This window comes from Cottoperca gobio, chromosome 12 (assembly GCF_900634415.1).
Source record: "Cottoperca gobio chromosome 12, fCotGob3.1, whole genome shotgun sequence".
Taxonomy (NCBI): domain Eukaryota; kingdom Metazoa; phylum Chordata; class Actinopteri; order Perciformes; family Bovichtidae; genus Cottoperca; species Cottoperca gobio.
Window position 1 is genome coordinate 16,853,066 of NC_041366.1, and position 230,000 is coordinate 17,083,065.

Consider the following 230,000-nt stretch of genomic DNA (forward strand, 5'->3'; position numbering starts at 1 on the left):
GTAAGTAACTGGCAGAAACACAAATGCATTTTCAGTGGTGGAATGTAACTAAGTACTAAAGTGCTGTTATTAAGTATCAATTTAAGGTACTTGCAACTTTATACTTCTACTCCACTACATCTCAGAGGCACATATTGTATTTTATTCCACTTTTATCCGTCAGTTTTAGTTACTTTTCAGATTATAATTTGTCATTTGCATCTCCAGAAGTGTTGATTTCTAATGTTTGTGATAAACTGAAAGATTAAGCATTTCTTTATGTGTTAAAATGATTTTTCCTGGAGAAACCCTCTTGGATCAGATAGAAAACGCAGTGTCACAAAGCTGGAAACTGTTTTTCTGATGAAAAGTTCCATTGAATACTTCCATCGCTGTTCATTTGTCAATCCACTAAGCGGATAAACTACTACATTGTCTTTAAAAAGGAAATGTTTTACTGCTTCTTCATTAAAAAGAAAACATGCTTTTAACAGACTTGTAACAGCTGCTCTACTGCTCACAGAAATGAAGCCAAAGACTTTCTTTCTGGAACAATAAATAGATCCTGATTGTGTTTGCGTTCCCTCTCAGTGTGTCCTCCTCTGGGCTTGGAGTCTCACCGGGTGGAAGACGACCAGCTGCTGGCTTCCTCTCAGTCTCACCACGGCTTCACTGCTCAGAGGGGACGACTCAACATGCAGGTAGACGTCAAACTCAACTACTACAACTAATACATTGGGGAAATGGGGGTGTCTGCTCTCGATGCAACTATCCGTTTAAAAGTTTGGATGAAAATAAGCCTCAGAAAAACTGTGGTCACGTGCAGGGCACTGACAATGAGGATGACCTGTACGGCGGTGCATGGTGCGCAGAGCCAGAAGAGAACAACCACTGGTTTGAGGTCGACGCCCGGCGAGAGGTGGAGTTCACCGGGGTCATCACTCAGGGGAGAAACTCAGACCAACTGTGAGTCTACACTGTTGTCGTGATTCATTGTTTTGTTTGTCATATTTATGGAGCTATGGAAGCACGTTACTGCAGGAAGACTCCATTTTATTATATAGCACTTAGTCATTACAGACGTTATCTCAGAGCAGGATATGGATTGATTCATCTCATGTTCTTCCCAGGGAGGATTTCGTGTCCTCCTACTTTGTGGCCTTCAGTAACGACAGCCGTGACTGGACTACCCTCCACGATGGCTACGCTGAATGGGTCAGTGCAAACTAAACAACACTAATGATATTATACAATAGATGCATTACAACTTTACTTTTTCTGTTCTGTGTGATCCTCCTCCTGCAGTTGTTCTATGGGAATGTGGACAAGGACACACCGGTGCTGGGTCAGTTCGCTACGCCCGTGGTGGCGCGGTACGTCCGCATCCTGCCGCAGAGCTGGAACGGCAGCTTGTGTCTCAGAGCCGAGGTCCTGGCCTGTCAACTACCCAGTGAGTATCACACAACGTCACAGCAACACTGAGCATATCTGGTGTCTGGAGCAAATGTCTCATCTCTTTCAGCAACTGTGAAGCCTTGTTTGAAGCAGCTTTACAGGTTTTTGAAGAGTTTAATGACTTTGTGAGTCACAGGGCTTTCTCATTCCTTTCAGGGATATGTCATCCTCCACTGGAAGAGAAAACACAACTGTTTGCCAAACTTGAACTTAGAATAAGTTTTAGCCAACAGTGGAGATACACAAGAGTCTATTTCACAACACGAACTTCACAACCTCACAGTTAAACAGTGTATTACAGGCTGAAGCACAGGATACATGTTTCCACCTTTTGCAAGTGGTGGAAAGTTACAAAGTACTGTAATAAGTACAGTTTTGAGGTACTTGTACATTACTTGAGTATTTCAATTTTGCCATTTTTAGGAAATAATTGCACTTTTTACTTTTCTTACTCTGTAGATTCATAATAATAATTAAATAAATAAATAATAATAATACAAATAAAATGATAATAATAATAATAATAATAATAAAATTAATAATACAAATAAAATAATAATAACAATAATAAAATAATAATGATAATAATAATAATAATAATAATAATAATAATAATAATAATAATAATAATACAATTAATAATACAATAAAATAATAATAATAATAATAATAATAATAATAATAAAATAATAATAATGATACTAATAATAATAATAATAATAATAATAATAATAATAAAATAATAATAATAATACAAATAATACAAATGATAATAATAATAATAATAATAATAATAATACAATACAAATGATAATAATAATAATAATACAGAATATAATCATCAAATAAATGATTAATTATTATCAGTTGAGATAAAACTTGCATAGGGAAACTCACAATCTACCTCGCAGTATATAAAGTAAAGAGCTACATTTGATGTACAAGTGATGAACACATTCATCCATCAAAAGTTATAATTATATTATATTTATTATTCTGCATGATGAGTACTTTGCAGAATGTGCTTCATTTAATTGTACAGCTGAGTACTTGGTACATTAAGTATATTTTGTACTTTTACTTAAATAAAACTTTGAATTCAGGACTTTATTAGTATTTCTACACTGTGGTATTGCTACTTTTACTTTTACTTTATTTAGTGAAATATCTGAGTACTTCTCATAACTAGCTGCTTTACACCAGAAAGATACACCACATTAACATGAGTAACATCTTCAGTCTACTATCAACGTGTTTCCTCTTTCAGGCAGCTACCGCAGTGAGAATGAAGTCACCCCATCAGACGACCTGGACTTCAGACACCACAACTACAAGGAGATGAGACAGGTCGGTTTCTAAGTCTGATTAATAAAATACACTGTCTTAACTCTGACTCTGCAAAGAACAATATCACACATGAGTTTCCTCTTGTATCTCTCTTCCAGATGATGAAGGTGATAAACGAAGAGTGTCCCAACATCACCAGGATCTACAACATTGGTAAAAGCTCTCAGGGCCTGAAGATGTACGCCATGGAGATCTCCGACAACCCCGGGGAGCATGAGACAGGTGTGAGACACAGACAGCCAAAGAACCAGCGTTGCCAGAAGTACGATAATTATCGTATTCGTACGATAATTATCGTATTCGTACGATAATTGTCGTATTCGTACGATAATTATCGTATTCGTACAATAATTGTCGTATTTGTACGATAACTTTGCCCTCTGTACAATCAATAATGCCATAATATACAATCATTTTACCTTTTTAGTCTGCGTCGTCTCATTTTTAATTATTTTCAGGATAGCACAATATGAATCCTCCAGTCTGTGCTTTACGCATCTCTTCTCACGTGACCTCTTTCCAGCCAACCACGCTTGGTGTAGGCCAGGGGTGTCAAACTCATTTTATTTCAGAGGTTTTATAAAATGTTACATTTACGCCTGTTTGTTCTTGTGATTATGACTTACGTACGATAATTCTCCTCAAAACACGATCATTTTAACCCCCTGGTACGATCGTTTAACATTTCCCATCTGGCAATGCTGCAAAGAACATACTGAGTGTGTTAACGTGACTCCACTCAGTCAACTACACAGGATTACACGTAATATAAGCCACCTCTCTTGATGTTCATACATCCGTGTGCTGTTGCTTTCGTTCCCGCTGTCACTAGGTGAGCCTGAATTTCGGTACACAGCTGGTCTCCATGGTAACGAGGCGCTGGGTCGAGAGCTTCTTCTCCTGCTGATGCAGTTCCTGTGCAAGGAGTACAAGGATGAAAACCCCAGAGTGCGCCGCTTGGTGGAAGGAGTGAGAATACACCTGGTGCCTTCACTCAACCCCGACGCTTACGAGCTGGCCTACGAGATGGTACGGTGAAACTGAATGCTGGTATCCTCAGTCAGTGCCGGACTCGGGCTGTCCGAGGGGCAGGGGCGATAAAACAAATATGAGCACCAGCTGCATGCAGGATGTTTTCTGTAGCATGTAGTGCAGCCTCTACGTCACTGCATCGTGTTTTCTCCCCTGGAAGGGAATCCAAGAGCGCACTTTTCCAACATCAGACCACTTTCACAGTTATTGATGCTAAGATATTACATGCGTATGCAATACCTTTAAAGTATTCTTCGAGACCTAACGTGGTTCTTCTTTTCCTCCAGGGCTCAGAGATGGGGAACTGGGCGCTGGGCCACTGGACTGAAGAAGGTTACGACATCTTCCAGAATTTCCCAGACCTCAACAGCATCCTCTGGGGAGCGGAGGATAGAGGCTGGGTCCCTCGTATCGTGCCCAATCATCACATTCCCTTCACAGAAGACGTCCTTAATGGCTCTGTGAGTTTGTTTTTAATGCCACCAAGGGCCTTTAATCCTACACAAAGTGTTATCGTTTCAAACATTTCTTTGCTTCTTGCTTTCACAGTTTGCTACCGAAACAAAATCCATCATTACCTGGATGGAGCGCAACTCATTTGTGCTGGGAGCCAATTTGCAGGGAGGAGAAAAACTGGTCGCGTACCCTTTTGACATGCAGCGTCCATCAGCTTCCGTAAAGAAGAACTTATTAAACACATAGATCTCCTCGACAGTTGTGTACCCATATAATTACCCTATGATCCCTTGTTGTTGTTGTTGTTAAAGTTTACGGATAGCCGGCGCTGGAGAGGCAACGGTGAGATGAACGAGGAGACGTGGGCTCGCATTCAGCGCCAGAACGAGGGATCTCTGAGAGAGACGCCTGACGACGCCATGTTCCGATGGTTGGCGATGTCGTACGCCCACAGCCACCTGACCATGACGGAGACCTACCGAGGCTCCTGCCATGGAGATGATGTTACTGGGGGACAGGGCATCACCAACAGAGCCAGCTGGGATCCAGTGGTGGGCAGTAAGTGTTGACACAGAGGGCATCAAAGAAATGGTAAAAGGATATGAAAAGACAAATCAATGGCCTTGCAGTTAATCCAACCTTGCTGGTCTCCAAGACTTCAGTAGCCAATTGAATGGAAGTGAATGGGATCTGTGTCTTTCCAGAAACAATGTTCTGGTTACACTGAAAAACCCACAAATCTCATGTCAGTATTCTTCTACCCTCAAAAGAAAATAGTTCCCAATGAAACCTGATGACAGTTAGATTATGCTGAGTCATGTTACTGTTTATTCATTCATGTGTCGTGTTTTGATGCATTTAAATGCCATTTACCTCCATTATATCAAGGTGCAGAAGCCTCGGCGTTGGAAAGCTGGACTGATAAAATAAATAAACATCTTTAGTAGACAGCCCCAGGTATAAGTGGTGGTGGGAACTGATCCTTTATCGATCCTTCCTCTGACGCTTTTCCTCTCCCACAGGTATGAATGACTTCAGCTACCTGCACACCAACTGCTTTGAGCTGTCCGTCTTCTTGGGCTGCGACAAGTTTCCCCACGAGAGTGAGCTGCCTCTGGAGTGGGAGAACAACCGCGAGGCTCTGTTGTCCTTCATCGAACAAGTGAGAACTGGACTCAAAAGTATAAATTAAAAAGGATCTACCAAAGATCTTTTGAGCATCAACCAACCCCACCCTGCAGACAGCTGTAAACAGGTTTTCTGTTCTATTCTGCATATGGAAAGTAGTGTGGTGGAGCAGCCTCCAATGACACTTTTGAAGGTTTTTAGCCCCACTTTCCTGGTTGGTGGTCCAGCCGTGGCAATAGCAGTGTATTTAGCCACATTTAAGCAAAACTGGGAATGTTTGGAGCACACAGGTGAACATTGGAGAGGTGGACTATGTTGCACGAGGGAGCAAAGAAGTTGTGGTTGTGTTTATTTCCCATCTGTGAGAAGTTATCACAACACATTGTAACTGCTCTGAATACAAGCTGGAACTGAGCTCTGTCGAGGATGAAAGCATAAACTTTTACAACCACCTTCAGGCAGAGTGATACTCTAAAGGCCTGCGTTCAAATTAGTAGCATCTGGCTCAATCTTCACCGCAAAATGAATCTGGGAAGGTGCACAGAAGGTGCAAGTGCACAGTCCTGGTAGATTACTTTTATTACATGAGAGCTTTATTTTTACTTTTACTGTTGTGACAACAGATGAAATGATTTCCAGAGTTGTAAAATCCTTCCTCAGAGTATATAAGAGTCCTCCTTACAGTGCTTTGGCCTTCAAACTAGCAGATCTGTTTCTCAAACAGGCTTCTCCTGGATTCTATTTTAGGGTCTCACTTTTACATGAACGCTGTTTGTCATTCTGAACACTTCTGGGTGGAGAATCACTGAAAGACACCATATGTAGGAATTTGAACATCTGGTCCGCCGCAGAACTGAGCCAGGGACACAGAGTTTAATGGACTGAAGGAATTTACACTGGATTGATTCATTTTTCTCACATGAAAGATGTTACAATCACATATAATTTCACTTATAGTGGCTTTAAAGTCTCGTCTATAGCGCTTGTGTCCCACTGAAACTAATAGAGACTGTGGTTGGTTCTGTGCAGGTACATCGAGGGATAAAGGGTGTAGTGAGAGACGTGGAGGGAAGTCCGCTGCCTAATGCCACTATATCTGTGGATGGAATACGTCATGATGTCAAAACTGGTATGTTGGGGACAACACAGATACTTTGCATGAGATGCATGTTTCAGATAACAATCATGACAAACCATTAACCAACACTTCATTACAGCTTTAGGTGGTGATTACTGGAGGCTCTTGAATCCTGGAGAGTACAGGGTGACGGCCAAAGTTGACGGCTACACCCCTCAGACTAGATTATGCATGGTGGGCTACGACTCTGGAGCCACTTCATGCAGCTTCACTTTAGCCAAATCCAACTGGGACCGCATCAAACAGATCATGGCGCTCAGCGGCAAGAAGCCCATTCGACTCGTCACCAAAGCAAACGTGGTGAGAACGACTGCAGCCACCAGCCCTGCGACCACCACTGTCGACAGTCATGCCAGCGGTCAGAAGGCAGAGCGGCTCAGGCGGCTCCGGATCATCCGTTTACGCCGGCTGCGTCAGCAGAGATTACAAACAGGTCTTAGTATCACACCTGCTACAACAACCACAACCACCACAACGACCACAACGACAGCCCCCACAGCAATACCTGAAACAGAGAGAACCACTTCCTGGTACGACTCCTGGTTTCCGGTGGACAGTTGGATGACGGAGAATCCGTTCGATAGCGTCAACTTTGACTCGGTGCCCACGCAGGACTATCCTTTTGAATACACCATTGATTGATTACTACATTCAGTGACCTCACATCTATGTAAACCCTGTTTACCACTTCGGTTTGCTGCATCATCACAGCTTTAAAAACACACAAGTTGTTCATTATTTAGCTCTCAGTAAGTTTTAACTGAGCTTGTGAGACTATACAGCTCAAGTTGAATTGGCTTCATTAAACAGCATGTCACAACACAGACAGGATATGATTATTACCTCTCCATCACAAATGTATGTATATCTTTATGTTTCTTTAATTGGTTCACGGTGTGATTGCTGGCTTCAGTTATACTGATTTATTGTACTGCTGAATGCATTTGATTAAATGAAGTTATTTTCTAAATAACTGTAGTCTGTGGTTCAAATTATTACTTAAAAGATTTAATAGAAAATGTTCACAAAGAAATCAATCTGCAGGATTGAAGGAAAATAAATTCAGTAAAATATAAAGTATTAATGAAATAAAGAGTGATGCAGAAAGTTCTACAACCCGACCAAAAGCAATGTTTATCAAACTAATACCATATATAAGGTATGTTTTTAGTTGTGATTATGGTTTTGTAACTACACAAACAGTTTCAAAGTTCATTCGTGACCTTGGAAATTCAAGTTGATCATCCGTGTGGGATGCGCTTCAGCAGCATGTGAGGTGGTACGACGACGAATAAATAAAACAAATGAGCGTTTAATCCTTTAGTCTCGATCGTCTGAGCTGTTGAGGACCGCTGTATTCAAACTCTCGCAGGTTGTATTCAGATACCAGAAACTGCAGGTGCCCCCATAATGAACTGCATAAACTGTAAACTGAACCAAAAAGGAAATTATGAAGTTCCTTGAGCCTGAAGAGAAGAAATAATTAAAGATTCATCCAAACCCAGATCAGCACATTTCAAGGATCGCTGTCCAGGAAATCCAAAACCAAATCTCTTCACTTCTCGTGCACGCCACATCTTTTCCAGAAACTGGATTCAAATCCTTTGTTCTCCTCCATGCTGCTTTACTTAGTTGTTCCCTTCCCCCGACTCGCAGGTATGCGATTCATCTCCTGACCTTCCCCACCTTCCTTTCCTGCCAGACTTGAGAAGTTCTCTTTCCCCCCCCCCTTGTGTGTGTTGGTCTGTCCACCACGCTGGTCCAGACTGAAGTATCTCAACAACTACTGGCTGGATTGTGATGAAAGGTGATTCAGACTTTCCCCTCTAGCGCCATGATCAGATCATTTTGACCTGCAGAACTAACAACATCCCATCAGCTGTTTATTAGCATGTTAACGTTAACATGACAAAGATTGTACCTGCTAAACATCAGCAGGTTAGCATTATAAAGACCCACTGCAATGCAAATACTTAATGTTTGAGAAGAAATCCTTTTATTTTAATAAACGTTTCCAGAACAGCTGCATTAGAATTAAGATAATACAGATACTGTATTCCTCTACGTTAGATCATGTTTTACAAAATCAAAGTTCAAACTGATGTTTCTTGCATTTTCCTCTTGTTGTAAAATTGACATAAGTCAGCGTTTATAGTTCCTCCGTGGCCCATGAAGCTTCAACAGCCCATTTCATCCAAAGTCAATACAGTTCATACGAGTCTGGCCCGGGCCAACACTGGAGACAGAACCGTCCTCCTGCTGAAAGTCTCCGCACAGTTATAACATCCAGGACTGATGCACACTCATGTGCACTGCAGCTGCAGCTATGACTGGCCGGCTTTGCCTTTGCTGTTCCTCCCTCCGCTGTATCGGAAACTCTTCAGCGGGTTCTTCCCCTGGACATTCTTCTGCAAGAGATTAAAATCAATCATTGTGGCAACTTCCTAACAAATCATTTATTTCAAACCTTCGCATGTTTTGTTTTAATATGCAGTTCAAATGGTATTCTTTGTCAAAGCACACAGTTGAAATATTTAGTTAGATAAAAAGGGCTGCAACTAAAGATCACATCACATATCACACCAGCCACATGTCCTGCATAAACCAGTTCAGTGATACTAAAAGCTCACAGTTCTGTTGCCAGGATGTGGAGCTTTGCACTGTAGTACCTCGTTTGAACTCCTTTTAGCAACACGACTTGGAAACTCATTACGCTGCATATCAGAGAGCCCTAAAATGTTTTCCATTTCACACTCGCTGATAACCGCGGTTACCTTTACGTCGTTGTTCTTTGACACTCACCTTGAAACTGCTCTTGACGACTCCTTCTGGTTTTGATTTGACCTTCCTCTTCTTCCTCCGGTTTGACAGTGGATTCACGACGCCCTTGAGTGTCTCAGGAACTGGAGGAAATGGGTGAAAATGAGGATTTACTTCACCGCATCTTGTAAGCAAATAAATTGTGACGCGGTGTAAACATAGCGAAGTGTGTGTGTGTGTGTGTGTCTTACTGAGGTACTCGGGGACGTTCCTCAGGTGGGGTTTGACGACAGCAGGGTGGAGGTCTTTGTCGTGTCTGAGCAGCTGCAGGTCTCTGGGGTTGTCCTCAAAATATGTCTGAGTGACAGCAGAAACATCAGATCACAACATGTTCACACACTTTCACCTCCATTTCTCTCGGTGACGATCACTCACCTTGAGTTTCTCTGAATTGAGGAGCTCCTGTTTGATCTCCTTCAGTCTGGCCTCCCTCACGGCCTGCTTCGTCACTGAACGCATGGCATCCTGCATACAGACAAAGGGATCATTCAAGTTCTTCTTCTTCCTCACTTATGAACACTAGGAAAAGGTAAGGCTTTGTTTTAGATATGAGGAGGATACTCACCCTGCACCTGTACCTGAAGCCTTCAATCTCTTCCATCTTAAACTCGTAAGGTTTCAGGACAGAATCAGAATGATCTACAAAACAAACATGTTTCATATTAATACATGTAACGTCAGGAGTAACATCTCTATAAATAGACAATAAAGTTGATTGTCTAGTGGCCTTAATACATACATATAACATAACAGATAATAACAAAATCACCGCCTCGTGGTTGTGTGCCTGTCAAGTTGCAGGTGACCTCCATTTATGTCCAAAATCTCATCACTTCCTCATTTCATCCTGTTAGACATGTGAGGTCGCAGTGACCTTGACCTTTGTCCACCAAATTATTTTCAGTTCCTCTTTGAGTCCAAGTGGACGTTTGTGCTTCAGTTGAAGAAATTATTTATTTCACTTTTCTGCATTCGAGGCCTCACTTTCTTTTTTTGAGTCGTCAGCCATTTTCCCGTTGTTTTTGACCGAACCATAAACAGACTTAAAACGGGTCACGTGACTTAAGACTTTGACTAAAACTACATTAAAAGAAGTCCTTGTTACCTCCTATGAGCGCCTCCTCCACTTCTGACAGCACATCCAGCTCAGTGTGAGAGATGAAAGACAAAGCAGTGCCTGGGTTATCTGCTCGTGCAGTTCTACACAAAACAAAAGAATATAAAATCAGGATTTGATTCTCATCAGACACAGATATCATGTTTCTGTGCCCCAAGATAAGCAAACAGAGCATTGGTGGATCACTGAACACTACTCACCTCCCAACTCGATGAATGTAGGACTCTACAGTTACGGGGAAATCAAAGTTGATGACATTTGCAACATTTTGGAAGTCCACACCTCTGGAGACTCCGTACTCCTTGTCCTTCGTCCTTTAAAAGGTCATGAAATACAATCAATGTCACCAAAGATCAATTAAAGGACCGGACTTGTCATAATATGTGCCATATTTGACATGCAATACTCGTACGACCATATTGTATCCCCCTCGATCCCTTCCTCAGAGTGCTCAGGGTTCATGAAAAATCTCCAGACTCACCTTCCTCTTTTCTCTGCGCTCTTCTTCTTCTTCCCTTTGCCTGCCGTCGCCTGTAGAGCGGCAGGCGGCAGCGGCGGTGGGGTCAGCCAAACTCTGTTCATCTGTGGCGATGATGTAGTCGTAAAACCCCTGATTAAACTGAGTGATGATGTGACACCTGCAGCAGCATGGAAGGAAACATCAATATGAGCAAAATGAAAGTTAACATCTGTACGTATTATACTTTAACTGCGCTGAATGTGACATGAACTCGGGGACAAAGCAAGCGTTAACCATTTTAAATATAAAGCTTTCTGTATAAGTGAATGTTACTGAAATAATATACTGTTTACTAATATTACTGACATAAACCTGCAGCTCTTCAAATTCATTTCCAGGTTTTTAACGTGGATTTCACTGGACAGGAAGGGGATTAAGAATTGTAATCCGAACAGTAACTCCAGTCTGCACTCTTCTCTCACCTGGACTGGACGGGCAGCTCAGAGTTGAGCACACAGGAAGGAATACTGAACTGTTCCAGGAACAGTTTGAGTCTGTAGCTTCGGTCCACTGCTCCCACAAACACCAGCGTCTTCCCCTGAACCAGCCGCAGCTTCAGGAGCGTGTAGACAAGCAAGAACTTGTCCTCCTCCTCACATTTGATGCTGTACTGCTGCAGCTGGCTGCTGTCTGGGAGCTGAGAGCCCTGAAGCTTCAGGATCACCTGAGAGAACACAGACCCGGGTATGAAAACAAGAACACTCACTGCACAACATCCTTTATGAGTTACTGCAGCTACGTACTTAACTAAATACACCGTGCGCACTGTTTATTCTACACGCAGGGACAACCTTTCTAAGAGTTTGAATGTGAATATGACATTACAGGGTTGTGCAGCAGCAGCTCCTTTAAGGCCTGAACATCCTCGGTGAGAGTAGCCGACATCAGGAAAGACTGGTAGATCTTCGGCAAATGACTGTTAAAACACAAAAGAATACTTTATAGACACATCATGTAAATTATCATAAAAACTAAAAAACACAAAGATGCCGGCAAATGACACAAAGAGAGCGTACAGGGATTTCTGTTTGAGCAGCGAGGGAACCCACTGTGCTCTGTCACTTTGTTGGAGGAAAGACGTTACAATCCACCGGTCTTTTATCTCCATCCAAAGTAAGTTAATTAAAATCAGTCTGTGTGTTCTCACCACAACAAGTTCTTCAGGTCTGCCTCAAAACCAAAAGAGAAGAGCAGGTCGGCTTCATCTATGACCAGCATCTCAAGGGACGAATGCAGGACCAGGTTCTGGGCGTTGAGGTGGGAGAGCACACGGGCCGGCGTCCCCACAACCACATCGGGCTTCTCCATTAAGATAGGCCTGTTCAAAGACAACAGACAACATCAAACACACACTTCATTATGTCTAGATACACTTGATACAGGAGAATACGTTCTGATGTAAGAAAGTCCCCGATCAGACTGACCTCTGTGCTGACAGGTCAGCTTTTCCGGTGATGTCAGCCACTCGGACGTCCCTCGAGCAAAACGCTGTTAACTGTCTCATCATGGTCTGAACCTGCTGACCCAGCTCTTTGGTTGGAACCAGGATCAGCGCTCTCACATCCTGCTCTCGAACACTCTGAAAATAACAACAAAAAAGTCGAAGATGGGCGATGTGCGTCACACGAGAAAATCTTTGGATTAATATCCTGAAGTTTTCTTCTCACTTGTTTGGAGGCCAGGATGCGCTGGATGACAGGTACAGCATAAGCAGCTGTCTTTCCAGATCCAGTCCGGGCTCGAGCCAGAAGGTCTTTCCCCTCCAGGGCCAGAGGGATGGCCTTTTCCTGGATCAGAGTGGGCTGGGACCAACCCAGATCTGCAACCGCCTGAATCGTGATAATAAAGAGCAATGATCAATTTCACAGGGCAGAAGATGAAGATTTCAATATTTATATCTTATTCCATCAGCTTTGATATTTTAATATATGAATGTAAATAACACAAACAAAGTGATTTTTGATATGTAAAATTAGGAATTAGAAATAAAGACATTTTGTGTATCTGGGAATTCCCACTTTCCCACTACATTTCCAACCCTATATAGATATTATGGAGGAAACATTTGTTGGTGACACCAAATAAAGGATAGCATTAATTAAACATTATTATTGGCTATATGAAATTAAACCAATTTTTTTAGTTTAAAAAAAGGCAGGAATTAAGAATTACCGTTATTTTTGACTGTAGATCAGAGAAACATATCACAATGTTATATGTTTAGACAGGATATTGGTTTTAAACCATTTCAATTATTTTAATGGCAGCACATAATAACATGTGTGGTTTGATTGTTTCTAAAGTATAATTTATAACCCAATTCGGTGTTACAACTTCAACTCATTGCCTAAAGTTTTACACGTTTAATAAAGATAATTTACATGAAATTGTACTACTCTGTTATAAGCAAAATACACATTATTATGCACGTCCTCAGAAATAAAAATGAGTGGGGACGTTTCAAGCACAAAACAAAACGTTTAAGTAAGCTGAGAAGGATCATATAAACTCCACTATGGATATAAAAGTAAAGATGAATTATTATTATTTAATTGTAAGTAGGTTAAACATGTTTTTTTTTCACGTTACAACTGTTTTAGTTCCTCATGCACGAGACAAGTTAGCGCGACATTATGAACTGCTTGTTATTTACTTCACTTCTCTGCGGCTTCAACTCTTCAGCTGGAGGTTTAAAGTTTCACTAACAGTTTATTTAACATTTCCTGATCATGTCAAACGGGTTGTTACCTTTAAAAGACGGTCGTCTAAGCCCATTTCATGAAAATGAAGCATTTCAGCAGCCATCTCTGCACCTCACTACACAAACACGTGCGTCGCAAGGTTTCCACGTCACGTTGCCTTCAGGTGCCTCCTCTAAAACTCCAATTTCACAGTTTCTCCTGTATATTCTGCTTCTTGATTTTCTTTCTTTTTTTGCAAACAAACATACAATTAAGTCGTTACCTTTAATAACAAATAAAAATACATAAATAAATCTAAAAATAGTAATATATAAATGATTCACATACAATTAAATTAAATTAAATTAAATTAAAAATACCAAAGAAACAAAATAAATATCATATCCTTTCTTATAATATCCAAAATTAAAAATCAGAAAATATAAGAATGATAATAAAAAAATAATTTAAACAGAATCCAGTTTATTGCAAAGTAAGTTTTCACATTAAAAGGGATTTGCGTTGGTGTATAACAACAATATAGTAAATACTATATAATACAAATGTTTTAAAAAGAGTAAATGATAGCGCTGAACAGTAGTTTGTGCAAAGTACTTTTAATTCAGAAGAAGATCAACAACCACTGTTTATTGGACCATTGTAGTGAGATTGTTTACTCCATTTGTCTCCCTAATTTCCCTGATTTGACCGGAAGATGGCGACAAACGCCTCTCAAATTACAACGTCACAAAGAATCTTATTAACAATTAAATATAAAAATAACCTCGATAATTTCATCAGACTGAAACATACACACAAGGAGCAGAGAAGAGCTTCATGAACTGGGCATGGATGTGGCTTTAAACTGGGAGCCATGTTTTGTGGAGTCATGTGTCTTAATGAGGACTTGTTGAGAAGATGGTGCTGAGGAGAGGCGGCTGGAGCTGAAGATGTCTGGTGCTGGATGCTCAGCAGCCGCCTCATCATCCCATCCATCCTCCCACAGCAAAAAATAAATGAGTCAACATGGCCGCGGAGCAGTTCGCCCTGCAGCACCACTGAGACACGGAATAAAACAACACACAGGTAAATAAAATAAACATGGAGGTTTCACAGGGCCTGCATGAATGTTTTCCCACTTTAGAGGATTGTAGTTTTAATCACAGAGCGACAACCAGCCGAGTATTCACCAAAATAAAGCTACAGGTATTTGTTACATAATCTAAAAATGATAATGTTTTAATGATGAAGACTGTTTTTCCTTTGTTCGATCTTTTTATTGTATTGTAGTCTTCTGTATGTTTTTGTTATAGTTCATTGCTTTAATATTTTAACGGTTATTTCTCCTTTGTTTTTCAGATTAAATGGCGTTCATGTCCCGGTTCTCCCGGTCCCGGAGCAGCTCCAGGTCCCCGAACCGAAAAGACTCCGAGCGCGTCTCCCCGAACCTGACCGTGTCCGAGCTGGAGAGGCTGCTGTGCACGGGCAAAACAGCCTGTAACCATGCAGACGAAGTGTGGCCACGACTCTATATTGGAGATCAGTGAGTTTACACAACACAACTGTAACACTTCATGATCAACAGTGGTGGAAGAAGCGCTCAGACATGTTACTGAAGTCAAAGGAGCAAAGAAAGCTGTGCAGCAATACTCGGTTACAAGTACAAGTACTGCAATTAAATCAAAATATACTTCAAGTACCAAAAATACTCATTGTGCAGAATGTGCCATTTCAGAATACAATTATATTATTGGATTATTGATGCATCAAGCATCACTTTAATTTTGCAGCTGGTTAGGGTGGAGCTTATTTCAATTACTTTATATACTGCCAGGTAGCTTAATCTATAGCCTTAGTATACATATAATTATTAGTTGATTGCTGTTGAATATTAGTTATTCATCTGAATCTCTAAAGAAACAACGAGTTAAGCTCTCAAATAAAAGTCGTGGACATAAAAGTACAATATTTCCCTCTAAAATATAGTTCAGTAGAAGTATTAAGTGTCATAAAATGGAATTACTCAAGTACAAGTTCTTTTATAATAAGTGTGTGTACCCTTATTATAAAGTGTAACACGTGCTTAACCACTAATGCATGACTCATTAAAGTTTAATGCATGAATTAATGCAGGAGCACAGAGAAACCTTCTTCCTTCAGCACGTGAAAGTGAAAAACAAACACATGAATCATTCTGCACACTGAAACTCAAACATCTCAATTAATGTTGTGCAGAACAGACCCCGGAAGCACGACACAGTCAGTGAGGCTATTAAGAGCAAAAGTTCTTGTCAGTTTGTCAGCAGGGGGAGATGAGCTGAGAAACACGCGAGCAGGTTCGGGCAGGCAGAAGGAAAAAATGCTGGAACAAATAAATGGTATATACAGTATACTACTGGGCTGAAAGCCAGGGGGAGGAAATGGCGGGAAAAGAGGTTAGTGCAGGACAGCAGGGAGTGGCACGATCTCATGAGAGTTACTAACAAAGCAAAGAAACAGCATGAATGTCTCGATCCGGCTGCACTTCAGACACACAGTGAAGCAAAACACATTTGTAAGTTTAACAATAACAGCAGTGTTGCAAAGTTTGTTTACTGTAAATAAGTATAATTTCATTTTATTATACTTTATACTTCCACTCCACTACATCTCAGGGGAGTACTGTATGTTTCACTGCACTATATAGTATGCACTATATTTGTATTTATTTAAGTAAGTGGTTACTTTTCAGGCTCAGACTTTACATTAAAAAACATATACATATATGCATAATATGGATAGCTTTTAGACTATAATGTGTTGTTAAATTAAACAACCTTTTTGACATCTTTCGTACATGTTTCAGATGTCTATGGCTGTGTGGAAAATCACTTCCTGGTTCTCTCATTCAAATCACATATACTATATATATGTAGCAGTAAATGTAGATTACTCACACCTATAAATCATTAATGTTATGTCATCAGGGACCAGTGTAAGGTTGCACAACAGTATGTTCACGCCATGGACACTACTTTCTTAGGAGGGTAGTACATGGTGGCTAAATGAACTCAAATTCCAACAGTCAATAAAAATGTCAGACAGTAAATATAGTTTGAGGCCCAAAAACATATAATTATCCAAAAGTGTGTATCAGAACTTTTTCTTCTTCTTTCCTCTCCCAATAATCATCTCACGTGACCCTTTTGAGGGGCCCGACCCCATAGACAGGGAACCACTGGCACTGTTACTTAAAGGATCTAAGTACTTCTTTCACAACTGTCATATATTCATTATCATTATATTACCTGGAATAAGAAGTTGTTTTTATCACCTGCCTTTGTTTAACTTCAACATATAAAACCAACACTGGGCTGTAAAGAAAAGCGTTTTCTCTGCAGAGATATCGCATCCGACCGACGTGAGCTGGCCAAACTTGGCATTACACACATCCTCAATTGTGCCCAGAGCAAGTGGCGCGGTGGTGCCGAGTATTACGCCGGGATGAACATCACTTATCACGGCATCGAGGCGCACGACTCCCCCACATTCGACATGAGTGTCAACTTCTATCCTGCTGCTGAGTTCATCCACAAAGCCCTCACGAGTGGAGGTAGTGTGTGTGTGTGTGTGTGTGTGTGTGTGTGTGTGTGTGTGTGTGTGTGTGTGTGTGTGTCTCTGTCTGTTTAGCTGCTGTGTTCCCCAGCTAGTCTCAGCTTCACAGCTCTTTCTCTGAAAACGAGGGACGTTGCAGATTCAGCTATCATTCTCTGGAGGCTCATCACTTGATTAAAGCTGCTGTAAAGACATTTAAATCTAAATCATCTAAAGGAAAAAGGAAGAATTACATAACAAAATGTATGCAAACAAAACAAAAAACATCCGAAACAGATTTGTTTTTGTGTTTAGGTAAGGTGCTGGTCCACTGCACTGTGGGAGTGAGCCGCTCAGCCACTCTGGTGCTGGCCTACCTGATGATCAGACAGAACCTGACGCTGGTGGAGGCCATCAAAACAGTGAAGGACCACCGAGGCGTCATCCCCAACCGAGGTTTCCTCCGCCAGCTCAACGGCCTGGACGGCATCCTGAGAGACAGCCGTAAGACGTCGCCGCAGAGCTGAAAACACGACACACACACACACGTACACACACAACCTACGGTAGCAGGATTGGTTACACTGGGGGAGATCATGGGACGCTGTGGCTCTGAGTGGCAGCAGGTCACAGCAGGGTTTCACTAATATGACTCAAGTCATTCATTTGTATTTGTTTTTATTTATTATGTATTTTATATTTGAGCTTCTGAAACAACACTAGGATGGTAAAACCTCCAGTGAAGCCAACGTCCTTTAAGATATGACATATATTGAATGTCAAAGGAAAACTCAGTCTATTAACGAAGAATTCATTTGAGTCAAGTCGGTTTTTAAAGGGTCACAAGCAGAACAGTTTGGGAACCACTCGTTTCTTCTTGTACGAGAGTGAAGTCCACTCCTTCCACTTTCCAATCGAACTTCAGACCATTCCTCTTGAGCCGGATGTTTTGCTGCCACTGCACCTGCAGAAGAGTGCACAGCTCAACTCTTGGTTGCTAATACACTGCAGGAATCCGTCATAAAGTCTCATCGCTGGTGCAATGTTCCTTGTTTCAGGAAATTTCTCATAATGTGCCGAAGATTTTTACTGAAATCTCAACTCCCTGGTAGAATTGTATCACTTGTTGATTTCACTTTATTAACAACGTTTCAGTCGTCCTTCAACAGGTCAAATTCAACGATCCTCATCAGCAAAGGCGTCTTCATCACCGGGGATGAGGGGGACATGTGCGTCTCAGTTTTACTGTCCAAAATGCTCATCTGAAGTAATTTAGCTATTATTTTCAGATAATTCTCCCTAAAAAGACACAACTGATCATCAATCAAAGATAAATCAGCAAGATACAAAAGTCTTTGTAGTAAAGATATAAATAAAACATTATTTATCATTAGAAATAGCAGTTTAAATGTGTTGTCCAACATTTCTTATATAACATTTTAGCAATATTTATCGAAACATTTTCAGGTTTCTATAAAAGATTATTGGTTGATTTTATTATAATTCAGCGATTTATGTAGCTTTTTTGGTATCTGGAAAGCACGATAACCAATTTAATCATAATGTATTATTTGCGAGATGATATACATTAAAATAAACAAAGAAAATATCATTTATATTACTTTCCTATACTTGGTGTTAAAACGAAGCATCTTTAATAAAGTGATTACAAGTGAACTGGTTAACACGGAGGTAACAGTATTGCCTCTGGCCCCCAGTGCTACCAGTGGGAGATTATCTGCAGTGTTCCTATCAGCCGGCCTGGAGCTCAGGGTTTGGATTCGAGGGTCCCCATGCTCCCTTTTGCACGGGTCCCTGAACCGACCACACCTGGTTCTGTCCACACATGGGCTGTACTGTCTTTTGTAATCAAAGCGGAGAGTTACACCTCTGATATCAGCCCTCAGAAACAACACTCTTGCTCACTCTTCCCTATAGTTTAAGTATTTGCAGGTCTTCCCTCAACTTACTTTTTTTTTACATTCAGCAAGTGTCATTAAGTGCTCTGAACAACTCGCACACAAGCGCAGGTCTATACCAGCACAGTTATGTAGCCTGTTGATTACTGTATTACAGTGTTGTCACAATCTGTACACAATTGTAATCTGTGACCAGCACATGTGAGTATACTAGGATTTATGTTTAAATTCTATGTATTGTCTCAATCAAATGGTATTTCAAATAACTACCGTCCTTGACTTTAGAGATCTTGTGTGTGTGGTGATCTGAAAAACAAGAGATTTAAGCCCATTTGGACGGGATTGACATTAGAGGTGGAGGTGAAATGAAATATGCACCGTTCACCTCTGTAGTTGAACTCTTCGTTCCGGACGACATTTTAATTATCATGAAATAATCATAGACATTCAGCAGGACAAAACCAGTCTAAGATAGTGCAGGAGGTGAATTTGAGTCAAAATCGCAGTCATAACTCAGTTAGTGTGACTTGAACTTGGGGATATCCTTATTTACAATGTACATTGTTAATAAATATCCACAAATCCTGGAAACAGAAGTTTTCTTCAGTATCGAAGTAATCCAGTTACAGTTGTCTGTACATCTATGGTTACACTGCTAACATGAACTGCTACTGGATCATTTGACGTACTTTTAATGCTGCCAATTTGCCAAAATGTGAACAAATATAGGCTTTAAAAAACAGTGGTTTCAAAGAGAAAACCTACCTGTGGATGACATTACAACTGCATATTTGATGAGCTTTGATGGGGTCTTGCTCTCCTGATGGCTACTCCATTTTTTAAAGAAATGAATAAGAAAAAGGGAGAAGGATCCAACATTACAAATTGTCCAAATTACCGTAGGACAAACCGGGAAGACATCAGAATTTCAGTAGAAAATCATCCAACCTCCAATAAATCCAGTCCGAATGGGGCTTTAGTCTCGACATCGTACTCTGACGAGGCAACTTCCAGTCTGGTGTATCACTTCAACTTTGCAGTGACTGTCAGCTGTCCAGAGTAGCACTCTGAAGTGAGGATTTAATATACCAGCACAAGAAGCATTTAGAGTAGACGTGCGATGGGACACGATACCACATACGTGCCATTGCAAAAGCTACCAACTGCCTGGATGTCAGGAGAGTGCACACAGTGTTCAGTGCTGCACGCGAGTCTTGCAAAGTCTGCTCTTTTGTCACGGTGATAAGTGAGACTTGTGTTCTCATGCTAATGAAAAACAATAGAAGATCCAATGCTGAAATTCAAACCAGCTTTTCAAATACCCTGTGTGTTATTAATGAATACCTCAAGTGTCACGTCTGAAACTTCTTTGTGGCTCGTGGTCTTCGTCAGTGCTGTTTTTAACACCAGCTCATGTGCAGAAAAAGTGTAAATAAATAGCTAATCAGTGGGTTTGAACAGTCTGTGGAGATATAAAGGTATAGTTCAAGCTCAATTGCTTTCCTGCCTCTCTCTGGGCACTGAGCATGGAGCTGAGGCGGGAGGTGATTAGCTTAGCTTAGCATAAAGACTGGAAGCAGGGGGAAACAGCCTGGCTCTGTCTAACTTGTTTTTACATTTCTGTTTGTTTACAGATTAAACAAACAAGAGGTTTCAGGTATTTGTCCCGTATGTTGCTACGCCTTTCAACGTGTGTGTGTTTACAAACAGCAACGATCGACCAGTCATTTTTTTTATAGGAGTTCACATTTCTAACGGAGGTTTGGCGATTTTGTTTTGCGGAAATGACTCGAGCAGATTTGATCAGCTGTAGAGACTAAAGCTAACATGTACCAAGAAAGAAAGCAGCATCCACTTGATGCTGAAGTTAGAGATGTTGGTCACCTTTTTTTCCTTGTTTCAAGTCTTTATGCTAAACTAAGAGATTTCATATTTACTGAACTATATCCTTAAAGAGTGTTTTGTGTTGTGGCCTTGGAAAGGACCATCACGGGTTTGCTTGCATTGTGTGTTAAATTAATATCCATTTGCATCACAGTTGGGGATGAATACAGGACCCGAGGGGCCACGTCAGACCCCTATGTCCATATTGCATGAAAGATATTTTTTCATTTGTCACATTTTGTATAATATCTGGATCTGAATTGTGAAGGCATGAAGTTACTGCCATTAGTCCAGAATCAACCCGTAACAAATGCAATGTTACATTTTGTGTCAGGAAAGCAGAGACTTCCTGTCAAACACGATGATGTCCTGGTGCAGCAGAATCTTTCCACTCAGTTAACACACAGAAGAAACGCTTCGTCAAACTATCCAAGGATATTTTGTGGACAGGGCCTCTCTCTTTACCTTTGCTGTATTGGATCTATGTTTTGTATTTGTGGTTTTACTGTGCTGTGATTGGTCGTTGATCTCAATCCCCGTTTATATTCTCGTAATATTTTGGTTTTCTAACGGAGAACTTTCTATAGGGACACTTGAATTCTTTTAATTTATTTTTGTATCACTCTCTTTGGAGGTTCATTGAAGGGGAAACTGGCAAAAGGAGATGTTGATGCCTTAATCTGTGTACTTAAAGTTAGATGTTAGACTTTGTTCCTATGTTTTTACTGTGGAAACTGAAAATTGATAACTTTGTTTTGATAAATTCTACTTATCAGAAATAAAAATAAAAACTTCAGTGCAGTTGCATTTTGTATTAAATAGAGGTATATTTATACACCACTACATCAAAGAGGCAAATATTGTACTTTAGCTGCACTTTTATTCGCAGTATACTTCGTCCACCACTGTACAAAAGGTATTTTCCACGAGTTGAGTTAAAGGTCAGTATGTGGGATTTATGGGGATCCATGACCAGAACTGTGTTTTCCTCAGTGTATAATCACCTGTTGTGTTTTCGTTAGCTTTGAATGAGCCCTTCAGATCTACAAAGCGTCTGCCATGGAGGCCGCCATGTTTCTACAGTAGCCCAGAACAGACGCACCGAACACTCGCTCTAGAAGAGGGCCGGTCGCATTTTCCAACAAGCTTGTAAAAATGCAATCAGCTTGTCAATGATCAAAAAGCCATAACTTGTGTGCGTTTACATGATTACCCACACAGACGACAGTGTCATGGAGCGATCTGCAACCTCGCCGCTAAATCCCACTTAATCCAACACACTTGATTTTAAATGCTCATAATAACCTGTAGTGGTTATGAGTCAACAACAATAGTAAACCATTTAGCTTTATTGTTAGAGCACTTGATAAACATGCAATATATATTTGATCCCACTTAAATCCCATTTAATGTTGCGATAAATTGATAGAAACAGTCAAATACAGAAAATTAAGTAAGAACAAAGCAGTTTATTTGTGAATGAGACAACAAAAACAAAAAGTAAACTTTCAAGTGTTTTATTGACGCCATCAGCATTATTTTATTCAGACTAGGTTAACTGGGATGATAAAGGATATATCTGAACTAACAGACTTGACCACAGTCGGCAATGACAACCTTGGTTTTAGTTTTGCCTTGTCCTGTGCCTTGCTTCTCCATTGCCTTGACAATATCAGTGCCCTCCACAACATTGCCAAACACCACGTGCTTCCCGTCCAGCCTGCAGAAGAGAGAGACACACACACACACACACACACACACACACACACACACACACACACACACACACACACACATCTGAAATAGGCTGAACCTGTTGATTAAACCAGAACGCAGCAGCACATGGGACAAAGTGGAGCTCACCATGCAGTTTTCTTTGTGCAGATGAAGAACTGGGATCCGTTGGTGTTGGGCCCAGAATTAGCCATGGACAGTGTGCCCATGCCTGTGTGCTTCAACGTGAAGTTCTCATCAGCAAACTTCTCTCCATAGATGGATTTGCCTCCAGTTCCATTGTGTTTGGTAAAGTCCCCGCCCTGAAGAAACCAAACAAAACAAAAGTCTCAGTATTTGTGGCAAAAGCCATAAATAAAAAAAAAATCTCTTAACTCAGGGTAAAGTTGAACTTGTGAAAACAAGTAAACGAGACACATTCCTTGTCTTCACTGTACCTGGCACATGAACTCAGGGATGATTCTGTGAAACGAGGAGCCTTTGTAGCCGAAACCTTTCTCACCTGTGCACAAAGCACGGAAGTTTTCTGAAAAATAAAAAAGACACGGTCACAGACACAGTAATAACTTCTATTTATTGATTTAGAGCTCAAACTCAAAGCACCTCAAGTCACTAGCCTGTAACAATCTCGGGGGAGGGATTAGCAACTTGTGATGCGGAGTTTGAGACAACGTCTACAGCTCATCTCCATAAACATAAAACATCTGAATGCAGATAAAAAAAAATATTGTAAAAAAAACAAAACTCATAAAAAGCATAATTCTGTTGGACAATAGCTGATGGGTCCAAGATTACATCTCAGCCAATGTGTTTCACCTTTTTTGCACATGAACTCTTCACCTGCATACAACCAACGCCCCCTCAAACATGCTTGGTCAATACTCAGACTTCAAACCGAAACCAGAATGTTTTCAATACCAAATTATTGTGCAGACATCTGTCTAAAAACAGACAGGGGCTGTTGATATGAGACCATGGGCCCCTGTGCACGGACACGTCAAAGGCCTCCCACCCTCCTACATAGCAGCAACGTAGTTTGTCTCTTTGTGGTCAAGACCTCTGAGAATATGAAAACGGTGTACACATAGCATGATATATTTATCCAATATAAAGTAGGCCTACTGTGTGCACAAAAGAATAAAAGCATCCACTGGGTATAAATGAGGTCGTATAACTAACAGTCAGTAATGAATCATGCAGGTTTGTTCGGTGCTTAGATGCATGAAGTTTGTGGTACAAAGCAAACAATATATTGCTGTCATCCACCAGGTGGACATTTTTTTCTTACTGCTCTTGCTTCCTCCTAATCATATCAGTGGTAGCACTCCTTTTTGGCTCTGCAACTGGTTATTCAGGCTCTCACACCCAGCATCACCCACAGCCCCGCCCCATATTCAGAAGCACTTCTCAGGTGAGGATGAATAGCCAATCACAAATCCCTTTTAGGTGTGTGTGGAATAAGCCAGAGCAGCCGCTCAGTAGTTACAAGGCTTACCTGCAGTATTTGGGACCACATCATCCCGGAGCTGCAAAACACAGACATTGGCCTTTTTGAAAATCATACAGATGGATGTAAAATACATTGTAGCTCATTTTAAAGCTAATAAAATTACCCTAGTTGAAATAAACTGAAGTGACACAATTAAATAGTCTTAAATGTATCTTACCTTGATTACGATCCTACCAGCGGGATCTCCACCAATAGTGATGTCAAAGAAAACATTTTTCATGTTTATAGATGCGCTTGTGATATGTTTGAGACGGAGAAAACACACTACACTAATGTATCAGTCTATGCACCGGTGATGTAAAGGAATAGACAGCCAATCAAAGCCATGCTCTTTTTGAAGGCGCGAGAATGCACCAATAGGAATGAAGATGGGCGTGGTCCGGTTGGTAACATTACTCCACGGGCGGAGCAACGACCAGTCTGAAAATCAAGTTCAGACGTGTTATAATCCAACTCACCTGAAATAACAGGTGTGGTTTAATGGCCTATCAGTAGGGGGGGGGGGGGGTTAGTTTATCTGATGTGGAAATATCTGTCCAGATGTGAAAAGAAATAGGCCTATGCTTAAAAGTGCTTTTTCTGTAAAAAGCTTGATAATAAAATGTGTTTTTATATGTTGTCTACTCTCATGACAATTCCTAACAACCACAAATAACTCTTAAACTTTTAAAGTTACTTTGAGGAACTTTTAACTCGTTATGAAACCAACTCAAATGCCTCTATATGACTTACATAAGTACGTTTATTCATACTGTAAACAAACAGAAATGTAAAAATGTTAAGTTGTGGTTCTACGGGGATATACGTGCTATAACAGGCCAGCAGCGGTCGGGGAGCAGTGAATTCTTTGGTCACCAAGAGATAGTTAAAGCACTGTCATGCTAAAGAAAACTGAAGCTCAAGCTGCCATGTCCTAAATATAAAGGTACCAGTCAATAATCCATAAAATAACAGTTAATCTGCCCTAATATTATAGTATGGTATTATAAAATGTTTAATTAAAATGTTATTCTAACGTTACCTTAAGCTCTGATAATGCATTTTGGCTTCAGCATTATGAGAAAGACAGTGAGAGTGTAGTTATTCACAGGTTTTTATGGTAATGTTACCCCACATTATAATGTAGCACGATTGCTCCTTGGGTTTGGAGGTTACGCTAGGTTACTCCTGTATTGGTCCTAAACTAGTTAACTTGGCATAATAACGATTGCATCTTAGCAGATAAACACACTGTTGAATCCATTCCTACTATTACTCTTATGTTTTGGTTTTCAAGTCCTTTGTAAATTCACTCTTACAGCCGAATCAACTCTTTATGTGGAGTCCCCCAGGGTTCACTGTTTGGGTCACTAATATTTAACCTGACAATTACATTAAGATAACGTCAGCTACGCAGATGACAGTCTGATTTACTAAGTAACTAAGGTCCTTTAGACTCACTTTATCAATGCTTAGAACAAGTCAGTCAGGACTCCTCGACTCTGGAATAACCTGTCCGAGGAGATCAGGGCTGCAAACTCTGTCTTGTCTTTTAAATCACTTTAAAAATGTCTTTATTTTACTCCTTCCCTTTTATTATGTGCTAATTATTTTGGCTTTAAGTTAATTTCATCCTTTTTGCTTTGAAAGTGTCCTTTTTTAAAGCACTATATATATATATATATATATAAAGTTGTTTTATGAAGCAGCTACATGAAGGCAATAACTAAACCATCATTTTATCGTCTCAAATAAATAGCAGGAATTTGAGGTGTCATGTCCAGACAAGATTTAAAAGAAACTTTCATTTCTAGCATGGTAGACAACAGTTTCTTGCCTGGACTTCCGTAAAAGATGAGACGACGTCAGCTCATTTAGAAAGCCGCTGCCAGAGAACAAGACCCAAGAGAACTGAGCACAACACTCCCGTTCTTAAGTCGTTTCACTGGCTCTCAGGAATTTATAAGACATTTTGAAGCGCTGCTGCTATAAACCACTCCATAAACTCAGGCCAAAACACATTTTGGCTGCAGTAAAATATAAACAGATACTTCAACAAACTGTAACTGTACACAAAATATACAAACGTATGAGTTAATGTAATGAGCTCTAGTGGTAAAATGTGTCAACTGCAGAAATAGAAACTTTAACGTTAGAGCACTTGACACATTCAAGTCACCTGCAATTTGGATCGACATGTTCGAGAGTCACACGAGTGTCCACATAACCTGTGTACCTGAACTACACAAATGAAAAGTTAACATTAAGCACCGACTAGTTTGCTAACTGGATTCAGTTATTCCAGTCTATAAACCAGAAGGTCACAAACACGATCCTTAAAAGTATTTTAACTGGATTAAAGAGACATCCTTTATCTGAGAACCTGAGACACGTACATTAATGTTTAGGTTGTCAATATAAGAGAAAAAAAGCACCTTTTATACACTTAATGATTGAGATTTTGTTAATATCTATAAATACAAGTATTATTTTCAGTGTCTTAGCTCAGAGAGAAATCCTGGATCATGTCAATTACCAGTATTTCCTGCAAGCTAATGTAGGCATCAAATATTAAATCACCTGAACCACCACAGAAAAAAGACAAACATGACATCTCCGAGTTAAGGCCTGTACTGACCTCTAGTGGTAAAATGAGTCAACTGCAATAATAAAAAGCAAAACCTTTTAGTATACTTAGTCCCCCCCCCCCCCCTCTACTGGCATTAATAAAACACAATTTATTTAAGAACAAAGCATGTATGTATAGTCAATGAAAGGACACACAAAGTAAGCTTTCAAAATGTGATTTATTTACACCATCAGCATCATGTTATTCAGATTTTGTTAACAAATGTGAAACAGATTAGAAGGTACAAAATATTACACAACGAATATCAACACAGGGGACAAACATTTTTAGTGGAGAAAGCAAGTTAACTGGGTGTTTTTATACTGATGCTGCAGATATACACCATCTCAAAGATTAACTGTGACGTGGAGGATAAAGGATACATCTGAATTTAAGGAAATGTGACGCTCTAATTTAATTCACCGCAGTCTGCAATGACAACCTTGGCCTTAGGAGTGCCGCTCTTTGTGCCTTGCTTCTCCATTGCCTTGACAATATCAGTGCCCTCCACAACATTGCCAAACACCACGTGCTTCCCGTTCAGCCTGCAGAGGAGAGAAGCCCATTAGTATGAGAGACGAACATCTGAACCTGTTGATTAAACCAGAACGCAGCAGCACATGGCTCAAAGTGGAGCTCACCAGTCAGTTTTGTCTGTGCAGATGAAGAACTGGGATCCGTTGGTGTTGGTCCCAGCATTAGCCATGGACAGTGTGCCCATGCCTGTGTGCTTCAACGTGAAGTTCTCATCAGCAAACTTCTCTCCATAGATGGATTTGCCTCCAGTTCCATTGTGGTTGGTAAAGTCCCCGCCCTGAAAAAAAAAGAAAAAAGTCACTCAATATTTGTGGCAACAGCCATAAAAAAACATCCATTAGCTCAGGTTAAAAACTGAACTTGTGAAGAAGAGGGGGGGAAAAAGGGAAACCAGACTAATGTCTTGTCTTCACTGTACCTGTAACATGAATTTAGGGATGAGACGGTGAAACGTGGAGCCCTTATAGCCAAAACCTTTTTCTCCGGTGCACAAAGCACGGAAGTTTTCTGTAAAATAAAGACAGTCACTTCATTAAATAAACTTCAACCAACAAAAAAAAAAAAGGGTGGTTGTTTTCTGTAGTCGTCTGTGTCTCTTTGTCATCATTTGCATCTCTTTGAGGTCGTCTGATTTAGAAAATATGACATTAAAAGTGCACAAACAGCGTGATGTATTTGAGTACTGTATGCCCAAAGGAAGCATATGTCATTGTTCTGCACCTACAGAGTATAAATTAGGTCATACAACTAGCAATGGCTATGTGGGTCAAATACAGGTTCTCTTGTTGTGAGTTGCAAGAATATTTTTCTGTCAACCACCAGGTGGAAATAACCAATGCGAAGGAGAAGTTATCCCCCCCTCCCTCTCCCTCTCGGTCTTTCTCATCATTAATCATAGCACTTAGTAGCATATCTTCCCGTTTCACTGTTTACACTCACATTTAGCTCTGCAAATGGCCATCCAGGCGCTTTTGATCAATGCCGTCACACTCTGAATCACCCACAGCCGCGACCCATATTCAGAATAAACTGTCAGCTCTGGATTAGTCAGTGTGGACGCGTAGGCCCCCCCCCCAACCCCCAACCCCCAACCAAACATGAATCCATTTTGGGTGTGTGAAAAAGCCAGATCCGAAGCTCTTTATTTACTTCCGCTTGCAGTGAACTTACAGCTTTCTCCTTTTTGTTAAATCTTACATACCTGCAGTTTTTGGCACCACATCAGCCCGAAGCTGCAAAACAACAGACGTTTCATTGAGCGAAAAAAAACCCCCACAGAAGTAGGTACCAGTTTGACACAAGATGCATAGACAGGAAATGTGAGACATATACTAACTAACTAAGCCTTTGGAAGAAGGCTCAACATCAAACCTGACAACAGCAACTACAGGCAAAGTGGCTTTTTTATCTGAGCTCATAAAAGCAGGATTTTAGGCCGGAAGCCAAATATTAGTCGTCTAGGATGTGTTGTGTTTAGGGGTTAAACTTTACATTGATTAATCTAACAATTATTTACATTAACATTTTAATTTTCTATAAAAATATGACTTATTCAAATGTCTTGTTTTGTCCAACCAAACAAGTTAAACTATAATGTATAAGATAAAAGCAAGATATTCTTACATTTGAGGAAGTTAAAACTAGATTAAACATGAAAGATTAGTCAAAAGGGTTGACTTTCGGTTCATTTTCTTAGCATTTAAACTGTTATTGTGTTCATACGTGAAAACACACAAGATAAGATGCATCGCCAGTGTTTTACAGCCTGGCCTGCACATTATGACTGCAGTACCACTTGTTATTACCAGCTGTGCTGCTGCTGCTGCTGCTGGGCGTTTCCATCAGGATATGATCTCTCTGGAAGAGTCGTTTAAGATGTAATTGTTATCTGCATTTGGGCAATTAGTTATACCACATCAGGATATAAAACATATATAAAGCCTGTTTATGCGACCAAAATGGAAGCCTAAAAGCTGCACGAGAGAAGTTGACGCACTGCAACATGTCTGTCAGAGCTCCAGGCCTCGTGTTAATCATGCAGATGTATGTAAAAGATACTCCTGCCACCGATTTTAAACCTTAATAAAGTAAAGTGACTAAAAATGAAGTGATAAATGTTAAGAATTTTTTTTTTCCTTACCTCCATTATAATCCTGCCAGCGTTAGCTCCATCAATAGTGATGTCAAAGAAAACTTTGGGGTTTCCCATGTTTCTAAACACGCTTGTGATATAGTTATGGTGGAAATACGCACTTGAATGAATTCCAGTCGACGCGCCAGATGCACTGTCTCTATGTAGGTTGGGTCTATGTAACGGTGATGGAAAGGCTACCGACAGCCAATCACAGCCATTTCTTCTGAAAGACACCAGAATGGACCAATAGCAATGAAGAAGGGGTGGAGTTAATGTGATGCGATGAGAGCTGGTGAGAAAGATGAGCTTCTGTCGTGATAATCAGCAAATTGAATGCCCTAGTGTACAAAACTGTATCCTGTTAATTCTGTAATTGTAAGGTTCAATGTTAAATGTTGACCCTCAACGTTAACTCATCTGTTTTAGGACTGTACCTTTAGTCTTGACCATCTTTTTTTAAACATATTATATTCTGTGCACGAGTTTACATTGCTTTGTGTGTTGTTGTAAATGGTAAATTCATTTAATTTCCATTGTGTAAATATAGTTAAAAAAATAAAAGTGTACAAAGGTGTTAGAATCCAACCCAGCGAAAAATATTAGGAGAGGTTCAAATGTCTTTCAGTGGGGGAAAAGTGAGGTAGGTAGTTTATTTAATCTGGAAATATCTGTCAAAATTCACCAAAATAGTAAGAAATGTTCTTTAAAAAGAAGGCAAACTAAGAACATTTACTCAGTTGGATACATTACTTAGGCCTATGTCAAAGTACCAATATCACAATGTAAACATGCTCCATTACAAGCACAATACTGCATTCAAAATCCTACTTAAGTAAATGTACAGAAGTATTATCAGTGAAATGTAGCCGACTTAAAGTAAAAGTAGTAGTGAAGTAGAAGTAAAGTACAAGAACCTCAAAATTGTATAAAGTAGCATTTTATGAAACAGTACTGCATATAAATTAAAATGACCTCCTCTTCAATAGCTGCAACAATAAATACCCAACGATGAAACGTCTCAGTATTGAATACTTAATAAATACCAGAGCCTCCAAAACAAACTATTTTTGTCAAATAAAGTGATTTTTAATTCAGATTCTGAGATTCAGGAAAGGGACAAGGTAACTGTAGGTACAATGACGATTATGATTTAAAAATAAATAGAAAATAATGGCAATTACAATGTGTTACAAAATATGTGGAATAGTTTACATATTAAAAAACTTTTTTTTTCTAGCAAATTTGCAGTTAAATAGCCCATAATTTCCAAATATAACATTATTGGTTGCTCAATTGACAAAGAACATTATTTCTTGTTGCCTTGTTGGACCACAAAGGGTAAAATCATTCATAGAAAAAAGCGTCAGCTTTAAAAAGTGGTAATAAGAATAATGTCTTCCTCTGCATTACTTAATGTCAGCTGACTGTTTTCTGTCATACATGCATTAGTATGACCTTTTTACAATTGCTTTATAATTTTCTAACATACAGTATGTATACAGTGCCAACAATGATCCATTATCCAACTAAATAACATTAAAATTACCATGATTAACAATTCATTTGATACACACACGTTCTCTAATGAAAACAGCTGATTATACAGTACACAAACCCGTGTCATGATGGGTTATACATGTCAAACGATTTTAAAACATACTAGTAGCTTTCAAATGGCAGAAAATGCCACGACACACGGCTGTACTCATTTACAGTATGCTTGAAAAACCCTTCGAAAGAGGGTGAAACCAAACCGAGGGAAAGATGGGAGCTTTCATATATTTCACAGTGCTGAAGGATGTCAGAGATACAATGAACATCAGCGCGCTCCTAAACTTCATGTATTAAAAAATGTCTATTTTACATTTGGGCCCTGCCTTCATAGGCTGGGCTTTGTTTTGTCCCTAGGTGAGGAGGTCACTGGGATCTTTTCTTTTACTCCGGACTGATCAAAGAAAGAAAACAAAGAAAGTGACCACTGCCCTTATCTTACATCATTATGTATTAAAGATTAAGTCTGGTGATATTCAACATCTTTCTTGTCAATAAATCCTAAAGCCAATAGTACATGTATCGACTAACAAGTATTATATGTGTGTGTGTGTGTGTGAAAACCTGATGCATCTTCTTCCTCCGTGCCACAGAGCTCTATTGTCAAACTATTAAAAACCTGCAATGAGCCACACTGTTGCACCAAATGTGGATTTGTCCGCCACTGAAAATAGTCCCCAACAAATGTTATTTTTTTAATTTTAAAACACTATATATATATATATATATATTTGTATTTTGACCAAATTCTGTTGTGTTTAACGTGCAATGACAAATCTTAAGCTTTACGTCTTCAGTAGGAACCAATGGCGCCACAGACAGGAAGTCCTTAAATACTGAGAGACGGAATAACAAATTGTTGGTGTTGGTCTTTTCGTGGAAGTATTTGACAATAAGTAAAATATAGAATATCAAAAGCTTTAAGCTTTAATGCAGTGGTTCCCAAACTGGGAGGATGGGGGTTACGGTGGTTCAAAATATATCGAGAAAGGATCTTACAACTCTGGAAACTTAACAGAATGATAAAGATTTTATATTTTTTATATATTTTATATAAACAGTTCCGGCGGTTGCGCTACAAAGTAATCTACCAGTAAAATGCGTGTGTGCAAAAAAGGGCGCCCCCCCCGACAGAAAAAGTTTGGGAACCACTGTTACCTCCCTATAAACACATCCCAGCTTCAGTTATCCTCCACTTCCAAGTAATAAAATCTATAAATTAAATACTGTATATTTAAATCCTTCACCCTGTGATTTGTGCTATAGTTTAAAATGCTGGTCTGCAGAGTCAGTGCCTACAGTATGTACTGTTATATTCTTCATGATAGACAGTGTTCACATGTCAAGCGTGTTCCCTCCTGTTGCTTTATACCGCTCTGAATGAATTTACAGCAGGACACTTCAAAAAAAGACAAAAAGATACACAAAAACGCAACTCATGTACACTCGCACACACATACACACTCACGCATTTATGCACACGCACACGCACATGCACACACACACACACACACTAGAAGTCGGTGCCCGCAGAGACGGGGGAGCAACCAATGAGGGCCGGGCTACAGCAAACAGAGAAGCGGAGGCTGGAAGATGACTGAAGGTGGTCAGTTGTTCTCGAACAGAGACAGCAGGTCATCACTGCTGTTGTTGGGAAGGTCGGGGGGGCCCAGGTAGGACAGCAGCTCGTCCGGGTTGGTCAGCTCAGGAAGAAGCTGAACGACAAATAAAAAAAAGTAGTTACATTACATCTGTGACCTGTTGCAAAAATACTCTAGAGCAGGGGTTCCTAAACTTTCTGTGGCCAAGGCACACCAAAGACCAAGCCAAAACCTCAAGGCACACCTGAGTTCATATCCGGGCAAAATCCCCTCTATAACACATCGTATCACTGTTATCACTCTGTGAACATTTATTTATTTAGTCCTTGTAAGAAGCTATTCTCCTTCACACTAGCAGAGAGCCTTTGATGTGTCACACTCTAATGTTTCCCACCATGCGCAAATGGCTAAAACGGCTTCGCTTTGACAGATTTCCTTTTTTTGTTTAATGATTGTTTTATTTATATTTAGGCCAAAGCATATAAGACCTGTTGTTTCTATATTGTGAAATAAGTATGTAGGACAAAGTACCGATAAAGTACAGTGTTTCCCTGCGCTGCGCCCCCCCCCCCCCCCCTATATTCAAGTTGTTTTGTTTTTTATATTCACAACTCACTTTTCACATTGAACAGGTGCTCTTTTATTAAATAAACTAAACGCTTATGTTAAAAGTTATTTATCTAATTTATGTGCACGTTTCAGTTGCTTTGCGTATTTACATTCTCTCCTCTGCTCTGCTTCGCGAAGGGCGGAGCGCCGCTTCCGAACCCACACACACACGCGTGTGCACACACCTACAGTCAGAGACAGAGCAGAGGAAAGGTAAGGAGAGAACATAAAAAATCTGCGCCACGCACGGACCTCATCCAGCCCAGGCAGCACCCCCCCCCCCCCCCCCCCCTCCCCAGAGCAGTAAACCTAGGGGAAACACTGAAGTAAATTACAAACCTTGTGTACAGTTAAATGCAATAGGCCTAATTGTTTCAAAATCCCACGGCACACCGTTTGGGAACCGCTGGGAGCCAACTTGGGAGTTAAAAAAAAGGTATTTGCTGAGTGTGAAGAATAAAATGCAAACTCTTCCTTACATGGAAGTATATAAAGTGCAACTCTCAAGCGATCACATGTTTAGTCACATGTATGCTCAGTGCAGAATAGCCAATCAGAGGCAAGGATTTACTCTACATCCACCCCCCCACTGTAAAACAAAACCTTCACATGTTGTTAGTTTTTCTGCAAAAATAAATGCGATTTAAAAAAAACGTTTCAATCGTTTCTTGTTTTCCGCAACAATAAAACATGTGGAAAATACAAAATAGGGATGAAATTAAAAAGGAAACGAAACGTCTAATTGTCATTTTCTTCTACAGATTAAACATTTAACATTAATGAGTGATTTTTAGGAGGTGATTTTTAGGAGAGGCTGTTTTGTTTAACCTTTGGACAGAGCAAGGCTAGCAGCTTCCCCCTGTTTCCAGTCTTTATGCTAAGCTAACCAGCTGCTGGCTGTAGCTTTATATTTATCCTAAGGTGAGATCAATCTTCTCATCTAAATCTTAGCAAAAGCAAAACAACGTAAAAGTATTTTTCAGTTGTAAGAAGTCAGGAGCTTAAAAATCTAGCAAGAAGTCCTGGTTTAGGAGTGAGTTATGAAACTTGTACTTTAGTGAGGACGTGTGGTTGACCCCGTCTCTCTTAAGACATGGTCTAATTATGAATATTATTTTATTTATTAAACATCTCTGCCTACACAACACATGTAGCAAGCAGGTAGTCTATTCACAAGCTGATAGTTGTTATATTTATATTGTTAATGTTTATTAACCATAAAGGTAATTTTAGTATTTCATCTCCTTCATTCAGCATTGGTCAACATTTCTCCTCTTCGTTTCTTCGCCATTTTCCCTTCTGCTTAAGTAACTTAAGGCTTTTAAAAGTCCTTCTTCCTAGTCCTAACAGTGTTTCACCTTAGAAGCGCTCTTATGAAAAACCTGTATCTTTACTGTAAGGGGAAACTCTTAGCATGGCGTAGTAAAACTTAGATAATTAGCTCTTCTTCTTGAGCTTGCCAGCAGCAGTAAAAACTAAAGTCCCAAATTTCCCTTTTAGCAGTTTAATAAAGTTTATAAATATGGGCCCTGCACTTACAGAGAAATGAGGCTACAGTCAAGTCTGTAAAAGTTACAGTGTGTGCTCTTAACTGAGCAGAACAGGTTGGTCCACTCACGTCTAGTGCATGATCGGCCCCCTCTCCCCCAGGTCCTCCGGGGCCTCCCAGAACGTAGCCGCCGTCGCTCTGCAGCCGGGAATTCTGGGCATTGATGTTCCGCTGCGGCAGTGGACTGCCGCCGTCACCGAGACTCTGATTACCATGAACACTTGAACTGTGCTGCTGGAGAATGTTATGGGCGTGTTCGATTCGTCCAGAATGAGGCGTCTGACAATAAGAAACCAGGGAGAGACACAAAAACAAGGAAAATCTTTATTTTATGGTAATGAAAACAGGATGAAGGTGTCCGACAAACAGAATTCACAGTGGACAAACAAAATGTCTTCGGTGTAAATCTCTTTTCTTAAGAGCCAGAGCACCAGAAGTGTGTGACAGTAGAGGAGGACGGACACTTTGACAGCCGAGCAGCTGCCTGCGACAGGTGGTATGTGGCGTAGAAGCTCGGTATGTGAGCAAATATATTCTCCATCAAGCCTATGCTGTCTACTACAGGTTCAGTTAAAGGCTCTTAACTGAACTCACGAGCCAGAAGGACGAGACAGTCAGTGTTGGTGACAGCAGCACACTGTTAGCTCCTTTCACACAAACACTTCCAGGTACTGAAAGTTCCTGCATTCCTGCAACATGTCAAGAATCGTGAAGGAACATTAAGTGTTTAATTACCATCAGATTAACATAAAGGTGCACGTCTGAAGGGGCCATGTTGGCTTCTGCAGGATGGTGATAAATAGCTTTAATGTGACTTTAAATAGTTGTTGATTTAAAGGATACGGCTGCAAACAGAATGAAAAGACCAAAACCAACAATGTGTTCGTCCGTCTTTCAATACTTTCTGACTTCCTGTCTGTGGTTCTCCAAGCACATTGGTTCTTAATGAATATGTAAATCATTAAAAATCACAAATATATAGTTTCATGTTTTAAAAAAAAGGCAAAATAATTCCCATAAACAGCTGTTCATTGTAGTTTGTACCAAGCAAACAGGAGGAAAGAGCATTTGTTGGAGACTATTTTTAGCGGTGGATTAATCTACATTTGGTGCGAGAGAGTATTTGGGGCAGCAGGAGGGTGTGTGTGGGATCGAGTCAAAATAACTGATGCGTTTTTAATTTCTTTTGGACAACAATGGAGCCCTTAAGTAGTATTATTATTATAGCAGTATTTTGTATTTGTAAATTTGGTATTTATTGACAATAAGAAAAATATAGAAGACTTATTCTTTTATCTCTACTGGTTGAAAAGCAACGCACTACATCACATCCAGGCCTCGGTTACATAACAGATACCTCCAACGTCGGGTCTGCATGTGAGGCAAGCTAAGAGCCTTCTGGCTGTGCTCTATTCATACTCCGGTTGTTATTGTTGCCTACTCAACCATCAAGGATAACGCACCGAGTGAACTGTACAGAAAAGCCAATGATCCTCGTCACTGTGGACATGACTACGCTTCATGTGCGTTTGCTCATACATACGGGGGTGTTGGTGTAAAAGGTGTCTAACCTGCTCAGACTGATAGGGGAGTGGAGGGCCGGAGGAGGAGTACTCTCCGAGCGTCGGGGTGCCGGGAGTGTTGGGGAAGTCTGTGAATCCTCCCTGGCTGGAGAATCCCTGGCTCCCTACGAGACCAAAACAAACAAACAAACATCAGTTCAAGACATGGGCTGCGTTTGACTTCCTTGTTGTCTGTCATTTTGACGCAAATCTAATATTGACGACCATTTTTATTTGAATTTTTTATTGATAAAAAAGACATTTAATAGCATTTAATGTTCATTCATTCATTTCAATGTTTTAATAATGAATGTACAGAACAAACCCGTCGATTATGCATTAATAAGGGCATGAAGAGAGAAGCTGAAATGAGGCCGTGCTGTCACTTCTCAGAGACAACACACGAAGCAGCTGAAGGAAGCGGACGCCACTAGAAACAGGCCGATATGAACAACGCAATCTTACAACGTTAGACTCTGAACGTCGATCGTGCAATCACTCGCTTCACTGCGCTCCTTCTGTACCAGTGGTGCACGGTGTCAGTGGGAATTACTCAGAGTAGCTTGCGCTCAGTGTTCGGCCTTCAGATGTTTCCATCTTTGTTGAAAAAGTCATTCAATGACGGTAAATATTCCCTTAATGCGATCTCTGCAAATATAAACAGGTCAGTGTAGACTATAGTTTCCTCTTATAATATTGCATATTAGTGAGCAGCGCAGTGTGGACAGAAAGAGCTTCCAGCTGTGGAGTATAAGAGACGTATACAGGGGGAGGGGAACACTGAGGTTGTACTCGCTGCTCTTTGCTCTGCTGCTTGAAATGTGGTTCTGGGTCACCTCCCATCTAAGAGCAGATGATCTGACTGCACTGAACTAGAAAGTGTGATTGTGATAGATTACACACAGTATATAATGTACGAGTCAAAAGTACATCCATACATGCAGGTGTATGGTGTATGGTACATACATACATACCATAATGCATTTATTGAATGTTTATACGTACACTAATCAGTTCCGTTGGCGGGGCGCACTGCTAATGTTTATATAACTGCTAAATATGGGGACTTAAAGTAAAGTGTTGCCCAATAAAAAAAAAAATTATTATTAGTATATTATTGGTTATTATTACTAAGAAGCGGATTGAGAATTAAGTAAGTTACCAAAATAAAAGTCTGAACAATTGCCAACGACTAACAATTAATAAACTGTTTACAATATACTTGTATGTTTTGAAAAATGCTGTACAAATAAGTAATTATCTTCATTATTATTACCATCATCATCATCATCAGTACGACATATAACAGACACTGTAACAGCTGACGGTGTAACAGCTGACGGTGTAACATCGACAGCTGCAGTATTCTCTTGTTCATTATCTCCATGATTTTAAATGCCTCTCATTTTAGTCACTTTGCTTTAGACAAGATGTATTTGTAGCATCTAACGTCATATTAAACTATTCCCTCTTTATTTCTGTCACACAGTACAGCTCTACTGTAATTGGCGGCTTATTAATCATTTCTAGTTTCGGGTCCCCTAATACGACAACTGGCCCGGCTACATTTCATCGTCTGATGATCACCGTGTCAGTTTTAGGGGCGTTAATTATGCTGATGATCAAATGTCAGAAACATTTGAAACAGGTGCCATTCATCAGGTGTGTGCAGTTAAGAGAGTTTGGTTATTAACAAGTAATGTAAAGAACAAATGAAGATGTTTACATACACAGGGGACATTGTTCTGTCATTGTTCTGCCATCTTCTCTCTTGACTCTACCTGGCCTGTTGTAGTCGGGGGTGTTCCTGCCCCCTGCAGTCAGGCTGTGGTAGGGGGACGATGCCGGGCCGAGGGCGGCGATCATCTCCATCACATTGGGCAGGACCATGTGACTCGGGCTGACTGTTCTGCAACGCTTCAGGACCGGACCGTCCGGCTCCTCCTTTATCTGCAGATCTGGTTTGACAGGCACCGGCCTCCAACCACACACCGGGTCTATGGTGATCTCCTCATAGTCAGAACTGAGGGACGAGGACATGGATGGGGGTTTTTTTAAGTTACTGGACAAACCTACAAATTATTTATAGAGACTCCGTGATCTCTGTAACCGTCTGTGTGTGCGACGTTAAACCATCATGCAAGCACACGTGTGTCAATTTGGCCGATCAACTGACAAGCGGTTTTGAAATCAGCGGCTGATTGATCATCTCTAATTATTTACATGAAATCCACAAAGAAACACTTACTTCTGGATGTAGACAAGAATCCCGAGCATGTACTGGTCCACCTCCAGTCCTTCTAGCAAAGCGGTTTTACTGTGAACAAGAGGAACGATGGTTACATTTCACACTGAGATGATCGGATTCTACAAAAGGTGCAATGGGGGCGCTGATACAGAACATACTTGCACACAGGACATCTCCAGGTCCCTCTTTCACAATTAAGCTGCAAATAAGACTCCAGGTCGAAACACTACAAAATAAAAGACATCAGTGTGAGAGAAGGAATTTGCATGTAAAGTGTATGTATACGTTTGTTTGTGCGTGTGCGTCCCCCACCTGTATGTGTCTGCAGTCGTGACCTCTTGCTGGCAGCTGGATTCGTCTGAACGTGATCGGGCATTTGAGCGAAACTTTGATTGCCGTCTGCTCTACGCCGTCCTCTCCGTTCAGACCTGGGGTCCCGGGGATAGTACCGCTACTGAAATTTCTCTTTACTGAAAAGAAGAAAAGACATCATTTAAAAAAAAAAAAAGCGTGAAAAACATTAAGATTTTAGTTGTACAGGGAGAAAAACCACACACACACACACACACACACACACACACACACACACACACACACACACACACACACACTTTTAAATGAAAGAGCGCTGGATTTGAACTCACTCTTAGTGATGCAGTGCTCGGCCGGCAGGAGTCTCTTTTTCATCAAACCCTGCAGGACAGACCTGACAGACGGCCGGTGGACCAACTGCAACACAAACAGGTGGGACTGGAAAGACACAAGAGAGGTAAAGGTGTGTTCAAAATGGGATTTGTAGGACATATGAATGTGTTTGATTGTGAGGTGTCATTTCAAGGCTACTTACACAACAGCAGGCGGTGACTGTGATCTGCACTGTGTTACGTCCCGGTTGACACACTGGCTTTAGGTACAGGGGCTTGTGGGAGGTTTTGTTGTCCCCTCTTTCGATGCACAAAGGAGTTGCATTGACACTCACCTGAAAGAGTAAAAACAGGACTTAATTGAACGAGAAGTACACTTATTTGATGCTTTTTAGCCGCATTTTTAAGACAAAAACCCATGAACTTTTAACACACCGCAGTAACTGATATCCTTAAAAACATATTATATAATGAGAATTAATAACTAGAACAACATTGAAGTTTAACATTCAACAATAGCATCCATATGGGAGGAAATCTCTTATCACGTGGTGATGAAAACTAGGAAAAGAAAGCCCCAAATAACCATTATTACCCTTTAAGATTTGAACAATAAAGTGTAAAGAAAAGCCAAAGATGCTTACTTGTACAGACGCAGGCCAGTTAGTGTTCATTTGTCTATCCTCGTGATGGTAACACTTAAACTGCAACTCCAGGTCGGGTCTGCAGGGGGCGACACAACACAACGATCAGGGAGAGACTGGGTGGGGTTATCAAACATTCCTCATTTGTTTTTTCTTCATGTGGCGTCTTAGAAATCACTCAGGGAGAGAAGCTGAGCTCTGAATTCAAACTGAAGCCACATATGTTGCAACAACATGTTTATCCTTTATTCACAATTATTTTCCTGCGTCCATCATGATTCATCAGAGCAGAAGACTCGTCTGGAGTTATTTAAAATTAAACCCCTTCAGATTTTTCTTTCAAGAGGTTCCAAAACATGGACATTAACAGATATTTAAACAAGAAATAACCGTCATCCACACAAAAACTACCAGAAATGTACTAAATTTGAATTATTATGCATGGAGTATTACATTATATACATATACGTACATGTATATAATATTTTCTCTCCTTTTTTTGACCATGTTTTGTGTCTCAGACACAGACACACAGGATAAATACAACTAAACAAACAAACAAAGGAGATGCGTTATTGGAAAGTGTTCCTACCTCAACATGAGGGTTTTGTAGACGGAGTCTCTCAGCTGGAAGGCGTGGTTACTGACGGCCAGGTTGTGCTCCAGCCTGAACGGCTCCAACACGACGCCGTCTCGTACCGGGAACGTCAGACGCAGGTCGTCGCTCGGGTTACCTTGATTGGAAAAGCAGAGGCGGCTTTTAGGGTGTTTATAACCTCGGGTACTTTCCCGGGGAAGAAACTTTTGAAAAATGTGCATCATTTCAATAGAAAGCACCAGGGACTACTTTTAGCTCCTGTACAATAGTTACAGGAAGGTAGAGAGTGTCAGGTAGTCGGAGAGAAAGCTTTATCTGCTCAATCGTTTTATCATCGTGTCGTACAAAAAGCAGAAATAAATAACCATAAACACTCAGCACATAATCTACTTTGGAGACTCTCTGGTGTTTTTCTCTTTCATTACATTCACTCAACAGTAAATACAAAGATCAACATTGCAACCATTTCCTGGTGTGTGTGTGTGTGTGTGTGTGTGTGTGTGTGAAAATGGGTTGTCGTTTATTTTATCTGCCATTGTTTAAGTGTGCCTTCTTCACGGCTCTTCCAATGTGGCAGACAGGAATGTGTAGAGGTTAGAGTTTAGTTCCTTTTGAATGCGGAAACTATTTGGTCAAAACGAGGATACTCACAGAAACAACGTAATGCAGGTAATTGGGCAACACATTTTCATGCACTGTAGTAACCTGGTAAATCTGGAAATACATGCAGCAGGTCGATAATAAGACCCCGACCTTATTATTATTATTATTTTCCTCACAGCACGTTCAGAGATTTAATTAGGCCTCTGGAGGAACTTCGTGTTAGTTTCAGTTTAGCCTGTACTATGGATGGAATTATTAAAATCATAAGACGCATTGCTACGTGTCTCCTTTAATCCATACGCTCTATTTTTACTTCCCCTTCCTGCAGCCTACAACGCTAATAAGAAACCTGGTTTACATGATGATGATTTAAGAAATCAGCTTTCTGAAGAAGATGGCATGCAGACTTACTTATCGCAAGGGATGACCAAGTATCTTCTTTGCTTTCTGATTTGAGTTCACTGCAGAGTCGAGTCTCACCTGTAGAGACCTGCTGGGTGTTGATGTTGGGTTTGATGTCCGGTGGGAGGTAGGGGGGTTTCGTGTCCTGGCCCGGGGACAGATAGGGAGGTATGGACGTCCCGGGTGTCATCGGAGGCGTGGGATTCCCTCCCATTGGTGAGCTGGGATATCCGGGCATCACTCCACCCCGACCTGGCTGAGAGACGAAGATGAGGACGAGTGTTTAGAACAAAAGCATCTCATTAAAAGCCGCCATCATACAGTATCTCTGTTATACTCAGTCCTTCAATGGGACCGAGTTGAGAGCATACACGACTTACCCCGTTGACCGCAGCCTGTGTGAAGGCATTGTATCCTCCTGCTCCTCCAGATGGCAAGCTGCCCTGACCATTGAATGGCTCCGACTGCAGAACACAAGACATGAAACATGACTCTTAGCTAATGATCCATCTATCTGGACCCCCGATCAGTTCAAGAGTGTAGAAAGAATAAGATCCATGTGATCAAACATCAGCAAATCAAGTGGAAAATAATTCATTCTGGATTAATCTGCTCAGAAAACAAAAAGGCCTGTCACAGTCTCCTAGAGGACATCTTCAAATGTCTTGTTTTGTCTGAGGAAGTCAAAAAATAACAAATAATAATAATAATAATAATAGTTTGTGACTTTTTGTTACTGTCCTGCCTGGGAAATCTGAATCCTTAGCGAACGTTTACAGTGACGCATTTTTAAAAGTAACTAGTAATTTATATAAGACTTTTCAAAACAAATCTTAACAACAGATTTTAGGGAATTGTTGCTGAACATTTTTGCTTATGTAAATATGTTAGTTATGTACATATGTTCTTTAATATCGATGTTGACGAACATCAATCAGGCTCTAACTCGTGAAGGAAGCGGATTACCTTATAATACTGTGGAGGATTGGGCTGACCGGCTCCAGGGGGGAACTGTGCCGGGTTGTGTGATCCAGAAGTGTACTGCCCCATGAGAGGCATCCGACTGGAGGGGTAAGAGGGTGAGGGGGCACATCGCTGCTGTGGACCAGGGGGGTACTGCAGAGGCTGGGTGGGGTACCCTGACATCCCACCAGAGCCGTACTGCTGCACTGGAAAGCCCTGGGGGAAAGAACAGAGTTTGTTTCTTTGAGTACACTGTTGAAGGAGCGGGTAAAAACACACAAGCTCACACATCACACCTGTGTTACAACACCATAACACACTGAGGGGCAAATTCACTAAAGAATTGCGAGGCTTTTGGCGCCACTTAACCCGCATAAATAATACAAAAACAAACCGTGTAATTCTCAAAGCACCCACAAAAGGATGAAAACCTAACTGCGCTGCCAATATAGCATATTACTGCTCCGGGTCCATTTGCATGAATTTAAATGAGTTAATATACACAAGTTTAGGGCAAAATTGGCCTTTTTCTATGCAAATGAGCCTCATTGAGAAGAAGATCGGCGCTAATGGCCGCACACAGTGAAATAATTAGCGTCTTCAGAGAGTTGGTGGTTACTGAAGGGCTTTCATAAGGGACGTCACACATTCAATGATATTTCTTCTTCTGACCTCTGAATGAAAAGGCCGTTTGAGCCCCTGCTGTGGACCAGGATACCCTCCGTGTTGGGGCATCTTCTGACCCTGGGAAGGGTGAGAAGGATACAGGCCTGCGGTGGAAGGTGGAGGTCCGGGCCTGGAAGAGACCATCCCTGGAGGGCCGCGAGGGCCCGCATGAGACAGGAACTGGGTGCTGTAAGAGGATGCTCCACCCATCTGGGAGGGAAAAGGAAGTATGACAGCAGGGGTAAAGACAAAGCTTACCGCGTAGTTGACACAGTGCAGAGAGTAGAGGGGGTTGGCGGAGTGTGAACAGGGCGTCAGAGAGGGGAAAACCATGAAAACACTGCAAGTGTGACTGTAAGAGACTGGATTTATGAAGCATCTCAGAAGAACTGAGAGATTTCATCTGAAAGTAGGACTAGGACTAAATACAGGCAGAAGTTACGTGACGTATTGTAGTTCTGATAGTTCTGGTTTGAATATTGGAAATATACACCACCACTGCATATATGTAAAAAATATAACACCAAAATAATAAATGGATTAAATCTTATAGGCTATAAGGATTTCACCAAAAAGAAATAATATTTTCTTTCACTGTCAAAGTCCCCATTTAGATCCAGCTCCTGTTAATGTAGTTTCTCTACAGGTGGGGGGGGGAGCTGATCCATCGCTGTAATGTCACCCAGTGTTGAGAAATACAACGTAACAATAGAAAAACATATATAACTTCGCCATTAGTAATCGTAAAAAATAAACCCAAGATTTGCATGAATGCAGCTTGGTACTTCGTGGTTTGGAAATGAATAAATCTATTTGAGGAGCTGTAGGAGCGATCGAAGCTTGATTTATTACAACAAAATTGTTTGGCGGTACTAAAGATTTTTCCCCCAAATGCTTTAAAATGGCAAGGACCTCGGTTTATGCAGAATGACTGTGTGCTGAATACTAAAGAGTGAATGCTCAGTCAATTATTTAATTATTGCCAAAACTATCTTTTAATAACAGCTCTCCTCCCACTGAAGGAGTGTGTGTGTGTGTGTGTGTGTGTGTGTGTGTCCCTCTCTCTTAAACGGGAGTCAATTGGTGAGTTAAGACAGGTGACGGTTAGGACCGACCCTCTCCTCTTGATAAATCAATCAGAACTAGTTTAGAGGGAGCGTTTTCCTCATAAATGGGCATTTAAGCATCGTCAGCATTAATAAGCATGTTGTACAGCTTTACTGGGAGCAGAGATGATGAGAATGTTTACTACTCTTTTACAGTGACTCTCATTTTGAATGCGAGTAAATATTCTGTCAAGAGAGAGCCGTGTCAAACGATGTGACGTCTCTGCTGTTACTAAGAGGCATGCGTTATGACTCTGTAAGCAGCAGAAACCGCTCCACACCGTTAACTTAAGCTTTTAACCACCGGCCCACGTAACAGAGCGGTGTGTAATTACACCGCTCGTGCAATATATACTTAATACTATTCATTACCGTTATTACAGATACAGATGTGTTTAACGTGATCAGTAACGTTTCATGTTCATGTAGGAGTGCGTTTATTGGGACAGACTTTATCTTTTAATTAAGCCATTAGATATTTTACAAAATATGGAACGTATGTAGCTGCTGCTGGTCACTCCTCTGGAGGGCTCTTAAATCATTTGGATGCTGAGAACAAGTCTCCACACGTAGGAACGTTTCTGCAACACACTAGGGCTGACCCCGTTAGTCGCCTAATTGGCCGTTAAAGAATATAAGTCGAGGAATATTTCTTCAGTCTTCTGCTGAATGACCAAGAATCTTATGAGCACACATCTGGTAAACACAAGAGTTAGAGTAGTGCTTGTGTGGAGAAACTCTCTCTATTAAATCAACTAATAGATTATTGTTAGTGGACTAAGAAGTTCTTCAGGACAGCCCTATAATCACATTTAATCTTTATTCTAAGAACTAAGAGAAACATTGTGCTGATTTCTTTTATTTAACACCAACATTTCACTCAAGTTGTGACTGGGGAGGTGACCTGAAGACATCCTGTGCAGGAATACTGGTCGCATGATGAAAAGAAAGTACCATAGTAGGTTTCAAACATCTTAATCTGCTAGAAAAGTGACATGGACAGAATGCATCTGCACTGGATCTATTTTGTTTTTTAGCCAAAAAGAGATGAATGAAAGAATTCTGGGCTGCGTTTAAAGATCCCAGGCTCCATTACAGATGGACACATTTACCTGGCCATAGTTCAGCTCCTGGTTCTGTTTCTCCTGTATTGCCGCAACAGTTGCCGTAGCAGTGGCAGTTGCTGTGGCAGCGGCGGCAGCAACAGCAGCGGCAGCAGCCTGAGTGAAGTCTGAGGGAGGACGGACACCCAGACCGGCACCTCCACTGTTACCAGAGTAACTGCAGAGAGAGGGGAAGACGGGGAGATGAGTGGGCGATGAACTAAGTGAACTGAGCGTATGAGTGTGTGTGGTTTCGTCATGTGCTTGAGTCAGAGCAGTGGGTGAGAGCAGCCACGCTGACATATGCTGATGCAAAAACCCCGCAGAAATAAAGCATAGTGCTACATGAAGATGCACACTGTTCAAGTATCAAACTCATTTGGTTTTTATAATTTCATAATCAAAGCCGGGCGTGAGAAACTACGTTCCCTACAACAACTGCTCAGCGTTAAAGGTGAATTGTGACTTCTTAGATAAATAGGTTTTAATTATGTATGTCAGCTCAGAGAAATCAATTGCAGTAAATATCTCCCGTGTTTCCAAGTTAGGACATATCCATGGAAAAGGTACTTAAACTCCCTCAGAGCTCATTTCAAGTGACAAAGACATGACACAAGTGTGCTGTGCAAACTTCTGATGTTGTGAAAACCTAATCCACGTGGACTTTCTTGATTTAATTAACATTTAATTTCACAGCACATTATATTTACATGTAGAAACGTGATTCTAGAGTCAAATTTAGCGTTGAATTCACCGCAGCGGGAAAAAAAAAAGCAGTGTACCTTCCACCGTACGCCGAGGCCGGGTTGTAAGCAGCACTGGGACGTCCGTACATGATTGGCTGACCGTAACCTTTCGAGACAGCGTCCCCATACGACTGCTGGCCCATGAACTGGGAGCCCATGCCAGGACCCATACCGGGGCTGCCACCAGGCATCATGTGACCGCCAGAGCTCTCACCCGGACCCATGGGTGCACAGAACACCTACAAGAGAAACAGAGAGAGGTGTTATTACAATAAACAGTCATATGAACCATGATAAAGTCAATCAAAGAGGGGAAGGTGTGAGAGAAACGCACAAACACGACACGTTACAGTCCTACTCACTCCTAAGACTCACTAGTTAAACTGGAACTAAACATTAAGTTCTAACCGTAGACGTAGCAGAACGTGTTCTCATTTGAGAGAGACTCACATTGCTGTTTTTCGACACCATGAAATGTAAATAATGACAAAGTGTTGTAGTTTTTCTCAACAGTTATGGTGTTTGAAATCAACACCGTACGTTTTATTTGACTAATTCCCTTAGGAAGTTTCCTGGAAAGGGAAAATAAGAAAGTCCTAGAAAGAAAAGCTCCATTCAAACCCAAATATAGACTCATGTAGGGCTGCACCTGAATGTATTCTTAGTATCGACTAATCTGTTTATCGTTTGGTCTAGAAAATGTCAGGAAATTGGTCATAAATGCCCGTTATAATTTCCTACAGGCTTGTGTTACTCGGTGTACAGTCCAAACCTGAATATATTCAGTTTACTCTTTTATAGGACAAAGAAAAGCATCAAATTCTCACATTTCAGAATCTAGAGCCAGATAATGTTCCCAGAATGTGAACGCATGTTTGTCCTTCTCTCATTATATGCTTTGCAGCAATCCTACATCCTGACGAAGACTACTTCCCAGGATAAAGAAGTCGATAAAAATGCATTTTGGGCTGCAATTCTTGTATGAAAGGTGCTATACAAATAAAGCTTATTATTATTTACTGGTACAATTATAAGTAGGACCAAATATGCATCACTCTTAGCAGTTTGGAACCATATTTAATAAGTAAAAAATGGTCTAATAAGCCAACTGAAGAGTACAAATGTGAGTGAAGAATGAGACACCATTATCAAGCAGCACACGCCTACTTACAGTGAAGCGTAGGAGTGACCTTTTAATAGCAGCTTTCAAGTGTTAATTTACTTCATAAGATCACATCAGAGAAAAACTGCCACATGGATTTATCTTTTAAATCTTCTCCATTGATAACTTTCTTTAAATAAATTCCTTGAATGTAACCTTACATAGTTTCTATTAACTTATATATTTATTGGTATGAATTCTTTCTTTCACAAAAGAGCTGACAAATAGCTTCCAAAAATAGAGTTTTGGATTGTTAATAATGACTAATAAATGACAGGAAACAGAATAGATTCCCGTCTGGTTAATATAAGTCTTATTTTTATACATAACATTTTATTTATTTTTACTGGTTTTGTAACGTTACAGCACACAGAACAGGAGGAGAAAGAAAGGAGAAAAGAAATGTCCCTGGGTGCTGAGACATGTGCTACCTGGCTGTGTGTGGGATTGGTCACGCCCCACACTGTGGTTACTACAGAGAGAGATCCTGGGTGCTGATTGGTGCCTGGTTGCCAGGAGACTGGGTCATTCAGGAAGGGGCCGTCACTGCTGCAGAAGGATATGAAGCCGAGTTACTGGGATGGTTAGGAAGGTTCAGGAGAGTGCATTCATCCAGAGAAATAACTGTACCATCTACAATGTTTCTTTATGTATTATTTCTTTATAAAAAGGGTGTTTAACACCTTATCAGGGCTCATTTGTACCGTCGCAGCACAGAGACCGTATTGTCACATGGTTGTCAATACATCATATACACCTCAGTGTGCTAACGATTAACCTGAGCATGGTTTATTCATCCGACGGTTGAGGTTAGCCCTCACTTCCTTCTTCAAAACCATTTCCTCAACTCGAAATTACCACAACAGCATCACTGTCGCACCACATTTTCTGTGTTAATAAAAATTGACTTTACCCCCGTTTTTATAATATATTTTACGACTGATTCTGAGGAAAGAATCATAAGATTGAATCAAACTACTTTGCCGTCTCTCTTGTAACAATCAGGCGCATTTCTGAGGCTGTTTGTCGTGTCAATGACTTGGCAACACTTCTCTCTCTTTCATTGCTTTCTAGGGAGAGAAATAGAGCAGTCAACAGGCTTTGTGGCTGCACTCAATTAAAAGGAGTGTTTTGGCTCGAGAAAACCTAATCAAGACACTTCCAAAAAGAAAGAACAGAGGACACTCAGCAGTCGATTGCTTTAACAGTTTGTAATTAAGGATTTAAAGCAGTGTGATGTCCATTTAGTAGTGAGCTAATTTCAATATTACTGCACAAGTATTTTACATGTTGTGGATAAATATAGTAATATAAGATGAGCCGGAGCTGCATATTTGACTTTTCTTGTTACTTTGCGTTGGTAGTAGAGTTGCACACAGTAACGCCGCCATTTTTGTCTTTTCGTCGACATTGTTGAGTTAATGTGGTTAAAATTTGCGCCACATTCGGATGGAAACTTGAAAGTCAGGTGACCCAAAAGAGAGCCTGACTTTGTGATGCGGGCCCCTGGGGTCCACAACAAACCATGACAAATACAGAGTGTCACATGGTTCACCTGAGGACACTGAGCTTCATGTCACAACAGTGTGTGTGTGTGTGTGTGTGTGTGTTTGTGGGAGTGTGTACCTTTGCGGATTGGGAGGCAGGGAAGGTTTCATGGAGTTAAGGGGGTTCATCGGATGAACGGGGGGGGGATCATTAGAGAGCCCCCACAGTCCTCAAGAGGCAGCCCTAACGGGGAGAAAGACACACACATAAAAAGACGGTTACTCAGAACTCATTTGCTGCACAGCAACAATTCATCATCACTATAGCCCACACTGTGTGCACAAAGACACAGCGCCCTCCCACTCAGAGCCACTCACTTTAATCTGTATGTGTGTGGACTGTGCACATCAAAACGTTAGCCTATCACTGGCTGCTGTAGCTCTGATACCGCTCAGAGGAGGGGGGAGGGGTGCTGGAAGCTAAATTTAGCTTGCTGATTTCAAAAGGAATTTAAGAGAACAGAGATGTGAAGAGGCAGACTCTTCTCTCAGCAGCACACCGACGTACAAATCAGTCGCTCGCTAACACACACTTGTTCTGCCGCTGAGAGGAATTCATTTTGTTCTGCGATTTGCTTCATTTAATAACACCCCTGTCCATGTTTATCTGCCACTTTCCCTCCTTCAATACCAGATGTTTTCTCTATTTTCCTACACATTACTCATGCCCACTCCATCACTGCTCCCGCTAATGATTTTCTTTATCTGACAGTTAACAACTGACATGCTAATGTCTCATTTCTTCTCCTTGATTTCCTTTTTGCACTTTTGCAAATTTGGGTCAGACACCCCACCCCACATCTCGTGTAGAAGGAGGGGAGGTGGGCGCTCCAATCACATGACCGTTATACCTGATTTCCCTCCTATCAAAAGGCATCGTCAGCCTCCAGACAGCACCTTGTAACTTCCATCACAGCTGAGCAGCTAAACCACACAAAGAGGTTGTAAGATGTCTGTCTCGATCACAGCAGCACAGACTGTACCTGCAGTGCAACGACCGAGACACGCTGTTCTCTCACACTCTCTTTGCCTCTTTTGACCTCTACTTCCTGACCTTTTCTATACCCGCAACTCTTCCTCTTAATCCAACTGCTCGCTTGTCTTGTCCTTCCCCTCTTACGTGTCAGCTACCGCCATCACACTGACAGCCAAAAACACTGGAGGCGCTCAATCAACCCTCAGCTGACCCTCTGATTTCAGCCACTACAAACGCTGTTTTGTTTGGACTGATTCCAGCTTTTTGTGCAGAAGCAGATGGAACGGATAACAGAGAAGGGGTGGTTCAAGTTTATTAACCCACATTTATTCCTAATCTCCTTTTTCAAAGAACACTAGGGCTACTATGAAACAATTGTCTGCACATTGTGTGTACCACATGCTCAGACTTCTAATTTGAAGAGGTTGCAGTCAAAATACTGATACATGCCTAAAACTCTGAATCAAATATTAAAAACAGTTGCTGAATTTTCTGTTGAGGATCTCCACAAGGGCTGGGTGTTAAAACTCAAACTGAAATATGTCTGCGGCACCGAAAATTGCCAACCGTTAAGAACCAAAAACTGATAAAGATTATAATCTTGTGTACTAATCTTTTGATCAGAAAGTGTCTGATTTATATTAAACATATACACATAGTTTGTTTAGGTAGTGTTGTTGAGTTGAGCTTAAACAGTTAGTCCATAGTCTGCTAATTGATCGTCTTTATGATCTGTTAATTGTTCCGGGTCTAGCTGCTCATGTATGCAATGTCATTTATTAGAAACCTTTAGGGAAATTTCATGAGGCATTTTTCACATCCATTGACATTGGATGGATTAAAAAATGAATCAATAAAATGATTGAAAGATTAATTGATAATGAAACTAATTGTAAGTTGCAGCCCTACTTTTATTCCTGTGAGGATCGCCAACAGAGCTGCCGGGTAACAAATCAACACTTTTGTGGTTCGGATCTGAATGCGTCCGTCGAGTATCGACAGTTGTCGTTGAACGCTTGATGAGATTTGTAATCTCGTTCACTCCTCTGTGGATCAGATGGATCACGATTCTTGATCGGTATCAACATGTTCTCGTACGGCTGCTTGTGTTTGGACAAAAACTAGCTAGGAACTTTGTTTGGTTCATTTAGGTTTCTGTAGTTCAAGGTTCAAACTATACCCTGCAGTTATAATCACCATTAACATTGCAACTAAATTAAAAGGTTCATGCTTTAATGCAACCTTTTCATCATGATCACCTAAACTTCTGCAGAACAGTAATAAAGCAGCCTTTACATAATATTATGATCATAAGACACTTAAAACCTACATTTTATAATTAAAACACACAGTTATTAACACTAATCGAAACATACTGAAGTCTCTATAGATTAGTTTAAAGCTGCTGATTACATCTGGAGACAAAATGCTATAATCAAATTCAATTAAACTAATAATCAATTCAAGTCTGGAGAAAACAGCTATTAATGTTCAAGTTGCTGCTGGAGGGGAAGAGAGGTTGGCAGCTAGTCAGGAAAGATGATTAAATACTCCCTCTGCTACTTAATCAAATAAAAGAAATAAATACACTTTACATAATTAATTAGCTGACAGTCAGACCACCATGTAAATTAAGCAAAGGCTCTTACTTCAGTGGCTCTTTTGTTATCCAGTGATGGAATGAAACTAAGTTTATATTTACATTTCAGAGGGAAATATTGTACTTTTCACTACACTACATGTATTTGATTTGTATTTGCTAGTTCATTCTCAGATTAAAATTGTGCAAACACCACTTTTGTGATTGATGTATAGCAGTCTGGAATGTCAGAAAATAGTTCAAATGAGCCGAATGAGATTTCCTCGAACGTCTTGAGCCCAAAACCCAAGTATTTTCTATACATTATGATATGAAACATATAAAAAAGGAGCAAAACCTCACACTGAGGAAGCTGGAACTGCAAAATATTTGACTGTATTCATAGTATTACACATACGAGGTGTATACGTGATTTATACTACATTATTACAGTCACACATTCCTGAAGGGGATGTCTTTAAATGTCCAAAACCCAAAGATTTTAGTATTACATGACAATTAAGACACTAAAAACATGTTTTGCTTGAAAAGTCACTTAAACAATCGAAATATTTGCTGACGAATGTTCTTTTAATCGACTAACTGATTAATCGGCTAATCAATTAACCTCTAATTTACTATTCAATATTGTGGCACACACAGAGTTTAGCGGGTAAATTGGATTAACTCGGAACAGAAAACACTATTTTCCCAGTTATTAAAAGAAGACACTTTTGGAGGATCACAACTAAAGTAAATTAGGTGCTTGATAATACCCGTTCACAAAAATGTCTGAACATTCAGAGTATTTGTCTGAATACTTAAATCAGTGACGAAGTCCACTGCCTGTTAACTAGGCTGCTGGGTGAAAACATGCTGTATAGCACACAAGCTTAACCTGGTTGAACTTGTGGCACCTGCCTTTAATAAAACACTAATTAAGAGTCGCAATGGGATCTGAGAGATTATCAGTTAATAGTCTCCTAAATACAGAGGAGCAGCAGCCAGCATGAGAGGCAAATGTCACCTTGCAACAATAAAAAGACAAGATTATTACTCCAAGGAATGAAAAACTGTCTCACAATAACAAATGGCATATACAAGCTGGGAAGAAAATATAAATAAAAAGGTCTGGAGGACCTTTTATATGTTGTTGCTGTCTATGAGCAGTGGTGTAAAGTAGTTAAGTACATTAACTCATGTACAGTAAGTTAAATTTTGATTTATTTTACTTTATACGCTTCTACGCTACATTTCGGAGGGAAATATTGTACTTTTACTCCACTAAATCTATTTTACAGGTTTAATTACTTTGCAGATTACTAATACAAAATATAATTAATAAATACATTTTGATATAGATATTATAGATTAAGATAAAAATTTAATGATCTTGGGGGCAATTGACAAGCTACCCGGTATACATAGTAATTAAAGTAGCCACACCTTTACCAGCTGATGTTCATATTAGTAGGGTAGTGAGTACTTCTTCCTTCACTGCATGTGCTGGTATTAAGGGTAATGTACAGTATGATGTGTGCTACAGGTGCCTGATTAGAGCCATCAGTATCAAGATTTGGGCTTGAAATTTAACCAAAAAGAATCAAATATACAGTGTCCAAAAAAGTAAATCAGACCAACACTAGTGCTATACTAATAAAGCCCTCATTTACTTCACTTTACTGTGACTATCTGTAGAATTACAGATAAAATAGGTGCACAAGACACGGTCCTAAAACAACAACCCTAAAAATATATGGATGCTTCAAACACCAGCAGTCTCAATCAGCATTTAAACCACCTTTTTCATCCAAGACTTCTGTGCTATTTCACATAACACTGACGCAAAACTAACTAACTGAGCCTGACTTCCAGCCAAGACAACATGTTATTGTACCCATGATACATTCAGGAAGTCATGTCCAACAGGAGGAAAAAACAGGCACTGGCTCCCTCATAAAACACATTGCAATACAACAACAACCCATGCATATTAAAACAACTGTTGTGTGGAGCATTCAGGTTGCCAAATCAGCTTGTGCAAAACGTGAAGAATTTCTTTTAGGATGTGGTCATTTATCTGTTAAAAAAAAAAAAAGAGCAGTGGAAATCATGCAAATCACCTCTACCTGCAAAATACTCCCGCGACAATAAAAACAAAACATGCTGCTCACATTTGCAGCAGTACAAAGCAGAACAAAGCATTTCAGCAGTGTGAATGCTATGGAGGAGTGCAGCACTCTCTCTATGTTATCCATCACTAAAACATTAAAATAGCAGATGTTTCGTTTCACCTACCTGAGCTCAGCTGCTTTATAAACGCAGATATGTTGCAGCTTAACGCAGAAAAAAGTACAATTGTGAAATAGCAATGATAAAAAATGTAATATTAAAAAGGTGATCGTTCAATGTTGTAGCTTCAAGTTTGAATGATCTATCTTGTTAGTGCCAGTGACTGGAAACAAGAGCTGTGGAGGGTCTTTAACACGCTGCTGCTGCTGCTGCTGCTGGCTGCGCCGCTGGCACCGTTAGCTCCTGGAGGCTACTTAGCTAAGTGTGTAACGTTAGCTTGTTTTACGTTACACCGAGCGAGTAGTTGGCTACACGGTATCGTAAGCAGTTAGCTAAAGAGCAAACCGGGATAGCTTGATAATTAATTGCTGTAAACAGAGCTTACCTTTTGCCTGCTCCAGCTGCCAGACGATGAAGAGCCGCTTGATTGTAGACGGTTAGCTACTCGGCTAACTAGCTAGCTAGTGTCGCAGTCCCTGCTAACAAGACAAGGCTGCTTGATTACCGTGTTGTCGAGCGTATTAATAATATGTTTTTCTTTTTGTTTTTACATCCCAGACTCTTGACGAGTACACTATAAATAACGCTTTAAATATTATTATGCTATTCTTATTTATTGCAAACTTCCATGCGGTGTCACCTTTAAACAGTAACTAACTATAAGCTATACGAGTCAATTAGAATAAGCTTGTTGCAGTCTGTGCTTGGGGCAGGCCACAACCTGGCAGCTCAGCAATACCTTCCTCATTGCACAATGACCCTCTATAATATATTCATGAGATCACAAGGGCTAATGTCTCCCACAGAGAAAGGCATTTTCCTGTCCCTCCTCCTACAAGTCAGGCGGCTGGCTGCCTGACTGACTGACTGCAGACCAGAGCAGCAGATCATTTTAGAGAAGAGAGAGGAGGGTGGAGGTGGTGGAGGGGAGGAGGAGGAGGAAAGAGAGGAGGGGGGGGCGAGGGGGATCATGGAGAATGACGTCACCCGTGCATGATCACGTATGTATGATCCATGCATGCAACATGATCTGTGATTACCACTCATGCACCTGCATATATGTGTCACAATACACACTCCACACACACACACACACACACATGCACATAGGTGGGTGGTGTCACTTGCAAGCCAGGCGGTGTTTCACCACCACCACTAGCAGCAGCAGCAGCAGCAGCAGGGCCAGCAGGCAGCGAGTGTTATTGGAGTCATTAAGATGGGTGTCTGCAGTATCTTGCCAGAGGGCAGTGCAGCGTGGAGAATAAAAAAAAGTCCAACCTGCCTGTGTTTTTCAGACCTCTGTTGCCCTGGAAACAGGTGCCGAGATTTCCCATTTCTTCATTTTTTTCCTCCACACTATCCATATCGCTCCCCACCACCACCACCTCTACACTCCACATTGCTGCTGCTGCTGCTGCTGCTTCCTCCCCCACGACCTGCCGCATAGTACAATCACACATATACACACACACTCACACATACACACTTTGCACACAATTTCCAATCTACTACTGCAGTCATTTCACAATGTCACAGCAGGATAGAGTGACTGACTCCTCCACCACATAGCTACACACAAAACCTGAGATACCACTGAGGCGTTGACCCTTCTTTGACTCACTGAGACAGTGCTGCAACAACCTGACCTCCAGGAGGAAATAAAAAAGGGGGGAGATGGGGATGGTTGAGGAGACAAAGAGGGAGTAAAAACAAAGCTGCCTGCACTCTTAGATTTAAGAATGTGGTTCATCTCGCTGATGGAGGTGAGGATAAATAAGGGGACAGGAGAAGTGCCATTTTCTTCTTTTCTAAAACTTGATTATGCTCACGGGAGTGTTATAGAGTTCAGGCAGATGGTTCACCATATTGCACACACACCCATTTCATAACTCTGGGTGTTATTTTTTGAATATTCATAATATTCAAGACAGGAAGGCATACATGCTGCCACCAGGAGAGATACATTTACACGGGGCATGTCTCCTCACTTTCAGGCCTTTTTAAGTCATCCTTGTGTTTCTGAAGTGTTATGTGTGCATACCATTGTAGTGACTTCTCTTTGGCAGGAGGCAGAACATTCCAGGGAAATGGCTGACCCTGAATAACACACACAGACGCAGGATGAGTGAGTGAGTGAGTGAGTGAGTGAGGTCCTCCACCCTTTCATTGCTCAAGTCACTGTTTCCACATGACATTCTATGTGGGAAAACACAGGCACACGTATTACACACAGCTGGGATAACAGCATGACTATCATCACAAGAGCACATGACAGCGTTCGGCCCTCAGCTACTCTACATGTCTCTAAACCACGCTAATCCTACTTTCCACCCTGCAGTCATTCACTCAAGTATAGAGCTGCAATTTATGATTGTTTTTTTTATTATTAAATACACTTTAAATCTATAAAATGTCAGAAAATTGTTACAATTTCTTAAATCCCAAGTCTTCAAATAGCTTGTTTGGTACAAAACCCCATTTGTGTGAATTTAATGTCTATGAAATGATTGAAACGATGAATTGATTATCAAAGTAAGTTGCCCGTTACTTTTCTGTGGAGAGTACACAAATAATCGCCTGGCTCAACTCAAGTACTAAAGTACAAATGTATTAGTATTTCCTTTTCAAGCTTCTACTCCTCTACAGTTCAGAGGAAAACATTGTACGTCAGCTATAGTTACTTTACAGATTCTCATTTGAAATACAACATATAAGTTTAATTTATTACATATAATACATTTAACTAACCAACAGTATGCATACTAATACTGTAAAGTAAAATCAGCTCATGAAACAGCTGCTTACACATCAGTGCATCAGTAAAATAAAATAAGATTTTTCTACTTTTAATACTTTAGGTAATAATATTACTCATGTAGATTCTATTATTTAGTATTTTGAAAGCATGACTTACTATTTTAGTGTCACAGTGTGGTGTTGCTATTACTTGAGTAAATGAATACTTCCTTCCACCGCTGCTGAATCAGATGATTCCTTTTCTCCTGATGTCTTTCTCTCTTTATCCAGCTTGGCCATCTGTGTGACCCTCCATTTGTGCCTCTGATGGTGCAGTGGAGTATTTTTACTAGTTATACGCAATTAGCATGAACTCCAAATCGTCCTTCTGACCTCTGATTTTCATCTTTTTGCATGTTACTCCTACGACCATCTGGTGCCACAGAGACTCAGCTTTCACTTCTATTCTGATCTCCACAGAAATTATACAGCCGTGTGAATGAAATGTTGGAGTCTCCTCGGCTGAAACTTCATGTAGGTGCATTGATCCAAACATCTGGAGCAGCTGGAGCAGAGCTGTGCTACCCTGCTGGTACTGTAAATCCCTGGATAGGCTGCAGCAAGCATTGATGGGAAGTAACTGAGTACATTTACACACACACACACACACACACATATAGTACTTTTTACTGAACAATATTTATTTAAAAGTTATTGTTACTTTTCAGATTAAGTTTTTACATTAAAAACATGATTGTTACCTCTTTAAAAAACGGTATTTGGATCCTTTACTCAGGTAAAAGTAGCATTGCTTCAACACAATAATACTCCATTACAAGTACATCTCTTTTAAAAGTATTATCATCCAAAAGAACTTAAAGTATTTAAGTAAAAGTACTCATTACGCAAGCAGACTCACCTCTGTCAGTCTAGAATTGTTATGTAATAATACATTACTTGATTATTATTTATTTAAATGTTGTAGCTGGTAACATGGAGGAAATGAGAACTATATTACACACTGTTAATCTGTTTCAATATATTGCATTTTATAAGCTGATCATATGTTTTGTATGTAAAAGATTAATCAGTATACATAACCAGTTTATTTTCTTTAATAAATGCATTTATCAGTAATCTAAATGCATATCAATGTTATTATTATTATTATTATAATAATATATATAATAATAATAATAATAATAATATTATTATCTTGTCTAATTATCCTATTAAAATGAGAAGAATAACACAATACTTTTTGTGTGGTTTTGAGAAAACACAGTTGCAAACTGATAACAGATGGCGTACTGCTGCCACCTTGTGTTAAAACATCTCCACTCAATGCAGTGTTGCTGGTACATACTGTAGTATTAAACAAACTTCAGTATGCATATGGACCCTGAACACAACATTAACAATAGATCCACTGTCTCGATCCTCCTAAATTAATCTTAATAAAGGTATAGTTAAAAAGACCTGAGGCCATTTACACATGTTAAAGTGCGTGTGTGTCAGTGGCCAGTATCAAAAGTATCAAAAGAAAGTATTCCTCATGCTGAATGGCCCATTTAGAGTGTTATTTTATTTATTATATAACCTACTGGATTGTTGCTACTCATGCACACAAATATAGTAAAGGTGGAGCCATTAAAAAACATATTTTCTCTCTGAGATGTATTGCAGTAGAAGTATAAACTAGCATTAAACTACTCAAACTAACATACAGTACTTCAGAAACAGGAGGCTACTTCGGTGTCATAAACTAATTGACTTGATATCAAATATATTGGATGTTTGTTTTATTAAATCTGGTGTAAATGAATCCATATGTTCGCTTTATGATGATGTTGTTTTGATGTTTTTCAAGGTTTGAAATGAGAATATTGAATGAATGGAAAGTGCTTAAACGTATCCAACATTTATTAAAACTACTTTAAACTACTTTCATACTAATTGTAACTGTTAAATATTAATAAAGCAGAATTAATGCGCTAACTACACCGTTTCCAATATGTTTTATTCAAACATTTCGTAGAGACTTCGTGTATAATGAAAGTATAAAACGCAGTTTCACTGCAGCAGAAACTGCGCACGTTCAGTTTACTTTCGTTTTCGCCTCAAAGTGAAAGTAAACTTTGGTTCGTGTGTTTAATCTTAACTGCGTGTTCGTCGATGAAAGCTGTAGTTTAAACTAAGTACGTGAAATCTGAACACATTTGGCGGAAGGTGAGTATTTCGTACAGCTGTGTTTTTATTCATGTCATGTTTCTCATGAGTCACGCGGAGGATTTCAGGGCGAAGCTATAAGGTCACAATCGCGTGCGCACTAGATTTGAGGTGGTTCATTATTTGTCTTTCTGCTTTTAAATAGTACAAATTGACAGACAAACAACCAGTGGAGGAGAAAGTATTTATTTATTTAAGTGAAAGTAGTAATGCTACATTGTGAACATCGTAAAAGTACAAACGGACTATCAGGTAAATGTCAATTATTATATTACTGGACCATTAATGTCGATGCATTAACATGTACTTAGACGTTATAGCTGGTTGTTGGTGGTCAAATCTACAACACAGCATCATGTTTTATACTGATCACATGTTTTGTTTGTAGAAAACTAATCTGAAAATTAATTAGTAACTAAAACCTCTAAATGTGGGGGAGTAAAAAGTAAAATATTTCCCTGAAATGTAGTGAAGTAGACGTATAAAGTTGCATAAAATGGAAATATTCAAGTAAAGTACCTCAACATTTTACTTAAGTACAGTATTTGAGTAAATGCGCTTAGTTACTTCCCACTACTGCGTTTCAATTCCTGCATTCAAAATACTAACAGAGTAAAATCAGTAAAAAAAAATTTGTCAGTCATGGGGTCAAAATAAAAGCTCACAATGACTTCCTCACTTCCCTTTCACTCACTTTCACGTTTTGTCTCTAACCTCCAGAGATGGCCAAGGGCACGAGCAGAAACGAGTCCCATGATATGAAAGAATTGCTTCAGCCTGAAATATTGCACACGGGCAAAGAAAGCTCAGGTGAGGCCAGCTGCCACTCCGCCTCCGCCTCCTCCTCCTCCGCCTCTGCCTCCGCCTCCTCTTCCTCTCCCCCCTCCAGCCCCTGGGATGCATGTAGTAGGCAGGTGGAGAGGGGTGAAGCAGTGAAGACGCAGAGGGAGGAAGCAGTGAAGACGCAGAGGGAGGAAGCAGTGAAGACGCAGAGGGATGAAGCAGTGAAGACGCAGAGGGAGGAAGCAGTGAAGATGCAGAGGGAGGAAGCAGTGAAGACGCAGAGGGAGGAAGCAGTGAAGACGCAGAGGGAGGAAGCAGTGAAGATGCAGAGGGAGGAAGCAGTGAAGACGCAGAGGGAGGACGGCGCTTCATCATGTTCTCAGCTGGACGATCTGAAGCGACTTTCACAGTGTGACAACAAGCTGGGACGTCTAGACTTCAGCAAAACGCACAATGTCCTCGTAGATGTAAGATTTTGTCCTTTCACCCTCCTCACATTTACTCAAATGCAATTTTGAGGCACTTGTACTTTACTAGAGTGTCTCCTTTTTCTGCTACGTGAGACTTCTACTCCAATACAGTGGAAGAAGTACTAAGATCCTGCACTTAAGTTAAACTATGAATACGACAATGTACAGATACTCTATTAAAACAACATGTACTTCAAGTATCAGCAGTAAAAGTACTGATTTTACTGTTGTAGCTGCTCGAGTTGGAGCTATTTTAACCACTTTTATATACAGAGTTAGCTAGTTTAGTCCCGTGGTTTTCAACCTAGGGGTCGGGCCCCTTCAAAGGGTCACCAGACAAACCCGAGGGGTCATGAGGCGACTAATGTGAGAGGAAAGAAGAAGAAACAAAGTTCTGATACACAAATATGTTTTCAGTTTTTGTGCTTTTTCTCCCTTTTCTTGTGTGAAATAATAAATGTTATACTCAGGTGGATGTTTTCAACCGTGGAGTAGGGCTTATTCCTCAGGAGGGGAGAGATGTGTGGCACAGCAACTTTGTGAAAATGCCGTGTTCACAATCGAGTTACATGAACAAGACTGGATATGTAAAGGTGTGTTTGAGGCTATTCACCCGATGTTGATCTGGGTCAATGTTGGTTTTCTAATGAATGCACAAGAAAAATGTGACATCCTCGTGTTCAGGAAGTTACAGATACATTTTCCCACAAGATAATAATGGATTATATCCAAAACAAAAAAGTAAATGTGATGTTATTGAATGAGTATTTCTGTCCACAGCACTCCTCACCGAAGAAGAGGTGGGACGTGATCTCCAAGCGGCTGAGCTCTCTGGCCAAGAAATCGACATTGAGCGTCAATGATTTGGAGGTACGCTGGCACACATCGACAAGTAGCATTTGCACATTCTTACACTAATATTGTCTTAATCGTTACTTTAATGCACATTTTTGCAAATCTTAGTTATTAGTTTGGCACATATTCCTGATACTGTGAACACAGTAAATATACATTTTATATGTATGATTCTTGGCATTTCTTTCCACTCACTGTTAATAGTGAGCGTTATGCACCGAAACACCAAGGCGCATTGCTCGTATATGAAAACCTACTTGGCAATAAACCTAATTCTGATTCTAATCTGTCTGCAATAAACATCAAACTCCGTCTCTCTCGCTAGGAGGCTATCATCAAATACAACCCGAAGTACAAAGATCAGTGGTCCTTTGATGCCCTCTTCACCTTGGTTAAGGTCAGTGTCCACGTGTTTTTGCGTCATTGAATCATCCGTTCTGTGTCAGGATGTCTAAACTTTAATTAAAGGAAATAATCAAATTTCCTTTCCAGGTTGTCCCGAAAGCAGACAATTACTTCCCCGAGCTGTTTCCAAAGATTGCTACGTTGGCCTTGAGGCTGCCTGATCTTGTGAAGAAGGTACTCAACTCACTGGCTCCAGTTCCCACTCACACGGCGGATGACGGTTGACTAAGTGTGTGTCTTGTGTTTTCAGGCCATCCCGCTGCTTCAGAGGGGACACGCTGCAACCATCACTCTGTCACAAGCTCAGATAGCCTGCCTGCTCGCGAACGCATTTTTCTGCACTTTCCCTCACCGCAACGCCTCCAGTCCCAAGGCAGAGTACCACAGCTACCCCTCCATTAACTTCACCAGGTCAGGAAACATCCGCTCCACACTGTCACACATCTGATTGCAACCGCTAAATACTCCATTCTGCTTACTGCCTCTTGACTCTTGATTCTCATTCTGCATGTAGTCTGTTTAGAGGCTGGTCAGACCGCAAGAGAGAGAAGCTGAGGGCCATCATGAATTACTTTCGTGTGGTTACAGGATGAGAGTGAGTTGATGCTAAACTTTCTCTTCATGCTGTTTGCAACATATTTCAGTGAAGATCTGTGACTGTTGTTTTTCAGACTCTGAACCACAAGGACTGGTGACGTTTGAGAGGCGCTGCCTCAAAGACACTCCCAAGTGGAGAAGGTAATAATAATAGTAATATTTTTTCTTAAATTAAAAGATGATCATATAATTGGAGTTATCATAATTCAATACTTTTTATATTTATTCAACTTGGCTCTTACTAAGTGCCTAAAAACCAAACAAACATGGCCGCCTCACATAATCAAAAGACCCTCCTTATGTGTAATTAAACAAAAATGTAATGGGTCTGGTGTTTTACTGTCTAATGTTTCGCATGTTCACCATCTTTATAGCTAATAGCTGAGGCTGATTTGTCAGCTGTCATTCGTTTTGCAGGTATTTGGTCTTAAACCAAAGTATTAGACAAATGTTTGACCTGAAGGTGGCGCTCAATGGAAAGTCACCAAAGTTATTACAATCCATCCGATAGTTGTTGCGATATTTCAGTCTGAATAGAAGTGGTACACCGACTGACCAACAATAATAATAATACATTTTATTTTCGTTTTATTGTGATAGCTGTACCAAGAAGATGCCTAAACTGCACGTCACATCACAAGGCACCATTGAGGATGAAGGTACAGGCATGCTACAGGTAAGAACTGACTCAAAGCAGCTGCAACCCCCAACTCTTTCTGTCCAGAATTCATTTTTCAAAGTTTTTTCTTGTGTGTGTTTTGCGTGGAGGTGGATTTTGCCTGCAGCTCGATAGGTGGAGGTGTTCTGGACTCTGGTCTGGTGCAGGAGGAGATCCTGTTCCTCATACATCCAGAGCTGATCGTGTCCCGCCTCTTCACTGAGAAACTTGACGACAACGAGTGTCTGATCATTACAGGTACAGTAGTCATGAAATGATTGGTCGATTAATGGATTAGTTGTTGTTGATCATTTAGTACACTGTGAAGATTTGCCGCTTTACTCTGTTTTATATGATTGTAAACTGAATAACTTTGGTTTTTGGGCTGTCGGTTGGACAAAACATGACATTTACAATATATTTTTCACTATTTTCAAACATTTTAGAGACTAAAAATGATCAACAGGTATCTGTGTATGAATATGTTCTTTCCCTGAGTACTCATATCACATGAATGAGCCACAGTGTTGCACTGGGGCGACACGCTCCCTCATCACCGTGATCACATACACACCCACTGTAGTTTATTTTGGCTCAATCCCACTTACACCGTCCTGCTGCCCCAAATACTAGTAACCCAAATGTGGATTAATCTCCCTCAAAATGTTCCCCAACTAATGCACTTTTTGAATTGCTTGGTATTTCCAAAATGTTTTGGATTTACAAACCAATTGCTTTATCAGGAAAATAATCTACACACTTTTTTTTATTATAAAAAGAAGAAAAAATCTTTATTAGGAACCAATGGGCTCCACAGACAGGAAGTCAGAAAGTATTGATGGTGGGACGAACACATTGTTAGTTTCGGTTCTCATGGTCATGTCTCCGCTCCTCAGGTATTCAGAAGTTCAGCTGTTACTCTGGTTTCAGTGACAGTTTTGAGTGGACAGGCCATCATGACGACAAGCTCGACAGGTATGAGCACTGTTCTTTATGGCTCTCATATTTGAATGTATTTGGTTTTCTCACATATTCGATCTTTGTAGAGACAAGTGGCATCGGCTGAAGAGGCAGATCGTAGCCATCGATGCTCTGAACTTCAAACACAGAAGTGAGCAGTACAATATGACGAAAGTTACACGTGAACTCAACAAGGTGAGGTTTACCTTTATGTGTCTTGTTTATTTTAATAACATGACCTAATAATCACTTTGATCTGCAATTATTTCTACAGTGTTATTGATATTTTGGCTTTTTGACGGCCATTATTATTTCCTCTTTGTTTGGAAAAGTATGTTCTTTTGGCTATAAATCTAAAGAGTTTATGGTTTTTAAAATACATTTCTCACATATAATTGTATTATTCCGCACAACCAAACATACTGTATCGATAGTAAAGTTCTCTTTGCATTTCATGCTTTTAAGTAACACGCACGATACTTGTTAGGAGATACATTCATTGTTGGTTTTGGTCTTTTCATGGGATTTATTGACAGTCCGAAAAAAACAGCCTTATCCTCTTTTTAGTCCTTTTTTATGTTTCATCTATGGTTATCATATTTACATGATTTTTCTTTTTGTCCTTGAAGGCATACTGTGGATTTAAGGATAATGGGCACAATGGGCCCGACATCGCTACGGGCAAGTGGGGCTGTGGAGCTTTCCATGGAGACCCAGAACTCAAAGGTACTTTGATGACCATCCATCAAACCATTGATGTATCACTGACGAACAAATGGCACACTTACATTTATCTTTTCCTTTACGTTCAGCTGTGATCCAGCTGATGGCAGCAGCGAATGCAAAGAGAGGATTGGTCTTCTTCACCTTTCAGGATGAAAAGCTGAAGCAAGACCTGGAGCAGATGTACCACCTGCTGGTCACAGAAGGAACTACCGTTGGTGAGAGATTACGGGACATGAAACGGTTCAAATGTTGCTTGTTGGTTGAAAAAGTTTCTAATTTTGTTCTCCTTCACAGAGAAACTGTACAGACATCTGGAAGACTACTGTGCCAGCCGTTCTTATGGGGATCTGTTTGAGTTCCTCAGGAACGCCATCAGACCCTCCAGGAGTCAGCTGTGAGGACCGATTCATGTCCACGCCTGCTTTTGCACTCACATCTAATGGGAAGGTTTTGATAACAGAAATTAAGTAGCTGTTTAATTCTTGTTCTCTTGTAACGATTGCTGCTATTCTTTGCACATTTACCTTAATTTGATAGTTGACAGCGTAGCCATAGTCAGGAGATGTTGGGCCAAGAGAGATATGAAGAAGAAGAAATTAATATGTTTTAGTTAAAGGTTGTAGATCTGGTTTAGCACTGCTAGTTGCTCCTAATTCTGAGAGAAGTTAGCGTTAGACCTGCTGCTGCAGGTAATTCACCTTTTTCTTGCTAAAGTGTTTGGAAAACACAATGAATAACATTTATAATCAGATTTAGATGGTGAGTTAATGAAGATCCAATCAGCTCACCAACGAGTCAATCCAATAACATTATTCTTTACAAAACACTGGAGGGGCATCAATTAAAATGATGCCCAAATTAAAATGATAAACAGGTTGATTTATGAGAAAATAAAGATGTCCTTAAGAAGATTATTCAAATATTTGCTGCTTTCTGTTGAAATGATCTGCGTCCGACTTGATATGAAGATATACTGTATAAGTGTCACAGGTGTTTACTGTAAGACTGATTACTAAAATGTGAAGCAGGTGGTGGGGAAGGTGTAAGAATATACACGATGTTTTAGTACCTCAAATAGAGAACAAAATGAACTCCCGACAGCACTGCTCACCAGGAACTATAATCTTTATTTATTGAAAACAATAAAACAGACAACACTATATGAAAATAAATACATCCTACAAATCTGAGGAGCTGATGAAATTTAATTTCAAGTAATCTGTTACATTTGGCACAAACAAACGTTTACAGTGATGAGATGGGACGACGAGCGAACCATGGAGGAGAAAAATAAATAGGGAAGAACTGAAGCAGAATATATGAAAAAAGAAAATGAGGTACAAAATCAACAGAAACAAAAAAGAGGTGTTTATGTTACAGCAGATGTAGATGCATGTGAAGCCTCCGCTCTGTGCAGGCAGATAACAACCCTGTCATTTTAAAGTCACTGCTGAACTCAGATAAAAAAAACAGAAAAACCGTTAGGTCCCTTTGATCTGTGACTTTACTCTTCAACTGAAAAATATTTTCACAAAAAGGCAGACACTAATCTTTTCAAAAGGTCACAGCCAGCAGCTGGTTAGCTTAGCTTAGCATAAAGACAGAACACGGGGAAACAGGTAGCCTGGTTACAAAAGTCACTGCGTGTTGTATCAAACTCATCTAACTCTGGGTAAGAACACAAATATGCTTTAAATATGTTCGTTATAGTTTCTACATTTCCTACCTTTTCCATTTTACACAATGTAATAATAAATTATTCAAATCTTTGTTCAGCGGGTGATTGCAAACAGGATATTGGTGGATTCTGGATATGCAGAGCATTATTTTGTAATTGATAAAATAGAAGCAAATCAAAAATTAAGATAAAACTATTTGTCTAAATTCATACATTCAATGCAGGTTAAGTTGCATTACTTTTTTTTATAATAGTGTCCATCACTGTGAACAGGAGATCTTCATGGTAACAGTGTTGTGCTTGAACATTACGCCTGATAAGAGGTCTGATATGTAAATATATTGAGGAAAAAACACATCCGTGCAAAGTGTTGTAGGCAAAAGTTAAAGCCTCCTGCACTGAAGACGTGAAGCTTGACAGGCAGGTTAGATCGGAAGCGTGGAGAGAGTAAAAGCAGGTGTAAACCCGTTGTTACTTTTTTCCTGAGAATGTTTCGAGGTCAAACGCTGTGTCCACTAAACGCTGCAGCTCCATGAGGTGAGTTGGCTTGTTCCCAGTAGCTGGAGCCGCTGCCGGGTCACGACCAGCATACCTGCAAACATACACACACACAAATGAGCATACACACATTCACAGCAGAGATACCTTCTGAAATCATTTTCCTGGTAACTCACCAGACGGGGCGGGCATGGTTGGTGGTGGTACGGATGCGGGGCTTGACGTAGTCGTGGTAGCCCTGGTTCTTGTGCTCTTCCTGACACCAAACCAGGTCAGCATTTGGATAACGATCAGTCTCTGCTTTCACCAGATCGAACGGGAAGGGTGAGAGCTGAAGAGAGAAACAAATCTGACGTTAGGAGCGCTTTTATATCCGCCGTAATCATACTTGCAGTTCCCATAATTCGAGAGCTTTGGGGGACAAATGTTAGTAAGTGTTCGCTCTCTGCTGCAACTTCATCTCTGTTTCTAAACTGGTATTTGTTTACAGTGAGCCAAATTGGTAGCATCAAAAAGTATGCTGAAATAACCATTAGCAGTTCCTGTTTGCAGAGTACCCATGGATGTACAGACAACTGTTATTGGATTAATTTGATACTGAACAAAACTTAAACACCTGATGATTCTCAGGCACGTTTTGGACAATGAGAAGCGTCTTTCTATGATTTCCCAGATGATTCATGGACGTTTATTTTCGACGGAGTTAATGATTTCCTTGGAAAGTGAAAGTTAAGACTCCAAGAACAGAATAAATCATCTACAGGAAATATCATGTAAATGTCACCATTAGCTTTTGAGCAAAGTCCTGGTCACAGAGACATGTGGGTCATACTTAAGATGTGTAACATGTAGGTGCCTTCATAGGAACCAGGCACCAACACCCCTTCCATAACACAGTTGTTGTCGCAAAACTGAACTCCGTACTCCCACTACAGTTACTTTTTACTCTCTACTTGTCCACAACTCTGACGTTACCTGTTCAATGCGGATAACAGCCAAAGTGTCGTCCATGCCTCTGTTCTTGCGTTCACGTGCCAGTTCGTAATAGATCTTGCCGGTGCAGAAAATGACTCTCTTCACCTTTTCCGGGCTTGCAGCTGCCGGCCCATCGTCTGGGATTATACGTTTGAAGTCGGTGGCTGAAGGATAACAAACACACCCAAACTTTAAATAACACAACAAGAAACTAACTTGTTTTAAGAAGAAAAGAGGTTTACATCTTTTCATCTTCATTCCTCACCTGGCAGCATGTCGTCAAAGCTGGACTTGGCCTCAGGATGGCGCAACAGCGACTTGGGAGTAAACACTATCAGCTGAAGAGAGAGCAAATGAACATGCTCAGTGAACTTTCACCACATTATTTTGTGCTTTGAGTCGCGTTTCATGCTGTGTCACTTACAGGTTTCCTGAAGGGCTGCAGGATCTGTCTGCGCAGGACGTGGAAGTAGTTTGCAGGAGTAGAGCAGTTGACAACGATCCAGTTACAGTCGTACAGCTGACGCACTGCGAAGTTCTCTGACAGTTTCTGACAAAAACAAAAGTAAGGATGAAATTTAGAGGCGAGTGAGAATATACTGAACCCATTAACAGACAACAGTCACCTTTTATTATTATTATTATTATTCTTTTTGGGGGATAATCATGCTGTTCATTTTGGAAATACAGTTTCTATAATGCTCTAGAGCAGCTGTTACCCCAACCACCGGGCCGGGGATCATTTGGTACCAATGTTTCTGACACAAACTCACAGGGAAAACATCCGGGTCATCATTGCACATCTGTAGAAACCTTTCAGGGCGGGCAGACGAGTGCTCTGGACCCTGTGAGAAAGAGAGAACAACACAGCTCCTGTGTCATCACAAGGTCACATTGCAGCATCATCAGACAAAGAAAACTCAGAATGCAGCAGAGCAAGTTCCTCAGTTCCTACCATTCCCTCCATGCCGTGAGGAAGCAGCAACACTATGCCGTTCTGTCTGACCCACTTGGCCTGACCTGAGCTGATGAACTGGTCGATGATACACTGAGCTGTGTTATTAAAGTCTCCAAACTGGGCCTCCCACAGCACCAGCGCATTGGGACTGGCCATGGCAAAGCCTAATTCAAAACCTGCACACATAAAACAGAGCAGGTTCAGTGATGAGCAAGTACATTCCCCGAGTTTGGTTCTCCTACTTACCTTCTTAAATAGATACAAGTAAACCATCAATCACAGTCGAAGAGGGTCGAGGGTTTGTGTGTATGCTACTTGCCTAGTACTCCATACTCAGATAGAGAGCTGTTGCAGACCGTGTAAGAAGCCTGATCAGGGGACATGTAGTTCATTGGGATGCAGATCCTCTTGTCAACGTTCTGGTCATGAAGAACATGGTGTCGATGGCTGTGAAGCGAGTCAGAGAAAGACAGAGTGAGAATTGCCATGAAAAAAATGACATTTAGTTCATTTTTATTTATATGGCGCATACTGACAGAAAACAGGTGGAGTTCATTAAACAGGGATGTGGGTGCAATTTCCATCATTTATTTCTCTCCAAAACACAGAGAGAAACATCAACCAGTGAATTCCCCTGGTTCATGTATGGATGTATTACCTGAATGTGCCCCTCTCCACATCCTGTCCACTGAGGCGTATGTGGATCCCCTCTTTGAGCAGAGAGCCAAAGGCCATATATTCCCCGAGAGCCCAATCACACACTCGCTGATTCACCATATTTGCACGGCCTTTTAGGATACGACTCAAACCTGAAACATGGACGCACAGCATTACAATACAGATTTGAATGACAGCACGTTGGAGGGGTAGTGAAAGCAGGAGAAGAGCAGACAGTACCTCCGTGTATCGTGAAGTCTTCCACGGGGACAGAGGCAGCAATGTTTCCAATATGGCTGAGCTCCTCTTCACTGATGCCGGTGGACGGGCTGTTCATACTTTTAGACTGTCCATCCACTGTGAAAAAATCTACAGACAAACACATCACAAGAAATGTCCAGACTACCTACTGTGAATGTATACCATTCATTAAACGTGTAACAGATTAAGACTCCTCACCAGGCCATGGTGAGTCGAGCCAGTGTTTGATGTGAAGGATCTTCTCATCTTTAGAGCGAGCGTAAGCTTCCTCGCAGATTTTGTCGTAAATCGCTACTTCCTCCTGAAAAAGATGAATGTGTATTGTAGCTTATTATTTAGCCAAAAGCCCGTGTAGGTCGCCCAACATCTTCACCTTCTCCAGGGAGTGACAAGGTTTGACAACTTTGATTTGTGGCAACTTTCAGAACAGGAAGAATGTTTGTTTCCTGCGTCATGTAGAGTTGACAGGATTCGAAATGTCTTGTCTTCAGCGAACAGTACTTCATTCACTTCCCTTTTAAGTGCAGCTCCTCACACAGATTGCAATCAGATTTGCATAAATGTATATTCTCCATTTCTTTTTCACAAAATTCATCAATTATTCCGTTCCTGCTGCACCTTTTCATTCACATAGTGGAGATGCTTCATTATGTCTCACAGAGACACACATACACACATAAAACGTTTTGGGCTTATCTTTCTTGGCTTGTACATATTTAGCATGTTTGATAAGCAGTATCTACAGCAGTGCAGGCTGCTTTACCTCATATGCTTGTGTCGTGACCACTCCCTCAGCAATGACTTTTTCAGCAAACTTCTGCAGGACCCCTTTCTGCTTCTTGATCCGCTTGTACATAAGCGGCTGGGTAAACATCGGCTCGTCCATCTCATTATGGCCGTTACGTCTGTAACACACCTGAATGTGAGAAAACAAGAGTTTAGGCATGCTTTTCTTATGACACATTTCTCTTGTTGACACAATCAAGTGACCATTTTTCTTAATTATTATGTAAAACATTAGCAGTATGGACCTAAATAAAGCAGAGTTAAACCGTAGCCAGTGGGGGCACCTTCTTTAAACTTACCAGGTCGACGACTACATCTTTGTGGAAAGTGGTCCTCCACTCGGCTGCTACTTTGCACACGTACACCACAGCTTCTGGGTCGTCTGCATTGACGTGGAAGATGGGAGCGTTGACGACCCGTGCGACATCTGTAGGGTAAGGAGATGAACGTGCCATTCTGGGATCTGTGGTGAAACCGATCTGTGCGGATAAGAGTGATAATTACTATATTAACAGACGTTGTCGTACTGTACTCATCAGCTTAAACTCAAGCCAGCAAAATCTACTCTTCTTCTTCTTCTTCTTCTTCGTCTTTTCAGGTTAGATATTCAATCTGTATTCAATAAAATCCCCTAAAAAATAATAAAAGTATGATTTAGCATGCCTTTAAAACAAGGAAACAACATGTCATGTAGCTAAACTGCTTTTATTTTCAACATATTCAATTTAAGTAAACTGTTTGGGCTTCCAAAACTTTAAAAATCACAGTAAATACTGAAGGACATATGGACATACATGCTAGCTCTCCATCAGAGCCTTAAAGTGCACACCTGGTTGTTGACCACCACGTGTATGGTGCCGTGTGTTGTGTAGGACGGCAGGTCAGACAGGTGGAACGTCTCGTAAACGATACCCTGGCCTGCAAATGCAGCATCACCGTGAAGCAGAATAGACATCACCTGTGGAATCATCCCTCAGGTTACAAACATGTTAGGAACACGAGCAAATGTGCTTTTTTTCCTTCCACGTTTAAATAAAACTCAGCGTACCCTCTTGCCTTCAGTGTCTCCACAGTAGAACTGCTCCGCTTTGGTCTTTCCCTGCACCACCGGGTCCACTGCTTCCAGGTGGGACGGGTTCGCCATGAGTGACATTGTGATTTCCCGGTCGCTGACCCGGTTCATCCTCTTGTGATACATCCCCAAGTGATATTTCACATCACCAGAACCCTGAGAGCAGAACATCAGGAAAGAGTTCAATCTATCCAAGTGACGATACACTGTTTCACTCCCTTTACTCATTTTAAATGGAATATCTTTGGGTTTTGGCGTGTTGGTCGGCCGAAACAAGCAATTTAGAAGAAGACTCGTGAGTTTTGGAGGTGTTGGTGGACGTTTAAACCAGACAGGGAAGACAGCTCGCTGTTTCCCCTTGTTTTCAGTCTTTATGCTAAGCTAAGCTAATTGCCTGCTGGCTGTAACTTCATATTTAGCGAACAGACTGGCATCGATGCTTCTCATCTCACTTTCAATCACTATCAAATCAAAGTGTACTGGTCAGTTCAAACCTCGTCAGCAGCTTCTAGTTTAGAGTCGAACTGGCAGAAGATTTGGTCCAGCTCCTTCCGGATCACATTAGCCAGCACGTTCAGCCTCCCTCTGGAGACACATTAGGAATGGAATCATGTGATCATACAGAAAGGTTTATTAAAACAAGTAGTGAGTTAAATAAAAAACTGCACAGTCTGCACGTCATTGTTTACCTGTGAGACATCCCCATGATCACACTCTCCACTCCGCTCTGACTGGACTTGTCGATGATGGTTTTGAGGGCCGGGATGAGCGATTCACAACCTTCCAGACCGAAACGTTTCTCTGAAGACCATTTCCTCTGGAGAAACTCCTCAAACCTGTGGACAGGTGGTGCTGCTGCTTCACACATGTGGCTCAGAACATCTATCCCACTCCCCAGACTCAGAAAAACACCTCGCCCTCCAGCTGTTTTGCAATGCTTTTACAGTTCATTACAGAGGAATGTGAAGTAAAAGACAGACCTTGTGGATCGGATCATTCTGGCCAAAAGAGTCTTCTTCTCCTCCAGACTGGACTGCATGATGCCTGGTGTCTCAAACTTCTGTCTGATCCACTGACACTGCTCCATGTTGTTAATGAACATAAACTCTACTCCAATATGTTGACAGTAGGCCATCTAGAAGAGAGAGGGGAAGGTTTTAATGAGCCTACTCTTCAGTATCGTATGTCCTGCTAAAGCTTGTGTTCTGTCTAAACATTATTTTAGAATCTGATTTTTATTTGCTATCATTAGATGTTCTCACAAGAAATCTGAGGATACTTCTTTTTGTATTTATACTCTGAACTGTGGAACACCCTGCATCTTGATTTCAGAGCGCCAAACTCTAAATTAAAGGCATCTTTTTATTATGGCTTTTTATTTGGGTGATCCCACTTTGTCAGCTGAAAGTTTTCCTTTTGGTTTCTTTATTTATATTTATCATGGTAAAGTAATGCAATCAAACATTTTAATTTATTGCCTTTTTTTAATTTACATTTTTGTTTTTGTGCTGAACATTATTATTAATCCTGTTGTGTGCAGTACTTCAGACTGCATCTCTCTGCATGAAATGTTCCCATTTTGACCCATTTTAAAGTACTTTACTTCCAGACGTCGTATAATCTCTCTGAGAGGCAAAGAGCTCTCGCTGCCGCCGATGTAGGTGGTGGTGGGAAGCCGGAACATCTTGTCCAAGTCGGATTCAGCCAGCCCGTAAAAACCTGTTGTAAAGACATTAACATGAGGAGAAAGCCGACCACACCAGCACAGGCATGCAAACAAGGTCAAGGTCGTGGTTGGAAAATGGGGGAACACGTACATAACTAACATACAACCACGAAATAGAAGAGAAAGAAAAAAAACAGGAAACTGAATTCAAGATTTCCTGGAATTTGTGATCCCCGCTGCTTTATTTGACTATTTTAACTCCCTGAGCAGCCGTCTAATCTGCCAGATTACATTTAGTCCAAAATGCTGCAGCCAGACTCCTGACAGGAAGAGAAACATTATATTAAACTCCTTTTGAGCTTCAATCAACCATCCTTTTATTGCTCATTTTCATTATTTTATCTTATTCTTGATTAATATTAGTCTAATAAAATGTAAGGCTCATCATAATCTCACAGTGATGTCTTCAAATTCATTGTTTTGTCCGACCAAAACTCATCTTTTGATGTGTTGTTTGATTAGATGTTTGAATGCTGTGAGATTTGAACTCCTCAAAGTGCCTTTAGTGTTATTGAGCTACATGGGACCACATGAGGGATTCATTATTAGTTTATTAAGAGAGTTTTAGAACTCCTCATTAAGAGTAAAATTAGCTTTGCGTATTAAAATCGAGTCAAGTAGCTTTATCCTTTAATCCCTGATGAGGCCAAATCTCTCTTGTGGTAACTACAGAATCAGAACTGAATTTAAAATGGCTGATCTTTCAGGACATTCAGGCTCTGGACTAACCTGCCAAACAAGAACCGGCAAGTCCGGAGTAGTTCTTTAAAACCTGCTTGTCTGGTTTTAAACGACAAGCAGATCCTTTCTAAGGAGGACCAATGGGAGACACTATAGTGTGCGCTTGTGTTTATCTAATGCATGTGACGTCCAGGTTGCACCAAACAGAGATAAGACAATATGAAACAGGACAGGCCGGGGGCAGGGTTGTATCTATGTCTGTGTTTGTACATCTCTGTCAGCAAATTAGTGCAGGGTGCTGTGCTGAGGACAGGGGGTTTCAATCCAATATGCCAGAGTCAGCGCTCTGCGTTGCATAAGAGATCTTTGGACTTTCCTCTGTGAACCGCCCTTGAAAAAACTGGTTTTCTTTGATGGTGCAAAGTTAAAGCCTAATAATTAAAATCAGTAATCAAGTAGTGTCTGTTTTCAATCTAATCCTAGTTTCATTTGAATGAATTAGGCACAGATAAACTTGGATAGATTCTGTTTGACCCGACTGGCTGCTGAGCAAAGGTTAGTAGCAGCCAACAAACACACACACCTCCTTTCCAAGCAGTACTCAATATACTTTTCTCATTTTCCACAAGAAGAGAAGAAAACCAACATAAAGGAGACCAGGGACAACACCAACACTAGTTTCTAAGCTAATGAAACAGGAAACTGGTTTTAAGTCGGACTTCATCAAGAACACCACAGACCGAAAGCAGCCCGGATGTAGGCCAAGGGTTAGTTTCCACTAACAGAGAAGAACAAGGTTTGAAGTTCTCCTCGTACCTCCAATCAGATTACACAGACGTATTTATAATGAGAGAACTCTAGAGGCATGGAGATACACAAACACACATACTGTAGGTTAAGTATCGCACAGAGCTTCTCATATATTCTTTTAGGCCGATTTGGACTCCGACACCGACCTATTGTTCGACCTCTGTTAACCTCCGCGCCACCAGGACAAAGCAGAACCCAGTGTAACTGAACAATACCACTATGAACTGTGGAAACATCCTATAACAGCTCATAACAATCACCTGTATTTGAACTCAGAGGCCCAACCTTTTCACGAGGCACAATAACAGTTTGGTGCAGGCATGCATAACATGCCACAGCGCACGTAAAACACACACACACATTTTCCAATTTTGTTCCAACTCTTTCCACTACTCCGACATAACTAACAAGTCTATAGTTAACACAGTAATGTTAGCGTCTTATCTTGTTTCCTCAGAAACTATAAGCTGCTGTACAGTATGTGCTGATAGGAACAACAGGATACACATGTCCAAGACATTACAAGACTTATTGTGAAATAAAGATATTAATCAATAATTTGATCGAATACATTTGAGACATAAATAGAATGATTACAAAATATATAAAAGGCAAGACACCACTTTGTAATAAGGCATACTCTACTTTAATACTTTTATTTTGTGCCTAATGGCTTTATTAATGTGTAATAAACTGTTAATTATTTACATTTAAGTAATACCCATCAAAAAAAATACTTGTAGATTGTGCCAGGTGTAGATCCTCCTCGAGCATAACAGTTATGTCTTAGGTCAAGTTGCAGTTTGTATCCACGTCTGTCCAAAATGTCATCACTTCATCATTTAATCCTATTAGATATTTGTGTAAATGTGTTATAATTAGCATTATGCCGTCATAACGTCATGACGTCATGCATTATAAAATGCATATGAATTCTTGAGTTATGGTCAAAAACAAGTTTAGTGACCTCGACCTTTGACTTTGACCACCAAATTGTCTTCAGTTCGTCCTTGAGTCCAAGTGGACATTCGTGCCAAATCTGAAGAAATTACTTTGAGGCGTTCCAGAGATATTGCACTCGAGGCGAATGAACAACCTGAAAACATAATGCCTCCGGCAACCAAGTTTTGTGAAGTTAGAGATTGGCTTTTGGCTACATCAATGGTAGCAGATATAGAGTTATGAGTCCTTTTTAAAATGAGATGCAAGCATTTTTCAAATTCATGGGCATTTGCGCTCAAGTACATAGCTCCACCTTATCTACTTCTTGCTCTCTTCACCCAGTTTATTGTGAGAGTTGAGGTTCAGGTCAGCAGTCATGATCACCCGAGGAGTGTGTAAAATGAAAGGGCAAAGAAAAGGTGGGACAAACCAAAGACACCAAGTGTTTAACAACAAAAGGGATCCAACAAACAATATGACAGGAAGGGGGAAGGACAGGGACAGAGAGGAAAACATTAGTGTAAGCAGGTTTATATTTCTCACCAACGTTCTGGAAACCAACGGTACAAGGGGCATCGTCAAAGTCTACACAGCTGATGTCCAGGGGGTCCAACTTCGCTATGTGATGCCCTCGTACCTACACACAAGGCCACACAGCTCAATTCATGTTTGTGGATGGTTTAACAGGTCAGGGTTTGTCAACCCATTTCTGCAGATTGTCTGTCTGTGCTTTGTAAACTGCTGACTACTTCCTAGAAGATTTCCTAACACATGTCTACACATGTTAACAGAATTCCTAGACACAGAGTTTGAAGAGTTTGAAGCAAAGTTTGGCTTCCTTTCCTAATTGTTTGGGGTTCCCCACAATAGAAAATTGAAATTAAATGCAAATGATTGAAGACTTTAAAAAAAAATACTATTGGCCGAGACATCTTTATTCAATTTTTGAAAAACTCCCAAATATCAGCCTTTAAAAATAAGACTGTAAACCAAAGTATGAAGAGGAACAAAAAAATGTGTATAAACTATATTTACATCCTGAAGCATAATCAATGTCACTGTCAGAAAGAATAGAAATATAAAACCCACCCCGGTAAAAAGCCTTTTATGTGTGGAATACTTAGCTCAGGTGTTTGTAGTTTACCTGGTATGCTCGTATGAGTGATTGTACTGCTAGATGATCCTCCACCAGTTTCTCCACATTGGGCTGAGCACCCACCAGTGCCTTGACCAGTCCCTGAGAAGACCCACTAAGGGGTGGAGGGCTCTGGTAGGCCTCACCAGGCGGAGCCCCAGCGTTAGCATTACGGAAAAATATATCCCAGGACTGCAGGGAGAAACAGGAGAGATAATTAAGGGGATAAATCACTCAACACATTTAAACAAATATTATAATTTGTTATATACTTCTTCATTGTGTCCTCCCAGCTTCTGCTAAAAGGCATGCACGGACACAGCAACATGTACAAGTCTACAGCCATGCTAGCTCTGTGAGACTGGAAGAAGACACAGCAGTAGTTTGAGCTAATAGCTACTATTTCCATGCTAAGATACTCACATTTTGACTCTTAACATGCTAACATTTGCTAATAAGTACTAACCGCATACTTATAAAGACTTCAGGACGCACACAATCTGTCACCGTGAGAAGGAACATAATGAGTAAAGAAATCCTGTGCGTTAATCATTAACAAATTACAAACTGATAGTGTCTTACTGAATGTCTGGAGAGAAGGATGATAAGATGTCCTCAATTACTCAGCTGTATTGTGAAGATGCTGTTCTGTGCTAGCTTGGATATAATGATTAATGTACTATCTTTTCTTGACCTTGCAAATGTCAGTGTGTGCGTTTGAAATTTAGTAGTGGGAAATTCTATAATTCTCTATACCAACTCATACCACGGTATAAAAAAACAAAAAAGATACAACATACACTTCTTTATTACGTTTGAATAAGGTAGTACCAAAGTATTGGTTCTTATGACATCCCTGAAACATATCCTCTGTTCTGGGATCCCTTGTTCCGCTCAGTTGCTTGACTGAGCTTGCAGATCTATATGCAGATGTTTATAAATACACCAGTTTTGACTTGAATTTGTGCTTTACAATACTGAAATTACCACCACAGAGGTCATACATTTGTAAACCAAATCCCATGGCAATCTATCAAAAAAGTTATGCACCATGCTTGACCTTGCATCCAAGTTTCTAAGCAGAGAGGAGAGTAATTGGCTTATTCATTTGAGAGGCTTTTAGGATCAGTGTAGTCTTTACATCCGCCTCTGAAGTGGGATATCAGCTTACGGGTAAAGTGTGACGTAACGTTTTTACTACGTCACTGTAAAACTTAATGCTGTTAACTAATAGACGCACAATACACAGTTCATCACTAACAGACAATGACTGCATGGTGTCTGTTATTACAAAAACAACATACTGACTTGATCAAACAGCAACTAAAGATAAACAGTCTTTAAACTGACATTGGATTCACAACCTTGGACCAAACGTCCATCTTTCACAGTTTGTTGAACATTTTTATGACGGCTCTATAATGTTGAAGCCTGTGTTCAATGGTTTTAAATCCACTTAATGATGTTTATCATTGTGATGATTGTAAATCTGAGGCTGTTTTACTTGGTCCACCAAAAGCAATGTTTAAAGTTCTAGATAAGCTCGGCAACTTGGAGCCAGTAATTCAAGTCATCTCCAGGTCGTGGGTAGAAACCTGATGCGTTCCCTTTACAGCACTTACAATAGAAATAGTCATTGTGCGTAGAACAAACCTAAGTCTTGTTATTATAGGAGCAACGGTATCTCTGGGTTAAAGCCATCATGAGCAGTGACAAGAAAACGTATTGCCACAATGTCACAACAGTTTATTAATTGATATTTTAAGGTTTTAGAAATAAAGCAGCTTGATGGAAATCAGTGCAGTTACTGTTTAGACCTACAATTGTATTTGCTAGTGGCAGTTTGTAGCAATATGGTGCAAACAAAGACTCTTAGCTCTTACAGTTACAGAAAAAACCTCTTTGTCCCAAACCATCAACCAGCACCATGGGTTAAAAGCACAGAAGCCCCCCTCACACAAGTAACATGAGCATTACAAATGATACCAATTGCACTAATAAGAAATTGTGTGAATACAGGAAGTAATAAGTATTATCAGCTGCAAAAGAGACTCTGCATACATGTTCTTTTCTGAAATATTATAAGCAAAACAACATAGCTGGTCCGCAAAACACTAAACACAGAGCCTGATGAGCTTTTGTAATATTCATGAAACAGCCATAAACACACACAGTGGGAGCTGTCTTACCTTAAAACAGATGGTTCTTTCTAACCAGCAAAATGATCCACCACCTTATTAAAATCACTTCAGAGCTTCACTCAGGGAGGTTTCCCTCTCGGTATATTGAACATTTTCAACTCACTACTTTTGCTTCTTTGAGCAGTTTACGGTACAACAACTCCTTGTGTTGATCTCCCAATAAGCTCACAGTTATTCTGTTATTTCCACCCCCCCAGATGCATGCATCTCACAAAGACGTCACTTGAAAACCCATCTATATAACAAATAGTACAAACTACTGTATAGGTAAGGATAATCGTCTGGTCTTTGATGTCCAGAACCCGCGACTAATGAACTCAGTATCCTCCAAATCGCTCCTTAAAACTAATTTTTATCTCAAAGCTTACTCTTCACTGATTGTACTGTTTTGATGATCTAATTTTTAGTTTAATTTATCCTTACTGTTTTATTTTTGATTTGCTGTGAAGCACTTTGTAACAGTCTATGTTGCAGTGGTAGAAATAAGAGTACTAGCAGCAGTAGTATTTCTAGCAGATGTAATGGTAACAGTAGCAGCAGAACTTGTGTAAGTACTGTTAAGTAATATGCTCAACTATTTGCATAGATACCACTAAAGATAACTGAAAAATGTGTTTTTGGTTGAACTGATCTGAAATTAATTTCATCTTCAACCATTTAATCACCGAACATGTGCTTGACAGGCTGCAGAAAGTTTGGCCACTAAGCTATGCTAATAAAGTTTCTTGCACTTGGCATTGGGTTAAATACTACTTTATGATATTTGTACAATCATGATTGGATGACACGTTACAAAACCTGTTAAACTACTTGTTTCCTTTGTTCAACATCATTCAATGTGAAATAATGATGCAACTGTTTTTGTGTTAGTTTTTTTGATGAGAGCCAATTCACAGTGTTTGTTACTCCCTCTGATGTGCTATCTGTCAATATCTGTTTGCTCTACTGGTTGCTACTGTGGTTCCCCACTATTCAAACATGCATAAGCAAATACACAAAACACACAGAGGACCACTAGTGTCTATTTGTACCTTTACCCTACTATATTTTGGACAGGTATATGTAACAATTGAGACCAAATTTCTAATCTTTTCGGGAAGAAGGTGAAGGGGCACTTTTGAATGCTGAACTTTAAACGGTTTTGTGTATGAGTACCCCTCTGAGGTGAAATCAAATACAAGACACGATGTACAGTACCTTGTGCACATTCCTGGGATTCTCCAGCCATGCAAAGTACATCTCCTCCACATAGTTAGAGCTGGTGCCATTAAGAAAGGGCTCAGCAGCCACAGATGTGTTCAGACGCCTTGCAGGCTTAAACGTCCTTAAGCCCCCTTTGATCGCCAACAGTCTTGGCTGTGATAGGCTTCGGGCTGTCTGTGCAGCCGTTAAAGGCCGAAGCCTTGCAACTGTAGTCCTTAAGCGATGCATGGCTGCAGATCAGCCACAGCTCTTCTCCCCCCTCCCTTCCTGGAAGAAGAATACAGCAGCACTGTCCCTGACAAAGGAGATCCTCCAGGCAGCCCCTCTCGTTCCTGCTGTTTGGAGCTGGCTTTTCCACAGCACGTGCTCCTTCTCTTTTGCCTCTTTTGCCGATCGTCTATTGGATCCTGTTGAATGTAAATGTAAATATTGAATAAGTATAAGATCATATTTGTGTTATTGTCAACAAATCTCATGATAAGATCAACGCAGACAATGTGGTAGTCTATCCATCAATACTTTCTGACTGTCTTTGGCATTTAGAAGCCCTAAGACCATTGGTTCTTACTGAAGACATGAATAATTAAAAATACTTCATATGATCAATTCATTGTTGGTTTTGGTCTTTTCGTGAGGTTTGTTGACACATATAAAATATAGAAAATCACCATCAGCTAACTCTGTGCTGTAACGTTATCTTAGTTGTAGATCTAGATGATAAACCTCAGTACAGTACAGTAGGTACTGAACATCCTAAAAATAGCTAGACCACCACTGGGGAGCGTCCTACTCATAACCATTAAATCTGGGTACAGTAGGCCTACACCCCAAACCCGTCCCACCACCGCCCTCCATACACACAACCACAAATTGAATGTTTTATAAATCAACGTTACGTTGTGAGGACTTGCACTTTGTACCCACAACGTGCTGGTCCCCACAACTTCAGTAAAACACGTTCAATCACATGCAAACGCAAACAGCGCATACAAACTTTTATTTTTTACTAACTGTAGCGTCACGTGCAGGACTCACAACCGTCTGTCCGTTAGAGTAACGTTTCTCTTCTCTCAGTTAACTTTGGATAACGTTTAACTTTTCAAGTTCTTTACCTTTTCCGGACGCTCGCGTGGCTTTCTCTACAGCCACCCGATGTAGTGAACGTGGAGCAATGTGTCCTGAATCCTGAGCGCGAGTCAGACACGGCGTGTGTGAACAAAAAAAAGTCACTGCAGCGGGAGAGCTGAGTCAGTCGCGTGTCCGAGCACTGTCTAATCACTCTGGTGCTGATCTGCGTCACGCGGTGACGTCTGCACAAAACCAGCGCTGTTTTTCATTTAATTTTCGTTTTTTATTTTGCTATTCTTTATCCATTTATTTACCTATGTATGTGTTTAATTTTAAATACTTACTTAAAACGTATGTATAATTATGTATCATTATTAACTGACTTGAAATAAAGAAACAGTACTGTTACGTCACAAAACACCACAAGTACGAAAAACTCAGTGAAACTGTGAATTAAAACAGACAACTTTAAAAGGTAACACTTTATTTTATCGTAAAACATTTTATATTGATCTTTTTGTCTTTCTAGGAAGTATATACACAATTACTTGACATATTATAAGGCATTATAATTAGCTGTGAGCAGAGTACATTTTGAAGTGTTTGATAAAGTATTTCTCAACAACTATAACAGGTGTAAAATAATGTGACAATGATTGAAAAAAAAAAATTAGTTGTAAAAAAAAAATGAATTAATATTTTATATTGTATTTATATTTAATATAAATATTGAATATGGTTTAGTACTTATTTATTATATTTCTAATACTACTTATAATAATAATAATAATATTTGTAAATGTATAAAGTCCCTATAATACACAAAATGCAGATCAAAAATGTTTAACAAAACAAAACAAAGAGGTGGATAGTGTTGGGTTTTGAGGCCCAAAGGGCGCTGAGATAGTCTTTCAATTGAATCCAGTAAACTTCTAGTTGATCAAGATACTTATTTATTTAAAGTGATGATGACAGCAATGTCAAAAAATACCCTCAGCCGAGGACACTTTCACACACCAAGTCCACAGTCCGAATCAATAAAGAGCCAGTTAGCTGTCTGTTGGTACAAGTGAAAGTGTTACAAAAACATCATAATCATTTTGCTATATTCTCTACAGAAGGGTGTCGTCGTCCCTCATTGGTCCATGTTGGCGCGGTTATGCCCCTTGGTGGGCCGTCTTGTAGGTGGCGAGATGGAGGTGGACCTGAAACTCTTTGAAGAGAACCTACAGTGCTTCATTCATAACTAATATAGTGCTCATTATACATTTGTGCAGAAATACATGTTGTGCAATAATACATTTAGATTGAGGTGGACGAGTGCATGTGATAATCATTAAATGTGACACAATACAATCAGGAGTTTATTTACTTCACAATAGTAAAATAATAAACTGTTTAAAATAGTATATTATACAATATATCTCAATAACTCTGTATTCGGCTTTCATTTCCTATTGAGTGCATTTTATTTTTATGAATGTGTTCCCAGAGAGGCTACTGTATTGTCGCATTCTACTGACACTTACTACTTGGTTAATGGGTGTTAATGTCATGTTCCTTTTGGCAACTGGCTCTACTGGTAATGCTAATTAAGTTTTTGTGATACTAAAGACAGACACGAAGACCGAGAGACAGGAGATACATTAACACACACTTCAGGTGCCACTCATATTCATAGTGACCTCTTTCACCTGTCAAGCTTTATTTTTAGATAGCAATATCACACTGCAAAAAATACTTGTTTGGCAAGAAAAAGGAAAGTACAGAAGCATGTCAGCGAACACTTAAAGGTGCCCCGTGTAGTTATGTTCAGTGTTTCTCACCTAAACCCATCAAGTGTATCCTTGACCAAAAATGTTCAATGGATTTCCCTCCTCATAAAATATGAAATTCTTTTTTTAATGTTTAAAATTGTTTACTTTTTACATCCATGTTATAAAGAGCAATGCTCAGTAGCTTTACTAGTGGTCAAAAACACCACAGGATACCTTTAAATTATCAAATGTAAAAGTATTCATTTAGCAGAATGCCTCCTTTCAGTGTTTTATATATATGTTTTAATGTTATAGTTAGAAGAACTGAGCTACTTTATTCAAGTAAAAGTATTTTAATACCACAGTGCACATATATTCTGTTACAAGTAAATGTTTTGCATTCAAAATGTTACTTCAGCAAATACATAAGTAGCCTATAAGGAGAATGTTAGTACTGATGCATTGATGTGTAAGCAGCATTTTAATGCTTACTTTATGCACAATTAGGCACTTGAGTCTAAATAGCCTTTATATATGTTTTGCATTTAACATCTTAACGTGAAAAGTTAATTAGTAACTGCAGCTCAAGTAAAGTACTTGAGCAAACATACTCTTTCCACCAATTCTAAACATATATATTTGAATAGTTTCTATATCTAGAGACTCCTACGTTTCACCAGATCACTCAAATACCATTTAACTGTAAATGTCATGATTCTCCTGAACTCTGTTGAGGTGAAACCTGATTTGTTACTAGTTATACTTTTACAGCGGGTGCATGTATATGCTGTGGTTCATTGCCAGAAGTACTTCAAATATGGCACTGCCTGGAACAGAGCAGTAAATGTCAACCTTTGTCCTCCTGACACTGATAATGTCAAAAGCAAGTTAAAGAACTTCCCTTCCTGACAATGTTAACATCACTATCACTGTTTGAGTGCAATAACAGAGTATGTCTAGACTTTGGTATTTATCCTTTTATCTATAATTAAGTGGCATAACATGGAAATAGTCAAGAAAGTAAAGTACAAATACATCAGAATGTTATTTAAGTTCTTCTGTAAATCTAATTAGTTACTTTCCACAACTGATCCTTTCTCCTCTCTGTGTTTATTTAATCTTTTCCAGCTCTGTGATCAACCCGCCGCCCACTTGTTCCTTTTATTGAACCTTGACTCTGTCTTTTGTCCTTGAGCAGTTTCTACTCCCTCAGGTTGAACTGTGCCCTCTGGTTCATACTTACAGTACAGCCAGATCTGGAGCCTGACTGCATTACAGTAATTAACCAATGACACACCAGCACATTCACACACACACACAAATAACACTCTCTGCATTGTCATTTTATTGGTTCACACACTGATTACATCTGATCACATTTTAATATTGATAAGACTTGGAATGCACACCATCGCCATCATTATCAGTATAAGTATAATACATTTGAAAAAGAAACCAGAAAAGCTTTGTTTTACACACAGTAGCGTTCAGTTACTGTTAGTTGCTGCTCTTTTGAAGCAGTTAAAATAGTGTTTTGACAAAAGCTAATTGATAGAATGAGAATTGTTAGCCAAAGAGGAAATGACTCTAAGTGACCAGTGTATGTTTAAAGCACTGATACTATTAGGGTTTGGACTGGACAGGAAGGACTGTTGGTTTGGGCTTCACACCCTATATGGTACTGGTACAACTGGCAACCTGCACAAAATGCTGTCCGCACTTACAAAGTACAACACTGGTTTTTATCTTATTGTATTGTTCAGTATTTGTCTTTTATTTCATCCTCTGTACTCTTATTTGCTTTCTTTTGTTTACTGTAATAACAGCTTTGCACATTAAAACTCTGTAAAAGCAATCGTAAAATACTTTAAATGCTGTTTGAAATGAAGTAAATTAACTCTTGGGACGAATGTCTGTATTAGTTTGTCTTTCTCACACTGCTTATTAGACTCAGGGGTCCCACTCTCCCCAACACAGATCACATTTGTATTTTGAACCCTGCATTTGACGCAGATACACAGCAATGCTCTGTTGTTAGATGTTGGCGCCCTCTTGAGGAGAGATTGGGGGCATTGTCACAAAGGTGAAAACAATTGTCTGCTGTATTTTGACCTTTTGGAGATACATGGTTCTTACAGGACAGAGACCTCTATGTTGGGACACTATAACTGAGACATCAACTGAATACATACAAATGAAAACAATTAAAAACAAGTTTAAGACTTTATTTTAGGTATCTGGTCAAATTGTTCTGACGATATTAATGCATTTTTAAAGCTTTTTAAAATACAAGCGCATTATTGTGTATCTTCTGCAAAGTTAAAAAAGCTGCGTGTAAGAAAGCCGAGAATAATCTTGATTCAGATCCTGATGTGAAATTTGAGTTGTGACAAAAATAAAGTGAGTAATTGGGATCTCTGTGTTTTTGTCTTTGATACAGTTCAAATACGTTTTAAAACTGATGTGGATCTAGCGATTTCTTTAAAAGGCATATTCTGTCATGATCCTCACCAGTATCTAGTACACTATCATAGTAACACAAAAATAGTTTATGCACTTACAAAGCCCAGAAAATAGAGGCAATAGATTATAGCTCACTAGCAGTTCAGTCCAAAAAGAGAAAAATCAACAAAATGCACGATAACACCCAACTTACCAATGTTATTAACTTGGAATATCATGCAATTAAATACCATCTACAGCGTAATTGTAGTTAAGTCACCACTATGAAACTGGAAATTTACATAAACAGCGTGATACTATAATTTCAACCATTGTCATAATTTCTGTAGTTAGCTTGCAATGTTCAGTACATAGAGAATCGGTTAAGAACAACAGTAATATGTTAGCATGCTGCATGGTTGTCACTGTCTCACAGAGCGGCTCAGAGGGGTCCGGTCAACACACGGAGGCGTCGGTTCAGGGTCAACTACACTCCAGAGAAAGCAGGGAAAAAATAAATAAAAAGCTCCATTGAATAACAAAACAAAACGGATAATTAAATACACCCACTGGTCTCTCTCCGCGAGACACGAGGTACTGTTTGTTCATTTCACACAGGCAGCCTTAGTCGTGCAGAAAAACAGCCACAGGTAATAAGAACACAGGTAAGAGTCATGCTCGTCATAAAAAAAGAAGAAGATACCAGAATGAAAGGTTCAAAATGACTAATAAATATACTGTACAGTTGAAAGAGCACAACAATAGACTGCAGCCATAATAATACTAGAAGTAAGTGACAATAACTTTATGTTTGAGAAGAAATAAGAGGGTAAATCTTGATCAGGAGAGTACCACGCTGGAGGCTTTGCAGCAGAGGACAGGTGTTGTCCAGGTGTGTTGGGCGGCTGCAGCGTCGCAGCCACGAACTGAAGACAAGACGCAAGCTAAAGAGTTTCCTTTTTTTCCGCTGATATGCCCTCTGCTGTTGTGTGGGTTTTAATGATGGTGGCATAGGTGTTACTGTCTGTTGTTGAGGTTGTGTAGAGGCAGAGAGAGAAGAGCGAGGTGGGTGTGCAGAGTGCAGGAGGTCGACGATCCCAAAATCAGACTCTTCCGGCTCCTTTAACCCTAACCCCCCATCCACATGCACCTCTCTCTCAGTGCTGCTCTCTCAGATTATCCACTTATTTCTTCTCTGTTCCTCTCTGTTTCTCTGCTCATTAGTCTCATATATCTGGAAAGAAAGCACACGGATAGTTACATTTATCTGTAAACAGTGAGTTCAAACCTTCAATATCAGAGCTTTGGGCCACTTTGGGGGCACCGGAAACAAAGCTGTAAGCACAACACTGACATAAAATCACTTGTTAGCTAACAGATACTACACATCCAGTAGATATGGAGCAACATTAGCATGTCCACCTGATTAATTGATTGATTGTAATTCTAATACTTACTCCACTTTAGATCTGTTTTTCTCTACACAGACGCCTGAGAAAATATCTGCCTCTTATTATTAATATGTTATGCAATGCTCAAACGTTTGACTCCTTGACTTCCTTCCCTGTCAATCTTGACAAACGTAAACAAAAGCACATGTTGGATGCAAAGGAAGTTACACCTTCAGTAACCAGCACCTCTAAAGCTCAGGAAGTCACTGCACCCTGCCAAGTAATCCAGCACATAACCTTCATAAAAACCACAACTTTCTGTTTTTTACACTCTCATTTTGTACGGATTAAAGAAACGAGATACAACATGCTAATCAGTGAGCTTTAGAGGTGTTGGTAGACAGATCTGATTACCTTTGGACAGAGCCAGGCTAGCCCTGGTTTTCAGTCTGTATGCTAAGCTAAGCTAAGGTCCGCCTGTACTGTGTGTGTGAGTGTTGTTTTTATACCTCATCCCTGCAGCGGGGCAGCAGGAGCTCCTGAGCAGTGGAAGTGGACGTTTTGCCACCGACTTTCCCTGCGGTGCCATACTCTGGTCTCTTCTGATTGGCTGGAGCGGGGATGGCCCTGCCCGTCGACAAACTGGGTCAGGCGGATGTAGGCGATGCAAGCGGCCTCGTCCCCAATCATGTGCACGTGAGGGTTGAGGATGGTGGTGTGGATGGGTTTGCTGTTCTTTGAGAGGACTGACGGGAGAGTTCAAACTTTAGAACATTAAATCAACCAGCATCTCAGTCAGTACGGTATTAAAGGCAAAAAATATTTTAGCTGTAGTCTTACGATTGTCAAAGTAAAATCTATGGAAGTCCATTCCCTCCACTAGATTACCCAGCCCCTCCGGCTCAAATGAGGTCAGTCCAGGGTCACAGATCTTCCTGCGAAAAGATCAGAATATCATGGAACTGGAAATGTAATCCTCTTTTAATGGTCACACACATGTGCACAGCACACACAGGGACATTTAGACCCATCCTAGTATTAGGAGCCGTGGGCAGCTATTATATTATCAGAGGCCGGGGAGCAGTGTGGAGGTCCTGTGCCTTGCTCAAGAACACCTCGGCAGTGCCCAGGAGGTGAACTGGAACGTCTCAAAGTACCAGTCCATACTTTGTCCGTTCAGGGATTTGAACCGGCGACCCTCCAGTTCCCGAGCTACTGTCGCCTCTCACGTTTAAATATCATGTTTTAAACATTCAAAAGTGATGAATGTGTCTGTATACCTCCTGTAAAGTGAACAATACTACATGCTATTATTTAAGCAATTCTGTAGCAATATTAAATAACGGAAAAACTAAATGTACTTTGACTCAATCTCTACTTTGTTGAAATAATTTTGACTTTTGAGTAGCTTCAAGTTTTGACTTAGTAACTCAAACGTTTGACTTAAAATCATTATTGTGATTTAGTATCTTATACTATTGATTACGTAGCTTTAAGTTTTGACTTACTGTCCTATAATTCTGATTTAGAAACAACTAATCATTTTAATACCTCAAAATATTGACTTACTAGCTCAACTTTTGACTTACTATCTGATCATTTTGATTTAGTCATTTAGATTTATCTTAGTAACTTATTCTGTTATTGTGACAAAGTAATTATTAACTCAAAGATTTGACTTAATATTTCATATTTTGACTAAGCAGCTTTAAGTTTTTACTTTGTTATAATTTGATTTAATTACTCAAATGTTTTGATTTAGCACTATTACTATCTCATAATGTTGATTTAGGATATTATGATCTTGATTTAGTAAATCAAACCTTCCAATATCTCATACTTTTACTCTTTACTGATTATCGCATCATGAGTATTTAAATGTTTTATCGTGCATGACTTAACATCTGTTGTCTTTCTGCTGGCCTAAATGGGCTCCCATCCCTGCGGACACACTGTACCCACCCCTTCCCTCTCTCACTCAATCTGCCAAAGCATTATTCTTAATTGTGTGGTAGGTAGAGCAAAAGAGAGAGAGAGAGAGAGAGAGAGAGAGAGAGAGAGAGAGAGAGAGAGAGAGAGAGAGAGAGAGAGAGAGAGAGAGAGAGAGAGAGAGTGGATACAACAATGACTGTAATTACTCTTTCATCTGTTAATACAAAGACAAAACACTTTGTATGTCAATCCGATTAATGGCTCTCTGTAGCTGATGGAGAGCGTTAGTGTTCATTGTACAAGATGAAATCAGACTTTTCATACAAGCTGGTGAGAAACAATAAGAGGTGGACTCACGCGTACGCCTCAAAGTCTCCATTGTTGACAGCTTCAATAAGCTGCTCTGTGATCTTTATGATCTCCTGTTTGCGAGCTGCGGAGAAGAAATGTGATTGTATATCATTCAACTTCACAATAAAGCCACTGATGCTCATCTCACTAGACTCAGCAACTCATTCACCTCACACACTGAGGATGAACTCACCTGAGAGCTTGTTACTCATTGTAAGTCAGTCACCAGTGAAATCTCCTCCATGCTACTGCCAGATAAAAACTACTTCCATGCAGAGAGTTATGTTATTTCCCTCTCCATGACCCTCTCCTACACGTCCACCTTATTCTTTCAAAATTAAAAAATGTCACTTCCTGCCCCATCTAGAGACCGTGCCGCCCTCCATCCATCATCCTTTTACATCTCTTGTTCGCATGTGAGGCTGCTTGAGCTCATCACGCTATTCTTGTCCGAGCGCTTTAGCTGAGATTTACTGTGTCCTGCTTCTCCTCTCATTCCCTTCCGACACTGAGAGGAAGGCTTAGCTCGCTCTAATGGACTCCCTCTCTCCTACTCTACCTAGGTCTCTCTCTCTTAGTCTTTCCGTCACTTTTTATTTGTATTTTATCTTGTGCCTCTATCTAAGGCGGGGTATTAGGGTTATTGTAGGTTAAAGGAGGAGGGTACAATATTGATCTCGGACAATATCCAAGTTTTTTTCTCGTAAATGTACGAGTCTATTTGGTAAATTCAGAGTTTCTTTAGTGGCATATTACCCCCTCCCCCTGCTTGTATTTTGTTGTATTTATTTATTTGACCTACAATGGCCCTAATACGGCTTTGTATTACAATCCACCTTCACATATCTTTTCTTTCCTCTGTCTTTCCCCTCAATGCATAAAAAGGTATAAATGTCCTCCATTCAATATTTTAATTAAAGGGTCCCTTCACCCAAATAACACATTTTCTACTAGTGGTGCACAGATAATTTAGGGGTTTATTTGTCCAGGTTTTGAGATATATATGTGTTTTTGCCTTCACCTGATTACAGTGGATTTATTTTTGTGCTGCTTACAGTAATACATTAAAGTCACAAGATACATCTGAAGGAGCCTGAAGTAGGTGAAAAAGATGAGAGAGAGAAGAAGAAAAAACCTTTCTGCTGCACAAAATTATCTTTATTTGTATCTTTTTCTCAACTCGTGTGAAGTGCTGGAGGGTTTTCAAGGTTCAAGCTTCAGCTTTATTGTCATTATATGAAGATTATGCCTAATTATAGAGAATAGAATACAACTATTACATAGGCAAGTAAATAGAACAAAGTATATACTAGTGGAACTAAAAGAAGAAATTAAAAGGGAAACTACCTCATCAGGATGCTTAAAACTATTGACATGAAACAAAGTGTGACGGGGGCATCATGTTTTGGTTGAAGTGCTCACAGCTCTTAGACAAATGCAACATGTGATGAGAGGCTGTAAGTAGGCATTGTTTGGTCATAAAGGGTCACAAACCAAAAAGGTTGTGGACAAAGCAACAAAGACACCTGTTTCCAACAAACACGATTTAACAAATTCTATTATTTGTATCTGTCCGCATGGAGGCAATAGAAATCTTAGGAAACAAAGACACAAATCTGGACAAATAAAACCAAAACAGATTATTCTGCGGTATACCACTACAGCAAAGTGGGAGATCATGGAGGGCCGACTCACCTCACCTGCTTCCACAAGGTGTTAAGATTTGCACACCACGGTAAAACACTTGTAAAGACACACCTGGTGGAGATCTGCACTCTTCTGTGTGTACTTCACTAGTAACTGATACATTGATGTGAAAGTAACACTTTTACACACATACTCTATAAGTGATTCATTTAGATAAAAGTAGCAATACCACATTGTAGACACTTTGCTACTTTGTTACAAGTCCTGCATTCACAACTGAACTTAAGTAAAGTACAAAATAATTAGTCAAAATAACCTTAAAGTACAAAAAGTCATTCCTTCTGTAAACAACTTAAATGTTGCGGCTTGTAAACGTGGAGCTAACTTTAACTACTTAATATACTGCAGGGTAGATTTATCCATAACTTACCTTTCACATCTTCATCCTCAATAGTGGTGCTGCTGCTGTCAGATGATCCCTGTAAAGTGCATTACAAAAAGTATCAAAGAAACGTGCGCGCGCACGCACACACACACACACACACACACACACACACACACACACACACACACACACACACACACACACACACACACACACAGTTTCTGGCATCAAATTTACAGCATGACTCAATTTTAACACAACATTTTTGCCATAAACAGATACAGCTGTACGTGTGACTCAGGAGCACACTGCTGCCTCGGTGATGACGGACACACACGACTGTAAAGCACATGACATTAAGCCACTGTACCACAGTCTGAACACTGGGATGATGATAATGGATAATCTCTCCACAGACATGGCTTTCTTAGCCAGCAGCAAGAACCACTGAGCTTCATTTATCTGAACACAGAGCGGCAGTATAAGACAACCAAACACCTCACAGGATCCACAGCTCCAGCATCTCACACTCACCATCTCTCTCATGCAGAAATATACAAATAGATGCGCACAGAGATAAAGATATTCAACGAAATACACAAATCCAACTTTGTCTAAATACAGCTTCTACCCCACTCAGATAGAGAAACGGAGTGAAGACAATGACGAGGAATGAAAAAAAGGTCAAGAAATAAAGAGATGGAGGGAGAGGAGGAGGATGTACCTTGGTCCCATCTATTGGATTATAGATAACAGTAGTCTGAGGCTCCTGAGGAAGGATGGAGAGAAGAGAGAGGATATAGAGAGGGAATGTTTAATGACGACAAAATGAGAGTTTGAGAGACATAAGAGGAAGATTAATAAGAGAGTCAGATGTGAGTAATTACATGGAGAGATTTAAGATTAGAAAGAGTTAATGATGGATGTAAGAGTTACCAAATGAAACCATCAATGGTTATGGCTGACACACACACACACCCTTTTCAGAAAAATGAAATCAATAAGAATCACATATATAATACTACATATAAGAATACATATTTTCTTACATATGTTAATTTACTACATAGAACATGTGCTGTATGCAACTAAAGATGTCACATGTAGTGAAATCAATTCCCCATGTAGTGAGTTAGAAGTATAAAGTTGCATAAAAGGGAAAGGCTAACAGTTTCTTGGCTCTACAGCCACATCAAATAAGACGGATATGGATCTTTTAATTTGAGTACATTTCCCCATTTGTCAAACAATTCCTTGAAAAGCTGCAAACATTAAATGAACAAAGTCTTAGTAATAAATCACTATGATGTATTGTCCAAAACTACACACCTCTCTCCCCCTCTCCCTCTTTCATACACACAACCTACACACTGCATTTTTAATGAACTGACGGACAGACGGACACGGAGCTGCATACCAGTGCAGCAGTGGTGTGGCTTTTGGGACTGGTGACTATGCTGTTTCTTGTGCTGTTTGTCTGGGGCTGTGCGGGAAACACAAAGTGCTACATTAGTACTCAGCAACAATGGTGAGAGAGGTGCCATCTGCCGGTTGTAAAGTGGGTGGTTACTGTGTTAAAAAAACCCAACAACCAGTGTAATACAGGAAAAGAATAGCAGATAAGAGAAGAAGAGTGCTCCAGAGACAGAAATAGTAGGTGGAAAGAACGGAGTGCACTCAACTTCCAGAGAGCAATCAGACAGAAAGCAGACGCGATATAAAGCCAAAAAGATTTCACCACATTTCTCGCTGCAGTATTAATTAGGTAAAAAGGTTTTTCTACAATTCATCATGTCATTCCTATCTGCAGTAAAATACAAAATCAATCCCAGTCAGAGCTCCGATACTTCACTCTGGGCTTTTAAAAAAATTTCTCATTGGATTTCCCTGCTCCCGATGCTGTTTGGCAGATGGCAAATAAAACCAAAAACAGCTGTGCACCTCTGCAACATCTGTCAGATATACACATCCATTTTGTCATCTAAATGAGCTCTTAAATTAGCATCTCTCAATGTGTCCCTTCAGATTGAACACCATTCAACTGCCTAACTTCAGCAGACGAAGACACACAGCGCTTATGAAACAGGCCATTCACACAAGACACATAAGACACCATAAACAACAAACAACATGCTGGATATACAGACGTCCTGTTTTATAAGGACTCACATAGGCAACAACTCCTCTTCTTCTATGACAGCATGCATGTACAGACACATAAATGCAGCCACGACGCGGCGACTTCATGCTTGACACCAATTAACTCTGTATTTTTCTGCTCATTATTTTCCTCGGCAGGTTCGCCTGTAATTGATAAATGTGTTGGACTGAGCACAAAAGAAAGAGACAGAAACTAAATTGTGGACATTATAGGTGAAGATGGAAAATGGTAGGAGAGAAAAAAAAAGCTTCAGAGATGATGTAAGAACATTTGCAAATATGTAGATTCCCTTGTTAACCACCCGTTTGCAATAAATTAAGTATTTCTGTGTATTTGAATTGGATCTAAGAGGGTCAGAGGGTCATAGGGTTATCAAATTGACACCTCAGATCATAAAAAACCCTCTAAAGTGAGTCCATACTTGCTGTTAACACTGATGACAAATGTGCTTCTAGTCAGCATTCACACTCAAGTATGACTACTCAAAGAAATGATAAACGCAGCAGATCACCATGAATAAGCTAAAAGCAATAAGAATCTACCCACAAATGTTTACCTTAATGATATACATCAGATATATCTGACTTTAGAGAACAGTGTACCTGAAGGAGGCCCTAATCTGAGCAAACCCACCGATCTTTCACCGCAGCTCTGATGGGGAAACATGTAGAGATATTCCTGAGTGAAACAGGAAGCGTGTGACAGTTTCTGTAGCCCTGAGGTGACCCCATCTGTGGAATTAACTCTAGCATTAAGGTCGCCCATTAGCGTCACTGAAAATCAAAGGGCAAAAATCAGCCAGCATATTTTTAAGCATTGGATTTCCCCCTTTGAAGATAGATTTGATGTGATGTTTATCCTGCTGGCAATCCAGAGGGATAAACAGGCATTCAGCCGGAAAGTCCCGTTTAAAATCCATAATCTCTGCAGCAACCGTATTTTGGACTCGCCGCTGATATGTGAACAACCACGATCTTCTGCTGTTGGCCGATCAAAGTGGTACTCATTCACTTAACCACACGCTGCTTTGTAAAAGCTAGTCTGCGTATTTGAACCAGCAACCTTCACAGTCACCTGTTTAACAAAACATATACAGCTGTGTTTTTTCTTTGTATATTTGTGCCATATCTTTGTGTTCCATTTTCTACTTACCCAGTGACATGTTGAGAAAGATAAAGCACTAAAAGGCTTCTACACAAATGGATATAAAAGCTGCAGTCCTACCTGATAAATAACCAGCATAAAGCACAAGTACAGTTGTTTTAACAGGTGTAAAAAGTACACTACTTTTCCTAAGAATAAAATATCTCAACAAGTACATTTGTAAAGATATTCACGGTCCCCAGAGGATGAATCCAAATGACTTTGGTGGCTTTCAGGTTGAAATATTTTGGGTTAGAGTGAAATGTCTCTTTTTGATGCATTGCCAGGATATTTAGCTTCCCTCAGGATGAATTGTGATAACTTTAGTGATCCTCTGACTGTTCCACTAGCTCCATTATCAAGACAACATTTGAATGTGTCCAATTGATGGGAAAGTACAGAAACTGAGTGCTTAACACAGCAGGGGACAGGAGCTGAACTACTGATGAACTGCTGATGAACTATAGATCAATCAAAGAACAGGCCTCAGTTGATTGATCAGCACATCTGTCATTTACTGTAAACACGTAATAAACCAAGAACGACCTGATGTGAATCAGTTCGTTCCTTTGACTGTAGCGGGGACAGTTGCTTCTCCGAGCAACACGACAGCATTACAACCTGTGTGTGTGACTTTGATCATCTTTTGTATATATAAACTCAGCTCCTTCTTGCAAGAATATTGATTAAACCCTTACTTGATTTTGATCCTGACTTTGTGGTGTTATTAAGAATATTTTTCCAACACCAATACTTTGGTTTATGATCTAATACCTGCAAAACCACTGACATCTCCATCAGCCTCAGCTCTACTTTGTGTTCAGAGCTACACACCAAATGTTAGCATGCTAACCCTCTAAACTAAGATGCTGAACATGGTGCACATTGTATCTGCTAAACATCAGCATGTTAACATTGTGAGCACGTTAGCATGATGACGTTAGTTTAGCCGGTAATCATTTGAAGCACTTTTCTTTTGTACATTTTGAAAAGGAAGAAGGAGAACAAAGAATGTGGTGAATCATGTCTTTTTGTTGAACACAGTCTGTCATCGAGGAGGCGCTAAGCCGAGTCTCAGACACACTGAAGGAGGATCAAGATGTGGACAGAGATGCTTTCTGTGTGAAAGGAGCAGAAATCTGCCCAGTTGAACGAGATCAGAGAAGCCGAATAGTAATTGAAAGCAGAAACACAAAACACCCAGACTGAGGAAATCCTGAGAATCAGCAATGTGCTGCACTATATATGTATTTACCTCACATGAGTTTCAGTTCGGAGGGTGGGAAGGTGATTTATATTCCTACTAAATAAATTATCTTTGTGTTTCAAGAGCACAAAAGACTAAAAAACAATGTCGGCAGTTTTAAGAGAGCGAACGCTGTGCGAATGAATAATGATGTTTAGTTTAGCAGGAAACAGAGGCAAGAGGTTTACTCAGCTTGCACATTAATTACATCCTCCATCTCAGAAGCACAGCTCTGAGTCTGCCAGTGTTTTCCTGAGTCACAGTCTGATTCAACCAAACATCATTTTAGATTTACACACTGAGGTATTGTCCTCTTGCTCTTAACACCAGTGTTAAAAAGATGGTGTGTTTGGTCAATTTCAAACAAGTACAATTAAATGTGAAATGAACATATGTGTCAGTTGTTCTAACATGAAAGGCAACTCTTTTTTCCAAAAGATATTGTGATTGTTAAAGAGGGATTTTACTAAATGTAATTAACGCAGCATTAATTGATTATTTTTGGCCACCTTGGGGCCCCATTGACATATTAACCTTTTTGTTAAAGCTAACGTGTTAGCAAACAATTGCCAATTTGCTAATTCTCTGTTCTCGGTTCTATGAGCAACGCCTTTCGCATTACACATAATAATTAGATCCATGGTTAATTTGAAATGATTGAATAGTGCATCTTCAAACTCGCACTGGAGTTAAATGTAATTTATCTTTGCTCGTAATGTAACAAAAATACAGTACAACGAAAGAGGATGTGCTGCGTTCAGGCATTGGCTGAGTTTCAAGGTGATTGTGACACTTGGTACCTCTAAGTCAGCTTCAGTCCTCTGGTTGTGGCCTAATGATGCGAGAGGAAAGGTCAATGACTCACCAAAAACATTATGGTTCATCCTGTGGAGACATCATTTGAAGATAATCTGAGTGGTTGTCGAGATATCTCCATCATCCTGCTTTTAGCAAAGCAGAAAGTGGTACAAGGCTGCATGGGGCCTTCAGTGTAAATGTACTGGAAAAGGCAAAGCACCCAGTAAAAGCACTGCTTTGGTAAATTACAGGTCCAAGGACGTCTAGGACGCCTCGGTTGATACTGCACTACCTTTGGTTACTACTATATTTGAACATGATATATATATATATATATATATATATATATATATATATATATATATGTATGTATATATAATATTAAGGCTTTAATTTAGGTGTAAAAGCTGAAGAAAACAGTCCATTTCTTGTCACGGCTTCCATAACAGAGTCACCAGTTTGCAGCTGTAACTGTCACTCCCTTCTTAAGATGATAAAGTAGTCTACAGCAACCATTATATAAGACATTGATTTCAACTCTCTTTGATTGTCCTCAGCTATTGCACCTGCTTAGAGAGAAGAAAAGAGCATATTCCCAGGAAATTACGGGAAACAGAGATGAGTGTGTAATACAAAGAGAGAGAAAGAGGAGAGCGGGTGCCCGTGCTAATGCAGGAATACTGAAATAGCTGCAGGGTTGTGTGCATTGGTATGACGTCAGGGTGCAGCAAAGGAGAAACTGTGATTATGTAATGATAGATTAATCATCTGGTGGGAAATAATCTGAGATTACCATCAGGCCACCCGAGGCGAGAGGGGAGGGGTGGTGTGCAGAGGAAGAGAGGAAGAGGAGAGGCTGAAGGAGGAAAAATGAGATGCAGGCTAATGAAAGAGAGTGTCATAAAGAAACAGTTCAAGAGAGACTGAGAGGAGGAAGAGGAGAGGCAGCCATCGGATGCTTCACTATTTTCTAAACACCTTCAACTCCAAAAGGTACAGTGCTCCCAAAGTCCCAAAAAATATGATGTTTGTTATATATTGTAAATTATTATCTGGTGCCAAAAAGATCTATATGTTGTGCACATGAAGTAGTTATCTTCAGAGAGTATAACTTTAGCACACATAACCTTATCCTGCATGAACAAGAAAGATATCTTGTACGCTTAAAGATAGATATCAAGATCCATATCTTCTGCAAAAAGATAGATATCTTGTGCACATAAAGCTAATAAGGATACATTTTGTTGTTTGAGGAAATAGGTCCATTTCTTCTGCAAATAAAGTATAATTTTACGTAAGCAAGATCCATAATTGTGTGCATGAAGTTATTATCTTGTTTGAAAAAGATCTATATCTTCTGCACATAAAATATCCTCTTGAGTCAACAAAATCCATATCTTGTCAGATCCATACCTTTTAGGTATAAATTATTACTTTGTTTAAAAAGAAAATCCATATTTTATGGACACAAAATATAATCTTGTGTGAACACGATCCATATATTTTGCTATAAATTATTATCTTGATCCATATCTTATAGACAGCGAGATAGATATCTTGTGCATACAGTTTTAATCTTGTGTGAACAAGATCTATATCTCGCACTTATTTACTGGGAACATGTTGTTTTAATATACGCATTTATGCATCCAAAAATAGCTCGACATTATTATCTTGTGCACAAGAAAATACAAGTGTGTACAAGATGTTCCAAGATAAAAAAAAACAAATATCATCTTTCGGGAGCTCTATAAAAAGTCTGTATATAACATTCTGCATCTGAGACAAGTTGAACCCTAACCTGCGCAGCATACGTTGAACTGCTCATCCAGAGTTTACACAGATGCTTCACACTGACTCATGCGAGCACAGACGCATAACAACACAGCAGATACCCCACGCACACATGGACATACATTTGCGACACAGCAGAGTGCATACTGACCCACAGACACTTACAGAAGCTGACAGGGTGCAACAAATGACAAACACTTGTGGGACTAAAGAGGACAGAGGAGCTAACAGAGGTGCACCAATAACGTCAGTCACTGCGTATTCAGTTGCTCTTCAAATGAGACAGTGCAGGGACCACTACTTTAGTGAGCTTTGCTTTGGCACCTGGAAATATTTGGGATGAAAAATGTCTGCAGTGGAGTGATGCAAAGTGCGAACTGTGCCAAACCGAAGTGTCTGAGAGTGGAGAGGAGGTAACGCAGCTCCGTCAAACCAGCCAGTTAGAGAGAAGTTACGGTCGGAAGTGAGAGGATTCAACCTTCAAAATAAAAGTGTCCTTGTCACATTTGTTCCCCTTTGGTAAACACCAACGTTAAGAAGTGCACTTGCTTTCCTAAAGTGGGATTTTGTATTGCACGCCTGTCTTTGTTTTAACAGACTTTTCTAATTAAAGTAACTTTGTGACTTTTGTGATGTTTTTTTAGTCTCAATTATGTTTGTTTGATGACGGTTAAATTGAGTGTTGGTACACACTATGTGAACAGGATGTTACAGATATTTTAGATTGTATTACATCATTTAATAATTGGATATAAGTGTATTTTCACCTCTTCAGTGTTACGGCTGGCCATATAGTTCTGTGAAGTTGTAATGTTTATTACATACATATACATAATAGTAATTATTATTATATTTTTTAAACTACAACACATCTTTTTGAACATTAGCTACATTTTGAAATTGCCAACGTTGCCAATTTCTTTCATTTTCTATTACTCTTCATGGCTTTGTAATAGACTACTTCTACGATGAAGGACGTTAACTGTGGTATTCGGTTGAGCTGAACTACATAAGATAATACTCCATGTACTCTGGTTCTTCAGCAAGTTTATCAGGAACGCTGTAATACCCTTATGATAGCTACTCTTTGTTGGGGTCCACACAATACTCAATAATATCACATTGCCTAAAAATCATGACAACAGAAAAGTGGAGGGCAGGAAATGACATACACATTACACTTACACTGTGCCTTTAAGGCCACAAACAATGTCTTGAAAAAATATTAAAGTGGACGCCACTGCACTTGACAAAGTCAAATCACCGCGACCGCATCTGTCTTCGATCGAAATATTTATGGAATAATAAAAGTGAAGGGCGTCCGAACACTAGAAGGGCAGGAAAAGGATGTAAAGAGGAAACGAGGCGAATAAAAACAAGGGAGTTAAGAGAAGAGACAAGCTAGCTTACCTTGACATCAGTCTTCTTGTTGAGGAGACTCTTGGCTGCTGCAGAGAGGCAGAACGACACACCCTCAGATGGAAGAGTACACATCATGCACCTTCAGATGACCACAGCTCTCTAAATCTGCTCACTCAGACACAGCTGCAGATGCACGCTGATGCATGCATGCATTGGCTAAAAAAAAGTACCTCTCAAAAAGGAACATGCAGACCACAAACAGAGTGACAATGCTTGTCTCTCCACATGTCCTCCCCTTCTCCACCCTTAAGGGAAGTTAAAAAAAGACACACTGTACAGAATTCATCCCTCCCTCTAAAAACCGAGAACCCTCCCTCTGTCCTGTAAAAAGACATTAAAAACCCAACGAATAAACACACACACACACACACACACATCAAAACATCTTCATCCAACTGGCACCTCCTAACCCTGATCCATTGCCCAACGCATTAGATAAGCAGAGGGCATCGGGCATCATGAGGGGGGAAAAAAGTCTAACTAATTCTCCATATAATCCGAATACACTCACACACGCAGATGCACGCACAGCCGCAGATAGACGAGGGAGATTAGGAGTGAAAGCATGCTGGAAAGTGGAATGGAGATGCAGGTATGTGATAATGGGTTTGTTAATCTCAAGAGTAGGCTGGATTAGTTGGAATAACTGCAGAGTTTATTGATGGGCAGGAAATGTAAACCACACTTTAGTGTTACAGGATATGTACAAATAAAAGTCATAAAGTGCTCTGGTGCATTAATGCTGTTCATGAATGATAAAGAAGGAAGAAACAAGCACTTCACACTTCTCCAAGCACATCCGACATCTAAGCTGCCGCACACACACACACACTGCATGCAATTTGTCTCCTAATTCCCGGGAGGGCATGTGACCATATTGCACAACAGAGAAGTCCTAACCCATGACAAGCAAAGATATCTGAACAGTAATACTCTTGGCTTCCAGATGAGAGATGAGGGTGCTTACCTTGGCAAACATTCGGGAAGCATTAGAGGAAGGAAAAAAGATTTAGGAGGAGAGATTAAAACAAGCTGAGGGTTAGTGGGAGCGTGTGATGTTTTGACTCTGGGGATTTCCATTTAATCATGTCTGCCACAAGTTCAGTGAGAGGAAAGGATGGGAAGTTCCAAGAGAAGAGAGGTCAGAGCTAAGATAGGATACAGCTGAGATGAGTTTACCTTGCTCCACAATGCCACCGGTGGTACCCGGCACAGAGCTGATGGAGGCGGGGGCTGTAGTCTGCCGACCCACTGAAACACAGAGAGGAAGAAGATGTAGGCTGATGGAGTAGTAGCTATACTTAGATTACTTGTCTCAGCAATTCCCTTAAATAGCTGGTCACTGTAGTTTCTATCAAACAAACAGGAGTAAATAGTGCATTTGTTAGGGCTGCAGGACGGGGTGTGTGTGTGTGTGTGTGTGTGTGTGTGTGGGATACAGTCAAGATAAACTGCAGTGTGTGTGTGTGTTCATGGTAATGCAGGAACATGTCAGCCAGTGCAGCAGTGTGGCTCATTGATTGATGTAGCTCTATGGCACAGAGGAAGAATATGTATCAGGCTTTGATACACGCACAATACTTGTTAGTCGATACATTTAATAAAGTAAAGAAGGAAAACCTCTTATACTGCATTGCATAATATGGATATTCTTTACGTAAAATAGTCCATCTGTCCATCGTGGTGTTAGTCTTGAAATGTATTGAGGTAAACAGATGGATGTATTAGAGAGCATATATTACGTAAATGTGACCATCCTGTTATTATGTTCTCTCTGAAAGCGTTCGTACTAAAGATAAACCGACTTTCTTACATACTGGAGACGGTGGTGGAGGAATTACTTCGGCTTAATTAAAAGCAGCAAAAGCAGCGTGTAGAAATACTCTTACAAGTATTAGCATTACAAATATACCAAGTAAAAGGTCCATTTCAGAATAATATATAATTGGATTATAATTATTGATGCATTAATGCAGGGGTGTCAAACTCTTTTTAGTTCAGGGGCCACATGCAGCCCAATTTGATCTCAAGTGGGCCGGACCAGTAACATCACAGGATAATAACCTGTAAATAACAACAACTCCAAATTGTTCCTTTTGTTTTAGTGCAAAAAAAGTACATTCTGAAATTCTTCACATTTAATGAACTATCTTTTTACAAAACATTAACAAAACAAAACAACCTGACATTTCATAAGAATAATAAGTGCAATTTCAACAATATTATGCCTCAGTTGATCATTTATATCATTTATCATTAATAGCAGTTACTTTTATTAAAGAATTTCAGTTAATGTCTTCTCTGTCATTTTTACACTTTGCAGAGTCATCCCGGGGAAACTCACAACTTTATAACACATTAATGCAGGGGTGTCAAACATACGGCCCGCGGGCCAAAACCGGCCTGCCAGAGGATCCAATCCGGCCCGCGGGCCGTATGTTTGACACCCCTGCATTAATGTGTTATAAAGTTGTGAGTTTCCCCCCCAGGATCAACAACATTTTATATAATATTACATCATAATTAATTTGTTGATTATATTTTGTATAATAGATCAATGTATTGCAGTAAAAAGTACAGTATGTCCCCTCGTCATGTCGTGAAGTAGAAGTATAAAGTAGCATTATGTGGAAAGTAAAACTACACAAATACATTACGGTACCTTCCATCACTGACCAAAGAGCACTGACAAGTTTACATTTGAACTGTGAAATGTTAAGCTCAGTACATACTGAATATTTCTTAGAAATCTTCAACAACCACGGGATCCTTATAGAAAAATTAAATTATTTCGGGAGCATTAATGTGCTAATTTAATCCCATCATCGTCTGACTGTTACATTTTCATATATCTTGCGTATAAACTGTGCTGTATCTACTATTAATAACATCCAGGCCATGCCTTTGGATACCAGGGGAGCCGTTTACATTCTGTAATTACACAGGGTGGGTTTTGAAGATTGATGCTGATGTTTTCTTATTGTAAATAAAGCCTTTGGAAGCCTTGTAAGTGCCGGTGGAGAAACGAAGGCAACATTTATTCCTCTACGGCGGCAGCAAACTCAACACATGGGCCCTTTCACAATAAAGCCAAGATCTGGTTACGTGTGACATTGAATATGATAAGTTGTTCACAGAGAAATGTTTTATTACTTCTGTACTTCTTGATTGATCGGATGTCACCAAACAAAGAGGCTCAGAAGCATTAAACTCTGCCTGATTTAAGAATCAGACAAACAAGTTATATTGTGGGAGATTATGCCAAAGAAGGCGCAAAACCGAGCAAATATCTCCGCTGAATTTCCTGCTTACTCTAACGCTGCCGCCCATCAACCTGCTGTGTGTTCGTGTGTGTGTGTGTGTGTGTGTATGTGTGAAGAGATGGCAGAAGACAGATGGCATGTCATCCTGTCCTCCCCTCCTCTCTTGCTCAGGCAGCTTGACTCTTTTCAACAAGCGACACTCACCAGAGAAGTTCCTGGAGACAAGCATGGTGGTCAAAATGGCACCCTGCGGAGGAAAAGAGGAGAAGACGAGGGTGAAAAGAGTGAAGGAGCCTCGTTCAGACATGCACCGCTTTATGTTAACATGATGGTAATTTAAGATGTTGATCTTGTGTATGAATAAGCACCCTGGTCACTTTTAAAAGTCACAAAAGCACACGAGGTACAACATGCGGGCGGAAAGTCAATTTAATAAACCATGAAACACAGTGAACGAGGGCATTTGTTTCATGTATTAATGTGAGGAAGGTTACAGTCTCCTCATCGCTCCACACAGACCTGATGTGTTCAGCTCTTCACTTTAAGTCACACGCTTCTTGTATGTCATCATTTATTTCCCAAGTCTGTTTCTTTTGCACTTTTTTTTTGACGATATTTCAGATTGTGATGAGTTTCCAGGGTTTTATTTTTTATGTGCACAATTAAAATGTGAATTAAAACAGTTGGATGGAAACTTTTAAAGTTTGAACAAATGAATATCCAACAAAAGGCTTCACAGAAGAGTCCCAAGTGACCATCCTGCCAATCAATGTGTGTGCACTGATAAACAAGCAGCAGAGTTTCCTCTATAATAACGTTAAATTATGAAACTGATGTGAAAGCGTTCCGGTGGAGCGTCACTTACGCTCACGATTGTCATTAAGGCATCAAAATAAAATTCAAAAGCCTGAGAGATGACAGGAAACACTCGTCTTCCTCACTGTCATAACATTTAGAACTCATCATTTGTTCTCTCGCTCGCTCAATTAAACTTACATTATTGCCAAAGCTAAATTACATTTTACACAAGAGAACAAAATAGATAATCACAAGATGACAGGATCTCTCTCTCTCTGCGCGTGAGGTGCCAAATATCGCAGGAGCATTGGGTCTCTTTCTGTAAATGTGATGTCATATCTGAATAAAACAACGAGAAGAAGTCGTCACTTTCAGCTGTCTGCAATGTTACATTTTCCATATCTGACACGGGGCTTTAAATGGATATAAGATGGGAAATTAAATCAAAATGAAATCTTGCATACGATGGATTCATGATCACAACTTTGTCTGGTGTCATTTGGTCGGAGTAAACATGACCAGATGAAGGAGCAGATACTGCAGAGGACCTGACGCATGTTCACACCTTGAGTTTCCTCCTAGCGTTAAACTTCTTCAGGCACTCGACTGTCTCCTGTCTGTGCATCATAGAGGCCACTGTTGAGCGTTGCTGCGGGGAGACAAGAGAGAAAGAGGTGCTGAAAATAAAACATTAGAAGAGCAGCTCTGACAGTGACAGGTTTCTGTGGGCAGGAGCTGTCGGAGATACTCGCTTCCCTAGAATCTGTTGATTCTGAGGCTCTTTAGGTGACAACACTTCTGGCAACATTGTGTGGGGTATTTCCAGATTTTCCCCGGGGCGCCACTTCAGCTAGACTTGCCACTGATATAAAGGCGTACTGTAAATGAATTGACTTCTTATAGGAAGGATCAAGTCATTTCTCTCTGCATGACGGGTGACATGACATTGTTTTTTGTTTGAAAAACTTCCTTTTTCTCCCCCTTTCATAAGCAACAAACTATTTCAAATAAACTCCTTCAGTTTAACTGCACATATCAAAGTGTCCCGGCTGTTCCCCTAAGCTGCTGATCCTCATATTGTGTGTTGATGAAGAGCACACAGAAGTGCTTATCCCTGATGTAGGCTGCTCTTTTGCCTTCCTGTGGAACAAATCGTTCAAGATAAGCTGACCCAGAATATGGAAATATCAGAGAGTGCATGTTTGGAAACAGATGGTGCTGATATTTGGCAGCTTTGGACAGATGTTCCTAAACTTGCTGTTAGAGGATTTACAAATTACACAGTTAAGGGAGTATCAAACAGGGGCAATGAAATACGGATTTATGTCTGCAGTAGTAGTCCTCTCAGTCATCTGACTGTACCCAATCAAACTTTTGTGGCAGGAGATTCCATATTTATGTATGGTGTATATATATACATATATAAGTCTGTGTATATGTACTTACGCAGACCCATGGGTGCTTCAGAGCCTCCTGGGCAGTGATTCTCTTGGCTGGGTTGATAGTCAGCATCTGGTTGATCAGATTTTTAGCCTCCGGAGTCACAGTGTCCCACTCTGGGGAGGGAAACTAAAGACACACCAATGCATGCCAACATATATATTAAACACATGAGCAACATGTCCGATTAAAAGTGAGAGAAATGGAGAGGAGTGATAACGGAGGCAGGCTCACGTCGTACGCTCCGGCTTTGATCTGCTGGTACAGTTTGTGCTGGTCCTCGTCCCAGAACGGAGGGTACCCGACCAAAAGGATGTAAAGGATCACACCTACACAGCTGAAAACACAACCTTTGTCTGAGTGACAAGAAGGAGAGCGAGGAGGCGGCGGCGGTGAGAAACACACAGACAAAGAGCTCACCGCATGCCCAGATGTCTACTGGTTTACCATACGCCTCCTTCCTCAGCACCTCTGGGGACAAGTAGCCGGGAGTCCCAGCGAAGCCTGCACAAACAAACACAAACAAACACACATCAGGGACTAGTTTCTTGTAAATAGGTGTGTTTTGTACTGAACTGTTTACATGCATTTCCTTTTTTCTTTTCAGTTTCAAACCATCAAGCATGACCGCAATTGCTCCCAAACTTTAATCATGTGTTTATTATTGTAACCTTTGACAATGACGGTCATTTTAACACAGACCATAATGTTTCCCTAAACCTAAGCAGGTTATGTTTGTGCCTCAACCAAACCATAACCAATGTGTAGTCACATCATAAAACAGATTTGAACTAACATAAACAACCAACAACATTATGTTGTCATTTAATCTGGAGGACTTGTCTTCCCGTCGCTGTCCATGGTGCTGAAAAGGTCAACCAATCTTCATTCCCTACATAATAAACACCAAATAGTTCCTCCTTCTCTGTCTGATTTCCTATCATCCCTTCATTGTTGCCCTTTGATATTTGAGATAGTCCTCGTGGAGCTGTTTGACAGTATTTAAGGGTCTATTTCTTCTTATTCTTATTTTATATTTGGTCTAATTTTCCATTTTCAGCGGGATTCAGACAATCTGTGACTAAACTGTACGATCAGTTTTGCTGCGTGTGACATGATGTGGTGAGCGCCGGGTTAACTGTAGCATGTAGGTGTAGATCGCAGCACATTGTGAGAATGTTGATGCAAGCTGTCTTTGGTTGTCAAAGCTCTAAATAAGCCGCTGGTGGATTTCACACAGTGTAAAGGGTCTAAATATGTAAATTAATGCAACACCATAACTGTCAGTGACGGTGCAAAAATAATGATGAATCATGTCCGAATTACAAGAAAAAAGAAAAGAAAATGTATGTAGAAAAGTTCAAAATCTCAATGAACTGCTCACTAAAGAGTAAATGTTTAATATAATATGATGACTGAAGGCTGGTACTTTTGTTTGATCCATATTGGGGATTTTTGATGCTGCAAATTCACCGTCTTAGAATGACCGCACTAAGTGCATTATGAAATGCACATTAATGTAAAGTCAGAGCTTTTATCTCGCTGCAGCGTCTTTGTAATAGATCTTCAAATTGGCTCTGTGTCAAAGTAAGTATGAAAAAAAAAAAAAGTCGTTTTGTGCACTTCAATCCGGCTGAAATCGATGAGTCATTATCCGTGTTAGCTTTCTGAAAAGAAGAACATGCACAATAGGATTTTAAAAAGATAACTCTACACAAAAAGATCAAGAGCGTGTCCTGTCAGTCAGATGGGATAAGTCTAATGTTCGAGGAAGAGGAGGCAGAAGTCCCTTCTTGTTTATAGACTCGAGGGCACGCTGACAAAAAGGATAAAAAGGCAGTATGGATGAATGTTCCTGTGGAAGCCTACACTTCTCTTTGCAGTCTTCAGTGTGACAGCGCTGCATCAGAGCTGTCAGGCAACAGAGCCCTTCATCATCAAGAGGAGGAAGAGGATGGACACAGACTGGCAGATGTGGTTACAGATTCCCTCTAAAAGATTTGCGAGATTCTCTCATGCTACCATCTGTGGGAAGCAGGTGCTTGTTAATCTATGATCGATCGAACGTTAATAAAGATGCCTTCAGAAACAAAGAGTTCGAGGATCCATAAGATGAATTTTAAGTAATCAAGTCCATGTGAGCACACCGCAGATGTGTGTGTGTGTGTGTGTGTGTGTGTAACGTACCAAACCAAGCCTGCTGTTCTCCTTGAACCTCAATAGCCAGGCCAAAGTCGGCCAGCTTCACTGCTGCATTCTTACACTTGCTGGCCAGCAGCAGGTTCTCCGGCTGCACGGACAAAACAGGTCACGTCAGTGAAAGTCTCCTTTTGCAAGTTACATTTCTTAAACACATCATCTCATAACACCTTCAAAATCTGCAACGCTGGAAACATCCTCTATGTGCCAGAATAAAGCAACAAGATAAAGAAGACTCCTTATTCAGTGTGATAAATGAATGCCAATTGAATATTCTACTATGAAATGATGCCAATGAATAGCTGGTATTTGTAATTCCTCCCACACAGGGGCAAGACACTCAGACTGAAAGTTTCTTGTTTTTTCGTGGTAATTTTGTGTCTCTTTGCAGTCATTTTTTGAATCACTTTTGTAATTGTTTTGCAGGTTTTTATGGTTGTTTTGAGTCTGTAGTCATTTGGCATCTCTGTGTGGTGGTTTGGAGCCTCTTATTGTTGTTTTGGATCTGGTCTCTGGTAGATTTCTGACTCTTTATGAACATTTTGCGACTCTTTACGGTTGTTGTTTTGCATGATTCTTTTTTTATATCTCTTCGTGTTTTTTTTGCGTTCGTTTGTAGTCCTGGGCCCGTACTCAGTATGTTTCCTCAGTAATCTATCCATTAGGCGAATAAGTCAACTACCTATCACCTTCTGACTCTGGTATGGCGGGCTCCAAAGAGGGCCAATCAGATTTCAGGGATGGGGGCGGGGGCTACATTCCCTTACTTACCGTTTTTAAGTTTAAAAAGACAACAGAAAAGAAAGTGTGACAGACCACTGGGATGCAACCAGTTAAACCCAAATCAGAGGACTAAGAATAATGCTCACACACATTCATAGCGAACACTTATACATATTCAAACACACACACTCAAACTCAGTGGCTGAGACAGACAGATGGGTCTTAAAAAACATGTATATGTCTTCATTGCCATTTGTTTACTTGAGGAAGACGAAGCACAGCTTCTCTTTTTGTCGTGTCTTTCCAGCTCAGACGCTGATGTAACAGCAATCTGACAAACATCTAGAGTCCACAACACACACCGGGACAACAGCTCCTTGTTTTATAACCAGTTCCCTCTGACAGTGATTGATTTGTGCCTTCTAATAATAATAATAATCAGTCCACCACAGAAACATCTGGATGACGTGCTCCAGCTGCAGGGCACTCATCATGTCACCCTCTGCTGGCTGATTTCAAATGAGACTTGACTTCTGAGCAGGAGGTGAAAGCTACTTATGCAATAAAATCATGTAACATGAATAGATAATCTACAACACCACGCAGCTCCCAATATTTAAATATCCATTTGTGGAAGATATAATATGAAATAATGAGGGTCCTTGTTCTGTCTTTGTCAGGTTGTCACGACTGTCATGTAATTCCGGGAAGAGGAAACTCTGAATTATAACCAATAGCTTGATATGCTCGTCCACTTTCTCGCTGAGATTTAGACGAGAATATTGATTCCCCTTTTTGTGTCTGAACGGTTACTATGAAACTACGGCCAGCAGGCGATTAGCTTAGCTTAGCATAAAGACCGGAAACAGCTAGCATGACCAAATCAGAGCACCTCTGAAGAAACGTTGGTTCAGACGTTCATGTTTCCGTCAGGATGAATCGTAAGGACTTTGATGAACATCAAGAAAACATTTTAATATTCAAATGAATTAGATCATTATTTTTAGATACAATAAATGAACTATTATGAAGTATTATGGTTTGCTAAATATGAGATTTCTACAACTTAATTTCTACATTTTCAGTATCATAGGCTATTTTTAATCATCATTTAATATGTTGTCCAGGGGCGTAACTAATAATTATGTTCATTATTGATTCATCTGCTGATTACTTTCTTGATTAATTGATTAATTGATTAATTGATTGTCTAGAGAAAGTCTACATTTCCTAAAGCGTGACAGTCTTCCAAAGTCTTGTTTTGTCTGACCAACAATAAAACAATCAATAAACAGAAATATGTCCTCACATTGGAGAAGTTTGAGCAAATCAAACGTTTGACATTTTTGCGTTAAGAAAATATTTAATAATTAATCAATTTGCCAATTCCCTAATTAATCGTGTTTAATCTGAAAAGCTGACTTTTGTTAGACACTAAAATAACTTAACTACAAATAACATTCAGTTCGAGAGATTAGAGGTTTTTGTGAAGAAGAATAAATGGATCCAGCGAGACACGAGTCGACATGTTGCCTCCTTGTTAACAAGGTCAGGATGTTTTAACTCTGAAAAGACAGAGTGACAAGAAGAAGGAGAAGAAGAAGAAGAAGAAGAAGAAGAAGAAGAAGAAGAAGAAGAAGAAGAAGAAGCAAGTACAAGGTAATTGTGCTCTTTTCTATTCCTTCCTACATCACAAAGAGTGCGAGTGGTTTTTTTAAATTGGAGAATAAGATAATTCACTGCAGTAAGAAAGACACAATGTCTTGGTTTCCTTTCTGCTGCCTTTATGAAACCTCACGTAGAGAACACTAACATACAGAACATGACATTTCCTGAGCACAAAATATCGACCCTCTGGATATTCGGCGCCTTTCTGCTTTCAGGAAGGTAGATAAGTGACTTTTGTCTTTCAGCCTCGTTTCATGAGCAACTAATGAGAAATCAACAACAACGACAACATCTCAGCGTTTTTTCCTTTAACCTAATAAACCTCCACGAGGGAAATCATCACACCACAACCTCATAACCGTTCCTATGTCGCCTCCTCTGAGTGGGCAACCTTTAATGCACTTCTGTAGGGTAAAGTAATTGTGGAGTTCCCCGAAGAGTCCCACTTCAATAACATGTGAGCCGAGGCCAGTATGGAGAGCGAGCATGTTGCATAAAAATATAAAATAAAATAACAATAACAATGTTTAACTTTATTTTAGGGTATATACAAAGTTTATGAACAATTAATTAATGGCTTATAGCACATTATAGTACACTGTAATGCAGTATATAACCAGATACAAGAACATTTTCAAATGTTTATGAGTTATTTGTTAACAACTATAGCTCCTCTGATTATTAATTAATGTTTAATAACCCTGTATAACTGCATTTTACATAGTTGTAATCACATGTGTCTTTACAGTTTTAAACCCGCTTTTGAATGTAATATAATATAAACAGTTAATAAATGTACAATACAACTTTAACCATATCTTAGTCAGTAGTAAATTAATAAAAACTTTAAACCCCTATGTGGACAATTATTTCAAACAGATATTTATTGTGTGTAATAAATAAATAAATAATAATAATAAATAAAGTGATTATACACATGTATAAATCTTTAATCAGTTGGTCTAGAATTGTTAATAGATAATATCCTGATACAGGTTTAAAGTCGTGTTTTCTTTTTTATTATTCATTTATTAATCACCAAATTTTAACATGTTTTAACGTTATTAAACTTTAAAATTGCTAATTAATTGCCTATTATAATTATATATTAGCAACAAAAAAAATCTTTATAACACACTATAAATTGTTATAACATAAATGTATTGTAATTGGTCAGTAAGTGGAGTTTTAGTTGTAAAGAAACAAATCAATACTTTAAAATGTTCTTATATCTGCTTCCAACTACATTATAGTATGTTATAGTGTGTCATTCATTCATTTATTATGTGCTGATTGTAGATGCTATATGGGTTTATAATAAAGTGACATATTTTTTCACATTTATGCATCACCTGCCAAGGTATTTATGAGAATTAAATTAGATGTCATTTTGTCCAATCACAGCATGTGAAAACCTGCTTGTAGATACATTTGTTTATCTTGTCGTCGGGAAAGTTTGAAATTCACAAATCTAACTTTCTATTCATATTTATTTTTAAGATTTATGTAATTAGCAGTACCATATCATGCCTATAACCTGGGGCAAGTCAATGAACTTCCAGAGTAACTTTACACCAGGCTGAAAAGCCATGTTTTACTACCCTTTTCTGGTTGAAAGTTTCAAGTCTGTTGCGCCTGTAACCACACCCGACAGTGATGTCACGGTGTACTGACGCGGCCTGAAGTGCACTTCTACATCACTGCAGCCAGGACAGAGCTTCAACCACTGGAGGTCAGCAAAAAATAAGATTTTCAGCTGCTGTTAAGTTGCTCTTTCACTTAATTAATTACATCACCATAATAACATGTATACAGCATGTACACCTAATTGCATGCACAGACATTAGTTCAAAGACACACAAGAAGGCACAAACACGCACAAAAGCATGCATGTATCGATAGATCAGGCGCACAGACATGCACAGATATGCTAGGTTTAAAAACTGCACTTACCAGCCTTCAGAATCTGGTACAACAGTCAGACGTAGACAAATACAACTTCAAATGCCTCCCAACACACACACACACACACACACACACACACACACACACACACACACACACACACACACACAGAGAGAGACACAGACAGACACACACACACACACACACACACACCCCTACAGGTGACTCACCTTGAGGTCTCTGTGTACCACCCCCATTTGATGGCAGTGGAGCACGGCCTCCACGATCTGCTGGATGCAATGACTGCACGCAAACAGCAGGGGGAGCAGGTTAGTCTGAGCACATTCATTCCCCCAACTGTCACATCCATGCAGGGCCAACGACTTCTCAATACACACACGCACACACACGCACACGTATTCTTGCTGCACGTTCACACCCTCAAACAAAAGTGTGAAGAGTGAACCTGTCTATCTGAGGGAGAAGGTGTGCAGTTAGCTATTTTCTGTTTTCAAGAAAGAGCCAAACATTAGTCAGGCAGTGTGGGATGTGAGCTGCAGCTTTGTGTGGGAGACACTGTGTCTAACCTGCACATTTTGCTGTGTAATTTATTCAGGATCACTGCCTCTAACAAAACATTTTAACAGGTTTCCGAGCATCTGCTGCTGATACTCCACTGAACTTTACTCTCTTTCACTTTCATGCTTTCTCTCCACCTCTCTCTCACTCTCTCTTTCTCTCTCTCACTCTCTCTTTCTCACAGAGTTTTTGTGCTTTGTCTGCTGGGGCCCACAGGAAATCACAATTCTAGTTCAGACCGTCTAAAATAGTGCAACAAGAGTCCCAAAAGCCAAAACCTGACAGGCAGACACGCAGAAAAAGTCAGCAGGCACAGGCATTTTAAATCACAGGCAGAAATAAAGCAGAAAAAACACAAGCATGTAGGCTACCCTTGTACAGAGGGTGCAGGATAATGCAACACAATGAGACACACACACACACACACACCTTGAGGTCCCTGTGCACTATTTCATGTTGGTGGGTGTAAGACACACTGTCTAGAATCTGATGGATACAGTGACTGTGGAGACAAAACAACAGGGTGAGGAGCAGATAAAGGAGGGAACACAGGAAGGAAAAGAACCACAGAAGACAGTTATACAGAGAAGTAGAGGGATAGGGGAACATCTGACAGCAGGAAGTTGTTTTCGGGAACAGAAGATTATATCGTCAGTTCACCAAATTGACAAAGAAACACATATTTCTTGACTTATCTCTAACTTGCTATTCAGATTGTTTGGATTTTGTTTTTCCAAGATTTGAGATATTTGTCTCTGAGGTTTCACCACCAGCCCAAAAAAAATGGAGGTGATTGGAATTTTATTCACTGTGTCGAAATGACTGCACTTGGGGGGGGGGGGGGGGGATACTAAAACATGAATGGAAATCACTTGAATCTGTTCTTTCCAATAAAATATTTCTTATCACTTTTATTTCCCCGGGATCGTCACATTTCGACTTCTACTTATGTCTGTGTGTGCTATGGCCATCACTTAAAGCTGCGTGTTTGATAATATATGTTCCCCATGTTCACCATGCTAACGTTTTCTAATTAGCACTAGTGCAGCTGAGGCTGATGGAAACGTCACTGTCAATTTTGAAGAAATTAAAACAATGACATGATGACGGCGATAGATGAAAAGTCAGAGTACCACCGACGTTATAATAACTCATCCTGAGGGCCACATGTCTCAAGCAAAGTTCTCCACCTCATGGTGTGCTGGAGTAAAAGTCATGGCATCGTCAAAGTCAGCAGGATTAATCCTCCGGGGAACAGAAACATGTGTTCTCGATAATCCACAGACCTCACTGTCAACCATTTTCATTGGAACTGCTTTACACTGAATAAATAGTCTCTAAGGATTACCCAGAATAATGGGGACACTAATGTGGAAAGACACACTGCTGCTTTTACTGAGAAATGTCGTCTTGCTCGATGCTGTGAGCCCCACAGACTAAACTCTCCTCTATCCTAAGCAGACATCTGAGAGACACATATCTCAAAACCTGGACGCATAAAACCAAAACTGTCCACATGGCCGGATCTCAGCCGTGGTTTAAGTGGGAAAATATGTTTTTTCGCCATTTGGGTGAACCTACCCTTTAAAGGGGTGGAGAAAGGAGGGAAGGGGTCGAGTGATTGAGTGCAGATGGAGTACAGACAGGAAACTGTCAGTGAGATACTGCCATGCTAATCACACACCCACACACAAACACATTGAGTGACACACACACACACACACACACACAACTTATGCAAAGAAACAAGGGAGAATGAAGGCAGATGAGGGGAGAAAATAAAATAATAGGGAAAGTAGAGTACAGAGGAGAAAACATGGATACTCAATACAAATACGATGATTATCAGAGTTGTGCCACCTTTGTGGTTACATATGTGTCTTACTTATAAAACATTTTAGTATGGAAGCACTGGTGTGAATTAAAAGTCCTGGTATTAAAAGTGCCGGTGTAATTTAGCAAACATCAATTAAGTTTCATCTTTAATTGATTTAAATGAATCATCTAAATCATTTCCAAAATAGCATTTTTGCAGCATTAATTGATTACAGGCGAGTTCATTAAAGTGTTATTCCTGAAAATCCCCCGTGTTGGTGGATTTGGTCGCTCTGTACCAACACTAAATATGACTTCTAATCAGGTTTTGAGTAAGTACCGTACTGTAGTAGAGCATCACACTTATAAAGTGACAAATATAAGATGTATTCGGAATTGTTTGCAGTAAGGAAGACACTCCTAAGTGACTCTTGTACAAGTGCGCTGTAGTGTGTTGTAGATAGTGAATAGAAGAGGACTGAGAATAGACCCCTGTGGGACACCTCAAGGAATTACTGCTCTAACAAAACTATTTCACAGTTTACTCGACTGTTCAGCTTCTCATAGACGGATAGTTAAGATGGGATGGTGAGTAAGAAAAATTGCGCTTTAATATAAGGCTGCTAACATTGTGTGCGTGTTTACAGCTGTATTTATTAATGACACAAACGTCTGTGTTTATTTGTTGCCTGATTTTCTTTGAGTGTGCGATTCAAACAAATGGACACAGTTAAAGCCGGAAGCACATTGATAGTTTTATAATACGAAGATAGCACATTTCTGGGTAAAAACATGCTATAACTAGCTACAGTTAGCTAACGAAACCCTGCCTTAAAGCCTTTGTCAGTGAAACTAACATAAGAGAAAACACATACACAAAACAGATACTGCTACAAAGATGGAAGCTCGAGAAGTACTAAATATGGCATTTTCAAGTAATTTCACTCCTGAAGCTTTTACCAACATATATCTAATGTCCTGTTTTCATAAATCATCATTTACTGGAGTAAACAATGATTTGAATAATTAAAATAGAGAAAAGCATTGAACCAAACAATGCTATTTGTGATTTTTGTTGCAATAAGTGAAGAGTTAATGTAAAAAAGGCCATTATTAAAATGAATAAACCAACACCCGTGTCAATGATAATCCCTTGAGTGCACAGAAAAACAAAAAACAAATAAAAACAGAGATGTTTTTTCAAATGAACCCTTCAAGTGAATGTGTAAAACAAGAGCTTGTTTTAACGCATCATGTTATTTTATGATTTTGCATCAGTATTCACTAATCACAGTTTGTAGGACGATGTGCTTCCTCTTGAAGTCTGGTGGTTATCATCATGTGTTTAAAATAACCTATGCTCCAATGTCTTTATGTTGACAGAACTGATGGGGTGGTAAAAAGATGGAGATGGATGATGAGTGAGAGATACAGTCATTTAAAGAGGATGAAAAACAGCTGGGAGAAAAATAATCTTTTCCTCCTTTTACTGCATCCGTCATTCTACCTCTTTCCCTCCTCCTTTCATATTTCCATCCCCTTCGCTTCTTCTCTCTCTTGCCTCCACAAACCGCCTCCACAGTCAAATTGATTTAAGTCTACCTCCTGAGGGGGGGTTGCAGCGTGGGCGTGTGTGCATTTTGTGCATGTGTATGTTTCCATCTGACTGTGAATTCGGACTCTGGGGAAAACTCCTCAACCTCGATTTGCTATTCAGTTCACAGAAAACTGCGTAGAGGTATTATCCATCAGAACTAGAAGCCTGGAAACGCCAACAAAAAAAAAATCAATGTGTCAAAATCCTCTAATGAGAGGAGCCGAACTCAGAGCTGCGGGAGGACTGCAGAGGCTGGAGGACTGACACATGGAGGGGATGAAGAAGAGGAGAGAGAGAGACCATGAGAATCATTGGGTGGTTACCTGGCATCTGCTTCACTGTAGTACTCTCTCGCCACAATGTCCTCGAACAGCTCACCTCCTGTCACCCTGAGAAATGTAAAGATTGAGGTTAAAGCACCAGATTATATACATTCTTTCACACACACACAGACACACACACACACACACACACACACACACACACACACACACACACACACACACACACACACACACACACACGCAGACAGGAGGGGGATGTCCTCATTAGGGGGAAACCCCGGCTGCAGGATTCACTCTGACTGGGTTGCCATGGAGACTGGCTCCAGTGCGGGGGAGTGTTGTATTCGTGTGTGTGTGTCTGTGTGTGTGTGTGTGTGTGTGTGTGTGTGTGTGTGTGTGTGTGTGTGTGTGTGTGTGTGTGTAAGCCGCAAGGAAGGAGGTAGGGAGGAGGGGAGGAGCAGTGGACTGTTATGTAATGGGGGGAACTGCCTTGGAAGCGAGGAGGGGATGAGGAGAGAAGAAGAAGACGAAGAAGACGAAGAAGAAGAAGAAGAAGAAGAAGAAGAAGGAGGAGAAGAAGAAGAAGAAGAAGGAGAAGGAGAAGGATATAAAGAAAAAAAACTAAAGAGGAGACAGATGCAGCAAGGGTTGAGGAACGGGAGTGGAAAATGAAGCACCAGGGGAGGAGGAGGGGGAGGAGGAGGAGGAGGAGGAGGAGGAGGAGGAGGAGGAGGAGGGAGAGCAGCACAGTATGGCAGAGAAAGAGAAGAAGTAGAGGAAAGGAGGAAGGAGAGAGGAAACAACTCACAGGTCAAAGAGGAGATAGTGAAAGCCTTCCTCTGAGATGCTGTCATGGAGACGAACTGCAGGAGGGCAAAGAGAAATAAACATAAACAGACAGAGGAAAATAATCTCAGGAACGCTAAGACATACTTTCTCTTCATCTTCTTCTAAGATTTGCTATAATGCACATACCCTAATTATGTTTAGTCTTAAAAGAAAAAGGATGGTGATATTCAAGATTCTGAAAAGACCGAACACTATGGATACTGCACAGAATCACTGGATAAGACAGCAGGGGAACAATTATAATCCGTTACGATGCGTTAGCCTCAACTATCTGTCAGAATCTGCCGTGTAAAGGCTACATTGAGTGTTGATGTACACACAGTATTTTACACTGGAATTATAATTCCTTTGTTATTCTAAACACTCAGATTAAGGTTGCCCATTAAATTGTATTTGCTTTGCTGACCAATCAATCAAATGCTGCTAAAAGTTCTATGTGTGGATAAGAAGAAGCAGCAGTATTGCATAACTGAGTCATGCTGTGAGATATGTATTTCTTCCTGTAGGGGAGTAGAATATTTGTTTCACAGTGAAAAGTATCCGTTATAATAAGATTCAGTGAACTATCATGTATGACAAAGAGAAGCATCAAATCCTCACGCTTAAGAAGGTAGAAACAGCAAATATGTGTCATGTTTTTATTTAAAACTATTAATCAACTAATCGTTGCAACTCTAGTTGGAATCCCCCAAATGACGGCGAGTAAGAAGTTCCCAAACAAGGTAGAGAACCACCGATTTATCCCAAATCTAATCTAACCTTGTGATCTTAAAGAGACGACACTTAAAAAGGAAGACGTACCGATGTTGGAGTGCTTGAGCAATCTGCAGATCCTGGCTTCTCTCTCCAGTTTCTGGTGGTCTACAAGAGAGTCGGACTTTAGGATTTACAACATATCAGATTTACACACGCAAGAGAAAGAAGAAGAAGAAGAAGAAGAAGAAGAAGAAGAAGAAGAAGAAGAAGAAGCCACAGATGGACATTACAAGAGGACAAGTGTGTCAATGAAATAAAGCTTCATTTTAGGTTACACAGTTTGAAGTGGTAACTTTTCTCAAGGTGACTGGCAAGGAGTTATGAGACACACACACACACACACACACACACACACACACACACACACACACACACACACACACACACACACACACACACACACACACACACACACACACACACACACACACACACACACACAGACATGACTTTCCTACACATGTGCCCTCAGCCTGAGGGCTACATTTGTCCCAGATGCCCGTTTAACCTCTCATTCCAGATAGAGAAGATGAGAGGAGGAAGGAGAGGAGGACAGAGCACAGGAGATGGATTTAGGAGAATATAAGGAGAAGAGAAGGAAAGGGAAGCTGAAGAGATACAAGGAGAGGAAACAAGAGAAGAAGAAAGCATTGGATGAAATGAGATGAGAGGAAAGTAGAGAAGGAAACAGATGAGTAGAAGAGGTGACAAGGAGAGGAAACGGTAGGAAATAAGAGGAGAGCAAACAGGAGGAGAGGAGAGTAAATCGGCAGAAAAGAAGAGAAGTAATGAGAAGAGGAGAGGATAGAAGGAGAAGAGAAAAGACACGGGAGAAAGGAAGGAGGAAAACGGAAAAGAGAGGAGAGAAAATAAGAGGAACAAAAGAGAAGGAAACAATAAGAGGAGAGGAGAGAAGAGGTCCAGTTGAGCGCTGATGAGAAGTGCGTTTGATCCAAGTGTTTTGGTTTTTATGTGACTGACAGCTCGACAGATTCCTGCAGGTCAGACACAGACCTCAGATCTGTGTCAATCATGTCAAAACTAAAATGATTGAGTGATCTGAACTCAAAGGACGAAACAGAGAGGCCGAATCTAAGAGTCAAGCTTATTATTAAAAGGTGGTGTGAGACTGATGCTACCAGCGCACCACCCGTGATCTTAGCTGTAATTACACTAGTGTTGCTATTTTTAGATGATTTCTGGAGCATGTTTACAGTATTTAATCAGTATTACAATAGTAGACAAAGACAGGATGACATAATGTCTAAAACGCTGCAAATAGCATTATAAAAGAGACACTGTTTGCATATTCTGTAATAATTTGTTCAGGAAAAATGTAGATTTTTGTCATCCTCTTTGATGCTCGGATCGTTTCTCTTACTGTGGACTGAAACAGTCATCTCTCTCTCTCTCTCTCTCTCTCTCTCTCTCTCTCTCTCTCTCTCTCTCTCTCTCTGGAACAGACGTGGAGGCGCTTCACACACTGGAATCAAACTCTTGCTAAAATATGCGAATGTGAGCTAGATCTGGGACATACAGTACACACACATGCACATCATGATTAAAAAAAACATGATGCCTCCCTGCACCTTCATATCATTACGAGCCACTGGGAAAACACACACACTCTCACACACACACACACACACACACACACACACACACGTATCATTTCTGTTAATGTCTTTCCCTCACCTCTGGCCGAGAGCTTTTTGGTGTTGATGATTTTGGCAGCATACTCTTGGCCTGTGCAGAGTTTGACACAGCGGCGCACCACTGAAAAGGCCCCCCTAGGAAACAAAGACAGGGGACAGGAAGAGGAGACGGGTCAGCTGCCATATAAGCTTCGTCAGCATCAAAGGGGCATCTCAGCTATCAGATTGACCTCGTAGTTGTCCTGGACTCCTCTCTGCTTTCAGATCACCCTGATCTGCATGCTTGACATATACAGATCTGGATTGTGGGCAGAAGTAGAAAAGCATGTAATGTAAATCACTAAAGACTGGCGGACGACGATGGACCACCAACCCACATCTCTTCCTAGCTTGGTAACTAGGTTTGCACGGTTTCACTTTCACAGTATCGTGTTTTAGATTTGTAATAAATGATGCATTTCTTCTGATTGTAATGTAAACAAATCTCAGAGTTTAATGATTCAAATCACACTTTAGCTACTGTAGTTAGTTCCTGTGGCGGTTGGACAGAGGAGGTACGTATATGTGCGATATGTTATTTATTATTTATGTTTGCAGACCCTATTTAGAATAACTTTCGGCAGTTTTAAAGACTGAATAATGTTAATTGCAACAACCACTTATATAAAGTAGCATCCATTTAAAAGCGCCCCCTGTGGTCACAGTCTTTTTCTTTTGTCCACATTTTATGTATAATAATCTCAGCTAATTCTATCAAACAGCAAGAGGAAGAAAAAGCAGAGAGGAAAAGTACTGTAAGTGTGCATGCTGGAGGTTTATAGGGCCACATTTCCTCAAACCCAAAGGAGACAAACAGAAATAACCACCTCTGTCATCTCAGAGCTAATTTTATCTCACCTCAGTATTGTTACGCAATGAAACACACTCACACTCCCCTCAGAGCCCCTGCCTCTCACCAGCACTCGAACATTCATACATTATGAGGAGACCGGGTGAGTAAGCATGACACTCGCTAGCACTCCTGGCGTGTGGTAAAAGGACGGAGAGCTTCGACATGACAGGTTACCTGCAGGGCAGGTGGGAGTCAGGAGGATCTGGATTCAAGTGTAACAAACCTCTAATCCAATCTTTTAAAGTCTCCTTTTATTATCAGCAATTAAAAAACATGGAGGTAGAAAAAAGGGAAATATATAAAAGAATATATCTGGAAAAATAAAGTATTAGAGATTTGTGTTTGATCTTGGGAATAGTAATAATAATTAACAATACAATAATATTCATAAGTCCATTTACAAGCTCATCACATCTCACAATCTCCATGACAACGTAGCCGTGACACGTGGTTGAAAGCTCAATAAAAAGATGATAAGTGGATCGTAAATTACGATTGTTGAATCCAGTTTGAATATTAACATGTATTCAAATATGTTTTATAGCGTAATATTTAATGTTACTTATGGCTTTTGTTGCTGGAAGATCTTAAAAGCAAAAGCTCAATCGATTCAATACGACGCTCAATGTTCAGCAGCGAGTCTGTAACGTGTCTGCTGTTCGGTGCTGAGCAGCTCGTGTACAGCTGCTTTCTTTATTACGCTTTTTCTCTGAACCAGAATAGTTCAGTTGTTTCTGAGGCCCCAAAGTGGGCAAAATATCAGTTTTTGCAGGTTTAAAATGTCCTTCATTAGTCCGACGATGTTAAAGGTGTGCAACGCTAAATCGGTGGAGTTGAAAGAATTAATTCTGGTAATTAATATAAAGTCAAAATATCCTAAACTTTAATTGTAGGCCAAGTCTACAAACAAAACCCCCAACTCCAAACACCTAACTCAACATCCTTCTGTCTTTACATCTGCATCACCCACACCCACCCACACTCACACACACACACACACACACACACACACACACACACACACACACACACACACTAACACACTAAAAAGGGACAGCACCAGCAAAACATTAATGAGGCTCTGTTATCAGTGAGGGCAGCTGCTGCTACTCCAGCATCTCTATTGTCTTTAACTTACCACATCACACACACACACACACACACACACACACACACACACACACACACACACACACACACACACACACACACACACACCACACACACACACACACACACACACACACACACACACACACACACACACACACACACACACACACACACACACACACACACAGCCCTGCCATCAGTAAAGACCACAAAGCAGAAAATGAAACATCAACATTAGAGCTGAAACCATCCACAGCACTGAACTGAGGAATAAATGTTCCTGTGAGGCAGAGGACATCTCTACCCACGCACAACCTGACAGAGACATCGAGTCCACTTTGCATCTACCCACTGTGGCACCCATAGTCTCTTCAGTCTCTCTCAATTTGTCTGCATGCTATTAGGGGCCACACATCAATACATCTCTTTTTCTTTGCGTTCTTTATCCCAAGATGCATCTCATTAGATTAGCAGATCAAGCAGCAGAAGCATTATTTTCTGACTTCCCTACTAAGCTGTGTGCCACTGTGATTAAATCCAGCTGATGATGAGGGAGCTTAATGTCGACACATCAGCTTTTCCCTGATATTAGGCCTGTTTGCCCCTAATTTTAGTCTTTGGGCACAGAGAGGGGAGGGGAAGGGGTGTTCCCAGAAGTGTTCCCTCATGCAGCCTCATCTTCATGCAAAGATATAACTATCTGCATTTAAAGAAGCCTCATGATGTTAAAATATATAAATAATCATTTTAAAAAGCCATGCATTCAAATATGATCATAATTTGAGTTTTGGAGTGATGCAGGAGAGCTCCGGACCAGCGTGCGTTTTGTTTTGAAGGGATGGAGCTGCATCCATCACCGCAGATGTGCAGACCTCCATCCCTCCGGTTAGGACACACGGGGTCAGGCTGCATGCAAGGAGACTCAGAAAAAGCGTAATGTAACAGCGGCTTACTTGCCAAGCTCCTCGTACAGCTGGTATTCATCTGTAAAACGCGTACAAGTAGTCGCAGCCATGATGTTTCCCCCTCCTCGGACGGGTGCGGGTGCCGAGTCCGAAATGCACGGTGCGTCGCTGCGGAAGGGAAGACCTCGGGCTTTCAGTCTCCGCCCACCTCAAACCTCCGGACGGCTGAGTGGTTAAGCTGCAGCCTGGCACACACACGCTCACACGCTCACACACACACACACACACACACACACACACACACACAGTCTCGGCTCGGTTGGTCGGCAGTGGGCTCTCCGCTCTGAGGATGGACTCTTTAAATGCCACACAAACTGGTAACGTGAGCTCAACACATGACGTGTTCCTCTGGATGAGAGAGAAAAAGGGAAAGTAATAAAGAAAAAGTGAAATCAAAGGCTGATTGAATAGTGCGGGGGAGCATTTGATTACACAGTGTTTTAAATCATATATGGAAGAGAAGCCTGCAGCCGATAATGACATTACTTCACTTGTAATTTACTGGAGCTGCCTGTCTGAATCTATTTATAGGCTTTCATAAGGAAGTGAATCAAAAGCAGCAAAGAACATTATATGCATTTCTTCTCAGTGCAATTCAGTATTTTTTTTACATATTGTATGCCCCTCTTAACAAATACAATAAAATACATCATAATACTTTTATTTAGGCAAGGCCGGATTAACGTGTCAGGGGGCCTCAAGGCAATAATGTGCGGTTGGGCCCCCCCAACTCCCACCTTCTGTACTTGTTGGCCAACAATTTAATTCAGACTCCACAGCTGATTATGCAGGACTGTTTAGAAAACTTTATTTGGAATATGGACCCTGTAATGAATAGTTGGACAATTTGGGACATTTCTGACGTTCTTGGTGAGAGTTAGATGAGAAGATTGATTGTACGCTGAACAACAACACTTTAGGAAGTCACTGCACTTGAGGGGGGGGGGGAAATAAAGTCTGTCACATAACTCCCTATAACACAACAATGTGATGCTTTTACACTTCTGTTTTTGTGCAGTTTAAATAAGCACGATATAAAGTATTAGTTGGTGTAAAGGGTTCCCTTTGGACAGAGCCCCCCTGTTTACAGTCGTTATGCTAAGCTGGACAGGCTAATGAAAGAAATGCATGTATATGTCAAAGATCTGATCTTTATATTATCTAACATTGACAGTTAAAATGTCACTTATTGCCTCCAGCTGAGAAGATACAAGGCATTGGCTAAATAGCTCAGTCTTTCCATCTCCCTTGTACCCCCTCATCCCTTGAGCACAATATCAACTCATTATTTCCATGTGGAGAGTGGAAAGATGGATGACTGTATACATGAATATAATGATGAAGGCATTGTAGCACTGTCTGGATTTGTACGGACAGATGCAGAAGAAGACATCAGCATTGGAAGACACATTTCCCTTTTTGTCAGGCTCAGACTAATGTTGTCAAATGTGTTTTACATCCGTTTATATACTTTAGAAAGAGTTAGGCTGTAATTAATGGCTTTATTAATAGTTAATACATCATTTGTAGTGGTTGATCACGAATAAGCTATTGTACAAACACTTTTTTAGTTGTCGGTTTGTGTTTATACTCCTCTGAATTGTGTCGATAAGGCATCAATAAACAATTTATCAACATTTATAAAGGATTATTTGCTCAAATATTTCTTCTAAATAGCTAATTACTGTTACATTAGACATTCATATTGATTTATTGACATTATTAAAGTCATTAGTTAAGCCTTAAGTGGAGAAATGTAACTTCCAAGGTCAAGTATGAGCTTTTTTATGTTTAATATTTAACAAGTCTTTTATTTAACAATAGTTTTTGTTCGGTTGTGAGGAAGCTGAACCAGTGAAACAGAAGTAGATCCTTTCCCATGTTGTAACATCGTCCAGCTGCTATTCTTATTATGGTAAATGACAAAATAAGAGACCTCATGACCAACTAAGAAGTCTGAAGCAAACACCTTGAGACTGATGAAGAGGAGATGAAAAGTCTTTGCCAAAGTCTTCAAGTTAAAAGTGAGATTCGCTCAGTGACAAGAAGTCCGTTTGCATCAATCTGTTTTTATAAGAAATTTCAATTTTCACTTACAAAAGAACTTCAGTGGAAGATTCAGAGAAAACACTTCTGAAGAGCTGAAAACATCAGATCTGTGAGCTCACGGGGTTTTTACTTACACACAAGCGGGTCGTCTCGCTGAATCGACTCGTAATGTTCGCATCACGGCGGTGGATTTTCTGAAATGAGTTTAAAATGTGCGCTACACTTGAAAGAGAACCTGGCTACAGAGAGATGACCAAAAGAGTTTGTAGGAATTGGTGTGCGAATAAAAGTATATAAAATAATAACAGAATCACTCATATAGGCACTGTAGAGGTTTTAAATAAAGAGCAAGACTGTTCACAAAAGTCAGATTTCATACTGCCAAAACATCAAATGAACGTCCTCGTCAGTGTTCCCACGCCACAACAAAACCAGCGTCAGTTCTGCTCTTACAGTTAAGGACAAACATAACAGACCGGCAGGTAAACATTGACTTTACAACCAGCTCTGTGAATAAACCAGGATTCGGTTCATATTTGGCAGAGTTTTGGCCGAGCCTCAGAACTGCACCGCGCTGGGTGGGATGTCAAACATGGTGGGGTCGAACTGCTGCCCCCTGAACGGCGAGCCTTCAGCGTCCCAGCCCTTCTTCAGCATGTCATGCACCTTCTGTGGAGAAACACACGGAGAAAGATAGGTTATGCACCATTCATGCTAATAAACGCCACAGTGCCATCTAGGGGTAAGTCAGCTCGATGCAACTGACCAGTAGTGCAAAAGATGGAACATAAAAACACATTGGTTCTGATCTGCAGGCAGTATTTCTATCAGTGATTATAATTGGCTGCTTCTTAATATTCACTATAATCATTGGTTGCTTTCACCACTGCACAATTATTGAGTGTGTTCTCTAGTTCCAACAGAGTGATACATCGTCTCTCTAGCAGATAAAAGTTGCATTGTCCCTGTACTAAATATTAAATATTATTTCCGGTCCCTTATTAGTGGATTTACTTTTGACAGGAGGTGCCGGGCGTCTCTTTAATTCATTAAGTCAGACTTCAACTCAAAATACTTGTGTTCACCACCTCTTCATCCTTCATAATGAATGACGTTCATAATGTCAGGGTCCTAACGGGGTAGAAGATTAGAGAAACTTCAATTCCTGGGTAGATTTGTCCGGAAGAAAGTCGTAGTCTTTATCCATAATACATCTTAATTTAATTGTTGGTAATACTTTGTTTTATTACTCTGGAAGTTAGCAAATAAATGTTGTAAAGTAATAAGTACAAGATGCTCCTCTGAATCATAGTGAAGTACAAGTACCACCGCAGCTTATACGTTTGTGTTGCGTTGGGTCTTTACCATTTCGTGACTCTGTGGTTTTCCCTGCAGCTTCTGATGGTAGTCGAAGGAGAGTCTGTCCAGAACGGCGTGCTCCTCCTCATCAACCGTTGCCATGGAGCGCTCGCGGTTAATTTGGTTTATATCAATCTCCCTTTCTCCTTTCAGCACTGCGTTCCACCAAACCTCTGAGGTTTTACTGAGCGACAGCTGGAGGTCAAACACGGTGAGTTCAATTAAAAGCTGTTCAATTCAAAAGTTGGCAAACGTCTAAATGATGTACGAGTGTTTACTCACGACCACACAGCTTCCAGGCTCCAGACTCCACAGAGAGTTCTCAGCGTTGATCTTGTGAGTGAATTCTCCCTCCATCAGTGTTTTTTCTTCAGCTCCCTCCCTCACACACACCTGCATGCTGCTGGCCTGCAGACTAACTCTCACCTGGCGACAGAGAGGAGGACACAACATGTAAGACTCACAGCTGACATCACGGAAATGATAATTGAGGTATTCCTGGTATGTCAGGTGGTTGGGATACACAGTGTTTACCTGTCTGCCTTTAACAACCGTCTTGGGCACAAACACGCGGACCTCCACGTCAGTGTAGTCCTGAGACCAGCTGTAGTTTTCCCTCACGGCCCCGTTGTAACTGTCGGGGTCGGACTGCAATTTGTCCCGACTCCTGAAACACAACATGGACACATAAAGCCGAATTTAAGTAAAATATTAGAAATTCTCATCTAATTATACTCTACACGAGCTGGGCCATCGTGACTCTGTTTGTATACAAAGATGATGTTGCGGGACATTTTGACCCGGACACTTTGATGTGGGTAGGTCGCTGTTCAGACCCAAAGAGAACATGTCTCTTCGATGCACTTTATTTAGACTGCATTTGTTTACATATTGACTGGCTCTGAACACCGTTTAGAACCAGGTGTGTGTGTGTGTGAATTAGGAGGAGGAGTTAGCTTTCTCACGCTTGTTCTTGTCAGTGTTGTAATGTCATCTCTCTGAGACACACAATAACAAATGAGCTCCAAAAGATTTACAACTGAAGAAGCTTCATCACAGATTCTGGACTGTGATAGTGATGAAGAGGAAGAGGTTTCAGAGACCGAGCACAATACTATTGACGATCCGGATTATGAATATTCCTACGATGAAGAAGATTCAGAGGACGATCCTTCAATAGTCTCTCCTTCAGATGAAAACCAAGAAATGCAGCAATCCTCAACAGAAGTGACATGAGCATCTCAAGATGGTAACATAAAGTGGTCAACATCACCACACCAAAGCCAAGGCAGACTGTCCAATGTCATCAAAATGACTCCAGGCCATACAAGGCAGGCATGTCAAGAGACATGGACGACACTGGATCAGATTGACTTGTACATTGTAATCCTGGTATTAGCCGGAGTGTACAAGTCAAGGGGAGAAGCAGCTGCCAGTCTGTGGGATGAAGAGAAGGGAAGGCCAATCTTTAGAGCAACAATGTCTCTGGAGTCATTTCACCTGATGTCTCGTGTGATCCGATTTGACAACCGTGACACCGGAGCTGATCGACGTGAAAGAGACAAACCAGCTGCGATCAGAGATGTCTGGGATAAATGGGTCGACCCTTTGTTGGACAATCCTGGTCTCCGTGTTACTGTAGACGAGCGCCTTGTTCCATTGAGTAAAACAAGAACCTCCTGTGTGAAGTGCAAGAATCACATCTGCAGAAAGCACACAGTCACATTCTGCCCATCACGTGGAGAGCATTGACAATGTGAGGAGGATATTTTGAGAAAAAAGTTTAATTAATTTTTAAAAAGTGTCATGAGGGAAAATTGTTATGTAAAGAATAGTTACATATAGTGTTAGATTGTTGGATGTTGAATAGAAAATGTATTGTATGTCCCTTTTCTAAATGTTCATGTGATCTAAATTGAAGTTCTTATTGGTTTCACCTGCTTCTTTGACTGTTTTGAGTGGATTTACACAGCATGTACTGAGATGTACAAGTATGTAATGCCATTTACAATACACTGATTAGACATATTTGATTTACCAATTTAAAAAAAGAGACTTTGAAGGATAAAACACTCACTCTTCTGCTGAGGTTGTGCTGGCTGCAGCTGCCTGGTCTCCCTGAGCTAACTGGCCTGGACCGCTGCTGCTGCTGCTGCTGCTGCTGTCGGGCTGAGGGTTAACGGTCACTTCTGAAGTGGCAGGAGCTGAAACATCCACAGCATCTGAGGGGGAGCTCTCAGACTGTGCCGCCTCGTTGCTCTGCTCCTCTGTCTCCTTGGGAGGCTCGGCGGCGATCTCCAGCTCTTGAACTGCGGGAGGAATACATCGACTCTCCTCTCTCCTCTGCAGCTCGCTCCGCTGCCTCTCTCTGTCGTGCTCTGCCAGCTTCTCAAACACCTTAAACGTCTGAAGAGTGAATAAAAGATTATTACAGATCAAGGCATGAATTTCACTAGTTTGCATATATATCACTGTGCTCTGCAAATGGAGTAATTGAATTATCATTTTTGGTTCATTCCACACTATTGTCTTTTTGATCAAATATCACAATATCCTCAATCTTGTTCCAAATGAAGAGAAATCTGATTTGTGTGTGTGTGTGTGTGTGTGTGTGTGTGTGTGTGTGTGTGTGTGTGTGTGTGTGTGTGTGTGTACACTCAGTTGTGGTGCATGTTTCAGAACAGCAAAGTAGTTAAGAAACAAGTTCAAGAAGATAACAAAGAAGAGAAGTAAGGTAATTGTTTAAACATAACATAATATGCGAATACACAAAAGTAACACATGCAACAGAGTTTATACACTCAGCTGGGCTCCAACTATAATTCAGTCTATTGCATCAGTCCTACAATAAATACTCTCTCTATCTGTAAATATCACAATCCTCAAACACAAAAAGTCCTGTCAGGGAGGAGAGCAGTGAGTGCTCCACAACAACAGAAATGTATATAATATACTAGTAATCTAACAAGGTGTTGACTGTATAGTTATTTTCAAGGGTTTCAGCGTTTAATAACTAAAGAAGTAGATATGTCCCGTGTTGCCACGACAATTAAAATATTTAACATGTTGACAAACTTCACCTTGAGCACCATCTTCTCCGCCACACCGGGAGGGAAGCCCATCTTGTCGTTAGGACTTGACAGCAGGCGATAAAAGTCCGTCTTGCGGTACAGAAACCCAAAATAGACCTGAAGAAAGTCCTGAATGTTTCCAACGTGCTGCAGGATCCCGAGCAGAGCATTGTCGTACATCTCTGTCATCTGCAGCGGCGACGCCATCGCGGCTTTTAATGTTTAACCGTTTTCACTAACCTTTAAAGTGTCCCAACCGACGATTTACAAACCAAATTAAAAAAAAGTATGTGTTCACAAATATAAGTTTAGGAATAAGTGGGACTCGCTGGGTATCGTTTCTTAACGTCTGTGTTTTTCCTTCCAGAACAATAATAATACTTCCGGTCCTATCTTTTCAAAATAAGTGCATCAACTCTACAAACACGTACTTTTCACACAATTAAATCACACAAAAACCCAAAAACGTAAGAATAAAGATACAATAATGTACAATGTATACTTTAACACCACTGATGACGATTAGAAAAACAATATTGAAACCTAGCCGTTTACTAAACGGTTTACTTATTCTCTATCCGGTTGGTGCACCTCAACAGTCATCCGGTAGACACAGATGCCCGACTATTGGATAAACAGTTCCAGTGTACAGGCATAGCTTACCGGAGAAATAGCAACTTTCAGCCATTTAACACGAGTTATACTCATTTTTATGTTGCTGTTTTAATTAAATGTTTAAACTTTAACAGGATATAAACAGAAAATAGAAAATAGTGTTAGCTCTCTGCACTCCCAACATTTTAATATTAAAAAAAAAACATGGCGGCGGCGTCCTTGAGTAGCACACAGAGCGTGAGGCTGCTGGTAAGTAAAATGATATTCAAATGTTTTAATACATTTCCCATGTTGACATTGTTGCATATCGTTGGGCTATGGTTTATTCAGCTTTACAGTTTAAGAGCGTGTTTAAACAGAAGCAAACTGTTTACCTACCGGTCGCTAACATCCTCCTGTACTTAACTTAAAACGTGTGTTACCTCTGAACAGGTCAATATTTCTAAATGATCTGTGTCACACATGTTCAGTTTGTTTAGCAGTTAGCTAGTTTTTATTAGTTTTTTAATTATTTAAAAACCTTTATGACGGACAAACGATATATCAATGAATATAACAGTAGTGTGTTAAAATATGTTATAAAGTCTATGGTTAAAATGCAGTGTTGGAAGATTCAGATCCTTTTCTGAATAAAAAGTACTAATACCACGCTGTGAAAATACTCCACAACAAGTAAACATCCTGCATTCAAAACCTTAACTAAGTACAAGTATTATCAACAAAGATCAGTTATCAGTTTATATATGGAAAGTAAAAGTAGTCATTGTGCAGTAAAATGTTCCCTGTCAATGGTTTAATATTATATATGATGCGTTTCGATAAATATTCCTGCTGCATTAATGTGCATGTTGCATTTTACTGCTCTATGTGTTAAGGTTATGCTAATTTTACTCTAATGCTACTAAAACAGTAGCAGGAAATACACAAGTACCATCAAATTTGTACTTAAATACAGTTTTTTCATTCCACTCCTTGGCATAACCAAGGGTGGATAATCAGTTAGGTGAAACTGGGAACTGTAACTGAACATCATTTCACAAGCTGAACTCCTACTCTTATTTGAGCCCATAAAAGCCTTCTGTTCTCAACACTAGTCGCAATAATTCGATGTTTGTTTCACCCATGGTGTTTCCTCTGCAGAGCGCTTTAGCCAGGTCCGGCTCATTATGCAGCTCCTCTGGAAGCAGAGCCCTTCACGTCACTGCAGTGTGCAGCAAGGTAAACATTGAGCTCCACATATCATCAAAGTGACCAGCTGGCTGGTTGCTTTACCAGAGAGCTTCTAAACAAAGACTAATAACAATTAAAGACAGTTTTTTTTTTTTTTACTGAATTTCTCTCTCTCTGTCTCTATCTTTTGATTTCCAGAATTTTGCAGCTCGTGTCCGAGTTGGAAAAGGAGACAAACCTGTGAACTATGAGAAAGCACATGCACCTCATTTCATCGGCCACCGCAAAGGATGGCTGTCGCAGCACACCAGTGAGCATGACGACGCTTGTTAAAGAGCAATTTAATATTTTGAATCTAGTAGTTCAATGATGTAATGTTTCTCCAGCCTGACCTAAACATGACACACAATAGGATATGTGGGACAGAGTCATAGCTTTCATATAAATCCTGCCTGAAATCGCAGAGAAACTATTTCTAATTATTTTAAATTTGCCATGTTGTATTTCATTGTTTTTACCATTTAAAAAAACAGAATTAAGCCACGATGCTTAAATTCAGTAACTACATTAATCTTTGGATTTAGTACTACTGTATTTCTTCAGTTCAACTCTCCTTCCTGTTACTTCTAGGTAACCTGAAAGGAGAGGAGGGCGCAGCTGAACGGACCGTAGAGGACGTGTTCATAAGGCGTTTCATGTTCGGGACCTTCCACGGCTGCCTTGTCAATGAGATTGTGATTAAAAGGCGCGGCAACATACTGATAGTGTGCGCTATAATGGTACAGAAATTAAATCCACTGAAGTTTTACTTCTTAATAGGCTATTCAGAGTCACTACTGTCACACTTGTACAAATGCCCCGTCAAGTTAGAGGTTCAGACCCTGCAGGATAGCGTTGTGTACAAGTACCTCTGATGGATGTGTACTGCTAATACTGAATGTTCTTCTAGAGGTATTACACATTTATACAAGGCAGGGATTCTTGTATAAAATGGCAACTTTCTTCCCATCTCCATCTTGTTTTCAATTTCTCTCAAATGGATTTATCTTTTCAATTTTCAGTTTCAGTGATTTTGTGAAAAAACTCAGAATTAAAGAAAATACAATCATGTGAGTGTGTTATTGAAACATTATGCCTGAAATCAAATATATATAGTTCTCCTCTTACCTGTAGTGCTATGCATTTATTTGTTTGTTTGAATGTGAGTTGCCAAGTGTTGGAGATAACCGCCTTCTCTTAAATATAATGGAACTAGATGGCACTCGGCTTGTTGAGCTCAAAGCCAAAAAATACATTTGAAAAACTCAATGTCTCGTTCCAGACATCATCATGTTAGTCAAGATACATTTCATACACCCGTTATGTTTTCATGTGTCCTGTCTGCCTCTTCATTATCAACTGACCAATAAAGCTGAAAATGCCACAAACATAACGCAAAAAAATAATAAAAAGTGTTGTTAAACAGCTGTTACCCCCCCCTGGCTGTAGCCTCATAGTAAGCATCCTTACACTATACGTTTTCGCTCTAAATGTCACTTAAATAGAATAAACTGCAGCCAGTCTGGAGATATTTATGAAGTATGTTCAACATATGGCTGTTACGTCATGTGTACAAACAAAGGAGCAAAATCCAACTTATAAAATAACTTATTTTATTCTCATTATGAAATAAATGACCCGGCTGAGATCCTATAAGATACTTAAGTCAGTTAAAATGTCAGGTTGATTTTCAGCACTTGTGATTCAAATTAATTTCACTTTAGTCGTAAACTTTATAAACACACAGTTGCAATAATCTAAAATGTCTTTATATGAGATACAATTGCTGACAAACTGCTTTAAAAGTCCTTATATGTGCATTATAGTGTATTACTAAATGAATACTGCTTATAGTCAATTGTACTGTTTTTGCTGTGCGACAGCTCTTAGAAATATCTACATGACAAGTGCATTTAAATGCTTCTTTTTATTTTTTTATTTAATCACAGTGCAAATACATTCACATTTAAGGCACGTGAGTCTCGTCAGTGCAAACACAAGGCACACAGGATCAAAGCGTTCATTTCATATATTACCAGGTGAAATATCCCCTCAAATTCCTCTCAATTACAACCTCCTCATCACGTCTCAAAAGTATCACAGCACATTTTCCATCTTTCTGTTTAAAAAAGCTCAATATAAATGTCACAATAATACACTGTAAAATATGTAATAAACAAACTTCAAGATTAAACATTTTAAAAGTTGTGTCCATTCTTCTAATCTGAGAAAGACATTCGGCTTCAACTCAAGTTCTGCAGAGATAAAAGTATGAGTTCAACAATAGAACAGAGCCGTGCACAACGTAGGTTCACCTTAAAACACATAGTTTTTGGACATCATGTTAGATGGGAAGATGGTCTCTGGTCTGTGCGATACGATTGTAGATAAAGCCAGCAGCTGCTTGTCTTAGCTTAGCATAAAAACTGGAAACAGCCAACGTGGCTCTGTGCAAAGGAAACACAATCCACATTGCAGCGCCACGAAACGTTATATTGTTTGTTGAATTTGTGCAGAAACCAAAACGACAAGTTGTGGTTTTAAGGGTTTCTTGTGCTAGACTCAAGAAGCAGTTCTACATACCTCCATAAAAAATGATTAATTTCATGAATAAAAAACAAACAAGATATAACATGTTGATTATCGAGCAGCTGCTCTGTGTGTTTTTATCATCTTTGAACAGGCTTGTTGTTTTCTCCCTTTTTCCAAATTGTCTTTGTGCTAAGCTAATCTAACCAGCTCCTGGTGATCGCTTTATATGGACAGACAGACGTGAGAGTGGCATCGACCTCCTCATCTACATTTCCCAAACTATTCCTTTAGAGATGATTTGATTAATGACAGCTACAGCGTACCAGCGAAACTTTGGTTGTGTGTCGATCAAGAACAAAAATGTTCGGATGGCATTTGAACCCTGAACATAGTAAAGAAGTAAGTTTATAGTGCAGTTTGTATGGACTGACTGGCAGAACGGTACATCTTCCCAATATGAACCGGGTGAGGAGTTTATCCTAAAATAAAATACTAATAAACTCAGCATAGATATACGAGCACAGCTCGGGGAAAAAAAAACAGAACAAATAAAAGTTTTGACATGTCACCGTAAGAAAAACACAGGTGTTACTAATAACATTAAAAAGGGAGCAGTTTGGGAAATATGCTTGTTCGCTTTCTGGTGGAGAGTCCGTACAACAAAATAGTTTTATTTGTAAAAGTAGCTACGTTTTATGTTACTTCACTATTTCTTCTTTCCCGACACAAGAAATAGTCTGGCAGAAAGCCACCCTTAAACGGCGATGTGTCATTTTCACACTTCTGTTTGGAAGAATTAAATAACAAGATATAACATGTTATTGGTGAGCTTTAGAGGTGATGGTAGGCACATTGTGTTACTGCTGCAGAGAGCCAGGCTAGCTGTTTCCAGTCTTTATGCTAAGCTAAGCTAAGCTAAGCTAACCACCTGCTGGCTGCATCTCATAGTTATCGTACAGACGTGAGAGTTGGATCAATCTGCAGATTCTAACTCAGTAAGAAAGCGAATAAGCGTATTTCCCAAAAACCTCTCTTTTAACAATGGCCATGTTCTAGTCAAATGTCCCAGTAAACCGTGACAGAGTGACAGTGAGCCAGCATGCACAATACCAGGACCCTGAAACTGAAGCAGCTAAATAGAATCCAGCCATCATTCATTGTTATTACTTACACCTGTGCTTTTCCTATTGAACATGTCAAAAATAGTAAACACGGATATGAAAAAGCCTGATCCCACTGTCATACTTGTGGTAAAAGTTGCCTGCGACTTAACAGTCAGATTAACCGACCACATCTTCCACTGAGAGTATGAAGCAGTCTCTGTTTGGCGGCGTCCTGCAGTGAGGTGCCTCTTCTTTACTTGATGTTATGGCAGCTGTCCCCCTGACAGGACTGGAGCTTTATGAGCCGCTGGTTCATCGCCTGCAGGACGGTCGGGTCCACCTTCTTCACGATGTTCTCCAGCTGGTGGGGGTCTGACGTCAGGTTGTACACTTCAACAAACGACTGGGAACACAACGAAGAACAACAGACACTGAGCTTCTTCAGGGAATTTAGTATTCAGATCATTTTAAGTAAAAGTTCTAATACTACACTGAGAAAAACAAGTAAACGTCCTACATTTAAAAACCTTAATTACGTAAAAGTATGTAAAAATCATCAGCAAAATATACTTAAAGTATGAAAAGTAAAAGCATCTTACTACTATATGTTTCTGGATTAATATTGCTGCTGCATTAATGTACATTTTACTGCTGTAGATGTTTACGGTTGTGCTCATTGTAACCTTTATATACTGTTGGGAAGTTTAATCTAGTGCATCATATTCTATAAGATCATCATAGCTGTCACATGAAGTAAAAAGTACAATATTTCCCTCTGAAATGAAGCAAAAGTTTAAAGTTGCATAAAATAGAAATGTACTTAGTTACATTCCACCACTGTCTGCGTGTGTGTCGTACCTCGCTGTCTGCAAACTCGCAGTATTGTAGGTTATGTTCTTTGTCGAGGGTCCTGACGCAGGCGTAGGTATTGTTGAAGGCGTCTTCACACACACAGTCTGGGAAACATTGCTGAAGAAAATAGAAGTGCTGAGTCAGTGCAGCTAAGAATTCTCAGATTAAAGCCACCCTGTGGAGCTTTTGAGCAACCGGCAACACTACAGACTGATGTTTTATTGAGTAGGTTGCCATTTATGTGTGTGTGTGTGTGTGTGTGTGTGTGTGTGTGTGTGTGTGTGTGTGTGTGTGTCAGGCAACACACAGTTCTGCCAACTTGCAGCGGGTAGAAATACAAATATGTGATGCATGCAAGCTATAAAAGACTTAGGAATGCATTTCCTACCTCATAAAACATTTTCTAAATCTCATGTTGTGAACGTTTTGAAACATGAATTTGTTTATAACAGTCCTCTTCGCATTACACACATTTGTTAGACTTCAAGGATACGCATTGTGCCTTTGGGTGGTATAAAGTTTTGTGCCGCCTACTGCTCGTCCAACAGCTGGTTGAAATTGTTTCCACATATCTGAGCGTTCGCGTCAATAAATGAAACTTAACTGTTAATGTTGTTAAGCGTGAAAACTCAAACTGACCTTGTAAATCTTAGTATGTTCTAATTTTTCTGGAGCTATCAAATGCATGTCATGGTCTTCCTCAGTGAGGATTCTCATCTGCCGTGTGAGCAATGCAGTTGGTGCTGTAAGTGGACGTGTGCTGTGTTTATAAAGAGGAGAGCCCAGGTTGTTTTCCCTGAAGTCCTCTGAGGTCATGATGAAGTTTTAAGATGTGCCGTGCTTTATGCTACGTTGAGTTAACAACATTAGCTGTCAAGACACGAACAGGACAAACAAGTTTATTAAAAAGGCTGCTTCTCGACTCCTGCTAAACAGTTTCGGAGGAAAGAGCGAAGAGGACTTTAGTTTGAAGGACACACGCTGTTTGGTGTTGAAGTCTTTTAAAAAAACGTAAAGAAACCAGATAAGGACGCTCTGATACTGACATCATTTGCAGTTTCGTATTTGATAATGTAACTTCATACGTACGGTCCATTTTATTTGTCTTGTTTTAGCGTGCATCCCATCAGTGCAATGGGATGCAAGATTAACATCCTGTTGGAAAGAGTTTTAGTTTGTGTGTTACTGATACAGGAGCGGATCGTCTTGCCTGTGTCTCTGTCTTTACTGCACGTGCAGGCGACCAATCGAGTTTCCCCTTCGAGTAATAATAAAGTTATTATCCAAACACAACTATGTTTGGCAACAACAACTCGGTAGCTGTTCTGGAGATTTCAATCAAATCACACATTCTGCAGGTGTTTGCCCACTTACTTTTTATGTCATTTAGATATTCAAATTTCCACTTTAAGATCATGAGACGTGGCCGAAAGCTCCAGAAATGCTGCTAAATAAACGTTGTGGGGAGATCATTTTAAACTCAAAACCTTTTCCTATTGATGTTCTTTTGATCGTGGATAAACCTGGAACAGTGTTTTCTTGTGCTAGATACTCACAGACAGTCCAGGGCCCAGTTTAGGACAAGCAGGATCTGTTTTTAGATGTCCCTCTCCAGTGTACTCAACAAGGAAAAAGGGACGTGCGGTGCCATTACGCAGCGACGGCGCCTAACAGGAGAATTTTAAGTTTAGGTTTTTAAGATTGAGAAAAAACAACAGTTAGGAAAACAACATTTTAAAAAGCAGCCGGACCATCTGAGAGAGGAAAGACTGCCCGTCCAGGTTCACAGAAGACAGGTTGACGCCAGATACGTCCAGTATGGTGGGAGCCAGGTCAATATTCAACACTGGAGCCTGAAAGAGTCACGCAACGCAATAAATAATTAAAAGACAAACTGAAACTAAGGATTACCAGATGCAAGCTTAAACATGCCCGCGTGTGTGTGTGTGTGTGTGTGTGTGTGTGTGTGTCAGACCTGCAGTGTCTGGTTAGGTTTGATGCCAGGACCGCGGACCATGAGCGGGACCCTGATGTCAAATTCATACAGCTGCCTCTTATCAATGGGCAGAGAGAACTGACCTGTGAACAGTGAAGACAGGCGTGAGGAAGCACACAGACAGGAAGTGCACCGTATTCAATCAGAGGAGGGACTCAGACCTGCGTGGTAGCCGTTGTCTGACGTGTAGAAGATGTAGGTGTTGTCCAGTTCCTTTATGCTTTCAAGTTTCTTGACTAGCAACTCCACCATGTCGTCCACAGACAACAGGGTCTGCCACCTGCAGGAGAGATCAACATCATTTCTATATAAGCAGAGAAATGCAGGGTGACATACTCTTGAGCCTAGCGTCCACTAAATACATAGTAAGTAGAAACAAGAATTAGAAAAAGAAATGTAACGGATAACATTTCCAAAACATTAAAACTTAGCAGTTTTACCTCTTCTTGTACACACTATCCAGGAAGGTGAGTGAGCTTTCTGGCATGGGGTTGACAGGCTGACGCAGCAGCCAGTGTTTGTCCTGAAACACACAGACAAATAGAGAGATATATATATATCTATATACATATACATATATATATATATATATATATAGATAGAGAGATAGATATAGATATATATATCTATATACATATACATATATATATATATATAGATAGAGAGATAGATATATAGATAGATAGAGAGAGAGAGAGAGAGAGAGAGAGAGAGATAGATAGATAGATAGATAGATAGATAGATAGATAGATAGATAGATAGATAGATAGATAGATAGATAGATAGATAGATAGATAGATAGATAGATAGATAGATAGATAGATAGATAGATAGATAGATAGATAGATAGATGTTAACTTGAACAAACCTTCCCTGGTTTGTCAAAGCTCCCGTCTCGAGGAGCTTTAACGTCGTTGAACTCCTTCTGGTACTGCGGCGCTGCCGTCCAGGGGGAATGAGGAGCTGGAGGAGAAAGCATCAGGAAGAACGGATGCTGGGGGCTCCTGTCGTCCAGGAAGTGGAGGGACCGGTTCGTCTGGATTGAGGAGGAGTAAGACTGAATTATACCACCGTTGCAAAATGTCACATTTGATTAAAAACACGGATGAAGACGGAAACAACAATAACAGCGTATTTGTTGGTTAGAACCAGGATCAGAACTCAGGAAATGAACACACAGTGTAGAAAAGATTGTGGGAGAAAATAAACTACAGGAAGAACAGGGAGGGTTGAGCTGTGAGTCATTACACCACAGGGTGTAATAACAGCTGGTCAGATGCTGCTAAACACGTTATTAGTTTAATCGGTCCTTTCAACGCTCACATTACTTTGGATGCTAATTAACTGCAGCATAAAACTAGATGGTTGTTTGTTTATTTTTGAGCAGATGCTTTTTAAATGTAAAGTTCAGCTGGGTTGTAGTTAATACAGTTTAGTTAATAACACTAAACGTAGTGTAATGTTACAGGGGGGACAGTTGATGCGTGGTTTCTATAGTTCACTTACTTTTTTATGACTGTTAATTGCACAGGACACAGCTCAACACCTTCTTTCCACTTTCTGATGATTCATATCTAAACTAGAATCACCGCCCTGCACTCAATACAACCAGTGGAGCTGCAGTTTGCATAAATGTCTGTCCAAAATGTCATCACTTCATCATGTTATACTATTAGATATTTGTGTGAAATTGTCACAAGTAGCGCATTAATTCTTGAGTGATGCGAGGTCACTGACCTTTGACCTTCAAAATCTAATCAGTTCACCCTTAAGTCAAGAGGACGTTTGTGCCAAATTTGAAGAAATCCTCTCAAACATGTGGTTAGTCTGTCTTGTTTTCACACTACAAACCAACCAATCTGTCGCCCACAAGTCCCAAACGTCAAGGAAGTGTAACACTAAGGAGTACTGCTGACAAAAGTGCAAACATGACTGCAGTTCATTACCAGCCAGCAAGCAAAAAGAGGAAGTTCAGCTCCTCATAAACTATATTTACAACAGAATAGGTTATCAGCTGGTTAAGCAGAAAGACTCAGCCGTCACCTGATGAGGATGACAAGCAGCAACGTGAACCCACGACACAAGAGACGACACACATTAAATAAATGACAAAAGCACCGCTGCCTGGCAGACAAAGAGTATTTCTGTGACAGCAGCTGACTCAGAGCCTTTGATCTTTACATAAAAGTCCCTATAGATTAGATACTGCTGACCCGAGGCTTCGAACATGCACAAGTCATTGCACTCGAGACTTACTATGAGGTCTGTGAAGTAGTCCTTTTCATAACTGTCGCCGTGCTTCTCTTCTTTGCCGTTGACTGAAATCGTGTAGTTGTAGTACTGCGAGTTCCCCACCTGTAACCATATAGCAGCAGCGGTAACAACACAAGTACTTGGAAATATAGCATTTGTGTGTGTTTACATGTGTGTGTGTGTGTGTGTGAGACTCACCAATGCGTGCCACTGGTCCCAGCCAGGTGGAACATGGCCAACGCCTCCTACGTCTTTCCCGTACTAATGGCAGAAAACAGCTAAATAAGTCACAGCCTTTAGAAAGTGTGGAACACGGCCGCAGCCGCAGAGCAGTGCTTTGAGCTTTTTCTAACATGCTTACGATGACAACTCTGCCGATGTTAAGCAGGTGTAACGTTCACCACTGAAGCCTGTTGTACCAACATCAGCCTTAAACACAACGTACAGCTGATGCTGATGAGAGCATCATTAGTTTTGCAGGTATTTGATCATAAACCAAAGTATTGGAGAAATTGACAGTTTTGATCTGATGAAAAGTCAGAGGATCACCAAAGTAAGTAGGATTCGTCCTCTGGGGAACACGAATGTCTTCACGCAATTTCATGACAATCCATCAAATTGTTGCCGAGATGTTTCGTGGTGGATCAACAGCAGCTTGCATGACTGATAAACATTCAGACAGTTAAGAAGTATGAAGCCTGGTGGTGTGTTACAGGAAATAAGGGTGCTACAACACCCCCACCCCCAAGTGGTTGAGGCATTTGTTTTGTTGTAATCCTTACTCCAAGCTGTTCTGATGCTTTCTTATGATATATTGTTTTGTGTCTTATGGACAGGATTTAGATAATGTCTCCAGTGTGAACAATGTATTCAAATGCAGTTTATATTTATATATTTCTTAAATATGTATTTTTAAATATTTGTTAAATATGTATTTTTATAGGCACAGTCATACAAGTTTAAGATCTTAAAAAAGGTATGAAATGTTATATAGTGACTATTTCTGCATAGAACTACTTACATAGACCCTCAAGTTATGAAATCAGGGAATCAGTAAGAAGATGCAGCACATGTAGCGTCTTCTTGAATCACACAACCAACATATATCAAACCCAGAACTTTAAATGCTTATAAAGTGCACATGGGTTCAAACCTGGTTGAGATATTTCCCAGCGAAGAACGTCTGGTACTTCTGTTTGCTGAGGTAGAGCGGGAAGGCCGTGGACTCGGGGCCTTTCTGCCACAGAGAGCTGGAGCAGTTCCCAGACAGGGAGTTGTTCCTCACCTCGTGGTTGTGGGGGTACTGACCCGTCAAAATGCTGCTCCTGCTGGGGCAGCACAGCGGCGTGACTGTGAACTTCACGGGAGAAGAGGGAAGCGAGAGAGCGCCGATAGAGGAAGAGGAAGAATAGGGGAACAGAGGGCAGGGAAAGATGATGAAAGAGAAGCGTGACAGTGGACAGGAGGATGTGTCCAGTTTCAACATGTTAAAACATGTGAAATCATAGGTGAGTGGAGGCAAGACTCAGGTCCTTTACTGAAGTAGAAGTACAGAAGTATTAGCAGCCAAATATACTTAAAGTATCAAAGTATAAATACTCATTCTGCAGTAAAATGTCTCCTGTGATATCTGTGACATTGTTAACTCTGATGCATCAGCGCAGCATGTTACTGTTGTAGCTGCTGGAGCTGGAGCTGGTTTTAACTTCTTTGTATCCAGTTAGCTAGTTTAATCCAGTGGCTCCCAACCTAAGGGTCGGGCCCCTCCAAAGTGTCATCAGATACATCTGAGGGGTCGGGAGATGATTAATGGGAGAAGAAGAAAGTTCTGATAGATAAAACTCTCTTATATAGTTGTAAAATATTGGATACTTTTACCTCCTTGGGCCTCAAAAGGTTATTTAAATGAAACCATGTGAGAAGTTTAGAGAGGAAATTACTGTACTGACAAATCATCAGCTCATGCGACGACGTTAGTTTAATATTTAGCATGTTAGCTTGTGGTTTTAGTGTGAAATCTTCATTTGAAAAGTAACTAAAGCTGTCAAAACATAATGTCCAATATTTCCCTCTGAGATGTAGTGTAGTAGAAGTATAAAGTGGCATACAAAAGAAATACTGGGAATATAAGTACCTAAGGATTTGACTTAAGTACAGTACTTGTATGTATTTACGTTCCACGCCTGGGTAAATATACTCACAGCATTCACAAATGTTGCTCCTGCGTCTCCTATTAAGGCTTTAGTTTTCTTCATAGGGGTCTGCAGGACAGAAACAGAAAACAGGAACTTAGACAGTGACATGACTCAAAATAAAATAAAAATGTAGCAAAATCTTCATAATTAAGAAGCTGGATTTTTGTAATTTATGCTTGAAAAATTACTTAAATCATTAACAACTATATCGAATCGTTTCAGCCCTTGTAGGTTTATAAAATATCATACACTCATTTGAATATCGGCAACGTCATTGCGCATTCATTTGCATAAAGCTTAGTGGTTGTGTCGGTTGCCTGCCTACAGCGCAAGAGGAGAGGGAGTCTGCGATAACTCTGAGCAGCATTGGGAATGAATTACAATATAATATAGTTGAATATATATCTTGCTTTTCCCCCCTAATGGTCTGAATAAGTGGCTGAATAAGTGGCTGAATAAGTGGCTGATAGTGTGTGTGTGTGTGTGTGTGTGTGTGTGGTCATTGTGGCCAAATGTGTTCCTGGAGTAGCAGGAACTACCACAGAAGTGGTTTTGAGCACTTTTATATTTCTGTCTGTAAGTGGAGATTGTGTCACAGCGATGGCGTCACTGTCGTGCAACATGCAGTCACGAAGCTTTACAGATGTGTAGATGAGATCAAAACAAAATCCAAGTTCAAAGATGTGTGTGACTCGAGCAAGGGCGCCGGAAGTAGGGAAGATGCCATTGGCCCCCCAACTGTACGACCCTCCCTGGCCCTATTTTAGCGTTGCTGCTGGTACTTGGTAATTGTTTGTTTATTTCCTTGTCTCTGCTTTTGTCAGTGTTGTACCTATATCTGTTCGGAGTGCTAATGTTCCTGCTGTGGATCCAAAAAGAGTTATACTACCTTGAAATTGCTATTATTAAATATCTGTCAATCAAGTTAGTTGATTAATCGACTTTCAGCAGTCAGAAAAGCTTCCTGCATTTCACGCACACACACACACACACACACACACACACACACACACACAGTAGACTTGCATGGCTCAGCTTCAGGCTACTGTATCTATATTATATGAATGATAAGGTGATAAAAAACACCGTAAAGTATGATATGATGACTAAAGTTAATGCTAGGTTACTATAAACATACTTACTTTAAGATCCGTTACATATTTATATACTTTTTTTTCCGGGAGGGTCGACTCACCATTCCCCCTAGATGAACATCCTGGTCGTCGGCGAGGATGAGGATGATATTGCTCGGTTTGGCACTTTGTGCAGAACACCTGACGCGACAGGTGAGCAGCAGCGCGAGGAGTGTGACGGCTGCAGAGTGTCTTCTCTGCCAGGTTCTTGTCGCTCCAGCTCCGGTCCTCAAACCTGCCATTAGGCCACAGCACCACCGGGCCTGCTCCAACACACACACACACAGAGACACACCCACACACACACACACACACACGCTAGTGTTCAACTGAGGCTCGGTTTCGTTTCCTGCTCAGAGGGGAGGATGTCTTGCTGTAGTGTGTGCAGGCTGGACAGTGTGACACTGCTGCAGAGTTTCAGGAAGTGGAGTCGAGTTGATGGTCATATGATCAGACTGAGAGTGGGAGGAGTGAAGATCGAGAACACGCAGTACAACACGGACTTTATAATACTCCTATACCGCCAAACCTCTTTACTAACTTTTACTTTTTACTAAGGGATTGATACTAAATTACTATGGACACTCATACATAGATGTTTAATATAAACATGGTAATTATTATTAATGAATACCGTCATCAAGTCTACTGTTTTGCCAATAATATACTAATTTAATATAATATTACCATGCATTGCATTGCATATATTGTATTGAAATATACTATATTATTTTGTCTTTTTCATTTTGCCTCATTTAATTAAATTTTAAGATAACACTTAATTGATTCTCAGGTGAAAAAGTTACATTTTATTTTATTTACAGAACACATATACATTACAGACATGTTTAATGTTTTCTAGGTCGATAACAAAAATATTGGTCAACATTCAGCTTTTTCTTTATTGCATAAATATGTAACACAAGGAGCCATTTTGATGATATATATCATTGTTACAGTTTGAAAATAAAATGATGTTATGGTGACACTGTTTCTAAATTACCTTAAACTTATATACAATATCCTATTTCTAATATCAATATCAGCCAATATACTGGCCTGGCTAATAAATACATCTGACAGTAATATATTTTATAGTCTTTTCAAGAAAATAAAACCAAAAATATACATAAAAAGAGGATCTGAAACAGAACTATGTCCATGTAATTCCCCTTAAATTAACAGCCTCAGAGTTGATGCAGAGCAAGAGTTTTGACAGTTCAGCATCTTCTTCTTGAACCACTTCTTTGAAGATATTCAATTTGCATTAATAAAATATTAAAATCCAATATTAACACGTATGAACATATACACAATATACCTGAAAAATTAAGAATAAGAACATAAAAGTTTATGATATATTGGTGAGAGAAAATTTATAAAATAAGATAACATTCTTATTTCTATACAATAACATAAAATAAAAAATTCTACATTTCATGTGCATTAATAAGTCACATTATGAACATTTTCCTCCAACTTAGGCTGAGATCTTTGGGATCTTTTTTTGTTCCACAGTACAGAGGCTTATCTGCAAGTAATTATCTCACACGGAAAAAAAAGATTTCTCGATAATAAGGACTGGCTCTGGATATCTAATCAACCAAATCTTTTGAGCACTTCCTTTGAGTGGGCCTGATATTGTCAGGGTTGAGCTGTAAGTGGTAAACAACACTAATAAGTCTTCAGTCATACGAGCATCAAGTAATAATTTAATGATCTGTAGAAGCAAATATTAGAGAAAAGTCCTAAAACTTAAAATTGTTTTATGTATCAGACCTTAGTTTCTTCTTACCCACCTCAAAACCCGTCAGATTTATCTGGTGACCCTTCGGAGGGGTCCAACCCCTATGTTGGAAACCTCTGGACTAAACCAGCTAACTGTATTTAAAATAGTTCAAACTAACTCTATCTCGAGCAGCTACAACAGTAAAATGCTGCTTACACACTGATGCATCAGTATTAACAATTTAATAAAGTCACATTGTGTTAATGTGTTAAGGCCATTTCCTCAAGGAAAGTAATGCATGATGAAATATAAAACTGATGGTAAGTCAGATTTATGAGAGAACTATAAGAGAGAAAATGCATATTAGGAGGAAGTAAGTCGTGTCAACATTTAGATTTTCTACAAAACATTATGAGATATTAAGTCAAACTTTTTAAATGCTAAGTCATACATTTTAAATACTTAATTAAAAACAAAAAGTCAAAAATGTTGCAATACCATGCTACATTTGATGAGATATTGATATTTAGTCAAAATTATGTGGTAGTAAAACAAAATTATGAGATATTAAATTGGGTTTAAAAAGATAATAAATCAAAAACTTTCAGTTAATAATTAAAACATTTAAGATAGATAGTATGTGAACATTTTGAAATATCCAAAGCAAAATAAATAGGTAACGGTATTGATATACAATCAAAATGATGAGATACTAAATTGAAATTATAATTATGATAGGATAATACGTGGTAAATCAAAATGTTAATTTATATATATATATTATATATATATATATATATATATATATATATATATATATATATATATATATATATATATATATATATACCACACAGGGTCGTTTGAGTGTATTGCGCAGTTTCCAGTCGGAACTATTTTGGTAATGCGCATGTGTATCCGGTGCAGCAAAACAGCTGCATCCGGTTGCGTTCTTGCACAGAAGTTTGTTGTTTTTTCTTTTTCTGCGGCTTTCTTTCCCGCTAACCTATCTCAGAGAATGAACCTAGTTACGTTAGACACCTTCACGTCTCATTTACCCACAGTGTGAAGCATGGTGCCATTAAAGAGAAGGAAAGTCGTCTCCCCTGGTACTGGGAATACCGGGGATTCTGGGAATACTGGGAGTACTGGGAGTGGGGATAAAGTACCAATCAAGTTCCCTCAGTCTGTTTTATTCCTACTGGAAAGAAAAATGGGAGCCAGTCGAAGAGCTTTTCTCTCTCAGCTTGGTCGAAAGAAAGGATTTCAGGTGGAGGAGTTGTTCATGTGAGATTAAAATAATATTTTAATAAAATAAAATAAGTGGTGATAAGTAACTAAGTACATTTACTAAAGTGCTGTAAGTACAAATTTAAGGTACTTTACTTAACTGGAGTATTTTGTTTTCATGCCACTTTCTACTTGACAGCTTTAGTTATTTAACAAATAACACATTTTGCACATAATGTTTATAAAATATATATAATATGATGTTTTGTTTTAAAATTAAACTTCTTAAAAGTGTATACAAGTAAAGCTGAAACGATTAATCGGTTAAGTTGATTGACAGAAAATTAATTGTCAAGTATTTGTAAAATAATTTAATGATTTCAGCTTCACATTTATTCGCTTATATTTATTACTTGTATGTTTCAAAAACATTTTTGAATTCAGGGCTTTTACTTGTAACTACATTTACTAAAGTTCTGTATTTAAGTACACATTTGTGGTACTCTTTTCACTTTACTTCTACTTCTAAATTTGCAATACTCCAAAAAGCGAATGATTTAATTGAGTAATAGTTTCAGCACTGCTGTTAAGTGTCTCACCTGCAGCTACTGTAATGCATCACATGTGGAATATTGTGTTTTCACAGTGAGAGTGTCACACATGTGATTTCTGAGAACAACTCTGGGGATGAGGTCAGGACGTGGCTCGACTCGCAGGTCGGGGGTCGAGCACCTGCTCACCTTCTAGACATCAGCTGGTACACGGAGAGCATGCGGGCAGGACATCCTGTTGAAATACTGCACAGGCATAAACTACAGGTACGTTTGTCTTTGCTCAGCCCCGGAGTGTTATTTATGGTTAAACATTTAAGAATGACACTAAAGAATCCTCTAAAGCAGGGGTTCCCAAACCTTGTGTCTCCCCGGGACCCAAAATAACAAATATACATCATGAATTGCCATAACATCTACATTTATAAACTACTGACAAAGAACACAACTAACCCATGAATTTAAAATGTATATGAAATGTAGTGAAATGAAGTGTAATGTTAAGTTTCTCACCACTTCATAACTTGCACTATGAACTCATGCTGAAGAATAAGGACAAAGAAGCGCTAAGGCCGTACATGAAGTACACTACGGCAATAATCTCATTTGTTGAGCTCATAAAATAATGTTCAACGTTGCAACACTTTTAAGTGATAAAACGTGGTGTACTATTCTTTCCATTTCTTACCCCTCTCGTCCCTCAGCAGAGTCTAAAGGGCACATTCGGGAGTAAAAACATTATTTGCTGAGTGTGAAGTTCAAGACACATTATCAAGAGACTCACTTCTCCTTTCACATCAATATCCTTGTGTATTATACTTTTCGGGAAAGACTTAACCATAGATACCATTTTCAGCATTAATATCATTATTAACATTATTACACTACTGTATATATTGTAATATACAAAGTGATGCATATTTATTGTTATATATTGTAGTACACGCTGCACATCTTTACTTTAACTTTATATTTTAACCGTTTGATGAATCCAGGTGTTGTATCTGTGCAGCTGTTTACTCCGTCGTCTCTTTCAGGAGCAGCAGGTTAATGAAGCAGAGGCTGTTGTGTTTAACATACCCAGCTACGCCTGTCAGAGAAGGACCGCTCTGGACAACCACAACACCGTCCTCACTGTAAAGCCCCCGAGCTCACACAGATCTACTATATTACAGATGAATGCTAAATGAAAGAAATTGAGAGATTGAAGCTGTAGTTTGTGTCTCAGGATGCTCTGTCGCTCCTGGCTGAAAACGCTGAGCTCAGTGACGAGGACGGGCGAGGTGTTGCGTTCCGACGGGCCGCCGCCGTGTTGAAGGCTCTCCCTGAACCGGTGACGGGCATGACGCAGCTCAGAGGGCTTCCCTGTCTCGGAGGACATTCACTCAGAGTCATCAAAGTCAGTAGGAAGTGTCCTTTGTATATCTTCTTCATCACACTCGAAGAAGGTCTAATCTATTCTCTTTTCTTGTAGGACATTTTGGAGGATGGAGCGTCCGGTGAAGTTGAACTTACAAAAGAGTCCGAGCGGTTTAAAGCACTGAAGGTATGTCGGCTGTAAACTTGAGAGCAGGAGTGTTTATTTTAATAATCTTTTGGTTCCCAGGAACAAACTGAAGGGTCACCAGATAATTACGAGTCACGAGTACTTAAATCTTTATTTGGAAAAATATCTGCAACATTAAACGATGACATCAACAAAAAAGAAGAAGTAAGTATGTGATCAACATCAAATGATCCGCTCTCTCTCCAACATGTCTGACGTCTGTGTGGATGTGGATCTTGTTTTCTCTTTAGCACCACCTAGTGGCACCGGACCGGATCAGTGTGGTGGTATTATTTCTGTCTTTATCAGGTTTTTATAGATAACATTTCAAATAACTCTCAGTTAAACTCTTCTGCAATACAGAAGCTTTAAAGCTGCTGATCATCTATGTTTCTAATATTGAGACATGAACACACACACACACACACACACACACACAAACATACACACACACACACACACACACACTGTAGTTTATTTTTATTTCTACTTGCACATCCTGCTTTCATTTTGTGAGTGTGTTGTTCCTTTTAAAACAAATATATATATATATATATATATATATATATATATATATATATATATATATATATATATAGTGTAAATATAAAGATTTTAGTCTTAATACCAAGAATATTGAATGACGCAAACTGATCATAAAATGATTTATGTTACCAATGATTCTCATTTCCCCTGGATCAAAGCCTGAGCTGTAATACACAGTTTCTATCACGATGTGTATTTCAGGTTTTAACAGGTATTTTTGGAGTTGGAGTAAAAACAGCAGAGCGATGGATCCGAGAGCAGATACACAGCCTTCAGCAGTTACAGGATTCAGGACAAACACTCAATCGAGCACAACAAGCAGGTGTGTGCGTGCGTGCGTGCGTGCATGCGTGCGTGTGTGTGTGTGCTGAAGCTTGTGTTCTCATCCATATTGTATTTCATCTGGTTTCTCTCTGATTGAATGGTTTGTGGCCCCTCAGGTCTGGAGCATTACGATGACCTCAACCAGCCGGTCACTAAGGCAGAGGCTGACGCCATCGGAGAGATTGTGAGGGAAGCTGTCATGTCTGTGTTACCAGGGGCACAGATTACTGTGATTGGGGGATTCAGGAGGTAAAAGAGCAAACATCCGTAATATCTGACCCTTCCAGGATAAATAATTGTTTTCTGTCACCGTTACAAGACTTCACTTCACCAGAAAGTAAAAAACATAAAAATAACAAAAGCTCAGGTTTCAGGGGTAAATGTAACGTGACACCTTTGTTCTGAATTGACTCTAGACTTGCTTCTTCATAGCAAAGGCAGCCGAGGCTCATGGGTAATGTAGTATTTAGAGTCGTATGCCAAACTGACGGACATAAAAAGAGGATTTCTCTGAAACAAAGTTGAAATAATTAGATTGAAGATTAGAACTTAAACCTTTTGCATCGTTATCCAGGAGAGTCCTGTGTTGGAAATGTCAGAAATGCACTTTAAACTTTGTGCAGCAATGAACTGGAAACATAATGACACTCTCCAGAGGGAAGCTGACAGGCCATGATGTGGACTTCCTGGTAACACACCCAGAGGAGGGACGAGAGGTTGGACTGATGCCTAAAGTCGTCTCCTGGTTGGAATCACAGGTAAACTTTGAGTCAACAGCTTTTTTGAGATTACTTTTTAATAATCTGGAATCATTAACATATAATAATAGTTTTCTGCTCTCCAGGGTTTCCTGTTGTACCAGAAAACTACAAGAAACTCTTACCTGGAGTCGAAGGACGGTCCTGCTCGGCCCGCCTCCAACATGGATCGCTTCGAGCGATGTTTCTCCATCTTTAAACTGCCCGAGGAGGAGACACGAGGAACAAAACAGACGGAGACACTGACGGAAAACACACCCGAGGACACGTGCAGCCTTGCAGCAAACTGGCAGGTTAAAGGTGGAGAACAGATGAAACCTGCCGGACACAAAGCGTGGAGAGCTGTGAGAGTGGACCTGGTGGTCTCGCCCATCAGCCAGTTTGCTTTTGCTCTGCTCGGCTGGACCGGATCAAAGGTGACCTTTTTATACATTACCTATACGATACGATGTTCCACAGTGAATACTTCCACTGACTCCATCATCTCTGCAGTTGTTTGAGAGAGAGCTACGACGCTGGGCGGGGCACGAGAAGGCCATGTCTCTAAGCAGCCATGCTCTGTACGATAACAAACAGGTAAACACTTCTCATAAACACTTTTAACACAAGTTCTCTGTGTTTTGTTTAGCAAAATGAATACCATTTTATATTTTATTCTTACAGAGTAGGTATCTGAGAGCTACGTCAGAGGAGGAGATATTTGCTCATCTTGGTCTGGACTACATTCCTCCGTCAGAGAGAAACGCCTGACCAGACCTGATGAGCTTCCTACAGGAGGAACGAGCGAGGACCGTGTGAGGGTTACCACCTGCAGACAGGAGGGTCAGGGAAAGTTATCAACATTTATTTTACCTATAGTCGCAACAATCGTACGTTTAAAAGTATAAATCAGAATCTGGTTTGTTGCCAAGTGGGTTTTAACAGACAGGAATTTGCTTCGGTATTTTGGTGCATGAAATTGTAAAATGTAAGAAAAGTCAAGAGTCATAAATAGAGAAAAGAAACATTTACAATAAGATGTATGAACAATGAAAAATATGTAAAAATATATCTATTATTTATGAGTAAAATGATTTCCTGTTTATATTTACAGTGTATATAAAGATAAAGATGATATAAGATAGAAGATATAAAGATGCCATGTAAATAGAGTTTCTTTACAAGTTGAAAAGAGCTGGACAGTGTTTGAAATGAAAGTCATCTGAAAGAATGTGCTCTTGCGTGTATTTAGTCAGTAACCGGAGCGGCTCGCTAGATGGGTTAGGGTTAGGGTTAGGGTTAGGGTTAGGGTTAGGGTTAGGGTTAGGTAGGTTACTGGATAAAAAGTTCAACTCTTTAGCTGGTCGACTGCGTTTTGTGGTTGGATCTCACTGCGCCGCTGGACGGCTCTCATCCAAATGAATGTGAGTTGCTGTGTTTTTATGGTCCAGAGCTGTGACCTTTTTTTAAAGTGCAACATTAAGATGAACTAATTTACAACAAACTGCAGTTGTAATGAAGATATGCAGTGTAGAGACACTACTGTCTCACACTGTGCTAGTGGACTTTCTTGTGAAGTTTCCAGTTTATTAGGTCCTGTCATAAATCCTGCTTCATGAAGGTTATGATGTTCAGTTTGTGGTGAAAGTGTTAAAGAGAGGTGTTGAGGAGGCTGCAGTTTGTGGTGCTGCAGGACTGCAGGATGTGCTACAGAGCTGTTGCCTTAGACTGCGTTACTTTTAGCTGTAGGTCTACCTAACATACTGGAAGTAAAGGTATCCTCGATTAAAGGTTAGAAACTGAGGTAAAGTGCTGCGACCTCGATAATATTTGTTTTAATCTGCTGAACTGTACTATCTGGTTTTTACACTCTGCAATAAAAGAGTCTTAAAGTAGTAGTCTGGTGATATTCTATATTTTTCTTATTGTCAACTAATCTCATTTAAAGACCAAACATGTGATCCTCGTGGTAGCTGGAGGAAAAGTCGGGGGATGCATCCAGTTTGAGATATTTCAGAGGTGCAAAGATGAAATGTGCTCCTGTTCCATAAAGACAGGAAACAGTAAATGCAGTTAATGTGTGACGGGATTGAATCTGCGGCCCAGCAGAAGATCATGTTAAAAAAGAAACGTGATAACAGTTTGATCTGATCACACGAGAACAGAGATGAACATCGTGACAATGTTTCTTCTTTTATGTTTGTGCACGACGTATTTCTTCACGTGCAGTGTGACATGTTTTACTGTCTTGTTTTGTGTCTGTGTAAAAGGAATATTTCCCCCCCACACACACACACACACACACACACCTGCGCACTACTGACCTGGATTCTACAACGTCCTCGTCGCTTTATCTGATTTCAAAAGAAAGCCACATGGCAGAGAAACCACGAGCGTTCTCAGTGAAAGGAACATGTGTGAAGTGAAGGGAAGTAAGACTACATTAACTAAAGTACTTAACTGCTGTGGTTATGCTGCTTTTTACTGCTGCTCCACTTCTCAGGGGGAATAATGTACTTTTTACTCGAATACATGTGTCTGACAGCTGCATTTACTTACATGATAAGCTTATAAAATGCACATTGTCAAAGATTAAACCAGCGTGGCTCAAAGATGTAGAGAACATATTAGAGAAATGTCCAAAAAGACAATTTCTTCTTCTTTCCTCTCTAATTAATCAGCTTTTTTTACGTTTGGCTTCCTAATACAAGCACATCTTAAGTAAATAAAGTACTGAGAAGTACTGTAATAATAAGAACATACAAGTATTATTAATTCCTTCTAATAAAACAAAAGCTATTCATCATTTGTGGGGTTTTTCCAGGAGCTACATTTTTCTCCTGAGATGAAAATATAAGCTCCTTCATTCACAGTTTCATTTACATTTCCACAAACTACATCCCCTCTCGTCTCTGTTCTCACAGCAGCCCAGACTGGCAGTCTCCTCGGTGCAGGACAATGTCACTCTCATGTCTCCTTCTCCCTCAGAAACTTTTGGTTCACACATACGGTGTCAAAAACAGAGATGTGTCAATGGTGATGCAGGAACATAAAATAAAACCCCTTTTTTTGTTTTCATACCTCCTTTATGCATTTACTGCAACTCCCAACACACTGTATCATATTGTGTTTACATTCCATGCAGCTCACCTGTGTTAAATCTGAAAAATAAATAAATAAAATGTCAGCATGTGAAGAAGTGTGTGCTCATGTCAAAGAGAGTGGATGTGAGAGGAGACGGAGGTGTGAGCGCTGACACGGCCTTTGATGTTAAACTGGTATTTAGAGGTTAATGAGGCTGTTAGGAAGAGGTGAAGGAAACGCCTGTGAGTTCACACACACACACACACACACACACACACACACACACACACACACACACACACACACACACACACACACGAGAGGACACAGGAAATGTATCTGCAGCTCCTCTGCTGTAAATGAGGATCTCTGTTTTATAAAACCTGAAGGACAAGAATGTATCAGGGGGATTATTTAAATTATTTTTCAGGATTCAATACATGACAAAGAATTATTCAAATATATTTCTTAAAAACAAGAGTATTATCAGCAAATATACTTGAAGCATCAGCATTAAAAGTACTCGTGCTGCAGTAAAATGTCTCCTGTGACTGACGTCTGGTTCTATGTGACATTATTAGAAGCATCAACGTTAGAGCAGCGTGTTGCTGTCGTAGCTGCAAAGTTCAAAGTTCTGACACGCAAATTTGTTTTAATTTTATTTGACTTTTCTCTAATCTTTGCTTTTTTGAGAACTATTGGATGAATTCCCCTCTTTGAGACACAAACAGTTAATGAAATGAAACCATGAAGACATGAAACATGACAAGGAACCTCAACTAAACACAGATTTATTGTAAGAGGACACGTCTATGTTGTATTTTATTCGTTTTTAAAGTACAACACTACTTTGTGAAGTAATAAGTAACTATATCTGTGCAATAAATGTAGTGGAGTACAAATATAAATCATAAAATGGGGGAAAACAAAACTAAAACAATTTGCATGGCTCCATATTTATTAGTTTTTTTAATCATTTGAGTCAACTGACCCTTTAAATTGTCGACTTGTGTTCTCTGTTTATTGGAACATTTTGCTTTTGCTGCAAGGGTGTGTGTGTGTGTGTGTGTGTGTGTGTGTGTGTGTGTGTGTGTGTGTGTGTGTGTGTGTGTGAGAGAAAGAGAATGCTTCTTATCCATGCTGAGGGGGTCATTCGTCCTCCCCAGTCCCAGGCCGCTGCTGTCTGTGGGGTAACGGTCTCCTGCTGGGCTCGTCTTTGATTGGCTCCATTCAGACCCTTTCATCTCTAATGGGCCTGTTTGCTGCTCTGTTATGGACACAAACACACCTCGACCCCCCCCCCCCCCCCCCCCCCCCCCGGGGCGCTGACAAGGAGACCAGAGGGAGACACATGTCCCGACCTGGTGCTCAGATCTCTGCATATATAAGCTAATATCTCCGTCTTTATCAGTTTCTTATAGATAAAATCCCAAATAAATATCAGTTCAACTCTTCTTTATTACAAAACCTTTAAAGGAGAACGCTTCCAACGTCAACAAATCCCATAAAAAGACCCAAAAACATCAGTGTGTAGTTTCTGACTTCCTTCCTGTGGCTCTCAGCTACAGACCCATTGGTTCCTACAGAAAACAGCTCAAATATATATATTTTCTTTTTAGAAAGAAAGCTCAGTAAATTCCTAAAACAGCTGGTTACTGTAGTTTTTATTAAACAAATATGAGCAAATGTTGCATTTGCAGCTGCGGATTAATCCACATTTGGTATTGTAGGATAAATTATAACTAACTTGAAACAACTTAAAGCTGTATCGTTTGTTTTCTGTAAACTGCATTTAGGGTCTTCTTCAAATAAAGTTATCTCACTACCTGTTTTACTTAAAAGAAAGTTGTAAAACAATTATTAATGACAATGTCATTTCTGTATTTTATATTTTCTTTAAATCATCTATTAAAAAAGAAGAATATTTAGAATATGTACAGTCTTATTCTGCTGCACTTTAGCCAAAATTAGCTAAAGAAAACAAAACCTAAAATGTAAAAATAAAGTGTGACTGTTTCTGGTGCTGAATGGATTCCTCTATGCAGATGAAGGTGGTGATGACGCCCAATAATCATTGATCTCCATTGCCGGCAGTCTCCAGCAGTTGCCCGCCCCGTCTGTAACACAGTCAGTTAAGGCCTCTTCCCCTGTCCCATTGATCCCTATCAACCTCATCAAAGGCTCCCGGGGCTTTGATGGGGCCAGCGGGACTGGTCCTGGTGGACGAGCAGGCACTGCGGCTCCTCATCAAATGGGAGAGTGAGGCTTGTCTTGTCTTTAGATTGTGAAATTTAAATGTCTCCAAACATCCAGGAGCTGGAGGCTGTGTTGTGATGTAGCACACCTGAGGGTTCCCAAGTTTTTATGGGCAGGTAATAAAGAATATCCCAGCAACCCTAAAATGTAAAATAACGTCTGACTTCTATGGTGGACTTTGTGTTTGCTGAGTGACAGATTTCAAATAGATTTACATATTTAATTCCTGCTTATAATTTCTAAAATTGAAACACAACTCTAGTACTTTTTTCGTCTGGTTCTATGTGACATTATTAGAAGCATCAATGTTAGAGCAGCGTGTTGCTGTCGTAGCTGCTCGAGGTGGAGCTAGTTTCAACTTCTTTATTTACAGTTAGCTAGTTTAGTCCAGTGTTTCCCAACATAAGGGTCGGGCCCCTCCAAAGGGTCACCAGATAAATCTGAAGGGTCGTGAGACGATTAATTCGAGAGGAAAGAAGAAGAAACAAAGTTCTTGTACAAAAATCTGTTTACATTTTTTGGACCTTCATGTCCTTTAAACTGTTATTTGTGAGGAGTTCAGTGGAACTCAGACATCTGATGTCCCAACTAGTCAATATGTACATTTCCATCCACCTGTTTTTATACTTAGTTTCATTTTAGAATATAACAAATAAAGAAAAGTTTTCCTCTTGGCTGAAGTGGAAACAAACTTTGTGGATAAAGTAAAAAAGTAAAAAATAATGACCTACATAAAGCATGTGTAGAAAGCGTAAGCATAAAGTAGCATAACAAAAAGTAAAAGTACAAGTACCTCAAACTAAAGTCACTTTCCACGACTGGCTCTGGAAAGAAAAAGCATCCAAAACAACAAGCGGCAGGTGATTGTACAGTTAAAAGTTCAAAGGGGTCCTGATCATTTGTTGTCTCTCCGTCACTTCCGTCGCTGCCCCTCTGTCTGTCTGTCTGTCTGTCTGTCTGTCTGTCTGTCTGTCTGTCTGTATGTTGTATAATGGTGTGGATGGGTATCAGTGACCGCATGCTCTACCTTGTCATCTCCTATCCTGCTCTGTGACATGCAGGTCTGCAGCTCTTTGATGTGACAGACAGACAGACAGACAGACACAGACAGACAGACAGACAGGCAGACAGACAGGCAGGCAGGCAGGCACAGAGACGAGAGGTCGGGAGACAACATCACTGTAACATCCACAGTTACCACGAAATGTCAACAGTCTGTCTGCAGCTTTAATAGTTTATGAACTGATCACATGAAAAATCTTAATCGGCAAAGTACCCTTGTACGTGATGCAGTAAAAACTAAAAATGCATTTAGCTGATAATACTTCTGTACTTTCACAGAAATGGGCTTTTGAATGCAGGACTTTGACTTATAATGCAATATTCTTTACGTTGTTTTATTAGTCCTTCATTAAAGGATCTGAGTACTTCTTCCACCACTGCTTTCTAGCATATTATTCATATCTATACCACCTCGAGCAGCTACAGTACAGTGCTGCTTGTACATTGATGCATCAGTAATATATTGGGCATTATACTGAGCTGTGGTGAAGTAAAAGAGTATTTTAATACAGCATGAGCACTTCAAAATTGTACTTAAGTAAAGTAGTTGAGTAAATGTACTTATTTCCACCAGTGTAAATACATTTCAGTAATTTACCAGCAGTTATGTTGCTATAAATTCAGTATAGTGGAGTTCATCCGATTTGACAACATCATCTTCTGAGTTTATATTTTTATTGTGGAGTATTTACACAAGCTGAGCAGATATGAAGAGGTTTTATGGTGTCCTGTCTCGTGTTGGGTGTGTTGGTATCAAAGCACAGAGCCCCTTTGAAGTGTCTCAGTATCCGTAATGAGCTGTTAGCATCGCAGCTCTCCTCTCCTCCTCTCTCCTCTCTCCTCTCCTCCTCTCCCCTCTCCTCTCCGCTGCGCGCACAGACGGCGCGTCTGGAGGCGCGGAGATAGCGCGCACGGCCCAAGATCCATTCACCGGCTCTAGCACTCTAATTATCTTATCAATGGCACCGTTTCGTGATTGACCTGATTAACCCCTTACTTTAAACCCACAATGTGTTTGGCCCATGCACCATTTGCACACAAAACAGCGCCTGCCTGCTCCTCGGAGTCTCGGGTCCATCCAGGCCGCTGCTGCTGCTGCTGCTGGTGATGATGATGATGATGATGATGGTTATGAGCCACTTCACAGATACGATCAGCCTCTTCAGGTCGTTATCAGTTACTTTAACTTGATCCCCAAATCCCCATTTTATCATCGAAAGCGAAACAATAGTGTGAGATGATCTAAGGCGCCGCAGAATAGAATATTACCATAATGTATAGGAGGTACTTTATAGGTACTTTAACTTAAGTAAAGGATCTGAGTACACTTTTGTATTTTTATATCAAACTACTCCTACAATAATCTAAAGTATTTGCCACTTTGATTAAATGTATGACAACATTACTGGTAAATAACTTAAAAGTAGACCTAATAAAATACATTTATATGCAGTATTATTATATTGTACTTGTGTTTACTACACTGTAGTACTACCATGTTATACTTGTACTCCACTAGCTACAGCCCAGAGGAAAGTAATGTACTTGTGTAGGCTACATAAATAATAATAATCTAATGATAACCAAGGAACCATTTTTCCACATTAAGTGATTATATTTTGCATACTTTTACTTCAGGACTTTTGTAATGGAGTATTTCTACTTTGCTGTATTTTGAATAAAGGACTTTTACTTGTATATGTGTATTTTACAAGTGTGTACTTCCTCCACCGCTGGATATTTAAGAGTCCTATATTTTAAATACTTCAAATGTTTTTTGTGTTAATTATTGAGTTTGTAGTGTCTCGATTATAATATCTCTTACATTTCTATAAAAGTCTCACATTATCTTGTGATTATTGATCATTGTAGGATCATTTTACTTAAATCCTGAACAATTAAAAGAAAGATAGCAACCTTAAAATGTATGACTGTTAACTCTTTTGTTACCATCATGTCATATCAGTAATTTCCAGACAGTTTGCCTTTAATCTAGGGATAATCCCCGGATTAGCTGCTATATTAAGCCACTCATTGCTCGTTAAATTGCTTATTTACCTAAAGGCTCCTTCTCAAATATAGCTAATGGGACTTAAAATGTATATGATCAGCAGTTTAGCACTCAATGAAACTTTGAAGAACATTAAAGTTTGATTAATGACTGTTTGGAAAAGAAAGATTATGATGTGTAAGGCTGCAACTAATGATTTTTTCATAATTTTGCTCATTTAATCTTCAGAAAATTGTGAAAACCTCATTACCAAAGCCCAAAGACAGGCTGTCGTAATTGTTCGATTAATCGTTCAGTCTTTAGTATAACGGAAAATGTCTAAGAATTTGCCAGAATACTAGTTAACCAATTCAAACCATAAAGTCCAAAATCCAGATATATTCAATTTAATAAAAAATAGAAAACAAAGAAGAAGTATGTACTGTCCATACAGGTATATAAACATTTACATTTTAATCAATCCTACGTCTTTAATCCTGAGACTGAGACTGAAATATGAACTAAAAAAGGCAGAATTAATGTTAAATATGTCTTGTGTTATACGACCAACAGTCTAAAACACATTTTATCAACATTAAGATAAAACAGAGACGCTGGAAGTAGATTTTCTTTTTTGTTTGCTTTTAAAAACGTAAGAAATTCTTAATTTTCTGTCAATAAAACGAATCCATTGATGTCTTCATTTAGCTCGGCTCTTGTGAGTTTATCAGCAATGTCTGGTGATTAAGCAAAAGACGAAAGAAGTCTCAAGTCAATGTTCAAGATATTTTCTGCACACTGGGAGTCCAGGTTCATTATTGCCAACTTTCTCATTTCTGTCATAGTTTCACCTTTTAAACGATCTTTCCTACACATGCACTGTATCATTCTTCCAGCACAAACTCATAATACTATAATGTACTATAATACAGTTTGTCAAACTACTTGACGCATGTAAAGTGATTTTTATCCCAACTCGTTTTAGTGCCTTTGAATACGAATGATTCAAATGATAAGACATTAAAACTGAGACACGGTATGAAAGCCCCACATCAGCTCAACTGGTTTTCTCAACCTCTTCATGATATATAAATGAAGTTGTAATACTATGAATAAAACATGCTCAGTGTATTCACATTTACCTATGATTTCCTTGATATCAATACACAACAACTTCAACTCCTCTGAACTCAATAAATAATGTCTTGTTTCTATCTTTACTACAAATAGTTCTTTCTTTTTTACGGTATTATTATCGTTGATTGTTCAGTTCTGGCGTCTTTTTAGGAAAATTATCTTTAAATAAAAAACTGATCAATTATTAGTTTTTTATACGAACATTTGGTGGACTTCTTCCCGCCCTGAGTAGTGTCTTGTGATCTTCCCCAGTCTGGATTTTGGGCAGTAAAATGACCCACTTTAATGTTTTGTTAAGCGACTGAATCAAACTGAAACTGTCAAAGTGTGTGAGACAACAAGAGGATTTGATTTATTTACAGTAAGGACTTGGTTGTGGAGGAGATGCAGACAGTTTGGGGTGAGGTGAGTCTATTATCTTTTTTGGAGGCAGGAAGGAGGGGGGGTGGCAGGGGGGGGGGGTCCTTCCCAGACTCACTGGAGCCTTGTTGTAACAGCCTCATTGAGACTGAATGAGACGTCTTAATTACTCCAGTTGTGAAAACTAAAGGAGGGGAGGGTGGGAGGGACGGGAGGATGTGTGCTTTGATCTTGGGGCTGAGGGAGTTTGAAGCCCCTTATAAATACAGACAAGCTGGGATGAGAGGGGCAGTTAAAACTCTCCCAGCACCAGGACGCACCAGCACACATTCTCCTGCACTCTGGACTGAACTTTTAAAAACTGCTCTTACCAACAACAAAAAAAGGATTTACTCTTTCTGGCTTCTTCTAGAAGAGAACTTCAGCACTCTGCAGCCATGAGAGGACCGTTTTCTATTGAGTGGATGGCCCAGAGCAGCCAGCCTGCAGGTCCGGAGACCGCCTTGGCCTCTGGACCCGCTGCCTGTGGGACTCATTCAGAGAGTCTGCCGGGTTTTTACTGCAGACAGAAGTCCGAAAATGTACCCGGGCAGCAAGAAACCAGGAGCCAAGGCCTCAATGCTTTCAGTCTGAACTCTCTGCAGCACCAAACCTCTCACAATAATCAAGGTAAGTTGCATACAAACTGTATAAACAGCTAATAAAACACATTATAATGTCAAACAGGGATAAGGATATGTTAAGTGTTTATTAACTTGTAGAGTTTGTCAGCAATTGTTTCTCTTATTACAACTTTTCTTTACTATATTATTATTTATTATCTGTTTGTACAGGATTTATAGTTGTTAACAAATACATTAATAAACACATCTGATAACTACTGTAGCTACAGTAACATTGAGAATGCAGGACTTTCACTTGTAATGGAGTATCTTTAAATAAGGGAGAGTTTAAGCAGAGTGGTGGAATGTAACCTATTAAATATTTTAATAATTATTAACAAGCATAGTGAAGGAGGTAGTTAAAGGTCGTTCTCACTATTTTCAGAACTTTTACAATCAAACAATTAACATTTTTTTCCCAGTAGAGTGTAAGTATTTCTACTTTAATAAATGATCTGAAAACTTCTATCAGTGAAGAGTCTGACATGATTTCTTCTTTTTCCTCTGCAGTATCTGAGGAAGGTTTCAGCAGCGGCACAGAGGAGGAGACCTCCGGCTACGAGAGTGAAGGGGGTCGCTCCCTCTCCCCCTCGGCCCCCACTGACTGCATCTCCACCTCCACCTCACCGGCATCCCCTCCCCTGGGGAGGAGACCTCGTACAGCCTTCACGGCGGAGCAGATCAGCAGCCTGGAGAAGGCCTTCAAGAGGAATGCTTATCTGGGAACACAAGACAAGGCCGAGCTCTGCAAGAAGCTCAACCTGTCTGACAAACAGGTAACAATCCTACATGTCTCATCAATATATAATAATATGTGAGACGTCTGTGTTCACTTAGGTCATGCCCTCTGTGTTTTATTTTACTTTTGTTTTCTGCAATTAAAAACCTACATATAATGGGTATTTTATAAGCTGATTACAGTATTTTAAGACTCAATGCATAAATAAAATTCCCAGCAGTGTCAATAAATAACATATAACGGTAAAACTGAATACATAAAATAATGTAACAAAATTATTTTAGAGGCCTATAGGCAGTGTGCAAACACGTGATAAAACTGTGTGATGTATGCGTGCGACGCCATGTTGGATGAATAACAAATCAACAATGGCGTCTAAAGCGAACAACAACAACACCGACTTCTTCAAAGTATTGTGACTCTCTGGAGTCCTCTGCAAAGGCAAGATTCAGAGAAAAAGTCCAAATTTGCGGCCTTGACCCGTACACGCTAAAGCCGTCGTGGGCAACCAACGCACAAATGAAGGCATACAAGAGCTTAGATGCTTATCATGTCTTTGTTTCTGGCTGGGTTGGTAGTCTTCTTACCAAACCAGTGAAAGATGACAGGGTGCTCGTCCATGCCCGTGTAAATCACTCTCAAAGAGCTCGAGATACACCGCTCAAGCCGTGGTTTGTGAGTGAGAAGAGCGGCGATGTTATCCTCGCACACTGTGATTGTATGGCTGGAGTAAGCGAAGCATGTTCTCACATTGGTGCTTTGCTTTTCGCAAGTGAAGCAACCAATTGTGCTTTTTCTTCTGTTAAATCCTCACGAGTTATGTTGCTAAACCAGCTTACGGCGTTCGGTAGACAGAAATTCATCCCTCTTTTGTGGATCGTTGTTTTTGATGATTTATATCTATTTTGTTAACTTCATATTGTTATTTTATATTTGTTTATATAGGTGTATATTTCAAAAATATTCTTTATTGATTTATTAGTTACATTTATTTATTTATCCGTAATATAATTCAGCCTCAGTATTTTTAAACATTCTGTGTTTGGCCCTGATGTTCACTAATGGAGAGAAGTGGTATATCCTGCAGTAAAAACTAATGAGACTTTTTCTTCTACTTGTTTTTCTCAGATCAGAAATTGGTTCCAGAACAGACGAATGAAGCTGAAGAGGACGGTGCAGGACGCCCTGGCTCACGCCTGCCAGGCAAACGTTGCATCTCAGTTCATGCATTATCCCGAGCTGCAGGCCTACAGACCGGGGCCCTACCCCAGATATCACTCAGCGGCAGCACGGGACGACCCGGTCGCTGCCTCCTACATCCATCCACACAGCCTGCAGTACAGCTCCCCTCTGCCCAGCGTCCCTTCACTGCCCCTGGACTCTTTTTACCAGTACAGCCTCCCAGGAGTCATGCTGCCCTCTGCCACAACTCAATTAATGGGGTCCTACTCGGCTTACCCTCAGTATTACTGATACTGTATGAAGATGTACTGTGATCTTTTACTGTGATAATCTTTCAGACAAAATGAGATTGTATTATCTTTTTTTTTATCTTATCCTAATAGGACCAATGCTAAAGAAATATAAGGAGCATGGCACAGTTCAGTTTACAGATCAAACAGGGTGGTGTGCAATATTGGGATTTATGTGTGTATATCTTTGCTTGTAACTGTTGTATAGTTTGGATATATTTAAATTTGAATCTATGAAGTTGTCTTATTTGATTTGTGTTTGTTGTGTCACTGTGAAATCCGATTGCTAAAATAAAATCATTATTAATACATGTCATCATTTGTTTTATCTCGAAGTACTGGAAAAAGGTGGGCTGTATATACTTAATCATGTTTTTTACAGTGGTGGGATGTAACTCAATACATTTATATATATATATATATATATATATATATATATATATATATATATATATATATATATATATATATATATATAAATAGTCCTCATTCAATGCACCATCCAGCCAGAAAGTGACACAAATCAAACACACCTACGATTCTGCGTCACCAGCAGGTGCATGCTGGGTGTGGCTAATATGAATGCTAACTTATACAGTCTATGATGCTAACACGCTCGTGGATGGACCGTCGGGCGTGACTTCTGCAGGAAAGTTTAACTCTAGTGAGGAGTGTGAGGACTTTCTGCTGTTTGTGGACTGGGCATACTGGGACAGAAAGGCTGAATGGACCGGTTATATTTTTGTTTTGAGAATGAACGAGTAAAGAAGTTGGACCTGGAGCAGATTGAGGAGGACTTCACGGTGCACGAGACTCTCCAGATGAGTACGGTACAACAACAACAACAACACCATTTTTTTTTGTGTGTTTTAAGTCCGTTAACAATAACATTATACAATAAAACAGAAGAGAAAATGAAGGGATAATAATAATAATAAAAACATAAAGTAACAAAACATGTCAGGGGTCAATGTAAATAAATAGATAATACATTAAGTAAAAACATTTAATTGGGAGCACAGTCTCACAGTTTTAGTAGTTTTTTATTTTGCTGACGTTATTGTTTTAATATAGCTATAGCTCCTTTTCATTCTTGAAAACACAACACAAACTCTCGGATTTTTTTGTCGGCTATTTTTTATTATTTGTCTGAGTTTAGTCTCTTTTCTTGTTAATTATCATTAAGGTTATACTAAGGAAGGTGGTTGTATATTGATAATCAGTTGTATGCACAGGTTGCATACATGCGTCTATTATAAAAGTAATATATCATTGGTTTGTTCATCAGCTCTGTGGTGTAATGTGTATGTTTACATGTTAATGCACTTTATTGATTTATTGATATGACGAGTTTACATGCAGACTGATTCTAATATTTGTCAGACTTAATGTCTCAGAATTAAACGTTTTCAGTCCAAAAATACAATTTATATTTAGTGGGTTTAAAGTTTTAGGCAAAAACATAGGTAAAATATATAAAAACTGATTTAAATTTTTTTTTTTTTTAAAATAAGGTGATTTCTAAGGTGCATTAACACCTTTTTAAGTCTTTCCTTGTTTAAGCATCTGTTATGTTCAACACATGAAATCTCAAACAATGCATACAGGCTCACAGATAAAACAATGTTTATCCTTACACAACACAACACAACACAACACATGGCATATACAATGTAACAAACAGCTGTAAAAACAGTCCAGAGTAGCATTGGTGAATATTGTAGCTGTGGTTTGTGGCTTTATGGGGAAAATCAACTTGAACACTTACCTGAAAGGCAAATGCAACTATGCTGCCATCTGTGGAGAGAAACGGGTGATGCAATCATTTTTGTAATACTTGTATGCAGCAGTGGTTGAAAGTAACTTAATACATTTGCTAAAGTACTTAAGTACAATCTTGAGGTACTTGTACCTTACTTGAGTATTTCCATGTTCTGCTACTTTATACTTTTACTCCACTACATTTGATAACATAGTTACTTTTCAAATTCAGACTTATAATACTATTATTAATATTATTATTATTATTATTAGAAAAGAGTCAAAGTTTTGACCTATCTCAAGTTATCATCATCGATGTCTAGAGAAATTACCTTTGTGTGCCTGTTGCCTTCTATTCTTTTTGTAGACATTAAAGGGATGAACACATTAAGGCATCAATAATTATAATTCAGTGATATAATATAAATACTTCTGAAATGGGATATTCTGCATATTGAATACTTTTACTTTTGGTACTTTAATTTAATGCTAATACTTTACTTCCACTTGTATGTTTTCCTTAAGTAAGATTTTGAATGCAGGACTTTTACTTGTAATAGAGTATTTTTACACTGGTATTGATTTAAGTACTTCTTCCACCACTGGCTTTTAAAATATGATGCATTATTATAGATTTAACTACCCAACAGTATATGAATACATTTCAAAAGCTCCCTCTTGACCAGTGACATGTACTTAGCATTCACGCATGGTTAATAATTCTCCGGTAATATAACACATTATAATATAACACAGGAAACACTTTTCTGCATAGTGAGTACTTTTACTTTCTAAACTTTATTTTTGTGACTATCAATTATGTACTTTTACTTAAGCAAAATTTTGAATGTGAGACCTTTACTTGGAATGGAGGATTTTACACGGTAGGAGTGATACTTATATTCAATATATTCTTCAACCACAGGCAATAACAGACGATTCCAGAATATTTCATTAAAAATGGACCAATGTGATCTCTAGATGACGTAGGTCCCTGAAGTATTTTGCACTTATAAAAAAACATGATATAAACATGATCCTGGATTTCTTTCAGATTTCTTTCCACTATAACTTTAGAGAAAAATAAAGTATGTCGACACATTTCATCAGCTAAAGACATTAAAAACATATTTTTCATCATATTATGTCATAAAAACAAAGACATTTCACAACCACAAGGGAGTGGATAAAAAAAAGTATGTAAACGGAACCTCAATCTGAACCAATGGCTAATATTTGATTTACATGTGGGCGTGACAGACAACTCAACAAACCAATGGGAAGGCCGTAGTCGTTGAAGTGGCAGATGGTTGGGCCAATCACAACGCTCCCTGAAGTGCACCAACAATGAGCGTGAGGGGGGCGCGTGCTGGCTGAGTGCACGCAGAAAGCAGCTACGCAGGACGGAGGGGCAGAAGCCGAATGGTGGAGCTGAAGATGGCGGATGGCGACAGCGGGAGTGAGCGAGGTGGTAGCAGCGGGGGAGGAGGCGGAGGTGGAGGTGGCGGTGGCGGTGGCGGTGGAAGCGGCTTCCAGCACTTTCAGAGGGACCAAGAGACCCAGGAACTAGCGTCCAAGCGCCTCGACATCCAGAACAAGCGCTTCTACCTGGACGTCAAGCAAAACAGCAAGGGCAGGTTCATCAAAATCGCCGAGGTAGGGGCCGGTGGCTCCAAAAGTCGCTTGACCCTCTCCCTGTCAGTGGCGGCGGAGTTCCGCGACTACCTCGGGGATTTCATCGAGCACTACGCCCAGCTGGGGCCTAGCAGTCCCGAGCAGATAGCCCAGGCCACCGCGGGTGAGGACGGTGGGCCCAGGCGAGCTCTCAAGAGCGAGTTTCTCGTCCGAGAAAACCGCAAGTACTACCTGGACTTGAAGGAGAACCAGCGGGGGAGGTTCCTGCGGATCCGACAGACCGTAAACCGTGGACCTGGCTTCGGTGTCGGGGGCCCTGCGGGCGGCATGCTGTCCGGCCAAACCATAGCCCTTCCGGCCCAGGGGCTAATAGAGTTTAGAGACGCCCTTGCTAAGCTCATAGATGATTACGGGGGAGACGACGAAGAGCTGACCGGGGGCATGGCCGCCGGGGGCTACAGCGAGCTCCCCGAGGGCACCTCCATTATGGTGGACTCCAAGCGGTTCTTTTTCGACGTCGGGTCCAACAAATACGGAGTGTTCCTGCGTGTGAGCGAGGTGAAGCCGAGCTACAGGAACTCTATCACCATCCCGTTCAAAGCCTGGAGCAAATTTGGAGGAGCTTTCAGCAAATATGCCGACGAGATGAAGGAGATCCAGGAGAGGCAGAGGGATAAAATGTACGAGAGGAGAGACGAGTCCGAGGGGGACGAGGTGGACGACGACTGATTAAAAAAAAAAATTAAACAGCTGTTAGTCAAGTTACATGACAGATCTGCAATTTAGGGGTATTTTGCATAAAAGAGAAAAAGCAGAAATGACAAAGTGCATGACAAATCGTGCTGTAATAGCCTACTAAAGTTTCGTGGCGTATAAAAAAAAAAGTACATGTGCAGGGAATTATTGGTGTATTATCCTAAGGGTTGAGGGTTGGAGTGATTGTGTGAATCTCTGAAAGTGAAAAACAAGTGGACTAAATGTGTAAATGAGATGATCTCATTGGAAAAAAAGAGTGCTTTATTGTAAAAAGAAAAAAAAAAGAGGAAAAAGAGAACCTACTAAAACCAGCAGATTGGTTTTTATAACTAGAAATGAAGCCAATGAATGCTTTCCTATTTGCAACATAGTTTATATTTAAAGAGTGAGGAGTCAACCTGTTTAAGATGTTTTCCTTGCTCCAGTTTAAGGAGAGAGAACTAGCATCCATTGTGTTCCAGTCCAGGTCTCTCTCAGTGGGCAGATTGTGGGATTTTTGCAAGTCAGTCAGACGAATCTGAGAGGAATGTATAGAAAAGCTGCCGTCACTCTGTGGATGTTTTGCATTACATATATCGGTAGATTTTAAGAGCAAACAGAACCCTGCAGCAGCAGCATGCAGTTAATCGAAAAGATTACCCAAAATATTAGGGGGAAGTTACTGAGAGGATTATCTTTAAGCCCAAACAACAAGGGCCGTGCAGACTAAACTAAAGCTTTGACTCCAGTAGTCAATTACAGTTCAGATCAGCTGGGTTTTATGTTATACTACAATCAAGTTAGACATCCAAATCAAACTCATGGATGAATAAAAGAGTTAACGGTAACACCTGATGCTCTAATCAATGACAGCAAATCTTACACACAACTCTCTGTGATTGTAGAATCTGTTTTCTTCCTTTGACTGTGAGGCAAACATCTTCCTGTTATTCTGGATCTCACCTGAAGATGGCAGCGTCAGAGCAGCCACGCCGTAGTACGTAAACGCTCCATTCTCAAACTTCAGCCCCTCTTTACCGATCTCCACCTCCACACAGCCCTGAACACATCGAACAGGAACAGGAAGACTTTAATGTTGAAATGTGTTTCTCTTAAATCAAATAAAAGTAAAACTATAAACAAGCAGGTATTTCTTTTCTTGAAAATGTTATTTAACCACGATATATTGTCCTTCGTATTAACAAGATATAAAACTGTATATAACACATATATTTTGATAAATGTATGAAGTGCTCATCTTTCAAATCACATTCTGTATGTTCTTATATTAATGTATACTGAGACTTAAAACTGTAATTTGCTTGTAAAAACAACTTTTTATTTTAAATTCTAAATTCTTTAAATGTATATCGAAGATGAATAAAAATATTTTGTTTAAACTGTATACACATATGTCAAAATTGTCTTTCTATTCCTATATTTTCCTTTTTTCATAAAGTAACAGCTCATATCTCGTGTTCTCAAATGATGGTTCCCTTTCTTACAAAGTCAGGGTGTGTGTGTGTGTGTGTGTGTGTGTGTGTGTGTGTGTGTGTGTGTGTGTGTGTGTGTGTGTGTGTGTGTACCTGCAGCAGCAGGATGAAATAGTCCACCGGGTGGTTGCGTGTGTAGAGATAGTGACTGGGGCTCAGCCGGTTGTTTGGGTCAAAGTGCACTTCCTGGTTGACACTGGGGTGACGGAGCAGGTGGAATAAGATCTTCTCAGATACACGTCCGGGGCTGAAGTGAGACACCTCTGCAGGGGTCAAAAGGTCAGACGCACGGCATAAGGTGAACTCGCTGTCTGGGCAGTGATGTCGAATATGTCTAGACAATCAGATCTCAAATAACGTTTTGCAGTTTCTTTGTCCCATCGATCCCGAGCCTGCTAAACTGAACTATAATAAGTAACAGGAACATAATAATTACACGTGTGGTGTTAAACTGTGACTCATTTCATCAGTGTGAGGTACACGGGCAACCACAACCTTACTGAATCTTTCCTTTCGGTCACATACACTGCTGTCAGCTGTTATCTAGAGGATTTTCTTCTTTCCTTAAATAAAAAAACTATTTGTCGGTCCATAGTAAGTTAGCTGAACCCTAGACGTGCCTTCCAGTTCTATTGTGGAGTTTGCCTGTAGGCATCGTTGTGCACTTGACACTGAAACATGTTCATATTGAAATCTGCACACATTTTGATGCCAAGCTTCCAGTTTCCTTTACAAATAACTTCTACTCTTATTAAACTGTTGCTAAAGAGGTATCTTTCTGTCTTTTCATGCACAAAACAATCCCCTTCATACAAAACAACATCTTAACTTTCTACAACTTAAAAGCATGAAAGACCATTCACAAATATAGAGTAATCCAACCTTTGAATGTTAGTGTGCATATACAAGTAAAGAGTCACAGGTAATTGCGTACACACACCTCTGGACAGGAAGCGGTGTGTAGCCAGCAGGAGTTGAGGTGAGGTTCGGATCTTGGGTTCTCCTTCAGGAGGCTTGAAGAGAGAAAACTCCTCGGGGACGCTGCGAGGCTCCAGAGGAATCTCCAGCGGAGCGGGGGGACGCTTCACTTTCCTGTCCACTACAGGAGGAGGTGGTGTTTTAATAAAAGAGATCAGATGCTACATGAATAAACACATTTACAATAAACAAACGTACAGTAGCCGTCAGACTCATCCAGGATCTCTGATTTGATGATCTCCTCGATGACGTCCTCTAAGGTGACTAATCCCAGCACCTCGTAGAAAGGATCTCCCTCCCCCTCGTTGTTCACCTTCTGGACGATGGCAATGTGAGAGTTGCCTGATAGTAGAGGAAAGAGCTCGTTCAGTAAACTTCATTTTTAAAGAGATCATTAAACTCATTTATAATGAACAGTACAGCACATATATAAGATATAAGACTTTTTAATAACTTAAGGAACTTATTTTTGGAAGAAACTGAATTAAAGACTTTTGAAGACCTGAAGATATCTTGGTCAAACTGAACTTAGCTATAATGTGTGAGCACACCTTTCTTGAACTCCTCCAGCATGGCGTCCAGTTTGGTGTCGTTGAAGACGTAGTGCAGCGGGTGATTGTAGAACTTGGTGATAGTCGTCATGGGGGTGCAGTCGTCCGGGTCCACCAGAGCCAAGTCTTTCACGTAAAGGATTTCCACGATGTTGGACCTGGAAAATCAAAACACATGTTGATGAGTGGACAGGAGAACTGCCATGTGGAGAAACCAAATACCAAATCTACCGTGAGTACACTTTTGTAATGAGTTATCACAGGTCACTAAACCAACATTAGCAATGGAAATCCAAAGTGTTCCAAAGCAGGTTTAAACAATAACAGGTTCTTTCTTTCATTATTAAAAGTTTAAACATTGTACAGCTGCAGTTAGGAGAAGGAACCAGCCTTTTAGCCTATTCTATAATAATAAATGAATATATATATATATATATATATATATATATATATATATATATATATATATAAAAATGTATTTTTTATATATATATATATAATAAATTATAAATAAATATTTATATATATAATAAATTATAAATATAAATATATATATAATAAATTATAAATATATAATAAATTATAAATATATATTAAATTATAAATATATATATATATATATAAAATAAATATAAATAATTAATTTATGTAATTTAAATAAATAAAACATGCATTACACTCTCTAAAATGTGTCGGGATAGCATTCCATTGTTTTGTTGCTGTAATTGAAAAGGCAATTTGAGGAAATTCTTTGTGTTTTTTTTTTGTTGTTTTTGTTTGTTTTTTAAAATCGGCTGTAGTAATTGACCAAAAGATAATAATCCCTCCCAGTCTGCTATCCGATTCTAATGTCTGCACTGTAGTTTGCAAGTACAATAACTCTGTCACACAGAGATTGTTTTTATCAGTGAATTTTAACTTTTGGTTTCCTCAGAGGAGTTTTGGAAAAAGTTGTGTTTCTGTGCCCACCTCTCCTCCTCGTAGATGGGAACCCTGGTGTATCCGCTCTGCATGATCTCCGACATGGTAGAGAAGTCCAGGACGACCGAGCTTGGCAGCATGAAGCAGTCCTTCAGGGGGGTCAGGATGTCCTCCACCGTCTTACTGCGCAGCATCCCGCGGCTGAACTCCTCCTTCACAAACTCACTGGGACAGGACACAGTGTGGATGAGACATGTAAAGGGAGGCCATCCTAGAGATAAGGGTTCTAGAGATACAGCTCGTGATCTGTGTGTCTTTATTTACCTGTAAGGGTCATTGACACTTGTACGGATCATCTCCATGGCCCGCTCCCTTATCCCACAGGTGCTGATGTCCCTCCTCAGCGCCAGGTCCAGGATCAGCCCCAGAGGGCAGGACAAGGGGCAGGTAAGCACCAAACAAACCTGGGCCAGCCAGGTGAGACCTGGCGCCAGCTGAAAGCCGTAACCGGAGCACAGGATGTGAGGAGCCAGCTCAGCCAGGAAGAAGATGAGGAAGCCGCTGGTGAACACGGCAGAGATGATGGAGCCCAGCGCCCGATACAGGAGGACACCCAGGACCGAGTGTCCCAAAGCAGACAGGAATAGCAGAGAACATGTCTGGGATAGAAAGAGGATGGGGAAAAAGACATTTAAGGTGATGAAAAAACATGTATTTGTAATGAACTCACACACACAGTTTGGGCTATTTTTCTTCCATATCATGTCTTCTTTCAGACTCGTAGAAAGAAAACACAGTTTATTACTACACTTTGTCTATTTGCGTCTGTATATTTATCTTAAATTCAGCAAAAGTTAGCATTAGATAATGCCTCGTGTGCCTATTTAAACATAACATTTCAGAAAACATGTAATACAAATGTTTTTGTCAAAATGTAAGAAGTTTCATGGTGGTTATAAGATTGAATGTTTTGCCAAATGTAAGGAATTTTATAATACATAGGCGACAATACAAGTTTTTATGGCTGTTGGTAGTATCTTCTGATGTATGGAGTGATACAAAGAGATATCCAGGATTCTCACTGTAAAAAACAAGAATGTTTAACCTGGCCGGAAATGTATTCAATGTAAAATATACATTTTCAGAAAACTTGTAATAAAATAAATAATTGTGTTATTGTAAGTAATCAACTGGGGAAGTGTCATTAGTTCAAATATTTACGTTTCACCTGTAAGAACAGATTTTTCCTGCGGTCATGTGGCTTTGACTTTCACCTTGTTTTCGGAAACTTACCAAGAAGTTTCCCCTCCTCCTGATTGGCTCCAGGCGCTTGGCGGCCCGCTTCTCCTCCTCGGATCCACAGCTGTGGAGGACATAGAGCTCCACGGGGTCCAGCCACAGCAGGCTGAGGTTCACTGTCCTCAGCAGCCCGCAGACCAGAAGCAGCAGCACTATCAGCACGGCCAGACCCCACGGCGGGATGTAGTCTGCGGGCAGACCCTTGTCGGTGTTGACCCGCAGTCTGTCCGGGCCCGCAGATGTCCATTTCGCTCCGCTCAGCACACACAGGTGGTAGGTCTTCCGGCTGTCAACTCCCGCAGAGATGCTCCTCTGCCGCACCTCCACCGTTATCAGCCCGCTGTATTTCTCATCCGGGGTGAACCCCCCCGTCACCTGGAAAGCGGACTTGTCATGGTTTGACACCTGCCCGCACGGGTCAGGCGCATCCCCGACCGCCCCGGCAGCTCCACCAGCTGCCCCTGCGAACGCCACCCACGGCCAGCTTCCATTCAGCTCAGTCCCGAAGAGACGGAGCTTGAACGTGGCTCCTTCTGGCGCAGAGATGATGCGATCCTTCATGCACACCAGACCCGCCGGATCTTCCAGTCGCAGCCCCAGAACCAGCGGAGCTTCCTGGTTGCAGGCGCCGAACCTGATCCCGCAGAACAACAATATCTTCAACAGGAACCGTAGACCTGCCAAGCTGGCCACCATATTGGAATTGGTCAGCCTGGCTCTGCGCGCATCATGTGACTCAAACCCCGCAGCGGCCCCGCCCACCCGGGCTGAGCCAGCCAAACAAAACGAACACGGCAACTGAGCTGCGTGGCGGCCATTTTGGTTCTACACATACAGGCGGAGCTCTGGGACAACTGTTCATTTTGGGGCTTGATTCTGAATGTTTTTGTTTTTTTACTGCACCACCTCTTCTCAAAACTGTTGAATTGGAGTCAGTGTGTGTTAACAGCCAATAAAAGATGAGAAAGCAAGAAGGAGCTAACGCCCATCTTTGTTAGATTTCATGAAAACAAGTCATTCATCACTCTGGGCCTCTGTTAGACACACTTCACATTCATTGAATTAATGCAAATTTGATCACACTGTACAACATTTGAGGAAAGGATTGGTTCACTCCTTTTTCAAGTCTGCCTTGAAGCAGTACATCCCGGTATTTATTGCCAGAGGCGCAACAATTAGAGAAGCAGTTTGTTGCAATGGAAATCTCAGATCTCAGGCTCCCTCTAAAACATATTATTGAATAAAAAGAGACAAGCAAGTAGCTGTGTGAGAATCTAAGACATAGTTCAGAAGTGACATGAGGACGAGTCCTGAGGAGGGTTTACATAAAGTCTAATGAGAAGTAGAATTTCCTACAACATCACATGCTTGTTTGGTCATTTAAGGTCTAGGAGCAAAAAGCAAACAATAGTTTACACTGCAATAAAGATTATATGGAGAAACCAGGAAGAAAGCAACGTTAGAAATGCAGGACACTACCTTCAGTAAGACGATGTAGGTTACCCACAGCAACGAGAAACAACTTTAAATAGGTTTTTGTAACTTACTTACTAAACATTATTAGAAATGAGTGACAGTTAATGTATTAACTGTTATGGTACATATTTTAGTACTGTCCGTTTGGCCCACTTATTACTTATTTATTGTTTTTGTCTCATGTGGGCAGAGCAAGCTTTTAAGTTTGTCTATAAAGTTTTTGTGTCTGTGAATTCAAAGACATATTTCAACGTGACTGTACAACAAAGATGTCTATTCTCGTCTATCTTCCACGTTTTTAAGTATGAAATTTGCTTTTAATTGATGAACTACTTTAGCTGGAAAGATAACAGCTTACACACTTAAGAGGAACATGTTTCTTTTCTGTCATATACTCCCCCAACATTTAGTTCTCAGTGTCGTACATTATTTTATTGAATAAAAAGTATCGTTTTAGGACAAAGAATGTGAACCATCCTTTTAACTGAGTTGCACAATAGTTTTTAATTTGTCCAAAGTCATAAAACACATATTCCCTGTCATGTATCAATGTTTCTATTTCAGTGCATGAGAAGAAGTGCAGGATTAGAAATGACAGGAATATAATAACTCGCTTCCTTTTGATAACATTTCAGGATCCACCCACACATCCTGTAAACATTTCTCACATCAGTTAACATGAAATTAAAAAAATCCTGCAGACTAAAAGAAAACTTAATTTGCAGAAATCCACAGAAAACTTTTGTATATGAATCAAACAAAGACAGATTTTCTGTAGAGAAATATATCTCAGGTTTATTAACCTCATAGATTTCTTCAAATGCCTTACAGTACTTATAAAACAGTATGTACACATTGCTTTAAAGTTACACAATCCATGTTTGGAAGTGTTCCTCCATCTTTGTTCAATCATTACAATAAAAGAAAATGCACAACCAAATCAAACATGTAGCCATGTCTGAATATTCAAACCTGCCAAACAGGTATCTACTTCACATACCCTGGGGATATGAAAAAAGGAAAATAACTTTACTTCCGTATCTGAGTTTATAAGAGCAAACTGGATTCATTTAAAACATTGTTGCAATGCTTACTTATGAATACTTTTGTATTTCAGGAGCTTGAATTATCTCAAACCTGCACTGCGACTCTGAATACGGCCTGATCTCTCTTTGCGGTACAAAGAAACCTCAAAAGAAGGATGATAATAGATGCAAAAAACATGTTTTGGGGCACTTCACTCTCCTCACCTTTGTTTCTGCATCGCTTCACATGCATGAAACCCTAAACGATTGAAACAATCCACTTGTGAATGATACAGTGTGGAAAACTCACTGGCCTGAGAACTCTGCACCAGAAAATATTTAACCTTCGTACAGGTCTAATCATCACACCGCTGCAGGGCTAAAAACAACACTACAGGAGTTGCTGATAAGCCCTGCTCCCCGGCTCCAGTCCCATGATAGAAAAAAAAAAAAGGTCTGAACAATTAAAACGGCTTAAGCGAATCAGACCGGTAGTCAAAGCCGCAGGAATTTCAATACTTTTGAGCGGCGGGAGACGAGTCAAGATAAGGGCAGGGAAATAATAGACGAGGGAAACTGAGAAGGAAGCGTGGGAGGAGACGAACAAGAGGGAGATATAGGATGGCGAAGGATGACAGGAAAGGGGAAGGATGGGAAAGGAATTTTGGCTGAGAAAAAAAAGCTTTGGTTATCATGTCAAAATATTGAAGAAAGCTACAGACGATAGGAGTAAATTATCATTTGAGGTCAACTCTGTGCAATGTTTATTGCTATTTAATGCCTTCCTAGCAAAACAATGGGGGAATAAAACTTGGAATAACATCTCATCTCTGGTTATAAATAGAGCTATTTTTAACTTCTCTGTCAGCATCACACAAATGCCCATTTCTTCATGTACAGAGTATTTACAGTAATATCACACAAACAGCAATCAGGGAAATGAACACAGTGTTTCTGGGTAAATGAACCCAATAAAGCTGCGTCTTACAGCTGGAAGCCCGTTTCACAGAACCACACCTTCAGGTGCCTATAACAAAACAAAAAAACAATAAATACAATGTTTACAATAAATACAACATTAATAAGTAGAACAATTGTTTGCACATTTCCCAGTACACAAACTGGTATTCACACAGCCAACCAGTGGCTTCACTGGAAACCAGTATAAGACCAATTGCTACACGAGACCTATATGAACCAGCAGGCAGGTCTACATTTTCTTCCAATAGAGGGTAAGGCTGTATATTTTCATTTAACAAGCAGGTATTTCCTCTCAGGTAAATGAGCTGGAAGGTGCTGCTGAATGAAATCTATGTTTTTCACAGAGTGCCGATCTTCTCCAAGACCGGATTCACCTGCTAGGGGGACCACCGGGGTAAAAATGAGCTGCTGGGGCCACATTAACCCCCCCCCCCCCCCGTCATTCCTCCACCCACTCTCTGTGCATTGCCTGGCCCCAGGTTTGCTGTGTGGACATTTGGTAAAGCAACAATAAATGTATTAACATGCAAGCACACAAATGAAATAAAAGAAGATCATGAAACTTGATTTTGACATCTTCCAAGACCTCAAGGTAAGAAAATACTATATTATATTTATACTATATATGATTTTGGGCTTTAGTGTTGCATTTACCCAATCTTTTTCTAAACACCACAGTGAACCTGGGGCTTTTTTTGTGGGACCCCGGCGCAGGTTGTTAATCCAGTTTTGGGACATCATCCCACAAAAAGGAGAAATGCTTTGGAATATTCACTTTAAAGTGTTTTTCAAATCAGTGCTAGCTTATACAACAGTTGTTAACTTTTTTATCTTCTTCAATAAATCACTATATCATCAACAAAATAATTTATCTTCACAGTCACTTAGAATTGTTTCAGTGTCACTGCATACATAGGAAAAACAAAATAGGTAGATTACATGCTAGCAGCTTTAACATCTGAGCTCAATGAGCTGCTACAGTCGTCTTCATGTTAATCTCTTTATCTCCACTGGAACACAACCAAACTTCCTCCGACTCCTCGTCTGCTCTAAACACAGGTTGATAGGTTCAGTATCATTATACACACACACACACACACACACACACACACACACACACACACACACACACACACACACACACACACACACACACACACACACACACACACACACTACACACACACTGTTTAAAGTGGCATACAGACATACATTTGCCCAGTTACAGGAAGTGACATGAGATTTTCCACACCACATTTAGCTCCGACAGGGAAACATGCAGTGGAATGTTTGTTGTCCATTAAATCTCATCAAGTTATTGTGCTGCGAGTGTTTTCAATATTTAAGTGTCAATCCTTAACCCCGGGCTTACTGCGAGCTCAAAGGTTAACACATACGCGTGTGAAACACAAGTTAAAGATGAGCTTACTAGCTTTCTTGCTGAGCGTTAGATGAGCAGATCAACTACGCTTTAAAGTCTGTCCATTAAATATGAAGCCACAGCAAAGAGATGGTTAGCTTAGCTTAGCTTTGAACTTTGGACAGAGCCAGGCTAAGCTAACCGCGTCCCGGCTGTAGCTTCGTACTTAACGTACCGAGTGGTATCAATCTTGTCGTCCAACTTTTGGCAAGAAACCGTATTTCCTAAAAATGTGGAACTTAAAATAAGACAGAATCAGGGCCGTGGCTTCCATTCAGGACACTGAAGTCACACCTTCTGGGTTATCTTTGGGATAATAGCAACCTTGGGGGAGTAAAGCAGTTGTTGACTTTCAGTTGTTACCTAAATAATTATTAGTTTTTTTGCAGAGTAAGAAGATTGATACCTCTCTCATATGAAAGGTATCAATCTTATGATCTGATAACTCTCAGGAAGAAAGCAAACTCCATTATATAAGACTATAAGAAAACAATTATATATATATATATGTATATATAAAAAAAAGGAAAAACCCCACATTTTGTGGGATTGGGGGGGGGGGGCTTTCATTTATGACCTCAGTATTCCTAAAATCCTGGCTACGGCCCTGCTTACAACCAAAACTGTCCAGAGCAACAGAGTAAAAGAGGTTTACAGTATGTAAACAGAACAGCAGATGGTAATTGCTGCTAAGCATTACATTACTTCTTGCTCTGTGTGATTTGGTCTTCATGTCATGTCCTGTCTGTTTTGGCGTCAGAGTGAACCCATATTTGCGTGCTTAGACATACAATAACTCAGTGGAAAGCAGGAAATAAAATAAAAAGCCCAGTGTAACTTCCATCCCAGAGTTCTGACATCAGTCCACCACTTCAGGTCAGTGAACGCAGTGTAACAACTCAAGATCCAGTTTGGTCAGCTCTTCGTGTCGTGACATGGTGAAGGTTTGAGAAGGAGCTGGTGTCGCACCGGGCTCCTTTCACAGTGAGGAATATTTAGTGAAAGCCTGAAGAATGCAGCTTAACTTAAACTTAAACTGTTTTCAACAACCAAAGAAAGCTAAAAAATAAATAAATTCTCTAAAATGTAAAAGAACAAATTGAATGTCATTTACATTCATAAATAAATATTACATAAATAAATATTTAAATATAACTCTTGGAAATTAAAATAAGTTTAAACATATTGCCTTGCTCAAGAGGTAAGCCCACCTTCACATCACTAGTTCTAGTGACTTAAAGGACCATACCGATGTTTTTGCAAGTTTTACAGGTGTAATCATATCTAATTTATATTATTACTATTATATACTATTATCCATTGCATGCATGAATGTATTTGTACTTTTCAGGCTGCCATTGGTTTCAATTAATTTCTTTACTGTATAAAAATCAATTAGCAGACTCGAACTATTATCAGTTAATACATTAATAACAGTAAATTAACAATCAAGTTTGCGTAATTAATTTAAAAAAAAACTTTTAAAGTGTAGTTTTTGTTATTCCATTTACTTATTAGCCTTCCCTGCACATTATCTCTTTAATTTGAAAAAGCTATGCAGCACGTAATAATTTAAAAATAAAGTCCTACCCACAGAGCAGCACAGGAAGCTCCGATTGGTCAGAAGTGTTAGTGCGAGTCTAGCCAATCAGAGCTCCAGTTCTTATTTATAAGGTTTAAATTGCAAAAATAGTCTGATGCAGATGATTCAGTTAGTATTAAATGGGCAAAAACATGCAAAATCACTGGTATGGTTGTTTAACTTTCACTGCGGTGACTCTGGTCTGCTGGCAGCTCAACTGACTCACTGACGGTTAAATGTATATGTTTACGTCTGCCTTAATAAAAGCCGCCTTACCTCCGAAGAACACACTCAAACAAACTGCTGTTCTATAACTAAAATCATACTTATTTAAATAAAACCCTCACGTTTAACTTTGTAGTATTTGGAAGTTCCATTCTTTGGAAAAAATAAATGGAAATTGAGAAGCAAATCAAAACAACTGAGTTTTCTGTTAACGTCTTATAATGTAAAAGGTTCAGTTCACATAAATTACAGACAAAACAACAAAACAACCTGCAAAAAGTTTCAGTTTTATGTGATCAGGTTTTGAGATATCTGCCTCTGAGGTCAACATTGAACATTTTGAATTCTCCTCACTTTGTGTGTGTGTAAGGTAATACAATTATCCTGCAGGATAAAACCTTTTGGGGACATATTTGTGGAAACAGCACATCTGTAAAATGTTGGTTTCATTACATTGAACAACGTTCTTTGGCTGATGTGAGGCGTCCATGTTTGATAGTTTTTTAGACTTCCTAATAAGTGAGAGTTAACTCAGATATATCGGGAAAAACTTTTTCCTGGTTATTATTACAACTTGCAAGTTGACATGAATTAACAAGTCAGAAACTTGTAATTACTATAACTCCGATAGGACATGAAAGCAGCATAAGACACGGCTAACAATTTCCTATTTTTGATAACAATTTTGACCAAAAAGTACACGGATCAAACCAAATATCAACGATATATTTGCTGATTTCTTAACAAAAATGCATTTTAATTTCACTTTAACGGCAACGTGCCTTTCCAGAAACGATGTCCCAGTTATTGTGAACAATCCACAGACCCCACTGTGGTCATAGAGAGGATTTAGTCGCTCCTATGGAGACTGTTCACAGGGAGGTCTGTAGATGATCCACAGAAACTGGGAAACTGTTTCTGTAAAAGACACGTTGCTGTTCAGTTAATTTTTCACTGAAGTGAAAGCAGAAATCTCAATACCTGGTCAAATAAAACCCAAACCAGCTGCAAGTCTTTTTGTAATCCTGGTGAACTGATCCTTTAAAAAAAAACACACAAACACACACACACACACACACACACACACACACACGCACACACACACATTTCCAATCATACTCACTAGTGTGCCATCTCTGTAGTCTATTCTGGATCTTTTTTAGTGTCGGGAGGGGGGGCATGCAGGACGGGATAAAAGAGGATCTATGTTTACAAAATACACATGAAGTGCTGATCATCAGCAAACCTCAGACGTCTACAGAAAAGTTCAGGAGACAACAAGCAAACAGGAAACAGGAAGTAGTGCGAGTGTGTGTTGTGTGAGTGAGTGCACAGGGACTTTAGTTAGATGGTGCTTTCAGTGTGTGTGTGACTGATGGTGTGGACGTGTGGGTTAGGGGGTGCCTGGGTGTGGCTGGGCCTGCGCGGGCCCACACAGTTCTGCTGCTCACTGAGCAGAGTGGTGGTCTCTCCCGGCCCGTTGTCCGGGCTAGTAGAGAGAGGCGACTGCTGGGACTTAGAGGAGAGGGAGGAGGGCAGAGATGGGTTGGGGTTAAAGGTGCACGTCGCTAAACTCATGAAGGATGAAGGGGGTATGGAGAGGGGTGTGTGGTTGCTCGGAGGGGGGGTGGCTTGGGGCAGAGACTGGCTCGGTGTGCGGCGGGAGGAAGAGGCGGCTTGGGACAGAGCAGCGCGGCTGCTCGGCGGCAGCTGAGTGTGAGACGCCGGTTGCTTTGCGGGAGGAGTGACCAGCGGCAGAGGAGCGCGGGTCCCCGGTGGTGTCACAGGGGGCAAAGACACAGACGTGTCCAGACGAGTGTGACTGCCCTCTGGAGACTGTGGCGTGCTGTCCAGCCTGGACGCCAGGAGACCGTTCTGGTACTGAGCACGAGTGATCTGAGCAGAACAGAAGAAGATACAAATGTTAGGCGGGTTTTTGTCACAATTTATGACTGTAAGTTTAGATGCATGGACCCAGTAGTAGAGCTGAAATGATGCCCCCTATTTCTTTAGAGCAGGTTGCTCAGAACTACACATTGCACTTTTAAATTAAAGCCGTGTCTAGTTGGGGCTCCTTGTCACATTTCTCCAGGTCCAAACAAGGGAAAATTGGAAAAGGGATTGCAACACTGGGTTTCTTTAAATGAAGTATTTTTACGTTAATGTGTTGGTACTTTCACATAAGTGAAAGATCTGAATAAAGTTCTTCTTCCACCACTGATTACAGTAGAGTTGTCTGACCGGTACTTACCTTCACATACTGCAGGTCTGTGAGAGCACGTACGCAGAAATCTGGGATGTACTGGAAGGGGGTGCCCGGGATCTGAGTGATGCTCCCGCCGACGGAGCCGTTATCTGGAGCGCGCTCAGTGCAGCTCAGAGACGCCGAGCGGTTGAGGTTGCCACTGTGTGACGGAGAACGAAACTCTGGGGATTAACGGAGAAGCGAGTGAGCGGGAGGGTACGGAGCCAAAGAAAACAAAAGAAAAAACACTTAACAAAAGCAGAAAACACAACAAGTAACAACAGGTAAAAAATGATGTGAAAACAACATGACTGATGAGAGTGGGACTCACTGCAGCACATCACACAAATGCATATTAATGTCAACATCACACATGGACTATGATGATCAATGGAGGAGATGAGATTGTGACAAACATGCGATGAGGCGAAGTGCATCGCTTGAGCGTTTTATGGCTAAAACAGGACTCTCTGAGCTCAGAGGACGAAGCTCTCTCATTGGCTTGTTTTAGTGATGTCATGGAGAGTGATGCAATCCTTTTAATAGTGGAAAGTTAAAGGAGAGCGTCAGTGATGATCAGAGAACTTGAGTTCAGTGTCGTTCAGAGGAGATCAAGTGGGAGGACATTTGTGCTTGTAGGAATATTTCAACATTTTGGTAAATACTCTTTTTTCTTTCCTTCCAAGAGTTAGATGAGAAGATTAAAACAAACTTTAGCGCTACCGCTCATTAGCTTAGCTTAGCATAAAGACTGGAAACAGGGGGAAACGGTTAGCCTGGCTCCAAGGAGCGTCTCTGAAGCTGACAAATGAACACACTATATATCGTTTTCTGATGCAGATTATACAAACAACTTATAACCTTATTACCTTTGGACGGAGCCATGCTAGTTGTTCCCAGTGTATATGCTAAGCTAAGCTAACTGACAGCTTCATATTTAAAGGACATCTTCGTCTTCTCATCGCACTCTTGCAAAGAAAGAAAGCAAATGAGCAATTTTGTCAAACTATTCCTTTAAACAGAGGTCTACGGTCAGATGAACTTACTCCTCTTGTTTATATAATGTCAAAGGAGTTATGTTATCAGCTGTGACTGATTATTTCTATAATATAATAATAATATAATCTATTGCAGAGCTGAAACAATCAGATTAATCAACAGAAATATTAAATGATCGTTTGACTCAACAGGCAGAAACTTAGCTCCTCCTAGTGTTTCAAATAAGAAATGCTTTTCTCTGTTATATTTTAGGGAAGTAAATATCTATTGTTTTTTTACTCTATTGTAATTTAAAGACTCTGGGATTTTTTATATTTTCTTTTTCCGAGATGTCCAGTAAAAATAAACATCTTGCACAAGTTAAATGTTTACTGTTCACCCAAACGTCGGCATCCAGCTGACATGTATACAACTTAAACCTTTTCATATTTGTATTTATAGAAGATATCTCTGCACACCTGAATGTGTGAGGCACAACTTAAATGTAAATTTAAATGTAAAATTGGTGGCAGTTTCAGACCGTTATGTCTTTAGGCATTCTTGTACAGATGCTGGTATTTAGACAATATTTAGCATTTGAGAACTTTGGCTTTTGTTTTAACTTCAACACTAGTTTTGAACCGTTTGAAATGATAACCAGTCGTACAATTTAAAAAGCTCAAACTATCAATCACACCCATGTTGTCAGTGTGAATGAGGTCAAAGGGGACTCAAAAGGGCCAGCGCTTAGTCAAAAAAGGACAAAAGGCAAATTAAACTTTACCGTATACAATACTTGATTACTATTATGGGCCTGTACTTGCTGGATCAGGACTCTGAAGATGATTTAAAAAAAAAAAGGGGGAAATGGTGAAGAGGCTTAAAGAGGAACCCCCCCCCTCCCTCCCTCCCTCCTCTGGCCCATGCGAGTGTTTACCTGGGAAACGAGAGAACAGAGAAAACCTCTTTAGTGAGAGGCGTCGTGGAGGGGGAGACGCCACTGATGGGGAGAGAGGAGGGGTGACGGCTGAGAGAAGAGGAAGAGGAGAGGAGGAGGAAGGAGCAGAAAGAGAGATGAGCTGGTTTATTTGTTTTGTGTAAATCACATCTGCGGCGGGAGGTTTTCCTTTCACTCATAAAGACATTTGTCTTGGTTTGTCGTCTTCTTCAACCAAAGAGGATAAACTAACACGCAGAATGAGCCTCTAAGCTGATTAGTTGGAATCATTTTCAGCAGCTCTGCAACAAAACACTCCACGTCAGTGTGACTCTAGATAGATCCAGTTTAATTTAGTGACATGTATTAACCAATTTCAATAAAAGATACAGAGAAAAAACCACACGACATAGAACAGAACCAGCTATCTCTACATACACAGCACGGCCGAGATTACTGTGTGTGTGTGTGTGTGTGTGCTGTGGGTCATTTCAAAGTAATGTTTTATTTTATGAGTCTCGTTTCCTACAATCTCCTAAGATAAGGTAAGTGATAATACATATAAATTAACTTGGTACTAATCATAGGAGAGAATGGATCGCCGCACAGAAGGTGAGCAGGGCACGTGAAAACCTGGAATTCTTCTACAAATAATTGAACAAATATCGGATGAGGAATGGTCACGTGGTGGACAGATACGTTCGACACTGCACATGCTGCACACACACGGACTTGCATAATGTGCACATGAAGTACAGACAGTTTAACCAGGAAACAGGTTAACAGGAAGGAAAACAGGAGGAGCAGAAGGAGAAGGAGAAGGAACAGGAGGAGGAGGAGAAGGAGAAGGCGTAGGAGAAGGAGAAGGCGTAGGAGGAGGAGGAGAAGGAGAAGCAGGAGAAGGAGCAGGAGGAGGAGTAGGAGAAGGAGAAGAAGAAGCAGGAGAAGCAGGAGGAGGAGGAGAAGGAGAAGAAGGCGTAGGAGGAGGAGGAGAAGAAGACGCAGGAGGAGGAGAAGGCGTAGGAGGAGGAGAAGGAGAAGAAGAAGCAGGAGAAGGAGAAGCAGGAGAAGGAGCAGGAGGAGAAGGAGAAGAAGGCGTAGGAGGAGGAGGAGAAGAAGAAGCAGGAGGAGGAGAAGGCGTAGGAGGAGGAGAAGGAGAAGAAGAAGAAGCAGGAGGAGGAGAAGAAGAAGCAAGAGGAGGAGAAGGCGTAGGAGGAGAAGCAGAAGGAACAGGAGGAGGAGGAGAAGGAACAGGAGAAGGAGAAGGCGTAGGAGGAGGAGGAGAAGAAGCAGGAGGAGGAGGAGAAGGAGGCGTAGGAGGAGGAGAAGAAGCAGGAAGAGGAGGAGAAGAGGAAACAGGAGGAGGAGGAGGAGAAGAAGAAACAGGAGAAGGAGGAGCAGGAGAAGAAGAAGGAAAAGAAGAAGAAACATAAGGAGCAGGAGGAGCAGGAAAAGGAGAAGAAGAAGCAGCAACAGGAGGAGGAGGAGAAGGAGGAGCAGGAGAAGAAGGAACAGAAGAAGAAGAGGAAGAAGAAGAAGAAGAAGAAGAAGAACAAGAAGAAGAGAAAGAACAAGAACACGAAGAAGCAGGAGAAGAAGAAGAGGAAGAGGAAGAACATTACATCAGCAGTTGTGATGCTGAACCACTAGGAGTCAGCAGTGTTATGTTGTGGTTTATAGAGATGCTTCCTGGATACCGACAGATAACATTTTGATCCAACTAAATTAGATCAACCCAAGGTCACCTTCAACATTAGCTTAGTTCAGGGTCATGTTTAACAAATGACAGTTATTTTGTTGGTGTGTTTTTTTATAAAGAAATCATAAATGAAATATAAAAGATACAAATATTAGTCTCTGTGGTCCATTTCTCAGGTGTCACCTGCCGGCTCGGGCGAGAGAAGAAGAACTCTGTCTGAACTCTAAGTGTTTCCCTATTAGGATTAAGCCTATCGACTTTTCCACTGCTCTCTTCAAACACACTGCTTTTTTTAAGTCACTGACACGGCACTGAAGGAGCCTCAGCAGGTCGTGGAAAGCAGAAAGACATAAAGAAAGATTATTTCTTGTCTTCATGGCAGCGTACGGCTGCCACCAATGCAGGACTTTTACTAGTGTGTTATTAATACTTTTACTGAAGTAAGGGATCTGAGTACTTCCTCCACCCCTGGGGTGTAGTAATAACAAGAAAAAACATGTCACAACAACATGCAAAATATCTTGCTATAGTGTGAGAAATATTTGGTTATGTAATTTGAAAAACCTCTCGTCATAATGTTACACTGAGCTGAACCAACACTTCACATCACTCCCATGTGGTCGGAGATACAGGACACCTCAATGGAGAAGAGCTCGCTTCAGCAGGAGTTTAGTTCCCTCTGTAATAGTGCTTCTGAACTGATCTGCCTCTCCAACACTGGGATGATATAGATACATACATGAAGTTTTTGTCTGTGTTTCCATCTGTTGCCATCTGTACTGTATGTGCAGTTGCTGTGTGTACCGGTACATATGTTGTGTACCAGCTGTCAAAACAAATATCCCTCTGGGACAAAAAGATCTAAATCTAAAAATCTATTGTTCGTCACTGTGCAGTAAAATGATGCAGTACAGCTTCTCTATAATCCCCTTGTGTGTATGTGTGTGTACATTGTGTATGTGTGGTCTCACCCAGGGATGGTGAGCTCAGAGCCATGACTCCGTAGTATGAGAACGGGCCGGTTTCAAACTTCATGTTTTCGTGTCCAGCTTCTACCTCCACTCGCCCCTGAAACACACACATATGGTTTAATAAGAACAGTCTCACAGTGTGTGTGTGTGTGTGTGTGTGTGTGTGTGTGTGTGTGTGTGTGTGTGTGTGTGTGTGTGTGTGTGTGTGTGTGTGTGTGTGTGTGCAAATCAGTCAGGAAAATCTTCTGTGCAAAATCCAGAAGTCTTCTCATGTGGCAGGTAACAGAAACACGTTGACATCCTATAAATATTACATCCTGCCACAGGTGCTGCTCTGGTCCAGTGTCTCTTTACCTCACACACACACAAACACGTATGTAGTCGAGAAACAGGAGCAGCTGTGCTCAGGTTGCAAGCTGAGTACCTGCAGTCACTTTATCCACACCTCAGGTGTCGACAACAAAGCCTCCACACACACACACACACACACACACACACACACACACACACACACACACACTTTTCTGCATATTGGAAAATGAAAGTAATCAATGAAAATAATTATTAGTAGCCCTTTTTGTTTAAAACCAAAACTACAAACACAATAAGTGAAAATAAGTGATGTGTTTAAACTGCTACACACTTAATATTATTAAGCTATTAAGTAATAATTTATTATTAATATCGGCCAGTGTAAAATTCATAAAGCAACGTCAGTATGGGAACAATTTATTAATCATTTTGTACTTTGACTGAATAAAAGCATGAAGGTCGCTTGTTAGTGTAAACAAAACAAAGAAGTTCACTTAATTCTCTTGAGGCAGGGATGTCTTAAAGAGTTGATGAGTTTAGCGCCCGTATTTGTGCTAATACCTGCTGCAGTCTGACGCGGTGACCCGGGATTAACCCGTTTATTCACCAGTTTAAACTCTGTCGTCTAATCTCACTTCATTATGACGCTTTTACCAGCCGGCGCTTTATTGCGGTCAACATGACTATTCTCAGTCTTAACATCAGGACATAACTTCTTAACATCCACATTTCTCTGCATCCTGATGTGGACCATTCTGCATAATAAGTACTTAAACTTTGAATATATTTTGATGCAAATACGTTTTGTTGCATCCTGCACCCTTGTGAATGCAGGACTTCTTCATCATTATCTCACATCAAGTATAAATATCGTACATATTTATGTAGATTGAAGCGCCTGTATGCAGATGTGAACGTGTACCTGCAGAATGAGGATGAAGTAGTCGACAGGTTTCCCTCTCTGGTAAATGAAGTGCTGCAGTGAGCGTTTGTCGTTTTCGTTGAACTTGAGTTCCTGGATGACGTCCGGGTGGCTGAGGACCCTCAGTAAGACTTTCTCTGTGATCTGGAACGGGCTGAACAGGCTGACCTCTGGTGGGGGGGATTGGATGAAAACAAAGACGATAATGCAATATACAAGTCTGTATTTTAGAGAGCATTTTTATATATATATATTTTTATATATATATATATATATATATATTTGTTCATTGCGTAATAAATGTCTCTTGTGATAGTAGAATTGCTTATACTATGAACAAACAAAACAGAATATATTTGTATATTAAAAATCAAGACACAATATAACCGTAAAAATTAGAGACTGTTCTAGTCAGAAAAACTTCACAGCAAGGTCACCGTGTCTCAGTCGCGCAGTGACCGGGCGGTAATCTCTCTGACTGCAAAGAATCAGGCGGCTGAATGACGGTGAAACAAATCAGTGCTGCTGGCTCGCTGTGAGATTAGCCGCCGCTCACCTGTAGCCAGGAAACGATGAGCCGCAAGCATGAGCTGAGGAGATATCTTCACTTTACTGTCGCCCTCCTGCTTAAAGGCCGAGAAGTCGGGCTTGTTTTTATTGGGGTCCACCTTTTTCCTATTTCTGTTGTCCGCTGCAGGGGAACAAAAAAAAAAAAAAGGTACGAAGACAATAAAATCGGTTCAGCATCAAACCACAGGGTACAAATATCAGAAAAGTGCATCTGTATAATGTTACACAGAATAAATACAACGTAGAATAAAGTAACGGATTTTAATACACTAGATATATGCAATATGAGCAGTATGGACATAGTAGGCAGTGCAGGGATAAGTATAAAATATATAGTGCAGAGTGTGATTACAAGTAATGCTAACAGTAGACGGAGAACTGATTTTAAAAAGTTAAAGAACAATTTCACAGCAGACAGAAACATAACAAGTCTCCACCAACTTAATGTTGACAACAAGACTCCAGGAAATATCTGTGCCAGGCCAAGAAATAGTCCCGCACAAACCCCCCCTGTAAAACTTGTTTTTTTTTAGTTCACATTTTTTAACAGTTATAACCTCTCTATATCGTAGTTTCATTGTAACTTGCATGTGCCTTCACACACATAATAATAATATGTGTTTTTATATTGCTACTGTTGCTGCTTCACATTAAAAGCATTCAACTGGTGAAACATTAAGTGGCTTTTATTGGGAAGCAGTCACAGGAGTGTGTCCAAAAAACAAGACAGCAGTCGATTTGTTACTGTTGAACAGAGCCAGGCTAGCTGTTTCCACCTGTTTCCAGTCTTTACGCTAAGCTAAGCTAACCAGCTGCTGGCTGTAGCCTCAGCAGACACTCATATGAGAGTGGCATCAATATTCTCATCTAACTCTCCGCCAGCTGGCAAATAAGTGCATTTCCTAAAATGTTGAACTCTTCCTTTAAGTCAAACTGTGTCGAGTGTGTACAGCCGCTGACTCACTGTAAAGGTCAGACTCATCCAGGATCTCTGACTTGATGATCTCCTCGATGACGTCCTCAAGCGTGACCAATCCCAGCACCTCGTAGAACGGATCTCCCTCCCCCTCGTTGTTCACTTTCTGGACGATGGCCAGGTGGGATTTACCTGGAGAGGAGAGGAGAGGAGAGGAGAGGAGAGAGAGAGAGATCACCTGAAGGTTACAACCAGCTGCTAAAAAGCGAATATAAAACATTTGACATTCCCCAAAACTGGGCTGTTAAGGCAACAACTGGCAGGAAAGTAGGACAACATCAAACATGACAAGTTGTGAATTTCACTGCAGCTGCTGCTTCCTAAACTTCAGCAGCTGGCCTTCAAACACATTCAGCTACATGAAAATATCCTTTCTTGTTTTTCTATTTCAGATCTGCTGTTCGATCTGTCAGTGGATTTATCCTGCCGGCTGCTGCTGGGAGGACAGATTGATTCCTTAATATAGCCCAGACTGGACTAAGAGCTTTGCAGAGAAAAGAGCTGTAAGAACTGCCAAAACAAAGATAAAGAGGAGGGAGAGTGGGGGGGGGGGGGGGGGGTGGGGGGGAGAGGCGGAGAGGGCTGGGAAGAAATAACAAAACATTAATCCTCTCCTCATTAAAGAACATATAAGAGCATTTTGCTTGCTCATGTTCACAAACTGCATGTAGATCTGCAGCAGTGTGGCAACAAACAAACCTGACATCACTGGATAGCTGCCAATGACAGCTGAGTAAAGGGGACTTTATCTGGTGAACAGGAGTGAGGCTGCCAGGTCAGAAACCTGTCACAGTTCCTTGGCATCAAGCCGGCAGCAGCGTCTATTCCCTTCAGTGATGATGGTGTGCCTGCATGTATGTGAAACTCAAAGCAACCCGAAATGTCCCCGTCAGGGTGCAGAGCAGGCCGTTTCCAGGCTGAAAGAGCTGATGAGCAATTGTATTTATTTATTTAAATATATAAAAAAAAAGTCAGTATGAATTATTTTGGGTCTTTTTGACTTCATTAGATTGGACAGCTGCAGAGAGACAGAAAAGGGAGAGAGAGGGGATGACACGCAGCAAAAGGGCCACAGGTCGGATTTAAACCCGGGCCACTGCGGTACGGACTCAAAGCATTCAGTACACGAGGCGCCTCTCGAGCCCAGCAGTGCAAACTACTCAATCAAAACCTAGACCTTTTTGACTACACAAAAGGAAAATAATAAAAGTATGTTCTGCAAAACTAAGCTTGATGAAAGCCTGCATGACATTGTAGATAATAACAACCCCCACCCCCACCCCCACTGACGGATAGCTGACTTTACCAACTTCATGAGACACAACAACAAATTGCATACCAACATACTATTCAGTACGACATCCGACTGCATAGTATGTGGATTTCAGTTTATACTACATTAGCACGGATTTCTGAGTATGACGTGAGATACTGGACATACTCAACCGTCCCAAAATGCATTGCAGCTCTTCAGTTCTCTGCATCTGCTTGGGTTTTGTCTGTTTGCATGTGTTTTTCGTTATGTAGCCATGCGTTGAGGTCTCAGGGCCGACGTACGAATCAGTGCAAAGCAGAAGCCAGTGTTAAACCGGCTGACTGACTCATCCTGAACGCTAACATCAGCCACTGTCACGACCAAACACAGAACCAAGCCTGGCGCCGTTGTAATGTACAGTCAGAACAACGCTGCAGCCAAACAGCCACTGACATCATCAAACAGCATCATCATCCTCAGCTGCTCTGAAAGCAGAACACACTGATCTGATGTAAACTGTGTTCCCTCTAACAACTCTCTCAGTCTCCCCCCCCCCCACCCCCCACAGGAAGGTCAGAAGTCACAGTCAGCAGCCCTGCAACAAGTTCATATTAGTGACTTTACTTCAGGGCACATCAGGAGGATAAACATTATCTGGCACGCAGACTTCAACCTTGAAGTTAAAGTAAATCAATTACAACTATTTTGACCAATGCCAAACAGTCAATTATGCAGCTTATAAAATGTGAGATACACATGTCATATACGATAGTAAACTTGGTTTTTAAATTGTAAATCATACAAAAACAAGGCATTTAAAGAAGCCACCTTGGAGTCTGGGAAGATATGACGGACATTGTTCCCTTTTCTTCTGACTTTGTATAGATGGTATGATGAATATAAATAATACCCAGAAATAATTGGCAGACTAATCTCTAATAACAAGTATACATTTTACAGACTACATGACTTTTGAAAAGAGTTTCTGGTACTTTAAGGATTTATCTCCTCTTGTCCAATCAGAGTGCTTCTTTTTAAGATAAGCAGAAAGCAAACATCGCTACAGGGTTACCGTCGCTGCAGTCATCATTAACAAAACTGAGTGCGATATTTGAGACATGGAAATAGACATCCAGCTGCCATTTCCTGGGGCATGATGTTTAAATGATGCTTATGCACAAAAACACCATTTTCTGACACATGAACTATTTATGAATACTGTGTAGAGGGGAAAGGATGAGGTGGAAATGTGGAATCTAGTTAGTACGAGTTTCACCGATTGGGTGATTTTCATACTTGCAGTATTTGGAGTGACCTCTAAAGTGTCCATCAAAGTTCATAACTTCTGCGTGATCAATAACTATGTTTATATTGCTCATATCTGTTTGGAGATGAGCACTATAAACTAAATAATAGATTGTTGGAACAACAATGATAGTTTATCTTATTTGTGATGAATTAGTGATAACACAAAAGTGCTATAAAGCCACTAATGGTTACACATTCCTTTTTGCAATGAAAGGCCGGCGAAGATGACACGAGTACTGATGAACAAACGGGTGCATTAAGGGCGTGTCTACATCCATTTATGCCGAATTATGGCCGTTAACAATGAGGCTTGTGCATATGCACACAGATCCACAATGACTGAGATGCGTCACACAAAACAGAAGCAAAGGCACAGCTTTATAAATCGGATTTAAATCAAGTTGCTGTGTTTAATGTGCCGTGTTTGCTGCTTTACAAATGTGAAGAAAAGCATTTGATATCTTGAAATAGCATTATTATCAACATCATATAAGCTGCAGGTGCTTCATTGTTATCAAACCGGCTTTGTATTCAAGGTGTAGATATCAGCGCTGAGATTTCCAGCACTAATCCAATGCGCCTGAACGTGCACATTTTCATCCCATCATACATATTAGCGCAGCAGCTGATTTCCCAGATTAGTTCCTGCTCTCTGATTGAAGATGATCATTAGTGAAATCCGCTGCTGCAGTGCTGACGGGGGATGAAAACCTGCAGCCAGATTACATGACACACTGAAGCCAATAAATAAAAAAGCACATGGTATAACATCCTGATCCATACAAATATCAGTTTTTGTTGTGAGTTTGCAGAATTCAAATGCTTTAGTGTCTCTCAATCAAATATTACTTGTATTGTTTTTTCAACATTTCCTGGCTGTGAAGCGAAGTGACGTTAGAGTTAAAGCAACTATGTTGACAAGTCATTTGTTTTGCAAATTGGCAAATTCACAGGTTCTAGCTTCTCAAATGTTCTGGTTGTCTTAGTCATATAGTAAAATGAACATCTTTAGGTTTTAGACTGTACGAATAACTGACAATTTGCTCTTATTCATTTTAAAAAGGGTTAATAAGTGAGCTTTAGTGGTGCTGCTAGATAGATTGTGTTATATTTAGACAGAGCCATGCTAGCTGCTTCCAATCTGTATGCTAAGCTAAACTAACTAGTTTAATCTTTAATAATGCATTAAAATTGATTTGTTGATTATATTTTGTAAGTAACTAAAGTTAATTAATGTAGTGGAGTAGAAAGTACAGTATTTGCCTCTGAGATGTAGTGGAGTACCAGTATAACATTGCATAAATACACAGGTACAAGTAATCGTACATTGCTGTGGGACACTTTGTGTTAAGGTAAAATACATGATTGATGCAGAAGAAGAAGAAGAAGAAGAAGAAGAAGAAGAAGAAGAAGAAGAAGAAGAAGAATGTGTGCATCATCAGGATCACAACTGGATGAGCTGTGCTGATTTGTGGATATGTGTTGCTCTGTGCAGAACATTTGTTTTGTTGCATACGAGTGCTGGAATGTAGGCTGGGTTGTTCCAGCCATCAATAGTACTGATCGATACAGAGAGACAGAGCCTGCTGAGGGAGGGGGGGGGGGACAGGAAGTGTTTGTGTGGATGCAGTAATGGCTGCAAACAAACCCCAGAACAGCTGATTTCTCTGCAGGTTTCTCAGAGAAATCAGCTGTTCAAGTGTTATATGATGACACACACACACACACACACACACACACTGCACACTTGCACACTGCTGACACACCTTTCTTGAACTCCTCCAGCATGGCGTCCAGTTTAGTGTCATGAAACACAAAGTGCACCGGGTGGTTGTAGAACTTGGTGATGGTCTTCAGGGTGGTGCAGTCGTCCGGGTCCACAAACGCCAGGTCCTTCACGTACAGGATGTCCATGATGTTGGACCTCTCGTCGTCGTACACGGGGATACGAGTGTAACCACTCTCCATGATCTCAGACATGAAGTTGAAATCCAGCACAGCATCCGCCTGGATCATGAAGCAGTTGCCTATGGGCGTCATGACATCCTCTACAGTTTTGTTCCGGAGCTCCAGAGCGCCCTGGATCATGTTGAGCTCCTCTTTCACAAGGTCGTTGTAGGGCTCCGTCACCTTCAGCATCTCCACCAGCTTCTCCCTGTTGTACACAGTGCCGATCTCCTGACCCAGCAGGACGTCCAGCAGCTTGCTCACAGGGAAGGACACCGGGAAGGTAAGCAACATGAAGAACTTGGTTACCATGATAGGTGTTGGCTCCTACAGCCAACCCGTGGCGGGAGCACAGCGCCTGGGGGACGATCTCACCGAAGATGACAATCCCAATGGTGGAGGCCACCACGGCGCCCAATCCTGATCCGATCAGGTCATCAAGGAGGATGGTGAGGGTGGTGTTCACCAAGACGTTGCCCAGGAGCAAAGAGCAGAGAAGATAGTTCCCTTTGCTCCGGATGGGTTCTATTTTTCTTGCGTATTTCTTCTCCTTGTCGGTGCCACAGCTCTGGACGATGCGCAGCTCCATGGGGTCCAGTGCCATCAGCCCCAGGTTCAAGCCGCTGAACATCCCAGAAAGCACCAGCAGACAGGAGATGAGGATCCCCTGCAGCCATATGGGCAGAAGGGACTTCTTCTCCTCCACCACCAGCAGCCTGCCATCACTGTCCCCCAGCAACACCCACCTGCTCACATCCGCGCTGCTCCGCGTGCACAGGGCGTACTCCTTTTGCGGCTCGCTCTTGCGGAGCGGCTTAATGAGCAAGGTAAGCAGCCCTGACGTGCCTCGACTGCTGACGTTCAAGAAGGTCCCGACGTTGATGTCCTTCGTGAAATCTACACAAGTCCTGTCCGGCGCCTCCATCATGCCGCTGCCGCCCCTCGCCACCGCTACCGCCTCCTCCCCTTCCTCACCTTCGTCCCCCCCGCCGCCGTCCGCGATCTCCGTGAAGCGGATTTGCGTCCAGGCACCCGAGTGGAGCTGCACCCCGTAAAACCGGAGCTGCACGGAGCTCTCCTCAGTCACCTGGATGACACCGTCGTCATTGGTGCTGGACGGCTTGTCGCTCCTCTCCAGCCGCATGCCGAGCACTTGGCTGCCGCCGCCGCCCCTGACGCCGGACGCCGCAGTTTCTGTGCGGCCACCGACTGCGCTCCACAGGAATATAATGAGAGTGAGAATGTAACCCTGCTGCCCGCTCCATTCTGTCGCCATGTTTGTTTCACTGCTCGGCGACCTGGGGCCTGACGTCATTTACTCATGTCCGAGCGGCTCCGCCCACTGCCGCCCCATCACACACACCCACTTTATCACCGCCTACCGGACAGCGACAGGTAGAGCTAATAAACAAACTCCCCCTTCCTCCTCTCTCTATCTCTCTCTCTCCCTCTTCCTCACTCACATACGCACAACTAATAGTCCGTTATTTGCATGCTCTATTTCTGCAGCAGGTAAACATCCCCAAATTATGCATGCACCCTGCGTCACCCTCCACTCACCCCCACCTCCCCCCTCCCTCCACGGCCTTGTTATTGTCTCTCGCTCGGGGCAATGCGGCACACAGCGGATGGATGCTGCTGCTGCTGTTGCTTGCTACTGCAGCCAGCGGTTTCACATCCTCCAATTGTATCCGGAGCCAACTGATGTTATGTAAAGGCACATGGCATCTGTGCACCCCCATCACCCCCTCCCCTGACTTCTTCTCCCCCTCTCTCCACCTCCCCTCCCCTCATCCTCATCCTGCACCATCCCGCATCCCTCTGGCACCGAGCCCGGCCCGGCCTGCTGGATGCAGAGACTCTCTGTAGCTGTGTTTTCACAATAATAATAACAATAATAATAATAATAATTATTATTATATATAATAATAATAATAATAATAATTATTATATTATTATAATAACCACTTTTCCCCACCCAACCCTAACTCTGTTTACAAATGTCCTTGTGTTGTTACACCTACACTAAGAGCAACACAATGTGTACACACTTACTTGGCCATTAAAGCTGATTCTGATAATCATAATAATAATTAAAATAATAATATTATTATGATAATACTATTAATTTATTTAGGGTTGCTCAAATGGGCATCTTTATTATTAGGTCCTAATATTTGATGACCAATAGTTATGTCATACAACTAACAGCATCTTCCCCTCTCATTGCCACCTGGTGGTCAGACCAGTTCAAGTGAATCTGGTGTGAAATGCTGGTCAAAATGACCAATAATTATTCATTTGTATTGTAAATACCAATTAGAAGTACATTAATAAGACTTTGGTTGAAAACCTTGGTCTGTACTGAATATTGTATATTCCATACTTAATACTTTATAGTATTTGTTATATTATACTCCACTCCCTGATCACTTTATTCGAACAGAATAGAAAAATATATATTTTGTTCACATGATTTTGTGAATTCTGTCATAATGAGTATTTAGATTTAGCAAGATTATCATCAACATCCTTCATATATGAAGCATAAATGTACAATTATCAAACACATGATGGTCTGACACTGAACTCAATGAATGATGTGATAAAGTAACGCTTGCTCTCTTCCTCTTCTCGGTGTCTGTGTCGTCCTTCTTCTTCACAAAAACTTCAGTCAAGTGAATATAAAGATACATTTCTACATTATCTTAATAAATTACAAAACACACAGAGCTTTAGAAAATTATCCTTCGTTAAATGATGACTTTATACAATATTTATGATGTTCATTGTTGTTCTGAATTGTCAGATTATCGCAGATTATCCACCGGCCACAACCCCCGGGCCCCAATCCACCAGGGTGGTCGTAAAACAATTATGTTTGTATTTTAATTACTTTAGTTAAGGAAAATAAAGCTTATAAAAGCCTAAATTGATTCATTTCTAGCACAATCCATGCTCTAAATCTTCTCTGTAAATATACAATAACAGCCGTGATACACATAGTCAGTGTTTTTTAATGTCTGGAAGATAAAAGCCTTCACTGTCCTGGTACAAGATTTAATTTCAGGTGGGTATGAAGTGTTTTTGTTCATGGAAAAGTGAAGAAATGTGTGTAAATAATTGTAAATGAACAACGTAGACGAGTACTGCAGGGTGTGTGAGTGCACCGGGACATCACTCAGTGTGTTTACATGAACTTAAGTAACTGGGTTACAGTTTGCTTTTATTCAAGTTACCACAGAAACCTGGTATCTATAATCTGGGTAGAGGATCTAATAGATTTATTCTGGAGATGGTCAGTTTCTCGGCCGTGTGAAAACATGTAAAAATAATTTGTATTTAAAGCAGCTATAATCAATATTGTTAAAATAAACACATCTACCAACTCCTGAAGGGAATCTCTGTCTCTGTAGCTGCTGAATGCTCCACTATGTTCAGCAGCTGGTCTCTAACTGTGTCTGTGTGCAGTTTGAGCAGTAGTGTACAGAGTGTGTTCATCCTGCCTGCTGCGGCCAAAAACGAGATTTATTAATCAACTTTCCACAGGTTAATTACTAATAACGAACTAATACATACACAATGCACAGAGCGGAAGAAATGGGTTAACTGGTGGTCACAGCTAATGTTTTGCCCTGGGGCCCTAAAGAGGGGTAATCCAGCCCTGATGCAAAAGCATTGATTTTCCTGTCAATGATCGTTGATACTCAGTGAACTCTGTCACACGAGGATCTGTGTTCTCGATCGCTGCAGCCTCATGTCTCCTCGGCTGCGTCCACGCTGAATGTGTCCGGAGGAGGAAGAACCTCGACTGTGTAGCTCATCCTCTTGGACTGCAGGATGCTGTAGCCGTTATCAAAACACAGCACGTCTGCACAAAACGAAGGACACAACAGTTAGATGTTGGATTTTAAATAATCATTTGGGACATTTATTCGCTTTCTTGTTGTTGTTTTATGGGGGATGTGTGTGATATTACTTCCAAATCACTTCATGGCGTCCTCGCTGGGTTTCTTACAAGACTCAAGGAAGTCACTGCGTCCAGCCAAGAAATAATCCCGTATATGTTGATAAACCTCTCGCTGTTACACTTCCACTATAGTCCAGATTAGATTATAGTCGAGACATAACGTGTTAATTCCTGGCTGTGGCTTCACTTATTCACTTTACAAACATGAGACAGAAAGTGAACAAGCACATTTCCCAAAATATCAAACCTTTCCTTCAAGACTTTCAAAAGACTCTTTTTGATAATATTTATATATAATATTATTTTTTTAACTCCGTTTACTTTTTTACTTTGTTGCATTTGGCGTAACTTAGAATTCATTATTAACCTTTAACTGTATATTCTGTTTGTATTTTATTTAATTTCATCTCATTTAAAAAATGCTTATTTTTACTTACTTTATTCTGTCTTAATCGCTTTTATTCTTGTTTTTAAATGACATCATGCCTTTCTTTCTTTCTTTATGTAAAGCACTTTGTAAAGCTGCCTTGCCTTCATGTTTCCCTGCCTGCTCAGCAGGTTTCCAGCCATTCAATGTAATTACATTCTGTAATGACCTCCTTACATAGTAGTTAGTGACCATTCCTGCCCCAGATGCACATTTCCTACCAATGCATGAGGGATTCACAGGCAGTGATGCTGCATACAATCCATTTCTTTTACTAACTGATGTACTTTAGTGTATGGGGACTCACAGACGCCCGGCTCGGGGCAGGTGAGGCAGCTGTCTTCAGGGACCAGGTGTGCATTGTAGCGTTCGCTGGCCAGAACCTGCAGCATCTCAGCCACTTTCTGATCGCCGCCCTCTTTGGTCCGTCTGTACACTCCGAACCCGATATCTCCTCCGTCGCTTGCAAACTGCCACCTGGGGAGGAAACAGTGGCCAGACGCAGAGTATGTGATTTATTTATCAAACTTTACATTTTAAATCTCTTTTTCCACCATTTGTAGCTGTGTTTATTCACACTTTACGTGCACATTATCAGTACTGAAGTTGTTGTAGTTATATAAACTTTATTTGAAAAGTTAACTGAATGAATAAAATATGAAAAATAAAAATGTGAGACTTTCTTTTTGGATTCTGGGTTTTGAACCGTTTTGTTTAAATTCCTCCCCCATTGTTTTACTGCATGTGTAAAAAACTATAATATTTGAGCTTAACATATACATATCAAGTAGATTTCTTTGAGCTGCTTTCTTTAGAGCATGAAGGTGTAATGTGTTCAATAAAAGAGCGGCTGGTTGTATGGTACCTCAGGAGGCTGCCGGCTGCTGCAACATCATATTCCAGCTGCACGACGGAGCCTCGGTTGACGGTCACACTGCTGTCGTACTGAACCTTCACAGAGTCCAGAACATAGTACGACCTGGGAACTACACCGCCGTACTTTATCTGCAAAAACAACATCCACTAATTCAATCACGATCGTTCAATAAATACTCACTTACTGCCTCATTAATCTTTGCTCTTTGTCTCTCACAATGGTTCTGCAGCGAGGGTCTCCGTCGGGATCCGTCAAGTTTCCTCCGTACACCACAGGAAGCTGATCTGGGTCGATATGTTTACATAACACTTCCTGCCAGTTACCTATACACAGAGGAATGTAGGGTAAAACTGTTTGCTATACATTTATTGGTTTATTTGGTTTGACCTTGTCAGTAATTCTCTTATCATTTCAGATCCTGGTTCATTTATCAACTTATTCCCCTCACCTGGTTTCCACAGCCCATCTCCTCACCTGCTTCTCATTCCCTCATTAGTCTCTCAGAGGATATATACCAGTTCTCTCCCACTTCAATGCAGTACTTCTACTTGTAACAGAGTACTTTTATAGTGTGGTATAAATACTTGATTCAGCATTGCATTTGCAAATGTTTTAAAATCCTTCTAACACATGTGTTTTGAACGTAAACATATGTTTTTGTTTGCACACAAGAAAACTCCACAGGGCAGCTTTAACTTTTCTTCCCGCATTTCAAATTTGATTTTGGTCCAAATATCAGCACGCTAACATGCTAAACTAAGATGATCAACAACGAAGTGTTAGCATGCTGCTGTTAGCAACATCGTCTTGTTTGTACTCTCTGGAATAAAAACAAAAGTTGTCTTACTTCCTAAAATGATGATCTTGCGCCGCGTTTCCTCAGTCAGAAAGTGTTTGATTAGATTGTAGGCCATGGGAAACATTCTGGGAGCTGCAGCAAAGACATAAACTCAAGATCATAAACATAACCTGGAAGTTAAATCAGATTTACAAATAGTCCCAAGATCTGCTGCAGCACCTTTGATGAGAAACAGCCTTTTCAGCCCCTCTGGATAGTTTTCTTCAAACATGGTGAGGACCTACATGAGAGTGTTAGTAATTATAAATAAAAACATTTGTATTGTATTTAATGTGATGAAACATGATGGTTACAGTGTGCGTTGATGACAAACCTCTCCATAAGTCTCAATAGCAGGTTTCCAGATGTGTTTCAGTCCCAGTCCTTCCAAATCGTAGATCAGAGCGATGGATTCAATGTTCTTCCCCAACTGAGACACAGAGGAAGAAGGATTAGGAGAGAGTAGAAGAAACAAGGAGAGGAAATGAGATAACATGTGGAGAGGAGAGTAGGAGGAAAGGAAACAAGGTGAGGAGAGGAAAGGAGAGGAGAAAGGAAACAAGAGAGGAGCAGAGGAGAAAGGAAACAAGAGAGGAAGAGAGGAGCAGAGGAGAGGAGAAGAAAAGAGGACAGGAAACGAGGATAAGAGGAGCGGAAACGAGAGAAGAGAGGGAATGAGGGAATGAGGGAACAAGAGAGAAGAGAGTAAACAAAAGAAGAGAGGAGGAGAGGAAACAAGTAGAGGAGAGGAAAGGAGAGGAGAAAGGAAACAAGAGAGGAAGAGAGGAGGAGAGGAGAAGAAAGGAAAAGAGGACAGGAAACGAAGAGGAGAGGAAAGGAGAGAAGAGAGGAGGAGAGGGAATGAGGGAACAAGAGAGAAGAGAGTAAACAAAAGAAGAGAGGATGAGAGGAAACAAGGCGAGGAGAGGAAAGGAGAGGAGAAAGGAAACAAGAGAGGAGCAGAGGAGAAAGGAAACGAGAGGAAGAGAGGAGCAGAGGAGAAAAGAAAAGAGGACAGGAAACGAAGAGGAGAGGAAAGGAGAGAAGAGAGGAGGAGAGGGAATGAGGGAACAAGAGAGAAGAGAGTAAACAAAAGAAGAGAGGATGAGAGGAAACAAGGCGAGGAGAGGAAAGGAGAGGAGAAAGGAAACAAGAGAGGAGCAGAGGAGAAAGGAAACGAGAGGAAGAGAGGAGCAGAGGAGAAAAGAAAAGAGGACAGGAAACGAGGATGAGAGGAGAGGAAACGACAGAAGAGAGGAGGAGAGGAAACAAGGAGAGGAGAATCTGATCCTCACCTTCTCAGACTGACTCCGACACTCCCTGTGCAGCATCTCTGAGTCTCTGATCTTAGTCTTCATGTAATCCTGTTTGGTCGCTGACAGCAGCAGACCTTTAGGATCCAGAGGACCGATGATGTCATACCAGATGGGACTCCCCTCTCTGTCGTATCCACACATCCCTCCAGACACATACTTCTCAATCACCTGATGAACGAGAGCAAAACACACTAAATCTATGTTACTTCACTTTATTTGTCTGACAGCTTTTCTTATTATTATTTTTCCTCCTACTTCTTAAGTTAAACTGTTTTAAAACCCCTTCGATCAGCTGGAAAATGCATCGTCACAAAGCTGAAAACTGAGATACGAAGGTTTTCACAGGACAGCGACGCTACAAACACCCGATGATCTTATAGAATATGATGCATTTCTGTAGAATAAACTACACAACACAATATAAAGGAGTTACATTCAGCACAACCATAAACATCTACAGCAGTAAAATGCAAGATACACTTTAATGCAGCAGTGATATTAACGTAGTCCGCTCACAATCCCGGCTTTTTGAGTTAATGTGAGACAAACCGAGCATGTGTACCTCTGGAGGTTTCCAGTCAGATATGATGGTGTCTGCGTTCATCTTCCTCCTGAACTCCAAGTGCTGCAGACAGAGAGGAGAGGTCAGAAACACGCTCACCATCCACATCCTGCAGCCGTGCAAGGGAAACAGCATGACTGTGACATAAGTGTTCAGAGGGAGAGCTCACCTTTCTGATCATGGCTTCAGACTTCTGAACATTGAAGCTACGAGCTGTAAAACAAAAGAAAAACATCCTGCTTATTAAAGTAGAGATGTGACGCAGCAGTGTAACACGTTACATTTAAGTTCTGTACATAAGGACACATTTGAGGTACTTTAGTATTAGAGTATTTACTTTTTTCATGGTACCATACATGTATGTATACTTCTACTCCACTACAATCCAAAGGAAAGTTTTGCTCAGTCACCAGCTATGATAAGCAGTAAAGTATATCATTTGAGCAGAATAATATCCACTTTCATATATTTAATAGTGTTAAACATCCTGTAATAATACCACATTGCTACAAGAAAATTCCTGCATTTAATTAAGTAAAAGTAAAAAGTATTAGGATCCAAATATAATACCAAAAGTACTACTCAGAATAATATATAGTGTATTATTGCATTAAAAATGACTGAAGCATTAATGTGTTCATCCCTTAAATGCTGCAGCTGGTGAAGGTGAAGCTAAATGTAATTATTTTATAGACTTCTGTGTAGCTTAACCTTTAATAATATATCATGAATTATATTTTGTATTTCATTTATTAATTTAAAAAAAGGTTTAAGCTACGGAAATCAGAGGCTTCCCCCTTTTGCAAAGAAAATGCAAATACTCAAATAGCGTACAAGTATCTCAGAATTGAACTTAATTAAGTACAGAACTTGTAGATGAACACATTTGGATCATGACAGTTATGTGTCCATGAAGGAGTACTTGAGTAAGTCTGACGGCTGTGGAGGTACGTCAGAGAAGTTTGTATACAGTTCAACACAGTTTGCCTGTTTCTTTAGACAAGTAAAGAAAACCGTCCGAGGTTAACAGCCAATGCAAATATTCCCCCCATCGATCTGAGCCTCTCTGAACTATGGACCACTAAACAGATACAGTGTCCTGTATGTCCCGCAAACTACCAGCTAGACATCGAGCGACTCGATTGCATGAGAAATTACAAGAATTCCTGGTATTTAGACGGAGCAGCTGATTTAATTCATATTCATCACATCACATGAACCTCTAGATGTTGTATTTTATAAGTCAGGCTCAGTTTTAAAGCAGGAGAACAAAGTATATTCAGTTTTATCTCTGCAGCTGAACTGAGTTCAAATGTTGTTCAGCGTAAAACAAACATTTACTGTAGGATAAGTCTGAGCTGAGGTAGTTCAAACCCCCTGGCTGAGTAAATACTATATGTTTCATGGCCACAGGGTCAGAGGGGGGAATGTTAAAGGAAATGAATGACTGATTAACCAAGAGGAGGATGAAAAATAATTAAACAAAATAGTTTCCAGGGGACACTTAAAAGTGATGCACATGGCTCAGAGCCAGAGAAGATGTTTTCTTAGCCTGCAGTGGGACGAGCTCTCCGGGTCGCTGCAGAATAGAAACTTTGGAGGATATAGTTTGTTTTGCTGTTGAATTGTGTTCACTGTTTGGTTTTAAAGTGCCAATAGATATTTGTTATGCTTTGATTTATCATGATGAAGTAACTGTTGATTGTACAACGTGATGGCTATATATTATTGACACACTCTGTGTTTAATATAATATATCTGAATAAGTTGCTAAATGTGTTGCCAGTAGGAGGCTCTGAGACAAAACAGAAAGTGATCTGGTTGTCTTTGCGACAGCGGTGGCAACAATAATACCACTTGGAAACACATGGGGAAAATGTAATGGAGTATTTTTTACATTGTTTTAATTCTGAGAACTTCTTCCACCACTGCTTGTATTTAATCTCACATTAACACTGAGAGAAACATGACAGTGACCTTTCCTCTGGTGTTGTATTGTCAGTAATTATTCTAAAGGTTTCAGATGCCTGAGGCAGTGAATGCCTGAGGCTACACTTACTCTCAGCACAAGCAAACCAGGTCCTGGTTTTAACACATGACACCAGTGCAGTTCAGTGCAGGACTGTGGGGAAACACCACAGCTGGAGGCTTTGGTGTTTAGTAGTGCTTTGATTTGATCCTATTTTATCAAACTCATGGTTTCCCTTTAAAACTTTAAATACTTTCAACTATTTAAAAATATCCCATTACAATAAAAGTCCTGCATTTTAAACTTTACTTAAATAAAAATAGGGAAGCATCATCAGCTAAATGTACTAAAGCTTATAGATAGGGCTGGCTCAGGCTTGCTTTGAGCCACGCCCCTAGATATGCTGCTATAGGGTTAGACCTCTCCCTCTCTATCTGTAGGCATTCATGTCCCTTTAATGCCTGTTACTAACTCATCCCCAGAGTTTCTGTGTCTCTCATCTGGCAGGTTGCCATTGGTTTTGCAGGTCTCACCTCTGAGCCAGCGGAGGAGGTAGTAGTCGTGCTGTGCAGGCAGGTCGGGGAGGATGTCCTGGACCCTTCCCCGAAACTGGAGGCAGAGAATCAGAAGGAACATCAACCATACATCATACTTAAAAAAAAAAAAGCTGTACGGACATGAGAGTGTTATCAATCTTATAATCTAACTTAACGTAAGAAAGTGATTAAACGTATTTCCCAAAATGTCAAACCTTTCCTTTAAGGTTTGGGTTACAGCTGAGTAGTCGGTTAATCGATTAGTAGAACGGTAATTGGTAACTTTTTTAATAATGAACAGCTGGGAGCAGTTGTTGCTCTTTTTAAGTCTAAAGTGACAGTAAATTAAATATGTGTAGATTTTGGACAAAACAAGCTATTTTATGACATCGCATCTGGAAATTGTGACTTTGTACTATATTCTGACGTTTATATCCCAAATGAGTGAATAATTAATTGTGGCACATTATCCACAACAGATAATAAATTATTCTAATGTTTTTTTATTGCGACTCACCCTGTCGAGTAATCTTATAATATATACAGTATATTATTTGATAGAAATATTTTAGTACTATTGTCCTCAGTGGTGGAAGAATTACTGGTTCAATCGTTAATAATGCATTGTACTTTATATTCTTATAATATGTTTTTTAATGTCAATAATCTGAAACCTACCTAACTATAGCTTTTAAATAGCCGGATAAAAACTACAGTATTTCCCCCTGAAATGTTTAAAATACAACGTAAAATAAAATGAAAATACTCAAGTAAAGTACAATCACCTCAAAAGTGTGTTTAAGTTCAGTAAATGTACCGCAGAGGTAGAATGTCATTATAAACACACGGCAGAGAGTTGAAGTTACCATAGAATCGCTGTGAAACCACAACAAAAGCAACCATAGATACAGGACCCTGCAAAGGATCAATGCATTCAGTGAAATCACAGGAATCATTTGTTTACCTCAGTTAATATTTCAGCCTGTTTTGGGCTCAAGTCTCCAACTCGTCCGCTCATGTCTGCTGTTGTGTCGCTCTGTCAGAAGCTGTGAATGAAATGCAGTGAAGGGAAACTGCAGGTGGACGAACACACACACACTCACACACACACACACACACACACACACACACACACACACACACACACACACTCACACACACACACACACACACACACACACACACACACACACACACACACACGAAGCAGTGGTGGTCATTAAATATTTCTATTCTGGTTCAACCATGTGTAGCACTTTGTAACTGTATAATAAAGTTTTTTTTGTTTTGTTATTATTATTATTATCAATATATACTTAAAGTATCAAAAGTAAAAGTTGGCATTATGCAGATGGCCCATTTTAGAATTGTGTTTATTATATTATTGAATTATAATTATTGATGAATGTATCTATCTTTCTATTTCACCAAGGGATCAATAAAGTTTAATCTTAACCCATAATAATCCATCATCATTTATTTGTTGATTATATTTTGTAGTTGTTTGTTGAATAAATAGTGGAATAAAAAGTACAATATTTCTCTCTGCCTGGTAGTGGAGTAGAAGTCTGAAGTAGCAGAAACTGGAAATAGAAGTATCGTACTTGAATAAAATAAAGGTGGGGGTATGGAGGCTATCGTAGTGAAGATGCACCTTAAAGACCCTGATTGTGTTTTAATCAGCGAGATATGAAGTCCAGCGTGAATAATCTATTAATGTGAGAGACTTCAGAGTCACGTCTCTGCGTGCACCTTCAGGATTTAGCAACATTTGATTCTGATTGTGGCTCGTTAAAGATTTAAACTCTTACTTACTTAATATTTTCTAATGTTTGAACTAAACCTGAACTGTTAGAGTTGCCAATTTAGGTAGATTTCTTTCTTATGTTTTTGAGAAACATTTAAGATATGTCCTTGTAAGTACAGTATAGTGTTATAAACTACTTATTTGTGCCAATCCATTCGCAAGATGTTGAGATATTTCACTTGATGTGTGAAAGCGTTGACCTGCAGGGGGCGCTAGAGGAAAGGTCAGAGGATCACTGAAGACAGTAAGAATCAGCAGGTAGAAAGGAAACAAAGATTATTTTCTCAACATTTCTCCAATTTACATTAAACTTTTACTTTTAGAGATTTATTATTAATATCAAATGTGTCATCTCTGAGCGTCAAGACGTACGGAAATCAACTTAAGAGGTAAATAAAGAGTTACCATGACTTATAGAAAGCAGACGGCTGGTGTAAAGCTGCTTTTATTTAGATGTTTACACCTTTACCTGTACATTCTTTATGCATTGCATCTCGGGATTAGAAATCTTCCACCATATGACAAAATAATATATTAGATTAACCGTCGAGTGTTCTTCTTTTTTCTTCCTCTCAGTGCTTCAAGGATCTTGCTACACAAACTGCACAATGAATGTAGCCTATTGTCCTATCAAAAATATGAACTCTTATTCTTTTGTTTGCTAAAACCTTTATACCAAATGATTTTAAAAAATAACTTCAATATTTAAAAAAAAAAAGAAAATGCATACAGTTTATCTTTTATACATTTGGACAAAAACTCTGGAGTGAAAAGTGAGACTGTAGGACGAGATGTTCCCTAGACATGGAGAAAAAGGAGACTTGACTTCTACAAAGCTGCTTTAAACAGTACATGCTAACTTGGTTGCATTTTATAGGGTTGAAACCTGTCTGCGTATTTATCAACCACAGCACTCGTTCGAGGAAATTGGCAGTTCAGATCCAGCTTTACGTTTTGTGGAAAAGGTGAGAAGCTGGTGAAGAGAAAGGGGCGACGTCATCCCTTCGTCGTGATTACCCGAATAAAAACCTACACATGACACCGTCTGCTGTTTTAATGGTTCTAAAGTGCCTTAAAGCCGCTTTGAAGATACATGAAATAAATTCAAAACATGACGCCGGTCTGATACTTTTCATTTTTTGGTAAAATACTTTTTTTAAGCATTTGTTAAATATTTAGGTAAATCTGCTTATTTGCTTTCGTGTCGAGTTTAGAGGAGAAGATCGAGATCACTCGCATGATGGTTCGCTAAATACGAAGCTACAGACAGAAGAGGGTTAAGATATACTTTATATTTAACTGAAAGATTGAGATCAATCTTCTCTTCTAGTCTCGGCAAGAAAGCTAATAAGCATTCCCCCCCCCCCCCCACCTCCAATGTTGAACAATTCATTTTAAAGTTTGCACAAAGTCTGTACATGTATAATTGCTAAATCTTAAGGATGAAAAAAAAAAAAAAAGGTGTGAGATCTCATCAGGTGTGCAAAATCTGATCGTTCAACTGAGACTCTAAAACTGAAGGAGACATAGTAATGTTAGAAATAATGAAAACTCATTGGTATTTAAGCTGGAAATACTGTGATTCAGTGAAAGAGGACGCTGTGCTGGTCATAAAGTAACAGCTGCTTGATCAGAACGGAAGAATGTTTAGAAAATGAAAGGTAAGCAGAAGCATGTTGGCAGAGCAGTGAGAACGTCACCCGTCACATTCACTGTTTAGCTGAGTCCTTTGTGAATGAAGAGAAAGCTCTCGATTGGACGACTACCTCTTGAGTTACAGAACCACATTCATCCTCCTGTGGCGAAGAGCTGAGCTTCATCTGAACACCAAACCCGTTAGTGACACACACCGGGGGGGGGGGGGGGCTCAGGCAAGAAACAGTCGTACAAACACAAGCGTGATTAAGCGTCACGGACGTCAATTAGAATTAAAAGAAATACTAGCTTCATCTGGACGATTTCATGAGTTTAAATGTGTTACAAAAACTAAAATAAGCTTCTAGTTCAAATATTTATAATTCCTGGCGGCCACTTTACTATAAGCTTTGACAATTGTTCTTCTGCTGGTCTCCGTCTGTTAACACGGGACAACACATCAACACCTGTGTGATATTTTCTAATCACAAAAAATTAAAATAAAATCCGAAATTTAGGAGAAAAACGTTTTCTTGCCTGAGACCCAGTGTGTTCCTGTGCAGTAGCATCTTAAATCAGCATATGAAATGAAAGCCTGGAGAGGAAATTAGTTTTTAAGATCGGGGCCAGCATCTGATCACATGTATGGCCTCCAAAGTACTGAATACTTTAATACCATCATTTCATTCAATAAGCCCATATTAAAATATAATAAATACATCCAAATGAGAGACATTTCGATAGAGCGTCTGTGGGAAACATTCACTGAGGTGCTCCGAGCTGACGGAGGCCAGCAGGGAGCCTGGAAGGCAGAGCAGAAGAAGAAACGGTTTGAATAGTTTGGTTGTATTTGGTCATGTTGTCGTCGTAATCCTTGTTTAGTGTTTGGCTTCTTGTATTAAAGCAGCTTTGGTGAGCACGAAAAACACACAAACACACAACGCTTCCTTAACAGAAAGTCAGTTTACATTACTCCAAAAATACATCCCCGACCTCAGAGTGGGAATGTTGTGCCGGCGTCTACGCGTGCTGCGACTGGCTGCATGTCTGACTGTGCAAAAATGTTGCATTCGCATGTCCCGCCACATTCAACAGCTTCTCTCTCTGTCGAGTGGATTCTTTTCAATACTGTTGAAGTGTGTCTGCATGTGCGTTAGATGGTGTGAGTGATGTAGAAGATGAACTCCATGTCCATGGCAGTCTGTGGTACACTAGCGCTACCTCCATGGATGACGGGGATCAGAGCGCTGTCCAGCTCGTTCATGTAGCGCTGAGGGAGGAGCCGGCCGCCGCAGCCCGCCTGGTACTCCACCTGAGAGCAAACGCACGGAGAAATACTCACCACACCTTTATCAACTGAGCAGAAGATATTCTAAATACTTCACTGTGTTACAAGCCTTGTTTTCTTACCATATCAGCCTGTGTAGAGATGCGAAGAGAGAGCGAGTTGATGCCACTGGAGGCGAGGACAGCGAGGTGAGGAGTCAGAGCGCTGCAGGCGGCCAAAGCCATCTCCTTCTGAAAAACGCTGCATGACGACTGCACCGACGCGAGGCTGCAGTCCGGTGTCTTGATCTGGTAGAACACCTGAAGGGACAATCAGACAATCACACACCTGGACTGTCTGCTAAACCTCACACTGGAAACTTTGATCAAGTGCATGAAATGGGTGCAAAGAATGAGTTTGTTTAAGTTCACCTCCGTGCATCTGATGGTGCGTCCGTCAGAATCAAACTCGGTGTCCTGCTGCATCCTTACACTGCGGACTCCATCCAGAGGTCTCCCATCCACCCCGCTGGTTATGCTGCAGAGGAGCATTATAGTAAAAACATTACAGATCAATTCACAATTGAATGTGAGTCACTAATCTGTGTGTTTAGCTATAAAATCAAAAGAGAGAGTTGTGTATAAGACAAGGACGATGTGTGTTTATATTGTTGTGTGTTTACTATTCAATGCAGCGCAATAATACATACATGTTTGGGTGCTTTGAATGCTTAAATACAGCCAAGGCGTAATTGTAACACTTGCTTTTCAGTTGTATTGTGACCATGCATTTCAATGTGTGACTCCTAAACCTGGGTATGAATCGAAGCGTGACCCCTGTGCACCGATACACCTGTACTGGCTAATGTAAACTCAAGAAGACGTTCGGCCACTCCACATGTGACCAGCTGGATTAGAGAGTGTGTGGTAAATGTTAGTAGTGCCGTGGTGGACAGATTGCACAAGAGTGAGGAAATAGTTGTGTGACTTTGTGTTACCCTGCGTTGACAGGTGAACTCAAGTCGACCCAGCGGATAGTGACGTTTTCTCTGACCTCCCCGCCGTCGTTCCTGCCGCAGGGTATGTGGAAATCTGTCTGCTCCCTCAGGGCTGTGCGCAGAGACTCCATGGTCTCTGGAGGGATTTGCACCATCAACCCATCTGAAACACAGAGAAGGCAAATTCCAGTTAGGGTCAGCAAAGGTAACAGGGTCCATCTTCTATTTTTAGCGGGAATAAAACAAAACCTGCATATAGAAACTCATTTTGGTGTAATTTACCTTCAACTATGCTAGACTTGGCAATGAACCCAGATGAGGCTTTCAGGGCTCCATTGAACACAACAAAACTGGCCCCAGTCACTGCAACAAAGCACAGAGCAGAGACGGGTGAACCGTTTATATAAAACACAATCAAGACCAGAACGTGATTTGAATGTTTGTGATGTTATTTTTGCTCACTGGTCTTCTTTATTTTGATTTGACGGAGGAGTAGGCAGGATTACTGATGTCTCTCACCTGTTCGGGTCTTGCCAGGCTTGCTGTTGGCCTGCGTCTGATAGTTTCCCTCTTCATTCTGGAAACACACCAGGTGAGAGTCGGCCTCCGAGCTGAACCTCGCTCCGATGCTGATGACGTGCTCGTTGGATGCATTTACCACCTTCTGCATCTGTAAAGCAGAGAAGACAAAGATCAGAGACACGGAGAGGCACAGGGAGGCAGACTGAGAAGGTGAGGAGGAGATTCTCCTCTCCTCTCCTTGTTTCCTTCCCTCTCTTCCTCTTCTCTGTACATTCTGATACAGACTGCAACCAAGGCTCCAGAGTCTCTCACAGTGTCACATGACCGATGTATTCCTTTACAGCTCTCTTACCTCATTGAAGCTATTTTTGGGGATCTCGATGTAGCTGTGGCCCATCTCCATGTGGATCCTCAGGCCCTCCACAACTGACAGACTGTACTGGTAGTTCCTCAGGTCCTGTGGATAATTAACAGTTTAGGGATGCTGAACCATGTCTGCAAAGTATTTAAAATTAACATATGTTCATGTTTGCCCACAGAGGCCAACAATCTGCATCTGCTAGTTAAGGCTGGGGGATATATATTTATTATTACTCTTGTCTTATTAACCACTGCCCTGTGTCTGTCTCACAGCTGTTGTCAGCCCCTAAACTCATGGTTTCAGTGGGATTAAGAACTAAAGCACATGATCTTTAACTCTGATAATACTTTGTAAGACTGGTGACAGTAAAGGCAGCTATCTGCTTGTGTTTTAGTACTTACAGCCAGTAAATTCATTATGGTGTGTCCCGTCTCTCGATACACAGAGTCCCGAAAACGGACACTTGTCAATGTAGTGGGATACACTGAAAACAAAAAACATATTTAGATTTAAAAGATTCATCAAAATATTTTCAGATTAATTGTCTCATCTCTAATAATTAAGGAAAACATTGACAACACAATAGTATTAAATGGGTGTTGTTGAATGGTTGTATTAAACTATAGCAGTAACACAACAGTAAGTACAGAAAGCCACACACCGCTGTATTGAGCTCCAAGCCGGAGAAGCAGCCTGAGGGGAAAGACTTTGGCCCAGGGAACCTCCAGCTTCTGGACGAGCAGGCCAAACAGGAAAGGCTGAAGAGGGAGAGTGAGGCCATCTAGAGGCTGACACGTGGGGGAGAAGAAGAGCATCCCAGCGTGATCCTTACTGCCCAGAAAACTGCTCGTAAACGTCACATTATCCAGCTCCTCCAAAAACTTCCCTGTAACAGCAGATAATTATCATTCTGTAGTCTTTATGTAAACGGAAACACAAACAAATGGCCTGCATGTGATGCATCTTCTACCTTTTTGGGCTTCTTGGTAAATGTTGAGATAGAGTGTGAAAAGGTCTTTTGGAAGAGTTTTTTCTTCTGGCAAACACTCCAACAAAAACACCAACTCTCTCTGTCCCAGAGCCTGCAGCCCATTAGAGCCAAAACACCAGCATTGCCGACTGGAGTCTGACAGAGAAAACAAAAACACAGAGAATTAACAGGGAGCATGTTAAGACATCCATGATTCTCATTTATATCCCGCATGTGCAGTGTGTTAAGTATGTTGAAAGCACCCAAAACCTTGAGATATATATTCTACTCACATGTAACCAGTTTGACATTGACCAGCAGGTTGGCGTTCAGAACAAATGTCAGAGGTCGGGGTCCCCCCTCCTCTAATAAGTGCAGAATCTGGCACGGGGCAGGACTTTCCTCAACCAAAACATCTGAAAATAAAACACAGCACATTTAAATTGATGCCTTTATAAATGACCATTGTGAGAATAAGGGACACTTGTATCCCTCTCTTGTATCTTTAATTAAATTATATTTAGAGTCTGTAAATCTGCAGTTTATTTTATAAAGTCTGACAAAATGACGTGACAAAGATGTTAAGTTGGGACTTTGATTTAATTCCTATTTGCTGGATATGAATGTTTTCATACATAAGGAGGCAGACGCCTGGACTGATTAGTGCTGGGTTTTTACCTTGATTTCTATGGACTGATCTGACATGAGAAGAATCTCCCCAACAACATAAAAATGGCTCCCATCGTTTCATTCTTCATTAAACTGATTTATTTCCTTTCAGCAGAGATGATACGAATGAGATACATTTTTACAGCAATCCTAATCAGGCAAACAAGACGTGCATTTAATCTCTCTGTGTGTGTTTAACCTTGTGTTGCTGCAGCCTCTAAATTAATCTGACGGTATTCAATTCAGACTCGGGCCGTGTTAAAGGTTTTATGGGAATATTACAAGTCACTCCTCGGTAAATTGCTATTTGACTTTTACATAAAAGCGACGTGGGCATAAGACCAACACGCTATAAAACAATGGAAACCATGCAAGTACACTAAAATAGAAACACACACCTCCCACTTCATCCTCTCCAGTGGTGATGAGCAGAGGAGGGAGCTCATCCTCATTATCTGGCAGCAGACTGGGAACTCTCTGCACGGAAGTACCAATTCCAGAGAGCAAGGCATAGTCCCAGGGTCCAGACACCGGCGGTCGAAACACCTCCACAGACCCCGAAGCTTCGGGGGCGGAGGAGCCACTGACTCCAACCTCTGACCCAGGCTGAAAAATGAGAGGGTCAGTCACTGTGGTAGCATACACAAAAAAACACATTTGAACTGAACAGCAACATCTCTTTCCAGAATTCATGACCCGGTTCTTCAGGATAATCCACAGACTTTGTTCTGAGAAGTTTCATGTAGGGACTATTTTCTTTCTACCGAACCACACCGCCAACGAGCCTCAGTGATGAGCAGATGCACGCTTCCTTCTTTGTGGTGATATGGTAGAAAGAAAATAGTTCCTTTACGAAACTGCTCGTAACAAGATCTGTGGATTTTCTTGCCTAACCGGGTCACGTCTTCTCGAAAGAGACATTACTGTTCAAATGTCATCATATTATATATCTCTATGGACGACATTTCCAACACTCGGCTACTCACACCATGGTTTTGTGTTCTGTACCTTTAAATATTTATAATCTATTTGTAGAAAGCTCAGTGAAGTAGACAAATAGCCTATTAACCCCCTGGGGAAAAACAAACTCTCAAAACAAGGTGAAAAGGTGATAAAAACTCAACTAAAGTCATAGAAACTAAGATTGTAGTGCTTCACTTTAGCTGGACTGTGGATGGTGTATGTCGGTCTTACTGTTGTTTGGTCTGGAGAGACAGGACTGAACTCCTGGGAGCTCCGGCGGCTCGTCACGGACAGCTTTGTTGTGTCTGCCACCTCTCCGTTGGGCAAGATGCCATCAGCAAACCACACGCGCTTCTGTTCCCGAGGACAACCTGATGACACACAGAAAACACAGTCTTTTCAAGGGTTCAGTTCAGGAAAACAACACTAACAGTAAAGAGCAGATGATGTACAGTATTTAAGAGTAATCCTACTGTCGTTGTTTGGGTTTTTGAGAACGGACACAGGCACCATGACGGTCGGTGGAGGAGAGTTGAGAGTGCCAGCGGCTCGAGCCTGCTGCAGAGGGGGGATGGTGCTGCAGTACTCAGAGGGGACGTTGGGGTTTGGACTAGGACCTGCAGGACTCATCATCCGCTCCAGGGCCTGGGCTACAAGGAGAATGATGTCATCAAGGTGGGTTAATTTTAGCACACATTTTAAGGTAATTAACTTATTATGATCTCCTGTTAACTCAAAAACAACTATTGGATGGATTGTCATGAATTTCCATACAAACATTCATGGTCCCCTCACGATGAACCCAACAGACTTTGGGGATCATGAGATAAATTATTGTGCAGCAGCTGCAGTACAAAGTGGGAAAGAGTGCAAATATATACAAAACATATTACCAATAATATACAAATCTGAAAAAATAAACAATGCCAAAAAGTAAAAAAAATAAAAATATATATATTAATATATACAATATATATATATATTAATATATACATATATATATATATATATATATTATATAATATATACTATATATATATATATATATTGCATATATTATATACAATATATATATATATTAATATAATATATACAATATATATATATATATATATATATATAATATATATTGTATATATTATATTATCTACAATATCTATATTATCTATATATACTATATATATATATATATAATATATACCTATCTCTCATCTCTCTCTCTCCTCTCTCCCTGTTTCCTCTCCTCATCTCTCTCCTCTCTCCTCTATCTCTATATCTCTCTCTCCTCCTTATATAATAATATATATATATATATCTATATATATAATAATATATATATATATATATATATATATATATATATATATAAAAATCAGAACTATATTAGACCCTGGTTAATTTCTTTATTTTATTCAGTTTAGCCCTCAAGTCCGCTTCTCTTCATCAAACTATGTTTTTAAAGTCAAAGTCAAAGTTTATAGGATCTTTAAACAGCCAAATTACATTAATTCATATTGTGTCACAGTAACACCGAATAGCAGGTACGGTTGTTTTCCTGTTCGGACTCATTTTGTGTCACTTATACTATAAATCAACGCGGACACAAGGATAGGCCTGTCACTATAATGACGTTATCGACTTATCGTACGATATATGGACTTGACCTCGATCATTTTCATATTATTGATTTATCGTCCACAGCTCCGGTGTGCTATCCTTTTGGGTTTCAGCCGAATGAAAAAAGGAGTGTTGTTGATTGTACTTATATCTAAACTATACTTTTCTTTTTGGTTGTGTGGTTTTATATTATTTATGTCTTATTATTTAGGATATTTTCAATATGTTTTCACATTCTAATTCCCTTGTCTGAATATTGTTATGAATTAAAAGTTTATTCTTTGATATTGGAGGATTCTGATACTATTAACTCTGAAAAATGAAGCAACTGATAATGAAAATTATACTTTTTGTGCCAAGTAATCAGCATCTGACCATTCAGAAGCAGAATTGGAGCAGGACTATGACTCTACTAGCTCAGATGACATTCAGCGGTACAGAAAAACAGTGGAAAGGGTGCACACAGTGCAAAAGTCATGATGCGATGACCACAAGGCAGTGACTGCGACCTGTGATTACTGTAATGACTAATTTGTTCTTGGGAACTGCTTATGTGGAACACAGTACAATACTGCAGTACATTCATGTAGCTACATTTATTTATTTTTACACTAAAAAGGAACTTGTAAAAGCTTGTTTCATGTGGTTTTACTCTTATCCCGAATAAAATCCGACATGTTTAACATTTGAATGACAGCTCTGCTTCCCCTACAGCACAGTATGTAGTGCAGAATGAATGAAGGTTATTGCAAACAGGACAGACATGAGTTGTTGCTTCCAGGAAAGCTGGCTATGACTGAGAGGCGTTCTCAATGCCTTACGGTTGCACCCTCTGACAAAATGCTGATGTAGCACTCGTCTGCATTATATTGATTAAGCATCATAGATCTTTATCGATCCGTTGTGTACTGACAACTACAGTGTGGCTTACAAAAGCACAGGAACATAACCACAAGGCAAAGACATTACAGTTATTCAGAGCCTTGTGATTGGACAAAAAGTCTGTTGTCAGTCACACAGCAGGAGAGTTGTTTCATCTTGCAAGGAAAGGATGACAACGCACAAAAAAAGTCATGCAGGACTTTAGGCAAATTACTTCAAGTACAAGTAGGTAATCATTAATGACCCCATTTTAAGTTTAGCACTAAAATACACAAATATCCCTCGCCCACAGATTATAAACACTCAAACAAACCAGCAAAACAGTAAACAATAACAACAGTCTACTTTTTTTAAGAAGTCGGACGCATCTTACCTCATCTTCATCATCCCCTCTGCTAAAACTCAACCAGACCAAATCACTGCAAGTCTATTCCTTAGTCTGACTTTAGACTCTCCCATCACAGCTTTCCTGAAGCTGCTCCTCGCTTTATTCTGTCTGTTGTTAGCCTGATAGCCTGTTAGCTTGAGGCTGTTGTATGTGCAGTAAGCCTCACATGCAGCTCACCACACTGTTATGAGATGAAGAGCAAAAGGAGGAAGGAAGGGGGGGAAGGAAAGAGAGAGAGAGAGAGAGAGAGAGAGAGAGAGAGAGAGAGAGAGAGAGAGAGAGAGAGAGAGAGAGAGAGAGAGAGAGAGAGAGACAGAGACAGAGACAGAGACAGAGAGAGAGAGAGAGAGAGAGAGGAGAGGGGTGACGGAGAGGAGAGAGGGATCGCGTCACACCCCTCGAGCATCCACCAGCCACAAAAGTGGATCACCTCTTTCTTCTTAATTTAGACGCCATGTGCGAGCATCACATGTCTACTGCGTTAGGCGGGTCCTGTAGCACACACAATCAAGGACAAACGCCAGTGTCCTGCTATAACTCTCCTCCCTCTCTGCTGCCCTCTCCATCCATCTTCCCCCTCCCCCTCCCCGTCTCTCTCTCTCCCTCCATGTCCATGCTGCAGTCGTTAACTATAGAAAGGTGCCTTCATGCCTTTTATTATCAAACCAGACAAGTAAACCACAGAAGCAGAAACACTTGATTCACACTTTCTAAATCAAGACACAAACTTGAGTTTATGTTCATGAATGACACAATTCTGGATTTGAATGTTTGCATTTTGAATTGATGTTCAGACAAAAGTGAAAGGAAAGCACCTGAGCCACTTTTTTTGTGCTCTGTGGCTTAAATATTCATCAGCTGCATAATGAAAGTGTTACTGTGATGTTATTAAGTTTTAATGCCGACTTGTGAATTCAGTCTATTTAAAGATGACTCGTAGGTTTAGCCTGTTCCTGTGAGGGGGGGTGAACATACTGAAATATACCCGTACAGAAGCTGCATTAGCAGATTATTTAGGTCACTTGAGGACAGAAACACAACATAGACATATTATCACCTACTGAAGGGATTATGGCACACTGCTATTTCTACCTGATCTTCCACTCATTCATCATTTGCATTTACACACCGAGTTAATCCTCTGTCAGGAAACAAAAGCACTTGCTGGAACATGCTCTTTGTCTACAGGCAAAGAACCTGTTGCATAGGTTTTTAGCATAAATAATACAATTTAAATCACTATATTAGAAAAAAAGTTTTCCAAAAGGCCCTTTAAAAACCACAGTCTTATAATGCCACAGTACGTCTCCCTCCAGGAGCACATTCATCAATAATTACAACATAAACAACAGCTTCATTCCATTCCAGAGATTTGACAATAACTCAAAACAAATAAATCATCTCTACTGTTTCTTTAAATTATCCTCAGCCATCAAACGACTCCTGAATGAGTCTGCATTTCTGTCAACAATCAACAGATCTTCTTTCTTAGAGACGTGGAAGTGAATCTCTGATCAGGCAAAACTAGGGACTTACCTCTGTGTATGGTATCGAAGCAGACGACACACACGCGAGCCTCTTTCTCCATGTACTTCAGCTTACACTTCCTGTTGCAGCACACCGCACAGTAAACCTGCCACAAAGGAGAGAAGACAAAAGAGATATGCTACAAGGCAACTTGCATATAAGAGTAACTATACAACAACTCACTGCAGATCTAACTATGTGTGATTATGTAGTCCCTTAAGCAGCAGCACGTGAACAATAACAGTCCTCTCTAACTCTGTTTTAATCACTGGCCTTTTAAAAAAGGACTTAGCTCCATCTTTAGGAATCCACGGCTCAGTAGAGCTCTATAGAGGAGCCGAAAAAAGAACTGCTGACTCATGCTCTGTGCGTCCGTGAATCCACTGTGCTATATTTGGTGATGGGACGTAATCCGTTTTATTTAACTATTTCCGAAACACGCACGCTTCATTATAACTTTCACTTCACGGTTGATATCACTGTCGAAAATGCATCTAATTTGCAGAAACAAAAATGATGTAAAATAAAAAAACACATATATTAAGTTAATTAGACACATAAGAAAATATTTGGTAAATGTTATTTATAGACAACATGAAGGCTCTTAACACCAGATCCTTAACCGTTATTATTGTATTTACAGTTGGCCAGAAGTGTTATATGAAACTTGCTGTAAATATAATGAATACAATGAAGTGTCTAAGCTGACTAACATACCTTGCCACAGGCTCGACAGTGATGCCGCCTCTTGGTGAAAGTGAACCTCTGGTAGCAGTTCATACAGTTGGGAGCTTCAGAGTCTGGCACCCAGGCAGGCTGTCTGCTCCCCAGCTCCTCCACTCCCTCTCTCTTCCAGTTCACCGACCTGGCACCATCTGTGGGTGACTCCCCCGGGTAAGGTGGGGGCTCTGAGAGTTCATCATACCCCACACTGTAATCCTGATGCTCCTGAGAGGCATACATAGGGCTCAAATCTCTAATGTTACAATGCTCCTCTGTAAGACTTGTGGGTGAACTCTCTTCATCCTCTGTTGTACTCGGATCTGTTGTAGAACCACAGAGTGTCTGAGCCTGCTCCTCTCCTTCTTCCCCTGCTGGTGGAGATCTAGCAGTTTGGCAGTGTAGCTGTTTAGGTCTTGCACCTCCATAGGAGGGCTGCTGATCGGGGCTACTGCTGTGCTGGGACTGGAAAGTGTTGCTGGTCAAAGAGTTGCTTACCCCAGAGGAGAGTTCTGGCTCTTCTTGGCAAGGTCTGCAAGAGTCCTGTGATGGAGCACCGGGGTTAAAACTGCCCTCTGCAGACACACACATTGTTCTGTCGCTCTCTGGAGAAGCCAGACCCTCTAGATCATCCCGTCTTTCAAGACCACAGCTCTTTAGCTCCTCTCCCACAAGCCTGCCGTCCAAATCTCTGTTTGACTCGGAGAGACTCTCAGGTTGAGTGAAATCTCCAGAGCTGCTGCAATAAGAGACACCTCTACCTTGCTCTGCTTCTGCGTGTGCCTGCAGGAATGCATCCAACTCCTCGTCTGTAACCAGCAGCTCGGCCTGGTCACTCTCAGGCAGGTATTCAAAGCCAAACTCGGGAGGATCGACTGGGCTGGGTTCTGAGCGGTCGCAGGAGTCGAGGTCTGCAGAGGGGACAGCAGGAGGAGCAGGTTCAAGAGAAAGATGCTGCCCCTCTGGTGACACCCTGCCCTCTACAACCTGCTGGGACACAGACGAGTCAAAACGTTCCTCTAAATGGGACCTGTGCTCTCTGGCTTCCAAGGCTGACAGGGAGTCTGCCTCTGTGCTCTCAGAGACGTCAGCTGCCTCATCACACTGCTCTGGAGCCTGCCCTGACTCTTCTTCTGTGGTCCTTATGTTCACTAAAGCTCCACACATGGACACAGCTAAGGGCAGGCATGATAAGCCCACTGGTTCGCTATCCGAAGCCTCTGACTGAGACTCACCTTTATCCGAGGCTTCTTGTGAATCCTCCTCTTCATTCACTGAGGTTGTTGTTGGTTCTTTAATGCTATCAACAGGCAGAGCGGGCTCCGATTCACAGTGGTCTAAGGTGTTATCCACCACTTGGTTTGTGAACGCCACCTCCTCACAGAGCCTCTCCTCTTCCTCAGCTGACTCAGTGGGCCTTGGTGAATCATCTGTGGACTCACAGTTCCTCTCCACTGCAGCAGGAAGAATTACGTCCAGCAGACTGAGCGAGGCAGAGTATTCACCGCTTTGCTGCTCGTGGGAATCTAAACCCAGCAGCTCGTCCTTCCCTGCAGAGGCTTGTTTCTCTTCCGTGGCGTCTCCACAATCGGCACTTTGGCTTGGCCCTCCTTGTTCTTCATGTACCACAGGGCTGTCAAAGTCTACAAGCAGCGTCTCCTCCTCCTCCATTTGCTTTTCCACCATGTCCAGCTCACTGAAAGCATCGTGGCTGTTGGCCCTGACCAGGATGGCTGAGGATGTGTCATTCACAAGGTCACACACTGGCTTCAGAGCTCTATCCGGGCAAGGGAGGCACAGAGCTTTTACCTGGCCTGTGATCCACAGAGGAGAGAAGGTCCACTCCTGTGAGAGGCTGACCTTTGTCTTCTCTGTCATCAGCGCTGAGGTTTTGACTGCTGGAGCGGTCAGGACAGCTGGTGGCAGAACCATAATGAAGAGAGTTAAGGTCAGGGAGGTTTGGTGGGACAGTGGACGCCTCGGAGGATAAACACTGAGAGCCCAGTGAGGAGAAGGGGTACACAGAAGGCTTCAGGAAAACAGATTTGCATTCAAGTTCCTCTGTAATAAAACAAAAACAAAAAAACAAAACATGTTAAACTCAGATACAGTTAAAAAATGTTTTAAAGATTGTGAATATCGCGATAACAATATTACTTGGGATAAATTAACAGATATTAAAAGTGTTAAGTTTGGCCTTTCTGCTGATTTCAGTATACTACGAATTAAAACAAATTATTACCAACATAATGAACAAATTAAATTAAAAACATTGAATTGAACAAAAAAAGGCACCTATAAAATAAAAGAATGAAGTTCCATTTTAAAGTGCAGTTTTCTAATGATTCTCTTTCAACTAACTTCGAAAGGTTGACATAGTAATGATGATAAGAAAAACAATACATTGTGCATACCTTTACTATACTATATACTGATATTAAGTGGTACAATTAAAAGATTAACATCATTTAAATTGACACATTGGATCAGATATTACGGCAATATGTACACATATATATATATCACCATTTGCACCATTGTACTACTGTTTACAAATGTCATTGTTGTGTTTATATATTCTTTATTGTATAAATTTAGATGTGTAGATAGTAGACAAATGTTAATATTTGACCTTTGTCCAGCTTCGTTGTCTTAGTTTTAAGCTGTATTTGTATTTCTGTGCAATTTTAGAGCAACAAAAAAACGGTGTAAATTAATAAATCAAATAAAAACATTCCCAACTTCTCTAAAAATAAAACATTCGCAGCTCTAAAATGAGGATTTGATACTTTTCTCTGTTTCGGTATAATTGTAAATTCAATATCTTTAGTTTTTCAACTGTTGGTGAGACAAATCCAGAGATTTGAAAATGTCAACTTGGGCTTTCTCCTTCTGTTTCGGCATTTAACAGAATCAAACGATTAATGGAGAAAAACAACAGGCAGATTAATCAAAAATGAAAAGAAACCATCAGTTGCAGCCTGATATCGTATCTTACCAGTGTTGAGTTCAAAGTCATCGAGCAGTTTGTCCAGATCACATACAGCTGCCTTGAAGAAGCTGTCCATGCTGGGCTGAAAGAAAAGGGCCTTGAAACCCCTCTAATTCCTAAAGGGATAAAGAAGACTTGTTGAAACACTGGAAAGTATTTTACTGTTGCTTTTTGGGTAGTAGTGAAAATACTTCTCCTTAATCTAATTTGTAATTCTAAATTATAAGTGTAATTCAAAATCTGACAAGAATACAGGGATGGAAAAACACAACATCTCAGGTATAAGTACGTTTCAATCTGCATCAAAATGATTACACAGACACAGTTTCACAGCAAACATATTATGTTACATCATGTGATCAGTCAACATGTGAGTGACGGTGATTACTGCCAACACCAACTGATGAATTCAATTCTTCTGTGTAAACAACTGTTTATACTTTCATTATTAAAGTGTATTAGTTTTCAACAGTCTCATTTGATTCTGTATAATCTACAAACACTTTCTATTGATTCCCTGGCTTGATCACTAGCACTTGAGGGCGATGTCATGATCTTCCCTCTCCATGTTGCACAGGAGTCACATGGTCTAATCTGAGATGGCCCGCAGCACGACTGAGGATGGACTTTTGCCAGATGGAAATATTTATAAGTGTTTTTGTTGCTCAATGACAGGAAAAAAACGTAAAAAAAATAGTTTCAAATGTCCTGATCTCAACTTCAGTGCAACATCACAAGGAACATTAAAGGACATTTCACCCCAAAATCAAAAATATGTATTTTTCCCTCTTACCTGTAGAGCTATCACTCTAGATTGTTTTGGTGTGAGTAGCCAAGTGTTAGAGATATCGGCCGTAGAGATGTCTGCATTCTCTCCAATATAATGGAACTAGAAGGCACAAAAAAAACTTAACAGCAATGTCTCTTTCTAGACATCACAACCTGGTTACTAAAGATAATCTGGAGACGTTGTTGTGAGCAGTTACATGTAGGAAATTGAATTGTTCTTACCGAACTACACCAGCCAACCGTATTAACACGCACAAAGAAGCGTGCATCTACTAATGGACATGAGGCTCACAACAAGGTCCGTGGATTGTCATGAGTAACCGAGTGATGATTTCTGTTGAGTTTTTCAAATGTATTTTGGCACTCCTCAAGGCACCACAAGCCGTGTGACATCTAGCTGCATTAAATTCGAGAGAAGGCAGACAGCGCTACGGCAGATATCTCCAACACTGGGCAACTCACACCAAAACAATCTAGATGTGTCGGCCTAACGAAAATATGCTATTGTGGCACCGCAGAATCTCAACCTGATGCACAGTCAGACAGCTAACTGCATGCAATAACAACAAACACTGCTAGCACAACAACACCCATGGCACTTCCAGTCTCAGGAAGTGCAGCTCCACAATACAGTCACTCCCACAAAGTACAGCTTGAATTGCACAATCAATAATAAACACAAGAGTCTGCCTGATACTGATCACCCCACAGGAGGAGGTAAAGGGGAAAAGCAAAATTCTCCTACGTGTGAGTTAAGCTCTTTGGTCCATAGATCAAATACATTTTAACGGCTTTAAAAAAAGGTAAATATTGAACTGACACACCTTGTTTTTAACAGGATTCGAGGAAATGGAATCCTAGGAATAGGTTAATATTACTTTGAAAGAAAATGGGTAATAAATTTAGAAAAGCAAATCTCTAGCATGTTTAAAAATAACTTAAAACTGAAGGCAAACATCACATATTTTCTAAATAATCAGCTGCTTGATCAAAGGAGTCACCTTCTCCAAAAATAACAAGCAGTTTCCTTAAAAATAACCTTTTAATAAATATTTTACATAGTATATATTTGGTAGTTTACTTGACTTCTAGATGATCCTGCTAAAACAAATCAGACCAACAATGTAATATGCATTTTGACCAGATGATTTGAGTCTTTCTTTTCCTGCAATTATTGTAATTAAAACAACTCTAACAACTGCTTGTGACAACTTTCTTCAAACTCTGTATTACTGCATGCTTCAGTAGAAAAATACTAAAGACTTTTTCACAGAAATCCACTGATATAGACTCTAAAACCGTGTTTATAAAGAGACAGCTGGCTGTAGTGAGTCCACAACACAACGGACACTAGAGCCTACAAAGTTGGTTAGTGTCGCAAACAACTTGTTTCCTACTTCACGTATTTGTATTGCTGTGTCACACATGTAGGCTAAATATAGACGGGAACAAGGAAGCCAGTCGAACTAAATACACATCTTACGATTAATCATCACTGTACAATATGCACTTCCATAGACTTGAGTAGCCAGTTTTTAAAAACAGTCTGACAATTAAAAATCATGAATTGATTATTCATATTTCTCCAACTTTCATTAAAATGTAACTACCATCACCTGGTGTCTTTCTTGGGAGGGGAAACTATGTTATGGTCAGTAGGGAAATAAATACTATTTTACTTAAGTAAAAGTACAATACCACTGTGCAAAACGTCCAAAAGTATTATCCGAAACATTATACCTAAAGTATCAAAAGTGAAAGTATACACACACACACACACACACACACACACACACACCTTTGAGAGTAATATATTATCATATGTATCATATTATTGGAATATCATTATTACTGATGAAGTATTTTAATATCACAGCTGGTTGGCGTGGAGCTAATTTCAACTACTTTATAGCTGTTGGTTAGTTTAGTAGTGGCGTAAAATGTACAATATTTATAAGTAAAGTACGAGTACTTCAATTTTGTATTTTAAGTTCAGTACCTGAGTAAATGTACTTTACACTCCTGGTTACGGCTGCTAAGAAGTAACAACATCCAGTGTAACCTGCAGTGGTGGACTAACTACATTTACTCAAGTAGCTTTTACTTTAATTGAGTATTTCCATTTTATGCAACGCTAAACTTCTACTCCACAACATATCAGAGACAAATATTGTACTTTTTACTCCACTACATTTGGTACATACAGGTTTAGTTACGTTACAGATTACAGTTTTTACATACATAATGCTGATAATCCTTATTATGTATTTTTACAGTGAATGTACGTATGTACTTATTTTAGTAAAGGATCTGAATACTTCTTCCACTACTGGTAACCTGGTAGAGATGTTTACAGATGCAATACTGCTAACATCCCTGTTTTGTAACATCGATGGCAACCGGTGTCAAGCTATAGATTATTAATATGAAACATGTATTTACTGTCATTTAAAGAGCTTGACGTTAACTGTACAACTTCTCAACGACATATATACCACACAAAAAAAGGCAGCTTGGATGACATCGCCATCATAAAGGCGAATAGTTTTCTACTCTGTACCATGTAACACCTTTAGCTACAGGATTAGCAAACAGGCTAACTAACCAAAATAGCTAACGATATATATAAAACCGTTGACGTTAGCAGGTAACATTAGCAACTAACATTTCACCAAAAAAAACACACTTAACACTTAGCTTGAGTGTTAATTATAGAGCTGTCTGTAGCTAGCTGTTTATGACTTTAATAGACAGCCTGTTGTTTGTCACCTGGAATTAACGTGATTAAAGCAGGTGTAACGTTAGCTAAAGTTAGCCTGTTAGTTATTATAATTGTAAGCGTTAGCTGGCTAATGTAGCTAGCTTGCTGTGTGTTAACCTGATTTTGTTTTCTGAATTCCTTACCAGCACTGTTTTATTCCATAACTCCGACGTCGTCCACAACAATTATTCTCATATTCCGTTTTAAAATAGGAAAAAACGTCGCCCGTATCGTCTTGACATTCTCTAATAAGGCAGATAAAGTTGAGTGGGAAGCTAGCTGTTGGATTAGTTTTATTGGAGATGTATAAATTCCCCACTCAAGCGGCCATCTTGAACAGACTGTCGGGAGGTCACAGGATCTGCTCAGCCACAGTGTTGGGAAACCAGACTGCCATGTAATTTCTCTGTATACAAAACTGCAATTACTCGGGATTATAGTTCAGATAAATGGTGGTAATTTACTTCTTTAAGGCAGCTATATTATTTTTTAAACACATATTATAGTAGTTGAGCCAACTAGTTTCAATTAAATATTTCTGCTATTATTAGAGACATAGGCTTTCATTTTCAATTATATATTTTCTAGAAATGTGTGAATGACCATTTGCAACCCTTAACTCATCCTAACAATTCAACATATAAGGACTACCGACTAGGGAACCAATAATAACTACTGTGAAAAAAACATCGTAGCAAAATAATTTAGTTTTGTAATTAATGTAATCTGAAAATTATTATTATTTTAGGAAAGTTACAGTTTATTTGATTATAGGCTAGCCCACATAGACAGATTCTGACAGAGTGAGCAGAAAGTGTCACATTTTATCTAAGGAGAAAGCCAAAGCAAAAAAAGGGAAGAACGAAGAGAAGAAAAACTTTATCCAGCCAACAGAGGAGTTATTATTCTCCTTCAGTTCCTTGAATAAAGGGATTTCCACTCACGCAAGCAGAACGAGGCTGCTATGTCTGCAGAAGTAAAGGTTAAGGTTAAGGTGGGTGGGGATGAGGCAACTGATTTTAAAAGGAGCCTTTTGAAACAATTTCTCAGCAGTGATTTTTTTTTCTAATATTCAAGGATCAAGGATCCTTTATTGTCATTCTGCAACACAGGGTTGCATAACGAAATGCAATTGCAGCTTAGTCCATTATGCTACCCACGAAAAACATGACAAAATAGAATAGAACAAAAACAGTAGGGGTGCATTCCTAAATTGCATATTAAAATTTGTAACAGGAAGAATGTAAACAAACAAAAACAATGGAGAACTCTCTGTGCAGGCCAACAACATTGGGGAAATATTCTCCGTCCATCCTTGATTTAAACACAGTTCGCCTTATATGAGCACTTCATTGATGTAAACCGGTAGTTGAAGAGTAAGTATAGGTATATAAAAGTAACATGACAATACATTGTGGTGGTGGTATTTCAATCTGTGCAAATTAAGAAACTCATCTCCCCCTGTATGAGTGAAACCTTTGCACTCCAGGCCACTAGGTGGCGGTAATTCACCAGGCCGCCGGGAGTGAGCCACTTAAAACAAAAATCAAAAGAAGTCGAGCAGGAACGGAAAGAAACAGAAAGAAGGAGAAGAAGACAACATCGGTACCACAATGCATAGGAGACTAACAAAGGTAAACAAAAAAATCAAGAATTATTGAATTTACGCCACTTTGTGAGGGTTTAACTAACTTGTTTCGGCTTTATGCGTGTAACTACAGCCCCGTCGATAAAGAGAAAATGCCGCTAACGTAACAGTTTAGCGTTTATCTGTCCGACAAAATGAAAGGATAATGACGTCCGATAGACGGTGACTGAGAGGTAACTAGTTAGTTAGTTTGAGACGCCGGCGCGCTGTGACACAGCACTTAAAAAACAAAACGTGTCCGATAAAGCGTTAAGTCGTACAACATGTTTTTAAAATATATTTGAATGGGGGAGTTTATCCAACCGCTTCACGGTGAGAAGTGAGGCGGCTTGTTTTACGCGCTGTCACTGTCTGAAGGCTGTAGAGAAAACATGGAGACTTTGGGGTTGGGACCTGACGTCAGACCTCCACTGGGCGATATATCCTACAGAAAATAATCATATTGTGAAATTAGACCAGATTACAGTCAATAATGTCGTGTAAATTATAAAATCTGGTTGTTTTTTTAAACAATGGTGGAATGTAACTAGGTACATTTACTCAAGTAGCTACTGTAGTTCAGGATAAATTCGAGATACTATTTGATAATTTTCCATTTTATGCAACTTTATACCTCTAATTCACTACATCTCAAAGGCAGATATTGAACTTTTTACTCCTACTACATTTTTCTGACAGCTTTAGTTACTTAAATGATAATTTTCCATTCCACTCATGTCCAAGTGGGTCGTGTCTACTCAATCCCTGGTTGTGTGTTTTAATTTTTAATGTTTCCGATAAACTGAAGGATGACTCATTTGTTTATGGGTTGAGAAAATTCCCCTACTTCCTAAGATAAACAAAATATTTACAAACCCTCTTAAATCGGCTGGAAAATGCATCGTCACAAAGCTGAATACAGGTTTGTTTTTATGGGCTCATGAAAAGTTGACTTTTCCGAGATACGTGCTTCTCACAGGACAGAAAAACATAATGATCTTATAGAATATGATGCGTTGCTGTAGATTAAACTACCCAACAGAATATAAAGGAGTTAAATTATAACAACCTAAATGCAAAATACACAATCCAAAAACCTCATCTATAATGACAGAGCATTGATCAGTAGGCCAAAGGGTCAATCACCATTGTGTTACATTATTAACACGACTTAACAGACATTAAATTAAAATCTTTGACATTATTAGACCTATTTTAAGTAGATTTTGTTTAAATCTCTTTCAAAAACGTATTTGACCTGAGTGTAATGGCCTGTCTGTTTGGCTGATCAGTCCCTGCAGTCTCTTACTTACACTTTTAGTGTGATACATCAGTATTTTTGGTTTTGATTTGGTTGTGTGACTAATACGCCTTTGTGTTATTTCCGTATGATTGACGTGTCTTGTTACCACTTCCTGAATTCCCCTGATTATCCACTTTTACAATTGAGGTAAATGACATTGAAGTGTCTGCTGACGGGAAGTTCAACACAGATTTACTCCCTGCTTATTCTCTCTTTTTATAAAAGATCTGCTTTTACCTGGGGTGGAAGTAGTATTCAGATCATTACTAAAGTAAACGTAAGAATACTACAGTGTAGAAATACTTTTAATAATAATTGTATATATATATATATATATATATATATATATATATATATATATATATATATATATATAGCACTTTTCAAGCTTACACACGATGTTCTTTCCAGGTTCAAATATTTACAGAAAAAGCTGAATACAAATTAGAACCCAATGTATAAACTCCTGTTGCAATAATTATCAACATGAGAACACGTATATCAAGTAGCACAAACAAAGCATGCATAAACAATGCCAATAAAAGAACAAACTCTTGGTTTTCAGTCGGGTTGGGAGAAGAGCTAAACTGTTTTGATCAGCTGATTTTAGGGGCCTGGCTTGGATGTAAGGGGTTAAAGATTCTTTAATGTAATCTGGAGCCAGACCTAGATTTAGTTAGTAATATGGCTGCTGAGTTTTGGATTAATTGCAATTGTGAGACCGAGTGAGTTAAGAATTAATGGCGTCCTTGGTTAAAATAATTGGCGATTATTTTTCTGTTAACCGACAAACAATTGGTCAACTAATCGTCGCAGATCTAAAACGTATAGGCATCATGGAAGCAGACTTTACTGAAGTTGCATTAGATTGTGCAGGTGTACCTAATAAAGGGTCACTGAGTGCATTTATACGTGCATATTCCCTATGAGTCAGTGAGGTCCCAGTAATCTCATGATTTTAAATCGATTGTTTTGTTTCAGGAGCTTGACGAAATCCGCAAATATGGGGCGAAGCATTTCCGCAACATTCAAGTGGATGAATCAAATCTTTTGAACTGGCAAGGGCTCCTTATTCCTGTGAGTATTGACTTGGTGCTAAAATAACTTGTGTTGCTCTTGTTGTTCTGTCATTAAAGTTTTTTCTCTTGTTTTCTCCAAGGATTGTCCTCCATATGACAAAGGAGCATTTCGGATTGAGCTCATCTTTCCCGCGGAGTACCCCTTCAAGCCACCCAAGATCACCTTCAAGACAAAAATCTACCACCCCAACATTGATGAGAAGGGTCAGGTCTGCCTGCCTATCATCAGTGTCGAGAACTGGAAGCCAGCCACAAAAACTGATCAGGGTGAGGCTCGTGCATGGATGTGCACATTTCAAAGAAGCTCATTAATCTTTTCTCTCGTTACGTTAAAACTGAAAAGAACCAGTATGTAAACTGAGCAGCCGAAAGGAGTTATGTTAGAACCAAGAATGTACAAACTAGCTCTACACTGAAGTCCAAGAATAATGATGTTTCTTTGATTTGGACTTTTTGCCTGCATGTATCTTTAGCCTCAGTTTTCTTTCAGCATGATTTCATGAATTAACAGAGGAACCCTCTATAGTACACATAAAATCAAAATATCTTCAACTGAATAGAAAATGAAAGCCAGACATTTTGCTGGCTCATCACCAACAAATATCTTACTTTCTATCTCTACTGCACTATATGTCAGAGGCTAATATTGGTAATATACTTTTTACAAATTAAGATTAAACACAAACTAACAAGTGAACTAACAAGAAGATTAATTAGCAAAGTGCTGGGTGATACAGAGAGAATCAAATATCATATATATGTTTTTTTAAAAGGCTAGTAATAGAACAGTATGGTAACTACACTTTACTGTAGTGCAGCCTTTTAAACCAGGAAAAGACGACACTTACCAACCTATTCTATTCACCGCCAGATGAAACCAATCAATTAGCCAAACTTCAAGCAAGCCTTAGGACATAAACACTTGGATGTCCTGCAGCCTTTTGATGTTGAACACAGACAAAGTTATTATACTTGGCCCCAAACACCTCCGAAACACATTTTCTAAAGACACAATAACTCTGGATGGCATTAACTTGGCCTCCTGCACCATCGTTCGCTTTGATCAGGATCTGTCTTTTAACTCCCACCTAAAACACATTTCAATGACTGCCTTCTTTCATCTACATAACTTTGCAAAAATAATGCACCTCCTGTCTCAAAATGATGCAGAAAAACTAGTCCATGCATTTGTTACTTCAAGGCTGGTTTACTGCAACGCCTTATCAGGTTGCCCCAAAAAATCCCTTAAGACTCTTCAGTTAATCCAAAAAGCTGCAGCACGTGTATTGACAAGAACTAAGAAACACGATCATGTTACTCCTGTATTGGCTGCTCTTCACTGGCTCCCAGTAAAATTCAGAATATAATTTAAAATCCTTCTCCTGACCGACAAAGCCATTAATAGTCAGGCTCCAGCTTATCTTTAAGGTTACTTGTGGTTCCTAAAGTCTCCAAAAGTATAATCAGAGTCTTCAGCTATCAGGCTCCTCCGCTCTGGAACCTGCTCCAAGTTTGTGTTCGGGAGGCAGACACCTTCTCCACATTTAAGAGCAGGCTAAAGACTTTCCTCTCTGATAAAGCTTATAGTTAGGGCTGGCTCAGGCTTGCCTTGAGCCAAGCCCTAACTTATGCTGCTATAGGCTTAGACTGCCGGGGGACTAACACCTCTCTCCTCCTCTCCCTCTCTATCTGTAGACCCTTTAATGCAAGTTACTAACTCAGCATCCGGGGCATCCTCCCCAGAGTTTCCATTATTAAAGGTTACGTCTGGATCATTAATTGTGGCTGCACCTGTTGCTCTGGTCCTGCCTGACGCCCACGTTAATATATGAATTTAGTTGGTTTTGAGTTATTAGTATACTTCCTCCCCACTGAATGACAGAAATCTTAATGATTCTAACCTTTTTTGTGTCAAAAGGCAAGAAAAGTGCAGGTTTGTGGTACCTGAAATTATTATTTCTTAAGTTCCACATGAAAACAGAGACTTTTGTGCATAAATATTCTTGTTCCCTCTCTCCTCCAGTGATTCACAATCTCATCAGTCTGGTGAACAGCCCCCAGCCGGAGCATCCGCTGAGGGCCGACCTGGCAGAGGAGTACAGTAAAGACCGTGCAAAATTCATGAAGAATGCAGAGGAGTTTACAAAGAAACACAGTGAAAAGCGACCCATTGAGTGACGACACAACACTGACGCTCACACTGCTGTTGGCCTCTTTTCGGTTTCCTGTTCAAAGAGCCCTGTTCTTACTCCCAAACTACACAGAGATGCCCTGTTCTCGCATACCTGCTTGTATTAGCAATCCAACCACTCCTTAATAGAGGCTTGTGTTTCACTTTGGCAAAAAAAAAAAAAAAAAAAAGATCAGAACCTTTTGGTGGATAGGCAGGTTCTGGCCTCTAGGTGTCACATTTTGATTGTTTTGACTTCTTTCTACTGATTTCTTTTTTTTTTTTTTAGATAAAAATAAAATTGTCAGAGTTGGCATTCTGAAAAGTAAAATATCAAAAATAATTAAAGTGCTGTACTGCTTACTTAAATGTTGAATGTTTTTTTCAGATTAATGAATAGCTTATGCAGACCTGTTTACAGATTTTTAAGATTTGTTTTCAAGAGTTAACATTCACAGCTAACCTAAAGCTGTTGTTTATATCTGTTGTCTCCTTTCTTTGTTTTCCTTTTCCCTTAAGATACACTGTACTTTGTGAAATCACCTGTTACAGTACATGAAAATTAAAGTTTGTTTCTGATGCAGAATTCCACATGTAAACTCAGCAATTTGTGAAAATGCAACAACATTCATGTGCACCTTGAAATGTTTTTGTATTTTGAGATGTTGGGGAAATCTTATAATTAAAATTCTTTCACCTTGG

At 40.2% G+C, this 230,000-nt stretch overlaps 20 protein-coding genes across 34 annotated transcripts in view; 8 read left to right on the plus strand and 12 right to left on the minus strand.

The window, feature by feature from the left end:
• The window catches only part of aebp1a (AE binding protein 1a), a 13,519-nt gene extending 6,011 nt beyond the window's left edge, over positions 1-7,508 (plus strand). The window contains exons 8-20 of the mRNA XM_029444939.1: positions 571-680; positions 806-945; positions 1,110-1,194; positions 1,285-1,429; positions 2,702-2,781; positions 2,880-3,003; positions 3,614-3,810; positions 4,101-4,274; positions 4,363-4,488; positions 4,581-4,827; positions 5,292-5,431; positions 6,427-6,526; positions 6,615-7,508. Of these exons, the coding sequence (XP_029300799.1) occupies positions 571-680; positions 806-945; positions 1,110-1,194; positions 1,285-1,429; positions 2,702-2,781; positions 2,880-3,003; positions 3,614-3,810; positions 4,101-4,274; positions 4,363-4,488; positions 4,581-4,827; positions 5,292-5,431; positions 6,427-6,526; positions 6,615-7,177 (2,231 nt within the window). The 3' untranslated portion in view covers positions 7,178-7,508. The remainder of the gene's footprint in view (positions 1-570; positions 681-805; positions 946-1,109; positions 1,195-1,284; positions 1,430-2,701; positions 2,782-2,879; positions 3,004-3,613; positions 3,811-4,100; positions 4,275-4,362; positions 4,489-4,580; positions 4,828-5,291; positions 5,432-6,426; positions 6,527-6,614) is intronic.
• Positions 7,509-8,508: 1,000 nt separating this feature from the next.
• Positions 8,509-13,877, minus strand: ddx56 (DEAD (Asp-Glu-Ala-Asp) box helicase 56). Its single transcript, XM_029444961.1, is given in 15 exon segments — positions 8,509-8,943; positions 9,338-9,438; positions 9,547-9,652; positions 9,731-9,820; positions 9,921-9,994; positions 10,461-10,555; positions 10,673-10,786; positions 10,954-11,006; positions 11,008-11,110; positions 11,415-11,656; positions 11,818-11,908; positions 12,140-12,310; positions 12,417-12,571; positions 12,660-12,821; positions 13,741-13,877. Coding segments are annotated over 15 exon segments (1,698 nt in total). The 5' UTR covers positions 13,798-13,877; the 3' UTR covers positions 8,509-8,859.
• Positions 13,878-14,508: 631 nt separating this feature from the next.
• dusp26 (dual specificity phosphatase 26) lies at positions 14,509-21,845 on the plus strand. Its single transcript, XM_029444962.1, has 4 exons — positions 14,509-14,759; positions 15,033-15,216; positions 17,054-17,265; positions 17,562-21,845. The coding sequence occupies exons 2-4, from the start codon at positions 15,038-15,040 to the stop codon at positions 17,771-17,773; spliced, it is 603 nt and encodes a 200-aa protein (XP_029300822.1). The 5' UTR covers positions 14,509-14,759; positions 15,033-15,037; the 3' UTR covers positions 17,774-21,845.
• Positions 21,846-22,498: 653 nt separating this feature from the next.
• Positions 22,499-24,609, minus strand: LOC115017114 (peptidyl-prolyl cis-trans isomerase-like). Of its 2 annotated transcripts, none has more exons than XM_029445338.1 (5): positions 24,451-24,609; positions 24,279-24,309; positions 23,221-23,309; positions 22,913-23,085; positions 22,499-22,769 (listed from the first exon to the last, which is right to left on the minus strand). In XM_029445338.1, the coding sequence occupies exons 1-5, from the start codon at positions 24,511-24,513 to the stop codon at positions 22,634-22,636; spliced, it is 492 nt and encodes a 163-aa protein (XP_029301198.1). In that variant the 5' UTR covers positions 24,514-24,609; the 3' UTR covers positions 22,499-22,633. The 2 variants fall into 2 exon arrangements, with proteins under 2 accessions (XP_029301198.1, XP_029301200.1); XM_029445340.1 differs by having other exon boundaries at positions 23,205-23,309.
• Positions 24,610-27,060: 2,451 nt separating this feature from the next.
• LOC115017113 (peptidyl-prolyl cis-trans isomerase-like) lies at positions 27,061-29,744 on the minus strand. Its single transcript, XM_029445337.1, has 5 exons — positions 29,579-29,744; positions 28,640-28,670; positions 27,857-27,945; positions 27,543-27,715; positions 27,061-27,446 (listed from the first exon to the last, which is right to left on the minus strand). The coding sequence occupies exons 1-5, from the start codon at positions 29,645-29,647 to the stop codon at positions 27,311-27,313; spliced, it is 498 nt and encodes a 165-aa protein (XP_029301197.1). The 5' UTR covers positions 29,648-29,744; the 3' UTR covers positions 27,061-27,310.
• Positions 29,745-30,493: 749 nt separating this feature from the next.
• Positions 30,494-54,597, minus strand: zmiz2 (zinc finger, MIZ-type containing 2). Of its 8 annotated transcripts, none has more exons than XM_029444494.1 (20): positions 54,109-54,597; positions 48,956-49,060; positions 47,761-47,875; positions 46,204-46,406; positions 45,431-45,599; positions 43,219-43,422; positions 42,550-42,762; positions 41,964-42,047; positions 41,662-41,839; positions 40,573-40,714; positions 39,981-40,059; positions 39,540-39,671; positions 39,337-39,442; positions 39,005-39,162; positions 38,851-38,918; positions 38,693-38,761; positions 38,226-38,467; positions 36,454-36,569; positions 34,952-35,161; positions 30,494-32,838 (listed from the first exon to the last, which is right to left on the minus strand). In XM_029444494.1, the coding sequence occupies exons 2-20, from the start codon at positions 49,003-49,005 to the stop codon at positions 32,731-32,733; spliced, it is 2,646 nt and encodes an 881-aa protein (XP_029300354.1). In that variant the 5' UTR covers positions 49,006-49,060; positions 54,109-54,597; the 3' UTR covers positions 30,494-32,730. The 8 variants fall into 8 exon arrangements, with proteins under 8 accessions (XP_029300354.1, XP_029300352.1, XP_029300349.1 ...); XM_029444492.1 differs by having other exon boundaries at positions 38,175-38,467; XM_029444489.1 differs by having other exon boundaries at positions 38,175-38,467; positions 41,593-41,839.
• A 2,352-nt stretch (positions 54,598-56,949) lies between these two features.
• On the plus strand, positions 56,950-65,064 carry pargl (poly (ADP-ribose) glycohydrolase, like). Of its 4 annotated transcripts, XM_029444131.1 has the most exons (17): positions 58,558-58,940; positions 59,409-59,614; positions 59,663-59,938; positions 60,412-60,534; positions 60,722-60,811; positions 61,122-61,193; positions 61,289-61,375; positions 61,452-61,612; positions 61,716-61,789; positions 61,873-61,939; positions 62,399-62,474; positions 62,567-62,714; positions 63,353-63,431; positions 63,503-63,611; positions 64,046-64,142; positions 64,229-64,357; positions 64,437-65,064. In XM_029444131.1, exons 1-17 carry the CDS (start codon positions 58,898-58,900, stop codon positions 64,538-64,540), a joined length of 1,941 nt encoding a protein of 646 aa, XP_029299991.1. In that variant the 5' UTR covers positions 58,558-58,897; the 3' UTR covers positions 64,541-65,064. The 4 variants fall into 4 exon arrangements, with proteins under 4 accessions (XP_029299990.1, XP_029299989.1, XP_029299991.1 ...); XM_029444130.1 differs by lacking the exon at positions 58,558-58,940 and adding an exon at positions 56,950-57,091 and having other exon boundaries at positions 59,409-59,938; XM_029444129.1 differs by having other exon boundaries at positions 58,550-58,688; positions 59,409-59,938.
• Positions 65,065-65,249: 185 nt separating this feature from the next.
• ogdhb (oxoglutarate dehydrogenase b) lies at positions 65,250-81,001 on the minus strand. The gene is made up of 23 exons (XM_029444127.1): positions 80,838-81,001; positions 79,720-80,132; positions 76,331-76,513; positions 75,730-75,823; positions 72,631-72,746; positions 72,008-72,162; positions 71,717-71,863; positions 71,522-71,612; positions 71,004-71,183; positions 70,785-70,913; positions 70,255-70,434; positions 69,933-70,085; positions 69,368-69,470; positions 69,149-69,277; positions 68,910-69,060; positions 68,571-68,698; positions 68,249-68,427; positions 68,067-68,138; positions 67,718-67,843; positions 67,559-67,631; positions 67,294-67,457; positions 66,495-66,649; positions 65,250-66,412 (listed from the first exon to the last, which is right to left on the minus strand). The coding sequence occupies exons 2-23, from the start codon at positions 79,951-79,953 to the stop codon at positions 66,292-66,294; spliced, it is 3,063 nt and encodes a 1,020-aa protein (XP_029299987.1). The 5' UTR covers positions 79,954-80,132; positions 80,838-81,001; the 3' UTR covers positions 65,250-66,291.
• A 2,876-nt stretch (positions 81,002-83,877) lies between these two features.
• camk2b2 (calcium/calmodulin-dependent protein kinase (CaM kinase) II beta 2) lies at positions 83,878-124,085 on the minus strand. 2 transcript variants are annotated; one of them, XM_029444238.1, is made up of 22 exons: positions 123,947-124,085; positions 121,752-122,111; positions 118,834-118,928; positions 117,184-117,243; positions 116,342-116,396; positions 115,573-115,638; positions 111,489-111,561; positions 106,951-107,053; positions 105,184-105,267; positions 104,998-105,092; positions 104,770-104,892; positions 103,889-103,972; positions 102,730-102,772; positions 100,442-100,513; positions 99,251-99,288; positions 92,116-92,181; positions 91,423-91,467; positions 90,744-90,792; positions 88,673-88,748; positions 87,224-87,318; positions 86,893-87,129; positions 83,878-86,226 (listed from the first exon to the last, which is right to left on the minus strand). In XM_029444238.1, the coding sequence occupies exons 2-21, from the start codon at positions 121,811-121,813 to the stop codon at positions 86,894-86,896; spliced, it is 1,620 nt and encodes a 539-aa protein (XP_029300098.1). In that variant the 5' UTR covers positions 121,814-122,111; positions 123,947-124,085; the 3' UTR covers positions 83,878-86,226; position 86,893. The 2 variants fall into 2 exon arrangements, with proteins under 2 accessions (XP_029300098.1, XP_029300099.1); XM_029444239.1 differs by lacking the exon at positions 111,489-111,561 and adding an exon at positions 112,267-112,339.
• A 48-nt stretch (positions 124,086-124,133) lies between these two features.
• nudcd3 (NudC domain containing 3) lies at positions 124,134-128,788 on the minus strand. Its single transcript, XM_029444241.1, has 6 exons — positions 128,252-128,788; positions 127,249-127,577; positions 125,706-125,838; positions 125,454-125,597; positions 125,178-125,366; positions 124,134-124,481 (listed from the first exon to the last, which is right to left on the minus strand). Exons 1-6 carry the CDS (start codon positions 128,447-128,449, stop codon positions 124,371-124,373), a joined length of 1,104 nt encoding a protein of 367 aa, XP_029300101.1. The 5' UTR covers positions 128,450-128,788; the 3' UTR covers positions 124,134-124,370.
• A 42-nt stretch (positions 128,789-128,830) lies between these two features.
• On the plus strand, positions 128,831-131,135 carry mrps24 (mitochondrial ribosomal protein S24). Its single transcript, XM_029444242.1, has 4 exons — positions 128,831-129,106; positions 129,998-130,075; positions 130,226-130,337; positions 130,658-131,135. The coding sequence occupies exons 1-4, from the start codon at positions 129,062-129,064 to the stop codon at positions 130,939-130,941; spliced, it is 519 nt and encodes a 172-aa protein (XP_029300102.1). The 5' UTR covers positions 128,831-129,061; the 3' UTR covers positions 130,942-131,135.
• Positions 131,136-131,978: 843 nt separating this feature from the next.
• On the minus strand, positions 131,979-142,586 carry gnsb (glucosamine (N-acetyl)-6-sulfatase (Sanfilippo disease IIID), b). The gene is made up of 13 exons (XM_029444240.1): positions 142,193-142,586; positions 141,004-141,063; positions 139,956-140,159; positions 139,001-139,063; positions 138,806-138,904; positions 137,418-137,585; positions 136,990-137,072; positions 136,711-136,829; positions 136,529-136,632; positions 136,305-136,406; positions 136,110-136,220; positions 134,560-134,670; positions 131,979-134,104 (listed from the first exon to the last, which is right to left on the minus strand). The coding sequence occupies exons 1-13, from the start codon at positions 142,370-142,372 to the stop codon at positions 133,955-133,957; spliced, it is 1,554 nt and encodes a 517-aa protein (XP_029300100.1). The 5' UTR covers positions 142,373-142,586; the 3' UTR covers positions 131,979-133,954.
• A 2,207-nt stretch (positions 142,587-144,793) lies between these two features.
• polm (polymerase (DNA directed), mu) lies at positions 144,794-150,032 on the plus strand. 3 transcript variants are annotated; one of them, XM_029444623.1, is made up of 11 exons: positions 144,794-145,146; positions 145,736-145,907; positions 146,678-146,776; positions 146,857-147,039; positions 147,115-147,186; positions 147,934-148,054; positions 148,173-148,305; positions 148,712-148,814; positions 148,886-149,230; positions 149,307-149,390; positions 149,478-150,032. In XM_029444623.1, the coding sequence occupies exons 1-11, from the start codon at positions 144,932-144,934 to the stop codon at positions 149,562-149,564; spliced, it is 1,614 nt and encodes a 537-aa protein (XP_029300483.1). In that variant the 5' UTR covers positions 144,794-144,931; the 3' UTR covers positions 149,565-150,032. The 3 variants fall into 3 exon arrangements, with proteins under 3 accessions (XP_029300483.1, XP_029300484.1, XP_029300485.1); XM_029444624.1 differs by having other exon boundaries at positions 146,869-147,039; positions 148,901-149,230; XM_029444625.1 differs by having other exon boundaries at positions 144,794-144,968.
• Positions 150,033-158,905: 8,873 nt separating this feature from the next.
• ved (ventrally expressed dharma/bozozok antagonist) lies at positions 158,906-161,672 on the plus strand. The gene is made up of 3 exons (XM_029444331.1): positions 158,906-159,351; positions 159,855-160,120; positions 161,212-161,672. Exons 1-3 carry the CDS (start codon positions 159,120-159,122, stop codon positions 161,554-161,556), a joined length of 843 nt encoding a protein of 280 aa, XP_029300191.1. The 5' UTR covers positions 158,906-159,119; the 3' UTR covers positions 161,557-161,672.
• Positions 161,673-164,738: 3,066 nt separating this feature from the next.
• On the plus strand, positions 164,739-166,066 carry purbb (purine-rich element binding protein Bb). The gene has a single exon (XM_029444330.1). The coding sequence runs from the start codon at positions 164,739-164,741 to the stop codon at positions 165,678-165,680; it is 942 nt and encodes a 313-aa protein (XP_029300190.1). The 3' UTR covers positions 165,681-166,066.
• A 479-nt stretch (positions 166,067-166,545) lies between these two features.
• On the minus strand, positions 166,546-171,790 carry cnnm3 (cyclin and CBS domain divalent metal cation transport mediator 3). The gene is given in 10 exon segments (XM_029445187.1): positions 166,546-166,746; positions 167,273-167,442; positions 168,120-168,278; positions 168,356-168,499; positions 168,709-168,866; positions 169,678-169,854; positions 169,954-170,288; positions 170,923-171,650; positions 171,653-171,727; positions 171,730-171,790. Coding segments are annotated over 10 exon segments (2,208 nt in total).
• A 989-nt stretch (positions 171,791-172,779) lies between these two features.
• On the minus strand, positions 172,780-193,067 carry LOC115016597 (metal transporter CNNM4). Its single transcript, XM_029444457.1, is given in 9 exon segments — positions 172,780-174,456; positions 178,761-179,533; positions 179,889-180,064; positions 184,468-184,564; positions 185,702-185,871; positions 186,258-186,392; positions 187,236-187,379; positions 191,577-192,072; positions 192,074-193,067. Coding segments are annotated over 8 exon segments (2,730 nt in total). The 5' UTR covers positions 193,034-193,067; the 3' UTR covers positions 172,780-174,456; positions 178,761-178,981.
• Positions 193,068-194,833: 1,766 nt separating this feature from the next.
• On the minus strand, positions 194,834-203,341 carry sec14l7 (SEC14-like lipid binding 7). The gene is given in 13 exon segments (XM_029444860.1): positions 194,834-195,545; positions 195,548-195,628; positions 196,462-196,631; positions 197,020-197,159; positions 197,248-197,354; positions 197,879-197,962; positions 198,050-198,110; positions 198,204-198,299; positions 199,165-199,353; positions 199,748-199,810; positions 199,917-199,960; positions 202,250-202,325; positions 203,217-203,341. Coding segments are annotated over 13 exon segments (1,233 nt in total). The 5' UTR covers positions 203,271-203,341; the 3' UTR covers positions 194,834-195,477.
• A 1,145-nt stretch (positions 203,342-204,486) lies between these two features.
• On the minus strand, positions 204,487-220,379 carry zfyve16 (zinc finger, FYVE domain containing 16). The gene is given in 19 exon segments (XM_029444104.1): positions 204,487-207,006; positions 207,105-207,281; positions 207,393-207,498; positions 207,959-208,121; positions 208,241-208,321; positions 208,478-208,628; positions 208,833-208,937; positions 209,243-209,325; positions 209,503-209,727; positions 209,812-209,967; positions 210,105-210,227; positions 210,879-211,086; positions 211,675-211,814; positions 211,917-212,093; positions 215,867-215,963; positions 216,575-218,368; positions 218,370-218,638; positions 219,576-219,685; positions 220,363-220,379. Coding segments are annotated over 18 exon segments (4,284 nt in total). The 5' UTR covers positions 219,646-219,685; positions 220,363-220,379; the 3' UTR covers positions 204,487-206,847.
• Positions 220,380-224,601: 4,222 nt separating this feature from the next.
• Positions 224,602-229,887, plus strand: ube2l3a (ubiquitin-conjugating enzyme E2L 3a). Its single transcript, XM_029444105.1, has 4 exons — positions 224,602-224,753; positions 227,031-227,126; positions 227,209-227,395; positions 229,152-229,887. Exons 1-4 carry the CDS (start codon positions 224,733-224,735, stop codon positions 229,304-229,306), a joined length of 459 nt encoding a protein of 152 aa, XP_029299965.1. The 5' UTR covers positions 224,602-224,732; the 3' UTR covers positions 229,307-229,887.
• The last annotated feature ends 113 nt before the right edge of the window (positions 229,888-230,000 follow it).

What these genes read in the sequence shown, in the direction of transcription:
- zmiz2 (XM_029444487.1), bottom strand. Translation starts at nt 49,005, where the DNA reads ATGAACCCCCTTAACTCCATGAAACCTTCCCTGCCTCCCAATCCGCAA. An exon ending in GCCTCGGCGTACGGTGGAAG is followed by an intron (nt 45,600 to 46,203) that starts GTACACTGCTTT and finishes CTCTCTCTGCAG; the next exon opens with TTACTCTGGTAACAGTGGAG. An exon ending in TCCCCTATCAGTCTGAGCAG is followed by an intron (nt 35,162 to 36,453) that starts GTTAGACACCTT and finishes TCTTATTGTCAG; the next exon opens with ACGCCTCATTCTGGACGAAT.
- gnsb (XM_029444240.1), bottom strand. Translation starts at nt 142,372, where the DNA reads ATGGCAGGTTTGAGGACCGGAGCTGGAGCGACAAGAACCTGGCAGAGA. An exon ending in ATGTTCATCTAGGGGGAATG is followed by an intron (nt 141,064 to 142,192) that starts GTGAGTCGACCC and finishes TCTGTCCTGCAG; the next exon opens with ACCCCTATGAAGAAAACTAA. An exon ending in AGACAACGGCTACCACGCAG is followed by an intron (nt 136,633 to 136,710) that starts GTCTGAGTCCCT and finishes CACTGTTCACAG; the next exon opens with GTCAGTTCTCTCTGCCCATT.
- purbb (XM_029444330.1), top strand. Translation starts at nt 164,739, where the DNA reads ATGGTGGAGCTGAAGATGGCGGATGGCGACAGCGGGAGTGAGCGAGGT.
- ved (XM_029444331.1), top strand. Translation starts at nt 159,120, where the DNA reads ATGAGAGGACCGTTTTCTATTGAGTGGATGGCCCAGAGCAGCCAGCCT. An exon ending in AACCTCTCACAATAATCAAG is followed by an intron (nt 159,352 to 159,854) that starts GTAAGTTGCATA and finishes TTTCCTCTGCAG; the next exon opens with TATCTGAGGAAGGTTTCAGC. An exon ending in TCAACCTGTCTGACAAACAG is followed by an intron (nt 160,121 to 161,211) that starts GTAACAATCCTA and finishes TGTTTTTCTCAG; the next exon opens with ATCAGAAATTGGTTCCAGAA.
- pargl (XM_029444128.1), top strand. Translation starts at nt 58,898, where the DNA reads ATGCTACATTGTGAACATCGTAAAAGTACAAACGGACTATCAG. An exon ending in AAGTACAAACGGACTATCAG is followed by an intron (nt 58,941 to 59,408) that starts GTAAATGTCAAT and finishes TCTAACCTCCAG; the next exon opens with AGATGGCCAAGGGCACGAGC. An exon ending in CGCACAATGTCCTCGTAGAT is followed by an intron (nt 59,939 to 60,411) that starts GTAAGATTTTGT and finishes TGTTATACTCAG; the next exon opens with GTGGATGTTTTCAACCGTGG.
- LOC115017113 (XM_029445337.1), bottom strand. Translation starts at nt 29,647, where the DNA reads ATGGGAAACCCCAAAGTTTTCTTTGACATCACTATTGATGGAGCTAAC. An exon ending in CTGGCAGGATTATAATGGAG is followed by an intron (nt 28,671 to 29,578) that starts GTAAGGAAAAAA and finishes GTTGTTTTGCAG; the next exon opens with CTTCGGGCTGATGTGGTGCC. An exon ending in TGTGGTGCCAAAAACTGCAG is followed by an intron (nt 27,946 to 28,639) that starts GTATGTAAGATT and finishes TTTATTTTACAG; the next exon opens with AAAACTTCCGTGCTTTGTGC.
- ube2l3a (XM_029444105.1), top strand. Translation starts at nt 224,733, where the DNA reads ATGCATAGGAGACTAACAAAG. An exon ending in GGCAAGGGCTCCTTATTCCT is followed by an intron (nt 227,127 to 227,208) that starts GTGAGTATTGAC and finishes GTTTTCTCCAAG; the next exon opens with GATTGTCCTCCATATGACAA. An exon ending in AGCCACAAAAACTGATCAGG is followed by an intron (nt 227,396 to 229,151) that starts GTGAGGCTCGTG and finishes TCTCTCCTCCAG; the next exon opens with TGATTCACAATCTCATCAGT.
- dusp26 (XM_029444962.1), top strand. Translation starts at nt 15,038, where the DNA reads ATGGCGTTCATGTCCCGGTTCTCCCGGTCCCGGAGCAGCTCCAGGTCC. An exon ending in CGACTCTATATTGGAGATCA is followed by an intron (nt 15,217 to 17,053) that starts GTGAGTTTACAC and finishes TTTTCTCTGCAG; the next exon opens with AGATATCGCATCCGACCGAC. An exon ending in CAAAGCCCTCACGAGTGGAG is followed by an intron (nt 17,266 to 17,561) that starts GTAGTGTGTGTG and finishes TTTTGTGTTTAG; the next exon opens with GTAAGGTGCTGGTCCACTGC.
- ogdhb (XM_029444127.1), bottom strand. Translation starts at nt 79,953, where the DNA reads ATGCATCGCTTAAGGACTACAGTTGCAAGGCTTCGGCCTTTAACGGCT. An exon ending in CACTCATACGAGCATACCAG is followed by an intron (nt 75,824 to 76,330) that starts GTAAACTACAAA and finishes CCTTGTGTGTAG; the next exon opens with GTACGAGGGCATCACATAGC. An exon ending in AACTAGAAGCTGCTGACGAG is followed by an intron (nt 71,184 to 71,521) that starts GTTTGAACTGAC and finishes TTCTGCTCTCAG; the next exon opens with GGTTCTGGTGATGTGAAATA.
- LOC115017114 (XM_029445338.1), bottom strand. Translation starts at nt 24,513, where the DNA reads ATGAAAAATGTTTTCTTTGACATCACTATTGGTGGAGATCCCGCTGGT. An exon ending in CTGGTAGGATCGTAATCAAG is followed by an intron (nt 24,310 to 24,450) that starts GTAAGATACATT and finishes TGTGTTTTGCAG; the next exon opens with CTCCGGGATGATGTGGTCCC. An exon ending in TGTGGTCCCAAATACTGCAG is followed by an intron (nt 23,310 to 24,278) that starts GTAAGCCTTGTA and finishes TTTATTTTTCAG; the next exon opens with AAAACTTCCGTGCTTTGTGC.
- mrps24 (XM_029444242.1), top strand. Translation starts at nt 129,062, where the DNA reads ATGGCGGCGGCGTCCTTGAGTAGCACACAGAGCGTGAGGCTGCTG. An exon ending in CACAGAGCGTGAGGCTGCTG is followed by an intron (nt 129,107 to 129,997) that starts GTAAGTAAAATG and finishes TTTCCTCTGCAG; the next exon opens with AGCGCTTTAGCCAGGTCCGG. An exon ending in TCACTGCAGTGTGCAGCAAG is followed by an intron (nt 130,076 to 130,225) that starts GTAAACATTGAG and finishes TTTGATTTCCAG; the next exon opens with AATTTTGCAGCTCGTGTCCG.
- polm (XM_029444623.1), top strand. Translation starts at nt 144,932, where the DNA reads ATGGTGCCATTAAAGAGAAGGAAAGTCGTCTCCCCTGGTACTGGGAAT. An exon ending in ACCACAACACCGTCCTCACT is followed by an intron (nt 146,777 to 146,856) that starts GTAAAGCCCCCG and finishes TTGAAGCTGTAG; the next exon opens with TTTGTGTCTCAGGATGCTCT. An exon ending in TCTCCTGGTTGGAATCACAG is followed by an intron (nt 148,815 to 148,885) that starts GTAAACTTTGAG and finishes ATATAATAATAG; the next exon opens with TTTTCTGCTCTCCAGGGTTT.
- nudcd3 (XM_029444241.1), bottom strand. Translation starts at nt 128,449, where the DNA reads ATGGCGTCGCCGCTGCAGATGACAGAGATGTACGACAATGCTCTGCTC. An exon ending in CGGAGAAGATGGTGCTCAAG is followed by an intron (nt 127,578 to 128,251) that starts GTGAAGTTTGTC and finishes TTCACTCTTCAG; the next exon opens with ACGTTTAAGGTGTTTGAGAA. An exon ending in AACCACAGAGTCACGAAATG is followed by an intron (nt 124,482 to 125,177) that starts GTAAAGACCCAA and finishes GTTTCTCCACAG; the next exon opens with AAGGTGCATGACATGCTGAA.
- camk2b2 (XM_029444238.1), bottom strand. Translation starts at nt 121,813, where the DNA reads ATGGCTGCGACTACTTGTACGCGTTTTACAGATGAATACCAGCTGTAC. An exon ending in GCTCAAGCACTCCAACATCG is followed by an intron (nt 116,397 to 117,183) that starts GTACGTCTTCCT and finishes GCCCTCCTGCAG; the next exon opens with TTCGTCTCCATGACAGCATC. An exon ending in TGTCTCCAGGAACTTCTCTG is followed by an intron (nt 100,514 to 102,729) that starts GTGAGTGTCGCT and finishes TCTGTGTTTCAG; the next exon opens with TGGGTCGGCAGACTACAGCC.